Genomic DNA, 287,665 nt, shown 5'->3' with positions numbered 1-287,665 from the left:
TGCTCCTGCTCTCCTCCTGAGCGCTTCGCATACAGTGCAACATCTCACTGCCAGTCATGGCAATTTTAACCTTCTGGCTGAAGTTCTCTTGCATGACCCCAGGGTCACCTAAAATCCTGCGTCAGACTTATTTTGGTCAGTAAGGAACAAAGGAAGGGATTCATAGGCCACACTGACACTTGACAAAGGGTAAATTTCACCCTGGAGTGAGAGGAGGGGGTACGGAAAATTCCTGAATTTGTTACCAGTAAATCAAGCAGTGGAACTGGGCTGCTGAAAGAGCAATGTCCACAATGTGGCCACGCACTTTGCAGAGGTTTATGTAACCCAGTTTCAGTAGGAATGTTTCCATAAGACTTGCATTCCAAATCCCCATTTGGGGGATTTAAAACATTCCCCTGCCACGTTTATAATCCAAACAGAGCAGCGCACTACTTAGGTACAAGAAAAAACAGGAAAAAGCTGACCATAGGCAGGCCTGTGCAATGTTCTCATCCAATCTGAGGAGAAAACCCAGCAGAAAGGTAAACAAAGACAACAAGAAAAATGATTCATCCAAGCTGACTTTGCAAGTCAGCATCTGCTGGAGCCTGTATTTCCTGCCTCGTAGCCACATGCAGTCATGCATATTATTTTGCATTGGCCCAACAAAAATACCTTCCCTACAAGGGCACAACGAAGGCCTAAAACCATGCACTAGCTCCTGGTTTACATTTATAAGAAAGGCTTCTACCAGCGCAGCCACAGCCAGCTGAGCTGTTCCTCTTACAAACACCTCCCATTTAGAAGGATTTTCTACCATCCAACAGTAAGAGCATGCCGAAAAGTCACCGAGGGTCAAAAGGCAGCAAGACATTTCCTGGGAGAAGTTCACTGAGGGCTATTAAACAACGATAACACCTCTGGCGTTGCTGGTTGCAAATTACTGGAGACTGGGTACATCAAGAGCTTGCTCTGTTCTTGTTTCCCTCAGTAGCCACCAGTAACTCCCTGCCAGGGACAAAATTCCAGAATTCCAGTTGGACAGGGGTTGGTATGGTCTAGTTCCTCCTGCCTCACTGGTCACGTCTTATAACAGATATTAATTCATTTAGACTATTAGAACTAAGTAACTTCTATGCTGCTAGACTTTTTCTTCCCAAAACGTGCTTTTTTCTTGCAGGTACCAGCTTGATAGCTCCCTTGGTTCTTACCCATTCTAGAATGGTGAACTCCTATGGGGAACTTATCATCCTAAATGTCTATGATAAACAGAACTAAGTAATTTCTAACAACTCATTCAACAAACACCACCTGCTCTTGTTCGCTGGATACCTATGTAAACAGGCTCTCAGGGTGGTCATTCTTTTTTTAAAAACAGCAATGCCCAAATTGGAAATATTTTCTGCTGGTAGTTATTGGGCTGTGACTCTTTGCATGCGTTTCAGACACAACAGCAACTGTTCAAGTTACTTTTCAAAATCATTTTGGAAAATCTTGGTCAGTTCCATCAGCAGATGAGATGGACAAGAGAAACAGAAACTCTACTGTTTTGTCAGCCTACAAAAAGTTGCAATTTCAATAACTAATCAGATGGTTCCTTTGCCTTAGTACTTGCTCTCCACACATTAGTTTTTGATGGAAAACGTGGCCCATCTTTTATTTGTGTAGTTTAAATAAAAAAAAAAAAAAAAAAAAAGCAAATTTGCAGAGCAAACACAATTTAAGCATGTCACTTCATTTATTGGTTGTTAGAGGAAGTTAATTTGATGTTCATCAAATGCTCCTGCCCATTAACTTATTTCTCAGAATGTTTGAAGAAATCTGTTACAGAAGGAATATGGCCAGAATGAAACCAGAAGAATATGAAATAATACAAAACTTACTTGCAAATATTTTTCTGCACCCACCATCTCGATTTCAAATTAATCAAATTTAGAATAGAACACCGATAATCACATACAACGTAACACATACACAAAATCAGAAGTTGGCACAAACCAAGCATACAATTTGTACTTTCTTACATTAGAACTGCCCGTTGCCACCTTTCCACGACAGTAACCGATCCGCAGACAGATCATGTGCAGGTCTAAGGAGACAGAGGGACACAAAGCGTTCCTTTAAATGGATATATTTGGTACTATTTTGGTTGATGTTTTACAGATATGTTTTCATTGCTGGTACTCAGTGACACTTCAAGATCTAAATAAGCACATACTGTCTTTTAACAGGTCAGACTCCACACTTTAGGGCCAGTAAGTGACGCTGTCAGGGCACACAGCCTCCTCTCCATGACCTGTTGTGGGGCTGTGCTGTGTGGGAAGGGGCAGCCTGCAGCCCATCTGTATAGACTTGCTTGCAGCATTGCTCTTTCTTCTCCAGGAATGCCTCACTTTTGCTCAGGTGATCTAAAGATCAGATCATGCATGATCTAATCCACCTCCTTCGCTCCTCTTCAGGGAGATCACTACCTTCGATACCTTCTCTGCTCAAAGCTCATGGCACGCGGGAAGCTGCGTAGTCCTTCAAAACAAAATAAAAATAAAAATAAAAATAAAATAATAATAATAAATTAACACCAAAACTAGTCTGGACAAGTGTTCTCCAAATGTAAACTTTTAGCATTATGTCATGAGGGAATGTACACGGGGTTTTGTACCTGTGCCTGATCAGGCCCAGGCTCTACTACTACACACAACTCATCTTCTGAGGTAGAACCTGTTTTAGGTTGTATTCGGAGGGCCAAACCTTTTAAAAATGTAATGGGTCTGCACAGCTTGTGCATGACATTAGGTTCTTAAAGAGGAATAAGATCCTACTGCTACCATTGGAAAGGGAAAGCTTTCAACAACACAACCCTATGCTTAAGAAAGTCTGCTGTGGAGAGATATGTTGTAAAAGGTTTGTTAGCTTTCCTTCTCCTGAAGTAACTTGTTAAACTGTAGCTTGATCACCCCAAGTTAGCTAAAGTTAATAGATAGCTGCCTCTTACAATGGATATTTGCATTATCATTTGTACAGAAACACATAGATCAGCAGCAAGGCACACGGGACCTTACCCACATGTTAAAAGGGGAGGGATTCAAGCTCTGCTGGCCTCACTCTGCCCCCTTGTAGAGGCAGCGAGCAGACTACATGCTGCCAGCAGATAAGGAGAAGGCAACGCCTGGGTGTTTATTCCTTCATCTACTGCCTGCACAAGTGTCCTCCTGCAGGATACACCCCAAAGAAATGTGCATAAGTGTGCTTCTAGGGGCTGAACAGAAGGCTTTGGGGTTTTGAAGAACCAGTGTGGATTCACAGAAGCGGATTGCCATGGAGCAAACCTGATGGATTATTTACGTAATGTCATTTTGTTCTGGGGCGTGAACATGTTTCATTCCTCCAGCAGTTACTTCCAAAATAACTTGCTTTGGTTCCCTAAGAATGCCTGAAAGGAAAACCAGCACAGCTAAAAACGATCTGCCCCCTCCCACCCACTATAACACGTACATGTGCTTTACAACACATGCCAAGTGATAAGAGGCTTTTGCACACTAGGATATCTGGGGCACTTGAGGCAAATTCATTTATCCTTAAGCACGATAGCAGAAGAAAAGTTTGGGAATCAAAGACTATGGCTGAACTACTCCTACCCCAGTTTTGGCTCTGGTCCCTCTCCCTGGAGATTATAAACCAAGAGTGTCTTCCAGATATGACTTTTATGACTTGGCTGAAAATTTGCAGACATCTTCATGAACATGTTTTATAAGCCAGATAGCAGCTACTACTTAACTCGCAAATACCCTGATGTCTTTTCAAAGGAGCCACGAACAGGGCTGCTAAGCAGCAGAACTATTCAGATATGTCTGAAGAGCAAGGCATTCTCTGAGGCTTCTGCTACAAGTGCTCAGTTCAGTTTATTTTCCCCCCTGCTTGAAAACAAAGTTATAAGGAGATAATTCTAATTAGCTTCTGCAGCTTTAGGTTTGTCCAAACTGTGGACCCCAAGTTAATTCAATTTGTCCTCAGGCAGCCGAAGCAATTTGGCTATCTTTTTCTTGCAGTCATGTTATTTTACTTTGACACAACTTTTTCCCTTGGGGATTACAGATGGAGGTCTTTTTTGTCCCCTCTTGCCAGCTTCAGCTTTCTTAACTTCTTTAAGTCCCAAGAGTTGATTACTTACTAGGGTGTTATTAAGCCCTAACACAGCACTAGGGAATATTTCTTTACAAGTCCTTCAAGCTTTGGACAGAACAAAGGTGCTCCAACCCAAGGGGACAGCAAACAGGACAACTGAGTTTAGGATGCTTTTATCACATAAAAGGTGATGTCTCTTCCGACCTTAATGATTCTATGACTAGATTTGATTGGATTTGGTTGTACTTTCATGCTGTGTCTGGAGTTTGCTAATAAAATAGTAACTGAGAGTCCAAATTGTCCCCAGGTTGGAGTTCATAGTTGTAGTTACCTAATACTCGAATGGTAAAAGCATCCTAAAAAATAACAAAGTGCTATCACAGGGTTAATTTTCAGAAACTTACCAAAAAATTATGCAATGGATTTATCACAATTGAGTGCAACCGGTTTTGTATTTCAACAATAGGTTTATTTTAAGAAACATAACATGACATTAAGTAAAAATGCAAAATTGTGCAATTATGGCAAAATGTTTAAAAATCCACACATTTGCCCTCATAGGACTACAGTACTTCTTACTAACATACCTGAGCACTGAATGTTGGATGCCATTTCTAAACAGCCTTACGAACAGGGAGCTCTTCAGTTTCTTGTAGAACATACAAACACTGCATGTTTGGTGCACCAAAATTGCTTTTAGTTAGCCTAAGTTTTACTGATAGAATCAAGTGGAAATTACAAAATGCTTCCTTCTAAAGTAATTAATAATTCTGAAAGAGATTCACGCTTATGTAAATCCTTACAATGCTAGAAATTAATTTAATAAAAGGGCAGTAAATGAACGCAGAAAAATACTAAGGGGGGAAAACGTACAGGTTACTGTTTAAATATTATCAGTACCTTTGGTGCAATTATTTCTTTTTCTGTGCTGTGCAAGTTTACTTAAGCTTGACTCTAAAGCGAAAACTTTACCAGGAATCTGACTTTCAGCAAAATGTAGAAGCATTTTAAGAATTGGCAAAATCTCACAGCTACGTTACTGTCTCAACAAACTCCTCATGCAAAAGATTCAGTATATTCTACTCCCACAGCAAGTTCCAGGATTTAGCTTTTTTTAAAAAAAACGAAAACAAAACACATTACAGACTTGGATCACACCCTCAGTTTGAATGGTTAAACAGAATGGAGATCTTCGTACTTTAGTGCAGATAAACAAAATTAACAAACCTACTGCAGAATTAACCACAGCATATTGTACTTCTACACATCACATGACCAGTCAATTGCTAACTCAATTCTATTTCATAGTTTCAAGTAATATATTGAAATTTGTTCTACTAAATAAATATAGAAGATTGTCAAAAAGCAGCAAGAAGTCTTGTAAATATTCAACCAAGCTTAAACAAAAAAAAAAAGAAAGAAAAAGTTACATAACACTTTGCAAAAGAATGGTTTTACACACAAATGCAACACTGTTAGGGAGGGTGCTTCAGAAAGCTTGCAGCTAGAGGCCTACAACAGCGCAAAGAGCTAGCCAAGGACTAAGGATAACTTGAAAAATGAAATTAGTTGAACTTAAAAAAAAAAAAAAAAAAAAAAAAAAAAAGCTCTTATTCTTGGCTATGAATATATATAAAACAGTATCCAGAAGAAAACTAAACAAAGAAACACACCTCAACACTGGTGTACAATGCAGCCTTAGCAAGTATTGTCGACTTCAACTTTACTTCAGAAAAAAAATAAATCAGGCGCTCGCATTTGAAAGAAGCAGTTTGGTAAATCTCTGGAAGATGAGGTATGTAATGCAAAGAGGCTTTTTTTTTTTCCTTTTCATTTCACAGTTTTGTTGTTGTTTTGTTTTTGCCTTTCTAACATTTTGTGCAAGAATTAAGAAACAGAACCAGGCAAGTATTTCTGTAAATCAAAGGTTCCATTTGGGAACAGACAAACCACATGGCAAATGAACGTTGTCCAAATCCTCAGCCATGCCAGGGGGATAAACATTAATGAGCTAAATATTTGGCTTACTCAAATATCAGCTGCTAAGCCAGATAATGGTAAGAACTTACAGCCAGCAGTGGCCACTGCCATTTCAAGTTAACTGGTTTACCGCGGTCAATTTGAGAAAATAGGAAAGAGTAAGATAACGCACACCTCTAGCTCTGGAAAAATTAGACCTGTAGCAAATCAAACCTGGCAAACTATAGCCAATAAGTTTTAGGATTTCTCTTTTCCCTTTTACATCCAGTTTTCAACTACTGAAGTAGAGGCCGAACTCTGTAATTATTTACTTCTGCAAAAGTAAGGTAAATGTTTAATACATAGAGAAAAGTGTTGCAATATATTGAATCCCTATTCTAAATTAGCATCTAAGATTAAGCCATGGACACTTACTGTCAATTTCTCTTTAATACACTGGGTAACGAAGACAGCTCAGTAGTGCAAGTTTTCACATTATAGATCAGAATGAATTAGAAGGTATCTGAGGGCTTGATCACAGGAAGAAAAAGATGATGTGTAAAGTTAAGCCACACACTTTAAAGTTACTGGAGCACATGCTAACACTGCACATAGCACTGCACTTTAGTGGAGACAAAAGGAACACTCCACAAAAAAACTTCAATATTATTAAGGCCTTATCCTGTCACCATTCTGTGCAAGAATACCACTACAGTAAAAATGTTATGTTAAAAAAGACAATAAGATGACAGAACAGGGCCTGAAAACAGACACACACTCCATGAAAAATAACAGGCTGTCTTAAACAAGTAGCGTAAGGTTAGCCCATTTCAGACAAACAAGTATTAAAAATGTACTAGCACCATCAACTTTTGGGTTAAAGCCCTTTATGGGATGAAAATAGATTTTAAGCAGTGTTAAAAATGTTTTTGTTTTTGTTTTTCTTGCAGCACTACACCTAAGTGGCAGAAAAAGAGGTGTTGGGATTTGTTTTCAATATCTTTAAGATCAATTTTGACAAAAATCCACAGACGGAAGTGGTACAGCAAACTGAACAGGCCTCCTTCCAGGGCAAAGGTATTCCATGTTCCAACTCTGGCTTGAGTTTTTCTCCCAAACTGTAGTGCACAAACATTACAAACATCTTAGAAGACTTCAAAAGCAGTACAAAAAAAAAAAAGATCATTATGAATCAGGATCTACCATTCCTCTATGTAATTTCAATCTAAAATTAAAAAAAAAAAAAAACAAAAACACAACTTAGTGATATTGCCTCAAATTTTACCCGTATTTAAAAAAAGAGAAAAAAGAAAAGTCACTTCAAAACAGCTTGGACATCCTTAGCTACTAATGCTAGATTTTCTTCCACTGTAGTGCATAGTTATCCTGGCTCTTCCACTTAATTTGCTCTTACCACAAAAACACCCCTCAAGTATGACATGATTAAGTGTTTACCAGAAAAAAAATGCTGATAATTGCACTTTGTAACCTCCTTCTCATTTCCCAGGAAAATAATCAGTAAATATGAAACTGAACCAGTAATTCCCTCCCCAGACTGCAACCTTTAAAGAGCACCCATCCCCACATACAAAAAAAAAAAAAACAACCTATCTGTTTCAGCTTACAATAAATACTGAATTTCTTTGTTTTCTTTTAAGACATGTTTTCTCTAGCATCAGATTACCACTGAAAGCACTAAGGCCTGTTACTGAAAAAAAAAAATTTAAATAACTTTCTGAAGACACTGCGGATACAATTTAGCAACAACACATTCAAAATGCCGGCCTAAATCCCAGAGCCTATCTGGAGTCTCGTATACTTTTTGCCATTGGTCGGTAACCTCATCGTACTGATAGAGCGAATTCTTCCTGCTGGTTCTGAAAACGTGTTCTTCAACAGTGACTTGAGTAGCTCTGACAAACAGGTGGAGTTTGTTTTTGAGGAGTACGAGTTTTATGTATGGATTAATGGATTGATCACACGGGAAGTCTTTTTTTCGAGTCCACTTATTCTGTTCAATGTCATAGGCCTCTACGGTAAACATACGTTGATGGTTTCCACAGGTTCCAGCTATGTAGTAGATGGAGTCATTGTACACAGTTGCCAAGCCTTGGATTCTAGGCACAGTCATTGGGGTCAAAAACCCCCAGTAATCCTTCTGAGGATCATAGCAGAGAAAAAATTCTCCTGCAAAGAGAGAGGAAAAATAAAACATAAAACTGATGCTTCATTTCCGTAACAGCAATTCCACCGCTACTAAGCTTTCAGTTATGGTCTTCCACACACAGAAACAGCCTACCAATTTTTAAAAGCCCTGATCTCATGACAAAAATCTATCACCATCTGCTTTCTTCAAAGTGCAAAAAATAAGTAAAAGCTACTTAGAGTTTCTAACCCAGCTGAGAGGAGTTTGAAGCACACCACGAATACTGTTTTACATGTTTCCCAGCTCTCCTTTACTACCTCTACACCACGCTTAAAAGTTTGACTCAAAACCTTTCAAGATTCCAGTCTTCAAACATCCGATGTATTTGTTTTGTTCTTTAGTATCTTCACAAAATAAGCAGCATCTACAGACTGTAGAAAATCTTGGAATTCTGTGCTTGAAAGTTGTCAAATCTGAGCAAATAGTATGTCTTCTACTACTCAGACTCTGAAGCCATTTGTATCACATCCCTGGTTACACACTTGAGGTTGATTTGTTTAAAGGGATTTTAAACAAAAGGTTGATTTGAAATTAAAAGGTTGATTTGTTTACAAGGATGCCAGGTGAAGACTCGCTTGAAGCTACTGATTCATCACTACTTTCGTGATCAGATAAGGCACCTCTTCAGTTGGGTGCACAGAGTAGTGCATGCAGACTGTAGACATCAAAGTGCAGATGCAAACTTGATAAAAAGAACATTGATAGAGCCCACCTTGTCTTTTATGAATCCCAGGCTTTTATGAATCCCAGGGGGAAGAAAGAGTTAACGTTTGCCAAATATTACCCTAATTCAACTTTTATATAAATTTCACATTGATATTTTTAAGAATTTAAACTATGCTGCAGTATAAGCAAGCACCTCAATTTTGACAAAAAATACAAAAATTATAAGAGAGTTAAAGGGTGGAATATAACTTAAGAAATTAAGTCTTAATGCATTTTTTGATTATTCATTTTGGTTCCCAGTATAATCTCCTATGACTGATGCTTGCACTCGTTTGTATTTTACAACTCCCATCAATTCTTGTGAGCTTTCTCTGTGAGAATTACTGAAAATTAACTTTTTTATACACTACTCGAGTGCAACCCAATCAAGGTTTTTATCTTCCACACTCAAATGGAGAATTTGATTATTTTCTGTGGCAAATTATTTAATTCGCTGTTTAACTCAATGTTTACTTAAATAAGCTACTTCATTGGGCTGTCATTAAAACCACTGAAACACAGAATAGCGCAGCTATGAGCTGTGAAAAACAAAATGCATTCTTATTCTGTAAGTTGTAATACCTCTATAAATGTTATCCACTTTTTAGCAGTTCTAAAAAACACTTGAAGAATGAACAAATATTCTGTTAAAGACTCCTCAGTGCTCCTCTTTAAACTATCTAAAGCAGACAGTTAATCCAACAGGAAAGAAAGATTGAGAAAACTTATTTTAACGCAATTTAATTTAGAGCCACAACCAGAGTCAGATGTAATATGAAAGAACACCTGCAGGTCTTGTGGAAGCCCTCCGACCTTCCTGAATGGCAGGGACTCAACAAGAAGTCAGGTTGACTTCTGATAAATAACAAGGAGTTTACAGTATTCCTCCTCATGTTTCTTTCCTGTGGTCCAGCTTTGCATGGAGATGGACCCAATAGGAGGGGGGTTGGTAGAGATCCAAGACCCCAAATTCTGCAAGTGTTTGCACAGAAATGAGCCTAAAACAAAACTAAGATACTCCCTGTCCCAATCTTTCTTTCTGCTTCTTGGGACTCTTACCACAGCCAGTCTTGGCACTCTTAAGCAAGGACTCCTATGGAACTTGGGCACACAGAAACATGTTGTATACAATCTCCACAAATCATATCATTTGTTCTTCCCTTTTTTATTTTATCCATTCCCATAACAATCCTTTTTAGAGTCCTAGAATATATAATTCCCAGTCTAAAATAACCACAAGCATCTTTTTTATCACACCGCTTTCATGTGCATGTACATCTTGGTAATAAGTCATTGTCAACATACTTACTTTAATTTTTACAGGTTATTCTGATATAAATCTTAAATATGGAACTATCACTGCTGGTGCTAGAGCTGTGCTAAGTCATTAATTTAAGAATCAAGATGCAATAAACCAGTAAGTCTGATTATTTATTGGAAGATAGGATGGAAAGACAGTGTGAGCTAATTAGAAAAAGAGAAATCGTCTTCCTTAGTTGCCCAACTCTGCTTTTTGAAGTCAGCTAGGTAGAGAAGGAAGACCTACCGTGGCTAATCAATTTTTACAAGTCACCAAAAAAAGACAAGACACCAGGAGTTTTCACAGGTTCAGCTAAGTAAAATGCTAATTGCTTTTTCATGACAACAGCTGTTCTTCAACATTAGTGCATTTCACTCAGATAAAGAATACAGCATTTTCATTGTAAGATTTAGTGCTAAGTTGTTGACTTAGAACACCACCAAAACTGCCATTTGTGCAAGAACTCAGTACAACAACTTGATGACACATTCCCAAGACGTGAGAACTGAAGCAGCACCCTCACTGCCCTCCCTGGCTTTTCTCCCGCTCCGTTGTCCCAGGGCTCTCTTTAGATTTTCAGAAAGATTTGGGTTTTCTACGGTGCTTCTAAGAAGAGACAGCTGGCTTAAACCACCCCCACTTCCAATCAAACACCGCACAGTCAGTCAAGGCACCTTACCCTGTAAAACATAGATGTTATCCTTATATTCCACAGCACTATGAAACTCCATTGCTACCGGCATTGGACAGACAGCTGTCCAACAGTTCTCCCGGCTGTCATAACACTCCACAGACTTGAGAGAGTTTCGCCCGTCTCCTTCATAAACACGACCACCTATTGCATACAGTTTACCACAGCAATGAACCAATTTGCAGCCTATTCTGGCTCGCAACAAAGGAGCTTTCGGGATCCACCTATTGCCAGAGTGATCATACATCCAGAAATCACTCTCTGCTCTGTGGTCAATGGAGACCTCGCTGCTGCTTGGTCTGTAACCACCCGCAATATAAATATCGTTATCAGGAGATACAAGAATTCCAACCTCCCTCAAGTCATTTGGTGGCTTGCATAGTTTAAACACTCTCCCTGTGACCGAATCTAAACAAGGCACTGTTTGCTTCTTTCCTGAGTGTTTGTGGGCAGCATCAAAGCATATGATCATTTCAGAAGCAGTCATTCCAAGCCGTTGTGTATAGCCATTGGCACTATGTTGTCCCTTTTGTACACAGCTTTTGGCCATAGCCTGTGCAAACATGGGAGGGATTTTCTCTAAAAATGTCTCTTCCAACAGAGGCATACGGATGCATTTGGCAAATATTTCTGGAAGGTGCACTTCTCTCTTATTTTGTTCATGCTCAAACCACCTTATAATGCTGTCATAAACATGTTCTTCTTTGTCTACATTTAAATCATCACTGTCGAGTATACTTATGAGTTGGTCTTTTCTCAACTGAAGAAACTCTTGCTCTTTGGTGACACTCAGAAACTTTTTACGAATGTAGTCTTGTGATCTGTCTTTGAGTTCCTGATGACCATAGTGATCAGCAAAGATAAACACCCCAATGGAGTTTTGTGGGTCCAAATGACTGATCATGTATTTAGCACACTGGTCTTGTATGGAAGGGATCTGGAAGATACTAGCTGCAGTGAACAAAGCTTGAACGTTGGCCTCTGTCAGCATTACTCTGGAGGTATATGCATAGTTCAATACTAAATGCATTGACTCTGCTTCAACACCAACTATACGAACTTCTTTCTGGGTACTCTCTGTAAGGCCGCTAGTGAACATAGATCTACAAAAGAAAAATATTTAGCAGTTTATTTGTAATTACCATCTAGCTACAGGTCTAAGAAATCATATTGCACAGCTAATCCCAACGCGCCTGCCCTTATATCCGCACAAACGCATTTATCACTGATGTTACACTGCTCTGCTCGGGAGCCTAAATTTTAAATCTGTTTTGGACTTACTGAAACAAATACAGCAAGCTGGTATTTCTTGCTTAATTATCTCACTAATCCCATTTAAAAATTCATTCATTTTACAGGCAAAGCTCTTGATATATCCAAGACTTTGCATTCAACTTTCAAAGTATTATTTCATATGCATATTCCAGCATGACGGAATATACAATTTTTAAAGGGAAACAAGTAGTTTAACTATACTGTTATTATATAAAGATACTTTTAATACTTGAGGGCTTTGTTTTTAAATTTGTATGAAATTTTGTCCAATAAAACTCTCCTTTGATAAATGGACACTGATAATTCCTTGACATTAAGAGAATAAAAACATTTGTTTACTCGATGTGCTATATCATCAATAGTTACATGGAATATTAACACAGTTGTGTTATTTTTTATTGTCAGTTAATGAAAATAACTTATGATTCCACTTTTGGTCACCCCGAGAATAATGGACTCTTGTACCTGAAATAAGGACTGATTGCAGCAAGAACATTCCTATGACAGGAGAATGTTTTCCCGTGATCCACTTCCACCACGATATCTGTCAGTTGTCCTTCATCATACATGGTTTTAAGCTGTTGAAGAATACTGCAGGCATGGAAGGGGTCCATTCCACCGCTGACTGTGTTTGAAGAAGGAATTCCATTCAGTGTTTGTGAAAACTTACTTGGTTCTACAAAACAAAATTGAAACCGATTAAAGAAAAAAAGAGAGAAAGCACGCCTGAACAAATGAGAGTTAGCACAAATTAATGTTCCGTACCTCCTCAGTACTGACATCCATCAACAGCGAATCTAACATTCCCATGAGCAAATAAAGATATAAGGGCATCTAAGGTTGTTCCCCTCCCAGTCTACCACGTAGGTTAACCTGTAAAATGTTATCCACTAGTTTTAAGAAAAATACAAAGTGTGTGTGAATGTTTTATTAGGTATCACTTGGGGAGAAGGTATCACGATGCTTGCTGAGTTGTGGAATGGGAAGAACAAAGAATGTAGAAGGGCAAACCAAGCCCACAAGCTAAGTCACCATTTCACAAGTCTGTACGCATGTGTTTAACTTTACACCGAAAAAGGAACTGGCTCCCTACTTCCACAAACGATGACTAATGGAGTAGACTCATGAAGAAACAGAAAATATGTCGAGCAACAAAGCTATTAGATAAATTCACATAAATAAATGTATGGCTACATGTCCTTCTTTACGACTAAAATGCAATTATCATTTAGAATTACTCAGGTGTGAAGGTACTTGCATATAATTGTGAAAACACACAAAGTGGAGCATAAGCTTCTATGGAACATGTGATACGCTGAATGAAGTAAATCCCAAAGTGAAAATTGAGCAATATCTCAAGCACAAAAATCTGTTTCGTAATAGCAACAAGATTTTTACGCAACAGCAACAAAGGAGAACTCAAAAGAAAAACATTAGGTGGTAAGAGCTGCAAGTCAGGTAATGTTGCTGACTGCAACGCTGAATGCCTTAATTTCGGGCGACAGAAAGCGCAAAAAACAAGCAATGAGCAACAGCGACTAGGAACGGGAGATTTAAGCTCTAACACACGGTGGCATAGAGCAGTTAGAGCTTCTCCTGCTCTGAACTCAGACGCAGCTTTCAGCACAGTCACAATTAGGTCAGTAGGGATCTGCTGTGGGGCACATTTTTCACGGCAGGCTTGGGGCCAAATATTGTCAGAGTCTCTTCAAATAACTGTTAGGAAAAGGCCTTCAAAAAAAAAAAAAAAAAAAAGGAAAACCAACCTTTCTTTCACATAAAATAGCAAGGCAGGGTAAAATTTACAACAGGGGGATGATCAAAGTAACTCAGCTCCAGCATTCAAAACTCACTGATTGTGAGGGAAGAGGAGAATTTGTACTCATACTTTTTTTCAGAAACACATGTTAGTTGCTAGTGAGGAAGTTCCAAGGAAATAAAATACTTTGATACTTGGATGCCAAGCTTTCCTACCTAGCCAAGCCTTGACATACACTGAAAGTGTGATGCAGCTACCATTGCAGAAGAGTTTTGTTTACTTCCTAACATTGAAAAGGTCCAAAATATGTCTCCTCCGGCCCTGCCTGCTGCACATGCAGCCAAGCCACCTTCCAGCACCAACAGCACCCCCAGGCCCCGACGCTCACCCCCAAACCCCAGCCCTTCCACTCACCAGGCTCCCCCCTGGGGAACCCAGCTGCTCCCTCTCCCCACCTCCCTTCCCAATATCTTATCACCCCTCAGGACCTTACCTCAGCCCTCCCCACCCCCCCACAACTCCCCACGTCCATTTACTTCCATGACACCCTCAAAACCCAAACCCCCAAACCCAAACCCCCAAACCCCTCGGGGGGGGGGGTGTGTCTACAGAACCTCCCCCTTCCCCCCAACCTTCTACGCTCCCCCACCTCCCCCCCTGCCCTCCCTCAACCCCCCCATCCCCCCCCACACCCCCATTTCCCCCATTTTCCCCCCCTCACCCCATTTCCCCCCCTTTCCCTCCCCACCTCCCCCCTTACCCCCCCCCCATGCCCCTCCCCGCCCCTCATCCCGCCCCGTGCCCCCCCCCAGCCCCCTCCCCACGCAGCCCCCACCTCCTAGCGCTGCCATCCTCGGGGCCCCAGCTCCGGCAGCGGGAGGGGGGCGGCCCGCGAGGAAATGTCACCTGCGCCGCTTCCTCCGCGCCGCTTCCTCCCCGCCGCCCTGCCCGCCGCGGAAGCCAACCCCGCGCCGCCGCACCCCCCAACCTGGGCCGCGCCGATTGGCCGGCGCCCCCGCGGCACGCTGGGAAATGTAGTCCGTGGGGACCCGAAGGGAGGCTCTCCGCTCCTCGGGGCGCGTGGCGCGCTGGGAGATGTAGTTCCGCCCCTGCACGCATGCGCGGGAGGAGCAGTTTTCGGGATGGGGAGGGGAGGGGGGGTGTGGGCTCGGCTCGTCGCCTAGCAACGGGGAGGCGGGAAGCGCGGGGCGGGGCCGCCATTTTGGGGCCCTTAGGCGCTGTGCTGAGGGAGGGCGTCGGGGCTCTGTGAGGGGAGCCCCGCAGAAATGGCCCCTCCGTGTACATAAATCCCTCACAAACGCTGCTTTGTGCTGCTTCTGTCCTTCCTGCCGTTCTTGGAACAGCTCCCTGAGTCCCCAAGGGAGAGGAAAGCTGGCCCCCAGCAGGCCGGGGTCGTTGGCCGCCATGGGCACCGCTGGAAAAGCGGCAAGGAAAAGAGAAACCCGACCTAGCGCCTTACTGGTGCCACACGGCAGGGCAGTATCATGGCCCAGAGCTTTTTAGGGCTTTAATCAGGAACGTAATCAGCCTGCAAGCTCATCGTGACAGCAGCCTTTTTTATTATTGTCTATTTTCCCTGTATTTGTGCCCCCAGTGTGCTAAACCCAGGCAGATCAGCTGTGCTAATCCCGTGGAAAGAGCAGCTGGATGGCTCCAGCCGTCAAGCGACCATTTTGTTGGCAACAACCTTTAACGCCACAAAGCACGTTCCTCTCTCTGTCCCGGTGGCAAGGTGGTCACTAGTCACCAGCTGGTTTCAGCTTTCTATCATGACTAGCCACCAGTTTCAGTTCTGATAACTGAATCGTTATCAGAAGTTGGCTGTGGAAGAAATACTTGTTTTTTGTTTTTTTCCTTTATGAAATGCAGTTAACAAAAGAATTACCATGTGCTGGAAGAATTCAGAAGGAGAGCGTATTTTTTATGTTTTAAATCAAAATAGATTCAATACAACTTTGCTGTTCAGCTGCGAAGCTTGTTTACTGAAGAAAAAAAAAATGCAAACGCACCAAAAACAATTTAGATAAGAGTGTTTGAAATACATTTCCCTTTACCTCTCAGCACCAACATACAATGGGTATGTTACCAGTGCTCTGAAGCAGATGAATTTAAAGGCAAGAGTTGTACTTCTCAGTGTCATCTGACTGCTTCGTACCTGGATTTGCTTTCACTTGCAAGGAATAGCTTTTCCCTAGTTTAGCAATTATCAGTGGTGTCCAGGTGCTGTCGATAATAACGCTGCACAACACAGGAATGATAGAGGCTCTGATGAAGGAGGTGTAAAAGAAAATAGAGCCGCGCATCTGCGAATCGATTCTGCAGTTTTCCAATTTCCCCATTCAGCAATGGCATGGCCTGTGAAATTGTCCCGAGAAATATAAAACGAAGGGAAGGGCGAACACCACCACTCTTACCTTTTAGCAAATGATATTGCCTGATGCAGTTCATTTCCTTTGGTGTGGACACTTAGGCTGGCCTGGATTAGCGTTCAAAATGCAGAAGTGAAAGGGAGAATGTTTTTTAATATAGGTACTGCATCAAACGGGTACTTTGGCGTAAAAGTGTTCCTTGAAATGGCTTACCTTTGTAAGGTTTCTGCTGAAGGAAATAAATTGCCATATAAACATGCTTAAATATTCTTTAAGAGGCATTGATATCAGCGTTTTCTTAGTCTGAAGTCTTTCTCAAGTGTAACAATACACCATCGTCCACTTCCTGACACTCAGACTTAGCACAAGGTGGCACACCCATGGGAATGCAGGGGCCAAGCATTTTCACCCAGGTGTGAATCTTATTTGCCGTCTCTCTGAAGTGCAAAAAGCAGCCGATTGCCATGCAAATTGCTCAGAAATCTAGATTTTATAAACAGCGTTTACATTGCACGCAAATGTTAGAACCAGTTCTTTCAGAAGTTACAAGATGCTGAGTTCCAGCTCCCTTTATTTCTGCTGCAGCTATTTCTTTCTTCTGTGTTTTGCCCGGGAAGCAAGGCAGGCCTGGGATTCGACAGTAGAACTATAAGTCTGAAAATTGGAGATTTGCCTTAGTGCTGACACAAATTCACTGCACGCTGTTGATCAAATCATTTGATTGAATAGATTTTGGCTCCCCAGGAGACAACGGGGAGTTGTAAAGCCCTTTAAGACATATTGATATAAATTCCTTTATCGCTATTGTAATATTTTTTGCAGGGTGTTTTTGTTTCATTGGTTTCAGTTCTTCTGTCCAGCAATCAATTAAAACTGATGATAGCATTTAAGATTTTTCAAGAATACAAAGTGACATTGAGGGGCTAGACTTTTATTTCTACTTCAGTTTCACACCTCATTTATCATTCCTGCAGATACCTCTTGAAAACATACAGCTGAAAGCTCGTAGTGGAGAAAATGTTGCTTCCCAATTGATATTCCAAAGATTAAATTAAAAAACAAAATAATAAAAAATTAAATCATATTGACTAAGAAGGAACACAGAGTCCAAGTCTGGTTTTTATAAGTGATTAGAAACATTGCCCTCTTTATGAACCCAGAGCTGGCACTGCTTGTTCTGGGATTCTTGCCTTCAGAATAAAGAATGTCTTTGTCATGAGCCCAAGCAAGAAAAGAGGGGAAGAAAAAAGTTTCAGGAGAAAATGAACAAAACACACACACTTTTTCAGATATTTGAGAACTTAGAAGGTACCAAGAAAAAAAAAGAAAAAAAAAAAAAAAGCTTGACTGAACAAGGAAGTTATTGAAAACTTCTCCCTTCTTCATTACATCTACAGAACAAATTAATTAGAAAGTTTTGGTTCATCTACCATCAATACAAGTACCAAGAAAACAGCACATCTTCAGCAAATTGTTCAGTTGGGTCATCTGACGGGGACCTGCCCAAACCATCCCCGGTGTTCCTGCTGCACAAGAGGTGATGCAGAGAGCGCTTTGGGGGATCCAGTTACTGTTTTACAATATTGGGAAAGATTTTTCATTTTTTCTCCTGCTGGCAAAATGAAGACAATAGAAGTAGCTGGACCAAAATTTAAAGAAAAATATGGATTCAAGCAGCTTAAAAGAACACAACTTCTAATCCATATGAATTGATTTTCATTCCTACATTTATTTTATGTCACGGTTAGTTGAAAACTTTAGAAAGATGTCACTGCATCCTCAGCTTTTTTCTTGGCCTTCCCCATAGGGTGCTTTTCACTGAAAGGTGGAGGACATCACGAGGAAGGGCCAACCTCCCCGACACAAAAAACACAGTCCAAACAAAGAAAACCAGAATTTGCAAAAGCTGACAGGACTTTTTAGTTTTCACAGCATCATTTTGAACAGTCACTTTTTTCATAAATGTCTGCAATTAAAAAAAAAAAAAAAAAAAAAGCCAACTGTCATCATAATTGTTCAACTATAGAATTTAAATACAATCCTAGTAAAAATGAATAATATCACGTGCCGTCCTCAAAATATGTCAATTACTAATGTTGACAATTGCTCAGCTATTTGTAAGTGTTAATTTGTACCGTCAATCTGTGAGAAGTAATGCAGCCGATACCACCACACTGAAAAAAAACTCATATTTTAATTGGAAAAATCTTGATATTCACTGAGGAACAATCTAACCTTGGAAAACAATCTTTTACCAATTTGTCTTTAATGCATAAAACACCGCTCATTTTCTGCGGTTCTTTCACCGAGGGGCACATTAATTTAGTTGCACAATAATTTAATACATCGATACATTGATTGAAGCAGAGAGTTTTTTATTTAGCGGTTCCAAGAAATAACACATTTCTTGCAGAATCTTTAAAAAGACACTTCTTGCTGCAGTTTAAGTAGGGGGAATTGCAGATCATTAGAGGAAGTTGCCCTTCAAAGCCGATTGATCATACCACACTGAGCACAGTGGGCCTTACATCAGAACAGAGCGAAGACTGGCAGGGGGCAATTAATGGGGCAGATACTGGAGTGTCTTTTCTGATTACCCCATACTGTACAGTGGATTTGGCCTCGCTGAGACAGGCTGGTAGAAACAAGAACCCTGATGAGATATGGCTCTGCTAATGTCAAGAAGTGCCACTTCCTAGCAGCAGGAGCAACTTTATTGAAACCATCTGTTGTTTTGGAAGATCCATGCGCACACACATACGCTTCCTCCTCCCAAAAGCGTTTAACCTTTCTCTTCAGGATGAGTGAAATCGCACAGCTAATCCCTCCTTAATCTCAGAGTAACAGGCCCTACTGTTTTCAGCAGCTCCCAGAAAATGTGTGTGACTGGTGGTGATTAGGTGATATGACAGTGATTTAAGCAGGGGCAGTCATTTCAGAACAAAATAGCCACACATCCACTGCCATCACAAAGTTTCGCAAGGTTTGGGTGCCTGTGCAGAGGTGAGAAATCCATACCCCACTAGATCTGCTCTGCATGGGGGACAGAAAAAAAAAAAAGTAGGGCCAAGTGGGCTGTCTGATAACCCCTTTTGCCAGCGAACACGACCCTCATCCGCAGGGCTTTGTGGCCACTGCACAAACCAAATGGTGCGTAAGGGCAACGTGCCCCTTCTAGAGCAGGAACAGGCACTTCTCTGGGCTCATCTCTGGGACCACATTTCAGCAAGAGGTTTTGTCTCATCACCAAACCCTTCTGGCCATGTCGGGGTGAGCAGGGCCCCGCAGTGGTGGAAGAAGTGGCAGAGATGGGATGCCTTCTTGGGGCCCTTTCTCTCCTCCATCAAATTTCGCTCCTGTATGTGTGCCTGTTACAAAAACCCTCTAAGCTTGTATGGAAAAACCCATATGAGTATCGAAAAAAAAAAAAAAAATTGTCACTGAGGGCCTGGCCAGTTCCAACAGTTAAGAGATGGCTCTTTAGTGTGACAATATAAATATAAACAATTCAGCAGTAGGAAAGATGCAGGCACTCCCCTAAGACTGCAAGTGGCTAGGGAAAGCAGAGAGCAAAAATTAAACTGCCTCTTCTGCCTGGAACAAGCACAGAAGGTTGAACAAATTAGTTTTCCTTCCTACCTGGGGGAGGTGGCAGAGCTGCAACCACACTTGTTTGTTTTAAGGGAAAGTACAGTAAAATGGCATCACTCAAAGCCATCCTATATCCCTGGGCTCTTCAGCAATCATCACTCAAAGCTTCCTGTTTTTTCCGCCTTCCAGTTCTTTCCCCTCTCTCCGGTAATTTTTGTTTTTAAAAGAACTTGAATATGGAAAAAAAAAAAAACAAAAAAACCAACCCCCAGAGCCACAACTGGAAGGAATGCATCTCATCATACTTTCAACCTAAAGAATATTGGTAGCTTAATATACTGGAGTTACTCCCATAACTTCAAGGCCTGTTGCCAAAACAAAAAAAAAAAAAAACACACACACACACTACTACTGGGGTTGTTTGGTGTTAAAGACTCAGCCAGTCAATAGGGGAAGGTAACAACAGTGAACAACCCTAATATCCTTGAAAGGGTAATGGAGAGTATTTATTTTTAAATAAATCCCCCTGTATTTGATTTTTTTTTTTAATAGAGAAATAAGCTCATCGTATCAGTTTTCATAAAGAAATCAGTTTGTCTGGTATTAGGTTTTCTAAATGCTGTAATACAGATGTCTCATTATCTACTATCATCTTACTTGGCCCATCCAAATTCAACTGCATAACTTATACTGTGTGGATTCAATTTTAAATATATGACTGTGAAAGCTTCAGTTTACCTGTTCCTTGGCACTAGCAATTTTTCCATTTGTGGATTTAGATCCTTTTCTCATTGCAGTCAATAGTTTATTGACTAGAGGGACACTAGGATGAGGTTCAGGGAGCATGCCTGTTCTGGTATTGACTGCAAAGTGTATTTAACAGTTATGTATTAATAACAAAATGTTATTGCCTCTTAAATCTGCGCAACAGAATAAATCAGAGAGCAGGTCAGTTCCTAAGAATTATTCACAAATACTGCTAGAACATATGAAAGGAAGATGAATCATTCTGGTATCTAGAATAGTCAGGTGAACAATGGGGTTTCCCCCAGTGTTTCACCACTCCCTTCCCAAAATACAGTCATGTAGGTTTTGCTCACTGTAGCTCTTTTTTTTTTTTTTTTTTTTTGCTAGGTAAGACTGTCTACCTGCAGTCATAGTGCAACAGTGTGAACCTGAGGTGCTCAAATCTTCCAAAGTTTTCACCTGGCTCCAAAAACTTCAGTGGTTATGGGACCCTGGGCTAGGGAAACTTCAGCTGTATCTAGACTGTCCCCACACACCCTGCCACTGCATCTCTGAAGGAGCAAAGGAGGCCTTCTAAACAGAGGTTTTTTAGGGTCTTTATTTCACCTCTACAGTCTGTCTTGATGGTATATGGGAAATAATTATCAGTTTAAAATGCCTTTTTTATTTTTTTTTGAACTGCCTTTTTTGAAATCCTGACACACACCACAGCTTCAAAGCCTGGAACTGGGTTCTTTATACAAAAGGCCTTGAACTCTCTCCGGGCAGACCACTTTCATATCCTCTTGGATGGAACACTTTCATATCCTCTAAGCTCATATATTTCATGGTAATAAGCTGTGGGATTTAGCTGTGCTGTGACAACATGCCTACTCTTTTACCTAGCAGAATAAAGAAGAGCTTTCCTAGCAAAAATAGTTAAGATAAAATGGTTTACATGGTACTTGCAGCTAGCAGGGCATTCACTTTTGCACTACTGGGGGTGGGCTTCCAGAATTTCAAAGGTGACTATTTAAGAATGACATTGTCACCACATCTTGAGTATGGAACTTTCTTAGGCTTCTTTGATAAATAGATACATTGACATAGAAGTTGACGTCCGTATACAGATACCTGAATTATCCTGCCATAACATCTACTCACATTTAATCTTTTTTTTTTTTTCCTTTAATATTAATCTAAGAAGTTACCCAAGGCCACATTGGAGTTGAAAGCCAAGATTCTTATTAACCAGACTCAGATGGGGCCATGCTGGGCTGCAACATATGAATTACCAGCCCCCTGTTCCATTTGCAGCAATCATCCAGGCTTCAGCCCATCATTTTCACATTGCAGCCATGAGAGTTTTCTCACTCTGTCCTCCTTTGAGGAATGTAAGAAAAAAATGAGGTCAGCAATTTAGAATTGCTACTTGGAGATAGTGTGACCAATTTAACTTAGAGCACATTGTGAAAGACACTTGCAAAAATCCATCAGTTCAGTAAAGAAAGGAACCGGTAAGGTTCTCCAAGAGACTGCACAGCCCACAAGCCAAGATGTTGACCTGGTGTGCGAGGGAACGGGAAGCTCTTCTTTTGAGGCTTTATCTCAATGGTCAACCTACTTACCCCAAAGGATCCCTCAACTCAAAAAGGTGCAAAGGTATCATCTTGTAAAGTAATAATGTGCCTTCAAAACCAAGCCTACCAACAGGGGCAGGTGTGGCGGGGTCAGCCAGGGCTCTGCATGCCCATCAGCTCCTTGCAGAGTCTTCAGGCCCTCAGCAGCCTCACCAGTCCCTCCCAAGGTCTGGCTTTAATAGCATTCCTCCACCTGCTGCTGGAGCACCGCTCCTACTGCCCCCATGCACACCAGAAGGCAAAGCTTGTCAGCCATGCAAGCAGCGTGGAATTGAAGGGCAAGGAGCATCAGTTATGGTGCTCATTATTTCTTTCCGATCCATGGTGCTTGCTTGTCAGAGGCAGGGAGAACACTCAGAGCTCTGTTCTTTTACTGATATTAGCAGTATAATCACTAAAAAGAAAAGTAATTTTAATGCCACTTCCAGAGACCATTCTCATTTCTAGCATGTGCTGCTCAGGCAAGATCTCAGGACAATCTCTTATTCACCATTCTCTTTATACTTTAAGCTATGGGAAATTAGTTTTCCTCTATTTGCCAAAGAAAATAGCAAGTGTTCTTCAGGGATCTGATAAGACAATTAAGTACAATTTTTTAGCAGCTAGCATATCTGTTCACTGCAGATAAAAGATTCAGATCTTTATAAATAAGGATTGTATAAGTTCAGATCCAAATAAAGATTCATCTTTTTATCATGAAAAGTTTTAAATCCAATTCTACCATAGTCAATAAGAAACATCCCTTTGAGGCAAAGGGAGTGCTGGGAGAAATTTCACTAAAAGACAGTCACTTCGCTGAGCGGTGGAGAGCAAACTCTGGGGCACAGCTTAATTCTTTCACTGACAAAAATACCAACACTTGGGAAAGCAAAATCATGCATTTGCTGAGGTTTTCTTCTGTCTGCTAATGGTAATATTGTCTTCTGTAGTTTCTACAGTGTTGATATGCAGACTAATGATCCTGGCATTACAGGCTTCCTTCCAGTCAACAGTAATGAACTAAGACATGCGCACATACATAGACATAATGTAAATATATTTACTACACAATCTATTGTACATGCTTATAATTTGCCTCTAGTATACAGGCATTTGGCTAAACAGATAGACCTGGAAATAGATATAACATGCTTGTAAGCATAGTGCATCTGTTGCCTTTAATATAAAAAAGCCTTACCTTCCAGACAGAGGTCAGGCTCAGCTCCCTGTCTCATTGTTCTCCTCTATCTACAGCTGAAGTGTGGGATTAGTTCCACTCTCTGAATTCAATGCATAGCTAAGCTTACCTGATGTGACTTGAGGACAGCTACTCAGCAGGGAGGTTTGAAACCTAATAGTGGAACAGGAACAGGGAAACTCCCCAGCGACTACAGTGCACCAGTGTGTGAAAGCTGGAGCTGTCATTTCAACGGCACATCAATATGCGAGTTGTGGACTGGCTCTTGGCAAGTGTGTCCCACAGAATGAGCTGCAGTTCCAGGAGAAGAGGCTTGAATATCAGTAAGAGAATGAAAAAGAAAAAAAAAACACACACACACAAACACAGTGCCATCATTTTGGAAAATTAGCTTGATTGGAAAAGCTCACATTACAAAGTTTGGAATTTAAGTCTTTCAAAAGCTGTTTGTGTTCCCCCAAATGAACCTGTGTTTTATTTCTTAAATGTTAAGGAATACAGAGTGGGGAAAGAAGTAGCAATGACAAAAATGAGATAAGCCAATTCTGAGGGCAAAGGGAAGCTGTGAAGTCTACGCTGCAGTGCTCCACATGCAAACAGCTGTGGCCATATATCAACTTTGTCACACCCCTGTCCCCTGCCAGACCTCACCTGGTATGTCAGAGGAGGATTCAGAGCCTTTTCTTTCAGTCTGAAAGATAAAATAACAGAGTAGGAATGCCTTGCAGAGACAGAATTTGTTTCTTACAGCAGTGATCTCACTCCAGCCTCTCCTTCACCAAATAAGTCCATAGAGCTCCGTGCATACATCAACATTTCTGTTAAATCTGTCAGCACAACAACCCAAACATCCTCCCCTTCAGTGAAACTCTTGCCAACAGGACTTGGCTGCTGCTGCATGCCAGTGATTTTAGTTTGCTCAGACACAAGGGGCTAGTATGGATCCCTGGGCAGTCGAAGAGCCTTGTCACCAGTTCTGCATCCTCCTGGACAGGAGCTCCTAGGCAGGATCCCAGACTGGTGTCAGTGGGCTGCCTCCTGCTGTCATCCCAGCAGCTAGGTGACATGGAGGTAACACTGCTGAACATATCTATACATTACCGTGTCTCAGAAGAGAGCCAGAAGGATCTTTTCCCTTCACTGCGCTTACTTTTTGGTGACACTAGATGCATCTACTCAGCAGTTCCTGTATTAATGTCACACTGTGCTTTTAGGGATCGTGACTGTGCCTACATATACCCTTTGGAGGCTCTCACCAGTTTTGCCTACAGCATTTTCAGTGCTCAATAGCTGCTGTTGTTCACACTCAGTCTTACCTACACTTTTCTACCAGCCCACTTCACAGCAGGGTGAGCTGACAGGTAGTTGGTCATAACAACATGTGAACTTCAAGGTGAAGTTCTGGGTTGTGTTAGAATTCTAGTAGAAAACAGGAAGCTTCTTGTAGACTGCATTCAGAGAAATACCATGAATTGTATCTGATGTTATATGCTGTCTCTTTTCATACTTTTAATGAAGCTCACACACACATACACCAGTGAGTTCCAACCTGTAGCTTGCCCATCTTCACAACACTGCTGCAGGGATGGTTGTCCAATAAATTAGTCGCTCTAATAAAAGATTGTTTCCCTTTAGAAACTTTGCCTGGCTAATATGCTTAGTCTCTACTCACCACACCAGCACTAGTTTGATAACTTGAACAACTTTTATGTATTGTTTCGTATCTCTAATGCAACTCTTCTGTTTGTTGTTGTTTTTTTTTGTTTTGTTTTGTTTGTTTGTTTGTTTTGGGGGGGGGGGGGGGGAATGTTGCTGCTTTGCATTGCCCAGGGATGATAGCATAAAAAAAAAGCCCCAGCCCTGCATTTTCCAAGGTTAACACTCCCATCTCACTCTGCTCTGAGCCAGACCTTCAGCTTCTACCACTAGTCTGTTGACTTTGAGGCTAAGTATTTCTGATCTGCAGCTGTGCACTTCAGCATCATTTCAGAGCCATAACAGAGTTTTGCTGTTTTACACCAGTGAAACATCCTATCCTGAAGGCAAAGCTCAGGAGAACTCCGGCAGGTAATGAATGCAGTCCAATTTCTAACCCACAATATTCATTTCAAGGCCAGGATCTTTCAAACTCCCTGTGCTGCTGCACATTACCTGCCAAACCTTCCCACACTTGCAGACTGGAACCAGAAGAGTTGATTAGACATAGTCAGTAAATAACATGGGATGAAAACAAATTTGGTAGTAAAAAGACCCTTGAGAATTTAGAAAAAAGCTCTATAGCCTTTCAATTTATTCATGATTTACTAGGAAGCGGTATAATAAAGCCGGCCTAAGAACTAGCCTAAATGCTTCTTAGGCCAAAATATCCCAATTTAAGTAGTGAAGTTGTATACTGAAAGTCTGGGGAACTGTTTAAACTGAACTTAAAAAAAAAAAAAAGACACTCTCCCTTCCCCCAACACCAAGTCTTTGATAAAAATAAAGGCAACAAAAATGCTAATCTTTGCTGTTAAGGAGAAAGACTTAAAAAGTGGCTAACAAACACCATGAATTATTCAGGGACTGGGTTACTGCTATTCTACATACATTGCTTCAGAACGTGAGCTCAAAGCCACACAAGCAAAATCAATTCTGTGAACACTACAGTGATAAAATAAATTCAAATAATCTCCTTTAATTGCATTAACATAATGTATCCTTCCTGATCTGTAAGGAGATGTAACTTAACTCTCCAAAAATGAAGGGCTCAATCCCAATCTAAATTAAACAGGTTTTATATGCACTATGCTACTCCAGTAGGACAAGTATTACTTTATTTTGTATAGATATGGTCAGAAACGGCCCCGTTCTTCAGTCTAATAGCAACTAAACACCCAGGAGTATTGAAGATTAAAAGATCAGAAGAACCCATTTAACGTTTCCATTTAAAGTTTCCACAATCATAACCATCGCCACCTTCCCTAAATCCAGAAGAAACTTTGACTCCTTGTAGGCCGAAGTCCGCCCCAATTGCTTTCTGGGTTACTGCTGTAGACAGCCGGGTTGGAATAAACACACCCAACGTCTGGCCATGCTATAGAAGTGTTTAAATAATAGAGTATCAGCGGGACAGGCCAAACTTTGGCCCTGCTAAACCCAGGGATGTAAATATGCAACAGGTAGGGGAACTCCAGTGCAGGCAGAGTAGGCCAGGATGTAGCACCTCATCAACACCACCTCAACACAGTTTGCAGTGTGTTTGTTATGGGTACCCAAAGTCACCAGGGCCCTGGGAAAGCTTGAAAGAAAAATATAGTGTGTATGTGACACATCTCTTTAGCAAGAAAAGGGAATGGGGAACATGCAGGCCTGTGGCCACCCAGAGAGCCTATTCCAGAGCAACTGCCCAGAACTGAGACCCCAGAAGGGAACCTGTGGGTTAAAGTCGCTCTGTGTGGTTGGGAGGCCTCAGTAGCCTCCACACGTCTACCACTGAGCCATCTTCTAACGTGGGGGCTTGCTGAGAGGCATTGGGGTACCTTTGGTTCCCCTATAATTTTGCCACTTGCCTACAGGTCCTCTGCAGACATTTTGTAAAGCCTCTGGCCTGCTGGGCTGTTTGGTGCTCCACAGAATTCATTATGGAAACATACACAGACTTATTTGGGGAATCAGGATCAGAAATTCATTAGTAAACTTTTTTTTTTTTTTTTTTTTTTTAAATAAAGGTGGCTGCACCTGACTCAGCATCTTAGAAGCACAATTTGGAGAGGAGGGCAGTGAGTCCCTGAATGTATCTCCAGCCAAGCACCTGCAGAACCAGGGCCACACAGAGACATACAAGCCTAGTCTCATGCTGCTGTCAGCACCCCTAGAAACAGTCACAGAGATTTTGGTACACATTAGTACCTCTGCAAGGGACTAGCCTTTACCCCAACACGCAAAGAGTACTTCTACGACTTACCTTAACTTGTGACTCACTAAGTGCCACAACGCTAGCATCAGGAATTTCTGGGGGCAGGGAGCCCCCCCCAATAGCTTTAATAAATCTACACAGCTGTGAATATAATATCAGGGGAGACAACTCATTGATAGTCTCACAAGGAAAATCACCTGATGCTGGAACTCATCAGGTTAATGAAGGAGCCAGTGTGGTAGCAAATGGCAATACCATTAACTGCGCAGCTGTATGCAATGATTTGTTTTCTGTCAATGAATTTTGGGAGGGGCTGGAAAGTAGAAAAACACAGAGAAGCTCAGTTACAAAAATCCAAAGGTAAAGTTCCCAATTAAACACATAGCAGTCAAGTTAAAATTATAGGTGACAATTACTGTAACTTGATTAGGCACAATAGCAAATTCACTTCCCTAAATCACTTTCACAACTCTCCTAGGAGGTCTGAAAGATGTAGTATATGAGGTTCATTTAATTTCTAATGTAGTAATTATCACTACTGAATAAAAAAAAATAGCGGTGACAGACCCAGGAAATAAATTTAGCACTTGAGGTTTTAATAAAATTTTTATGTGCAACCCCGTTGGTTAGAAATTGTTTAATCAATCTTATCTGGTTCACAGCCTTTCTGCTGAGCTTTCGCTTCATGTTATTACAAGGCAATATGCTGCAGCACCTTCTTAGCATCCCAAGCTGCAAAGCCTGAGTGCTATTGCTATCCAAAGCTAGCACATGCTCCGTTTGGAGATGTGAACACCCACAATTTTGTTCACGTGCTGCCAGTTGTTTTCAGGTTATGCAGCTGGTCATAGGTGCTGGTAACTTGAGAGCAGGGCCTAGCCCACTCTGAGTGTCTGCACGATGGGGTCTCTGCTCTGGATGAGAAATTGTTTCTGTGTCAGGGGTATCTAAGGAGCTTCATCAGGTTTTCAAGATGTTAGTACGTAGGAGATGCTGCCAGTCCTTTCTGAAGGAGCTTCGTGCTCCCAGCTTTACCGTAACACTTCTAAAGGCATCCATTCTGGCTTCTCCAAATGGCAGGGCAGTGGTTTGCACAGGGGCAGCGGAGGGTTATAAAGAAACTAAGTCCATGATCCACAGCTACTGGAGTTTCTGAAATTTTCCTGACTCAAGGTTTTCCTTAGATTTTGAGCTTGCCTAAGCTGCTAGGCACAGGTAGAGAGAAAGAGCTGAACCCAGACCTCCTGTCCTGCTATTTGCCATGTCACTGCCCTGTGTAAATTAAGCTGAAATGGTTTATTTCTGATTGCAAGCCAGGGCAGCTCGAGTAGCAGAGAGGTTAAAATGCAGTTATTAGTATATAAGAGAGAAAAAGGTCATTAGCTGGAATCCTGGCCTGTTTTTAGTATTTCCTTTATTTAACCTAAATAGGCCATCTCCACGTCTGAACAAAATTACTCTCACTGCCAGGCTGCTTAAAATGCTCACTGTTTTATAGAGTGCCACAAATTACATAGTGCCATTTTAGTTGGGCGTTGGTACCATTCAGAAATGAGCATGGCTGGGCAGAAAGTAATACAGAAGGTACTGAAGGTAGTAATCACTTTGCTTTCTCCAGTTTTATCCATCAGAAAAGTGGACTCTCCCCTGTAATGGGATTTAGCTGGGCTCCGGCTCCTTGCTGGCACTCTCTGCCCAAACACACACATCAGTCACTCAAGTGTTTTGGATTTGGTTTTCTGTTTGCAGTTAGTACACTAATAATTTCTGGAGTGACCCAGTGGCAAACAGGTAAATTGGTAGTCCCCCAAATTGATATAAAAATCAATAAATTGTGAATGGCCACCAAACCCCACAGCCTGTGGCCTCCTGACCCAGCCTTTGGTCTCTGTCTGCCTGGGCCTTAATGCCAGCTCCACTGGGGACTTTGCAGGCAGGGATGGACAACAGGGGCAGTGATGGGACTCAGCAGTGATTCAGCCAGCACCATCCAACGTCTTCCAAAACCTCTTGAGACCGGGGGGTCAAAGATGTGGGATGCCACAAGTCCTGAGCGCCTCAGAAAGTGGGTGATTAGAGTTAGCAGTTGTTTTAACCAGGCACCCCAAAATCCCCATGACCTTCAAAAATCCCAGTCATTGCTCTCACCTGTCAGTGCAGCACCAAAGCCGTGACAAAAATGATTAATTAAAGCACAGCCCAAGATATGAACGCTCTCTCTTGCCTTTTAAAGTTGGAGTCTGGGTGTCGTTTTGACGCACCGAAGGACTCCAGCATACAGACCATTCTGACAGCCCATATGGGCAGGTTGCTGAGGGAGCACAGAGGGAAGCTGTCCTCGGGGTAGCCGGGATGCTGAGAAATCCTCGCCTGCATCTTCTCTGGGAGCTGCTAGGATCCGAAGGCCACTGCTGCCATCTGGTGTCACTGTCACCAGCCCGGCAGGACAGCAGGACGGTGCAGGCTGCAGGAGTGTGTGCAGCAGGCTGGGGGAACGAGAAGAGACTTGGGCCCAGATGCTGAGGAAGGACAAAATCTTCCCTGGCAAAGGATGGCCAGCATCCAGCATCCAGCTCCAAGACCTTTTCAGACCAAGAGACTTCTCAGGCCTGCTTCTGTCCCTTTGCCACTGCGCTGCTGCCTCCAGGCTGCCGGAGCAGTGTGTGTGTGACACGGGGCCGCAAAAGCCTGGATTGGGGGCAGCACCTGGGGGCTGAGCAGGGTGCTGGGCTCCCTGAGACCCCCCAGCTGTGAGATCCTGGCCCCAGAACCGGGTGCTGCCCCGATCCCTATAATATCCACACACACACACAGCTGCCCGCAGTGCTGGGTGTTTTGGACCCTGCCAGGGGACATCAGTGACATGAATTAGGTGACCATCTGCAGATGTCTCATGCGATTTCGCCTGTCGGTGATGCATCACTGGGCATATTTGCATCCACTTAACTCCCAGGAAAGCAAAATAGATGGCAGTGATCTGGCATTTGCCACCAGCATGAGAGCTTGCAGGGCTGTGGCCCAGAGCCGCGTGGGCATTTCTCCACAGAAGTTACCCCATCTGCACCAACACGGATCCTGGGGAAGGGTCAGGTCCTGGGAGCACCAGGGACCCACTCTGGGGCCCACAAACCTGCTGGCTGTGGGCATCAATAAGCCCTGAGTGCCCCAGAGAGCTCACCCAGTCCTGCCGCCTGTGGGCGAGCCAGGCCAGCAGGGCTGATGTGCTCCTGATTTATGAGTAGTGTTTCCTGCACATGAAGGAGTGATTTATTTCAAAGAGATCAGTGACAAAGGAGATGTCGTGCCTCTTGTCACCACAAAGGATGATCTCCCTTGGCATGGGCAAGTTACCGAGCAGACACTGCTCCTGGATGCTGAGAGACCCAGGCCACATCACAAGAGGGGAGGGTCCATGGCCTCCCATTCCCTCAGGAGACAATTATATCCAGCAGGTAATCAGGCCAACAAGCCCAGGTATAAATTTAATGTGATGCCAATAGAAGGACTCACTCATCACAGTCCCTTTTGCTGTCAGCAGTTTGGAAAGCCGCAGCTTCTAGCTGAACTGCCTAGCACTAAAAGCAGCTAAATCAATTCGCCAGCAATTACAGATCCAGGGCACAGATTTGCAGCAGGAGAGGTGCTCAAGGATCTCTCCTGAGGGACAGCGCTAAAGCTAAGTTTAAGGATATTCCTGAAGTGTTATTTCTTAAGTGCTCTTCTCCTGGATGCCCACTCCCAGGCCTCCCCGCCTGCCCAGCAGTGATGCACGCCTGTGTTACACCCTACAGATGTGGGCTTGGCTTTACACACTGTGAAGAGCCCCCCAAAATTGTGTGAGGGTGAAAAATGGGGATTAGGATGTTGGCCAGGGGTGTGGGATGAGCTGTGTTCAATTCCCTGCTTTGACAAGAGCCTCCTTTGCTATTTGGAGCAAGGGACACAGGGCCCTCAGCCCTGGGCCATGGCTGGGAAATGAAATCCCCCTGCAGAAGGCCCCTGATGCTCATCTTGTCATGGGACCCAGGTGCAATGCTAATGGGGCACTGGCACCCTAACTCAGGACACAGGCGGGTGGGGGGACGGGAGCAGCAAACAGCCCGGTGCAGACTGGTTAAACCAAGGAATTGCTTCTAGAAAAGAAGAAAATATTTCCTGGGAAAATCACGCAGATAGAAATAGGGCTTTGCTTCCATTCCCTAGCTATCTCCTGTGTCATCCCAAATCTCTGTGTGGCCAGTGCTCTGCAGCATCCCCACGCAGGGGGCTGAGTCCCCACTGGTGGGGCAGGATGGGGCAGCAGCACTCACCCCTCTGCTGAGCCCCCCATTCTCTTCTTGGTCCATCTGAGCCAAGGAGCCCCCAGAAATAACCACAAAGTTTTCCCAGAGCTTCCATTTGCTGCAATTCCTGTTCTTTAGGCACTGCCCCATAAAAAAAGATCCGCAAGTTAAGCATGAAATAAAGCCCGCAGGAAGGGAATAATCATTATTTGATCAGCTCCCAGGGTATCAAATAGCAGTAAATTGAGCTTCAGTTAATAACCAGACAATTTTCAGTGTCATACTGCTACATTTTCAAAGCTAATTTAACTATTCCATTAAAAAATGAAAACATATTCAAATTAAAACACCCATAAGATATGAAGGGGGGGGAGGAAGCCTCGTTGGAGAGAGGACCTGAAATGCATCAGTAATTTCCCATCAGGCTACAGCTCCCTTAACTGACCATGACAGTCGAAGATGAAATAGAAATTTCTATATCAAACAGGAACACAAAGGAGAGCTGACCTTTGATCAAATGTCTGCTTGTAGTTTTGACAAGGAAATTTGCATTAAAGGAATTTATGCTGGACACTTACATGAGAAGTTAGCTCCCAGCATGGAAAGGAAAGGAGAGGTCAAACCATCCTTAACCGGCCTGTCAGATGAAAGCCACGCTCTCCTCGCTGCATGGCTATGGGAAGTTTCGAGCCGTTCAGGCTCTCTGTTTAATGCCCAACGCCACAGGTTTTGCGAGGAGAGTTTTCAAAGCAGTATTTATTCAGGGCTGGGCAAGCCCGTTTCAGGCAAACAAAGGCGTTCGCGCACAAAGCAAACGCACTGTTAGCACAGCGGCAGAAGGCATATAAAAGAAATCAAAAAGCGCCAGCTACTTTGAATATTGGAGCTGCAGGCTTGGCTGATCCTCCTGATCCTCCTTGTCTTCCTGCAAAAAAAAAAAAAAAAAAATGGAAAGCAGGCTGAGAAGGGGAGGCTGGGTGTGCATGGCCCCGGAGCACTGGGTTGTAGGAGTCTGCCCTCAACAGCAGTGTGAGCTCACAGTAGAGGAGCCCTGCCTGCAAGGTGGCAGGTGCTGAGACGCTCAGCTGAGGAATATCAGTCAAACAAAGCGTTTTCCAGTCCTTTCTGAGACAGGTTTTTACAAAAGATCCTGCACCGTGTAGCTAAGAAAGTTACCACGTTCCTTAGGCAGAAGATGACCTGCCCAACACATGGGATAATCTCTTGGATTGTCTCATTGCTTCCTTAATCCTATTTCTTTAATATTTCTGAGGTTTCCCAGACGTTTACATTCTTGTTTCCTATTGCTGTGGTTTGGGTTTTAGTAATAGTTGTGTCTTGTTTGTTTGTTTGTTTGTTTGTTTGTTTCTGTTGCTTAATATGCATCCAGTCCCAAATCCTTCAAAATTATAGGAGTTTTTTTACTAAGTTTCAGTCTGAACCAAGCATCTAGGTCGGTCACCAGCACAGCACTGTCAGCACAGGGCCCTTCCTTCCAGTGTAGGACTGGGCCACAAATACCACATTGACCCTTTCAAAGAATTTAAGTAATAGATAGGGGATGCATGCTGGTAACAGGAACACATGCACGCTCGTCGCGGGGGGGCTGTCACAATATTAAATTACTGTTTAGGAAGCAGAGCGGAGTGCTTCTGCTGGGAACAGGTGCACAGCCCAAATGCTCTCATGGCATTTAGGTTAGGAAAGGAAATCTGGTTAAAAGCTTACAGAAAAATCATTTCCAGCACACAGAAAGAGCGAAGCTGGGACTCATGACTAAATTGGTGATTAATTAAATCTCAGAGGGAAGGATCCGAGCTGCGCTCCCCGAGAGCAGCAGGAGCAGGCTTGCCTTCACCGTCCTCTTTCTGCTGCTCCTTTAGAAAGCAAGACTTCAGCCGAGCAGCTTCAGCTCCTCTTGCTGCAGCTTGGGAACTAGGGGCAGCGTGTTTCGAGCAGATATCTGAGTTCCTCTGAGCTACAGCACTCCATGCCAGGGAGGAATCCTGTTCTCAAGCCCCAGCTGTCAGAGCCGCCACACAAGAAGGCAACCCATGCCCTGCTCCACCTGCTTCTTGACCCCGGGACAGGGCTTTCCATCCTGTGGCCTCTGTGCAGGAGCCCCAGGGAGGGTGTAAACAGTCCTGGAAACAGCCGGTCTGCAGCCTGGTGAGAGCTTTCCAGAAACCCCAGGGCTGTTCGTGATTGCTGGAAATCACCTTTATTACAGCAGAGGAGTCTCCACCTGCTCCTGCAGGCTTGGACATGCTCAAGGGCAAAGGAAGCCACATCCTGAGCGTCCTGACCTGCTGCAGTTGATTCCCTACCATAAGCAAGAGAGAAACTCAGGCGTGAGAAATTACCGCAGTGCTTGGAAGGCAAAGTCCAAGTTTAATGGTTAAAACTTGTCCATAATAAATGCATTTCCACCCTGGCTCCTGACTGTGAGCTAAAAGCAGCCAAAAACAGCTCATGAATTATTACTTGCTGGCCTCCCTGACCAAAGACCTCGCTGTTGCAGGAAAGCAAAACCATCTGGAGCAGAAGGCTGGGCAGGGTGAGGCTACCCAGGGCTAGCACAGCTTTCTGAAAGGAGCCATATAAAGCCACAGGACAAGAAAGGAAAAAAATATATATTCTGCTTTTAAAAAAAAAAAAAGCCATGTTTAGGACATGCAACAGGGTTTTTTACCCTCGGAGGCAGGTGGAACTGGAAGCAGGCTTTGCCTGCAGTGCTTTGGGGCCATGAGCAATGTCCCAAACGAGAGCGGGTGCTGGCTGTTGTGGCCAGCAGTCACCCTCACTGGAGGTTCCTGCCCAGGCTATGTTACATCGCTGTTAATTAGGGAGCAAGATGCCAAGTCGTAAAAATCCAGATGTTCAAATAATGCGCACTCACAGAGCCTCAGCCACTGACATTCTGCAAACCGAGGAGCGCAACACAAGCAAAGCTCTTCTGTCAAGAGCAGCTGAACCGAAATCAGGGCGCAAATGGCTCGGACAACTTGTGCTCGAGTTTGAAAGCAAAGTTGCTCAAACACCAGATTGTAGCTAAGGAGAAACGGCCACCACTGCTGTAAATGTGGAAGGGGCTCCCATCTTATTTCAAGTGCTGCCTTCTGCCCTGGTGAGGCACATCACGGATGCCTCCGGCACTGGGAAGAAGCAAGCTGAGTTCATGGGAGGTGGAGGGAAGCGGGTGGCCTTGTGGCCCAAATGTCCCCCCCTCCTCGGCCACCATGATGGGGACAGCACAGCCGAGCAGTGTCAGAGCCACTTTCATGTCCTGCCAGCACAGTCCCCCGTGGTCCAGGCTCCCTTCCCACTCTGGCACCACCCCTGGAGGAAGCACTGGGGCTCAGCACCCCTTGGCAGGGCTGTGAGCCCTCCTGTGACCACAGCGAGCATTTTACTTCATCCCCCGGACGGCCTCTGGCTGCGCGAGCTCTTTTCCTTGCACGATTAGGAAGGCGGCCAGAGACTATCATCACGCAGGAGATGTTCCAAGTAACCTCAAATATAAAAGATTGCCAGCACGCACGCCCATAAGCACCAGTCGGGACGAGCTTCATTATTCCAGAAAACATTTCAGGACACATTTAAGCCCCAGCAAAGCCTGTGCTCTCCTACAGAGAGGCTGTGGCCCCAGAGCAGATGGAAAGATGTACCTGGTCCATGGATGTCATGGACTTTTTTTTTTTGTTCCCTTTCACCTTTATCTCCTATTGAGCCAGAGCAGCCACAAACATCATGCAGGTCAGCTGGGAAGGAGAGGAAGCCTTGACGAACCCAAACTGACACATTTTGCAGGGAAAGCTGGCACGTTCCCTGTGCTTTGTTTTGCGAGGAGCGCGTTCACCTGCAGAAACACAGAAAGCTGAATCCTTGCCAGAAGAATAATCTGGTAAACTTCATAATGAATATTTCTGCAACACAAAGTCTCTTTGTGGATTTAAATTAATCTAAAACACATTCATTAATTCATAGCTGAGAATTGAATTATATTTTGCTGCTGACCTCCGTGTTGTTTGTCTGTAACTAGATTTCCCCTAAAAGGCAGCAGCGCTATTTAATCATAATGCCAACCTTTGGATCTACTTCAGCAGCAATTACCCTGAGCTTTGACTTTGATATAGTTTATAGTTCAGAACGCATCATAAATAACTCTTTCTTCTCCTTTCAGTGCAGCTGTGTGAATGTGTGCAAACTCATGGAAATATGAATCGCTGCCCATTTATCCCGTTCGGGCTGCGTGATGCTGCCCTGGCCACATGTCCCCGGCCACCCCGGTCTGCCCCGTGGGGATGCTTTGATGTCCTCGTGGTGTGAGATGCCATCCCCATCACGCACTTTGGACTGGCACAGCGGGTCCCCTGACCATGGATAAGGGCTGTGGTCATAAGGGACTCCGGGAATTGAGTGCATTTTGCCTTGAAGTGGACAATTTGTGTGGGCATCTGTGTGGTCCAGGACACGTGTGAGGCCACATCACGTGGAGAAATGGGCCATGAACCAGCAGTGGGGCTGTTACTCTCAGTACAAAGGGTACAACTCCCACCTGTTGAATCTTCTCTGCAGCTTCCCTGGGATGTCATTTTCCAGCTATTACAAATAGCACAGCCGCTGCTCCATGATGCTCCTTCTATCACTGCTGAGAGGGGCTTTCACAGGTCGGTGACACCAAGGCAAGTGGCTATTGAGGTGGGTGTTTCCCAGAAAACCAACTCCATCTCAGCCCCTGGAGCCCTCTGAAATTCAGGATGGAAGTTCCCAAATGCTTCAGGTCAGAAATCACCATGGTCCTCCCTACACAGCACGGTGTGTGCTCATCATCGAACTGCTCCAGCAATACCTCCAGGGAAAGAGGTGCCATAAGATGGACCACAACCTGCCTACAGACCACAGCTGAGAAAACGCAGTCCAGGACAAGTCGCTTACTTTTCTGGGTTACAATGCCCAAATATATTAAAAAGAGAAGAAATTTAAGGAATATTTATAATCTTGACTGCTCGTGAAACAGTCATCCTTAGACTTCGGGTTTCAAGCCAAGTTCCTGCTTCTCAGTTAAAAACGAGTTGTGAGTCTTCATAGAAACAGGGGCGTTGTTACTGTTATTTGGTTTGATATGGAAGATTTTAGCCAAAGAGGATGGCAGGTTGCAGAAATTATTATGCATTGAATTTTATTTTTTCTTATTTTATCCTATGTCAGAATGAGACTAAAAAAGCACTTCTGCAGGAGCCTGGCATAGGCTTGCAATGAAATTCAAGTTGCTTTCATGAAGAATGACAACCCAACAGTGGGAAAAATAGCAGCAAAAGCAATACTTGAGACCGTTAAAGGAATCAAATAATGCCCATTAATTTCTGCTCAGCTGCAAAACTTCAGGCCTCTTCCAAAACCTCCTCAAATGTTCAACGCACCGCAGATGTAGGGTAGCAGGAGCACACCTGGGTAAGGCACAAGCCAGGTTCAAGCAGTGCCTCTTGGGTGCTTCACTGCAGTTTTTCCATGCCCAGGAAGGCTCAGATAGTGCCTGAAAGTGCATAATTTAGGTATCTACACTCAGACTTAAAAACAGCTTTCCCTGCTGCCCATGTCCCCCATCCCTGGATGCTCCTGTGCACGAGATGTCCCTGAGGTGCTCTGCCTTGTGCTGGGTGGATGCAGACCACCACCCACAGAGCAGCGTGGCTCAGGGGCACCGCTGGCACGGTGCAGACCCCTGGAGCACATCAGTCCTGCCAGGAGTGCCTTGGCCGGCCACCACGGGCAAATCTGCATCACTCTGTGTGTAGGCTGGCACGGTCCTCAGGAGCTTTTCTCTCCATCTCTCAGTAGAAAGCCTTTGAGTTGGCATCCTGCATTTTTTTCCATTTGATTATTCTTCACTGGGACCCTTATCAGTGAAGTACCATCCAGAGACAGTGGCCATGGCCCATAAATTTAATTACTAACCTTTAATTCATAGGTGGCAGAAACAGTTCTTCAAGCATCTGAGTTAATCAGGCTTTGCTGACAGTGGCAATCAATTGTTCAGCCGTCTACTTTTTGCTTAATTACTGCTGCACTACATCGCATTTTCAAAATGTCAAGCATCCTCTTTTAGAAATGCAATAAATCATTTCTACACAGTGTGCAAGGCTAAGGTAGGAGACTATTATTCTCTCACACCTGACCTTGGCTACAAGGAGCAGAAATTGATCATTTACTGTAGCAGCGAAATATCATTTAAGGAGAAATGAGTCTTAACTAAGAACTTCAACTCAATAAAAAGGAGAGTTACATTCTGGCCATGTAGGGAAGATGCTGGCGTGGTGATATGGCTCTTTTTAAGCTCTCCTGTTAACGAGGCACCCTGTGCACTGGGGATGAAGTATCAAAGTGCCGATGGCAGCAGGAAACAACAAAGCATTGCCCCAGACTTTCGTCAGGTCCCAGGCAGAGATTTCCTGAGTCTTGCTCTTTGGATATCAGGCCAGGACATTTATGTGTCAACCAGAGTCGTCTTGGCTTCAGAAAGGATGTCTCAGTGGGGGCAATTTAGTCAGCTGGACTTAGAGAAGACAACACTCAGCTAGCTGGCCAGCGTGAGCTGTTTGCTGGAGCTGTGGCCTCCACTTTGGTCCATAGCATGGGTGGGAGGAGAAGAGGCAGCTTCTCCGTGGCACAGCCCTGCTGCTTGCGCCTCCCCTCAGGGAGCTGCACCAAGGGCTCGCTACCAGGCATAGGCCCGTTCCCATTTGTCTCCATCTGTAAGAAGTAATGGGCAATTTTTTAATTGCGTGTATTTACAGTGACTAACACAATAGAAACCTGCTCTCTGCTCAGTCCCCGGGGACTAATGGGACAGAAGTAATAAATGGCATCTTCCTTGCGGAGAAAAGGGAGGCATTGTCAGCAACAAGGCTGTGCCCAGGTATGTTGAGAGCAGCACGTGGATTGTGGCTACTGTCAGCCAAGATGATATGAAGATAAAAGACATCCTCTGAGGATGCTGCCAGAAATGAGAAGGAAGACGCTGTGCAGTGAATCATATGGATCAAATTTCCTCTCTCATTGTGTTTTAATAGAAAAGCTTTTTGGCTGCTCCCAAGGGTACCGGTGAAAATTTCTTTTAAACCAGAGGTGGGTTGCTTTTTTTTGGCTTTTTATTATTATTATTATTATTATTAAACATACATACATCCAGATGAAAGCATTTTTCCCTTTTGGAAAGTTGAGCTGATTCAAGTAGGGAGCCGACAGCCAACAAAGTGCGATCAAGAAATGAAAATGAAGCAATAAAATGTTTAGCACTTGTGAGACAATGAAGAGCATTTCTTAGAGGAAAGAAGAAAAGGAAGGCAGATACAAAAGAAGTCCCCAATCTAAATTAATGTTGCTGTTTTCTTAATTCAAAATTAATTCAGCTTTTCTCCTCATTTGTGCCAATTGCAATTGTTTCATCGGGAATTCGACTGCATGTGTCAGACATCACCTGTTGGTTGAAATGTGCCGTTTCAGTGGCAGCACAGTGTGGTGGGTTGTATGGGCATATCCTAACACCGAAATGCCCCAAGCTCGCAGGAATCCTGGCCACCATGGTGGGGACAAGAGGCGCCACCAGTAGAGGACATCCCTGCAGAGCCACCACCGATCATCTGCACACCCCAGTTCTTCCAGTGATGCTGGGGAGAATCCCAGTGTCAGATGTGTCTTTCTCCACGTCTCTCCTCTGCACCATGGCCCCACAAATTCTCCTTGGATGCGGTGGCCACCACTGATGCAGCTCTTCCAGGGAGAAGAACAACCACGGCCACCCCATACCCGGGTGCTGATGCAGCAGCTCAAATGCTGCTGCCCAAGCCAGCTCAGATGGGGGCTTTGCTGCCCTGTAGTGATAGCAGCAATATTTCTCTGTAATATTTCCAGCGATGTCCAAAGGCAGAAGCACTAGAGGGCAGTGCCTGCACGTTGTGAGAAAAGGGGGCCGCATCTCCGGCCGTCTGCCAGGCAGAGGACACCCAGTTGTGGCTGTTTGCTGCCACCCTGCCTTCTCACCTGGGTCCTTTCCGTAGGGAAAGAAATGCAGTCAGCTGGGGCTGTAAATTCAGTCAGTGTTGGCTGTAAATGAGGTGGGCAACACAGCCAGTGCCTGCCTGGGCCATGCCCTGGGGGTCTCGTTCCCCAAGGAGCAGCACTGGGGTTTCATGTTTGGTCCTTGTGGGGGCTATTTTTACTCCTCTGCCTTGCCCCCTTCCCATGCTGCAGCCCCAGGAGGGAGGGCTGGGTGGCAGGGCACCTGGGTCATACAGCTCTTATGCTCTCCTGCTCCCATGGCAGCGGGTGACTGAGTATCCCTGGTGTACAAGATTGCTCCTAAAATATTGGCTTGGTAAAACAGCAGCGAGGCAATTATCAGGTGTGTTTGCTACAGGCACAGAGCAATCAGGGACCTGGAGGAGCTGTGTCCCACCATGCCAGGGGGACCCTGCTGCTACATCCCTGCTGCTACATCCCTGCTGCTAAACCCGCCCTGTGCACAGGATTTCCCTCCCGGATCCAGCCATACTAGTGAAAATGTCTCCTTCATGCTCATTCATCCCATGGACTCCTGTTGGGTGAAAGAAATTGAATTAATTCAGGTTACTCCCTCCAGACCTCCACAGGGCTGGCCAGGGTTACAGGGAACTGGTACCAGCCCGGGTTGCAGCCCATGGGCAAGCTAAACCCTTCCTTGGCTAAAAGCATCCTAAAATGCTCGCACTGCCAGCACGTGGCACGAGCTGGAAGTCCTCAGCGGCACGGCCAGGGCTGCAGTCTCTCTTTCTCCAAGCCAAGCCCAGCTGGATCAGCATCACCTTGCACCGGGTGCCCAGAAATCCTCACGGGCGCTCCCTGGGTATCCTCCACCATCAAAAACCCATCAGGCCGGCCGGTCGGCCGTGGTAGATGAAGTCCAGACGGAGCCAAACTCCTCTGAGCTCTCCTGTGGGGCCCTGAGCAGCTGAATCGACGCTCCCGTGACTGATTTCTTCCAGCCTGGAGTATTTCCCTTGATGATCTGCCCTAATGGAAAAACAGCTTTTCCACCTTTCAAATGCAAGCAAGATAAAAAATGCCTTCCTGGTTCGAGAAGCACGTGGAGCCCCTGCCAAGGAATATGCATGTTAATGACAGAGCCTTTGTACAAGAGGACGGCTCCACAATTTCAAGTGATTTCCCCAGAATACAGGCAATACCCAGAGTACGGCAAGGAGATTGAAATAATCCTTGGGACGCTGTGCAATTTCCATGCCTTTTGTGAAATAAATAAATAAGTACAAATTAGTGCTGTGTTGCGATCTTCACAAAGCTCTTGTTTTCGCCCCCTAGGATTCCCGCTCTGCAGTTAATAAAAAGCAGTTGCACAGATAACAGTTCCCGGAGGCCGAGGTGCTATTTCTAAAATAAATTGCTTATTTGAAAACTTGCATTGTGTTTGGAAAGCACAAAACCTGTTGTAATTAATCTGGGGGCGCGAGGGGAGGGCATGGATCTGGCCTCGCAGCCCGCATTTAGGGGCTGACCTGGTTCAGCGGGGAAGGGCCTGGTGTCGGTGTCAGTGCTGCTCCACCAGCTGCCTAATGCATGTGTTGTTTTCCTGAAATCCAGCTCAGGGACACCATCTCAGGAAAAAAAATAAAAAATAAAAAAAAGAGAAAGAAAAAAAAATATTTAAAAAGTTGTTTTTCTTTGCAGAAACAGCCAAATCTCCCTTTTCTGGAGAGGGCTGTGCCGCAGGGAGATGCTGCTGCCTTGACACCCCATAGGCTTTTCCATGGGTGGGAGCTGCAGGGCAAGAACGGCTTCAGAAATCTGCAGATGCTTCATGCTGATCTTTTCTTTCTTTTGGTCAAAAAAAAAAAAAAAGGAAAAAGAAAAAAAAAAAAAAAAAAAAAAGCAACGCTGGCATTCCTGAGCCGGGGAGGCTGCGTCCTCGCTTGGCGAAGTCACCTGCTGTGCTTTGTGAGAGCCCTTTCAGCATCCAGGCAGCTCAGTGCCGGGTCTGCAGCTCGGCGCCCGGCTCAGCCCTATAGAAGCTCCCTGGAGCTGCGGCGCTATAGGGCACCGCACCACACAGCCAGATGAAAACCAGGACCCTGCCCTATAGGGATGCGAGTCCTGCAGCCCCTCCGAGACCAGGACGTTCCTTGAGGCTCTGAGCCACAATGCAAAGGCCCGGGATGTCCTTTTGGCTTTGATTCGTTAAAATGAGAACATTCTGAGTTCATTAAAAATAAAAGCAATAGTCTGGGGTGGAGCTGCCATGAGATATTCCATGCGATGCTCTCGCTGTGGGACGAAGCAGTGGGCATATTCGGGGACCAGAAATGTCACAGAGGAGGATAACGTCCTCTTTTGGCCTGGAAAAAGACGGATTCCCACAAGTGCCCATCTCCCTGGTGGCTCAGCGGAGGCTGCACAAGGGATTTGGGCCTGGGTTGAGATGGGCCCACTTGGCCAAGTGGCTGTCAAGGGGCAAACACAACCACGAAACACTGCCTGCTGCTCATGAGAGGAGGCCTGGAGCATTACAGGCCCACCATGAGAGGAGGCCTGGAGCATTACAAGCCCACCAGGAGACCATGGGCCTTCCCACACAGCTCCCACAGGCTCACAGCCCCCACGGCAGCACCACCAGTCCCTCCACCACCTCCTGCTACCCCAGAACATGGCCCTGTGGAAAAGGGGATGCAAGGGCGAAGGGAACACTCAAACTTTTCCATAAAGCAGAGCCATTTCAGGATTCTGAGTCCTGGAAATGACTGTGATCTCTACTGCTTTTATTAACGCAAAATAAAATTGGGTTTCCCATTTTTAAAACCAATCTAATGAAAAAATAAATAAATACAGGGCCTTGCTTCACAAATGTATATTTATAGAGACCACCCTCTCGCCCTTCACCCTTGCCAGACTAAACAAGCTGGTCGAGCTTCTTCTCTGGCAGGCTCCCCGCTGCCTCGCCGTCACGCAGCCTTCCTATTCATCTGTTCCAGCTACAGGGCTTTGAACGTGGGTGACCAAAACCATACGCACTGCCTAGGTGGTGCCTTGTCCGTGGCTTCTACAGGCTCTGCACATCCTGCTCCTCCTGGAGAGAGCTGACCTGTGTTGTCTTCAGAGCAAATTTCATGCATCAGAGACTTTCTGTGAGGAGTTTTTCCTCTAAGGCCTTTCTGACACATTTTCAACTGAAAAGGACATTGAGAGCTTTGGCTTCCAGCTTGCCCATCCCTCAGTTCCCTTTTGGTTTCCTTTGAATGATGGTGACAGCCATGGACATGCAGAGGCAGTCCATGTCGGTCTGCCATGAATATATGTCATGGGAGATGTATAGATGGACAGATGATATCATCAGCCCTGTTTTTATTTTGTGAAAATCTCACTCTTGTGAATTCATGTCCTGTTCAAGATGCCATGCCTTGTCCCGTTCTTGGCTGGTCATCCCTTTTAGCCATTATGATCACACTGGGATTTCCCAAAATATTTTAAAATAAATGGACATGAGACACGGAGAGAGAAGGCAATGTATGTGCAGCAGTAAGAAATCCCATTGCCTCCGCTGTCAGATGGCCCTTGCAGTGGGCAGCACATTATATTCTTACTCATTACATCGAAGTGGCTGCTCCTTGCCCTTCAGTCCTCGGAGAGCAACTATTCTTGATAACAGTCAGTCCCCACAGACTCATTAAGCTTTCTTGAAGCTGTTTGCAGAGGCAGGGTGCTAATCTATGAAGATAAGAAGTCAAAGCTTTCACTGTGAGGACATTTTACTACTTGCCTCGTGCTCTCCCTTGTAATTTCATCAAAGGCCAAAACCAAAAACCTATCTAATCTGTCAGAAGGGCCAATCTAATCTATCATCATTAAACACTTTTATGGAGAAAAATGGATTGCAACATTAGAGATCTTGTGATTTAGCACATGAAAGAGTTGGAAAAATATCTCTGAAATGACAAACAATACAAAATCTGCTCTCCCAACTGAATAGATTAGATGGTGACACAAATAAATAAGTAAATATAGTTAAAACAGCTTAGATTTGTAGCAAAAGGTGTAGAAAAGGCCTGGGACTTGCCAGTGGTAGCCTTTTACGTCAGGAGGGGATTTTAGTGGACATGTATCCAAACAAACCTTCACCTACTCTCTGCAGGCTTTCAGAGCTGAGTGCTACGGGTGCAACCTTGTGAGGTTTGTCACAAGGCCTTGAAAGACATCGCATGGGGGTGGGTGCAGAGAGAACTGGTGTTTAATGTAGGACATGTGGCAGCAAGAAGATTGGGACTCTCTTAGTGGAGAAAAATGGCTGTTCTGGGAGATAAGCAAAGGTGGGGGCAAAATCTAGCAGGAATGTCCTTGTGGAGCTGCTCTCAACCCTTCTCTCTCCGAGCGAAGGCCTAGGGTGGTGGGTCTTCTTGCTAGAGATGCTGAGACCAACAAGAATATTTTCCTTCCTCTTTTCCACATAACCAGGGAAAACAAACGCTTGGCTGCATGAGTTTTGGATGTTCTGCAGGGCTGCAGGTGGGTTTCAAAGGCTGGGCGCTCCTTGCACCCAGGGACTGAGATGCTCTGAGGGATGTAGAGCTGCCCACAGCCATCAGAAAGGCTCTGGGACTCTGGGTGCTGTGCAGAGCCCAGGGCTTCCTACTAGAAAAGAGTCAGATTTCAGTGTGGTGAAACTTTGCCATCATCCAAGACATGTTAATTAGACTTGGCAGATTTCTCGGTAATTGGAAACAAGATCAGTTACCATGAAAATGTGGGGAAAAAAAAAAAAAAAAAAAAAAAAAAAAAAAAAAAAAAAAAAAAAAGAGGTATTGGGTGATTTGGGTAGGGGATATATTTATACTGCATGGCTGGCAGCCTTAGCACGCAGGGTGGGGAGATCTTACAGGGTCCAAGGCTTGGTCTTTGCGTGACCAGACTGAAGATGGCTCCAGTGGGTGCAGGGGCAGGGCTGGTGCTGGGAGCCAGCTGGGCAGAGGCCCACTGCATCTCTCCACCATGTGTCCATCAGGAGATGGACTCAAGCTCTGCCTTGTGCTCATGATCAGGCCACCAAAGTGCAGCAAGAGTCGTGCCATCATCTGTCTGCAAAGCAAATTTGGGAGACACAGAGCCTGGCTGTGCCTGGAAGGGGTCAGAAACACAGACACCCCACCTGCAAAGCGGGATGCTTGCCCCGACCCCTCTGCTGGCATCCAGGCTGGAAAGCTGCCCTTTAGCTGCGCTGAGCACTTCCAGATTTCCAGCATTTCAAGGGAGATTTGGCAGGCGACGCATGTGCTTGATTTTATTTCAGATGCCATAACATTTGGGCCTTTTTATGCAACTTTTGGCTGGTGTTGAAGCAATTTCTGTCTGTTTCTTCTTTCTCTTCCCCCTCCCCTCTGCCATCCATGGTGGGAGGCTGACAAAAGTCAGTGACTCAGCCCTGGAAGAGAATGGAAAACTCCAACAGGGCTTTGAATTGAAATGCAGGCAAGGAAGGAGAGACACAAGGGGAGGCTGAAGAAAGAAAAGGAAAGAGACTGTGATGAGAAAAAATGCAGAGCAATTCAGTGCTCTACATCAAATAAATGAGGGAGATTAAGTTCTTATGGATGAGTCAGTTTTACTCCACAGACTGGGCAAAGGTGGGTTTAGACACAAGCATATCCCAAACTGTTTGAATAAACAGGGAATACCAGGAGGTGCAGACCTAAAGCCTGATTAAGCACAAATGTGTGTCCTCTGTCCCCTAACCCTCACCAGTCTCAGCACCTCCTTTCTCTGTGGATCTTATGGTTGCTTACCAAGCAAGAAAGAGACTGTCTTGGGGATAAAATGGGACAAGAATGTAGGAAAAGGGGTGTCCCAAAACTTCATGGTGTGCTGGAGCCATCATATTAAAATCCATCTGTGGGCTTTAACACCAGCCCAAGCTGTGAGCAAGGTTCCCTGTGCACCCCAGTGCGTCCCCGCCTTTCCCAATCTGCCTTCTCTCTCCATTAGCAGCACGTACAAGCTGCAGACGCCATCTCATAGCCCAGCAAGTTGGGATGGCGTCCTCCAGCACCCACAGACACAGCTTCACCCTGCAGACATCCAAGCACCGCTATCCTAATGAGCAGGGTAGCAGTCTCCTTGCAGCCACATGGGTATACAGCGTCCCCTCCACAGCTGGATCCAACCCTATAGCAGTAACTATAATATACGGAGAGCTGTTCCAAATCCAAGGGGTTTCCTGGTGTCAGATCTGCATATAACACTTAAGGACTGTCCAAGTTTTCCAGTCTCTCTGTACAGCCAGCATCCAACCCCACGGGCTTGTAAGCTATCCATATGATGGACATGAGGACTCTCTTGTTCTCCCAGGCTATCCAAGCACCAAATTACTCAGCCGTTCACATTTCTGAGCTCTTGACACATCTGCGCAGCACACCGTGGAAGCATTTCAAAGGAACAATCTGCCATTTTGGGGCTGCGATCCCGCCTCAATGCCTCATTGTGCCGGGGAAAGGCGACAACCAACGCATTGTACGGGTGAGCATTTCTCATCGTGCCTGGACCCCGGGTAAGCTGGGTCCCCTCTAAGGAGCTGTTGTCTTTTGGCTGCCACCACACCAGCGTAACATATCTCACACGTCCATGGCAGCCTACTCGCTTCCCATTCACAAATTCCTCTGCTGAATAACACCAAAGAGTTAAGGCTCTGTCAAAAGGTTGCGTTATGGGAAGGGAAACTGGAGAAAAAATGGCTTTCAATGCAATGCGAACATAGACAATACTGTTTTGTAACTGCGCCGTTTGATGTGCAATGACAGGAATTAATCATTTTACTTAACAGAATTACTCTTTGTTATGTAAACTTTGTAAAGTCAGTCTCATGTGACCTCTTTCAATTAGGAACAAATTGTTTAAAACTGTCGTCTTTCTGAAGGCGCAGCGTTCGTAACAGCAACCTCAGGGATTGGTTGTCATTTCACCCTGGAGTACTCACAGCTGTGCAGTTTGACACCAAATGGAGACCAAAATGTGCAGAATTGCTCTTTTTTTTTTTTTTTTTTTTTTTTTTTTTTTCAACTGAGCGAGCAATTCCTCTGCGCTTATTCTGATCTGGGGAGAACATTTGTTTCCCATTTCATTTTCTTCAGTTTCGAGTGAGCTGGATTTGTTTTTATAGATTTCTCATCACCTTGGTTTCCGAGCACCTGAATGGTGAGAAACGACATGGTTCCCCTGAGCCCCTTGGAGAGACAAGGAAGCATTTTCTATCTACCAAGAGAGAACCAAGACGAAAAGATGTTCGGGGCCAGGACTTCAGTGGATCAAAATCATTGCTTCAGCAAAAATAGCAGCTAGCATCACACAGAAAGCCTGTAGCAGGGCCAAGAAGAGCCTCCAGAGGTGCAGGATTTCACCTCAATATCTCAGCCCTCTCTCCCAATCCTCACAGCCCTCAGAGCTGCTGGAGCTGCCTTGGCTGCCACACTGCTTCCCATGAACTATTTGGCCTGCGAAGGGCTGAAAACATCCTCTGTTATATACAGTGGTGCTCAGGCTTTGCCATATTGGCTGAATTAAGCCTCTGCAGCTCAGTAGCTGCCCCTGTTCTTGCTCCAGTCCTGTCCCTGGAAGAGGAAAGCCCATCACACCCCATCGCCCCTCTCCACCACATCAACAGGACCACTTTTTGTCCTCTGAGTGCTGCCTTAAGCTAATGGCCAGCCCTGATCACTCTGGCTGATAAAAGCATTTGCTGTCGGTCTTTGCCATGCATAATGCAACGTTTACACTCAGGTCCGTGCATTTTCAAAGGGTGGCTGTGCGCTTTTAGTTAAGAGCCCAATCAGAAGATAGTCGCTTGGCTTAAAGGCATCGGGCGCACTTTGATCTCGTTTCCCTCGCTGCCCTGCCCAGCAGCGTTGGCCACATTAAGAAAAACGAAGCTGCCTTGGCCAAAGGAGAAGGCTAATGACCTCACGTCCACCGGCTTTCAAGTCATGCTGAGCCATTAAGTCCATCTCCGCCAACATCAAACACGGTCAGAGCTTGCCAAGGACGTCGCCCGCGGCGCCTGCCAGCTGGGCTCGTCCCCAAACGGGCTGCTCACCCCTACGGCCGTCCCTGTGCAAGTCATGGACGTGACTCCAGGGTGGCCGTAGGGCTCTTTTATTACTCACCACAATGTAAAACGAGGAAGCTATCAGCCTGCAAAGGCTGAATTAACAGCTGGGGCCACAGCCCTGTTAAGCAGCATGGTTGCCAGAGGAGTTTAACCACAGCAGTAAGTTCTTCTCTATCCTCCAACCAGGCCAGCAGGCCATAATCCCCAGGACCTACAGCAGCACACTCAAATTCCTGCCTCCTGTGCAGAAAATGGGGCCAAAGGAGCTGATGTAGGGGCACGAAGTTGTTTGTGGAGCCCGTGGCTCAGCTCCCGTCACGGTGTCCCCTGGGACACTGGCCTGGGTGTTGCAGGATGGTGTCACGGGTTGGAAACCACACGGACCTCATGATCTGCACCAAGCCACTCTGCAAAACAGCCACCGTGAGCAGGGGTTTATTGAGCAAGGCAAGCTGCGAGGATCTGCAGGAGCTAATAATAGTGCCTTCCCCTAACGGGCTCGTGAGCTTCTGGGGCAGTGAAATCATCCCTGGCGTATTCCTCTTGATTGCTGTGGCTGTATCCAGTGTTTCTATCAAGGCATTTCTAATAGCTAATATTCATTGTGGTATTTCAAAATGGGATTTATTCCCACTCTGTGTGAAATAGCCCTAGTTCAGCCCCAGGAAATAAAACCAATGGCAGCTATCAGAGCTGTTAAATAGGAGAGAATTTTCCTCATCTGGCTGTGCCAATCTTTTCCATCATTTTGTCAGTTCTCTGTAAAAGACAGCCCTTCCCCGTTCCCAAGGACCGAGGCTGTGTGTGCCTGGGATGGCCTTGACATGGGTATATCCCTGCAAGCCCCCACCAGTGCTCTTGACCCCTCAAGCCAAGGGAATTCATCACAATGGGGAAACAAGAAGGGGTCTCATGGGAGCCTTAAACCCGGAGACCCGACTGCTTTGCTACTGAAAGCTCAAACAAAAGGGTTCACACTGAAAAAAAAGCATTCCTGGGCCTCCAGCATCTTTTTTTCGATCCTCTGTGGGTGCATTTGACATTGTATTTATACATCCAACTACACTTTTTGTGTCAAATACCAGCAAGAATTGGTGTTTTCCTGGAAAGTGAAGGCTCCTAGGGCAGTTTAGCTAACACTTCAGAGCCTCTTCTGCAACTTCTGCTTCGTATACCTCGAAAATCCAAATCCATCCATGTAACAACAGTTTTCATAAATACGTAAAACCCAATAAAAATATTTCTAGCAGTAGCTTCTGCCCAGCATCCATGTCCTACCACCATCAGCAGGTGACAGTGGCCACAATCCAGCACAGTTTTTACTAGAAGCAGGTAAAGAAGGTAATGGCACGCACACACAAGACCTTGTGTGTTTACAACAGGAGCTCCTTTTGCACTCAGAAATGTTTGGCTGGGAGGAAATTGGGAGACAAAACACCCGCTGGCCCAGCTCAGGGCACAGCCCCAGCCTGGGGACCCTGCCCGCTGCTCAGGATGTGACCAGCATCGCTCACAAGTTACCAGCACCAGGTACACTGCAGTGTGTGGCAGTGCTGTGATTTCCTTCCCCTGCAGCATGTTTTGACGGCATTAGCAGGAACTGTGGGCACTCCCCAGCCCCAAAAGGGTTCCTGTGGATGGGGCCGATGTTTATCACTGCAGCCTGCAGCCATCCCAGCCTCCCAGCCTGCTTTCGGTAACGAGCTCCATTCCTCCAGGGTTTTATTTTCACTAAGAATTCTTCATAACTTGTATTTATTTGCTCAGCGCCAGTTAGATGTCTGCCTTTCAGCCTGAACTATCTTTAGCTTCCAAAATATTTTGCATTTCAGGGAAGTATTTGAGCCACTTTGCCGAGAAGAAATAACGCAGAGCGCTGGGGCGCAGACGCGGCGCCGCAGCTGCATGCAGGCACCCTTGGCAGCTCAGGGTGCGTTCCCACTGGAAGCTGGCTGTTTTCTTTTCTTTCTTATCTTTGTAGGATGATCCACAACCTGTCCTGAAATGTCAGCTCGTGGAAATAGGAGGCTGCATGCTGCATTGCACAGTGCACAATGCAGCACCAGCACACAGCACAATGCAGAGCCCAGAACCAGCACAAGCACACAGCATGGCTCAGCTCAGAACCTGCTGCACTCAGGGCCAGGGAACAGCTTTTAATTAAAGAAGGATTTCCATTTCATGCCCAAGGAAGGAAAGTGAATAACACTGAACTTCAAGAAAACCTATAGAATTAGCTTCCCTTCTGTTGTCACCAGCAAAACCGTTTGCCTGTAATACCTGTTGCATGATTTGGGTTCTTTCCTTCCCAAGCATTTCCTGTAGGAATCAGCACCTGCACCATTAATACATAATCATTAGCGCATTAATCTTCATGTTGCACATGCAAATCAGAGCTCTTTGCCTTCTAACAGGAAAGGAAAATAGGAAAATGCTATGGGGTATTTTGGAAACTGTTCTGCACAGAGCTGTAGGCATACCAGCATTAATGATAGGAAGAGTCCTTTGAGGTAAGCGAGCTGGAGAGGGTTGGTTGTGTCAGGTGAGGATGAGGACAGTCCCCGGTCACCTTTCCCACACAGTCTGTCACATTGCAGGGCAGCTTTGGTGAATGGAGATGGGTCTATTCAGAGGAAAGCTGACCATAAGTGTGCCCCAGGATGGGGGTTAACAAGTGACTGGTGCTTCAGAGACCTCCACCACAGATGGGGACCTTGGGATCAGGCCAAATCGAGTCCTAAACCAACCATGATGCTGCACACAGGCAGACCTGGCAGCCTCAGCACTGATGGTCCAGCCTACCGAGCCTCTCATGATGTGCTGAATTACCTGTTCAGTGGCCCTAACACAGTCAGTGTGCTTGAGGACAGCCATAAATCACATTATTTTTGATGTGAGCCGTGCCTTCACACCAACCAGGGAGAGCAGCGTGGCATTACAGGTTGCACAAAAGGGGTGGGCGACCCTCCTTATCCCCTCACCATGCAGGGAGCTCAGTAATGACCTCCCAAATTATGGGATTGGATCTGGCAGGACCTTCTCCCATTGCTCCCCAGGGGTAAGTGCTGATGCCCAGCTCTCAGGGCTGTGGCCAGAGTGCATCTCCATGCAGTGCCAGCAGAGCTGGCAGGTTCATTATCTTTGCAATAAATCGTTAAAGAAAGCCCTGGCTCGTTGCGCATCCCCGGGACGGTGTGGATATGAAGTGTGTGGCAGAATGGGCTGGTGCAGCTTGTCATCACTAATGAGATTATGCTCCCCTAATCTCACAGCAAATCGGATTTTCACGCTGTGAGCATTTATCGCGGGCTGAGAGCGAGGAGGGCAGCGAGAGGCAGCGTGGACCTGGGCTCTGCCGGCTTGGATCGACAAACAGGGGTTGTGCAGCAGAGGGGACCCATTCTGTGTCCTTTAAGCACTGACTTGGAGGTTAATTCTGTGGCCAGAAATGAGAGGGCTGATTAGTTTGCCCGGGACCCCCAGGTCGGCAGCGAGTGCCACTGTGCGGGAGCAGGAAGGGAAGGCAGCTCTTGGCACGCCTGCTCACCGCAAGCAGCTGTGCTGCTTTTCACGGGGTTATGCAACTGTTTTGTTCCCAAATAATATGGCCAGTGTTATGTTTAACTTCATACCAAATCCTGTTTGTCTTGTTTCGGTTTCAGGGAGGAATTGTGTGCGTAGTTTCACAGGGGTCCAGCGATCACGCGGGTGCTCTGCGCATCCTTCACCGCGGGTCAGGGGCTGAAGCTGTGGGGTTTTCCCAGCCCTCCAGACCCACACCGTTTTGCTGTCCGTGTTTGTGTCTCTTCTAACATACAGCATAAAGGCTGCAGGCCCACAGCAGCTCCCTCATAACCCGGTGGCAAGCACCATCCCTGCATGTGCAAGGCGGTAACCGCATGGGCAAGTCGCATGGTTTTGCAACCGCGTTTTGAGAACCCGAGCCCAACTGTTCAGCTACATATTTAGGACAAAGTTGCAATAACCAGAGAGGCTTTTGAACTTAGGAACAATAGGAGCTATTTTCAATGGGTGAATAATGTTGAAAATCTGTCCCTTAACGTCAGCTCATAGAATCATCATTTTTCCCAGTAAATAATATAAAAAGTTTAATTTTTTCTCAATGGATTTCAATGCAACATTTACTCGGAGACTGTTTATTCCTCATCCAAGAATAGCAGGGAAACAGGCTGAAAAAGAACAAGATGATCTTTATCATTTCAAATAGAAGAATTCCAATATTTCTGTTAACTGTCTCACTCTAGCTGTATGTTTATATGCATGCCATACAAACAGCTTTAGGAGGTCACTTACTTTCATTTTTCACATCACATTCCTTGATGAGAAGAAAACTGAAACTTGTGAAGATATTGCTACTGTTGGTATTATATTTTTAAAAGAGAGAGAAAAAAAAAAAAAAGGTTTTCTGTACAAAATTAGGCATGCCCAAAATAGTGCAATTCAGGAGGGTGTATGGATGCTTAAAAGAAAAGCAACATTATTCACTTGGGTTCTTTTTCATGATAATAATTTCTAAATATTCACATATTGTTTAAATCTCACAGCAGATACATATTTTGACTTGCATGATGTTTTGACACTACCAAAAGCTTTCTGAATAGACACATTTTAGAAACCCAATTTGGAACGAAAACTAATTTTGAAATATTGGAATCTCTTGGATTTCAAAGTAGGTCTCTGTTATTCAGTGGAAGTAACTCTTCTTAATCAAAAGAATACATAGAAGCATTTTTCATAGCCTGGCAGCAGTGTGCTGGGCAAATAATTAATCCTGTATTGTCTTTCTGGCAGCAGAGCACTCTCCTGCAGCACTGCTGGTGCAGTAGTTTATCCCTGCATGAACCAGGAGCAGGGAAATGCTAAAATAAGGTTCTGATTCAGACCTATTACAAGGACTGTGATTTTATAGCCCTGGAAGCAGCTGTGCGCAACAATTAAAGAACAGCAGTTTATCTGGTCCTGTGTTTCATGAATGTGCGTTTTTTATTACTATAATTCAAAGATACCCCCCTTTTCATGTCAGATGTGCTTGCAGTATTTGCTTTTTTTGCTTTAGCTGTACACATTTAGACATCTGCTTTCTATTACTGACCCTCTGAAACACGGCTTGCCACTGTGGCACAGGCAAAAGCATTGAGGATGGCCATGAAATCCCTGCTTTTGTTTAGAGCAGAGTTGCCGGATAAGATTATTTAAACTGATTTAAAAAAAAAAAAAAAAAGAAAAAAAAAACACACACAACAATCTCAGGGTTACTAGTGTTGGCGTTCCGGCCCACTTCTCTTTATTAGATAGTTTTGGCCAGGGGGCTTTGACTGATCTGGTGGCTGTTGCTTGCAACCTCCTGCCCAGCGATGATTTCATCTGCTTATCTGCCATTCTTCTGCGGTTAGAAGAGATCCTCTGACAACATGTCTGAACCAGGGGGGTGGGAAAGGTTTACAAAGGCAATTAAATGAGTGGTTGGCACACGGTATGTGCTGCAACGTTTATTTCCACACCAGCATCCTCTGACACTGACTCTGTAGGTGCAGCAGGAGCATCTCCACGTCACGGCGTGCCACCGTGCACCACCTTCATCTTACTCATGAAAAAAAAGGTTAGTGTAAGAGGTAGTCAGAGGAATGGCAGTGAAGAAACCAGCAAAATCCTGCTGCTGCACGTTGAAGAGGCCAGAAATCTCAGTAAGTTAAAGCAAAGGGTGAGGATGGTGATGTCGGCTCCACTGCAGTGTTCATCCCTCCAGGCAATACACAGAGCGGAGCCAGAGCACAGAGCATTCTCCCCACCCTGATGACAGCGATCGCTTCCCAAAACTCAGCTCCCAGCCCGCTGCTGCCCTTGAACACCACCTGCTCGTTTGGAACAGGGCTCCTGGCCCAGCCGACTTACCGCTCCCCAAGCAGCTTCCTGCCAGATTTCCACTGCCATAAGAGAAGGTTACACATGACGCCCGAACAACCACACACCCTGCTCCTCTGCACTAATTAACACTGTAGCTCTATGTGGTCCTATTTGGGGCCTGAGGTTTCCCACATGCCGCAGCCTGAAGCATCCCCTGCCCATCCCCTGCATGCATTTCCCCTCTGCAGGACACACACAGGGAGCAGCACGCGGTTTCCACCTCCCCTCTTGACACGCTGACACGCTGGCAAGCAGAAAGAAGGTCCCTCGAGTTTAAAACTTGCACAAAAATGAGCGAATGTGGCTGACTTTCACCACGAGTTCAAGAACATGGAAATTTTTAATGCATGTTTTGATATGTCCCGGGATAATCTATGACCTTTCAAGTCCTTTCTTATCCAAAGCAAACTTCACAGCACAACCCTGGCAGATTTCTTGGAATTGTGACGCTGAGTGATTCTGCAGATATCCCAAGTGATGCTTGGAGAGGAATGAAAATATCTTCAGATTACCTCCCGTTTACCAAGGGATGACAACGAACAGTAAGTGCGGGCACTCGTTGCATGGGAAGCTGTCAGAGCAATCAGCCTGGACGTCTATACCGCCTGTCGTAGTCCCAGAGAAATTCCTTGCATATTTCTGTAATATTCAAATCATGTCCATTGCTCAGAAAACAAAATGTTTCACAGTCTTTCATAGGCTTTTTGCAGCGTTTCAGGGTAAGAAGTTCAGCTGTTTCTCAGGGCTGTGCAGCAGAGCCGAGCTTGGTCCTGCTTTACCAGCGGGCAGCGTGCTGGTGTGGGGCTGGCTCCTGCATCGCAGCTACCTGCCCCTGCCCAAATGTGCTCACATGGCCAGAGCCACAAGGCAAGCAGCATCCGTACCGTGTCCTTCCTCTAGAGAAAACCCATCAGCCTCGCAGGAACAGAGGTTCTTTCACCCCTAAATTGGTGAATTTAGATGCATTATGCCCTGGCTGCATCCAACCCTACCTATGGCCAAGATAAGATCATTCCAGCTTCCTCTAACACCAGGTACCCATCTGACCTGCCCCGTTGCAAATACATCCTCTTCAAAAGCTTTGCAGACTGGCAAACAGGTCACAGCTGAGCTCCATCTCCCAGAGGCCAAACAGAAAGGCACACGGGTGTGTAGGCACGGCTCAGCACCTTTCCCACTGGTTTCTGGAGCGTTTAAAGGATTAAGGTGAGCCTATCCTACATACTTCCCACCTAATATTTTGGGTCAGATGGGATTTTGCTTAGCTGCTCCCTTCATCCACTAAGGGAAGCTCACAGGTGCCTTGCCATGAAGAAGAGGAGCAGAGGACCACGGCTGAAAGAAGACATTAAGCTGTGCAAACCCTGGCATCTGCCAGAAGACGCTGTCTTGGGAAAGACAACATCTGTGAGTTTCCTTCAGAACCGCTTTGTTTGGCTGTCAAGAGGACCTTGGATGAGGAGCTTCCTTTCCAAACACCATGTGCCATCAGCCCCCACTCTTCCCTGCTCCAGGCGATCTTTTTGCATATAATTTCCAAACAGAATGAGGGGTTGGACCTATCTGTCCAACTCGTTCTCTTTCCCATAGTGAAAAGCACATTGTCTCGATTCTGGAGCAGACAGCAGCATGTGTGAAAGTCCGTCCTTTCCATCAAAGCACTTAAGCTCATGCTTAGAGCTGAGAAAACACTGCAGTGCTTGGCTAAAAAGGGAAGATCCCCCAAATTGGGACCAAAGAGATGCTACAGTTAATCGATTTCCTTTGAGAACATCCTGTACTTTCCCCAAAAGGCTAACACTGTAGTTCTTCTATTCAACTCAAAAGCTGTTGCAAAGCTGCAGCAAGTTTGATTGGGTTGGCATTTCTTAGAAGCTATTTATTCACCCATGACTGCAGTATTAAGACTGGCTCTCTGCAGTAAATATGCACAAGTGGACACACACTGGGAAATTCTTTGTCTTGTCCCTGGTTCTGCTGCTGAAGGAAGACACATGGTTTCAATGATGTCTTTGTTATCTGATCAAGCATCCAGCCCAATTTGCAATTTTAATGAAAATCAGACACCTGCACTGCAACTGATCTCTGCTCCCAGGATTAGCAACAACAAGGGAAAGAAGCATTCTCCTTATCGGAAGAACTGAAGCCACCAGTATCCAGTTACCAAAGCCCAGGCTGCGATTTCAGATGTTACCCAGAAGAAAGGAACCCTTTATCCCTCTCTGGACAGTGATCTCCTCAGATGGAGAACCACGCCGAAACAACGAGCTGGTGGTAACATTAGCTCAGATGCAGGAGCATGAGCTGGGGAGCTCTGGCTGTGCCAAATCTCTGCAGGCTCCAGAGAGAGGCCGTGCTGTCAGCAGAAGGACTGCACTGGCCACACAGCCCTGCCTTCCCTTTTCAGAAGCAGCATTTACCCAGAATATTACAAGGATGTGAAAGTTTTAGTGTTGATTCAAGATTTTTTCCCTTTTTTAAAAATCTGTACGGGGTCATTTTTACTCTGCTCATCCCCCAGCCAGCTTTGGATGGGAGTGAGAGGCATTCACACTGCTTTCATCTGCCTACAGGTTCGGCTCTGAACAAGCCCCAGGTAGAAGAAGAGAGGGCTACTTAAAGCTCTGCGCGTGTCTGAAACAAGCCTGAAGATGCCACACACTGCAGGACGGAGCAAAAGCTCAGGCTGAGATAGGATGAGGGTTTGGATAGGGGATGAGTGTGCTGGCTGCGGCGTCCCCCAGTACTCAAGGTGCCCCAGCAGGGGCTGAGGGATGCTTGGGAGGGAGCGTGGCATGGGGCCTTCAAAGAGCAGGGCAAAAGAGCTGCTCAACGCATACCTGGCACCCGTCTGCAAAGCAAAGCTCCAACTAAAATGAGGGAAATATAAGATACATGCACAAAATGGGAAATTGCTTACTGGAGTATATTGAGAGCATTTTCTACTTCAAGATGCAAAGAAACGTACTTCCTCAGTGTTTCAGCCAGTATTTATTGAAATACTTTCCAAAAATTTTCCTCTTTCCAAAAATTTCTCCTCTTGCCTAAAGCCGATACTTCTCTGTCCACTGGGCTGATGTTGGCGTTTTTCATGTACTGGGATAAAAATGGGGGGATGGATGAGAGAAAACAAGGAGGAAATAAATCTATTAGTGAGCATTTTCAATAAGTTGATAAACTTCAAAGATTTACCCCAAATCAAGAACTTATCATATAATCAGCAATTGAGCAAACAGCCTTCAACTGTTGAAATAAATTTGTTTCAGTGGGAGCCCCCTCAGCTGCGGAGATCCTCAGTCAGCCCTGACTGCACCTGGGAAGTTTCAGGTGCCGGCGATATTGGGATCCTCCTCGCTCCTCAGAAGAGCGTTATCTGTTGAATCCTTTGTTCTCTTGTTGTAGCATGAGCTCCCTCTTTTGCCCTGCCGAAGGTAAATCAGGCAGCTCCACAAAAGGGCCTGTCAAGTGGTTTCGAGCCGTGCCCCTGTCCTCAACAAAGCAAATAATTTGGGGACCCCAGGTCAGCGAAGCATCGCGCATGCTGCTGAACCGAGCCCTTTATATGTTCCAGAGAAAGGCAGTGATGCTTTTTATAGCTGGACTATTTTCTATTCAACCGAGTTGGGCTCTGCTTCCCTAAACAGGATTTTCCACCCCATTTTGCAAAGAAAAATGCGCGTTTCGAAACTCCATTTAGCCACCCCAGCCTCACAAAATGTTCCTGAGCACGCTGTGCGCTTGAACCTCCCACCCATGAAATAGCAGAGGGAGCTTTCTCCCCAGGCTGTTCCTCCCTCTGTGTGCTGTAGGGACGGCTTCTCCACCACAGGCCAGCGGGTCGCCTCCTGTTGTAGGACCCTTGAGGCTGGCAGGCTTCTGCTGCATGCTGAGGACATGCATGCTCGTTTCTAACGTGGTCAGGGTTTGCATAAATGGATGGAAAAATTCTGCTGTTGATTCCAGCGGGCTCGTGCTGGACACTCCCGTAACATCCCTGCAGGGCATTTGGATGAGCCCTGGCAGTGCATTTATCCTGCTGTCAGAAGCGGTGCAGCAGCTGAAAGGAGAAGTTGTTCCTGGAGGGCTGCTTGATACGGCCGCTGAATTACATCCTCAGCACTCATCTCTCTCATCATTTATCTTCCCGCCTCCTATAAACACCAAGTCTGACAAAGCCATAAAACCACTGAGACAAATATTTCAGCTCCATGCTCAGGTCCACGTTGAGTCTCAGGTCCCCTCTCCAAGCCCCACTGGCCCTGTGCGTTGTGGTCCAGGAGCTTTGGGAAATCACACACAGAAACACGTTTCTGCTAGCACGGAGGGGATGCCTCATGGCTGAGCACAGCGCCCATGGATATTTCTCTGCTCAGGGAAGGGTTGGAGCACCAGTGAGCCCATCCAAGCACCATACACACGTCCTGGGTGCCTGCAGCCATCCCCACTGCCTGCTTGCCCATCGCAGGGTGCACCCAGCATGTCCCATGGCACAGCAGGGCCACCTGGCATCTTATCCCCACCAGAGCCTCTAGGGACCACCAGGGCCCCAAACCCCACCAGCAACAACAGCCCCACCTCCATCCAAGCTTCTTCATACTTGCGGTATAACAGTTGCGGAGAAAAAATTTAAAGCTTTGTTTTCATCTTCCTTTTTTCTTTTTTCTTTTTTTTTTTTTTTTTTCATCCAAGCAGGCAAACATCTGCAGAGCACTTTTAAGATAACCATAGCAATGACATGAGGACAATTGGCAGGCACGCTCTGTGCTCATCAGCTGCTGTGATTCACGGGGCCAGCGCTCGGGGCCGCGTCCAAGCAGCCCACGAGGATGAGGAGGGACCCCTCGCACCGAGACCCGGCGCCGGGGCCGAAGCCAGAGCAGGCTGGAGCAGGGCGGGGGGAACGTGGGTGTCAGGGGAGCCTCGATGGAAATCGCAGGTGTTTCTTCCCTGCCTCCTCCCCGCGAGAGGCCCCTCCGTGTTCTGCTACGGTTTGTTTTTCTGGCAGCCGGCGCGCTCTATTTTTCTTGCCTGTGTTTTTTACGAGTTATGTTTGGTTTCTGCTAAAACAACAGAAAACAGCACAGGGCTGGATTTTTCTTGGGTGTTTTTTCTTTCTTTCTTTCTTTTTTTTTTTTTTTTTTTTTTTTTTTTAGAAACTATGCAAAGGGTCATTTGGAAGCCCTGATTCCAGTAAAACTTTTCAGAAGGATTGATGGAGGTCTCAGACCAGCTGGGGGGTCACAGGTCAGACAGTTTAGCCCCCCCCAGAGGGGCGAGGAGATGGGATTAGCAGCCACGCGGCCACGGCTAAGCCGCAGAAGAGGCCGCGGGGCTCCACAGGACACGGAGGGTGGCAGGAGGGAGATGTGCTTGTGGCATCGGGGTGAACCTGCAGAGCTGAGCTGTGTGCAGGGTCAGGCTGAGGAGGAGACGTGGCACTGCCCCTCAGCACTGCTCATTCCCAAGCAAGGCTCAAATGCATCTGAAGACAAAGTAAATGGGGCTCAGTGTTCACAGCACAGTGTGAGCCCTCTGGGAAAGGTCTGCGAGCCACCGACTGCAAACATCTCACCCAGGACCACTCTGCCACCTCACTTCAGCATCCAAATTGAACCACAGCTGGCCAGAGTTAAGAGAATGGAAAGAAACAGCCGTGTGCTCGGGCAGGAGCAGGAGAACAAACAACCCAGCTTTTAAGGGGAAGAGATTTTTTCATTTGGTGGTGGGCTAAGGTATTTTAAAACATCAGATATTGCGTTTAAAAGCAGAATTGATTGCTCTTCAGAGCAGGCCCTAGTCGAAGATCAAGCGGGAAGTAACAGCAGGTGTTTAATAAATCTTTAGAGCAGTCGCTTTAAAAGATATCTATTTTTTACTCTAAACATGAGGTATTGGTATTGCTAATGCGCATTATCCACACGCCTCCATCCAACCAGTGAAAGATTTTGGCCGTGTTTCAGCAGAAAAAATCGGTGGCATATGGTCTGCATAAAGCATAAGCATGACTTGTTCTTTAGGCTGGTCTTGGCACACGGGAGGTCATGAAATCATCTTTCAGAAACCTCAGCTGGACCAAGGCACAGCCTCCTCCCGTTTGCACACTTCTCCCTACCAAGGACCTTATCCATAACCAGTACTGCCACCGTCACACCGTGCATCTTCCCAGGATTTCCCAGCGATTTGCTGTCCTGGATATAGAAGCACCTTACTTTTTCCCACCAAAGATGGAGATGAAGATTTAAAAGCAAGCACGAACAAGAAGAACCACCAGGCGTTATTCCCTGAGAAATGCATGTAAGACCCCTGTGTCCTCTAACGTTTCAGAGTGCTCCCCACCTCCAGCACCACCAGGAGATGGCTCTGGGCTCCCCAGGGGGCCCAAGGCCCAACTCACTTTGCAGACAGTGCACGTGCACAGGAGCAACTGCTGCCGACAGCTCAGCACCATCCCGTGCACCCTGCGAGGACAGAGAGTAAGGGGCACCCCCGACTTTAACGGGTAACCCTACCTGTGAGACGGCTTCCAGGGGAGGAGGGCAGTGGAAAGTCTGGAAACAGAATATGGAAAGGGAAAGTTCAAGGCCTCCATGTTACGTGAGATCATTAAGGCACGCTGCATACCTCTGCAAGCCAAACCAGCGGTGCCTATTTGCATGAACAAGCAACCTTTCTCTGCCTTTACAAAGGGTTTGCAAAGGATTACTAGGCTGGCTACTTCAAATCATGCAGAATGGGCAAACCCTATTCCTGCAGTCCCCAAGACTGAAGAAAATATGCTAGAAACCTACCCAAATGAGAAATGTGTTTGCATGATGACCACAGCATTTACATAGCTGGGAGGTGTTGCACAGAGTTCCTCAAAGGAATAAAAACAGTCCAGGCTGCCTTTTTTGTCTCTGTACAAAAAAATGATTTATATAAAGCCAGAAGGTGTGAAGGATTATCTTCTGAACCTGCCAAACTGGCTGCAAACATCCTGAAAAGCAGATTTTATTAGTGTAATTTTTAAAAGAATGAAAGGACCTTTGGAAGCAAAAGAATGAAAACAAGATTTCCCCTGACATATTTATTTCTCAGATTAAGTCTGTGTAACTATATGCTATATATGCACAATGTAGATAATAGAAGTGTTAGCTACAGGACATTGCAACATCCAGGATGTAATTTATATCTTTCCCCATGTCTTCGCTCCCAAAAACAGCAGCTCATCATATTCCTTGCCACTGCTGGACTTTGGCAGAGCTCCAGCACTTCAGAGGTCACTGGGTTCTTGAGTGGCCAATTTGTCAATAGCTGCTTTTGCAGTGTTTACCCAGGTATTATTCAGCTTTGTACCACTAAGACAAGCTGGTACACGCTGGTTCTGCTCTGCGTATTGTTTATTCTCTGCTATTTTGACCTTAGAGTTCATCTGGGAAATGTATTCAGCCAGCGCTTCTAGAAGCTGCTGTGGTGCTGTAGGGATGAGGTAGAGAGATAGGGTAAGATAGGATGGGATAGGATGGGATGGGATATTCAAAACAGGAGGTTCTGAATACCAGTTAGGGCAAAGCAAATTTGACTTTTAGACTTCAATTGATGTTCTCAAATTTAGTACACAGCAGAGGGATTGCTCCTCTCACTAAAACTTTCAACGTGGAGGTCAGTCATGGCTTTGGAATACCTCAGTTTTGACCCCTACTGAGCATGGCATCGGATCACTTCAACAAAGTGCTTCTTTTTGCCTTGCTTGACATTTAAAGATCACATATTTTATCCCAAGGAGAAAAACTGACCTTTGCTTGTGCCAGCCAAGTCCAAATCCTAGGAGAACAACAGCAGCCCAATACAGCAGGTAACAGTTGCAGCCCAATCCTGATGCCCACATGGCAGCATGACTTGATCAAAATCCATCCGAAGATGTCAGTGATGCTTCACTGAGTCCAACCTGCAAGTGAGAAAATGCCCACTTCATGGAGACCTCCGAAAACTGAGTCCTATCACTTGCCAACAGCCATTTTACAAGCCCAATTTTCAAAGTACAGCTATTCAAAGCTTCCTGAAAATCAAGACCTTTAGAAGTTTCTTTAGCTGGACACCCAATAGCTAAGGCATCCCAAATCCCTCGTTATTTCTGAACGTCTTGGCACAGCATGCTGAGCATAGGAAATGGGTGAGATTAACGACTTCAGCTCACACATCGAGCAGGATATGAAGGGCTACATGTGGTATGTACATAATATGCCCCTTTTGCCAGTGTCAATCAAATCGTAAAGCACAAAAAGACATTGTACCTACTGGGAGAGCAAACATTTTGCTTCTCTGGATTGAAACTTAAAGGAAATATCCTCTTTCTTCCTGTCCTCCTACCTTCACATGAGCTGGAGAGTACAATTACTTAATATGACAAATCTAACAGCAAATTTACAATCTGAAAATAAATGGGAACTGCTTCCTCTACTTGCTTTTCGTATGTTTTTTGTGTTTTTTTTTTTTTTTTTTTTTTTCTTTCTTTCTTTTTCTCTCTCTTCCCCAAGAGACGATGAAGGTTCAAGGATCTCACAGCAATGCGCTCTTGCTGCACTGGACATTTCTTATCAGCCTCGGACCGCGGGAGCCACGATAGGAAGTGTGCCATTCATTCATGGGGCTGCTGCTGGGGATCTTAGGCATATCTTGAGCATGTTATCACACACTTTGTATTGTCTACTCTGTCTTGAGAAAGAAACCCTCTAATCAGGGCTGACATTTTCTCCTTCTGGAAATCACCAGTTTGTTTCTCTGCCTTTTGCCTCGCATTGATTAAACACCTTCCTGTTGAAACAGTTAGCTAGACAACCACAACAGAACAAAAACTTGGTATCAGCTTCCCAGATTCCTGCTCCCTTTCATGTGAGAACAGAGTTGGCATGGGCAGGGAACACATGAGCCCAGACTGGGAGACGAAATTTTGCCCCTTGATTTATTAATGACCATTTTTTAGCATTCCCCTGCGTGTCAGTACGAGTGGCCTCGAGCCCTTTGCGTCTGGACAATCCTCCCAGGCACAGCCTTAGGGAGAGGGTCTCCTACACTGAAGATCTGCTGCCACTGAGCTCAGGAAGCCTTATTCTGTGAGCAAAGCCATTCATGTTGGAAGGAATATGGTCAAAAAAAAATATATCTGATTTTAATAAGATTTAATTACAATTTTTTAATCTGATACCACTCATGAATTGTAGGGAATTTACAAACCACTCATTGAAATCAAGACGTGCATCTGATTTTTTTTTTCCAATTGAACCCTTTTTCCATTTTTCTACAGGAGTTTTTCCCTCTCACCAGCCACACTCACCAGTTAGATTTGCTTATTATGATAAACTCCAACTTTCCAAGTATTTCTAACTCTGTTTCCCCAGAATGGGATATTTTTTTACTGCATGATAGCTAAAATGCAAAAGGATATTTTCTAAAGGGGACGGAGAAAATCGTTAAAGAATGTACACATGCAACCTACTAAGGCGGCATACTTGTAAAAGTAGCATTTATCTAATCACACTGGTATCAGCTTTAGTGTGACATTGCCTCCCAGAAAAGGAGAAAAATTACACTAATGTTAATATTGCAATAAGATAAGGAGGTTTTGTAAATGCAATTGTATCCATTCAATTAACTTCTAACACTTGTACTTCTAGGCTGCCCTACTTTATAATTGTCCTCTCCTTGAAGGCATTTTTTTCAACTTTTTCCTTGTATAATCCCGTGGAAGAAAATCAAAGTTGTTTTTCTCTTTATCTGGAGAAAAAAAAAAAAAAAAAATGGATTTCAGGCTGCTTTTGTGAATATCCACAAAGAATGCTGTTCTTAGCATCCTATCTGTATGGAAAGTTAAAAGTTCTGTGGATACCTAAATATTCCCTGTATTATAATATTTATCAGTAGAAAGAAAAGAAATAATACAGTCTAGAAGCTATTACAATTTCATAAAACTCATAGAAATACTCTAACTGCACAAGGAGGATGCTTAAACCTCTTTTGTTCATGTATAAATTAATAACAGTTGAGCACTTCTCCATCCTGGGAAAATAGGTGTGTTAAGTTATACAAAAGTTTAAGGAAAAATTAAATGGAGCCCCTCTTTGATTAGCATTCCTGTTTCTTAAGCCCTTATTTTTGCTGGTTTAAGGTTTTCACTGTGGCCACAATAATACATACCCTGGTATTTTTTAAATGACAATTTACAATGAGGACATTTTTCTTGGGCATTGCCAAATATGAAGTATATTAAAATGTAGTCAAAATGACCCATTACTCTACTCACTGCTTCAGACAGCGCTGGAAAATAACTAATATCAAAGCAAAATTTCCTAATTAAAGACTTATTAGCAGAAGGTTTAAATCCTTGGAAAATTCACCTCAAAAAATACCTTGCCTGAAACCAGTTATCAAATTCCACTCAGATTTGGTGGAAATAGTTTACTAAGCCTTGCCTAGCAGGGCGAACAGCTGGATGTCAAGCAGGAAGACACGGCTGGTTGATGCATGCATACACACATATGGACATCCAGGGAAGATTTAAGACCCATCCTGTGCTGCAGCTGTTTTCATAACTTAGACCCAAGGTTCTTACCCGTTGCACGTAGCCATATCAGCCAGACGGACTTCAAGGCATGAGGAGGACCCAAAGATTGGTTCAAACCTAAGCCCTCTTCATCCATCTTATTCGTTTTACAGGCTTATAGCAAGAGGTTGTCCTTAGAACCATACATATGAGCATTTCCTCGGTCTAACCAGAACTTTAACTTATGCCACTTGAACGAGACAATGATGTGATGACAGCAAGCCTCTACCATCAGTCTTTCTGAAAGCACCATGAAGATAACTTCTGTGATGTTTGGTGAAATTCAAAACTTTTAAAGAGCACATTTGAGTAGCACTAAAAAAGGGGATGAAAGTTTAGGTTGGTAAGAGTGACACAATTCACCAAACCTGTGACCTTATTAGCACCTACCATAATCTCCCTGTCTCCAGGCCTCCAGTAGTAAGATGTTGCATAGGGTATTTTGCCTGCAGAGTGACAGAGAACCTGCTGTCAAAGAAAAAAACAAGTAATGGCATACTCTGCCTTTGCCTTATGTAGAAATGCTACGTACGTGTGTGTAGAAATGGAAATATTGGCAGTATTTTTAAAATTCCCACCAAAGCCTATGGGATATTCAAGACAGTTCTGTTCAGAGAAAAATAAATAAATAAATAAAGGGTAAAAATAGTTATGTCCTATGACAATATCTAAGCAGCTTTTTGCATGAATCCTTACATTCTTAACCAAAACAGACACAGGGTTTGTATTGAAGCACTTACCAAATTATCAGGTGTTTCTGAATTTTGCCCCCTTCACAGGTGATGGGTTCTTTTTCAGAGCAGGAGCTGCAGGGTGGGGGAGTAATTGCTATGGAGACACCCAAGCACACCAGGATTAAATCTTATGGTAAAATTATCCCTTTCATCCAATGTTCAAGATCAATCCCTAATATCACTGATAAGCTTAAATGTAATTTTGAGAAGTACAAGTCAAAAAATACCACAACAAGAGATGGCGAAGAAGAAAGCCTTAAGAATAAAAGTTCAAGTATGAAGCAGGAGAAGCTGGTGTACTAGGCCGGACCCCATTTCTTAGCTCCCATATAGCGGAAGGTTGCATTATTGCTCTGTATGCCGATTACTCCTGCTGTTGTTGGAGGCACTATTGGGCCATAAGTCAATGCACCCAAGATATCCACAGGATGTATCGATTCACTGCAGCATCTCCTTCCTTTTGCAGAAGGAAATATTGCTTAAATGCCAAAGTTACACGGCTGGGTTTCCAAAACCACTTCACCATTTGGGTAACTTTGCTCCTGCTGATGTGCTGCTGATCTCTTGGAACACCAGTCTGCAGATCTAGCAGACTGGAGAGGGGTGATTTCTGAAGAAAGACCATGTTTTTATTGTCCTAAAGCTCCCAGATCATGGAAAATGCAGGAGAAGGCCCGTGCTTGGACTCTGAAGGCAGCTCCTGCCATCCCCTCTGCTGATCCAGCCCTTCTCCCTTTTTCATTGACTGCAAAGGGAGTGGAGGAGATGAAATCCCTAATTTAACATGCTAGCCCTAGCTGACCGTGTCTTCAGAGGGAGTGTGGCATGTCATGGTCTTGCAAGATGTGTACACCATGCTGCCAAGAAAAATGCTCATCAAGGACAGTATCACATCCTGCTGTTTTTACAGCTGTCAATTTTTTTCTTCCTAAAATGGAAGCAAACCTTTGCAAATTCATCCCTGGTGTAACTACACTGAAGCCAAGTTCAGTATCAATAAATCAGTGCCTTCATCAGGAAGGCAATCGCATGGTTGTTTTTATCTGCTATTATCTGTAAGTTTAATTGGAGTACAAAAAGTAAGTAAATTTTTAATGACAGCTGCATTCCCCATCCCAGCCTGTTGTGTGACCTTCAGATATTGAAAACAAATGAATAATTGAAAACAAAGCTTCGATCATGCAACTTTTAGGTGTTTTTGAAGCTCGCCTAAGAGACCTCAAAAGGCTCTTCACTCCTACCAGAAAAAAAAAAAAAAAAAAAAAAAACAACTTTGATCAATTCTTTTAACCATTTTTCCTTTAAAAATAATTAAAATATATTACTGTACTTCTTTGGTATGACAAAAACAAAAACAAAGCAAAACAAAACAAAACAAAAACTATATAGGAGTTAAATGTTGCTGATTTTCATGTGGGTTGCTCAAACTAATTACTGAAGATTTACACTGCCCTGCCTTTTTATATGGGAACTTCAACCTTGATATTCCTAAAATCAATCCCTACTTCATATAGAAGTACTGGATTATGTCCCAGAAAAAGGAGGAGTTGTATTTTTTTTCCACAAAGGACTTACAAGGGCAGTGTCAGACATTCTGACCCACCCTGGGCTGCCTTAGCTGCTGTCCTCTGCCTTTCCCCAGTGCCATTCACGCTGCGCCTGCAGCACCAGGATGGGACCCGCTGTCCTGCAGGGCCACCCGGAGAGAAATCTGCAGGTGTGGTGACAGCCAACAAACTCCTAACTGCACATGAAAACCTTGTCTTGGTGCAAGGCCGATGGCATGGCCAGGTTGCTGCCCAAAGCCCTTTTCCCTTGGCTCTGCAGCCCAGCCTGGGGCAGAGGGCGGCAGGCACTGACCCAGCGCGGCACCCAGCTGCTCCCCAGCTGCTGCCAGCACGGCACGGCACATCTGGCAGTGTGAAGCGCTACAGAAGAAGCCCCTGAGATTTCCTGAGTTGGAAGGAAAAACATTCTCCGAATTCCCTTTTGCTTCATCCTCAAGGAAAATAGCAGGGGGGAGGGAGGGAGACTGTCCATGCTGCTGCGCCCCAGAGGACGTTTTCCTGGCCCTGCAAATAGCTGCCCATGCACAGAGCAAGGAGCAGCCTTCAGCAAAACCCATAACTGCTTGTGGTGAGAGATGACAAGCTGCAGAGTGGCCATGGGCAGGCAGCACGTACGGGTGCTTGGCTACAAGCATGTTGGTTGTGGCAGGTAACACAGAGCTGTTGGCAGAGGTCTGTGTGCTGAGCAGTGCCTGCAGGTCTCCCTGCGGCTCCTCTGGGCATCGCCATCCATCTAAGAAGGTGTTAGTGCCTTGGGACTGCTCTGGAGTTTAAAACTTCCCAGAATGACTCTAAAACATTGTGCCCTGTGGGTAAAGGCTTTCGCTGCTGCACAACTGGAAGGTGGGCAAAGGGCGACTGCAGAGGCACTTCTGGAAACATCGTGTTTTCACTTTCTTTTAATTGTAGGCGTATACAAATAGTGCAAAATGTTTAATTTATGTGTATTCCATTTTATGTTTGCAGTCAGAAAGGAAATTATTCTTCTGCATAAAACAATCAATAAGTATTAATTTCCCAGCGTGGCACAAGACAGCTTTATCCAATACTTGCAGCAGATCGGTGCACTTTCCCTTGTGATAATCTTCTGTATTTGTTTGCCCTTGCTCTATGTGAGCAAAAGCAAATTCACTGTTGAGTTCGTCATTGTCCTTGGCAAAGCAGTATGGGAAAAATATGAAACTGATAGTTTTTTTTCTTCAAAGTTTAGCTTTTTAAAATGGATATTAACTGGAGTAAACTACTGACATTCCAGTTATTAAGATGCAATAAATTCTCCTCTTTATCTCTCTGCAGCTCTTTATGAAACAAAATGATCTTTGCACAGTTAGCAACCTCAAGCAGCATTTATCCCCAAAGGAAAATGCCACGTGTGGTATGTGAGTGATCAACAGCCCCTAAAATGAATGGAACTGCGTACTACATCCCTAAAACATCTTCGAAAAACCTCAGACTAAAACCATACTCGGATGCCTCGACCCCAGCCTGAGCGAAGCATCCAGCATAGATTTCTCCCCTTAACCTGGTTTTCATTTTAAATGTGCAGTTTAGCTTCAAGGAATTAATCTTTTATATAGGAATTGGTTTCCTTAGATGCCTGGCTATCATAAAAGGCTCCAGACACTGCCAGGAATGAGATTACAATTAATATTGATATTTGTCATGATCTGTCTGCCTCTTGCTGCTTTATTTTTTGTTTTAAACTTGAATAATCTGGGCCATGCATAATAAGCACCTGCGGCTCACACACACACACAGGCACACCAGCAGAAAAAAGGGCAGTTAGTTCAGAAGTGCCCCAATACACACATCCCACAGCTATGGGAGCAGTCCTTTCCATCTGCTCAGCGGGAAATGACTCGCTCTTTTGTCAGATTTCGAGGAAATTTGGAATTCCTGATTTTGAGCACAGCCAAAGCACATCCTTCCCATTTCCAGATTACGGCCTGGCTTGGATAAAACACTGCAAAAGCACAGGCTGCAAGTACAGCACGGGCAATGGGCAGCACTGCAGAAAATGGGGGGCTCCCCCTGCACCCCAATGGGGCACAGCTCACACAACCCTTCCTGCTCACCTGCTGTGCCCGCTGCTTTCAATAAAATAGCAGAACAGGGCAAGTCACAGCAAGCAGGCTTTGGCTTGCAGTAAGAGTTGATAACAAAAAATAACATTTGTTTTTTTTTGGAAGGCAGGTGTGTAAAACCTTACCAAATGTGTCTGCTCCCAGCGTGCCCGCTGGACCTCATGTGAGTTTGGGAGGTCTTGTTTGTACACATTGGTCTGCTATGCATTCGCTGGGGTTTCTCTTGATTGAATAAAGCATTAATGAGATAATCAAAACAAATGTCACTCCTTCGTTGTCCCCTAAGTATGTCTGGAGCAATGTTAAACTGTTTGATACAACTGCTGGAAAATAGGGATGGTGTAAAACTGCAAACAGGGTGCCATATGGCTTACATGCAGTTTCACGATCAATCAGCATCAAATTAAAAGCAGGAATTACTATTCAAGTTGAAACGAAGTACAGATAACAAATGTGAGTACTTACAACTTCTAGGTCACGCTTGAGCAAGGAAATGATGCTCAGAGCTATAATTGGTTCTCTTTCAAAGGATTCTTTTATAAGAGCTCAAAATATTTTTGGAAGGAAATAATCCTAGAGTTTACCCCCAAAGAGTATCAGAAGGCACAAAGCTCGGAGTGTGGACACTGAGGTCTGTCCTTCCTCAACAAGACTTTTTTTTTTTTTTTTCTGGTGCTGCCTCAGTTCCTAAAACCTGTGAAATGAGCTAGCACTCCCAGCAGCACTGATCAAAGCAAGGACTCAGCAGAAAGTAAAACATGACCATCTTTTGAGGACCAAAGCAATCCTACAGCACCCTAAGCCTAGCCCTGGCCCCACACCTTCTTCTTTTGGACCAGCCGGGCCTGGTGGGGCTGAGGCAGGACAGCACAGCTGCCTCCACCCCAATTATCTCTGGGAAGGGTGGTGTTGTTCCCGGCCACCCCCGCCTTGCATTGTATTGGCACCTGATTGCATTAGAGATTTTCTGGGAAAGCTCCTTTCCAGCTGATTAGCAGGTCCCTGTCCCACCTTACCCCACTGAGGAGGAGTTTTGGGGTGGGAGGGCCGCAGGATCAGGGCTGGTGCTAATTTCATCTTCTTTTCTCATTCACTGACTCCCACTCTCACTTATTTGATTAAAGTTTGACCTTTTTTTTTTTTTTTTTTTTCTTCTCAAATCAAAATATCTACCAATGTCTTGGGGCAACGACCTTGGTAAACCAGGCCTCTTCTGAAATGGAAGTGATACAGAGATGTAGGGCTCAGTGGGGATGGTTTGAAAAGACTGAGGGCTTGGTTTTTATTTTCAGGTATTTAAATTGGGCTAAATGAATCAGGACAAAATGAGGATCGATAATGAGTGGGGGGAAAAAAAAAAAAAAAAAAAGCATTTTTCATACAACAGTTTTAAAGGGAGAGTTTTGCCCACAGTTTCCTCAAGTGCTTTGGTCTCCACAAACCACAGGGGAAAAAGAACAAACGAGGCTGCAGAACTAATGATGGCTGGGAAAACCTGGACTTGCTGCTGCTCTCACCAGGCTATTTGATTATGAAAATAGTATCGTTAATAAATGAACTGCTACCTTACATGTCCTTGTATCCCCATCCTTGTGTCACATGGCCACATTCTCAAACCCATCACAGGCTTCCCTGCAGTCCCCCAACCCTCTTCTCATCCCCAGCAGAGTTGCTTCTCTCAGGATTACAAACCTTCTCATTTTCTGCCTGTTTGCGTTCATTTGTTCTGCTGCCAAACTCATACAGGATTTTTTTTTACACTGTTATTTTCTAAAGAAACACAAAGTTAACTCCATGTGCCACATCCCTTTGCTTGAGCCGTGCTTTGACAGGAATGCAGCAGACCCCTCACATTTCAAGAAAATGCTTGTCTGACTTTTAAAGACCTTTTTCAACAAGACCATCAATTGCTCTATCAAACTGGGAAAAAAAAAAAATAATATGTAAAGCAAACAACATGCACTTTTGCCCCATCTTTAGAAGAAAAACACACCCCGTGTGCTCGGCACTGCTCCTGGCAAAAGGCCACCTTGGGGACATGGGTGAATTAGCACCTTCTGAGCAGAGCTGACAAAACCATCCCTCCTGGCTTCGTGCAGGATGCTGGCCTCGGGCAGGCTCCCCTGGGATTTCAGGTGCGAATGTGGTTTGAGCTTGAAACCAGGAAAAACACTCCTGCGTGCACAGGTTCCCAGGCTGATGAAACCTGTTGTTTCCTTTCGTTTGCACAAGGATGGCAAATAGCTCCGGGGCGAGAGCTGTGTCCCTGTGTGGGGATGTAGTGCCCCATCGGCATTCAGAGGTGGCTTGGGGACAGGAGGGAGGATGGTTTATAAGTAATAGATGAATAAATAAGGAGTAAAACTAACATTGCCAAGGGCCATAAGGTAAAGAAAAAAAAAAATAGCAATGCCAGAGCGTTATGAAATCCAGGCAGAATATGGGAGCGCTTCCTTCGCTGTGTTTGCATTACAAACAGCACCCAAAAAAAAAAGTTCACACCTGTGCTGGGAACCCTGCCTAAAAAAAGCTCAGCCAAGTATTTGAAACAAACACAGTTTCAGACTTTTCTAACCCCCAGGCATTTTCACAGGGACTGCCAAGGCTCCGAGTCGAAGCAGGGAGAGGAGAACAAACAAGGCAGCCCTCGGCCAAGCCTCCTGCCTGCTGCACCCAGCCGGCGGGCAGCCCGCAGCCCAGCACGATGTCCCCAAAGGCCAGGAGGAGCCCGGCCAGCTCAGCACCCCGATGAGGAAGGGGAGAGCACACCGAATTCAACCCTCTCCGTCACAAAATAGGACTAGATACCGCTGCTGCACGGTGGTGTCACAAAATGTAAAAACGTGCTCCAAGCAGAGAGCCACGAGTTAAGGGAGCAAGCTGCTCCCGGGGAGAGGATCTGCTCCCTTTCTCGGCGGGCTTTGACAGCAGCTTAGTAACTCGGTGTCACCAAAATATTGATAGGGTTTCCAGCCTCGCCGAGCCCGCGCACTGCGTGGAGACCGTTTGTATCAACAAACAAAGCAACCCCTCCGTGCTGCTCGCTGTTTAGTTAAGCACATCTTCCTGAAAGGCACCGAAAGGTAATTCCTCGGCTATTTATAGAGTGACTTAAGGCACGAGACGCTGCACACAGCCTGCCCAGCCCGTGGCCTGCGGGTGCCCGGGCTGCATTTTGGCAGCCCACCTTGCACAGGGCTCAGCGTGTGCGGGTGGCTGCTGCCAAGCGGGAGCCAGCCGCCCCAGCAGACACAGACAATTAGCAGCCTCCCCGGTCGGCCGGCTGGACTTTCTGTGTGGTCCCGCTCTTCTAAGCATGCAGGCTCAACCCCAGGCCCACGCAGAGCGTAGGAAGGCCTCCAAGGTGGCTTGCTGAGGAGACAAACCTCCACAGAGCTGGGCCATGCCGAAAGCCGCCCCGTGAGCTTTCTGCCTCGCTTGGGGACGGGATGGGGAAGGTGAGCTGGCCTCCCCGCCTGCCACATGTGGGGTCTGGCCTCCGAATCGAGCCCTTCCCACTACAAAGGTTCCCAGGGAGGACCAGGGAGAGCCCTGCTCTGGTCAAGCTTGAGGGTCCAGCAGATAAATCCGAGGTTCAGAGCCGTCCCCGATGCAGAGTTACAAGGGATGGCCGGGCCATGAGGGATGGGTGGCAGCCCCACAGCCGGCTTTAGGTTGGGATTTGTCCTGCTGAGAGGTGGAGAGGCATCAAGAGCAGCGTGGTCCCCCCAGTCCTCACCAAGAGGCCTCACCATGTCAACTGCTGCCAACCAGTGCTCACAGTGGGGATAAACTGGGGACATCAGCCCCATTCCCCCTGTGGGCAATGCTAAGGTGGGAAGGCACTACTGTCATCCCCTAAACCAGGCTGCTTATTAGCACAACACCAGGCTCCCTGGATTAAATTCAAGCTTAAATTGCAACCTTTGGATTTAAGGACATAAAACTGGAAAAGACCTCTGAATCCAGTCTCCAACCACCACAAAAGAGCTAATAAAATCTCTTTCAAAATCTCCTTTTCAAAACAGGTTTTTAGCTGTTGGTTTTCATCGCAGGCTTGTAGGAGAGGAAGGTTTCTGAAGACAGGGCTCAGTTCACATAATCCCTCTTCCCTTTTCCTTCATAGCTCTGCTGAAGGCAGGGAAAGATGGATGCAGACAGGGTCCTCTCAAACCCTATTGCTGGGAACACTCTTTGGGGAAATCTGGGAGCTTCACTGCAAAGTTTTAGAGATAACTACACGTAAGAAAAAAAAAATATATATATATTTTAATAAAAATAACAAATTAAAAAGTAGATATTCCAAAAACTCCAAAAGCAGGTGGGAAAGGCAGATCCTGAGCAGAGCTAAGGTGACCAACAGCTCTTACTCCGAGGACAGATTGTGTCAGGCAAAAAGCTGTGTCAGGAGTCAAGGGTGAATAGTGTGAAGTAAACACCCTCCTCCCCCTGGTATATCAGGGAAGAAGCACTGATAAACCTCTTCATCTCCTGTTTCTAGTTACTCTGGCAGAGGATTCAAAGCCTTGCTTAAATTGGCCAAATTTGTCAGTATCCAGATCCCATCTTCTCCTTTGAACATCTGAAACCTGCATGCCTGAAAGGAAAGGCACTCGGCACAGGGATTAAGGCTCTGTGGCTGTTTTGTTTCCTGGTGGCACTTTCCACCTTGGCTCCCTTGCAGGGCAGGCTTGCTCACACATCAGACTTGCTATTTTCCAGGGAAGATGACTGCAGTCTGTTGCTGAGCTTCATCCCTCTGGCCTGGCCTTTCCAGGTTGATATCGTGGGTTGATGTCCTTGTCCTCTGCTGGTGGTATCTAAAGTAACCTGAGTTGTGGGCTACATGGTGCCAACATGGGTCCTTCTCACATTTCTACTGAGAACGCCATCCCCAGCCCAAGGCAGCTCTCCTGCACCCAGCATCTGCTCTTTCTCTCTGTCTGCAAATGAAATGTGATTGCATGACTGCGACTGCTGCACCCTTGCTGGAATCTCAACAACTCTGCTAGTGTCTGGGCTCCCAAGGGAATAAACAGAGAGAGGAGAAAGAGCCAAAACACCGGGGGAAATAAGAGAGGAGACAGCGAGCTGCCAAGAAAGCCTCCCTCCTGCTTGTTCAGACAAAGGTTGTCTCCCAGCCAGAAGTGGCAGAAAAATGCTGCCCTATAAAAGCAGGCAGGGAGCAAGCAAAGCAAGAGATGCCACTCGCTGCGGGCTGGACACTGGGTTTGCGTGCCAGAGGAGCGGGCTGGCTCTGCCAGACTAGGCTCCCTGCAGCCGGCATGCCGGGCACCAGGTATTTCTGAGTGTGCACCACTGGGAGGATGCCTCGTGGTGCTGGAAGGAAGGAGCAGTGAGATACCCAACCCTGCCTTCTGAAAACACTTCTGTTGGCATTACAGCTGAGAGGAAGCTTTAATAAACAGTTTGTTTTTAAGTGTCCCTGTCCATCTTTGCTGTATTTCTCCAATCCAAATGTTGAGTCGAATCAGGTACAACGTGTCCGCAGAAGCCCCAAGCGGAGTTGGGATGCTGCCTGGGTTTGAAAACTCTCCGTTTGAAAACCCCATAAGGCTTGAAGCTCCTAAAGCAAAACCCACCAGAGCTGCTGATGGACATCCCTCTCCTTCCTGTGGGCTTTTTGGCTCGCAGCTGAGCTGGGATGCAGCTGAGCGTCTGCCGATAACCCAGGGTCTGGGAGAAGATGGGGTGGCCAAGCCCAGGAGATGCAGCTGCAAGTCAGGAGACCCAGACGGAGCTACCAGCTCCACGGCTCTGGATGTGTTGTGTCCTTTCTCCATTTATTGCTGACAGCACGACAAAGTCTTGTGCAACATCAATCATCTTAAAACAATAAAACCCATAAAACAGACCAAACATCTTGCTTCCAAACACATCAACATGAGTGGCTTAGATCTGTATCAGCTATAAGTGCAGCTTTGCTCTGATAAAGTAGGCTCTGTCGGTCCGATACTCTTAGGAACAGCGACTTTAATGGGCTGGAGTTTATTTTCCTGGACTGCCACACACAGCCACTGCTGAAGAAAATGGAGAGGACCTGATGGGACACAGAGAGCACACAGATAATCCTCTGCAACTTTAAAACTGATTTATTGCTAGCACATATGTAAGGCTCTTGGATGGTTTTAATTCAGAGAAGTTGCCCAGACGGTTGTGCTTAGGATGTCCAGAAGAAAGTTTTATGTGGGCAATTAAAACACGGAGACAACCCACCCCAACTGGCACAGCATCTCTGTTGTGGAAAGACTCAGTTAAATATTACTTTGTCTTGGTGGCTATTGGCACCCCAACACCTGAACCCATAACAAGCTCAGCTCTAAGAGCCCATTTTTCCTGCCAGATGTTATTTGACAAAGCCCTGAATATTTCCCATACCTTTTTTCTCTCTCACTTTTTTTTTCCTGCTTATTATTATTATTATTATTATTATTATTATTATTATTATTATTATTATTATTATTATTATTATATTTATTTATATAATTTTGCTTGGGAACATAAAGTTCAGCTTCTGCAAATACTCCTGCCAATGACATTGTGGCCTCAAAGCTTGCATGTTCCTGCCAGTGAAGCCTGATGTACTGAGTATTGGTGAAAAGTGGATACAAAGGGTGTGATCGTAGCCCAGACAAACTCATGAAGAAATCTCAATCAGTACCTATGACACTTTTATGGCATTCGGCCATCACCAGCTTCTTGGACCTCTCCCACTGAAGTCACAGCCAGTTGTGGGGAGGGGGAAGATCTTCAATCTTCACACAGAAGTTATCAACACTTCATTGCTAAATTAGGATAACACGACTTTGCTCCAAGTGCCTTGCAGCTCTCAGCATAGCCTATAAACAGCCTAAAACCGACCCTAAGCCCAAGATGCATCCTACAGTTGTTCTTGATGTGCTTTACCCCTGAAATATCAAAATATGGAGCAAACACCAAACCTTCCCAATCATCAAATCCACAGACTCTTCTCTTACAGACCAAACAGCACGTGGGGCATGTGATGCTCCATCCAGAGGTGACAGAGGACTTTTTGGAAAGACTTTGCATTAATGCTTAAGAAATTTAAGAAATGCGGAAACCTTTTCACAGCTTAGGCACTGAGCCACTACCTGCCTCTCTCAGAGACTCTACCTTTCCAAAATCAGCTCAGGTTTGGGGAGTGCCTGGCACGAGGCAGAGAGCCCGAGCTCAGCCAGCTCCTCTGGGTGCTGCTAAAATACACTCCACTACTGACATTTGCTATCATCAGCAACAGTTTTAACCATATCTTTGGATATTTGTACTTCATTGACGGGAGCTTTGTTGACTCTGAAAGAGAAAACGTGTTGTGGGTGAGGAACAGCCACGTTTTCCTCCGCCAGCTTCAATCACCTGAAACACCAACTCCAAAGAAACTTCTCCATCAGGACAGATGGCACTGCTTTCTGTGGTGAATGGGATGATAAAGCCAGTCTAAGCCCACTGTAAAAATTAAATGATCCATCGGGTACATCATGGCTAGCACACTGCCAGGGCACTTGGTTTGTTGAATCCTCAAAGCTTTAGCAGGAAAGGCTCTTAAAATCCAGTCATCTTGTGATACTGCAAGACGTGAGGTTAAATCCCTAAAATGTGCTTCTCTGCCCTAGAATTTTAAACAGCCCCAACAGGGTGCACAGTAGTGCCCAGTGAAGGATGCTGGTAGGAACATGGTCCTCAGCTCAAGCACCTGAAGGAGCTGGGAGGCATCACCACTTTTGGAGGTTATAATCTGAGCTTTTTCCATGTCATCCATTGCTGACATTTCTCTTAATCCCCCCCCACCTCACCAAGTGCTCTTGCTGACCTTCGATTCAGTCCCAAACCCACCAGAGCCTTTTTGCAGTCTCCTCTGCGGGACGTGATAAACTTGTGCTAGCAGAACCAAACACAAATGGCTTCAGTCTGACCTGATGTAGCTCTTCTGGGATCAGTCTGACTTGGCCAAAGAAAAGACAAATATTCGCTCCGCACACAAAACAAGACAAAGCTGCAAAAAGTTGTTCGACAGCTTTTTGTCATACAGAGGCACTTTCAGAGTTGTCAGGACATGAAAGAAAGCACTATTAAATAATATTTGACTTGAGTATTATGTCACATGAAGTAAACATCATCTGTTGCCCTGATGGCTTGCTTCGGGTTGGAAAACAACCGTCTCTGCCAAGGCACCCAGGCAACTTTCTAAAACAGGCTCTTGCCCGAGCGGAGTTTTTCCAGCTCCACGCTGCAGCCGAGCCGGTCGCAGAGCTCAGCACCAGCCCCACGCCTGGGGGTAAATGTGTCTGAGCAGCCCCGTGTCCCTCCAGCCAGATGAGTTGAGCTGCATCCTGCTCTCGCCCCGTTTCCTGGCTTGCACCCTCCCTAGAAAGAGCTGCAGCCGTCCTTCCTCCACCTTCCCTGCCCAGCCTAAGCCAGGCAAAACCTCCCAGTGTCTGCACCAAGGGCTCATTGCCAGCACGGGCAAGGGGACTTATAGATTTCTTCATGGGTGAGGGGATGTGAGCCTGGTTTCCAGCAATGGGACAAGCCCAACCCGTCACTCAGATGGAGACTGCAGGCCTACAGCTTTGGGAAACCCAGTGCCAAGAGTGCAGAGGCACAAGGAGAGGTAAAGGGAGATGTGCGGAGATTTTGGCTGGGGCACAGGGCTGGGTTTATTCAGTGTTAGTGGATCCAAAAATCCATTCTGGAAACAACATTGCTTAACGAATAAAAAAAAGATGTAGGGGGAAGGGTCAAATCCAGCAGGTGGCATTTTGCTTGGGGGAGAAATGCAAACTGATGCATCAGGGAGGAATCGATGCCAGCCTGGAAAATAACCCCCAGGACAAAGAGCTGCTGTAACGAGCAGGCTGGGGCATGCAAGCACCAGAAGAGGTTTTTATCTCCTCTGAGGACAACTCCATCCCGGAGGCACCGGGAGGTGCAGAGGGTGGCCACCAGCCCCTCAGGACGTCTCTTTCCCCTATGCAGCACTGAGAGATGTGCCAGGACGCAGCTACACGGGCAAGCCCTGGAACAGATCAGCTCCCAGCCGGCACGGTGAGCACCACAGGCACCCCAGGGAAAGACAAAGCTTCACAAATAATGACATCTCCTTCAGTTCAGGACATACAAAAAAACAACTGGAAAAATCAGTTTTCTTGGGAAAATTCCAGCCAAGTGCTGCTGAAGTGACTCCACCACGCAGAGGTTTTGCACAAAGACTCAGCCCTGCATGGAGAAGGGACGGTCTTGGGACAAGCACAGCTCCCCCCCGGGATGATCCCTGCACCCCAGGAAATTCCCTCTGGCCAGGGAAGCTGTCAAAGAGTCTGAGCCGAGCCCAAGACAATGGGGTTGGCTGGGGAATTGCTGTGATTTTTACAGTGCTAAATTTGATAGATTACCAAGATTTATTCTGTTTGTTTTTTTAAGAAAAACACTTTATGAAACCCAAAAATATTTTGCTGACAAATATAAAAAAGCCACCTACAGAAGGCTTTGTTAGTCACCACCCAGACAAATGTTACAAAGCACAGTGTTTAAACGGGGATTGGAGCCGCGGACACTGAACACCAAGAGGCAGCACAACCTCCAGCATGGGAAGTCCCAGAGCCACCGATTGCCAGCACTCAAAATGCTGCCGAGGGTGGTATCAGGGCACTCTCGCCTTCTCCTTGGACATTTTCTCTTGGTGCCTGTTCCATGGTCCCAAACATGAGGCAAGGCTCAACTTTGCTCTGACCCAGGGGAACGGCCCTAATGTACGTGTAAGCACCTGCAAGGTGCAAACATCTCCCGTAGATATGGGGGCTTTTGCCTTTGGATGAAGTACAAGGGCCAGGTGGTGGTTTACAAATAAATGCCTAGAAGATAATTGCATGAGGTTTTTGTAGGAAAAGATGTTCTTGCAGGAAGTGAAGGGAAAGCAAATGTGAGCTAATCGGGACACAGGCAGAATAAACCGGAGTTCACAGCCAAAAACCCCTAAATTCATTGCCATAAAAGATAAAAACTGGATGAGTAATGAGAGCAGAGCTCTGCCACAGCAGGAAGAAAGCTGGATGAGGTCTTTTCACCCAGCAAATCTCTTCTACAGGGGGAAAAAGGAGAAAACATAAGAAATACAATTACCCTTCAACTGCTTAGCCAATTTTCTCTTGGTGTCCCGAGTAATAAACGCAATTTAACACTTTGGGAATACAAAGGGAGAATTGTGTAGGGGACCTGACAAACACGTGACGGACACCAGTAATGGAAATCCAAGGCTTCCCAGCGAGGCAGACGTGCTGAGGGAAGGGGCCGTGCTGCTAGGGATGGGGGGAGAGGGAAAACAGAAGGACAAGCAGAATAAGTCGTCAGTAAAGCGAGGGAACAAGAGCAAGAAAAAAGCATCCCTTAAATGGGGCCTTGCTTGGGGCATTTCCTTGGGGCTTCTCGCTGTCCTGCTGCAGGGGCATTGGGGCCGCACCCGGGGGTTTTAGGAAATGCCAGTTCTAGGGGAGGTGAGGAGAAGTGAGGGGCTTCGCCCCATTCATCTGTTTGCACAGCCCCCTCTGCAAGCTGAACGATTTCCCCGGGTTTATTTTTACATAGCGCTTTTCAGTGGTCGCAGTTGTCAGCCACTTTCCATCACAGGACACTGGGTTTTCAGCTGCTGTTGCCAAAATTCAGCCAGCGGGGCTGAAATTTTCCAAGCGAGCATCTGCCTCTGTCTACATTTTGGGGGGGAAATCATTTGAAATACATCGGGTGTTTCGCAGGGTGAGCTCATGGAAAACAGGGTTGTTTTGTCTACGCTAAAGAGAAAAAAAGAAATGAATCCTTGCTGTTCTGCAGAGAAACACCAGCATTTCCATACAATAGGCTGCAAGCCTAAGCGTTGCCAAAGGAGAGGGGTGTCTGCAAGTTCAGAGCCACGAGAAGAAAGGCAATGCTGCTGGGGAGGCTGAGCAGCAGCCAGGAGGCTTCGCACACAGCTGCAAAAAGTGCTCTGCCACCAGCCAGACCCTCTCCAGGACAAACCCAGGGCCCACCCGCCGTCACCAAAATCTTGCCGGGTCGAGCTATCGCACGTGGCCGCCAGTGCGCCCGCCACATGCATGGCTCCAGGGCTGTCCCTTCGATGCCTGGCCTGAGCACAGGGTGTTTTTTTTCAGGGCAAGCACAACATGGTCGTGGCTGGAGAGCACCGTGGAGATACTCTGCGGCCGGCCCGCTCGAGGCGCAGCTGTGATTACCTCACTCATTAATTGGTGGCACAGATGAGGATCCCATAACTCAAGACCGAGAGAGATTTCTAGTGCTCTGATACTAAAGATTAAACAGAAGTAAACACACGAGTATCGGTAAAAGGGACTGCGAAGTACCAGAAGGGGTAAGTGGTTAGGAGCAGATAAAAATCAGTTATGTTAGCTTATAACAAGGATTTAACGGGAAGGAGGAGGAAGGGACATAGAGAACACGACACATTGACAACTTCTGTGCTGTTTATGAATAAAGGATGTATCTGAACAAATAGAGAACGCCTTTAGAAAGGGGAGGTGAGGGCAGGAGCCTTCCCATGTGTAGTTCATTAGGCTGAGCGTGCCGCGTTTGAGACCTGCCTGTCCTGAGAAATGATTCAGAGGTGCCTCACAGCAGCACACGGCATTAAGCCTGGTTAGTTAATACCTCATGGCCCAAAGCACTCTGCAAGAGACGACAATGTCTCCACTAGATGCAGTAGCTGCCTCTGAGGCACACATGTATCAGTAATGAAATCCTACTGCTTTCAAAATGTTTAAAAGTTAAAAGTACACAGAAAAGGCCCATAAACAAGGACAGTAGCATTAGATACATTCTTTTGAATCTTTATAGCCTGTCTGGGAACAGTTTTATACAGCCTGCCATGTGCTCCGAAAGGGATGAAATCCTACAAAGAGCAATGCCAAAACCCACATTCGTTCCTTGGGACCCCGACAGCCAAGTCAAATCTCAGTCCCTGGGACCTGCAAGTGTCCCTGGTACCACCCTGGTGCCTGTGGCCAGCAGGGTTTGCTAACCCCAGGTACCTCACTTGCTTTGCCTTTTCGTGATCAGGACTTTCAGATGTAAACTGAGGATGCCACACCATTGTTTCAGCAATGAAGCCAAGAAAATCTTCGTTTTTAAGTCAATGAGTAACTGAATAAAATAACTTAAACATACCTATTCACCTTGAAGCAAAAAGAATGTTTCAGAAAAACACCCGCCTCTCCTCCCTCCCCTTTAAAAACTTCAAGTCTTCAACACATAATGTGATTTTTCTTGATTTGAAACAAAGTAACCAACTTCACATTTGGGTTACTGAGACTTCTATTTAAAAAACTTTCATCTTTTGCTGATTTCCTTTTATTGCTGCCCCAAAAGACTGATTCCAAATCGCTCAGATCTGAAAGATGACAAAATGAAGCATGGTGATTTTTAGAAATCTTTTGTAGAAAAATTAAAGATTTAACAATTTCAGTCTCATTTGACAGGCGCTCCAGACCTTATTTTGAAAATAAATGTGTCCTTTTCTCCAACAATCCACCTACGCCTTTCCAGTGCATTATATATAATGTGAGGATAATTGAACTCAGAAAAGGTGCTGAGGCATCAGTGTGGGCAGGGTCCAGGTCTATCTCGTGTCTGCAGGACAGCATCTCCCTGCTGAAGGACCCTGCTGGCATGGGAGCAACCACAGTAGTGTCCTGTGTGACCACCAGCCTTGGCATCCTGCAGCCACTCACCCTAGTCAAGAGAGAGGTTACCTATAAGGAGCACATGCTTATAAAACTCTCCAAGGTTATACAAAAAATGTAAACATTCATAGGCTTGAGGAATTTTGCTGTACAATTTGGGAATATTCACATAGCTGAACTTCTGAAAATGAAAAAAAAATGCCAAGAAGTATCTGTTTGATAGGAAAGATCTCCATTGCTTGCATTATCACTGGCTTCACATCCTAAAGAACTCACAGAGGGGCTGGAGAGGACGGATGAATCCCCAAGCTATTTTTAAAGGCTATTTTAAAAATAAGTCCAGCCCATAGAAAAAAATGGGAACAGCTTTCATAAAAAAGGTTTTGTTCTATCTGTTCAAGTGAAGATATTTATGGTGTCTGCTGTGTCATTCCAGATTTGTCACGGGCCATTGAATATCCACCTGGATATTGCATCATTTAACTACTGGAATGCGTAAGCATTTCTGCTGCTTGTGAAAGAGCAACTATTAGCTGTATGGGGCGTAAGTGCTCTGCTATACTTCAACAAATAAATCAGAAAGTGGAGCAGATAATACAACTGTGTTCAGTTGTGGTAGACTGACAGTTCTGTGTATTTATTTTTTTTAACCGATCATGACAAGAATGTGAGCAAGGGCTGTATATATTATTTCTGGCCTTCCTGTGAGTTTGTTAATCTTTGCCGGGTGTCAGCAGCATTTTGGAGAGCCATCTGAGGGGTCCCTTCTCGAGCCAGATGTTGTGCAAATACCGTCAGAAGGCAGTCTCTGCCCTGGCAGCCTCACACATGGGCAGATACTAAAAAATATATATAATTTGCTTTGAAAATGTGCTCCAAGCTCTATGTGTCTGGATGTAGAAAGTCATTGCTTTGCCAAGGCAGCTCCGACCTGTTGAGAACTGGAAGAGGATTCTGAAACTAGGTCTCAAGTTCTGCTTTTGTGCATGAAGCATCCACACAAAACCCAACCTTTCTGACAGCCACAGTGCCTCCGAGATGCAGAGCACCCTTGGTGGTGCTCCTCAGACTCACCTCTTGCCCTGGCAGAGGAAAATCGAACTTTTGGTGACACAAGGCACTGAAACACATATATCACCAAGAGAAAGCACCCGAAGCATCTCATGACTTTGGCCCCCATCGATGGCCCTGGCTTATCCAAGATAAAAAAAACATATTTAATTTCCTCATAGTAAACCAATGGGTGAGAGGTGATGCTGCAGCTGTAATGCAGTTGGGTGTTGGCACGTGGTTTACAAATTAAATAGGCAGGGACAGCTCTGCAGGGGAGCTTTTGCTGAATTGAGGGGGATTAAAATAATTATATTTCATTCCAGTCCTCAGTGAGGATGCTGGGAAGAAGCCTAAACCCTCTCCAAAATCAAATTGTAGTTTTAGAATATCATCAGGAAAATGAAGTGGTTCTGGGAGCTGGGGGATCAGCCAGGCTGGGGGGAGCCAGGCACGGGGCCCCAGCAGCACCACGGCCTTTGGCCATGAGCACGTCATCCCACAGCATCCCCGGGGGCTGCAGATTTTGGGAGCGTGTCAGAAAGGTCAGGAAATCTGGCAGGTCTCTGCACAAATGACATCAGCTTTGGAAGGGCTTCGTAGCGATCGCGATCCTGCTGGGGGGGGAAGCAAACGTCTGCAGATCAGCAGTGGTGGGGGAAGGAGAAACTCTTTCTGCAGGAGGGCTTCTGGCTGCTCGGCAAGTCACCCAGCTCTGCTGGCCACCCACGTAATCCCCCTGGTTGGGATGCAAGTTGCCAAGGTGCGAGGTGGTCCCAGGTAGGAGGTTTGTCCTTCCCGAGGCCTTTCTGTAAACCACACAAGTGTGAAAAATCTCTTACGGTACTGAAGCACATGAATAGAAAGCCTCCATCCAGGACAGATGTATTTCAAATAAGCCCATCCGCAAGACATGCTCCAGCTTTAGAAGAAAGCAGGACCTGTGAGATCAGCTCTGCTGTTCTCGTCTTTGGAGAGGGGGAAATTCTTTTCCTTGGCATTTTCCACCCCTTTTTGCCTCAGCTACAGACACAAGGGAAGCAAAACTCACAGGGCAGCGGTGGGGAGAGGAGAGGAGAGAAGAGAGGGGAGGACAGGGGACCAAGGTCCTCCAACAGATATTGCAGCTCACAGGCAGGGAAAGCCTCAGTAAAATGAGTGATCAGTCCGACAATGCAAGGCAGAGAGCAGTCCAACAGATAATGTCACGAAAAAGAGAAAAGTGATGTTTCCAAAAATCCCATCTAAACAACACTTCATTTTGCTACTGCTTTGCTCTCAGACAGTATCACCTCACCTTGTCCAGCTACCATTAAAGCCCAGAGGGCACTTAAAATTGGTTATTCTTTTAGTCTGAATACAACAAGACTCCGCAGAGCTATTCATTACAGAGAAGGAGGGAGGTGGAAGTGGGGACGTTGGCAATGGGACCCTTTGTCAAGCAACCTGTCTCCATAGCTAAACTTCAGCTCACAGCAACAGGTAAAAGCCAGGCTGATATTTGCTTTGCTTCTTTCCCAGAGCAAGATCTGACTAGTAACAGCTGCCTACTTTATGGCTGTCTCTTTTTATTACTTTATCCCCCACCCACTCACCCCCCAAAATAGGGGGGGGAAAAAAAAAAGAATGGCTAAAATTTACGGCTAGAAGAAACCGATTACTGTTGGCAAGTCAACTGAAGGGATCAATTGTTCCATACGGCAAAAGCCAAAGAACTCAGGGCTCTATTCACAAGAAAAGACTGATGTGCTAAAGGGCATGGAAATGCCACTTTTATTGTGTGGTGGAGAATTTTCACATTTGAATCCAAATTCCATCAGAAAGCGTGGTATGCAAGAGACCCAGCTCCAAGGGCTGGCCAGACGGCATGTGCAAGCAGAGTGCGCGGGGAAAGCATAATACCCTAAGCACAAAGGTTCTGTGTTCGTGTCCTCCCGGCACAATGTTGGGCTTTCACAGGCAGGGAATTATGTGCGAAATGTCTGGAAGTCAGCACCAAACGTGCTCTGAAACAGGCAAAGCCAGAACAATGTTCTCCCCTTCCCTGCCTGAGCACGGGGCGCTGGTCCCATCGCCAGTGGTGGTGAGGGAAGGCTTGGTGAAACCATGAGGATCCTTGCTTTAAGGGTGGGAAAATGAAAACCTTGCATTTCTGGTGAACAATGAGGGGCAGGCAGAGCGTGCAGATGAGATACAGGACATGGGGCAGAGCGGGTGCAGTTGGCAAGTCAGGAGAAGTCACCAGAGGTAGGACTCAAGGAAACATAAGACCCTTGGCTCGAGGACAGACGTGCAAAATGTTTGTGTGTTTGTACAGTGGGGCATGTTGATAGAGCAGTTAAGCACAGTGGATCCAAAGAAGCCAATTCAAGCCTTATTTTTGGACACGCATCAAAGGCGTCTCCCGATAGGGAAGCAGAGGGCTGGGGGCACAGCGCTGCCCATGCAGCAGCACCAGCACACTTCTGCCATCCCGACCCTAAAAATAGGGGTTGGAATAGGGGTGCTGCTCTGAAATCTGGGAAAGATGACTCCTGCCCAACAGCGGGGACAGCTGCTGATCACTGGAAGGTTCGGTGCTTTCAGATGGACAGCTGGGCTGCAGCACAGAGCCAGACAGGAATTTTGCTTCGCAGTTTTTCAAGCAGATTGTGGGAATTGGGCCCAAATTTAATAAACTTCCAGTGATAGCTAGGTACCTCGCTCCCCAAAAGGCCTTGGAAATCACAGCCCTTGCTCAGTTAAGCTTAAAAAAAAGAAAAAATAAATAAAATCAGAACAGCCAAGTACAAATTCTTCTAAAGTTGACTCCAGCATTGAGGTTCCCTGGGTTTTGTTTTGGGATCCTCTATCTGTGGGTATCTGAAGCTCAGGACACGTGAATATTTATGCACTTAAAGGCTGGTGGCTAAATCCAAGCAAAGATTTACAAACCGAAGTGGTGCAAAAAATGGATTTGGGAACGATTTGGACCTGCACTAGCACCGAACCGAGGGCAGAGCAGCTCCCATCTGGGCCTCGCGCTGCGGCAGGCGCGGGATCGACGCCGCTGGCCGGCTGACAGCACAGATGTCCCGCAGCTTAGCGTGTGACTAATTTTAACAAGCTGCTCGCACGGTTACAAAAGGCAGATCTGTTGGCATTTTTACTTTCAACCACCTGGCCTCGGCAAACATTCCCTGCAAATAGCACATATGTCATCAGGCTGGGCCGGGGAGGCGTGCGAGGCGGGGAGGAGCTGAGGGCCCGAGGATGGAGGCAGGGGCTGGAGGAGGTCATGGCCAGCCTGTCCCCCACCAAAGAGCACAGCATGGCCATGGGAAGAGGTGAAACTTTTATAAGATCACTGATGCAGCCTTACAAGGGCTCCTCTCGCCGTTGGGTCCCCTCTAGTTCATCCCTACTAAATGCCAAAACGAGAGACAGAGCCCAGGAGAGAGAAACCCAAAAAGGAGAGACGGGTTTGACCCTTTGAAAGAGAATATGTTGAACAGTTTTCATAGAAGGTTTTCATTTAAAATAGCTGCTTCTGTGTTAAAGCAAGCAGTGGAGGACAGAGCTAGCAAGGAGTGGGGTAATCTTAGACCCATTCTGACACAGGCTAGATGCCTACAAAGTGCTATTTGGCTCCCTAATTTCTCTTTTTCTGTGAGATCTAGAGCTCAAGTGCTCTGAGGGACCTAAACCTGCAGCGATGACCTCCACAGCCCCCCTTTCCTCACCCCACAGTAACATCCACCCCCAGAATTTAGGGTGGACGGACCTGCAAATTAGCATTAGAAATGAAGATAAGCCAATTCAAGCATCGTGATTAACTGCGAAGATAACAAAGGAGCTGCTAACAGTCTCTGTCCCTTGACATCTTCACTTGCAGGCCATTTTGGAGCAAGAGTTACCGGGCTCATTGCCAGGCAGGCTGGGTAAATCCCATGAATCACGAAATGCAAAGTTCCAGTTGTTGATCTTGTGATACCCTCTGCCCTTTAGAGTAATCCAGTCATTCACACGAGTTTCTTCTGATTTCCTGGAGCCTGGCACAACGAAGGGAGCTCAAGTGCAAGAGAATACAAGAGAATAATGTCAGACCAGTGGGGCCATGCCAGGACTTGACTAATTCACAGCTCCATTTTTGCAAACAGGGATGGTGAGGGACTGCTGAAAAGCTGGTCTTTGATCATGAACGGAAGGACACCAAGTGGTGCAGAAACTATCACAATGAAATCACGTTTTCTGCCCTTTAGGGATGAAAATGGTTCTTCTCTCTGCATCTAGAACTAACTTACTTCATGTTGGGCAAGGAGGGGTGGAGAAGTAGGACAGCCCTGGACGTCTGTAAACCCTTTTTCCTGCTAAAAACCTACCCTGGCTCGCAAAGTGGCATGTTTTCAGGAAATGCTAGAACAATTTTCAAACTTCATAATGAACCAAAAAGTAAAACAAATAAATAACAATCCAAGAGCTTATGTGTCAGATCAGCTGAAATGCTGGATCTCTCCTCCCCAGAAGTGTTTCATATTTTTACTGCAATGTTACCAGAACGGGCCCCCACTGACCTGTTACATAAAGCTCATAGTCAAAACCAGACCGCTGCAAAATCCTGCACGCAGCCTCAGTCCCCAAAAGGGTCAACCAGGACTTCCAATAGTTTGCAAAATGCACACTCTCAGCTGCCTACACAACACACAAGCTCCTCACAGCTTGCTTTAAATTAGTCGTGGGACAGCAGAGAGGAATGAGAAGGATTTTAAAAGAGAGAGATTTAGGAACAAATGATAATTTATGTCTTCCAGAAAATGCAAGTCAAACCTTGCCTATTCTGGCCCTTCAGCACTGCTGATGGGAACAGGATATGTGTTTAGCATATCTCCAAGGTATTCTCATATGAGCATGACAACCGGGTGCCTACTGCGAGGACAGCTATAACAAATCACCCGCATTCTTTTCAAGCCAACGCTGCAATTGTTCTTCTTGCTGGATCATCTGGCTTCAGTGTGGGCTCCCTTCAATTTCTAACACGGAAAGTATTTCCAATAGTTGACAGATGTCTTTCCTCGCTTTACACTCCTTTCTTACCCACTTCAGTGTTAGCCTTACAGGAAATACCGAGTTAATTGGAAAGATTAGGGAAGGTCTCCTACAGCTATTGGGAGAGAAAGTGGGAGCAGACAGAAGGCGGTAAAGGGAGAATAATTCCTTTAACATTTTATTTTACTATTAAACTTGAAATATGAATAGCCAGAGGAAGGAAGGACTCTAAAATTATCTTGGATGTTTGTAATCACTCAGCACAAGGTAAAGTGATCCTTCTCGTACAGGGAAATTAATTTTAAACCAATGGTTTAATTCCTTGCCCAATTATAGAAGACATTTTCCAAGAAGCAAACATTTGTAAACAGTTACTAGAAGTATGATTTGATCATGCTGTGCATTACTACAATGTACAGTCCAGCTCAGTGGCCCCACACAGCCCCCAGGTTTTTTGTCTTTTAATTTATCTTTTATGGAAGATGCAATACTCATTCCTAAGAGGAAAAAAGTCACAAAAAGCAATACACAGAAATTTTTGGATTTTGCAGATAAAGAAAACCTCTGTAGAAATTGTCTCTAATATGCTTACTGGATGTGGAAGGAGACAAAGTTGATATTAGGTTTTCTAAAGGATAAGGGAGCCAGGAGTGGGATCCAGGTTTTCACCTCCATCTCCACACCCCTCTCGCCATTTCACAGGCAAAGTGAATATCTTCACACTGGTTGTGTATGATCTGGAGTCTGATCTGCTGCATTCAAGTGTGAATTGCCAGTGGTTCCAAAGAGTTTTCTTCCCAAAAGAACACAAAAAACACCCTGTCCTAATTGTTTTCCTAAATGTACTGGGTTCCATCCAAGCTCTTCAAACAGCAGGAGAGTACAACCATAATGGAGATAAGCATCACTAAATTAAATATATTGCCACTTTTGTAGTGCTGCTCTTGCAGTAACACAGGCACTGCTCTCCTCAAAAGGAGATTTGTAATTGGGGGAAGAGAGGGAAAAATGGACACCTCTATGCTGCAGAGGCCAGCTGCAAAATCCCTGCATGAAGAAATAATTCTAAAGAGAAAAGCTTTCTGTAAGAGATGCAGAACTCAGCTCCTTAGGTCCAGTGCAAGAGGATCAGTCATGCTGGAGCACTGATGTATAAACAGATAATAAATTAAAAGCATTTTTCTTCTGTTTAAACCTAAATGGGGAAGCAGAGACAGTTAGCAAAGACACAGTAATTCGAGGAACAAGCTGGTGACAGTAACTGCAGGGCTCTACAGTGTCCTGGCAGGAAATTGCTTCATTAAGGTGCAGGTCTCTGAGCTGTTACCACCATTACGGCTGGTGGGGATAATTTGGCATAATTTTCTAGATCTGTATTATTTGTGTCATGCCAGTCAGCATTTATCCTGCAGGTCAAAACTCAGCACTCATTTAAAAGACATTTCAAAGCATTACCTGCTCAGGCATCTGGAAGTGCTTAGGGACGTGAATGTGTTTGCTATTTATGCTGCTTAACTGTTCCCATGTTGGAGTGTGGTGGAAAGTTGGGTGATAGCAAAGAAAAGAGGAAAGTGCAAGATCCAGCACCTTTTCCAAGGCAATGGTATATTAAAAATCCCCTGGCAGCTGTTTGCTCTTTGGTTTCTCCTTAAGTCATGTCTTGAGCATCCTGAGGAGCAAGAGAAGGAAAGTGAAGAGTAGCCATGATTTCAGACAAGGAGGTGACATCAGGATGAAGACTGGAGACCAGGAGCATCCAGAAGAGAATCTGCAAGGAACAAAGCCTTAAAAAGGGTGCTTAAGACAAGGACACTGAGTGCATGAGATTCAGAGAGGAAAGTTCTTCACAAAGGAGCTACAAAGTCTGAAGGAAGCCCAAGAAAGTTGCCATGGAGGGCTGCAAGAACACCTCTGTCATGGTAATGAACTCTTTCAAGGAGAGCAGTACAGGGATGAGCAAGGCTGTGCCACCCTGCTGGGGGATGCTTCATCCCTGGAGGACGCAGGGCCAGGAGGAGTTCAGAGCCACTGCGCAAACAATGAGGAAAGGAAAGTGTTTCCTTCTGAAGGGCTGGCACAGATTACCTTAAAATAAAACAAAAAGGAAGAGACAAATGAATCCATTTGCTGCTATCTAAGAATAAAGCTGATGAGAATTTTCTCTTTTTCTTCTCCCGTGACTGCAGAATGACCAGAGCAAGGCCATTTCAGCAGACAGCAAAAGGCACAGCCTCACACAACCTTGTCTTTGAGATGTGGAGGCTGGAAAATGAAGCCCCCCTGCTAGCCTCAGGAGGCAACTGCCCATGAGGTGCACGTGAATACCCAAAGCTAACTACAGAGCCTAGAGATGCTGTGCAGGGCTCTTCCTAATGCAAAGGCTTAGTGCCTTTATCCAAAGCAGCTCACTTTGGGGGAAAGTACAATGTTCTGGAGAAAAAACATCAGATTTCCCTCCTAGCCCACAACCACCCCAGCAGCAGGCCAGGCAGCACTGGGCTTTACCCCTGCCCCGGTGACATGCAGCAGCCCCAGGACTGGCACCTGCCTGCTCCCACAGCCAGCAAATTCCTGATCCAGCAGCAGGAAAACAAACAAATACAACAACGACTTGCCTTGACAGCAACTTGGGGCAGGAGTCCCGGCTTGTCTGAAGTATCAATAAATTGTTCTTTGGAAGAGCGTGAGGTTTATCTGCTCCGAGAAACGCCCACACAAAGATTCAGGGAGCATGTTTCTCCTTGGCTTTGGAGCTTTTTAAGACTTTCTCTCATCATCATCCCTTGGCACACAGCCTGTGGCAGCGGTCCCTGCCAGCCCCCACTGGCCTGCAGGCCACAGCACCCCCAGGTGCCCACCATCCCACCCCCAAGGCCATTCTCCAGCCTGTGAATGGGTGCAAGGTGCAGCCATAGCTGAGGAAATCCTGCAGCAGCCTGAGCTCCACATTGTGACTCCAGGACCCATAAATCTGCAGGGCACAGCCCCATCCCAGACCCTTCTCATCAGCGTCACAATACCAGGACTCTGTTCCAAGAGAAGCAGAGCCACTGCAGATCCCACCAAGATGTTTTTTTCTTGTTTTAATGAGTCTAAAAAAATAATAATCCTACAATTTCATCCATAACCACACATTAACATAATTCAGATGTCTAGTATGAAGGCCTCTTTTCCTGTTTTACTCCCCTTGAGCACCTCACAGAATAGTCACTCACCTCCCCGGACCTCCCTTCTCTCATGGTTTCAAACATCAGATACGTAAGAGCCACAAATGTTTCAGCGGCAAATTTTATTACACCCACTCTGCTACACCAGTTGGGCATGGCACAGCCCCCAGCACCCTGCAGGATGGGCATCACCTGTCCCCACACCATCATCACACACTGCTGTGCCACCACCTGGACCAGATCTCCATGATAAGCACCCTCCATCTCCTCTTTGCCCTGTCTTCCCACCCCTTCACACACAAACATCAAAATTTCAGGCTTTGTTTTGTCATTTTTCACTATTTTTCTTCTCCAGCTAAGTTCTTTTGCTGTTGGTCTGCCAAGGCAACACTGAAACCTCACTTTTCCTCTGAATCCCACCTCATAATTACCAGTTATCTAAGTCTTCTGCAAGAGAAAGGAGTGCCCTTTGGTCTTTAAATCAGCTCAGGTTTGTGACCTGGCTTTAAATACGTTCAGCTGAAAGCCATTAGCAGTTATTCAATTGCCTTTGCTGTAAAATGGCTTAAATTACTCAACTTCAGCCCATTATTTGAAGAAAAATAGCAATTAAACCTTTGGTTTGAGAGAACTCCCATTTGGGGGGCACTTAGCTATATTTTGGTTCTTTGTGCTTGCCACCGGCACCAAGCAGAGGCCTTCTTCCAGTCACAGCTTTCCTGGGACAGCCATGTCCCATAATCAGCATTGCGTGTAACCCCACACAAACCCTTCAGCTGAGGGCCTTGTCTCAGGGCAGGCTTTCTCCTCTCCTTGTACAGTAGTCGGGTGCCTGAAGGAACAAGGTCAGGCACCCAAAAGGGCCAGGCTGTGTGATGTGCCAGCCTTTCCCCACCGCAGGGATGGAAACAAGCCGTCAATCCTCATCCTTCAGCCCTTATCGCCTCAGTCACATATTTCTGCATGCTTCCATGCTTGCTGCTGCCCTTCAGCAGGCTTTTTTTCTCTCCCTTGTGCTCTGAATTTGTCTCTTCTTTGGGACCTGGGTTGTCAAAATGCTCAGATCCTGGCTGTTAAATCACCTGGGCATATAGCACAGACCCCAGCACCAGTTGGGTGGCTGCAATCTTCATGCAGTTTGACTTCAGAACCTGAGAATCCCTGTGCTGTGTTCCGCCTCTATATTCCATAGGCACAGATATCCAAATTTGCCAAAAGAGGGAGCATTCCCTAAGCGCGTGGAGGCAGCCAGGCTGTCCTGATGGAGCACTGCTCCTGTCAGCTCCAGCCTGAAGCCCGTTCATTTTTGCTGCGGGGAGAGCTGACAAAAGCCCACAGCCAGACCCATGCTGGTGGTGTTGCAGGCTGTTAATGCTGCAAGGCAGCCCTGCTCACGAACAAACAAACAAGAAGCTGTCTCCTAGCCCAGGGCATCGCAGGGCCCACAGCACCATGCTGGAGATGCCTGGGTCTGAGCTCACCTGCAGGGCCAGGGAACCATGGCTTGGGGCAGCCAGGAGGCAGCAGTAGCTGGGGATGCGGCAGGAGACAGCTTCTTACTTGATTTTTTTGGCCACAAGCACCTTGTTTTGAAAAGCTGCTCTGAAACTGCGCTGCTTTGAGAGTAACTTCCCCCTGGATCCTTGCTCAGTGCAGTCTGAAGGCAGCGATGGTCGCACCCCGACACAGCTCCCCTGAAGCAGCACCAGCGCGATGCCAGCTGCCGATGCCACGGGTGATGCCACCGCAGAGGAACGCTTGGCTCACAGCTCCGAGCCAGCTTCAGATGTGGCTTCCAGGCGGCTCCGATGGAAAGACGTGAGACGTTCGGAAAGGGGGAATGGAAGCCTACAAGGCGCGAGCCTCCCCCTCCGCCTGCCAACTCCTTCCACACTATTTTCTTAACAGTGCTTTCTGGGCCTGAACGTCCCCGCTGCAGAGGAGGCCAGCATGAGATCCCGGCACCACAGTGGTGGTTTGGCAGCTTTATGACGTTTTACATCACTTTTGCAAAGAACACCATAGCTATAAAATTTGTAGTTTTCCTAAACCCCCAGAATCCATTTAATCAAAACAGGCAGGCGGCCGCACCAGGGCATTATGCAAGTGCATGGCTGCTTCTCCTTCGGCTGCTGGAGGAGGAATTTGCTGACAAGTCAAGATTAAATTTTCAGTTCCTTCTGCTCTCCCCAGTCATTATGTGCTGTTAAGAAGAAATTTCAAGTTAATTAATTCAATCTCAGGAGATGAAAATGCAGGCAGGACTTCTCTAACAGGGTACAGCTACGGAGGGAGATGCTGAATGTTTACTGCTAGGCAGAAAACAGTTCATGCTCTTCGAAACTCCCTTTCTCATTTTCCACTGTAAGACACAGGGTGTTATATGGGATAGACTCAAAAATCATTGTAGTTTAATTTTTCAGCCCCGAAAAGGAATTGCACCACCAAAACTCCTGATTTGTGTATTACTTTTTGCACTGTGTTTTGTTTTCTTCCTAGGAACTGCTAATGCACACAGCCCATAGCTTGGCACCAGCACCAGGAGCTGTGCCTTGCCTCCTTCCGAGACAGAGACTGGTAGGTAGGTGATGCAGCCCTATAAAACACAATTAACCTTTTCCTTAAACAACATCCCCCAAAGCAAAAACCAGGCTGCGCTTAAAGGAATGGGACTGCTTTATGTTAACCGCCCGTTTCAAACCTTAAAATAAAATATTTGCGCTTGCATAAATAGTTGGAAAGGTAAAAGTGTCATAACACTGAGTGTTTGTTATTAGAGCCGGAGCTTGCCTCCTGCCTGCAGCAGAATGTCATAACAAAGCCCGCGCTGGGCTCGCTGCGTTTACTCCTCGCTGCAGTGTTTAAAAGTCACAGACGAGCCTGGGCCACAAACAGATTGCACGACAGCTTGCAAAGGCTCCTGTCAAAGGAGAGCTTATTTTAGCACATCGCGGACCCGGCATCATCTCAGGTGCTGCGAAGCTTGCGATTTTCCCCAAATCCTGCCCCAAAAGCACCACCCTGGACAGAAAGCTGCCCTTGAGTCCTCGGCAGAGCAGCACGCTCCCAAATCCGCTTTTTGCAGAGAGCATCTTGTACAGCGCGAGCTGAGCCGGGCTTTCTAACCCGCCTGAGCCCAGGGGAGGCTGGAGGGAGGCTTTTATCACACTTGGCGGAGGAGAGCAGCTTCCCAGCTGCTCGCGGCGCTGGAGGAGCCAGGGCTGAGAGCGGGGCCCACCTGCTGCAGCGGGGCGGCTTGGCGGCGGTTCAGCGCTGAGCCGATCGATCCCGCTGCTGGGAGAGCTCTCAGCACTAACACAGCTCAGGTGCACGGCAGGGAGGGGCAGGGGGGTCTGCAGGGCCTTTGCAGAAGGTCAGATCATCCCTCGAGGACCTTGGAGCAAGGTGCGGGAAGTCAGGAGGGTCCCTGGAGGACCTCGGAGCAAGGACCATCCATCTCCAGCAGCTCTTTGACTCACTGCTAGCACACAGCCCCTGGGCTTGTGGGCACTGTGCTGTGTGCTCGGTGGTGGTTGCTACACCTGGACCCACTCCAGTCATTCAAAGCAAGGAGAGATGTAGCCCTGTCTCACCGAGACAGGAAAACGTGGCATGAGTTGTGGCACGGTGTGAGGGCAAGTAAAGGAAAAGACATCTGTACTCAAAGAGCGTGTTGGCATCCTTTTCCTTCAAAAATGCCTTAAGCAAACTACATCTGAAGACCCGCTTTGTTAGCACAGCGAGGTACTGGTCTCTGCATCCTGTAAGCTGAGAGCAAGCAGCCCTGGAAAGCCGCTGCCCTTTTCAGTGAACCCCAAAGGCAAGGAAAGCCCGTGTGGCCGTGCCTCGTCGTGCTGCAGAATCTGCTTTTGGGGCTGCGCCTGACCGATCCGCTTCTGCAGCTGTGAGCAGCCGAGGATTAACATTCAGCATAAAGCAGCATGATTCCCCCAGAACAGCTGTAGAAATACTTAGCCCAAATTAAATAAGCATTACCATAGCAGCTAGGTGCTTATTTACAAATGGAGACCTGGAGGCTGCAGCCGGAGCTGCTCGCCCCAGTCCCCACAGACCCCCCAAAGCCAGGTCCAGAGAGCGTGCAGGTTTTGCATGGGGACAGGGCTGGATGACGGATTGGAGGATCAGGGTCAGAGGCTGTGTGCCCTCTCTGTAGCTCTCTGGGGTCCTTGCAGGGATGGGTGATGATCTCCAGGTCGCCAAAGGTCAGGGATTCTGCCCTAAAGAGCTGAGCCCATGGCAGATGCCGCCCTGATGTCTGATGGCCTGGCGCTGTGAACGGGGCTTATGTCCCGCTGCGAGTGGCCCCATGGAGAGGCTGATCCTTCCTCAGCTGAAGCAACTCTCAGACCCATTAGAGACTCTCTCTCCTGGGCAAGGAGGTCCCCTTTTCCCTGCAACTCTGACTGTTCCTTCTCCAGCTCCCCCTGACCTGAGGACCTCCACATCTGCTCAGCCAAGGTCACCAAGGCCCAGAGGGAGGCCCAGAGGCAGGGCAGTGCTGTTGGGTGCAGGATGCTCCCCTTCCCCACACAGTGCCTGCAGGTTTGGCTGGTGCCAGGCTTCTGGCACAGCCCCGGGTGGTTGTTGGGGTCTTTGGGGTGCACACAGGTGGGATCGAGGGTGCCAGCAGTGGCGGCTCCGGAGCACGCCCGGCAGGCAGGGAGCCATCACTGCTATCACACTGGCATCAAGTTCTGCAAAACACCATGGCTCCAGATAGAAAAATGCACTTGGCTGCCCTCCAGACATCGTTGCTCCAGAGAGACACCAATTACCATGCCCCTGGCAGACCCCTTGGGATTGTCCTTGTTGCTCCCGGCCGGGGAAGGACGCCCCGGATCCTGTCCCCTCCCGGCCCGGCCTGCCAGAGCCTCCCATTTCTCCAGAGAAATTCCTACGCAGTCGGAGGATTTTACCACTTTGTTCTCAGAATATCATAATATTTTCTTTTTTAATTAAATCGCATTCCCCATCTGCCTTGCATGCATGTTTCGGGTAGTTTACTTTTGCCAAACATAAGGTCAGCAGCCACGCTACTAACTTTCTATAAAAGCGCACCAGTGCTAGAACGCTGCTTTATCTAAAACCGATGTCTGCTCACAATTCTGACCACACCCAGACGAAGGCTGTGTGACTTCACTGTCCCAGACGCCCATCGGGAGCCTTTTAACATGAAGATGCTCATTAGCAGCATACATTGTCCTGCTTTCTTCGTTAGCGGGCCGGGACCTCACAGGGATGATTTATAATATTCCCGTAACAATGATGAACTTGCAGAAAGGGGTTGCTGAGCTCGATGTGGGCTGCAGGCACACGGGCAGGGTTTAAGTTCCAGAGCTGACTGAAATCAGGGGAATTCAAAGGCAAAAAGCTGAAGGGTGGGCACCAACAAGGCAAGCTGAATGGAGACAGCTGGGAAAAGTAAATCCCAACCTGCAGCATGGAGACCGAAAAAAAAAAGTCTGTACAATTGGTCTGAAAGACGAACCACATGAATATAGATATAGCAGGCCTTCTGTGATAGATGCACCAAAATGAAAAAGCCTTATAGTACTTCTATAGGCTTCTTGTTCGGAGTTCCCAGCCTTTTCCAAGAGAGGCCCATCCTCCTACTCTCATTTTATAGAACTGAAGCACGAAGATGAATAATTCATAGCAACTTCCATCTATATCCCTCAGTATGGAAAGGACCTGAATGCATGCACTGGCCAGTGCATTACACAAGTCCAGAAGCTCTATTTGGTCCTCAGGGGAAGGATTTTGGACAAGAGCTCACCCTTTTTCATGCCGTTGGGAGGCAGAGAGCTTCCCCTCCCCATCCTGAAGCTGAAGAAAAGACTGCGCTCAGCAATAAATCTGGACTTAGATCTGCAAGGCCAAATCAAGATAAGCTCAAAGCAGAATGTCTGCAAGTATAAACTCATCTTCTTCAAAGCCTTTCAGGCCCCAGCTGCAAATTGGTTTATTCCGAGAACAAATTGTTGCTCAACTACTTGGAAGCAATCTTCGCAAAACTTCGGGCTAAGCATCTTTGATTGAGAAGAACAGAATATCAGCAATAAATAATATCATGTGAGAACACAGGAGGAGGTCTCAGCCTCCTCCAAAAGTGAGATAATTAGCTGTGAGGCATGTTCTATTGCTCATTGCTCCACACCAGCCACTAAGTTGCCCGAATTTTCCCCATGGTATCGTGCAGAGTGTCCTTCCACCGTGCAACCCTGAACAACCTTCCTCCACCGAGATAAACCCAGGCTACAGAAGGACAAGTAATCGCTGTTAGCAGTGGCTTGGCTGTCTCAGGAATTTGGGGTGAGTTTCAAGGATGCCCAGAAATATATTTTTGGTATTTTTCTCATTAATAGAAAAGAAAAAGTGTTAAATACATGAAAGCCTCACAGAGATACCTCAGGGAAAATACATCCTGTCAGTAACAACTCTTATTGGGTTTTTGGTGCCCTGGCACAAAACTGTGTTTGTTAAGGCATGTAGGATCTGATGGACAGAACAGGTAGAGCTTCTCCATGGGAGGCAGCATGAAAAGACATGAATTGCTTCACACAGAGCTCTGTAAAAAGCCACAAGCTCTTGCTCCAACACCCAGATGGAGAGCTGCTGATTTGCTTTAGGTGAATGCTGTGGCAGGCACGTCCAACAGCACAGCCTTTTGCCTACCTCACACAGGTATCCAAGTGGGGCAGAGCTGGGAATGTTCCAAAATGCGCTCACTGAGACACCCAATAAACACATGAGGCCATATCCTTAGGTCCCAGGCCGTGGTAACTCCGTAGGGCAGCGCAGTACCATCTCCCTGGAAATATTTGGGTGCTTAGCAGGGAACAGGGAGGCGAGGGGCTGCGTGTGCCTGGCCCCGCTCCCCTCAGTGTCCGTGGTGAGGCTGGGGGCCACATCTGGGGACGAGCCCCTGCCTGCACCCGATTACTCCTTTGTGCATTGACCTCCTTTTGGCTCTCCTGCTCTGCTTTTGAAGTTCCTTCACAGAGTCAGATTTAGCAAGGTCCATACCTGGGCTGAGAAATATACGTCCCGGGGGCACTTCCTCGGCAGTCCTGGCTTTCATTAACCAGCCTTCTCCACTGTCCTTTTTTCACACCCATTAAACAGCACCAAAGGGAGCTGGCAATACATTTTCCTTTGCCCTTCTCTTTTGTGCTCCCCCTTGATGAATGGCTAAAGCAGATGCAGAGTTGTCTTTGAAGGCTCTGGCGGATGAGCATGTTGAATCAATGATGGATTGGACCGAATGAATCACAGTGTGGGAGAAAGCACAAGGCAACGATTCCTAAGTGGCCTTCACATCTTTACACTTCAGAACTCTCTTTAAAAGCCTGTTTTCTTCTTTTTATCTGTTTCCAGTTTCTGCAGTGCCTTTGCATATGTTGAGGGAGGTAGGGGGGAAGGAGGGGAACCTTTACATATAAACAGAAGATTCCACTTCTCCATCAGACAATAATGAAGCATTGTCATTTAGGGAGTTCAAATAGCTGGGAAACCACTTCAAGGCCATGCAAAACAACTGGGTAGCATCAGAAAGAACAGCAGTTGGCAACCCAAGCGGCGGAGTCCCACACTCCAGTGTAGCAAACTAACAAAAAACCGCAGCTGGTTCAGCGGCCTACCTCCCCGCACGGCGACACGAGGGCTGTGTCAGAAAGCGGCTTTGGTGAAACAACATTTTAGGATGGGGTGAATTGCCACAGATTACCGGGTGCACAGCTGCTGCTGCTCCAACCCGGGTGAAACCCGGCGTGCAGCCAAGCACCACGTGCCTGTCCTCAGTAGTGGGATGTCTCCGGTGCCATCCCAGGCATCGGCTGCTTCCAGCTCTGCTGCTCCAGGGTCCTCTTTGTGACTGATGGCATGATTGTTCTCATCAAAGGGATGAGTTTTGCCCACAGGTACACCAGGGTGAGTAGAGTAAACCGAAGCCACCAGCTTTTGCTCCAGAGGTGTCAGGTTTGGACGCAGAACGTCCTCCTTCTGGCTGCCCGTGCAGCCCCTGCCCAGAGCCCTGCTCCCTGCAAACACCAACCATCGGCCCCGCGGGCAGGTACACGTCTGGCTGCAGCTTTCTGCTAAATGTCCCAAATCTTTGTGGCCTGGCAAACACAGCCACAAAAGCATCTATTGCTCTCTTCCCATGCAGTGATATTTATGAACTGCTGTGAGGTTGAGACGTATTGCTTTACTCATGGACAACAAAAGTAGGGATGAGCTAAAACATGATGTCCTCAGACTGTTTTTTTTTTTTTTTTTTTTTTTCCAGCATTACATCAGGTTTGCAATGAAAACAGGTTAAAAGGTGGCATGAGCCTGGCTGTGGCCAGAAGCTGGTACTGCAGACCACACTGCTGAGAGAAATGTGGGAAATGAAGGTGCTTGGGACAAAGAGAAGTCTGTTGCAGTAAGAAAAGACTGAATAAACATTTTTTTTTCCACTTTCAACTTCATCCAGCCAGAGCTTAAAGATAAAGAACAAGGCACTGCTGATTTCCCAGTGGTCGAAAGACAGCTGGTGGCTTCGGGGAAGCGCTCATTCAGCACTGCACTGATCCTGCACCAACTCAGTCCCCATGAAGCTCATGCAGCAAGTGCTCAAGGGGATGAATTCTTCAATGCTTTGTGGACCCCTCCAACAGGGGAAGAGAAAGGAAAGTAAGAGAAGAGAAAGGAGATCTTCCCCAGCTGGCTGCTGGAGCCACATGCGAGGATGCTTCCCCTGGTAGCCCTGCAGACACGGAGCCCATGCAGTGTGCGTGGAGATGCTGCAGGGAGCAGCCCCATAAAACCCAATATCCCCCTCTGAGGGAGCATTCACAGCTCTCCCACCACATTTCTCACCGGGTGCCAGCACCCCGACGCACACGCTGTAACCCAGCCTCGGCTTTGAAGTCCCATCCCTCCAACAAGAGCTCCCATCAGTATGGGAGCTCCCACCCATGCCAGGAGGTGACGGCGATTAATTACCCCCCCACACCCTCAGAGGGGGGGCTCCGCAGCGGGGTCTGGCTGACAGTGATGGCTCAGGACCATATGGCCCTTCACACTCATTAGCGCCGTGCCTGCTGCACCCCGGCCGCCCCGCGCCCAGTTTCGTCTTTCACTGGGTTGGGGAAGGCGAAATACCAAAGCTCTGGGAAAGCCTCAAGGTCAGGAAGCTCGGGGAAATATGTTTATTGAAAACCAGGCTTCTTTTCCACCACGCATGGCAGCAGCATCACACAGCAGTGGTATCGGGATCCACGCCGCTGGCTGTGCACGCAGACAGCTCCCGTCTCCAAAAGGACCTTGCAGAAACGCGATGCCAAGATGCCCTAATAGAGCCCCAGCTCTCCCCAGATTTAGGAATACCACGCCACTTCACCCACCTCTTTTTAGGGTCCAAACATTACGGGGCACCCCGCTGTCCTTCAAACAGGGAGGCCACAAACCAGGAGGTTCAGAGTTAAGAGCACAACTGGTGCCGAGGCTTTCAGGCTCTTTTTTTAGCATCTGTTAGCAGGCAGTGGGGCAGCACCTGTGGCTTGCAGGGATGGGCCCGCAGGATATTTTTGCTCCTCCTGGGACTGGCGGCGATTGGAAGCAACATGCCCCAACCCCACAGGCCCCGCAAGCCTCACGAGCAGGTGCAGGATGGAGAGGCACTGCCAAGGTGCCCGGTGCTGCAGGCTGCATTCGCAGCTCAATCTGGATTGAAACAGCCTCAGGTTTTTCAGGTTGTTGCCTTGTTTGTTGTTGTTTGGTGTTTTTTTTTTTTTTTTTTTTTTTTTCATCCATGCAATTCATCATTTCAGGTCTCCAAGCCCAGCTGAGGATGGTGCTGCGCTCAGACCCGCTCGGAGCGGTGCATCTGTCTGCTGCAGGGGATGTTAACGAGAGCAAATTCCCAGTGAAAGCAATTCCCCCTCCCGCTGCTCCTTGCCTGCCAGCAGTGCCGAGCACGCCGCGGGGGCTGCTCCTGGCTGCTCTGCAGCAGAGCAGGGCACCTGTGGCACCTGCAGGGCACGAGGAGGGATGCTTGGTGGCCGGGGATGGTGCACGACAAAAGCCCAGCTCCCTGGGGAACTGGGCTGTGCTCCAGCGAGCACTGCAGCCCGGAGTGAGAAAACGCACATGGGCTTGCTGCTCCGTGCTGCACGGCCCCCTTGGCAGGCAGCGTGGAAAATGCCAGCACTCGCAGATATGGTCTCCAAGGAGGACAGTTTCCAAAACTGAGCGGAGCAGGGGGGGCTGCCCCCAGGCCAGGGCCAGCATCCAGCACCCACAGGGCACCAGGCGCCCCTTAGCTGGTGGCAGGGGGCTGTGGTTCCGGGGTCCACACCCAGCAGGTGCTCACCCCACCAGTGTTTCACTCTCTTATCCCATTACTGGTTGCTGGTTTTTGGGAGAAAGGGTCCAGCTAGCTCAAAAATAAATAAGTGCAAAGCCAAGCAGAGGGCAGCTTCCAAATGACATGGTTTCCCTTGGTTATGCAGTTCTCATCAGGGAAAGTAGTGTTATTTTTTTATTATTATTATTATTTTTTTTCCAGAGAGGGAGCAGTTGGTGACTTCTGACCCATCCCCAATGCCCCTGCCCTGGAGCTGGGCACCACAGTGGCCAGGAATGGCCACCAGCAGCCACCAGCTCTGGGATCCCTGTGCCCCCAGCGCAGCATGAGGGCATTGGGGACCAGGGTCTGCCACACCAGCACCACCCCAGGGCCCAGGACTTGTTCCTCGGGCTCACCAGGAGAGCCCGTGGCTCCTTTATGTGGTGGTTGAGGAGATGGGGCCCCACTGCCCAGCACCCAGCTGTGAGCAGAGGCCCCTTTGCCGTGATGCTCCCAGTCTCTCCATTGGGGAACCCTCCCCCAGGGGCATTCAGAGCCACAACAGGGGGTCAGGAGGGAAGGAAGGTGCTGGCAGAGCAGATCCCCAGCGAGGTGCAGCCCACCCCCAGCACCCACACGGCACGCACCTTCCCCAGCCCCACACATGCCAGCAGCCCCCGCCGCTGCCTATCTAATGTATTCCATATGGAGCGCACACCTCCGAAACATTACTTAAAATGGGAATAAATCCTTCACGGGACCTCCACATGACAGATACCACTTGATTGAATTGCCAAGCGAGGAACTTTTATTTTAAGGAAAAATCTACAATTAACCTATTGTCACCCCGCGGCGGGGGGAAGCAATAAACTGTGTATGTCTGCTCCCCAGCCAAGTCCGCAAGGCTTAGCCATGAGCCCTTCTTAGCAAGTCTCCTCCGCGAGTTCTTTTGATACCTTACGGATTTGTTAAACATTTATAACATGAAAGGGAATATTATATACACTGCCCCAGCATAAATCACGGGGCTGATCCTCTGTGTACACTGGTGATGGAAAGGGGAGCGGGGAGGAGAAGAGGGGTTCTAGGCTGCAAGGTGAGCAGCAGCAGAGGTTTCCCCATCCCTCCGTCCAGTGCTATGTGCACACAAAGGGATTGTGAGAAGCTGGTCCTCCCCCCCCAGCCCCTCCAGTTTTTCAAGTTTTACACCTGGGGAAAGAAGAATGAACAATCACTGTTCGACATCAGCGAGGTGAGCGCACAGGACATTTAAGAAGTGGAAAAACATCTGTTTAGCCCAGATAGAAACCAGATGGAGGCGGAGGGGGGTGGAGGATGGAGAAACAAGCAAGAGGAAAAACAGAAACGCGGTCAGGAAGATGGCTGCAGGAGAGGAGGGCTGCTTCCAGGAGGCAAACCATCACCACAGGGACCTGCGCGTCCTTCCCAGGGCAAACAACAGGACAGGGCTCATCCCAATGGGACGAGGGGCTGGAGGTCACTCAGAGAGGATGTCTTTGGGAATTTGGGGGCTGCCTGGCCACCTGGGACACCACTTGGCCACCAACAGCAAGGGTCTGGCTGGTGGGGATGACAACAGACATGGGGCTCATTCCCAGCCCCAGTGGTGCCAAGATCAAAGACACTTCTGGCAGCAGACACCCAAGATGCTTTCTGCAGCAAGTGTAGGGCTTTAAACAGTAGATTTGGCACTCGTCCCTCATCCTCTTTATCCTCACGTCCACAACAGCAATCAAGTGCTCCTCTTCTGCTATAATGCAAGTTATTGTAGGGCTTTCAGAGACACCAACATGGAGCTTTTATGGGTGTAGTAGGGGCACTAAATGAAAACGATGCCTATCAGAAAGGGTGCAGCAAGCAAAACCTAAAAGGGTATGGCACAAGGCCATGGCAAGGGCATATAGTCATCCTGGGAGATGGTGGTAGTGCCTTCGGGCACAGAACAGCAAGCAACATCAACAAGAGGGCTGGAAATGCCCCAGAGCTGAACCTTCAGGATGCTGGGGAGAAACAGCATTGCAACATCGGGGGGTGCTGGGGAGAAACATTATGCAACACCAGGAACAGGCTCTTTGGGGATGTATTTGCAAAGCAGGCAGCCAGGTTTGAAAGATCACTAAAGCAGGATCACTAAAACACCCCCAGTCCAATAAACTCTGATTCCTGCTGGTTTTGTGTCTGACTTCACTATCAGAGTCCATTTCAGAAGGCAGAGTGAATGCAAATAATAATAATAAAAAAAAGCAATATATTTTTTTAAGCTCAGGAAGACATCTCCAATAGTATCAAATACTAGAACTGATGAGCAATTTCCTCACTATACAATATTTCCTAGAGAAAAAAAAAAAAAAAAAAAGCCAAAACAAACTTTTTGCAGGAAACTTTTAGTTTTCAGGCTATTTTGATCCATTTTTTAAATCCAGGTGAGGTGTCCCATTACTGGCAAATGCCAAAATTGAAGATCCTTTCTTCTGTTGCCATTCAAAATGCGTTTGCTTCCAAAGCTGCAAGTAGAAAAAGGAACAAAATAACCCCCGTCATGCCCAAACAAAATTGAGTGTTTGAACTTGGGTTTTCTGTTCCCTCCCATGGCATGGGGTTGGAGCCAGATGATCTTTAAGGTCCCTTCCAACCTGAACCGTTCTGTGATTCTAACCTGGCCACTGTGCTATCTAAGAATTACACTGTTCAAAGGTCTCTAAAATATGGTTTGAGAAAACTATTTCCCACTCTGTTTTAAAGAAATGCATTACAAATGGCCCCGAGCTACCTCTTGGCTTGATGACCTGCTTTGCAGAAGCTGAGCAGCCCGTGCTCACAGAAAGCCTAACTCCAGCCCTCTGCTGTTGAGATCTCTTCACGGTCTCTTCTCTGTCCTGTTAGTTGCATGAAGCCTGTGGAAATCTATCTGCCATGGAGACATCTAGGCCAATGTTGAATTTGGTTCAGTTTGGCCTCCCTGCAAAAGCTGTATTTCTACTGAACGCGCATTAAGCTGAGCAAGGAGAGAATTTCTGTCAGAATCAGAACATGGGGTGACCAGGAGCAATGCCTTCACGGGGCCCACCTGGCACTTCTGCCCAAAAAAGACACCACAAAGAAGGGAGCGAGAAGCCCAAAGGCCGCAGTAGCCACGAGGCAAGCGAGCACTTCTCATGTTCGTGCAGGTCCCGGGGGAGCCTGGTGCACGCTCGGAGCTGCTCTCCCGCCAGCTTCCTCTCCGGCCGGCTCCCAATTTGTCTGCAAACCACAAGTTTAATTGGAGCTGGCAAGCACTTCGACTTCCAAACGTATGTAACACCTGGAAGACAAGGCTCAGCTTTAAGGGGGGAGGAAACGGGATGATATCCAAGGCTATTGTCACGCTCCCTGCTGCCTGTGCGGAGCTGCCCGAGGAAGGAGGAATCAGTAGCCGGAGGGTCCAGCGCGGGCGGGCGATACACAGGCATGCACATGGCTCTCCTTCTCACTGAAACAGGCTTCTGAGATCACTTTAAAAGGAGTTAAAAAGCCCTTTTGCAAAAAAAAAAAAAAAAAAAAAAAAAAAAGTTAGACGCATGCTTTAAAGTTGGTAGTGAATTAATTCCAAGAACTAGGAAGAGATGGTGATGAGCCACCCCCGGTCAAAACCAGAGCCCAGGAAGCAGCCATGGCCCAGCAGCTAAGGGAGAGAAGAAGCAGAGCCAGCACCCCTCAGGCTGTGTACCTGTGAGTGTGGAGAGCTGGGCTCTCAGAGGTACCCGTTCCTCTCCCACAGCTCTGGGGGTAACAAATATAAAGCCCTAGGGGATATCCTAAAACAGGATAACACTGCTCTGGTGCAGGAACATTCTGCAGCGACACCATGTTTTACCACATTGCACACCCTGAGAAGAACACAACCGCCACTTCTAAGCTTCCCACACCAAGGTTCACCTTTTATTTTCAGATATTATGTTGTTGAAAGCCCCACTCATTTCTTCAGTTTATCTTTATTTAATGAACACCTAGATGCAGAGCGCAGAAAATTTGGAAGTCTGATAGCACAGAGGTGAGTTGGCCATTTCTGCAAGTCTTTCATTCAAAACGTTTAGCAAGCCTTTAATAATAGGTAATAACATATGAGAAATGTTAACAGAGAATGAATGTTAAAAAAAAAAAGGCCTACAAGGTGTCCAACAACAGCCCCGTGATCAATGTGATGCCTATAACAGATTCCCATCCCTTTGAGGGAACCAGGACTTTCTGCCTGCTTGCTGCAAAAAGACACAGAGGGCTATCGATGCTTTTCTGGTACAAAAGCAACACGCTGCAACTAGAAATAAAGTAGCTGTTTTATTTTTACCCCACTCCTACTTACATTGCATCCTTTTTTTTTTCACCCCCCTGCTGTGTACATACATGTTTTTAGCCGTTTAGTGTTACACTGAGTGACTTTTTTAAACCTGGGCAAATTCTTCTGAGCCAGGTTTTGGAAAACATCCCATCTGGAAAGTTTGAGTGATACGTAAGATTGTGACACTGGCAGGATTGCCACGTGAAGGGGTAGACAGTTTAGTTCATTAAAAAAAAAAAAAAAAAAAAAAAACCACTCAAGAACTTATGCAAGCAAGAGCAAGTATAACAAAAGCATGCACTGAGCTGTCTCCTATTAACAGTTCAGATCAAATGAGCCAATGCAACTGCTTCTGCTTTGCCTAAATAAATGCCTGGATCAGTCATCAAAGTAGGATTGTTTTCCACAATACACTTCCTTGAGCAACCCAGATAGCCTTTGTGTTGGCCCCAGTAATGATGTAATGGGAAAAAGTTACAGGCATTCTGTCAAAGCCATGCAGATTGCTCAAAATACTATTTCCCAAGGCTCCAGCTTCGCAGGTGCGGACTCAGCAGCCATCAAGACTCGCTATGATTAATGACTTTTTCCAACGTGTTGCCTTACATTAATATAGCGAGCTAACTTTTATTAAATTATGGATGATATATTAGTGGATTCTGGTCACCTGCAGGCTCACATATGTGAGGAAGCTGTCGAAACTGATGCAATCTGGGTATCTCAGAGACAAAGCAGCCTAAGCTTTGTATTACTTTTACGCACAGCAGTACATACAGACCTCCTCTTTATACTGCCTTCTGCCCAGCTGCCGAAGGAAGATGTTTAGGAGAAACCCAACTCCAGTCTTAAAGCCATCAGCCAGACACATAACCTGTTTGGAATGGCTCGGCCAGGAAGCCACAGCAAACCAGCACCCCATAACCCCCATAAATGCTGGGGAGAGAAATTTTCCCCCTACTGTATGCAGGCAGCCCTGGTTCAAAGGGACGGGCTGCAGAGTGAAGGTGCTGTGTATCATCAGATGGTGCTGATGGAGAGCAGAGGGTACTGCCCCAGGAGGAGGCGGTGTTGCAGGTTGCCCCAGGTGGGTGAGGAGGCAGAGGTGGCTGGCTCTCTCCCATGTGCCTGGTTAGGGAGCTTCCAAGATGCAGCAGATGAGGCTGTTGCCCAAAGAAACCAGAACAAAGAGAGCTCGGCCACAGGGGACAGAAGGGGAGTGACAGAGACGTCTCAGAACAGCATGGAAGCTAAAGAGCAAAAAAGAAATCACGTCTGAGTTTAGGTCTTCCCTGGAGCAGCACAGCTGTGAGACTAAACTCCGTGTTTTTTTTTAAAGCCAAGAGACAAATGATATCATGCTGAGTTGCTGGGTTTTGCTTTAAGTTTGGCAAGGTGGGGGAAAGGAGCTGGAAGCACAAGGTGTCTTGCGCCTCCTCAAAGAGCGCTGCCTCTGGAGCACCAGTCGGTAACTGAGTTAACCTCGTTACTTCTGCGTGAGCTCTTGCATTACAGCGTGCCTGGCTGCTAGACTGCTGGAAACCTCCTTTCGCGGGCAGAAGAAATACAATCCTCCCGGGATATAACAGACACAGGCGTCGTGCATCCCTGCAACTTCCCATGGCTGCTCACATCTTGAGGGAGACGAGGGCATGTGCGAAGCGGGTGTCACCGAGACACAATGTGCTTGCACCAGTCTCAAACACCCACCCCTGTGTCCAGGGACAAAGCTGTCCCACTACAGCAGAGCTGGCATAAGGGTGCTAGACTCACTCAAGAGCCATGGCAAACTCTGAAGGAGGTTTGAGACAGTTCCCATCTACTTGTTCCCCCTGTTTCTAATTAGTTATGGCATTGGCATAAAGCGGGATGTGTGTCTATTAAGTCTTCATCTGCTCCTCCTTATTCCCACATGAAGTCATAATCCTTCATGTCATCCCAACTGCGCACTATGGAAGTGATTTAGGATGTCTCCAAACAGAGCAGAATGACCTCAGGTACTGAATAAATCGAAGGGCTGAGGAGGAAAACAGCCCTGGTGTCACACGCTGCTGGTAACGAGCACATGCGTTAGCAGAGGGAGACGGGGAGAGAAGCTGAGGCAAAGCTGATGTAGCCATAGAAGAATCCGAAGAACAATCATGAGATTTTACACATGGCAGATGTCTAAGATATTTTGAGAGATTCTTCTTGGAGGCTCTAAGCCACAGCAGGGCCCTGCCACATTTTGTTCTTCATATAATGATGCTGTGCCGTTGGTATTGCAGTATTGATGCGCTCCTGGGTGGTACCAGCAGGACAAGAAGTGTGGTTAGTAGTTGGCTTCAAGGGCCAAGCAGAAATATCAGCCTGCAGTTCAGTGCCTAGCCAAGAATGAGGCACTCAAGAGCAAGGAAACAGACGTCTTTTCTAAACAAGGGATCAAAGTGTGATGAAGCAGCGGACAAATACTAATGTCTTCCAGCCAGATGAAGCAACAACAGGCCGTTTGGTAGCAATATCCCATGGTAATCACAGAGGCAGTAACCGAGTACCAATAAAAGTTGTCACAAGGTACCTTGCCACATTTCCAGTATGGATAAAGATCAAGTACAACAGTTGTGGAGAAAAAAATAAATAAATCTAGCTCTGACCTGCAAGACAGCGCTTGTCTGCCAGCTCCTTCCAAAGCCTGGCTGCTGTGGTCATTCTGCAATCATCTTCCTTTAATTGTTGTATGGGAGCTGGACCTTCGAGACCAGGCGTAACTTGTGCAACTTCCAGCTAAACTTGCCTTGAAAATGCTGCAAGGCATGGACCACCCTTGCTGATGGTGCTCTTCATCTGGAGCATCGAGTTTTGACAGGGAGCTACTAAATAAATGCTCAGCCTGACGGCTTCTGAGGGGGCAGCCTGCTCTAATTCTATCTGCCTGTTTTGTTTTTTCTTAATAAACTTTAACCTTCTGAGCCTGCAGAAATATGTCAGTGTTTTGTTTTGTTTTGTTTTGTTTTGTTTTGTTTTGTTTTGGGGGGAAGTGTTGAGGTAGCTTTGCTTCCTGTGAAAGTCACTGGAAGTCCACAGCCATCAGTAAGGAAACATAAGCTTACTCTGGAAGTGCTTAGGAGACTATTACTTTTATTACTTTTATTAAGCAAGCATGTGGCTAATTTTCCCACTTAAGTTGAGGCAAGTGTTTGCAGTAAAAGGAAGCTATTTATTATTTTTCAGATGTACCTGGATTCTCTTGCACTTTTCTAGGGGAGGCTTGTCCAGAGTGAAGAAATAGTCTCAATTTGAGGCTATCCCTATCTGAAAGAGAAATTAAACTCATCCGCTCTGATACTCCCCAATCTTTTTCTGTTATTCTCTGAGCAGGGGCAGGTGCCTCCTGCTGTAGCTGGATCCCGTCTTCTTTGCTCCACTTTGATGATTTCATCTAACACATTCCTCTGGGGCTGCAAGAACTTCACATTTCAATCTCAGCCTAGAGGTGAAAGCAATGAGAAGTTACACCATATAATTATAGTTATTATGCCAGTTAATAGAGCTCTTCATAGCACAAACACTATTAGCACTAGTCACTGTCGGGAATAGCTGCGTCTCCAGCCCTGCTCTTGCCGTCAGAGGCTCGGCACGGATCTGAGTCCAAGCCCAGATGTGAAGAGCAAGCCCTGATACCTCGTGCACAGGGCCGGATCTTTCTGGGCTTGGGGAAACTTCTGGATGTGGATCCTGAGCGTGATTTGGGGATAGTAACGTCATGCTGAAACGTGAGATCCACGCAGCCAGCCAGCATTCAGGCTTCAGTCCTACCAGCTCTCTTCCTGCTCTTGGCGTTGGTCCATGGCCTTGTCTACAAAAACATGCTTTTAAGTAATCGAGTGTAAGCTCCAGCTTTGAGTACCATGGATTTACCTCCAGAGTCTCTGTCTCATGAAATTTGCCCATCCAAAAGGCAGGCACTATTCTAGAGCTAACAGTCTGCTTTCCCTCTCCGTCTCAAGAGTAAATTGCTGCTCTGGTTTTTGAGTCTATAATTAAACAGACGAGGCACTTCCATTTATGCAAAAGTTTTAAAACAAGGCCTTCAGGAGAGGGAAAAAAGGATCAGAAGTGGCAATGTTGTGACAGAACGTGGATTCAGTTAATTGGATCTAGCTATTTGCACCATCTTTTGCTAACAGCCCGTGCCAGTCCCAGGCTGGGAAAGCAATTTAACTCATTGCCTGTGAAAAATGAAACGACAGCAGCTACTTGAGTGAACTTTCACATTAACGAAGCGTGATCTGGTCTTGATCAAAGACTTCATGTTCCTGGAGGACCAGAGTTCAAGCCCAAGTCTCCACTTTGAAGGGAGGAAAAGGTTCACGTGTCACCGCAAGGCAAGCTCTTAGGAGCTTGAGCCCAAGGTAAACATTCATGTCAGCACTGCCACTGCCCCATACTGAAGCTTGATTTGATCATCTCATCCTTTAATTCTTGCTGTCGTATACTGCCTCCTCCTGCTAAGCCAAGCTGGCTTCACCCATTACCGCAGCGAGAAGTGATGTTATCGGTAGTCCTTGCTGGTAGGCACTTCTGGATCACGTCATGCACCTCGCACGCTGCTCCGACCGAACAAGCTCTGAGGAGCAGGGTTGGGATCCAAGGCAGACCGAGACCAGCTCTGGGTGGCAAGCAGCCACAGCATTGTCCTCGCAGATCTGGTGTAACCAGACCAACTAACACACCTCTGGAATGCTGCTGCCTTGGCTGAGCTGGTCATACCAGGGAAGGCATCTCTCACAGCCTGCCTGCCAGCAGGCAAACCGAGCAGCTTGCCATGAGCAGCTGATAGCGAAGTCCACTGTCAGCTGTGTGTAAATGGCACTGTTGCTGTGCTGAATGATTGCCATGATCCTGTATGCTCTCCCCACAACGCACCTCCCGTGACCTTTTCAAGCACTTGTCACCATGATAACATCGCTGGACACATCAATGTACTGCGGGAACAACACAAGGGATCGCAGCCAGGGTGCTCAGATACTTCACAAATCTCAGCACCATCGGTGTTGGGCAGAGAGCTGTCACAAGCATTGTTAGAAGAAGATGCACTTTTTTTTGCATAAAGATTTGGGGCCACGCAGCTAAAAGCACTAAGCAAGAGATAACGAAAACTGTCAAATGCAAGGATGGTCAACATGAGCTTAGGTTTGCTCTTTGCTATCTTCACTGCCTCTGACCTTCAGTCTGGCTCCAGGAGAAGCCGAGCTCATTGCTCGGGAAGCCTGACAGCAGTGTGACAGTTGTCCCTCCACAGTGCCACATCCACGGGGGTGCTCTGCAGAGGCCCTGGGCAGGGAGCTCCAGCTCAGAGCTTGCTCTGAAAGCCAAGACATTCATAAAACGCGACTGCAGGGACTAGACTGGTAGAAATTATTTAAAGGTATGGTTTTCAAATCCACCTAGACAGATGCACGTTTGCCAGGAAGCAGAAGAGAGAAAATAAGTTCACACTGGAGACGGAGGGTGCCCTGTGAAGGGCTTGCGTGAGCTCCTGGCTGCACCCCAGCAGCACAGGGTCGCCCGAGGTGAGTCCTCTGCAGCTCTGTTCCCCCATCTGTAAAGCAGGGATGATGCTTCTGTTCTCACCTCAGTTTGTCTTCTCTGTTTAGATTTCAAGCTCCTCAGGGCTGTGTCTTGCTACGTGTATGTACAGTTCCTAGCTTAATAGAGTCATGATCCAAACTGAAGCCTCCAGGCACTCCTGTATATTATATCATTACTAATTTCATAAGAGGTTGCAATCATATTCCTTTATCGGGCAAAAAATATCCCAGAAAAGAATAAAGAAAGCTATTAAAAACTGAGGAACATTTTTGCTGAAGTGGAAATAATGGTACTTTGTCCCAAAATGTATAAAATATGTATTGCAATTAAATTCTCTATTGGCAAATTGCTCTACAATTAAAAAACACAGCAGCTTGAGTGAGGCAATTAGAATAATAGTAGAGTGTTAATTATAGCTTGATGGATTCTGCATGCTGTCAGCAATTACCTTCCAAGTGTGCACTTTCTGAACCGAGTCCAAATCCGCAAAAAGACACCGACAGAATTAGAAATATCTTCCTTGTTGGCATGCCTTTGCCATTTTAAAATTTGTTTTCATAAATACTTTTGTAAGCTATTTAATTAGATTTAATGAGGCTCGAGAAAGAAGCATCCTCCATGCTGTACACAACTCCTCTCTAGCACAGGCAGCAATGGGGAGGTGAGGGAGCTGGTGCTGGGGACTGGTTTCCAGTGCACGGCGATGCTGTGCGAAGGCGAGGGGATGTGGCATGGGTTTGGGGAGAGCTGCGGTGGCACGGTGCGATGCCAGAGCTCTGGATTGAGCGTGTGAGATGAAATCAGCAGGGGCTCTGCTCAGGGTTGCAAAAATAATTAAAAAATCCCGGGTGTAAGGTTCGAAACCACTGTGAAAGACGGAAGCGTTTCTCATTTTCATGAGGCCTTTCCCACTGGGCAAGAGCAAGCTGCTCCATAAAAGTGCCTTAAACCTTGGGTTCCCACACTGCAGAGCTAAAGGTTTATTTTCTAATTGCATGTATATTTTTATAAGACTGCACTACTTTCTGTGATACATCTCCCCCTCCTGCTCCAGGTTCCCTCTCCGGGGACAGGAGCTGCTTGCTCGTAGTTTGCAAACAGCTTTCAAATAAATTAAAGGACTAAACCTAAGCCATTCTCCTATTTTCTCTAGTTCTCGAAGGCTGAAATAAGACTCCGAGTCAGTGTGAATCTTTTCTCTCTTTCTTTTTTTTCCTCGCTCAGCATAACAAAAGCCTAACCCCCAGGTTCTACCTAGTGAAAGCCTCTGTCTATAAATAATGCCTGCTGATTCTGCCAGGGATGATTTAGGGCTGGCCCACACAATACAGGCAGTGCCTGCTGAAAGGTGAGCTTGCCACAGGGGCCCTCCTGGCCCTGCTGTCAGCCGTGAGGGCACCGACACCGCTGAGCATCACCCAGGGAAGGTGAGGCTCTGTGGGACCGAAGGGCCTGCTCACCCCAGCGCTGGTGGGGTGAAGCCTTTGCAGAAGTTCAGCTTTCGGTTTGTTGGTGATCTTTGCCATCTGGCAGGTGCAACGCTGTCCCAAAGGTCAAACGGTTGTTGTGCAAGCAGACTGTTAAGAGTAAAAAGGGAAGAAAAGGGAAATGTTAGGCCGTAATCGCTAATGTTCCTTCTTGTTGTTTATGGTCGAGGTGGGGGCTGGCTGCCTGACCTGGCTGCACGCCGTGCCAGCGTGCACGTGTTCCTTAGCTAATGACAATGAACCAAACCACCTGAATGTAACGCCTGGTGATGGTGAACTTGCTGTTTGTGTGAATTTGATACGTGTCAGTGTATCGAGGTTTGCCCATCAGGGATGTCTCTGACATGAGTTAGAATGAAGAGCACCACTTTTAGTGCAGTAAAAGCTTCGTGTGATGCCTGGCTGCACACCCACACCCATCACTGCTATAACTACCAACGTGTCCCCAGCAAGCGAGAAGATCCCCGGTGCACTGTGTCTAATGAAATTAATTACTGCATTGATAAACCTGTAAGAAATCTAGGAGAAGAGAATAGGCAGGAGATGAGAAGGTTCTCCTTCAGGGTCACAGCTTCCAGAAACAAGCTGAGCTCCTCTCATGCTTTCCCTCCCATCATCAAAGCAGGATCTGATCGCTGTGATCACTGACTCGCAAGCTCTTTGCCAAGTTTTGGGACTGCAGGCGGGAATATTGAAGCCCAGCCTTGGGAAGTCCCAACTCTTTGCCTCTCTGAACAGCTGCCCTGTGATCCCCCCTCCTCTTCGGTCAGTAGATGACAATGCTTCCCATCTTGCATTCCTTGCCTGCAAGTCATTTGCAGAATTAATTAAGCGGGAATTCCAAAAAAAAAAAAAAAAAAAAAGGAATTAAGTAGGAACCAAGCTATTTTAGGGGCAACGATGACAACAAACTGGCAGGAAAGGACTGAGACATTCAACCCAGTGGGATCACACATGACCGGGAGCTTCAAAAGCCCCTCTGCAAAGCCTGGAGCATGATGGAGCTAGGTCGGAGTGAAGTGCAGAGTGGCACAACATGGCACGGCACACACGGCATGGCATGGCACACACGGCACGGCACAGTGGGAGCCATGGGGGGGTTTTCCTTTCGAGCCCCTGCGCTCGGCTCCCTTTGGGCACGTCTCTTCCCCATGCACTCGGCTCGGGCAGGCTTCCAGGCACGGGTACGGAGCAGACATGACTTCATGCTCCACGCTAGGCTCGGGGCGCTGCCAAAACCCCGTCCCGCGCCGAGCACAGCCACTTCCAGGCCTCGGCGTGGGGGCTCCACACTGCGAGCGGCAGCGGCCTGTGGGGAACCCGCCAGCCAAACCCCCTCGGCCCTGACGCCTTCAGCCGGGCTGGCTGGCGAATTCGGCATCGTGCCACTGTCCTGGTGTAGCCGTCCCATTTATTTCGCCTTGAAGCCTTTGGCCTGCTGCCTCCCATGGGGCACAGCCCGGCGACCGCAGGCACACATGGGTGAAGGCACTGTGGGGCATGGGGCACACCAGGGGCTTCCAACCCTAAATGCTACATGGGCCGCATCCATGCTTGGCCAAGGGCACTTGGGTGCTCTCCATTGGGCTCAGGAGATGCCTTTATGTGCGTGTCAATGCCCTAGTGTGGGTTTTACCCAATATGATCTTGCTGTGGTTACCTAACGAGCCATAATATGGCTGATTTGGGGCTGGGTGCTCTCATGTGAACCCACAGCCCCCTTGCACCCCTCTGTGCCCCCTCCCCACCCCAAAAATTGCCTTCCCACAGGGCCAGGGTGGTTTCACTGATGTGGGCAGCACAATGGGGTGGCAAAACATGGGGTCCTTCCAAAATAGGGGGGAATCCGGGGAGCCACTTAGGTTTGGGGTGAAACATTGGCAAATAGGACAACTGGTGCAGGACACGTGTATGGTGAGCACAGCCGTTTCAGTGACTCGGGAAAAGTGACAGCAGGGCCTGGGAGAGCCTTTGGGTGAAAAAGCCCACGGCGGGACACCCAAAATCGCTGATTTTTTTGGGGGGGGGGGCGTGCGCCGGGCGCGGCCCCTTTAAGAGCGGCGCGGCGGGGAGGGGAGGGGGCTCACACCTGGAGTGGCAAAGGGGGGCGGGCCTCGGAGGCTTTGATTGACAGGGGCGGGGGGCGAGCCGCTACCAATGGCGGGGCGCGCGGGCCCGGGCGGCAGCCAATGGGCGGGCGGGCGGGGGGCGGCGCGCCTACATGTTGCGGGGCGGCCAACGTGGGGCCGCGGCGAGCGCAGGAGGGAGCGGCGGGGCCGGGAGGGCGCGGGTTCGAGTCCCGGCGGCGCCGCTTCGCAGTCCCGGCGGAATCCGAGCCCCGGCGGCGGCAGCAGCAGCGGAGGAAAGCCGAGGAGAAGAGAAAGGGGCTGCGGATGCCGGTGCCGTGAGGGTTTGGCGATGCTGCAGGCGGCGAGGCGGCGCTGAGCGGCTCCGCTCTGCTCCCCTCCAGGGCTGCCCCCGCTGCTCCGCTGCGGCTCCGGGCGCTCGGCGGGTGCCGGATACAAAATGGCGGGGCCGGTACCGGGCGGCGGAGGGTCGGCGGCGCTGCTGCTGCTGCCGGTGTCGGTGCTGCTGCTGCTGGGCTCGGTGCTGGGCTCGGCGGACCCCGCCGCCCCCTGCCCCGGGGGCTGCTCCTGCGACGCGGAGCTGCTGGGCTGCGGCGGGCTGGCGCTGCCCGCGGTGCCCCGGGACCTGCCCCGCTGGCCGCGACACGTGTGAGTACCGGGAGGGGGTGTCCGTGCTGGGAAAAAAAATTAATTAGTTAATTAAGAGGTTAGGTTTGGGGAGCCGAGCCTTTCCTCAGCGCCTGGGGCCGCTCCGCTGCCGCCCCCCGCTGGGTCCCGGGCCGGGTCCGGGCCGAGCGGCGGCTCCGAGGCCTTATTTGGGCATCGCCGCCCCGGCTCCGCAGCTGCTTTTGGCCTTTTTTGCCCCAAAACCGGCCCCTGCGGGGAGCGCGGAGCTGGCCCCGGGGCGCACGGGGCGTCCCGAGCTGCGCGGGGCTGGCTGCTGCCCTCCCCAAAGCCCCCCCGGTTCCCATTCATTTATCGGGGTCTTGGGGGGCTGCGGAGCGTGGGGCTGGGTTTCTGGTGGCTGGGTGTGTGCCACGGCTCCTTTTTTCCCCTAAAACTGCGATTTGGAGAGTGTAGCCCCACGCACGGCACAGCAGGACTCCTGTCCCCAAAAGCCTGGGCTGCTGCCGCGCTGTGCAAAGGGCGACAAATTTGGCTCATCCAGCTCGGTCCCTCTGACAGCTGCCCTGTATCTGAGCACAGAGCCTGTGCACGCACCTAGATCCGGAAAAATAAGTGCCCCAGACCATTAGCCAGCCTCTGGAAACGGGGATCCAAAGAGGAGGAGGAAAAAGCGCCTGGGCTCTTCGCTTTGCTGCGCCGTTCGGCCGTTTGAGCAGATTTATAGATTATTGAATCCATAAAGCTGGTGGCTGTAACAGATACCCCGCAGCTCCGCCAGGAGAAGGCGGTCACCGAAGTATGGCTGGAGATCATCCAACTTCTTATTAAGAAGAGTTATTAGGGGGCTGTCAGGTTCTCCTGGCGTTACTCGCTGCTGGCCGCAAAACGCTGTGTTTTACACGAAATCGCCCGCTGTCGCACCGAGAGCAGCCTGTGGCCCGTCCTAGTAAAAGCCAGACTCGCCACGTTCACCTGTTGCTGCCTGCTCCTGCACAGGACGGCTCCTTTGCTCAGCCTCCCCATGAATTTTTAATCTTTTCAGCATCATTCCAGAATCCCCGCGCTCCTTTTTAAAACAGGACAGTGAGTCTTTGTTCCTGTGGAGAAACGCATTCATAGCCCGCTCTGAACAAATTTATTGTCGTGTTTTTTTTCAGGAGTGCTAATGCCCAGGAGTGTCTTATTCGTGTGCAACGGGTTTTTGAATGTCCCGAGCTCAGTTTAAATTTTATGGGTGAAATAATTGCATGAATAAATCTACAGCCTGTGGGCTGTTGGTCTTTTAGCCACTTAGACAAAATACGGTTTGTCACTTAGCAAATTCTAAGCTAACCAACGAATTAGCTAAAGAGGAAATTTGTGATGGCTTTCCTATCTGACAATTCAGAACTTAGGGCATTTTTCCTTTTCCCAAGCTGATATAAAACGCAGCCATTTAAGCTCTTACATGTACTTCTGTTTTTTAGAGTAATATTGCTTCTATTGCTTTTTGTGATCACTAGGCTCATAACTGCGAGCTTCTAATGCAGGGGGTCACTGATGCGTTTAGCAGAGCAGTGCCAGGGGCTGATTATTAGGGTCTGGGGTCCCCCAGCCCAGATACTCCATCCCCAGATGGGATCACTCGTAGGAGGATAAGAAATCCCGTGTGCAGTGGCTTGTGCTGGCTGTGCTTTGGCTTCATTAGAGTGCTTTTGAAAATCCCTCCTTAGCAGTTATCTTATTTTTTCCTCCTAATTGGTGCTGCAGTGCTCGGGTCGGATCTCAGTGTGTTTGAGGTAAAGCTTTTGTTTGGGCTGCTGGAAATGTGGCTCCGCGCGCTGGGGAGCGTTCTGAACCGACTTAATCGCTGTGTATTTTGTCAACAGGACTATCAGTGCTGAGGAAAAGCAGTGGGATCTTTTGAAACTATTGTTATTTCTTTGTTGGCAGCAGGGCTGGGAGTTGTAATTTTTCTCCTTGGCTTTCAGAGGGCAGAAGTGATGCGCAGCGAGGGGAGCGCGCTGCGGTCGCTCACGGTTAGCGCAGTGTGGCACAGATGGGGGTTCTTAAAAGGAAAAGGAGCAGGCAGTGGGTGACACACCGTGCACTTCTGGGCACAGCCAGCTCGAGCAGTGTGCAGGATGTGTCACCATCCAGGACCTATGCAGCCCTCGTAAGAGCTGCAGCACTGAGCAAAAAGCCCCTGGCTGTGGAGGAAGCTGCCAGTGGGTCTGCACCCGGCAGCTGCTGCATTTTCCTCTTGGAGTCTCGCTGTGGAGATGCTTTGTGTCAAACTCTGCCTGAAGGCTTGATGTACAGCAGAGCGTTATCTGTGCTGTAACTTCTTAGGGCCGAGCTTAAGTACAAAACGCTTCATGCTCTGAAAAGCCTGGTGTGGGGCTCCAGCGCTGTCAGTGCCGTGGCACATCAGCAGCATCTGCTGTTCCTGTCTTTCTGTGCTATCTTAATTCCTCAGGAGTGGTGAGAGGAGGGACTTTTCTACTTCTTACTGATAGAGCACTTGCTTTTTGGGCACAGCTTCTAACAGTGAGAAAACTCATGGCTGTGGAAGTGCAGCGCGATAGCTGACTTGTTGCTGGTGTGGTCTGAAGGAATGAAAGCTTGTTTATCTCCTAAGCAAGTCTGCGGTGGTGTGACCCAGACAACTAGATGAAGTGCTCAGGATACTGGGCACATGTGTCCGGAGGATGTATGGGTTTCCCCGTTGTGCTGGATGCTGCGCCAGACCCAGTGCTTCGCAGACACCTCCAGTTCTGCTTTTGGTCCCCTCTGGAGCAGCCCTCACGCATGTGAGCGCAGCTACTCTTGATTTAAAGTTGCACAAGGGAAGAATTCATCCATGCTTTGAGCTAGAGCACAGCAGCCCAGGACCATGAATGTTATGTTTGCAAAACAATAGAAAGGATCAAGTCCTCTCACATCTCCCAGTTGGTGGTGGAGATGCGGGGGGAGCTCTGCGTGGAGCTTCCTGCCCTTGGGTGGTTGCAGGTGCGGGGCATTGAGCACAGCAGGGCCTCTGCAGCTTCCCTGGGGGATTTGGGTGATTGTGCTGCTCTGTTTTCCCAGGGAGATGGGTTTGGGTATATGGATATGTTGTCCTAAGGCATTTCCTGCAGGGGTGTTTTCTGTCTGCCTGGTGCTGCTGCTCTCTGGGGAGCTGGGTGCTCCTGGAAGTCCTGCGGATGCCTGGCCACAGGCCCTGAAAGCACATTTGATCTGGGATCCTGGGACGGAGCCCTGCTGTACTTGAGTACATGCACATGGGGAGATTTTTAGAGGCAATGAGACCAGGATGTTTGTGCTCAAAATCACCTATGAACTTACACTCCTTGCTGAACCAGGGCTTTCGCGTGCCAGATGTTGCTGCTGGGCTCTCCTACATTTTAGGTGGCTTCTTTGGATGCGGTGGCAATCTGTAGGGAGCTTTTTCTGCTGCTGCCTGTGTGCATGGTGCTCTCTGGGGATTGCCACGGGTTGCTTGTAGCCCCCTGAGTTACCCCTGCCCCTCTGCAGACACAAGGAGAGCCAGCAGAGGAGGCTCTGGGGGGATAGATCCCGCGGGTGGCTTGGTGTCGGTCGTTTCCCTGCATGTCCCACTTCCAACCCTGCAGAAATAATGGAGCAAAGATTACTTAATTCTTGTTAAGTAATTTTTTTTGCCGTGCCTGGCCCCGTGCAGTTGGGGGCTGCTCTGGGGAGGTGGCTGGGGCCGAACCCCCCAGGCTGGGGTGGTGGAGGAGCCTCTCCTCTCGGAGCAATGCCTCCGCAGGCACGAATAAATGCTCACGCTTGCAAATCAATCCGCCCTGCCTGTGAACATGTGTCTGTGGATTCACTGACCACCCTCGGCATGCCGTGATATTTATTGGCTCTTTCTGGAGAACAGCAGTCAGCAGCAGGCCCTTCGCGACCGCTGTCTGATCTTCTCATCTTAATCCCTGGCTGAGCCACGGCTGGGGCGGGAGTGATCCTGACCAGACTAGGATTAGATGTGCATGTGAGATTCATAAGATGCATAATGCAGCCTCAACGGGGCAAAATATCCCCGCTGAGAAGCATTTCTGGCTGTTACAGGACTCCCTGGCCTCACGTGAAGGGCTCTAGGACCCCTGCAGCCTCCCCTGCCTCCTCCTGGCTTCTTTTGAGAAACTTGGTGGCATTTAATCACTTTGAGGCTTTTCCTCTCCACAGCCACTGCAATTTGAAACGCAAGGGTCCCATACAAAAGGAGCAAGTGCTCAATGGGCTGTGTTAATATTCAGTGCTGCTTACAATGGGTGCAGCCTGAAAAGGGGAGAATGGATGGGCTGGGAGCTGGGGGCGGAGGGAAAATTCCCAGGGCAGGGAAAGGAGCATCTCAGTAGGCATCCGAAAAAAACGAACACACCAGCAATTGTTCTCTAGGAAAAACAACCATTATGATGTTATAGTGGCAGCTCAATATTTTGTCTTCACTCGTGCAAACTGCCCTGTAGATGAGGAGCCTGGGGGTGGCTGGGCCTCAGAGGAGTGCCTGCCCGGAGGGTGAGGGATGGAGCAGGGAGCTGTGGGGCTGGCTGCTTCCCCCAGATGCTTTCTGGCTTTTCCTTCGTGTTTTGGGCCTGCTGGCATGGCCTTACCGTGGGTGCTCTGAGCCTCCTGGTGGTCCTGCTGTGCCCCCAGGCTGTGCCCACACGTGGCTCCTGGCTGCCCCAACCCCTTGAGGAGGGCTCTGGGTTTTGTGTTGAAGGCCGAGCTGCCTGGTGGCTCTCATTTCTGTCACCAGCCGTGTTAAATCCCGGTGTTTGTCCCTGGCTCTGTGTCAACCGCACCCAGAAACCCTCAGTTGGGCCCGCGGGGCTCTGCACTGATCTTGCTGGCTGCGGTGTGAGACACCTCAGGTTGAGTTAGTTCATCTCATCAGTCCTTAACGCAATCACCTCATGCTGCTAACCTAATCACCGCGCTCCCTTCATCCCCCTGATATCGGGGCAGAGAGAACCTTGCCTGGTGCTGCCAGGAAGGCACAGCCCGGTGAGATCCTGGCTGTGGGCCCAGCAGCCAGGCACGCACCTAGCACCTCGCTCAGACTTTGTATAAGGCTTCATCTAAAGGTGGCTTGGAGCGCTGCTGTGAGCCCCATGTGGCACGTGAAGGAAGCCAAGGGAAGATGGGAAGGGCTGAGAAGCCCTTCTTGGCGCTTCCTGGTGTGCCCAGCTATTAAATGATGTGCTACCAAGTGGTTTTTTTTCTTCCTTACTGTGCACAGGGGCCCGAGTCAAGGGCCAGGGTGCTGTTGCGCTAGCACGGAAGGTGAAATGTGTTTTATTGTTGGAGCTGAGTCATCCATTAATGGTTAACCAAACGCTGCGCTGCAGTTCAAGTCCTTCAACCCCAGCCTCCTCCAGCTCCAGCACAGGACCACAACGTGTGTAACGTGTTGTGTGCCCCTCATCTCTTCAGCACACTGTTTATACAGCTGCAACCCCCTCATTTTGGGGGAGTCTAGAAGCAGGCCCCAATTTTTAGGGGGTCACCTCTCAAGAGCTGACACTGCGTTGTGCCAAAGTCCGGGAGTCTGCTGCGGTTCTCTCGGTTGCATTTTCAGTTTGTGTAGGACCTGGAGGACAGGAGGCCACCTGCCTGGCTTTGTTCAGGGTACCTGCCTTGGACACGCAGGCAGGGTGTGTGTTGCTTGCACCCGTGCCGTGCCAGCTTTGTACCTTGTCGTAGTGCTGCGTGAACTTCAGAAGTATTTCAGAAGTCCTTTATGTACTGAACAGCCTTACACAGAGCTGTGGACTTAAAATATATCCAGACACATTCCAGTGTCTTGCAGAAGTTGCATCTAAAAATGCATTAGCTGGCTAAAGCTCAGCTCTGGAGCTGAAGTGTCCTGTGTGAGAGAATTTGTCATAGTAGCTGTGATAGTGCTGTTTGTAATGAGATGATCATTTGTTTGCAGACTTCATCATGGTCTTTTTTTGGGGGCTGTATTGTTTAATTGCATTAAATTTGGAAATCTGCAGAGGTGCACATTTTTCTTAAGCCCTACCCCCTTGGGCAGGCAGTGTGCAGAGTGCTTCACTTTCAGTGAAGGTGCCTATTTTTAGATGAATCCTTTCAGATTAGGGAACACATACCTCAACTTCGGTGGAAATTTGGCTGTGAAACCTTGAAATCTGACACGGCTCCCTAGACCACCACCTCCAGCTGGCAGCTCCTTGCTCGCTGCAGAGAGGCAGAGCAAGCCCTCAGGTGTGTGAAGGAAATAAGACCTAAAACATAAAGCTGGGGCTGTGCTGCTTCTCCTGGCTGTGCTTGCTGCCCTGGAGCTGGCCATCAGTGCCATCTGCTAACCAGCATCTCGCAAAATGCCACCCTGGGAGCTGGGGACATGCTTTGTGCAGGCTGGGAATTGTCACAGGTTTTCCACATTATATCTAGTGCAGAATACAGTCCTGAAAAGTGATGGCTGGCACCTGTGGGGTGGGTGGGAGCTCTCAGCTAATGCCTGGGGTTTGGAGGAAGGTGTTCAGATGGAGACAGCATTTAAAGCTGCTTCCTGCAGGTGCTGTGGGTGCCCCATAAGCAGAGCTGGCTGCAGCAGCGATGGGTGATGTCCCCCATGGTGTTGGGGCAGGCCGGTGTGGCAGCCTGCCCTGTGGATGTGAGAGCTGCTGGTCTGTGAAGTGTGTTGCGGGTAATAAAATGGCTATCGGAGGAAACTGCCTGGCTGGAGGCCCTGTGAAAAATCACCCCCTAAATATGTTCCAGTTGTCCAAACATCGCTGCCTCTCCTTCCTCCTCTTTGTGTGTGTGAGCTGGGGGAAGATGGGGAGAGCTGGCTGTGCCTCTGCCAGTGCCTCAAGCAGCCCTGAGCTGCTCTGCTTTGTTTTCCACAGCTTATTTCAAGTGATGCTTGGCCAGGCTGTGGGTTCAAGAGCTGTGAAAGAGCACCAGCCACCTTCCTTCACCAAAGCTCTTTAAAATAAAATAAAAAATCCTCTGCAGTGGTGACCCTGACTTCTGCCTTACTCAGCACGAGGTGGTTGCTTTGGGTTTGGTGTGGGTGCTGGTGGGGACACGTGCCCATGGCAGCACCCGGTGGCTCCCTGCTTACCTCCAAGCTCCTGCTTGGTGATGGTGTGGGCAGGGGCAGCGTGGGGCCGTGGTGCTGCTGGCCTCTGCTCGCCTCCCTCTCACCTCTGGTGTGGCCTTGCTGGGGAGCCAGGGCAGCATCGTTGCGCTCCGTTCATCTGTGCAACTCACAATAAACCTTTGTCTCCTCTCGAGCCAGGGGGCAGAGGCAGAGCAACACTTGTGCTTCATTTGTTTTGGCAAAACGGGGAGACTTGTCCCTTTTTAGGAGATTTAAACAAACCATATGATGTTTCACTTTGAACTGTCACAGTACTTTCCAGTCTTCCTTTGCTAAGCATGTTTTTGTGCTGTTCCTATCTATGTTGGTCTATAAACAACTCTGTTCCTCTTTTTCCTTCTTAAACCAAACAAGTCTAAGTAAGAATTCTTGGCTTTCGGATGTCTTTGGATGATTTCTGGAGTATGGCACACAAGTGCTGCGTTAAACCACTAAGTAATGTGCATGTTTAGACCTCTGTGATTTGCTTTGTGAGTTCTGTGCTTTTTGTTTTTGTTTCGCGTGGTTGTAAACCCTTTCTGTGTCCCATTTCCCACTTTCCAACCTTTGTGATCGAGCAGATTGCCACCCAAAAGCTGCTCAGTGAGCTTGGTGTTTGAATGACTGTTCACAAGAGCAGGTGAATGACCTCCATGTATTGCTTGTTACAGACAGCTAGGAAATAGCCTAATGAAGGTAACGGCACCGTGCCCAGGCAAATTCAACTCTGCATGAATGGGAGAGGTGCTGGTCCTGCTTTGGGAGAAGAAGCTGAGGCTTCACCCTGGTTTTAGTGCTCTCATCTCAAGTGGTGTCGCTTGGTTTGTCTCTCAAGCCAGAAGCTGCCTGGCTTTATCTCTGCTCTGCAGGGCCCTGTGCTTGCCCTGCTTCAGCACCGGGGCTCTCGGTGAATGTGTCCATCTGAATTTATCTCCACGGGGCTCAGCCCAGCTCCCCAGGGAAGTGGCTTGGCTTTTGATTTCTTGGTGAATTGATCCCCTTCCAGGAGCTCTGATTTCATTTTTTTTTTTTTTTTTCCAAACTCACTGGTGGAGACGTGTGCTGGTCGTTGAGTTAATCTCCTTGGACAGAAAGCTGTGTGCATTTGACAGAACACATTTGGCTTGTACTGTGTGCTTCAAACAGCAGCTGGCTTTGCTTCTCCATTTTTTTCTGCTGGCTTTGAGGCAGGTACCAGTGGTGGCATCTCCTGCATGCTGGCCTCACTGGGGACCAGCGTGGTCTCTTCTCCACGCACAGCAGCACTGGTGGCCGCGGTAGGAAGCATTTCGGCCAAAGCAGCAAGCCCTTCTGACGGCCGCAGCTGGGAATGGTTTTTGGCGACTTGCTGCTCCCATCTCGGAGCAGAGCTTCCAGGAAGGAGAAGCTTTCGTGCCTCCCGGCCCGATGGGTGTTGAGCAATCGGCTGCAGATGGATGGGACGGCCCCGGGCGCCTGCGTGTCCCCCTGGCCTGGTAGCATCCCTGCAGGCAGGGCTGGGTGCTGGGGGCTCTGTGCTGCTCTGGGGGCTCCCCAGAATTTGTATGCAGGGCCAGGCGGCTGTGCAGCATCCCCAGGCGATGCCGGATAGCAGCCGGAGCTGTTTACTATCGTGTTGCTTGCTCCCAGTCTCCAGCACTTGTGTCTCAAGTGCTAGCACTTTGTGGTCTGCTCCACAAGAGCCTGCCGAGCTGTCCTTTCAGCTGGCAGGGACGGCAGGATCCTGCCTTCATCTGCGTGTCCCCAGGGCTTGCTCTGGCTGCCAGGTTATCTTCTCCTTTGGACTGTGCAGGCTTTTTCCCCAGTGCCTCCCCTGCGTGTGCTGCTGCTGTCGCCATGTCCCAGTCCCCTCCTGCAGCCCCAGTGCTCCCAGTTAGCTGCTGCTCTGCTCCCAGCCTGGCTCTTTTGCTGCTGTCTGCTGCCCCTGCCTCATCATCCTCCAGCTGTGAGCTCTCCCAGGCGAGGGTTTGGAGCTCCCCATGTGCAAGTTTTAGGAATGCCAGCGTGAGGCTTGTTCAGGAACAGGCTGTGCATGACAAAGCTTTCCAGGCTTCTTATGACTTTTTGTTTTGACTTTCAAAAAAAAAAAAAAAATCACCTTTTTGGGCAGGGAGGAAACAGCAGTCGAACACTTCTGGGGCTGCGTGCTAATTAAACCACAAAGCTCCAGCTTTGTTTGGGAGAGGCACGGCTAAAAGAAGAGGAATTCATCACAGGCTGCAGGCCTGCACATTTGGAGACAAAATGTGGAAGTTTCCCTGTCCAACAATTTCCAATTACTTCCTCTCTGGTTTCCTGAGTAATCCTGACCCCTGGCTATAAAACCGTCTGCCTCGCAGGGGCAGGACGCGTCCCTGCTCACATCTCCCTTCTGAAACCAGGACACCGTCGTGTCCCCAGCCTGCCCAGCACTCGGGCTCGCTGCCGCGGGGTGACCTTGCTGCTCGTGGCCAGCAGAAGAGCTTCTTAACCCCAGGAAGCTGCGTTCCTGATGCTGGACAATAAACAGCCTTTGTGGGACTGGGAATGGGTTGAAAATGTGCCTTTTTGTGAAGGTTTTAGTCTGTCAGGCTCGGCTGAAATTCCTTCTGACAGCTTTCCTGCTCAGGGCACCTTTTGGCTCTGAAATGCAGGATTCCTTCCCTCCTGCCTGAAGGGCTGGGGAGGTGTGAAGCCGGTCCTGCTTGGGTGGGAGGGGAGATCTGCAGGATTCCTCTGCAGGTCTGGGAGCATGGACACAGCCTGAAAATGGCCCAAAACTTTAAAATAAAATAGAAAGATCCATCTCATGTAGTATAAGCCCACAAATATTGTCCTTCAGGTGGAAGGCAGAGGTCCACAAAAAGGAAGAAATCTGGAACGCAGTGCGTGTTTCTAGTGGACATCTCAGCAAGGCAGGCAACCAAATCACCTACTTGCAGTCGGTGTGACTTTGGGATGAGAATGGGAGCAATCAGACCGCTGTTAGCCTCAGTCTATGTGCAAGTCCCCTCCTCGGTTATCGACCAGGGAGCATTGTCTGTGTGAGCAGAAGACCAAGCGCACGCCTGCCCTTTGGTGTCCGTAGACGGCGAGGCGTTGGGAAGTGGGTGGATCCTGTCTGGGGGGAAGAAGCTCTGCCAAGAGCTTTTCACAGCGCAATCATCTGCTTTGTGAAGGCCAAGAAAACTTGATCTGGAAGTCTGCTTTATTTATTCATTTCTAACTCTGGCCCTGCTTTGAGGGGAGCGCATGGAGGCCACCAGCCTTGCTAGGCACACAAGCTGTCCTGGCACGGCCACGCTCCCTTGTTGGAAGATCATGATCTGGGCAAGATTTGAAATGCAGCTGCCTCTGAGCAGAAAACCCACATTTCCTTCAAAGTTTTTGACTCTTGCATTTTTCATCTTGGGCAGACTTTAAAGTTTTCTGCAGTGTTGAAGGGAACGGTTTGGTTTCCCTTTGCCCACATGTCAGCATTCCTGAACAAAACAGCCTCAAGATTTGTGGAGCGCGGATTCTTGAAATTCTGAGGATGTTTTGAGCCAGAAGATGCTTCCAGAAACTGCCTGACCTAACAAAAAGACTTGGTAGGACTTGGACGCGGCTTGGGGAAAATGAATAAGGCATTTTTATCCCTCCTCTGAAACGAGCATCATTCCAATCAAAACCACCATCCTCGGGAGCTGTTCCGCTCTGCCACCTTGTTGCTGTTAAACCACACTGTGCTCGTTTGAACCGAGCAGATAAAGAAGATATGCATTTTAACAGTGAGGTTTGCCCTGCCTTTGCACTGATTTCCCGTGTGGTCTTGCCGATGTCGTTTGAGGTGAGCTCTGAAAAGGGGTTTAGATCTCTGAAGATGGACTGAGGTGAAAGGGAATTAGCTATGTACCTGCACACTGCGAGCCCTGCTTGGGGTCCAAGCACATTGAGAAGAGATTTGGTCTTGTGGTCACAAACACCACGTACCCCAAGCCCTGCAACACCAGTGCTGCTGTCCTGTGTGGTCCAGGCCATCGTGCATGCTCCAAACATGCCTTCGTGGTGAGCTTCTGCAGAAGAGCTCAGTAGGAAAAAGCTTTATTTTTGCCCAGAAATGCAAATGATGGAGCGGGGGGGGGGGTTGCTCTCTTTCGCTTTAAAAAAAAAAAAAAAAAAAGGAGTGATTGAACACCTCTTGGTTCCTGACAACTCTTGCATTTCTGTGAAGATGGGTTTGGCACTGCGGGCAGTGCAGGTGTTGTGAGGCAGGAGGCTGTGGTGTCCGGCACTGCTGCCCCACCTATTTCACAGCCTCATTTCTGAAGGTTAAAGCAGCAACCCTGGTGCAGACCTACTGCTATTCTGCCTGAATGTGTGGCTTTTGTTGTGTTTTGCTAGCTGGTGTGCTCAGGGATTGTGGAATTAAGGCTTTCTCTTCAGCAAGGAGGCTTGACTAGAACCGAAATTGCTGATTGATTCCCTTTTTGCCCTCCCCCACGGTCCTGTTGAAGCTGAGAACCACTTCAAAGGCTCAGATGTGTTGGTGCCAGACGCCACACAGTTATTGTTAGAAGAACCTGAAATATAATTGAAAACAAACCTTTGTTCGGCCAGGCGTATCTGGCCGTAGCCTTCATCTCAAGAGGGAGATGGGTGCTGAGGCTCTTCTGGGTTTGGTGTCTGCACACTTGGCATGGTGTGAGTGGTCCGTGAATTCTCTTGCATCTGGTAAATGTTTGCAAAATCTGGAAAATGTATACTTTCAGGCTTTTTTCTTCCTACCTAGGAGCACACACTGCTGCTTAAAAGTTACCAGAGTATTGGTGGAATTCCTTGCAGCAATAAATGATCAAATTGGCTTTGGCAGGCTGATTTCAGCAGAGATGCTCCAGGTTCAGGTTCCCATGCTTGGCAAGCAAAGAGTTGTCCTCTTGCTTTAAAGACTGTCTTTTCTGTGGGATATGGGTTATTGTTTGATGTTATCTATACTATCCATGATTTTACAAATACTTTAGGTGTTTGCATCCATTTCAGGTTTATTTGGTGTGCAGGCAGAGGCTGGGGCAGGGAGCTTGCTTAGCTTGGCAAAGCCCATGAGGCTGGGGGCTGCCAGGGGGCCCAGCAGGCTCAGGTGCTGTGCTCACAGCAGCTTCCACTTGCATGCTGCTTTCTTCTCTCTTGTGCTCCAGCTGCTCGCTAACACAGTCCCGTGGGCTTTGTGGCTGCCAGACACTACGTGTTTTGGGTTCCTGTTGCTTATAGTCCTCTTACTTATAATTGAGGAGAGCACACTAGGTTTGGCTTGGACTAGAACTTGAACTTTTGTGCAGGTTAGCCCAATAGCTTTGGGGGCCACCATATGCTTTGTGTGACCTTCTGGACTTGTCGTGTCCCTCTGTGCTGCAGATAGCTGGTTGTGACCCCATAGCACAGAGGGGACAATCTGCTGAAGCCTGAAAGATGCTAAAACTGAGACCAGGGAAGCAAGGCAGGGTTCAGCATGCTTCCTTGTGTTCCTGTAGCTTAACTTGGAGGAACAGAACCACAAACTTCTGCCAGTTCGTCTGAAATCCAACGTTCAGCTGCGTGATGCTTGCTGAATTTCTTACTTTTCTTTGCCTCCCCTACCACAAGCACCAGCCTCCTTGCATATGGCTGCCCGTCTGGTGTTTATTATCTGAGTTACGCTGTGGTTAGTGCTCACACATGATATTTCTTTGGTTTCCGTACAGACCGAGCGGGTTGTCCGCCACTGGATCCAAAAATGTAAACTATTTATAAATGAAAAATACTCTCGGGTTTTAAAGAGACGTGTTGTCCTTTCTCTCCATAGCGTGTGCACATTTGGCTGATCTCGTGTAATCCCACTGATGTAAATCCAGATCCTTTACAATTTAAGGAACCAGGGGATGTGGGGAAGGAATTTTTGATATGACCTCGTGCTGGTGGGGGGAGAGCATGAGGTGATAGTGATAAACAGGGATGGAAAAATGTTGTTTGGCTGTGCCGCAGTCAGCGCAGATGCAGGCCCAGGCTCAGATAAAACTTGCTTCGGAGTTCAAGGATTCTTGATTTTTGGTTTTCTAGTTGGGCTCATCTCCATCATAAGCAAATCTTTAAAAACAAATAAATAAAAAGACAAACTTATTTATCTGGCATGAAAGGGCCTGAAACAACTAGAGTGTTTTTGATATTCTTTAAAATTAGTGTTTGTACTCTGTATTTCAAGCGTGTAGTTACAATTTTTATTGAAGTAATACCCTGTGTTCATTCTCCCAGGGAATGCACAAGACAAGATTTGATGGCCAACTTTTTTAGGTGGCTGTAGCAACCCCAGCCAGCAGCTGTTTGACCAAAAATGATGGTGGCTTTCTCATCCTTGTGCACTTAGACAGCCTTTGCTGCGTAGCTGTGGCTTGTGAGGCCGTAGGTTGTGCAAAAATCATGGATTCACAGCATGGCTGAGGTGGGAAGGGGCCTCTGGAGGCCATCTGGCCAGCCCCAGCTCCAGCAGGGTGCCAGGCCCACGTCAAAATGCCTGTTGAAGGTCTCCAGGGAGGGGACTCCACAGCCTCTGGGCAACCCGTGCCAGCTCCGTCACTCGCCCAGCACACAACTGCTTCCTGGTATTCAGACGGAGCCTCCCGTGTTCGGTTTGTGCCCTCTGCCTCTTATCCTGGCACTGGGCACCGCTGACAAGAGCCTGGCTCCGTCCTCTCTGTACCTTCCCCTCAGGTGTTTACAGAGCGAGCTCCTCCGGCCTGAGCAGTCCCAGCTCCCTCAGCCTCTCCTCACAGGAAAGATTAAAAATATTGAGTGTATCTGCATTGATAGTGACACTCCCGTACTCCGTAAAACCCACTGGTAGAAGTATAGGACTTGCTTTTTCAAATTTTAAGTATCCTGTGGGAGCACCTAAGCACCTTTGCCTGTCCCCCCCCTCGGGACAGCGCTTGGTGGAGGACGACTTGCAGCCAGCGAGGCCTGCGGAACGGGGCCTTTCACATCCTGATGGCGTATTAATGAACAGCCAGGCAGGCGGGCCGGTGCCAAAAAGCAGCAAGTGAGAAAGCCAACAATATCAGCGCGAACTTTGCACTCCGGAAAGTGTGAAGTGATGTTGGTGAAAGGAGTTTATTGCACAAGTGAAACGCTGCGGCCCTCTTTGATGCCTCAATTTCTGCACTAGCGAACCAATGACGAATGCAAACCAAGGATGAGTAACCGGACATCAGTGCCCGTCTGTTCCCCGTAATGTGTTCTACACCCTTGGAAATGCTTCCCAGCCTCACGTGGCTTTTTAGGGTGCCTGCTCCCAACGTGTGGCGTGGTGGGACCTCTTGGAGTACATGCAGTTGCTTCCCACATCGCCTTCAGTGGGTTTTGTCACAGGCTGTAATGCTCCATCGGGACCCTGCTCTTCACCCAGCTTTTTCCAGAAGCATTGGGCAAGTGAGATTCCAGCCTGAAATAATACCCAGAATGAGCCAGTGTGTGAATCAATTAATGAAACAGCTACTGACAGTGGTGTCCCCTTCCCAGTATTGGCTAAAATTGGGTTTCTTGACTCCTTGCCCCATAGTTTGCCAAGCTCTTTCATCCCAAGTGTATTACTGAGTCCCCCAGCCAAGATTTTCCAGGATCCCTGTGTTTTTGGAAAGGACAGCTGGTCCCTGTGGAGCTTTCCCGGGATGTGCAGGCTGCATTTAGGACACGTCCTGTGTGATGGGTGGCCAGGGCTGGCTGTGGGGCTCGGGGCTGGTGCCTGTCAATGGGCTCGATTATAGCTCCGCTCCGTAGCTCGCCCCAGGAATGCGCAGCATTTGGCGTGGGGGTTTGTATCTGCTCTGCACCGAGGGATTTCTTTTTTTCAATCCAGAACATTTAAAGTATTTCAGATGATCTCGCAAATATATTTTTTTTTTTTATAGTTGGACCCAGGCCAGTTTTTGCTTGTGTCTGATGTATAAAGTGGGTTTGAAAAAATGTTGTTGTTTCTCCCTCTCCTCCCATTTAAACATTTCAGGAATGTCAAGTCTTGTCAGCCTTGGCTTTGCTGAAAAATCTCTTGAGGAGGTTGGGATGTGTTTTCTTAATGTGATCTCAAAACCCTGAGGGAAGGTGCAGAGGGAGGGAGAGAGCAGGTAGTTAACAAAAGCTTCCTTTATCCCAAACTGTAACTAGGCATTGCCACTAAATAGCAGCAGCCACAAAAAAATCAACCAACCTGGCTCTTGGGTCTCCAGCGTTTGTCCCCTTGCTTCATCTTGTGCTCTGCTTCCCCTCGCAGTGTTTTCCAAGGCAGATAAACCCCAAATTTGTAACGTAAACCTGTTGCAAATCAGAGCAGATTAAGGCAAAGGCTTTTATTCACGAGACTTTGCTGCCGCAGCTGCGTGTAACAGCAAGTAACGTGCGTGGAAGGAGCGGGTGAAGTCTGCTTTCCTGAGGATTTCTGTCTTTAGGGCTGACCGCCTTTTTAATTGACTTCTGCAAAGTTTGCCTGTTATCTCTGCATCGTGTTTAGTATCGCCCTCCTTCCCCCCCGGCTGTCCTTGGTGTATTTTGGGAGGGCTCTGGGCTGCCTGTTTGCTGGAGGAATCGACCCGGGCGATCACGAGCTGCTGTGCAAATGGTGCCCAGCCCCATCGCTCTCCTCTTTTTTTGGGGGAGGATTTTTGGGGCTGGGGAGCCCCAGCTGCTGCTCACTCCTCAGCCCCGGGCAGGGCTGGACTTTGGAGCCCAGCCCTGGAAAGGGAGCGGGAAGGGGGGGGAAACCACCCGAAGAAGGAAAAGGAGGAAATGTTTGTTTAATTCCTTACGTAGCGTAAGGTTCAGAGCGAGCAGATTGTGAAATAGCACGGAGCGGGGAATTGCTTCGCCCGCGGTTTGCAGATAACATGTGCGGAGCAGGCAGCGGCGGCCAGGGGGAGGGAAGCGGGGCTTATTTGTTTGTCTAGTTTGTTTTTAATTGCAATAGCCTCTATAATCCTCCTCCTTCCCAACTGTAAGCGATTCCATCTTTATGACGTCCTCTCCGTGTTATTTGGTGTGAAATACGGGCGCTGCTTGCACTCTTACAATGGGGATTGATTTTTTTTAATGGGTAAGGGCTAGAGGGGAACCCTATGTGTTCTTCCTTTGCCCTTGTGGGGTTTTGGCATCACTCTGATGCTGGTGTGCATCACTCTGCCCCCTGAAATTCCCTATTGCCTGCCCCAGTTGCCTGGGGGGGATCTCTCTGGGATGAGGGGGATGCGCATTGCTGTGCCTGGAGTGGCTTTGTACAGCACCGGGTGGGGCAAAAGGGATGGGATCAGGGAAAGGGCAGTGTGTTACCTGTGCCCGAGAGGATGGGAGTCAGGAGGTGCTGGGGGATGCTGTGTGCACAGCTGGGAAACACGCCGGGGCTGACAGCACTTGGGCATCCCAGCTGTTTGGGGCTTTGCACTTCCTTTATGAAAGGGGAATAAAAAAAAAAGGCGATAAAGGAGCCGTTCGCAGACTTCTCATAAATATCACAGGGATTTCACAGCAAAGTGTGGAGACTGTCGAAGCTGGTCGGGCATACCAGGAGCTTTATGAAATAGTTGGATTTGATCAACACTTAATCACTCTCAGGCTGCCTGGCTCAGCCTCTCTCGCCCTCTCCCCCTTCTCTCTGCTGCTCCGCTGCTGCGCCTCGGGGCATCTCTAAATGCCCAAGGTAAAATTCAGCAGGTGTTTAATGATCTGTAGCCATCCCAATTAAGCAATGTGGCAGCACCAGGCTGCTGATGACCCTTTAGGCACAGGACAGTGAATAAAATCCTCTCTACTTTCTTCCAGAGATGCTCAGAGCATCCCTGTGCCTTGCAGCGAGGTTGTACTCGTGCAGCTGCTGGGGCTGTCCCTGCCCTGCTGTGGCACCCATGGGCTGCAGCCACCAAAATCAATCCGCCAGAGCCCCGTGGGTATGTGGAAGCCAGAGTTGTGGGTTCACTGGGAACGATACCTTCATTTTAATTGCCAGTAAGTGTTTTGGATGTGGCTTCCTCAACCCTTCTTATGCTTCCATCCTCACGCAGACAGCTCCTCTGTTCCTGGGTATCCAGGCTGCTGCTGTTCGCTGGAGGCTTTTCTCCTTGGGTTTGGAGGGGCTCTGCCTCTGCAGGCTCACGCACACGTTTTGCTTTAGCCAAGTCCTTCCCAGCCTGGAATTGCTCTGCTCTTGCATTACCTTGTGGGCACGCGTCCAAGTTTGAGCGAGGGAGAAACACACTTCTCTTTTTCTTTGTGCTGAGGCACAGCCTGCTTTTCCACGAGCAGCAAGCTTCAGATATAGGTAGGAGTTTCTAATGAATTTCATAAAGTTATTAGGAAATAGGAATGGAACATTTCTCAGCAGCAACTCTTTCCCTAAGTTTACTCATAAGGAGTTTATTGATCTTGCAAATATATGGATAACAGAAGCCCGGAGGTGTATGACAGTTAATGTGTAACCATTAAATAGACTTATTTGGACACTTTTTATGTGCTCCCATAGCAATTAAAGCTTATAAGCATGTGGAGAGCGGTTTTACGCAGGGCAAAATGAGAACCTTTATCCCAGAGAAGGTGTTCATGGAAAAGGTACAGTTTATGTAATCGGCTGCACGTGACTCCACGCAAGCGTGGGGCTGCAGAAAAACACCAGCGAGCCCCGGGCTGAGGCCGGCTGCGTTCTTGCTGAGCGTTGGCTTCCCTCCCAGCGGGCAATTTGGAGTATTAAAATCAGTGCCGAGTGTTTTAGTGCGAGCCTCCTGAACCGAGGGTTACGTTGCTGCTCTGGATTATTTTTTGGCTTGTGCCCCTGTGTGTTTTTTTCATTTTAGAGCAACTTTGGTGGCTGTGTCGAGCCTGCTGAAGAAAACAAAGTGTTTTCCCACTGGCTAACCTGGGCAGGCAGGCAGCGTGTCCCATGGCTCCCGGGGAGCCCCGTCCTGGTTAAGCACTTACATTAGCAGTTGCACAGAAACCCAAGCTTGGTGGGAATGTGGAAACGCTTTGGTGTCTTTCCCTTGCCTTTTTCTTCCCCAGACAGCATATTTCATGCGGAGTGATGGCTGAGGTGCTGGGGATTCAGCAGGCAAAGTGCACGCGTCATGCTGTAGCTCCTCTTTTCTACTAAAAAGAAAGCTGAGAAGTAGGCTCGTTCCAGGTCTGTGCAGCAATGCCCTCCCCAAACTGGGAGAGTGTGGGCAGTGGGGGAGAAAGGATGGAGGGAGGGCAGCCTGGCTCAGCTGATGTAATCAGGATTGCAGAGCTCCAGGCAAATATTGACACCAGATTGCTTGGCAGACGCTCTGCTCCTGAGGTGCCCGGTGAGTGAAAGATCTCCGCAGCACTTACCGCAGCGTGGAGCGGTCCCTCCTGGGATTGTGGAGGTGGGATGGAGAAATATGGTGCATCTCAGCCAGAGGTGCTGTAGTGTCACCTGCTGAGATCCCTAACAAACGGCTGGGCTGGTCCTGCCATGCTGGAGGGATGGGGAAACTCGGTGTCTGCACTGCTGGTGGGCTGAATGCCCTGGGTGCATTCATCTGCTCTGCTCCTCGCAGACAGCCGTTACCTCTTGACGTCTTTACAAAAATAAAGTAAATGCCAACTGCAGCCACAGAAGGGGAAAATCGTAAAATCCAGTCTCCCATCACCAATTGGCTGCCTGGGCGTTGTGCTGGCGGGGGTGTTTTGCTGAGCACGTGTGAGATAACCTGCTTTCCCTGCTGCAGTCCCGCAGAATACACCAGAGGATTGTTAACATCAGCCAGATACCTCCGTGCTACGGCTTTGTAGCGTAGTCTGGACAAAAGGTTAAATCAGGCAGTCGTTGCTGCGGTGTTATTTCCTATACGACACTCTGGAGAAAGTTCAGCATCACTTAGTTAACTTCTGCAGAGCCATTTCCTGGAGGTTTTGTTAGAGAAAAGCTAGATTATGTGTTTCCAGTTGCAGCAGAGCTATTTGCCCCTATAAAATGCACCACAGTTTATTTTTACGCAATTTTCATTGGTTTGCAAAAGGCTTGGGGGGGGGGGGGGGGGCGGGAGCCCGTGTGTTTGGGAGATTCGGAGAGGTTTTTATTTCATACCTCGCTTGCTGTGACAAATTGAGGAAAATGCGTTTGTTAATGTGGCGTTGCTGTAGCAGAGCCAGGCTTGGGACTCCGATTACATGTTGGAGCGGGCTCCCATGCTGGTTGGGGGCTGGCGAGCCCAGGATCCTGCCGTGGGCAGTGTCTGGTTTGGGAAGGACCCCAGCAGATGGTTGGGATGAGCTGCCCCGAGGAGCAGCATCTCCCCTCGACTGCTTTGCTGGGGCCGTTTGTTGCCCTCTTCCTTCTGTGAATCCAGTCCTGGGCGCTGGGAGGAGCTGACAGTGATAGAAAACTGTCCTTTTTGTGGTGCTGGTAAGCCTGTGGCTTTGCAGCTGTGGTAGTGAGTTGTGTGGGTGTTTCTCATGTGGTTTTCAGGCACATGATGTGCTCTTGCCCTTGGGTCTCCTTGGACTTATCATCTTCATCGCCTCCTGAGACCCACGGGCGAGATGCTGTGGGTCCTCCATCGTGGGACATCTCGGGATTTCATCTCCTTTGTGTGCAAAACCCACCCCTTTTCCACCCTGTGTGCTCAGAGCAAGGCTTTCCACAAACCCTAGCAACTCCTGATCCTTAGGAAATGGTGTCATTCCTTCTCCTTGCCCTTCAGAGGTTAACCTGCCTGCTCTCACAAGGGCAAGGCTTCAGTTCCCTAAGCTCTGGGCACACCTGTGGCCCTCCCCAAGTGATAACAAACCTCGAGAGCACTGTCTGCCTTCATTTTTTTTTTAAAGTAATTGTGTTTTGGAGTGCGAGGTGCCGATGTGGAGCCAGCCCAGGCTGCCTCGTGCCCCAGGAGAGGTGCAGGGGGAGCAGTCAATGGCAAGCGCCCTGGCACGGCGCCCGGCTCCCAAGGACCACTCGGAAAAGCAGAAAGGGCATTTCTGTGCTTGGCCGGACTGGAGTGTTAGCTCTGTTTGCAACGCAGCCAGGTGGCCACCCACGTGGAGTTTTGTTCTTACCGGGCTTATTTCTTATTCTGGGAGCTGTCAGGAAGCTTCGAGCTGGCATCGACTTTGGGTTCTGCCTGAGTGGGACAGCCTCAAAGCAGGAGGGAAGGACCTGGCGCTCTTTTCCCACCGTCCTGCAGAAGTTAGATGAAGCCTTCCTTCAGATATTCCTTCAGGTGAAGGGGTTCCCTGTGCTGGAGGCCAACTGGAGCCTCCACACCTCCTGGTGGGCAGAAATACAGCAAGACATCTGGTCTTAAACGCCAAGTGGAGCAGCGTGGTTCCAGGAATAATAGTTAAAAGGAGGTGCATTAAGCTTATCCAAATACCTCCGGAATCCAGCGGTTTCCCAAGAGATTGGGTCCTTAACTGCTTCCTGCAGCAGAAGGCTAAGGAAATGTTCCCCTTCTCATCCTAGCCCTCTGTAACACAAAGGATAAAAAGCTCTAAAAGAGAAAGCTTGGTCCTTGGTTCAACCTCAGTAACATCTGCCCACCCTGAATTAGCTGGGATGCTCTCAGCTGTGAAACTGCCCAAACCTGAGGGTGCTCACTGAATAATAAACAGGGGTACCTCCAGGGAGGTGACAGCCTTGTCCTCTGGGGGATCAGAAAATACCTTCCCCATCTGAAGGCAAAGGTGCTTGGTTTTGGTGCCTGGCTGATGGTAACGTGGGGTTTGAACCCAGCTGGGGAGTCACAAGCTGCAGCCAGTGGAAATGGAGGTGGCTGTTAATCCTGGGGCGTCCTGAGGTACCAGGCTTTAGTGGGAAGGGCAAGCTTGTGGGAAGGACTTTCTGAAGTTTTACTGGCTATAATTTTTGCTTTTTCTCAGTCCTATTGTGTGAATTGCATTAATGAAGAAGTCTGGCTTTGTAAATGGAGGGAACTGAAAAACAGCACTGAAAATCTCTTGAATGCTTAAAAATGCATCTGTAAGAGATGTGGCATTATATATATGCTGGGGCTGAGTGTAATGAAGACCTATTAGAGCTCTTTACAACTGTCAGAAGCTGTAGAGCTGTCCCAATCTCTGGTGATAAAGCTTTTGGCTGTGTACCTAACAGTGGATGCATTATCTCTGCATTCCTGCAGATGCATACATGTCTGTGTGGTGGTACATGCACCTGTACATTCACATCCAGAAAGTCACGTACATGTGCAAGTTGTTTGAGAAAACAACTTTTTGTGCTGCTCTGCTCTAAAATCCTCACAGGTATCCTGCTGCTGTCCCAGCAGTAAGCACTACTGAAGGAGTTACACGAAAGACTGAATGCTGGTGCTGATAGATGGCCCCGCTCTTAGCATTGGGGCTGTCTCTTCTTCCCCCAGCAGGGGATGTGCTGCGAACCCCGATTTGCAAACTTCCCCATCACGCCATCACCTCTGTGATGTGCAGCTTCAGCCCTTTGCTGCTGCAGCAAGTACTGCGCTCTGTGGTTTGGGGGGCAAAGGAAGCTGTCTGTGCTGTGCAGGGAGAGCAAGTTTATCTAGAAAATAGCTCTGCTTAGGGCGTAAAATACGGAGTAAATTAACTTGAAAGTCTCTTCTGGCTCTTCGTTGTCAAGCGAAAGGTGGTTGGGTAAATTTATTTGCCTTGTTTTGCAGCAAACGCGTTATATATAGCTTGGCTTTTATTTCTCTTGATCTGGGTGGAAATGGTTTCTTTGAAATGCAGCCTTTCCATCTTGAAGGTCAATTAAAACAGGTTGGAGGTCAGATAAAATAAAGGGGCAGAACATTTGCTGCTTCGTGCATCTATTTCTGTAATGTTATCAGTGCATGTGGTTTTATTTCTAGCGTTTTGTTCCAGGGCTTCCTCTAAGGCTGAACAAATTGAGTCAGTTGGATGCAGTACAGCCTCCAATTTGGGGTTAGAAATCCATTAAATTGCTCGGTGCTTTATTGGCAATATAAAAGTGCTTGGAACGAGAGTGCATTACCATTGGACATCGATTACTCGGGAGGGGAGGGTGGATGCCTGTGTTAACCACACATCTCCAGCCTGGATGGCCAACTGAGGCGTTTTTTTTTAGCTTAAAATGTGCATATTTTGCCCTTTAAAATGCCGCTCGCTATTACAAAGCAGCTATTTTTAAACTGAAAATGGGGAGCTGACTTCCATATGTTCTTCATGCCTCGGGGGGGTTAGAGCTGGCCGTGCAACCCGCTGTGCTGCCAGCGTGGGTAACCGGTCCTGGACGTGGGGCTTTGGGGTTACGTGTGTAATTCCTCTGTGGGCAGGGTCTCTGCAGTCGGTCAACCTCTTGTCTTGCAGCCCACGCATTGAAAATTTAAGGGAATGTCCTCACCGGGCTTGGGTTCAAACCGAGAAACTGCGTGGTGGGGGCAGCGCCGTGATCCCCATCACAGGGGGAGCGTGGCTGTGCTCAGAGGGGATTTACCCCACGGTGGGAAGCTGCAGGGTTGGCTGAATGTCTTGGGACCTGGGTCACTGCCACCAGCTGGCAACTGGGGACGGACTGGTGGCTTCGGTACTGGGAGGTGGTTTGCTGGGCTGGCTGCTTTGGCTGTGATCAGCTGGTGCATTTTGCAGCAAATGTCAGGAGACGGCTGGAAATCCAAGTCGCAGCACATGCATTTCTGAGCTGGCCGTGCAGCAGATGCACGTGAAGGAGCATCAAGGTGAGACCATGGCATAGCCACGTGTGAGAGCCACCCCTTGTCTCTGGGAGATGGATGCCTCGCTGCTCTTGCACCCTTCTGGATGAGGGAGGTGATGAAAAGCAGCGTTGGAGAGGTTTGGGCTGCGGTAGAAACCCTCCTGCTGTTTTTCTAAGGCTTTTTCCCCCCTTACTCTTTGCCTGACTAGTTTTAACCAGCACACAAATATTCCTTTGTGCCGCTTCCAAGCGAATGTGTTTTTTGGGGGGAGATTGGCCCTTCCTGATTAATAAGAAGAATGGCGAGGGAACGAAGCGCCGGGCACACGCTGTGGGGAGGTCACAGCCCTCCCACACCACTCACCATTGACCATGCTGGGGCACAGGCTCCGTGCCAGCCGTGGTGGCTTTTTGGTGGCACTGGTGGCTGCGGTACCAGGATGAGGGGCTCTGTGGAAGGGCAGCACTGGCTGCACACCAAAATTCAGCATGGGTTTGATGCTCGCCCTCCCCAGCAGCCGGGGTGCTGTTTGCAGCACGAGAGCTGTGCCCGGGGATGTGTTTGAATAACGCTTCTGATGGACAAACCGTGGTGGTGGAGCGCTGGAAAAACTTTTTCTGAGCTTACCAGAAACATTTACGGACGTGGCTGTGCTCTTGAGGGATTCACGTGGTTTCAGAGCACGATACGATCCTGTGTTTTGGTAGGAAACGTGTCTTAAAAATACAGGTTATTGGATATCATTGAATGATTGGCGGCCTCGGATGTTTTCTTGAACTGTGGAGACTTCTGAGCAGTGCTCGGGGAGTTTCTGGGTTATCTCTTTGCCATCTGCACTCGACCTGCAGCCCACAGCTGGATTTTGCATGGTCATGCAGTGGGAGGCTCGAGGTTGATCTGCTGCAAGCACTGGTGAAAAACTGCACAACTTTTGGGTGAAAATATTTGCTTTGCAGGAGCAGCAGTACCCGAAGCAGTAAATAGCACTTAGCGCTGATTTATCAATGCAGCTCTTGTGTGTTCGTGTCAGTTAATGGAGGCTTAGCAGTTGCTGTAAGGTAGGCATACAGTAAATTACAGAGCTGTTAATCCTCGATAAATTGGGTTAGTATGTTGAATACACAGTGGGGATCCTTAATTGAAAATGCTCGTGCAGGAGCCGTGGCCTTTATCGATTTTTCCCTAGGAGATGTGGTGGTGGAAGTGGGAGCTGCTGGGTTCACGTGTCCAAGCAGGGCCTCCAGCCCCCCAGTAGAGAGGAGCAAGGGGCTTACCCCCAGTTTGGGTTTTAGACACGTCTTTCTCTCGAGACTAAGCAGCAGATTAATTAAACAAAACCAACAAACCCCATGGGGATCTGGGCAGATGAAGGGTGGGGTTTACTTGTGGGTTAAGAACTTCCACATCCTGATTTTCCTTCCAACTGCTTTACCTGCCACAGGTGGCAAACCGGGGTTGTTTTATGTGAAATTAAATCCGTTTGTTTTTATTTAGATGCTCCTGGCCCCTTTGATTGTTCTTTTTTTTTTTTTTTAATTTTGCCTTGGGGCAATTCTTGCAGCTGATAGCTCAACGTGTTTTGGAGAGAACCTGTCTCCTTCGGCCCGTGCAGCTTCCCAGCAGCAAGTAAGGTGAAAAATTGCTGCAATTAAACACTGCCCGAAGCCTTGCAGCATCCCCGCTTCCCTGCGCACAATGCTGCCTTTCACTGGGCTGTCTGGTTGAGGGCTGAGGAACATGCAGCCATAACGGGAGCTTTTGTAGCCTTAGTCACTGCAGGCAGCGTGGCTGCTGCTTTTATTTTTCAGAAGCAGAGAGAGCTGAGAATGCTGTCACACCTCCTGCGTGCTGTGCCCTCTCTTCTGCTGGTTTGGGACCCCGCTGGCTGCAGGGAGAGGAAGGTGCTGGCCCTGTCCCTGTCCCGGCAGCTGCTCCCTGTCCTCGCTCTGCCATTGATGTGCCTTTATACAGGGCAAGTTGAAGCTGATCTTCTTTCTTTGGGGAAAAAATTAAAACATCTGGGGTGTTTTGAGGAGACGGTCTTCCGAGCAAAGCCAAACTTCTTTTGTTTTGCTAAGGTTATTAACATAGGAAGAAATAGGATCCTAGGTTTTGTCAAAACGTATCTGTATAAACTGAACAGGGCCTGAAATAACCTGACACTGCCCTTCTAAGAGATGGATAAGAATGGGAATTTTCCTGGTAGGAGCCTTACAAAGCCCAGCTGCAGCTTGGTGCTACCCAGCACTTCGTGCAGGAGGAAAGGCAGGGGCTGAAGATGTTATTTGAAGTTATTCAAAGGTGGCTGGAGGAATTAGGGAACTATCTCAACCACAAGTTAAACTAAACTGCAGACTGATACAATGGGTCTCAGTGATGTGGTTTTAATTAGTATTCTTTGCATTAATGTCTGCGTGCATCTGCTGGGATCGGCGTGGTATTGATTCTTTGGTAATCATGCTGCAGGAATTTCCTTCAGACGGCATTGTTAGTCATGGCTGGGAGGGAGTGATTCATGCTGCAGCTTTCTGGGTGTCTGGATGACCTCTCAAAGTTTGTCTTCACTGTCAAATTAGCTCATATTATGGCTTGAGGGTTGCCCTTAAGTTGACTCCCTTCTGCACATAAAGCCCCTTATATGAGTGTGCTATCAACCCAAGCTAATCTGCTGCTGATTTGAGCTCGGGCACAAGCAATGCTTGAGCTGCTGGCAGGATCTGTCTGTGATGGGGGGATTTTTGCCCACATGAGGGCTGCTCACCCTTCCCTGCTCCTCCAGGGTCCCTCTCTCCTCTCCAAAGCCCCTGCAGCAGCCGGCTGGGATGTTCCCAGGGCTCCTGCTGCAAAAGCAATCTGGAGGGGCTCAGCTCACTGCAGCCCCAGGCCTGCTGAGCTGAGTTTGGGAGCAGGGGGACAGGGGTGAGGGTGATGAGCCAGCCGGGGGTGCAGAAGCTGTGGTTTCCCACCAGCTCAGCAGGTGGATTCAAAGGGCAGGCAGGACTGGCGGTGGGAGCTGGCAATGGCTGCGGTAGCTGTTCAGCTGCTCTTGCCCCAAATGAGTGGGTTTGGGGCTTGTCATGTGCATGGAAGGGGGGAAGAAAAACCCTAAAGCTGCTCCTTTCTGTCCTTACAGGCCATACAACTGGCTGAACCCTTGCAGTCTCTTTGATCGCTTTGTGCCTCAGCATTAAGCCTTGCGTGTCCCTGCTTATGAGGACTCCGCCATCTCTCTGGGAGTCAAAACCTTGTTTAAAAGGGAAATTCAAGCGTGCTTTCTCCTGTGCACAGCTGTATACTTGCTGCATGGGCGATGTGCTCCCCCAGCCCCAGGCTTACTCAGCTGCTGCCATGCTTTTCATACCCAATCAAGTGTGCACGGGGCCTCCACGCCGGGGCTGTAAAGCCCTCCACAAACATGTGGGAAGAGGCTGGTGCCTATTCAGCGAGCTGCGGCCTAGGCAGCTATCTTTCGACAGATTAGCCAGAGGAATTTCTATTGCAGGGCTCGATTGTTCAGGGCCCTCGGCTCCCTTTTGTGCAGGAGCAGTGAAAAGTTGTGTTATGACAATGGTTGACAAAGTGTTTAATGAAAGCCGCGGTTGGCAGGGGCAGAACTTGGAGCCATCCTCCTCTTTCTCCCCCTGCCTGTCATCAGAAGGTGCAGAAACGCTTTTGACACAATCTTCCCCGCTGACAGATGGAGGGGTTTGATGTGCGGCTCGGAAGCCTCCACCTCCCCGAGCAGAACTCAGCCATCATCGGGGTGAGCCGCGACCAGGAGCCACCAGTCTGAGTCCTTTGTCTGCCGAGCCAGCCACACACCTCTGATCTCCAAGGCTGGCCAAGTTCCCAGCACAGAGCCAAAACTTGTCCATGAACTCCCCGTGTACCCTGAACACTGCTTGGAGGGCCAGGATTGGCATCTCATGGGGCAGAGAGCTGGCTGATCCCCTCCTTGGCAAGCACGGCTTGCTCTGTGGCAGTGCTATGACTTTTGGGAAGTGGTGTAAAGGCAGGCCCTGTACCTGGTTACTTAACAAGGCTTTCCTTTGAGTCTCTGCCATGCTCAGTGATCCACAGTGCCATTTTCATAATGCCAAATAAAGACAAACCCTGCTTTCTTATTTAATTAGAGATTGGAATGGGTAAAACAGGTGGCAGAGGGCCCTTCCCATATTGATTTAACATGCTCTTGGTTCCTCATCAGGGGCATCTTAGGGAAGTGACAAGAGGGGGGGAAAACCCTACAGTCTGGGATTAGCCAATACAAGGAAGACTTGGTGCATGTAATGGGTAAATAAGTGCAAACACTTCTCATGCCATTAAATCAAAATATGCCTTAATTAAAAACCACAACATTACACCAGCTTCTATTCAAACTGGGGGGAGGGAAACAAGCTGACCACTAGGAACCATTTGAGCTGGTAGCTTCAAAGCGATGCCCATCTGGTTCAGGAGAGCCCTGCTCTGGGATAGAAGTGGGCTCTGGGTTTTCGGGGCTCTTTGGAGAAGACACTAAAACACTGATGGCAGAGATTTGCTCAATGAGAGCTGTTGCACTACTGCACGTAGTGGGAGTAGTAGCAGTAGTGGAGTATTTGTCAGACTGGGGGCTACATAAGAAGGAACACACTCAGTGCTATAGCAGAGCAGAAGTGTGACCATTTCCAATGATGGCACAGCCATGCCCCAAGCTCAGCATCGCCATCCAGCCTGTGCTGTTGGGCTGCTTGGTGTGCAGAAGCTGATCTGGTGGGCACGTTACAGCCCCTGCGGTGCTCCGTGCGCTGCCACGCATTTGGGACCCGTGCTTTGCGCTGGGGGAGCGCCGCGTGCACCCATGACCTCAAGTTTTGAGTTCCCTTCTGTATTTGCATTACTGGAACCCAACCAAGACTGAGCCCTCATTTCATCAGCATCGGGCAAACCGAGACAATACCTACCTCAATTTTATTTACAGTCTAAATAGACAAGACAGACAAAGGGTGGCTGTGGAAACAAAAGCTCTGGAGAGGTGATGTGACATGACCCGGTCACGCAGCAGGAGATTAAGAGAGCCAGGAGCAGACTGAGGTTTCCTGACTCCTGGTCCCAATGATCTATCTATCAGAGCACGTTAATTCTTTCTCCAATTTGCATGCTGTGGCTGGCATGCCAAATACTGTCTAGTGAGGGGATCTGGGTTCTGGGAAACGCGTCCCTTGCTTCCTAATGCTGCAGGCGACAAATTGCTGGGCATTTTAATGTGAGTTAAAATACAGCAAGTCTCAGAAATGGAGTAAACTGTTTATCTTGGTGTTTGTATTTTCAATTCCCCTGTTTATTTTGCACTGACACTATTTCTGTGTTTCATTTTCCCCACTGACTTTTTGAATGGCATATTCTATGTTTGGTGAGGACAGATAGAAATTGGAGTGCGTAGCAGGGGGCAAACTGAAGATTTGGGCATACAAGGTGGACTTCACCTGTATTTCTGTAGCAAGCACTGGAGAGTCTGTTGGAGCAGGCAAAATACTGCTGTGCTCTCTGAAAAGCTGCTTGTGCAATGGCTTTGATGTTCAAACTTCTCAAATAGCAACAACAATAATCAGAAAGTTGCTTTGGAAGATGTTAGACCATGGCCATGAAATCCTTTAATCTGCTAAGACTTTTGTTTTTTTCACTTTTGAGCTTTTGAAGGTCATGTCAGCATCACTCAGTGTTTGAGCATGGGCTAAGCCCGGGATCTGTTCCCTTTGACAAGTGTGCAGCTGATCAGTTTGGTGCCTGTGATCCTCAGTGCTTGGGTTGTGAAATAGCCTCTGAGCTTATTGTGGGGGAGTGTTTTGAGGATAAATATTTTCCCTTAAAAAATGCAAAGATTTGCAGCAATAGAAGGCATAGAAATACATTAAAACAGATGGATTCAGGCTAGCACCATGGCTGCATTTTCTCCCTTGCTATATGTCGCTAATATTTCTGTGTCTGCTTAATTCCTACTGTGTTGAGCCTATAGGACATTACCTGTTATATTTTCTTTTTTCGCCTGTATATCAGACAGGACAAGCTCCAACCTGATTTTGCTGTGTGGTTTAAAAAAAATAGTAGTAATGTAATCTGTGGGCAAATTGCACTTTAATTCGTAATTGTGCTATGAATACGGACTTGGCTTTCAAACGCGCTCCGAGTTTAAACTGCAGTTTGACTTTTATTTAGACAAATGCCTTTGAGTTCATAGTGAAATGGATATCTGCTGTAGGCTGGTATTGATTTAAAGGTCTCTTGAGTGTTTTAAAAGACGGTAGGGGCTCATAGGACAGCATATTTTAAAACTAGATGCTTGGTTAGGTTTTACACTCCTATGTTGCTTTAGGCCTAGTTTCTGCTAAAGGAATCCTGCGCTGGTGATTTCTAGAGCTTTCTTTCACAGCAAATACTGGCCAAAAAAATGGTACATTTTGGGTAAGATGCAAGGTATTTCTGAAGTGATGGGGAACAGCTCATGCAGAGAACTACCGTGTGAAGGGGAATGCTTCGAGGACTTCCCATAAAACGAGTTGTAGAAGGGCAGGTGATCAATAACTGCTTTTTAGCTCGAAAGAGGCATTTATCACTTCCTGCTAAGCACACAAAGTTGGTGATCTTTCAAGTCTTGGCGCTTGCAAGTGTCGCTGTGGGCCTGAATTCCTCTTTGCATTGCTGTAGGCCTGAATTTTCCTCCTTGGGGTGCAATGGAGCACATCGGGCAGGAGGCCCCTGCGCCATGGCAGCTGCCCTCTTTCCTCACCTCAGGCCCACCACGGCGGCCCTGTGGACTTGGGGCCTGTTCAAGCTCCAGGCCCGCTTTGGGTACCGCAGGCACAGCTTTATAACAGAGAAAATACACAAACCAGGGAAGGTTGGCCAGTTTTCCAGTCAGACTGGCTCGGTGGTTTGAATAAGCAGCTGAATGTTTGAGGGCTTATCTAAAATCAGGCCATGAATCTTTTGGGTCGTGTTCAGAGGTGCAATAAGAGGGTGTAACCTCCCTGCAGAGGAGACAGGAGGGTTGAGTTTTACCCAGGATAATATCCTAGAGCAGGGTGTGGAGCAGGATGAAATTAAAGAAGGTCCCCCTCACAATTTCCTCGCAACTCCTTGCGGTTGCTTTCCTTGCTACCGCCCATCAATTTGCCTCCTCCCTCTTTAGATTACACACTCACGGTAACATGCCAACACTGCATACATCACATTAATTAGGACACTTGTTAATTTCCGCATCATTAGTCACTTGGTCTTAATTGATCTGTGCTCTCCGGTAAGTCCCCAAGTGCAGGTTTGACCTGTGTGTGGTGTGCTGACAGGGTGCCTCTTGCAGGGCATTTGGCTGTTGCCGCAGAGCACAGCAAAGGTCTTGCTTTTGGTGTTGCTTTCTTGCCACTTTTACCATTATTTTGTCGGTTCGGCTCTCCCCAGCCATCCTTGCAGTGCGTTTTTTTCCAGAAGCCTGTTATATAGTTGATCTCCCATCAGGTTGTTTCTAGATAATACGACCTGTGCCTCAGCAAGGTGCTATAACCTGATTTAGACGTGGGCTGTCTGTAGTTCGTGGGTTGGAGGTGTTGAGGTACAAAACCTGTAGTACAGTGACCAGCTGAAAGCTGTTATCACTGATGCTGATGACATTGAGTGGCATACTAATGACAGCTTGTTAGAAAATGTAAAATATATTTATGTTGACACATAGGAAGCGTACCTATCTATATGTGTGTTTTGTTTGTATGTGATAACACAGTGGTACATAAAAACACCCTCTGTAATGATAGCTACAAAATACTTCGGATAAGCTTTTTTTGATTGTTTCAGTTCAGACTTCAATCTGTCAGGAAATATCCTATTCATCTGTAATTAGTTGTGTGGTTGTGAATAACCAATAGAAGGATGATAAAGTAATTGCTTAATATAAAGACAAATTAACACCACACTAATGCAAAAGAGCATAAAGCTTAGGGCAAGCTAAATAACATTCTGATCACAGAACTAAAGTAACTCATATTCAGTAGAAAAGTGCTGCCCTACTGTGTTTAAGTACTCTTAAAATAAAAAACCCCACAACCTACCAATTCCCAGTGCAATCGAGAATAATTGTGATGAGTGTGTTTTGCTGAGTACAGTGGCTGCGTGATGCTCATCCTGTTCTCTCTTACTTTAACAGAAACCTGAGCTACAACAAGTTGACGGAGATTGATCCTTCTGCCTTTGCAGAGCTCTTGAACCTGCAGGAAGTGTAAGTATTTAAGTGTAAGGCTTTAGTTTTATTTTGCAAGGGCAGCTTGTGGGACTGCAGGAAACTGTATATAGTTTCCCAAGATGATATCTGCCTTTAGCCAGTTTGACTGAGCACATCTGGCTTGGTGTGGAGTTTTTTCATATTGTACCTGTGCTGCTTTTTTAAAACTAATCAATTAACAAACACAACAACCAATTAAAGCAGCGTAGCTGTTATTGGAAATCATTGGTGTTTGCTTCCCTCTGTCTTGTGCAATGCTCTGAGGGAGCAGTTCAGCTAACACACCTGTACATACACACAAAGCTCCTTGCTGAAAGGATAACCCTGAAGCAAGGCAGAACAGCCTGGATTGTGATATCTGATGCCAACCTAACCCAAATCTCCCAGGAAACAAAGGTGTAGTGTAGTGGATAACAAAGCACTTAACTGTGTCTCCTCCTTTCTTAGACGTTTGTATTCCTTTTGGAACCAGGACAAATTCTGTCTGAAGTCTGCTAGGACAGCCTAAAAACAGCAGAGCTGTCTTCTGCTGTGGTGGGGGAAGAGGAGCCAGTGAAGGCTGGCTGGAACAGGTCCCCTGGCTGGTGGAAGGAAATCTTGCTTTGGGGAATGAATGGCAGGGTGTCCTGCCTCCTGACCTGCGTAAATGCTCAGCAGTTGTGCTCACAGGGCTGCTGTGCTTGTCAGCTATTTGCAGCAATTTCTGGAGCTCTGATTTTGGGTTCTGAAAAACGAAAGTGACTAAAATTGTAAGCGGTGGGTTGAGGTAATGAGCTCTCATTTGAATGTTGAATTGCTGGCATACTTGAGGTTTGGGCTGTGTTTGAAGAGCTACTGATGCCTCATGGGAAACTGAAAAAACATTTCCTTTCAGAAACAATGCTGTGCTCTGTGTATATCGTTCATTTTCTCTTGTCCTTTGTCTGTTTTCATTAAGTGTTGGCTCTGGGGCTTGCGGAGGGGCCAGATCCTGTGATCCTTAAATAGGCAAAGCAGTCTGCAGCAGTGGGAGCTCTGCCTGCCTAATGCCTGCCGGATTGGACTGTGGGGATTAATGCAATGGATCTCCACCTACCTGATTGCGCATGGCTCCCCTGCTTAAACAAACAGCAGGGACTTGCTGGGGATCGTGACAAAACGAGGAATATGCATGGGGAGTGAGCGCAGTGCTCGGGTTCAGCTTGTTGTGATTGCCGCAGAGAGCAGGAGGGGAGGGAAAAGAAAGTGATGGAGGTGAGCAAACTGTTGCCTATGGGACCTGTCTTCTTTAAACTGTGGAAAGCCTTAAATTGCTCTGTGCTTAGAGAATAGAATCACAGCCCTGATCCCATGAGACTTTCGAGTTATCCTAACATGATTGTGGCTTAGCAATAGCTTTTATTTGTGGAAGTGCCTGCAGGTGTGTGACTGGGAGCACGAAGCTGGGAGATTTGTATGGCTTCTGGTAGGGAGCCCCCGTGCACAAAGTGCTGCACGCACTGAGGGCAGGGTGGGCTCTGCACTGAACATGCAAAACGTCAGGGTTTGGGGGAGGTAGGCAATGCAGCCTGAGGAGTGGTGGTGTGGATAACAGCAGCTTGCTGTTAGAGAGGCAGGGTAAGGGAAAAGGGAGGCAGTGGGTAAGTGGATAGGAGGGAGAGGGAGCAGTCAGATGGGAGACAGAAAGGGAGGCAGAGGTCTGGAGCAAAGCCTGGAAGGCAAGCTCTGGAAAGTGTGAGGGAGAAGCTCTATTAAAAGCCCTATCTACCAATCTTGGTTGCTTTTGAATAACAGCTAAACCACAGACCACTGAAATAAACTGCGTTTCACAAAGAGAACCACATCTGTACTTCCAGAGCATCTCTTTCTGAGTTTTTAAGCACTTTACAAACATTCATGAAATAAGCATCATGCTGTGGCATGTCTTGAGAGCAAGTCAGTGTTTTGCTGTGCGCGCTGTGCTGGGCAAACCAAGTCACCCTCAGGGAATGAGATTGCCCCAAATAATAGATGCATTGATAAGACCTGAAACCTCCCATGATGCTTCAAACATGGAGCCTCTGATTCCTAAGCGTTACAGATGGGGCTCAAAGCTCTGCGTGCGTGTGAATAATTAGTGCCATATATTTTGGAAACTTTCTTGTTTGCAGACATTTTCACAAAATTCAGGGGAAAATGGAGATCTAAAGCTCATAGCTTATCTTGCATGCACTGTTTTGCTTTGCTAAGATTGTAATAAAGCAAATAGTACATAGGCAACTGGCTTTTTTGATCGTTTTTAGAAGCTTTTTTTTTTTTCCTTGAACTCTCACTTTGTGCAGGAGGCAATTCAGTAGCTCAAAGTGATACAAACCCCAGGATCCCATATACTCAGGAATACGTAGCTGTGTGCTGGTGAAAGCTCGGGTAGAAGAGGCTTCAGCAGGATGTTACCTCCCTCATTCAGGACACCCGTAGTTTCTCCCGTGTCCCTTCCATGGTTCCCTTTTAAAGACGCCCCAATCTTGTGCCTTGGCTGCAATTATAGGAGGGGGATGTTACTGTGGGGCAGCCCTTTTGTCCTTTGTGGGGTTTTCTCAGGTCATATGGGATCCATGAGAGTGATGGTGACAGGGCTCTCAGGTTTTCCAAGCTCATTTTGTGACAAAGAGGTAGTAACTGTGCTAAAATTCCTCTACAAACAACTCACCTTTTATTTTCTAAAGTGCCTTTCACTGAAAGCTCTGGAGAGCTGTGCTATTTTTGAGCAGGCTCCATTTCAGCCCGACAGCAGCCTGGCAACCGGGCTAAATATTTTATACAGGTGGTCCCCTCCTGCCTTCCCTTGCCATTCAGGGGCAGCAGGTTTGTGTCCTCAAAGGAGAAAGGAGAACGTTTAATTTTGTTGAGCTTGGTTGTTCTGTTCTTTGTTTTTACTATTTTGTTGCTCTTCCATGGGGGAAGGGGAAAGAGGAAAGGGAAATCCCAGAGAAATTCAGAGCTTGGCTGTCTCCTCTGCATCAGCAACTGGTGACTGTAAGCCAAGAGAAAATGAGGTGGGAGAGCTGCTTTCTGACTGCACTGTTTAACCGAGAAAGACCTGATAGGACACTGATAGTTGAAAGATCACACTTACGTCAGAGGAGGGTTTGGACACTTGTTAGATACTGGTTGGTGTTAGAGCTGCACAACCAGAGCTGGCCCAGGCTGTGGAGCCTTGGGCTGTGGGCCCAGTTCTCCTTCCCCTTGTGTGGCTTTCAGAAAGATGCTGGGCTGGATGTTAATGTAAAATATGCATCTCAATGCTTTTTCCAGCCTGCTTTGCACTGTCGAAAGCACTAGACCTTTCTGTGGTATCAGTAACAATGAGCTTTTAGTTGCGAAGTAGAGCTCCTTGCTGTATTGCAGTGCCTGCAGCTCTTTTCCCTTATGTTTTAAGGTAGGGTTATAATGTCAGAGGCAGAGCTGAGGCTGAGAAAAGCTTTTATCCCAGCACTACCTGGAACTCCTCATGAAATCAAATACAGCTCCTGCTCGCGGAGGAGTCAGGAGGAAGTTCTGCCATAGATGCATCACTGCCCTCTCCCACCCACCAAAGATATTTTTCAAGTGCCAAAAAAATATCCCCAAACAAGACCAGAATTTAGGATTGCCCCAACTCATGCCCGGGGTTTAGCACCCCTCAGCTGCACCACATTCCTCCGCTCTTGCTTTGTGTTTGGATGCATCTGGATGTGATTTTTCAGGATTTCCTGGGAAGGGGTGGCTGGGGAGCATGGCCTGCGAGTGTCGGGGTGCTTTTGAGCCTCGCCTGTGGAGGGGAAGGGAATAGTTTTAAGAGAAGCAGAGGGCAGAGACATGGCAAGGCCCTGCTGATCAGCACAGCTGGGGGCCCGGAGAGCTGCCACCCTGCCCGGCTCGGCCTCGCAGGGGCTTGGGTTTAATGGATTCAGCATGTGGAGGTGGGGGGGCAGCAGGATGGCTAAGAAATTAGGTAATTTTCAAGCAGCCAGACAAGCAACTGTTACAGTAATTAATTGACTAATTCACCGTACAAACAAGGGCTCTTTAAACCAAGGAAGAGCCGGTCACATGGCGAGGATCTGTTTTCAGTCAGAAAAACACTTCAAACATTAGGCCATTGAGGGGGGACATTTTCGTAACCACGTTTCCAGGAGTGGGGCCAGTCTGCAATTGCTATTAGTCCTGTGGGGCAGCTGGGGGCTGGCTGGAGCAGGTCACCTGGATTTGGTGGCCTTTTGGTGCCCAGTGCCAGTTTTTGCATGTTTGTGGCCAGCTCTGTGGGGCTGCCTCTGTGGGATTTCCAGAGCCAGGCCTGGCACAGGGAAGAGGCGGTGCGGCCTGAGGGCCGCCATGTCACCCCTGAGGGCCGCCGTGTCGCCCTCGCGGCCTGGCCGGGCATGGAGTTGGTGGTGGGAGGGGATGCAAAGTCTGGCTTGGTTAAAGAAGGTGTTGTGGGAATGGTTGTGGAAGCTCTCATTCAGTTATTAAAGAGTTGGAATGAAGATGTGAAACTCAGATGCAGATAAACCCCTTGAGATGGAGACCTCTGCCAAAAAGCTGGTGTTCCCGGTGGGTCAGTGAAGAAAGATGCCCAGCTTATGCACGCCTCCTGGTAGACTTCTCGCTAAAACGATTAATTTCTTCTTGTTGCAGGAGACTGAACAACAACGAGTTGACGACCATTCCCTCCCTGGGACCTGCATCTTCCAGTGTCCGTGCCCTCCACCTGTGAGTTGCTGTGGCCTCATTACTTTTGTCTTTCTGCTGCTGTTTGTGGGGTGGATGTAACTGCTACTCAGAGTTTCGTGTCACACCCGCTTCTGCTAGCTCTTCAGATTTCGCTATCAGGCTTGATACCTTAATTAAGAAACATCTGGAGTTGAGATTTGTGAGATTGTGTGTGATAAACGTGCTGTTCTAATACAGCGTGTACACGCAGGGCACAAGATAATGCTTGCAGGCTGATTAGAAATCTGCAAACTCTAGTGCAGATCATTTCTCTGATACTTAATTTTATGGAGTGATTCAAAGTAGGCAACCATAATGTCCGTCTGTCAGCACAGCCAAGTCTGTGTAAATGTCTCTAGAGTTTTAAAAGTCACTTCGGTGCCAGTCTGGGTTTCTGCATCTGGCTGGAGTGGAGCTGTCCGGGATTTAGCAAATTTTAATTGATTTGAAATATCACCTTTTGGCCTGCATGTCAGCAGAACCCCAATGAAAAATGATTATAGCTGTGATTAATATGAAGGGTCCATTGGATGGTGTCCTGTCACAGATAAATACGGTGGGCAGTGCTTCCATACAGCCTGTGGAAATGTCAGGATGGGCAGCCATGGAAATAGTTACAGAATAAGATGCTCCTAGCAGAAATGCATGTTGAAGTTGCACATTGTCATTGTTGCATTCCTGCTGATGGAGGAAGGCAGAAACTCTTTAATGGTTTTGTTATTTATGTGATTGTACTTGTTTGTCTCACTAACACTTCATCCCTTGCCTAACCATTGAAAACTTATAGTCAGTGGTAACTTTTTTCACTGAATTCCACAGGTTAGTCACGTACTGAGTAAAAATATTTTGTTATTCTTCGTTGTCTGACTTTGGATTTCAACCATTGTCTCATACTTGTACTGTTAAAGGAGTATATAATTTTACCTTTTCTTTATTGATTTTTCTTTTTTTCTTCTGGCGCTGTTCTGGTTATTTCTTTTCTCTTAAAGCCAGAGAGTATTCATGTCTTAATCTTTCAGGGAACTTATTCCAGACCCATTTTTATGGTCTCTTTCAACTTTTTTTCTTTGAGAGAGAGAGTGATTGGTGATTGCAAGGCTAGGTCTGCAGAAACTTTGAAGTTGCTAACTTCAGTAGTGTAGGTGCCTGCAGAAGTGTTAGACACCTGAGAACCCTTGTACATCTGCCACCAAGGATCTCAGGTTGGGGACACTGCCGAAGGGAATAAAGACATAATATCAGACTTCTTAGTACCTTAAGAGTGTGGATTTCTAAAATTATTTTTGCATGTGTCTGCTTGTAATGCACACCAAGAAGGAATTTTGCTGAGGTATGCGTGATACCTCCCAAGATCCTGGGAAGGGGAAGTGCTTATAGCTAATATGGCATCCTGCAAAGAGCCTGAGCAGTTCGAGCAATGTCTTCCATTGTGCATGGCCTTGAAGCATCCAGCTGCAGGCAAGTGTCCTGCCCCTTTGTAGCTGCAGTGGTTGGGCACCTCCTCATAGTGGAAAGTGCCAGTGTGCCCTCATGACTTGAAAGGCTCTGAATTACTCCAAGATAACCTTGATCAGTTGGCTAGAAGTACATTCCTATTACTTAAATCAAGGACAGAATTGACTGAAATGAATTGGCACCATTCCTGCTTTTCCATTAGGCAGTGTTAAAATATGCAAAGCAGAAGAACTCCTTCATTCCCTTAATTCAGTTTAAGGATCTGAGCTTAAAGTTGGCATCCATCTCTCTCTCCTGGCATGAAGAAAGTTTTGCTTTCATTTGAGATATGATCCCTTTGATCTGGTTCTTGGGCATGGTGTGTTCCTACAGAGCTTACAAAGAGCCAAAGTATTCCTGTGCTATCAGCAGCACTGAATCTAGCGAGTGTCTTTCAGTTTAATTGGTACGTAACCACTCCACCTCCTGGGTGGAGGGGTGGCTTGTGTCTCAGCAGTTATCAGACCTGTCGAATGTGTCGCATGCAGTTGGTGTGAAACCAACTTGTTTGATTCCTGCCTCCTGCCGCAGCCTCTCCGTGCTCGTGTGACCGCATGTGAAGCCTGCGTTCGTGATCTGGGGGCTGCTGGCTGCGGCGCCGTGCAGTAACTCCCTCCAAGCAGGGTCCCTTGTTGAGGCACCGTCCCCTGACATGAGGCCATCTGCTTGCCACTTGAGCTGAGCTCACCGAATTGCTGCATAACCCAGTGTGCAATGGCTCAGCTCATGCGCTGGGATTCCAAAACTTCAGAGACCTGACTTATGGATGGAAAGCTCGCATACAATTTGCCATCCAGGATATAGTTTTTAGGCCCTTCAAAACGCCTTTTCTTTCTCACGAAGTCTATAAATGATCTAATTTTCACAAGCCCCTGTTGTTATTTTTGCTATTAATTTAGCCTTTGGCAAAGGACCAAATTGTTAGAGCTTTGCCTTTTTATTCCTGAAATGAAATAAGCGGTTGGAAAGGAGTAACACTGACTGGTGGAAGGCAGCAGATTTACGTCTCCTGAAATTTCAGAGTGGTACAGAAGGAAGGGGAAGGTACAAAGCCAAATGATAAAAGGACGGTACTCTAAACAGACCTGCTCAGTATCACTTTCCAGAAATCTGTATTGCTTTCCTCAGCTGCTACCCATAAATAACTCTGATAGTGGGATTTGTAATGCTGCTGTCATACCTTAGCAAGAAGGATCTCTTGTTTAGCTTATTTCAGAGAATGCCATGCTTTTTTTTACCCCTGCGTTTCCTTTTATTTTTTATCAGAGGTAAGAATCTGAAAGGTGTTTTAAAATACCTGCTTTAATTGATGTTGCTGACTAACTTGCATCGGAATGATTTGCTGAGGAAGTGAGGCTTTCTCCATCTCTGAGAGTCTTTAAATCAATTGGATGGCTTCCTAAAAGATGGCCCTTTGGTTCAACTCCAGGTTAATGGGCTCGGTACGCAAAGCGTTGGGGAAAGTTCTCTGGCCTGGTGTGATGTAAGGAATCGGATTATATGATCATACTGGTTCTTTCTGGCCTTCACATCCATGAAGTAATAATTGGGGAGGTTGCCAAACCAAACCCAGGGTGAAGACTCATAATGAGGACTGTGTACTGAGCAATTGGTTTATGTTTGAGTATATAGTGTTACAGTGTATTCTTACTGCTAAAGAAAAATAAATACGTTTCCTTTTTTTTTTTTCAGTGTTTATAAATGTGTGAAGTGTGTTTACCTCACAAACCTCTGAAGTAGGTTTTGTATATTGCATGTGGTTAAGTATTTCCAAAGGGCTGTGAATGTATTATAAAAGCAGTGGTTGTGTATTTGTCACTCAAAACGGTCCTTGTGAATGAGTTGCTTCTTTTCCAGCTCTTCCTAAGCTGGGGAAGAGACTTTCAGTCCTCTTGATGCTGGGAGAAAGAAATCTGCATGCTGCCAAACTCAAATTTAAGTTTTTTTTCAACGAGCTTGGTCTCTTTGCATTACCTGTTTTAGGGATCCCTGTACCTCCAGATTTGCTTGACCTCGTGTTGTGGACCGTGGGCTGGTTATGCATGTGCAAGCATGTGGGAATCTGTAGGGGAGAGCATTCTCAAGCCTCACTGCAAACCTTTGGATGTTTCGGGCTGCAGATGGATGCAAGGATAACATATGCATCAAACATGCTATGCCTTAACGTACTGCCATGAAGTTTAATTCGGCTTAATTATTCCTTGAAGAGTCAGTTTGCCTCGCATGTTGAAAATACTGCCAAAGTCGTTCATCTCAACGAGAGCAAACATAAGGGACTTGATAAGGCTTTTAATAGAACAGGAGGGAAAAATAATCTATGTACTGGTTACCAAATAAAGACAGACATTAAATGCAAACATCTGTTAGAGCAAACAAAAGCCAGGAAATTCAGCTGGGAGGGGGAGAGACTGTGAATCTGGATTCATTCCGAAATTACATCGGAGTAGCTGAGAGGAGAATCTTGCCTGAAATTCCCACAGCATTTGTAATTTAGCTACAGTTCCTAGACTTGGACGTTTGGGAGTTGATGGCAGGATGTTTTCACTGACATGCACTTGGCTGAGGATTTCCCTTCCAAATGTTCTGCTGCAGCTCAAGTGTGTTAACTCTGTAGGCTCTTGAGAGGACTTTTCTCAAGCTGTGACCTGATTTGGGGGGGGGAGAAGAGGATGGATGAAATCATTTCTTTAAAGCAGATCTGAATCTAATTATTGTCTTCAACTTCCCGGCCAGCTTGAGTGGAGAGCCTCTAACCTTGATCGTGTGGAGGACGAGAGGAGGAGCTGAGCCGTGATCAGGGCTGGAGGGCTTTTGGGGTGGCTTCAGGGGGCGATGGGGGCAGATCCGAGCAAGCGTGGTAAACAGCGAGGAATTGGCTGGCGAGGAATTAAGGAAGTTAACAGATTAAACACTTAAAAATAACTTTCGTTTCTTTCACTGCAAGTCTTTTAAGCCCCCAACCATTTAGGAACAAAAGGGATGGTGACCCACGGCAGTCGCTGCGTGTAAGCAACAGCCAAAGCTGTCTGAGGTGCGCCGGCCCCATGATCTCGCTGTGAATAAACACAGATAACAGGGAACTTGGAGCAAGGATTTTTTTTTGGAGCAAAAGAGTGTGAAATAGGATTAGCTGATTCACAGAAGATGCAGCAACGCTCTGTGCCTATTTACTGGGGAAAGCGAAATCAATAGGACCACTCTGCTGCCAAACTGAGCATAAAAGTCTCTTGAAGAAAATCAATCTTCCTTACAGGCTCATTAATGTAAAGATCAATTCACATTAAACTGTAATTAAACAGAGAGGGCTAATAGGAGAAGGGTAAATGATCTACTGTGCCACAGGCAAAATAGATCACATAAAACTGAGAACTAAATACGTGGAGAGTTGGGATCTGGGAGCGGCAGGGAACGTGCGAGGTGTGTTGGAAGGGACTGGGGGGTGTTGGGGGGCGCCGCGTTGTGTTCCTTCTGGATGCCTGGGGTGATACTGGCCAAAGAGCAGTAATTCCTGGATCAGGAGCAGTGTTTCTGCTTGTACCGCACAGTTTGTAAGAGCTTTTTGTCTGAAGTGTTGGGATTTCACTGTACTTCTTGGTTGAATTAGTTAAACTTCTAACATGAGCCTTTTTTTTTGCTTGACTTTAGCTTTAATTTTCATTGCATCTCGTTCGCACTTCGTACCGGATGAGTTGACGAGCCGTGGGGATCCCTAACGTGGCAAAATTGGGACCATACACTTAGCTGATCTTCCTCCTGGAGCTGTTGACTTTTGTTTTCTTAGAGAATGCCTGGGGAAGCAACTGTTAGGTTCATGCTGTTATGCTGCTTCTCTGGTGTTGTCTGGGGTTTGCAGAGCCTTTCTGAAGACCCCTGTGGTCCATTAGACTCCCTGAGCTGCTGTTTTGCTTTCATCCAAGACAAGAGTGTCCTGCTCCATTAGCTGAAATGGTGCTCGGTCACTGCACTCCCCCCATCAGAGCCAAGTGTGATTTTGGTTTTCAAGTTAGATAGTGAAGACTTGGCTGAGTACCAGGAGATCTGCTGCTTCGATTCCTGACTGCTCAAGGTAGCCCTTATAGAAAAGGGCTTGAAACTGCAGCATCAATTCTGTTTATAGAGTACAGCTCAGGTCTGAGCTGGTCCATACACGAGATGTGAGGTCTCTCGCATGTAAGCGTCAGTGTAGGTGGTGTTGAAAATTGGAAGGTTTGGGCTGAAGTGAGGAATTGAGGCCGGAGCAAACGCAGCCGTATAGATGCAGCCTGAGCCCGGTTGTGGCCTGGGATCCTGCTGTGCTAATTGCTGTACAAACACAACAACTGCCGTGACCCCCAGGAGACTTAGTCTGCAAGTCATCTTTGCTGGAGTAAGAAAAGGATGATCTAAGAATTCGAAATAAGGAGAATACTCTGTTAATTCCATCTGGGTCGCAGCAAGTGGTTTTGTACTCATAAGCACAAACTGCAGATGAGTCAGACGCAGCCGTGTGCGGGGTCCAGTTGATGTCAGCAGGCTCTGCCTGTGTGCAGGACAGGGCTCGGGCAGCCCAGAAAACCGTGCTGCCTGCCCTGATGCACAGTGTCTCGCACACAGAAAGCTTTCCCTGGTAAGTAAGGCAAGGTGGTGTATGCAGATCGAGATCCAGCAGTGGGAGCAGACATAGCTCACGCTCCTGGAGCCCCCCAGCCTCTGCTTGCTTCAGTTTTCAGTCAGTGTAATGTCTGCAGGGACCAGTTCTCCAGTGTTTATTCAGGCAGCTCTCAGAGGCTGGAGGGAGACTTCATCCCGAGGTTTTGGGCTGTGCTGCCCAGCTGCTGTTTTCAAGTATGACCATATCGATGTGGAGAGGTGAACAGAAAGAATGCGACAGGCAGGATGTTCAGGGTGCAAGCAACACGCAGGCATAAGATACTCGTAAACCTACCTCGCGTGTTTGCTTTGCTCAGAGTTCATGGCAAGGCTCTGGTGTGTAAAGTCCGCTGGATTTTGAGGCCAAAGACTGCAAGAGCCTTTCCCAGTGGAGGAAATTCTCATTAATCACGTGCTCCCATGCACCAGGAGAGACACTGTTTTGACTTCTTGTTTGGGCTGTTGGAACTGTTCTAATCATTTGCATCTCCTCTGCAAGCTTTCACATACAATGTGAGCACATGGAAACAGCGAAGGATCTGAGGCTATTCCAGGGAAATGAGTAATCACTTCTGCTAGAAAAGCAGCAGAAATGAAACACGCGGTCCTCAGACTCGATAAAAGATCATCAGAACGCAGTCTGTGCAGATACAGAGCAGTGGGAACATTAGCCAGAGGAAAAAGATAGTGAAAGTTGGTGGCAGCTCTTGGAATAGCAGTTACCCCTTGAGGCTACTTTATTTTGTCTTCGCTAGTGAGCTTAACTCTCATGTGCAGCCGTGGCAGCTTCTCCTGCAGATGGAGAATTGTCTGTGTGCTGCTTAGCTGGCTGTGCTGGGTGAGGATTTGTTCTGCAGGAAGGGGATGGATGACCCAAATGGTCCTTTGGGACAGAGCACAAGGTGTTAGGAGTTGGAATATGGGAATGGGATCTTATGTGCATGTTCCACATATTCATTATATCCTAAAAAATAGCCAAAAGATGGGGCATTGCCCCAGGGCAGATGTAACTGGTGAACATAAAGCATCCTCTGGTGCATGGTCCCAGGGCAGGTGTATCACCCACAGCGCACAGGATGGCTCCCAACTCTGCAGCTCAAGCCTAGATTAGTTGTTGGGGTCATTTGTGACCATGATCTTTTGTTAAGGTCATTATGAAAAACAGCCTCATGTTTGAACCTTAGAATAGCCCAAAGTTACTACTATTAATATCTGTGGTAGATCGACGGTCTCATGGCACATGGCAAATAAAGCACATGTCTGCAGAGGCAGTTCCTTTGTTAGGCTTCTCAGGCTGAGCAGATTTCAAACGTAAATAACTTGCTGAGTTAAAAGTTTTTTTTAGCATATTGGACTTTCCTGCCTAAAAATGCTAGTAACTGCAATGTAGTTTGCTCAGGGGCGAGTAAAAGCGAAGTTGCAACTGCAATAAAAGCAAATTAAAGTATTTATGAATGTATAATCCTCTCTTCATTTCTCTTCTCTCCAAAAGCTTGAAACTTTGATACAGTTTGGTGACAAAATTGCAGAAAATGAAGAGATATCAGCGTGTCACTGTTTCCAGACTTTCCACTTTGCCCAGTTAGTCCTCGTTATCAGTCCGTAAGTGTCAGGTGCTTTGTACTGGTTCTTAGCTCGGTGCTGCTTCCTCAGAGCACAGTCTGCCCCGCTCGCCTTTGCCTTCGCAGCAGCAGCCACAAACATATGCACGGAGAGCAGTAGGAGCAGGAACAGGGGCAGAACGGGCTTTTTAAAGTACGGTGCCGTAAGTGCTTTCAAAATCCATTTTGTTTACCTTCAAGCGTCCTGGAAGGCTTGAGAACAGGCAGCGTCTTTTAGGTCCTCTGCGTATAACAAGGCGAAAACTGTTTCAGCAGAGGTGTTAAAAAGTGAACGTGGTTCAAAGCCCGGGGACTAAAACATCAGTTTTGCCATTTACCTTCTGCTCTGCGCGGTGCTTGGCACTTCCATCATTGCTTCCACTGGCAGCGCGAGGAGCGGTGCGTAATTCAGAGTAAAGAACCACCAGTGTAAACAGTGTTCACTAAAAGTAGTGGGATCCTGCCATGTCGGGGTTGGAAAAGATTAGCAAAGAATCTCTAGAAGGCGCATTTTTAACTGAATAAAAGCTGGCTATACGCTGGATTTTCTGATATTTTAAACCCATGTTAAATTCCCCAGGTAATTGCAGAGATGAACAATAGGGATCACGTTAAGAGTTCTGATCTTACTGTTGTAAAAACCGCCTTGCTGGTGGTAGGCGGGGTGGAAAATCTGAATGCTGCTTATTAAGGTAGACAGGAAAATGATCAGTCATGCCTTTGGATGAAACAATCACTTAAGAGGCCCTCCTCCCTTCCAAGTGTGTGCATAACTCTTGCTTGTTAACAGGAATTCCACGTGAATATTGATTGGGAGTAAGTGGTTGGGTGAGTACATGTTCTGCCTGTCAAACCATTTAATGTTCAATTGCACATCGGGGAAAATGGCAAAGGCAGCTGGAAAATGAAAGAGGAGAGCAGGAGCACGCAAGGGAAGAGAAGTGTTTTAGTGGTCAAGGATCTGAAGAGAAAAAGTTGGGGAGAAGGGAAGAAGAGTAAATGACAAAAGAAAGAGTCTGAACGGCTCATTGTTTTTAGGCTTAAAATACCCTCCCCAATCCAGTGCATACTGCAGGTCACACTGCATGGAAGCAATTGCTGCTTGAGGGTGAAGTGGGGTGTGATTAGTATAAACAACCAGGGAAAGGGGCCGGACTTGCTGTAGTTTTTCAGTGCCCTGGAGAAAGAGCTCCTTTCCTTATTGAGGCTTTTTGCCCCCCCCCCCCCCGATTATGTTCCTGGGACAGACTTCTTTCTTTTCAATGTAAGAGGAACTGAAGAAGTAACTGGTCCTATTAAAGTGACTCGAAGAACTTACTGGCTAAGTGGTGGTGAATGCTTTTGATTTTGACCATTGGTTTTCCAAGATCTGCTCTAGGGAAGCTTGGACAGCTATTATTTTACACCAGCCTGGGTTAGCACAGTATCAGTTCTGCTTCAGAGCTCAATTTTTCTTCCCTGGATCTTCCGAGACCTTGTTCAGCAGTTTCCCGAAGCCATCCTTCCCACTTGCCATGCTGTATTAACAACAAGTTGTCTAATTTTTTTTTAAGAAGAGCCGTTTTCTTTCCTAGCTTGGCTGTTGCTTTTCCACACAGGAGCTATTCCTTCTTGCAGGCTGAACAGTCTCAGTGAGTGGAGCTCCCAGCGAAGCCTGCCCAGAGGCTATCCCTGCTCTGGCGACCTTGCTGACAAGACAGATAAGCCCTTTCAACAGAGCACAAGTGTGTGTCATGTTGGAGCAGCCTAACCAGCCAGCCTATCTACATCTATAAAGTGTTAACAGGAGTTTGCTTGGCCAGTTAAAAGCGCGTGTTCCTCCAACCGCTGCCTTCTGTAAGGGTTTGCTGCAAGTGCCGTTAGACTCTGAGAGGTTCGTGGTCTTGCAGAGCAGACAGATCAAAAATACTGTCCTTGATTTACCTGCCTCAGCGTCAGGGTCACAAAAATCTTGTGTGGTTAAATTCACCTGCTTGTTGTGCTCCTGTCAGAAATGGGCAGAGCCTGTGTCACGTCCTGGTGGCATTCAGGCACCAACAGTGCATGCTATCGAGCCGTCTGCATGCAATTACAGTTTGGATTTATGTCCCAGCATCACGGGCAGAGTCATTACATTTGGTTTGCACTTAAATTGCTTTTCCACTTGTGTATTTTCCCCTCCTCGCTCCTGTGGAGAGACAAAAGCAAAACAAAGCCACCCACAAAACATATGCACTCGCTAGGCTGTGGTGGATCTTCCTTGCTTTGATCATTTATTACACAAAGAGGAACTAAAATCAGCATCAGGATTTAAGGATAAAAGTGCCTACACGCCGTGTGATCCTGGGCCCTATTGGCTTTCAAATGAAAACGCTACCCGTGTTGATTAGATGGAGGCTTGCAAAAACTTGCTTGCAGTGACAACAAAAAGGAGATGCTGTCTGTGCCGGGGATGGGGCAGGGTGGCTGTCCGAGCCCCTGCTCCGAGTTCAATTCACATCTGGCTCATTCTGATTCTCGCTGTCTCTTCCTCCTTGCCACAGGTAGGACTCCTCTTTGAGGCCAGTGATGTGATATATGAGGTGTATAGCATGAAAACACCGACCTGTCATCTGCCAGCAGCTGAACGAGCCCTTTCAAATACTGATTGAGCCCCTTCAGACAGCCTGTGCAGTGCCCCACAGCCTCATTCACATAGGTGGTGCAGAGCCATGTGGTTTTCTGCATTCTTGTATGAAATCTACCTGGTAGGATTCTTCCTTCCATTCCTGTAGGACATTTCGGATCCTTCTCAGCAGGGTTCAGCACTCAGCAGAGCCTCTGCTCTCCTTCCTTAGTGCTTGGTCCAGACAGAGGCTGGGGACTATGAGGAGATGGAGGGTGCTGAGAGCAGCGGATGGGTCTGAGAGCTGGAGAAGAAGGGGGTTAAACGCTGGCCCAGCTGTGCTTGCTCACAAGCTGGTTGTTTCAAAACCACCATCGATTATGCCCAGTGGCTCAGAGGTGCTTGCCCTCCTCGTGCCAGGGCTCTGGCCAAGAGGTTTCGAGGTGGAGCTGCACGCGGGGAGGCAAGGTTGTGCTCTGTGGTGTTGAGCTCAGAAAAGATAAGGCAAGCTCCTCACGGTGAGGTTGTGACAAACAATGAGAGATGCTTGATGCAGCGTTTTTGTGGGTCTGTTCCCTTTGTGAACACATCATTTAAAAAGCCCGTTTGGAGTGCTATCTTCGTGAAGCATCATGCAGAAAGACTGGTGCATGTGGAACCACCCTGTTGCTGGTGGGGGGACGGCTGTGCCCGTAACAGGGGCGGGCTGGTCTTCAGGAATCTTCATTTGCTTTGATGTCACAGCAGGTTGTGTAATGTGCTGAGTCGATAAGGCAGCCTCTGGTTTTAAAGATGACTAACCTCCAATCCTGCCTGCCCCACACATTTTACTCTGCTAATAGATCAAACGCTGAAGGTTTAGGACATTGCAAAAAAATACCCCAAATCATATTGTGGCAAGTCAAAGAAGTCTCGTGAGAGTAAAAGAAGTCTAGTGAGAGAGGGAGAAAGCTTGTATAAAATTATATCACTCACCTCAGTGGATCTCATGCACAGCATAAGGTTATCTGACAAACAGAAAGTTTAAATAAATGTTCTCAATGAAGAAATATCCAGAGAGGATATGTATGGTTTTGAGCCCCACGTCTGTCCCAGCCTTTGTGCTCCTCCATCCTAAAGCAGCAACACAGGCCAGGAACGTAACCAGGTGAAGGAACACCCTGTAAGTACATCAGCAGATGGAGAAATGCCTTCAGACTTCCTGCCATTGTTTGGTACGGCTGGAATAGCTCTGTCAGCCTGTTCTGCACAATTACATATGATGGTTTTAAGTGAAAACAGCCTGAAACGGTCACAGATTGTGTTTGCTGCGCCTTAGAAAGGCCTTGTTCTGCAGGAGAAGTAGCGAGAGGGAAGATCCTGACGCAGTCTCAGACAGACCATGTAAGTCTTTAAGGGAAGGTTGGGATGCCTGTAAACCCCGTGCAGTTTTCTTTTCCCCCTCTCTTTTTGTGTCTGACCCCAAAACGTGGTGGCTGCTTGGCCTGCGGCTGCTCTGCTCTCGCTGCGCATGCGGCCGGCACCTGAACAAACAGAGCTGGAGCTGCGGCGGCCCTGGGGCTCCGCCAGGACTCCTTGGGGAAGGAGTGATTCAGAGCATCTGAGAGAAGTGGGGGCTGCTTCCATGCGTCCTTGCTTCCTGCCCAGAGAATAACGCGCGCGGCGTTACTTCGGAGAGAAAAAAAAGCGGGGCTGTTCGCTTAAGCAAGCTCAGCACATGTTGGGATGGCTAAAAATGTACCTTCTTGTCGGGGTACCAGACCTTGAGTCTGATGCATGATGCTGGTGAGGCTGAGGTGGCAGTGCAAAGTGGCAGCAGCTTTCTCAGGGCATCTGGGAAGCTCGAGGGCTTAGGGCTGAGCTTTGGGCAGCTCAGGCTTTCAGGGAAACGTCTCATGCACAGAAGTAGAGGACAGCATGCTGCGGGTTTCCAGCTTGTCACCTGCACATTCGCCCCGTTCTCCGTTGCCTTTCCCTTGCAAGGTAGAACTTTTACAAGTCCTGATAAAACAGAGGAATTTTTTTTTGATTAAAAGTCTCTGGCACAGCATTTTTAGGAGTAAAATGTTAAGATCATGCAAGTTTTATGCTGATAAACTATACAAATTGAATCACAACAATGTTCTCTATCCGTATTTCCATAAGAGGAATCACTTGGGACTGATTTTAAATTACAGAGCGTAATGATGTGACAAGAACAGAAATGTCTCTCTCTCTGCCACTGTAAGCACTACCACATTTTCCAGATTACGGGCTGCTCTTCATCCTTTCAGGGCAATTGCTCAGGCAGCTTCCACCGGGAAGCTGTTTCTGTGTAGTGAACAGCGGGGTGAAATCAGATGGCAGGTCTAAGGTGGGAGTTTAGGAACCCGTATCTTAAATCTTCTTTAGCGTTTCTAGGAAGATTGATATTAAATCTCTGTCTTCTCTGAATTGAGAAGGTGGAGGAGGAGGAGGGCAGGTAATTCCAGGCATCACTTAGTCACGGTGTGTGTGAGCCGGTTTGTGTTACCGCGTCTTTGATCTCGCTTCTGGCCGTGCCCTCTCTGCGTGGCCTGTCTGTGACACCGAGCCTCGCATGTCCTTCGGTAGCAAACCCCATAACTCTTTCTGGCTCCAGCACTGTGTTTTTTTTTTCTTTCACTGCTTTCCCAGTATGGAAATATTAACTGAACTCTGGACTTCTCCATCTCTGGCTGTAGCCTTGTGATCTCGCTTATATGCTCCGTTTGAGAGTGTGCTCACGTTATTAATAGAGCCTTACCGAGGTGTGGAGCCTCTTTTGAAGCTTGATTTTATTTTTGATGCCTATAACAGGTGTGGGTTTAATAGGTTTGCTGTATTAAGGCTTTCTTTTTTTTTCGGCGAGCCCAGCCAGCCCTGTAAGCTGACACGACATGAAGGCCAGGCATGTGACTGCGCCCTGCCTCTAGCCTCACTTCACACCACGCAGTTGTGCTGCAGGCTCCCAGCAGCCAAGGCAGACTTAATTCAAGCTTTGTCTAAACCAGGAGGGTTTTGTGCCGATTGTATTTAAATCAGGCTGAGCAAAGCCCCTCGTGCATTCCCATCTGAGGGGCTGCTTGCTTTGATTTTCCGCTGTCAGCTTTCTAATGGGCAGCTGCTGAGGGGAAGTAAATGTGGCTCGAACAACAAAGGGAGTGTGTTTGCACTGCTCTCTGCATCGATTTCACAGAAGAGGTTTGAAGCCATGGTCTAAATTAAACTGATTAGTGTACTCCGAAGGACAGGCTTGCTGCGAAGAGGAAGGTGAATTCTTCTCCTATTAGGTCTACTGGAAAATGTTTCACAGCCTGTTTATCAAACAAATATTCACAAAGACGCTTCGAACTAGGAAACCCACCGGGATTAAAGTGTAACTTTACCTCTAAAATACAAGCTGAGATTCCTGGAAATGCTGCAAGCTTTTGACTTTGCGCCACCTGTTGTTTTCCTGCCACCCCCTTCGGCTCCCTCCCGACTTAGAGCAAACCCAAACACGCTTTGCTTCGCTGGAACATTTTGCTTGTTTTTCCTGTCTCTGAGCAGCCTGGAGAAGCGCAGAGCACGCGTTTGCTTCCCGACGTTGTCCGCATCGGCTCGGTTCAGCAAAAGGCTGGCTGAGGCTAACCCAAATCCCCTGTAGCCCCTAGGGGTCTGCTGGGGAGCAGGGCAAAGCACAGGGGCTGAGGGGCTGCGGCACCTCGGGGTGTGGATGAGGGTCAAGAGGTGGTGGCTGAAGGCTCGGTTCTGCTGACCCAAGGAGCTGCCACATGCGTGCAGCTCGTGGTGTTAAACCCACCCCGCGCTGGCTTCGAGTCACCTTGGTGTACGGCACTAGGTTGTTACGGCCCATCTGCTTTAGCAAATGGGTGTCTCCAGGAATGAGGTTACCGAGCTGGGAAAAGAAACCCTTTCAGCTACATCCTCCCTCGTTCACGAGCAAACCCTCGTGGACTCGGGCTCCTCAGTCCCTGGGATTTCTTTTTCACCGGAGCAGCTTTCACTCCAAGCCCTTGGTCCTCGGCGAGGCAGTCGTGCAGCAGCTGAGGCCGGCAGTGCATTCCCACGCAGATGGATAACCCAGAGGTAGAGAGGGGTTAAGAAACTTGCCCAAGGCGGATGAGTCAGTGCCAGAGCTGGGAATAGAAAGTAAAGAGACTTGGCTCACGCTCCTGGCTCTAATTGCTCAATCTCGCGTTGAGGCCTTGTCATCTTATACTCTTGAGGTAACGCTGGCCCAGGCGAGGCGGGGAAATCTGTTTCCAGGCTGTGATACCTAAGGAGAGGGGAGAGGAAAAGACACCTGGAGGCAAATTGGTTGTGGAAGGACCAGTAATTTGTGCTTTAAAGCCCGGTCCAGCAATTGGTACTAAAACCTGATCTGTCACCTTTGAAGCCGAGGAATTGTAAACCAAGGAGCGAGCCGGTAAAAATCCCGGCCTTGTGCAGTCAAAGGAGAGAGGTAAAGTTATAACTTCATCACTCGTCTTCCGTCTGTAAAACACCTTTGTGATAAGAGTTGGGAACAAAGGGAAACAAGCTGCAAGGATCCGAGTACTAACAGGAAGGGTTAAATCACATTTCAGCTCTTACTGTAAGAATGAAAAATGAAATGTAATCAAGCTAGCAGAAGGTTTGGACTACGTTGCGCTCATATCACATGCTGTGTATAGGAAAAGTCAGCAGGGCTGCTTTTGTTTGAAGTGCAGTGCTTTGAGAGGGTGCAGTACTTTGCAGCAAACTGTCTGACATTCCCCAGCTGGGACTGGCCCGGGATGGTGTTTGGAGCCGAGAGCTACATTTGGAGTCAGCCCATGTTTGAAGGAGACAGGGAGAGGGAGAGAAAGCAGCCTGTTGTTTTCCTGTGTGAAATAACGCATCCATCTCATCTGCCAGCTGCAGCGCAAGCAAAGCGAGAGGCAAATGGACAGGAGTCACCTGGAAACCGCGAGCGTGGCTCAGACAATATAGCTCTTTCCTGCCCCTTCCTTCCCTTCTTTAACTCAGTCCTCTGGGAAGGGCTGGGAGATCTGGCAGGCAGGCAGGCTGGATATAAGTTGAGCAACTAAAGCACAGAAATATTAATACTCCAAAAAAATAACATTGGCTTCTGAGGAACAACTCGTGTCCAAACTCACTCCGTGCTCTTACAGCCTCAGCTGCCCCGCGCAGGATTTGTCAGGTAGTTTATGGATTCTTCGTGTTCATTTGTACAAGCCTTCATTTCCTGTGCATTTACAGCCAGGTTCAGCTCAGCCATCGCAGCCCAGATGAGATCAGAGTTGAACTCGCAGCCCCTTCTTCAGCAGAGCTCCGAAAGCGTGTTGGGCTTTGCTTTCGCTGATGTCTGCGGCGAGGTACTTCCCTGACTCAGGTCGCACACGCTCATTTAACAGCCTCTGTTATTTTGAGAAGGAAAAAAAGCTGGAAATTTTTGAACTGGCGAGTTTTACCTATCGAGGCCTTGCAAAAGAAAAACCAGTCCTTACGGAAATTAAATTCTTCTCACCCGTGCGCTCAGTTAATGGAGGACACAAAAACCTGGGCACAGCGAGTTTCCCTGTTTCAGTCACCCTGTTAACAAACCCACTGGAGCTCTGTTCCTCTGCGTGGCGTGGACATGAAAATTCAGCCTTAATTTCTAGCTGTGAATGAATACTGGTCATATCACTGCTTTTTGTACTGTTCGTGCCTGCAGAGCCTGTGTGCCCATAACCCACGGAGTAAGCGCTTTGGGGACTTAAGCTATGACTTCCCTTTGATTTTCCTGAGGCCTTTTTGCACCATATTAGCAGAGCATTTCTGTAGTGGTGTAAAATTTGTCCTTAACGACTTGTGAGCCTGCACTGAATTAACTAAGTAGCATTTAAAGTCCTAGCAGCATTTCTGGGGCTATTTCCCTGGTGTGAGCGAGCATCAGGCGCTGCTCGGAGGGTGAGTCTCCAGAGAGCAAATTGTCAGGGGGATGTGGTTCATGGCCTCTTTCTGTTTCCAGCACCAGCACAATTGGTAGCGAAACAGTCTGGTTTTAGTAGTGGGGAAGGAGAGATCAATGTGGGGAGCAGGACCCTTGCTACGTGCTATAGGAATTTTTGGGAGCTTGTCTGAACACCTGGGTGAGGCCGGAGGAGACCGGCTCCCAGACACCCGGCAGCTCCAGTGCCTTGAAGGCTGCGGTGGGCTCAGGGAGCAGGTTTTTGTTTCGGAGAGCTGATGCTGTGTCGGGAGAGCCAGGGTGTCCCAATTTGCATTCGAGAGCGCTTTCAGTGGCGGCTGTCTCTTCTTCTGGTTACGCAGCGGGTAGGCAGCCGGATTAAGCCCCGGTACTTGTCTGAACCCTCTCTGCTATCTCTTATTATTCAGCAAGTTCTCAAGTGTCTGCTGAGCGTCTCTATTTGGAGTGCCTCACTCGCAGCCTTGCCAGGAATATCAATGACTGGTCTAAATTCACATCAGGCATGTGCTCTACTTCTGGTGACTAATGCACAATGAATTTTTTTTTAATTGGTTACTGTTCTCTCCGCTGATTCAGGCCAGAAAGGAGTCAGAGGAAAGGACTCGGGGGGTTTTTAGTTAGACCTTGTTGAGTACAGATGAGGTCCAAAAGGTAATTAACTGTTTGACAGCTGTGGAGATCTTGAGGAGAGCTTGCAGTGCCTCCTCTAAAGAAAAACATCAGATTGAGTCCTTCAGGCTGGTGCTGATAAGGCAGCAAGTGCAGAGGATTGTTACAGGGTCTGATCCTGTAGGCAGTGCTTGGGCAGAGCTCGCGGTACTGCGGAGTCATCCTAATCACACAGTGGGACAGAGGTGGCAGAAGATGAGGCAATGTTTGCAGGAACAACCCGTCTTACAGTATTTCTGTGTGTTACAAATCATGGTAAATAGTCCAAAGCTGAGTGTTTTCAGAAGAATCCCTAGGAATTAGGGAAGCGGTGTTTTGTAACCTTTCCTGAGACTGTATGTGCTTACCTGTTTCTTGCAGACAGCTCTGAAAATCCCATCCTCCTTGTAAAAACATGGGCAGTTTGCTTAAACTGTTGCTCAGCGCTGTTTGCCTGCAGGATTAAAATCCAGCCCTCCAGAGTTTGCATGTAATGAATCCGATTTGGAAGTGCAGGCTTGTAGGAGAGCAAGCCCAAACGACTGGAAGGAGAACAGATGACTTGAGTCAGTACTTGTGGAGAAGGGAAAGCCTTGTACTGTAAGAGAAAAATTGTCCAGAAGCCTGCAAATGTCAGACCCAATCTCTGTAGTCACAGGAACAACATGGGGGTTAGGGAAGGTGTCCCTGGCGTGGTTTTCTCCTAGGAGAGCTGCTAAAGACGTGCTGTAAATCACCACGTGTGAACTCAGCGGCCAGCCCGAGCGCCTGCCGCAGCCTTGCTAGTCGCTTTGTTTTTCCAAGAGAACTAAACTGTCTCCATTTCTCCTCCTGACCATTTCAGGCATCACAACAGGATCCGTAGCATTGAAGCAAGTCAACTGAAGCCCTACGTTACCCTGGAAACGTTGGACCTGAGTTTCAATGACATCACGGAAATCCGAAACGGCTGCTTTCCACAGGGACTTCACATAAAGGAGCTGTGAGTTTTTCTTGTTGGGAACTGCTTTTGTTGAGTTACCACAGCAGAGAAAAGGGCCTCAAACCTTCTTTAAAAGAAGGAAAGGGAACGACACAAAAAGTATGGGGTTATTCATCAGGATTTTAAGTGCAGAGGAGAATCAGATGGCAGCACATTGTCCTCACTGTCAGGTTATTTATTGAGCTTTTTCATTTGGGTTTCTGGCGTACCCGTAAAGAATGCAGATTATTGTTTGTGTTGCACGGGAATGTTGCAGCAGTGAAAAGCTGGAATTCATCCTCCAGGTGTTGATGTTTTCACTGGAAGCCTAGAAGCCAGAGCTGTCTCCAGCAGGACAGTATCTTCTTCCCCAGTGGGATCTGTAGGTGCTGCTTCCTAGATCAGCCCCTTTGCATCTGGAAGGGGGGAGGGTGAATGATTATTTCATCATTACAGTTGAAGCGGTTATTGAATGAAATCTCAGTGGCTAAGAACAGGAATCTCTCACTGGTAATTGGAAGAAAAAGGGGGGGTAAGCAGAGTAATGCCCTCCCCACAGAGCTTTTGGCCTATTCAGAGAAACATAAAGTGAGAGTGAGCTGTGTTTTAGGTAAATTTGAAAAGGTGCACACAGATGATTTGCTTCCATTAAAGTTTGCACAAAACTTACTGCCTCTGGTTGTAAGAGGATATAAGAGTGTGTGTTGTACCTGATGTTTGTTTGTTAATTTATAAGAACAGCCTCTGTGCTAAGACCAGAGTGCGAGGAAGAAAGAGCCCTGGGATAGATGCTAAGGGAAAAATCTTAAGAAATGGGGAATGGCTGGAGTCAAACTGCACTAGAATATTCTCTGGTTTCTGGCTTCCACTCCAAACTTTCTGAAGCAGGAGGTTATAGGGGAGCTCTTGGGAATTGCGCTGCACTTCTCCACATTCGTCACAGGGCTCTGGGAAAGGCACTGTGCTTTTTGTGCAGCCAGAAATCCAAGGGAACTGAAGCCACCTCTGTAATTTCACCAGCCTGTCTGGAGACCAACTAAATGCTGATAAAAGGAGATTTCTGACAGAACAGTTCATTTTTCTGCTGTGATTTATTGCAGCTACCTGGGGAGCAACAGAATCAGCACCCTGGAGCCTGGTGCTTTTGATGGTCTGTCACGGTCCCTGCTAACACTTCGTCTGAGTAAAAACAGGATCACTCAGCTTCCTGTCAAGGCGTTCAGGCTACCCAGGCTAATACAACTGTGAGTAGAAATGGGTGTTTTAATTAAACTTAGCCATGCTTTATGGAGACAAAATGCCCCTGAGAATACATGCACCAAATGTCACCCTTCCTTACCTGCTATTTAAAATCTAGAATAAGCTATGCACTGGTGCCCTGCCAGCACTGAGTAAAACATACTGGGAGAGTCCTTTTTGTCTTGTAGCTGTTGACCTTTCAGGCCATTCTTTTGGTCAGGTGGGGAGGGATGGGAGCAGCAGCAGGCATCAGCATCTTGTGCATTGACAGGGTAAGACAAATCCATTCCCCTGAACACTGCTGGCGTCTGTGGTGCAAGAGAGGTTTGGAAGGATGCGTCTGTTGGGAGTGACAGAGCTCAGCCACCATGTTAGGTTTTCAAGACCACACAGGTATCTTTATGTGGCAATAAAATAGCAACGGCGGAAGGTTGTTAAACTGCAGTGATATTTGGGCAGAGAAAATAACACTCTAGATGAGTTAACACACACATCATTATTGTCCTGCCTGCAGTCTGTAGGGCAGGAGCTGCATGGAGACACACAGACATCTGCAACTATAAAAATGCTTTATGTGTAAATAGTAGCTCTAATTGCTTAACTTTTCCCTTCTGCTTTTTCTGCTGGAGAAATGGTCCCAGCCTGTGACCTGTTGTGGTCTTTCTGTCAAATTTGATAGGCAAAAGATCAACTGCTGTCTATCAACAAAAACTACACAAAGGCTGTTGGAACTCGCGCCTCTAAACGGCAGCCTTCTGATTGAGAAGCAGATCCTTAAACCAAGACGTGTCTAAGGAATGGGTGTGCATCTGTGCTGGCATACTTGTAGGATTCATAGCCAATTTGGGATTGAACAGTGTAGGACAAGAGCATGTGTGTCTTAGGAGTCTGTTGCCTCTCAGCTGGAAATTGCTGTCCATTAGCTGAGAGCTTGTAATACGCTGTGTTCATCTGCGTCCTGTGCAAACATATAATAAACCAAGGGTCAACTCAATCTATTTGGGAGCAGTTTTCCCTAGAAGTTAGAGTGATTGGTATTCTTAGACTCTGGGACAGTCTCACAGCTGGTTGTTTAACGCTGTGGATAAACAGGAACGAATAGCAAGCTATACAGACTTGATGTGTTGTAGAATTTGTTGTGTAGAGTTCTTTTTCTGGCAAGGCATAGCTCAGTCTAGGAAGCGCGTTATGGCAACAGTCTTTATGCCTAAAAACTTTCTAATTGCTTACTTGACTTTAATTACACTCAACTTCAGTGCAACCTCAATGTTGTTTTTTTAAGCTTACTTTTTTAAAAAAAGTAAGCTTGGAGTTCGTACGGCTTCGTCATCTTTTCCAAAACAATTTCTGATGTGGTAATCTTCATCATTTTGTTCAACACAAACACCAAGTAGGGAACTACCCTTAGGTTAGTCTTGCATTTGCAGAAAGGACATCCATTTGCAAAGCTCTATCTTCAACTTCAATGCGTTGTGTCGGTGAACTTCTCTACGGCCATTATGGAACTGGGATTTCACCTGGCATGTCTGGATCTAGCAATCCATGATACTGTTTGATATGGGTTGGTGAAGCGTGCTGTGATGATGTACACATTGCTATTCTGGGAAAAAAAAAAAAAAAAAAAGGTATTCCCAAGCTTCCAAGCTTTAGGGGTTCCCACTAACACAGTGGGAAAAAAATGAAATTTAATGAACCAAGTTGGAGATCTTTGTATACACAGAATACTGACTGCCTCGTTATTGGAACAACTTGTTTCAGTCTTTAGTAGTTTCTTATAATAGGGAAAAATGTGAAATTTGTAAAGGGAACTGAAAGCTTTCCTTTCAAACTAAGCCATAAAGCTTCCTCTTGGGCTCCCAGTTCATACAGCACCCATTTGTTTCAGAGCACAGTTTTTACAAGTCCTGTAAAAACGGTGGGTTGTAAGGAAAACGATGCCGACATTTAGCTGTGTCTGTTCACATGGTGTCTCTGCTTGAGAGAAGGTGAAGTGTGAAAATTGATGAAAAGGATAAATGGCCTAAAAGATATTCAGAGAGAAGAGGTTGAAGAGGAATTGCTGCACTGTCTGTAATTCCTCTGTAGTGAGAGTCTGTCCCAGGGTGAGTTTATTTAAGAGATCACACCCAGCTGACTTCCCTGGCTGGCTCGGGGATTGAAAGTTTCCGGTGTGCTTCTGCTCTCTCTGGGAACGGTCGGTGGAGGAGTTGTTGGCATTGCTGTCCCCATTGTGTGCTGCGCAGACGATTTCGTGAGAAAGGGCTGGGATTTAATATACTTGTATGGCCTTGGTGATTTTAGGGAGCTGAACCGGAATCGCATCCGCCTGATTGAAGGCCTGACGTTCCAGGGACTGGACAGCTTGGAAGTCCTGAAACTGCAGCGCAACAACATAAGCAAATTGACTGATGGGGCTTTCTGGGGGCTAGCCAAGATGCAAGTTCTGTAAGTTGCATTCTTTTCTCTTAAACAGCCTAGACTTCACCTGTTATCGTCCTTTTCTTCTTTTAGCAAGGACTCCCCTCAGAGTGCCAGTCCTCATGTTTCTTTCTATGTCCTGCATGCACAGAACTGCAGTGCTACAGCAGCCTTTGTCCCATTGCCCCACTGTCAGCTCAGTGCTCTGCCAGGTGTTCAATAAAAAAAATCCAGTTTTTCAAGCTGTGGCAGTGTTGCTTTGTAAGTTTGATGATTTGAACACTCCGTAAGTTCCCAACTGGGCTTTAAATGAAAGCCTTTCTGGCTCTGCAAATTTCTTTCAACTGATACATGGAAACTATGTGCTGCAGACCTGATTAATCTGCAACTTGGGAAACCTAGAAACCAAGCCGGCCTATCTCAGTGATGCGTTCTTTCCGTACAAGAGAGCACGCTGAACAGTCATGGCAGAGAAATGCTTGAAACTTGCAATGTGATTGGCTTTCAAGTGCGTTTGCGGGGTCACAAGTGATCAAGGCAGTGTGTTTCTGGAAGCTGCTGTCACACAGCTGAGACTCTGCAAATACAAACTCCGTTGGGATGCTCTAAGCCCAGTTTACATGCAGTGGAGTGTACCTCAGTCACACCTCGATCTGGGCCTTAAGCCCTCAGAATATACCAGCTTGGTACCTCGTGACTGTGATGGTGGCAGAGGGTTGTGCCTTTGTACTGGGAGGTTGTGTGGGAGTGCATGGTAGAAAGCCTTTTACTGAGTGAATACCTTAGACCTTTTGCTTGTGTTGCTCTTGAATTTCTATCCTTTCTTGCACATGAAATGCCTACGCATGGGTGTGTCCACATAGGTATGTCGGAAATATGTGTAGGAATGGCAAAAACCCCAGTCCTTTGTGGAGATTCTTCGTTGTTGGGAATTCTTCAGCATTTGACCAGCATTGCTTATCTGTCCATTCCTTCTGATTTTTCTCTACAGCCACCTGGAGTATAACAGCCTGACAGAAGTAAACAGTGGCTCTCTCTACGGCCTTTCGTCTCTCCACCAGCTTCACCTCAGCAACAACTCCATATCCCGCATCAACCCCGACGGCTGGAGCTTCTGCCAGAAGCTGCATGAGCTGTAAGTTGGTTTCCCTCGTGGTTCATTGGGCAGGGTTTGATGCTAATGTAACGCTGGCAGGCAAGGTAAGGACTCTTCCCCCATCACATGGCCTGCGGCTTCCACTGTAGTAACATGTAGAAATGCAGGAACTGCAGCCTCCAAGTGGTGCCCTTGTTATTCATCATGTTATGACCTTCAGAGCACCTGTTTAAAATACTTCTGCACCATATACGTTATTGTATACTGGAAGTGTACAGTGCCAAAAGACGTGGAGAGCTTGTGATCTGGGGCTTGCCAACTCCTTCTAGCTAGCTAGTTACAAGACATCTGCTGCTTGCCATATAATGACTGTACAGCCTGAAGGAAGTTTTGCTTTGTCCTGTGTATTTACAAAGAATATTCTTGGTTTTAACCAGCGGAGGTTTGGCCCTTTAAAGGCAGTTGTCCTTTCTCCTATTTACACTTTACCCTTCCTGTAGGGTTCAGTTGTTGAAAAGTAAATACACTGACTTTGCTCTCCTGAGATTTCCTGCTGTGAGTATGGTCTCTTTGATAAATGAAAGAAAGCCGTGCTGTTGTGGATAGCCCCACAAGGGCGCCTTTTGGGCCTGTGGCACTGCTTAATGCCTTTTTGAAGAGACACACATGGATGCTTGCAGTATTTACAGAAGTAGCTGTCATCCCCTCGGTGGGACTGTGGAAAGATTCACTTTTTTTCTTTGGAGAACTTGACACATGTGGTTAGTGGAACTGCAATTCATTCTGCTTGATGCTCGGAAATCTCTTGTTGAACATTGTTACGGGTTCTCCTGTCCACCAACAAGCAGTACAGTAAAGCAACATCCTGTTTTCAGAGGCCTCCCTCTGGACTCAGACTAAGGGTCTGTAACTGCATACCCAGCTGTGAGTCCCTCACCTTTTGGCGTGTAGATTCAAAGGCAGTTGGACATGACACGCCATCCCACTGAGGTTAGAAGCTGTAGAATGAACCTGTAGTGCAGTGGCCAACTGGGATCTTTTGTTGAGCCCAAAATACTCATTCAAATGGGGATTTTTCTTTTGGCACAAGGAAATCTTTTGTTTTTAGTTTAATACAAATGTGATTGTTTAATTACCTAATTTTTCAAACTGTTGTGAAACTGCCCATGCCTAAAGGGCTCCTTTGCATAGTGCTGTAGACAGCCATAGTTCCTTCACGTGCAGATCTGCAACAGATATTTTACTGCATTAAGGCAGTGTCAATGTAGATGTCTTCAAGAGAACAGATTAGAAACAACCACAGCCTGCTTAAGTCTGAAGCATCAAAAAGAGGGGAATCTACCTTGTTAAGGCACTCACAGCTAGGTCCCTGGAATAGCCAAATTCAGATCACTACCAGATCACTACACTGATTTAGTAGTACAGCTCTGGGAGCTTTCTGCTTTGGGATCCAGCGTCTGGTGTCTGCATTGAAGGGATGGGTGCATCCCATCTGTGCCTTGCATTGCTCACGTTAAAATTCTCTTAGGGAGATCTGTGCTTGTCTCTTCTACCTGACACCGTCTTTGCAAACCCTTAAGATGTAGATGAAAGGTTGCACCTAGTGCCGAGTCCTTTCAATGTCACGTGTGGATTGGGATCTCCTACCACAAGCAGTGCCCATGGGCAGCTGTTCTGGCCTAGAGGAGCTTGTTTGGAGTCACTGCAGCAACCCGCTACAGGACTTTTTTGCCCTGGTGCAGAATGGAGCAGACTTGGAAAAGGGCTGGTGGTCGGAGCCACTGCGGCATGCTTGGCCTGACAAACAGGATTGTGCTAGAGTGTGGGGCCAGGGACGACAGAGCTGAGATCCGAAAGGTAATTATGCGGGTGTTAGCACACATCTCTGCAAAATATTACAAGCTGTTGCAGATGTTGCCTTTAGGGTAAGGCTGCTACAGAGAGCTATCAGATACCCGTAACTGAAACTCCCACAGCCAGAGAGTGCTCGTAGGAGAAGTCTGCTCTGAAATTGAAGGGTGAGGAAAGGAAGCGCTAGATACATCTAGACTGCCTCTGTGCGCTCCTTTGAATGTGTCTGTTACGTTCTTATTAAAAGATCTTTGCTCACCTCCCCTATTACTAAATCTGCTGGGTTTCAGTTATCAGACAGTATTGCCTCTGGTTGTACGGGGAATGAATTTCAAAGTCCTTGATTGACAAAAAGAGAGACCCAGACCTCCGCTGATCTGTGACGAGGGAGGAGGCGAGCATCTGAAGAGTTGCCTCTCCTTCAGTTGTCAGGAGAAAACATGACTCCGAGTCTCGGTCTGATGCAAAATGCAACAAGAAAAGAGATCTCTTGCCTTCTCATGGGCACGAGAAAGGGCTGATTGTATTCGCCGGTCAGGTGCTAAGGCATCAGTATCATGGAAAAATCCACAGTGGGAGCATACAATTTCATCAGATGTAAATGATGAATCGGCTTCTGGGTCTTTTTCTTTTTTTTTTTTTCTTCAGAAAGGTGAAGAAGCCTCGCTTCTTACCTATGGTTCGGTCAGTGGGAAGGAAAGGAGGTAGATGTACCTGGTCCAGAACTGTCTGGCAGCAGGAGCTGCAGCTGCACAACAGATTTCCAGCTAACTGCTTCATGCATCGCTTCTGGCGGGCTGCTTTTTGGGTCACTCTTCCACTTCCTTCCCAGGCTGGAAGGACCGTGTGTAGGCAAGGTATTTCCATGTGTTTTTCCCAGTGATTTCTTTGGTAAAGAGACAAGAAGGGGCAGTGGCAGAGACCTGCTGGCTTCTCTCAACCCAGATAATCCAAACTGCCGAGGAGAGGAACGCAGTCTTTTGCAAACTGGCCTTTCCCACTGGCAGGAAGCAGAGACCGAATGTGTTGAAGGAAGCTGCTGCCAGGTGCTTCAGCCCCTGAAACCTCCCAGCTGGTTACAGCCACTGAGACAGACGCTGAAGACTGCTGCTGTCCATCCGTCCTGGTGACGTCAGGAGGAACGGATGGGAACATGCTTTCACCAGTTGTAGCAGGAACCCTTCTGTGTAGAATCAAAAGGAGCTATTTTTTTTTCCTCAGCCAGGTTTAGAATTACTTTTGAACGCTTCTTTTTTTTAAGCCAAATTCTTTAATCGCAGGTGAGGACATAATTTTGACCAGATGCCAGTTCTTCATAACTAACACTACAACTTCTTTAGGAATGAAAATATGTTGTCCCATACCTTCCTCAAACTCATTAATCTTTGCTGATTTTTTCCAAAGCTTGCCCTCTGCCCACTCACACAGCTAAAAGATAGACAGCTCCTTTGCCAAGTAAATGACAGTCGCAGTGCTTAGGAGTATGTGTCTGTTTTGACTTAGGTTTTGGCTTTGCAGTGACTTTCATGCAAGCCCTAGACACATTTTTAAGCAGAGTTACTAACAGAAAGGACTAGAAAAGGAATTTGGAGGTTTGGAACTCAATTTTTTCTTGTTGCTTGTATAATAAAGGATTTCAGTGCTTATACAAAGCAGCACAACCCCACTTTTTGAAGTTAGCTGTCTGGTGCTTCACAGCTTCTGAAAGGACTTGTGCTCCCAGGTCACCAAGGTATTTTCTAAAATATGTAACTGCCCTATGTAGAGAGAGACATTTGAGAAAAAACACGAGAGGCAGGATGTATCTGAATGATAGCTTTATAACCCCTGCCCTGTAGGCAACTTAGAGCTGGTGACACTCGTGCAGGGCACCAGGAGCTGTGGGTGAGTGCTCCAGGCTGAGGATCACTGACCGGTGACTTTGCCCGTGGCTTTCCCCCTCATTTATTGTGTGAGGGGTGTGCAGTAGCAGGGAGCTTCCCATGCCCTACTCTCAGCATCCAGTCTCAGAAGCCTCATCTGTGCCTTGGCTGGGAGAGAAAATCAGCTTTCTCCTACCAGCTTCCAAACTGCAACAAGAGGAGCACTGAAAACAAAAACCAACAGAATAAAACCAATGGGAAGAGATGGCTGAAAGAAGCAACCCTCCAAGATTAGGCACTCGTAAGTGGCGATGATTTCAGGCAGACTGTACGCTCCCTGACAGAGGGGAGCGGGAGGGAAGGCGGCTGCTGTACGGTGGATAGATACCTCCTTCCTGTGGATGAAAGCAAGCATTCAATTGCCTTGTGGTGAAATGCTTTTGGCTCTAGACTCTGGTGGAGACACCCACGCCCAGGTGCCTGGGGCTGGCGATGCACAAGTGCGGACCGATAAGGCACCTCCTGAGTACTCAGGTCTGAACCCTGCCCAGGGTGCATGCGAACTTCAAAATCTTTCGGTCTGGCAGCACTCCCCACCTCGCAGGGCAGAGGGAAGACGGGGATGACTGCTTTTTCCTGTAAGCCTCAGAGGGTGTCCAAGCAGGAGTGAGGAGTGAACATGACCAGGACTAATATCCCTTGCTGATATCTCAGTGCTATGGGGCTAATTAAACCTGTCCTATATATCAGGGGGCTGAGGAGGGGTGCTGCTGCCGGGCCCTAACGTCACCATGCAGTCCATGGAGAAAGAGTAGCTTCTCCCCAGCATAACAGCATCTGTGTTAGGCTGTTGCTCTGATTCACTTCTGGAGGAGCTTCCCTCCTTCCCTCCCTCCAACTCATGCTCGTAAGACTTCCCTATAAGCGGGTGCCAAATGCCTCCTGCCCCATGGTATCGTTGGGGAATATTTGCAGGCTGCAGTGTTATTTCCTAATCAGGTTGTTATGTACCCTCCCCGTATACATCGCCTCTCGTAAGAGTGTTGTGGGAGGCAGGCACTGGCTGGTGCAGAGGAGTTTGGAAACAGCTGGTTGGGCTGACGGGACTGTTGTTTTTCTCCTCAGAATACTCTCTTACAACAACCTAACCAGGCTGGACGAGGGAAGCTTGGCAGACCTCGGGGGACTGCACGTACTACGATTGAGCCACAACTCCATCAATCATATTGCAGAAGGTGCCTTCAAGGGACTGAAAAACCTGCGCGTCCTGTAAGTTGCTCTCAGCTTGTCAGATAACGCAATACCCACCTTCCCTCTACAGTTTATGTTCTGCCAAACTCTTCTCCTTTGCTTTGGGTGCCTGTTTCTCAGCTGCAAACTCCCCTACACGCAGCTCCGTTGTCTTGAGCAGCTGTTGTGTTTACCCATTATTCAAATTCAATGAACTTCTATTTTTTAATTAAGAGTAGTAAATTGCAACTGGACTACTCACTGTTGTAGGGTGCTTTCGAATTAGGGAGCCCCAAAAGCTGCCGTAGGAGCTCCTGGCTGCTCCCCTCCCCTCTCCAGAGGCTGCCCGCTCGGCGCCTTCACCTGAAACCCCACCAAGTTCCCAGCACCCAAGTTACAGCACTGGCCAAGCTTCCAGACTGGTTGAGTTCAGCAGGCTGATTTAATTCTTCCTTCAAAAAGAAGAAAACACACTTTGATACCTTTATTCCTCTTCAGAAGCCCATTATGGTCTGGGTAATGAAAAGGAAATGGGAACAGAGAGATCTCCCCTCTTTACAGTACTTCTCGCATCCCACTCTTCCCTTTATTGAAGTTCACAGTGGAGGAAGTGACTGGAAAGTGAGTTTGGATTTTGTTTGTGTCCCCCCCCCGCCTTTTTTTTTTTTTTTAAACTTAAGCCAAAGCCTTTCAGCCACTGGGCATTCAGAAAGGGCCTTCTCGGAGGCAGCTGTCAAGACCGGAACTAAAGGTTTCCAAAGAAAAATGGAGGGGAAGGGGAGCTGGCCGGTCCCTTTGCTCGGCAGTGAATGTGGAGCCTCTTTTATGTTCAGGGCTGAGGGGGGAGGAGGAGAAGGGAGTGTGTGAGCGAGCTCTAATTTAATAAAGAGAAAGGCCCATTGGGTCCTGCACCTGGTGAAAAAGACCCGAGCATGCTTTAATTATGGCCCATTGTTGGGGAGCCTTTGGTGGGTGTGAAACTGCTGAAATGTGGAGCTATTCAAATAGAGGTCAGGCCTAGAGACCTCAGAGCACAATGATTAACAAGGCTGCGAGCATTCAAGCTCAGCCAGCCAGAAAGAATAGGAAATTGGCAACAGGGGCTGGGAGAGGAGTTTGAATACAAAGAGAGCCAGGCCAAAGTACCCCACTCTTTTTTTTTTTTTTTCTCTTTATTTTCACCCATTTGTTGGGAAGGTTTTTTTCCTCCTTTCTAACACTAAACCTTTGAGCTGCCTCTGGATGAACAAGCAATACCGTTTTCTTTCCCTTTTTCAAGAAAACACAATGTGTGGCAGTCAATTAATAAAAGTGCGTGTCACAGGGTTCCTGCGGGCTGTTCCCACTTGTCTGCCTTTGCCATGGGAAAGGCTTCGCTGGTCCAAAGACCAGTAGCCAGTGGTGGAACTGAGCAGGACAAATGTCTGAGAAGGGATTTTTTCCTTAAAAACCAGACAAACAGAACAACTGGTATGGGCTTGGCAACTGTAGGGGAAGGGTAGAAACTCAGCTCCGAGAGGATATATTTGCTCTCATCCCTCTTAGATAGCACGGTAACTGTCAGCACATCAAACCAGCTCTCCTGGCATTGTCTCTTCTGCCACCACAGCATTCTTTGTGCCCAGACCCCACTGGGGCGTTGGGTTTTTCTCCATCCTCTTGGCATAGACGTGCCCACAGATCACCCTGACATCCGTAATAATGCTGGCTAAGGCGAGTGTTCCCCAGGGCCACGGCAGTCAGGTCGCATGCTGAAGGCAGCTGAGAAAGAGGATTTGTGGCTTTTGGCCATCGCCTTTCACATCTTCAGTTCACACACCAAGGCTGAGAAAGACCGCAGCCAGCTTAGGTACTGAGGGCAAAAAGCTGAGCCCCATCCCCACTGAGGAAAGGCATGTGCATACTGAAACTGCAGGGGTAGTTCAGGATTATTATTGTTCTCTTCATGTGTCTTATTGTGTGCATCATAGCCCAGAAGTTGTACTGTGATCCCTGTGCCTGGCATTTTAAGAAATACAGGGGGCTTTGTTTTAGATTTTTTTTTGTTTTGGTATGTTTAAACTGGGATTGTTCTGATAATAATCTTCAAAAGGTGCGAAAAGAGTACCTGAGGGTTCAGGGGGTTATCTGGATGATTTTGCTTTGTTGTTGGTTTTTGCTAGGTTTTAAATCTGAATGATGTAACAAAACCAACAAAGCCTATTTATTTTTTCCTTTCTTTTTACTTACCATTAGAAATGATAAATTTCTGTCTGTGTTGCTGGGTACTCACTTCTAGCTGGAACCAAAGCGCAGGGGGGAAGGATTTTTAAACAGACTGTTTAAACAGCTTTTGTGGATCTTTTTGTTTGTTCTGTGTGCTTGTTTTTCTTCAGACCCCTTTGACTTTCATAATTGATGGTGGATTTGAAAGCCAAAAGAAGCGAACTCTGAAAAAGGAATTCTTGCTCTTTTTTTTTTTTTTAACAGTTATACAGAGTTAGGCTTGTGCAATAGTGGTAGGGTTTTCCTTTGTTGAGCTTTCAAGTTCATTGCCAGAAAAAAAATGCAGTTTCATAGAAAATAAACCAAGTCATCTTCCTAAGATATGGCTGTAGACAAATAACTGTAGACAGGAATAGCCAAATTTATCAATTTATGATGGTAGCATTTAGGGACAGCTGTTAAACCTTTGTTGTTCAGGTTTAATGTGGCCTCTATCCTGGTGGAATTTGAATTGAGTGAGAAAATGAAGAAATCATTTGCCTTCAGTGGGCACCATCTGTGTGCAGTGAAACTTCACCATCAGGGACTTAGATGCTGATGTAGGTCCCTCCTCGCCTCATCTTACCTACCAGTTCCCTTCAGTTCTTTCAGTTTACTTTGGGGACTTCGAGCTCTTTTTCCTCCTGTTTAGAAATACAGGTCTAAAACCTACATGTTTTAAACAGTAGCTATCAGCTACTGTTGCCTCAGAAACAGAGGGTTTCAGCTAGAAAAAAAGTTTTAGAATACATCAACTCAACATGGGGCAGTGCAGGAAAAGCAGTTCGGATGTTTTTGCTGTGGGACTCAGCTTTTTCTGCTAAGTGTCACGAGGAAATGGGACGCTCGCTCTTTGCCATTCTCAAAGTTTCTGTTTGTTTTGAATGATGACCCTAGGATTTAGACACTGATTATGAGCTTTCTCTTGTCCTCTCCCCAGGGAACTGGACCACAACGACATCTCAGGCACGATAGAAGACACCAACGGAGCCTTCACAGGCCTAGAAAACCTGAGCAAGCTGTGAGTATCCCTGGTTCTGAAGTCGTGCAAAACAGTTGTGTGCCTGTGTGGGTCGGGTCTCTCCCCTCTGCAGTCTTCCTTCCCTTGGAACAAGTTAGAAATCAACAGAAAATCTGAGATGTGGTGGTTTTGCAGGCTCCCTGCAGGAGCACAGATGGGGTTATCAAGCACTCGTGTTTCTAAGCAGGCAGGAGGCGATCCTAGGCAGTGACCATCGCTTACGGTGTTGGATGCTGCAGTGAGGAAACACCAGGGAGAGTAACTTCAGTTCTTTTCAGATACGAGATTGAGCACAACTGGTCTTTGCTTCCAGAAGCACAGAGCAACAAAAGACCCCTTGCAATCCTCAGCGAAGCAGTGATTGATGCAGCGAGTAACAATAAACAGAAGAGAAAAATCCTACCATTTCCTGTTACAACAGAGGGTTGAAGCAGGATTCGTTTCTGTGGGATACTCTGTCTGAGAATGATCTTTTGGGCTTGCTTCCATGTGCAGTGACAATAAAAGGCACCATGGGGCATAGACTCTTAAAGAGATAAAAAGAAACCTAAGGCAAGCATGCGCCTTGCAAATGTTTATTGCTTGCTTGGCCCTCGCAAGTATTTTCACATTGCTCTGTACTTGTTCGTGTTCCATTTGAAATCGGTTATATAAATCAGCGCTGTCAGGGAAGTCTCTGATGGCTTGTGACAAATCAAGAGCCCTTCTAATCATTACCTCTTGCCTTTGTTTAAGTTCTCAGCACCCCCCCATCACGCTGTCTCTGATGCTGCGATGGCACAGCTAGAGGTGCAGTAAAAGTACCTCGATGGAGAGCAGATGGCTAGAATGAATCCTGGCGGGCGGTATATTGTCCTGTTCTCATTACAGCCTCCTGGGGGAGTGGGAAGAGCCTTGGCAGGGCTGGTGGGGATGTGACGCTGAGATGGAGGAGGAAAAATGGAAGGCACAGACGTAGATGGCATTGGATCGTTGCTGAGGGGAGTCACTGGATCCAAGGAGAGGGGAACCAAGCTGTAGCTACAAGTAAAGCGAGGCAAAAGGTGGGGAAGGAGCTGAGGACAGGGGGAGGCAGGCAGAGAGGTGAGAGATGTGTGGGAGGGAGAGCGGGCAGCAGGAATCGCTGCGTGTGGAGTCAGGAGATATTCCCACGAGCTGCCAGAAAAAAGGCAGAGGCGGCAGATGTGGTGGGGGGGGGAGGTGGCTTGGCTGACGCTGCCGAAGTTTTGGTGCTTCTGATGAAACCAGTAAGAATGGCCGGAGGGGCAGTGGGAGCACAGGCCTTGTCCAGAGGGAATTGCAGGCTGAAGGACTGAATCTGAAAGTTGTGCTGCTTCGACAAGGGAGAGCAAGCAGGAGGAATGAGTGGGGGGTCAGGCAGAGGCCAGGAGGTGCGGGAGGAGGGAAGGAGCCCGCAGGGCTGTGCGGGGTGGGTGCGTGGGGCTCGGGGCAGGGCAGCTCTCGATCCCTGTGAGCTGTGGCCTGTCTGACAGCAGCCAGCACAGCAGCAGCTTCGGAAGGTGGCCGGTTTTCTTGCCATACATTGGAGAGAGGAGCAGAGAAGTCGCTGGAGTCATTCATGGTCACTGTAGGGCTGGAAACCCCTCAGAATATGAGATTAGTGCATTCCGGAGCATTCTGGAGACTTGGGGGTGTTGACTCTTAGAGGGATCTGCACAGCTCTGCTCCAGCTCATCAGCACTTAAATCCCCAAACATGTAATTTCTTCTAAGACTGAAATGAGTGTTATTCTTGCAGGGATTTTTTTTTTTTCTTAAATAAAGTAAAATATCAGCCTCTACAGAGGTTTCACTGCCTGATTTAAAGCCTGTGTTTAAACTGTCAATAGGCTTTAAATGCATTAGCATACAAAAAATAAATGGGCACTTCAGAGGAGACCTTCCAATGAATTAATAATCACCTCAGCTCTGTGGAGATTGCCTTAAAAGCTGCTCCCCTTTGATCTGGCACAGATTAGCCTCTGAAAGGATTTAGCCAGGAGAGGGCTGTTCGCTGAAATGAAGGTGTTAAACTGAGAGGTGGGGAGGGCAGCCACTTTAGCCTTCTCTGAATTATATATGAAGCTCTCCAGGCTGGAGAGCACAGGCCTAAATTAAAACGTTTCTGCAAGAAAGGGAGAGTCAAAGAAGCACCGAAGCGTAAAAAGCATCGGTGGGCTCGCCGGGGAGCGCCGCGCTCCCTAATTATTCAAGCTGCCCAACGCACCCGCTTTCTTGACGGCTCACTCAGTGACCGAGGTCTTCCTGCAGGTGCAGAACTGGCTGGGGGAAGAAAATGCTGCTTCCTAATGAACTGCGTGCCTGGCGTGTGGTTACACTCGTGCAGTCACCGGGAGAGCTCGCTTGTGCCCAGCGCTGCGGAGCGCGGTTGGGCTGCAGAGGCGCTGGGTGCGGAGCTGCGTGGCTCCGTGTGCGCCTCCCTCTGAAGGGGGCTGCTGGGTTCAGAGCATGCCCCCGAGTCAGAGAAGGGGCTGTCTGAGGACTGAAAGGCATCGTGGCTTTCATGAGTTGGCTGGAGCACGGCTTCATTCCCAGTGTGTTGAGTATTTCCTATGGATGTAACCATAAAACCGCATGCACCATCACAAGCAGCGCGGAGGTGGGTGTATTCATCCCCCAGGGTCCCTGCTTGCCTCTGCCCGGATGGGTAAATTGACAGAATCAGTATCTCAGATTTTCAGAGTTCAAGATCTGCTGTAAACCACACGCAGAAATCTCCAGTTATCAAATCCAAACCCAGAACAGCGCTCGTTCAGGGTTATGGTTCATAAATGAGTTTGTCTGGCTGCTGCCATGTGGCCCATGTGCATACAGTGAGTGAGTTACCGTATTAACCGTTCTAATGGGCTTCTCAGAGCCTGCATTAAGACAAGGTACCTTTTACCAGCTGATGGTACACGTGCCTGCAGACAGCCCTTGCTGCTTGGGGTGTTGTATAAAGCTTGTGTATGTAGCTTGTATACAGCTGTTGCTTTATACACTGATGTAGTGTAAAATGCAGTAAGGAGAAGCTCTGATACACTGGTTTTGGAGCTGTAAGAGGATGCTCAGGACAGCTCTCCAGGTATTTAGAACAAGACTGCTCCTAGAGCAGGTTACAGCTCTCGGGAGCCTTGCTGAGCCCCATTTTTCCTTCTGCTCGGTGTGGCACAGAAGCTGTTCGTTCTGGGTGGCAGTGGCAAGCCACCAGCTTGTCCTGCCACTCGGATGGTGCTTTGTGGAGAGCCCTAAGAAGCTCCTGCAAATGGATGAGCTCAGATAATGGCCACACGTTTCATCTCATACCCCAGCCTCCTTTCCACAGCTGGTAGCGAGCAGTGCAGTGAGCACAGTTCTGGAGCCTCATTAGCACGTAGGTGGCAGCCTGTGTCTGAGGGAAGAATCTTGCAGGAAAACCCAACCCAGCAGAGCACCTGACGTGGCAGTCCTTTAACCAGAGCTGTCAGCAGTGACTTGTGCTGGAGCAAGGGGGGGGGATAAAAGATGTAAAAGATGCACCTGGAAGACAAACCTCACACAGAGAGAGCTGGGGGAAGGAAAGAATTTCCTAATTAACGACATCGGTGGATGTATTTTTTTTAAACAGTTGAGGGGCTCATCCATTTTGCATGAACCCTGCCCCTGAGCAGTCAGCACCGGTCAATATTTACAGAGCCCTGTACCTCTGCCAGCAGCAGCTGGGCTGGGCTGGGCTGGGCTGCCTGCAGCTGCCTCTGCCGGTGGGGAGGAAGGCTCCGTGGCCACAGATGGAGGCAGGCGTGCTCCTCAGCTCAGGGTTCTCTGTGCATTATTGCCTTTTCTCTTCTTCCCTTTGGCCCTCGAACTCATCACGCTGCTCTTATTTATTGTGTAAAATGTTGTGTTTGTAAGAGGCCAAGGAAGGAAGTCGGCGCTCCCGTGGGCGAGGTGCTGTGAGCACGCAGCCCAGAGGCAGCCCCTGGATGCGGATACCCGATCAGGCCGAGCTGCAGTGAACAGATCGCTGCTCTTTACTGCCTGGGAAGAAGTCAGAAATGAAAAGTGGTGCAGGGAGAGTCCCAAATCCTGTTACACTGGCATTGCATTAATCCTGTCTGCAGCCAGCCTTCAAAGACTGGAGGGACCTTGTGTTACTCTGCGAGCTGGTTTCCAAGCACGGGAGCAAAGCTGCCTCTTTCCGTGATACGGCACATTCCCTTTTGTGCTGTCATCACTATTAAATTCGAATACAGATAAAAGGATTTAATTTCAGGAGCGGGAAAGCGAGTGCACTGCAGCCCTCGTAATCTGCACGCAGTTCAGATTTCCTGGGACTTGCACCGAGCGCGTCCATCAGATAAAGCCACACTAATTGTGTTCCTTCTTTTTCTGCCTCCCTCTCCCCGTTTGCTTTCTGTTTATCTGGCACTGGATGTTTGGAAACTGCAGAACTCTGTTTGGAAACAAGATCAAGTCGGTGGCCAAGAAAGCGTTCTCAGGGTTGGAGGCCCTGGAGCACCTGTGAGTAACCCACCATGCCTTGGATTTGGGGAAGGGGGGGCTGCCAAAAGTAGCTGCTTGAGAGATCTGCTAGCAATTTAATAGCGTCTTTGTAAACTGAGAAGCCAGTCCATTTGTGGGGGCCACCTGCTTCCTTCTCATTATAAGTCCGCCTCAACTTTGGCCTTTTTTTGTGCCAGGAACAAAGTTATAGAACATATGGCAAATCTGCATGCTCTTAATTTTTTGATTTGTTCTTGGATAAATATCGCCTTGCACATTGCTTCTTTGCAGGCGGTTAGCGATGAAAATTGGCGCTTTCAGATGTAGGGCTCCCTCCTCTTCCCCTGCCCAGACTTCCTGCTAAATCTGGAGGCTGGCAAAGGAGCGCCTGTGATACAGGCACCAAACATCCCCGTCCAGCTCCGCTGCCTAAGAGCGGTTTGCAAGAAGTGCATTTTGGCTGCTGCTGTGTAATATTTTTTCTGTCCCAAGGCTGATGACTCCAGCAGCGATTCATGAATAGCTTCCTTTCTGAACTAAGGCAAGTCAGAGTACGTGAGATTCTGCTCTGGATGTCTCATTGGCCACTGATCCTACAAAATGGTGTGGCCACTGAGAGCGTACTGAGGGGTGAGGACTGTGACTGGGGGGCACCACCCCCAATAAAGGGTCCCTTACTAACACCGTGCTGAGATTTCTTCTGCAAGCAGTGCTGGCATTTGTCTGTCCCGCACTTCACCCTAAATCTGACACTATCCTCCTTCAGAGGACAAGGGATTTTTTTTTAATTAGCGACAGTTGCGAGGGAAGCTTTTAAGAATACCTTCCTGTGGAAACATTGCAGTGTTTTTCAAGCACTCTAATATCCTCTCAAAGTCACTTTCAAATAACTTCTCAGATGCCGTTTAGTGCAAGTATTGGCTTTCTTTACGTTTGCTGAAGGTCTGGCCTGGGATTCAACATTCCTGACTATCTTTGGTTATTGAGAGGGCTGAGGAATTTCTGAGCCCCGGGTGATGGAGGTAGCTGAGACTGAGAAAGGGTAGTGAGCAGGTGGGCTATGGACTGACATAGCGATTTATTCCTGAGGTTTTTGCTTCCTTCCTATTGCTCAGCAATACTTGTTCAATATTAAAACGCTTTGTGGAAAGCTGTTTCTGTGAGCTGCGAGTGCGTGCTGTCCTAACGAGGAGCCGCCACCTCACCTCCTGCTGCCAGTCCTTGCTTAAATACGGAGAGATTTTGTCACATCCCTTTTGCTCAAACCACCTCTGTTTGTGTTCTGCAGGAACCTTGGAGATAACGCCATCCGCTCCATTCAAGCAGACGCTTTTGCTAAGATGAAGAGCCTGCGGCAGCTGTAAGTAATTGTGCTGTGCACACCATTAAGGAGGCATGGATTTTTCTTGCCCTGGACGTGAGAAGTAGCACGTTGTTTGCAAGGGGGTGTTATTCACATTACCACTCATTTATATCCTCCTCCCGCTGTCCTCCTCGGCGGGGTATTTTTACACACGAGTAGCTGTCATGGGAACATCTTGCATTCAATAGTGAGTGAAATTAGATCATCGAGACAGGTTCCTCCAGCAGGTTCGCATCTGTGCAATTATTCATCTCCGCTCAGGAAGTCCAGCCCTGGTCCTGTTGCCATCCCTCCTCCTCACGCCGTCACAGCTTTAATCCCAGTGGCCCATCTGCTCCTCTGCCGTGCCTATGTTTAGGGTCCGCGTACAGCACTGACATTTCAGCGATAAGCACCATTTGAGCTGAATCCGCTTGTCATCCAGCCTTCTGGTGTAAAAATACGGATGTGTTATCAGAGCTGCTGCTTGTGCTCCAGCCTGGGCTCCGTGCTGTTATCAGACACTGTTTCCAGTCTTGCCTGGTTTCCTTTCCTCCTCTTCTCTATAAATATTTAATCCACATCAGTGCATTTGCTGCACTCTGGAGTAGTGCAAAGTCTGTGGAACAAGGAGTCACTTCTTTGGTACTCGGGCAGGTTCAGGATCTTCTTCCTGACTTTGAAAATGGGAATCAGGTGATGCTAGCAAGGACAGTGAGTACCTGTGACTGTGGAGTAAGACAAACGTTGCACGCTCACTGCCTCTTTGACTACTTTATCTGCTGCATCTATTGCATTGTTGAAACAAAACTGAGGAGAAAATCTGATCTGATTAGAGAAGAGCTTGTGGGATGCCAGATATTGTGAAGGAGCCTTTATGTCTTAGCAAAGATGGCTTTCAGAGATGACATACAAGTGCAGAATACGTTTTATTAAAATCTTAAATACTAAGGGTCTCTCTGACCTCTCCCAGCTAGCCAGCAGTGTTTATGCCATCACCTATTTTAGGGGAAGCACATCTGTCTAGGCCAGCAAAGCAGACAAGTTTGGAAGAGCAAATCCCTGTGCTCCCTCATTCCATCCCTCTCCAGTCCATTGCTTCCTTTTCACTTTTCAGGGCTAGTTTCTTCAGGATTTCCCAAGGTTTTCAGGTATAAAAACGGGAGGAGATTTACACCTTCCTACCACACAGTGCTGCAGTTGGGATTTCGCTGTGCTGTTGCTTCTCTGCTATTGCACAACCTGCAGCACTGCGGGGCAATTTCTCTGCAAGTCTCTGGGGCACCCTGTGCATTTGGTGTGAGGGATCAGCCTGGCTTTTCCTAGGATCTTAGACCAAACCAGACCACTCTGAATTCCCTGTTGATGTAAACATGCAGCTCTCCACTACCCTCAGAGCTATGCTGAGCTACAATTTGGCCCAGATTTAAAAAAAAAAAAAAAAGCTCCGAAAATGAAGCTCCCCTTCATTTGCATCTTTTTCCCATTTATTTTTTTTTTAACAGAAGCTGCTGAGTTACTGTTGGGGTGCTGAGAAATGGTTTTGTACTGTTTGTTTCCCAACTGGCCACTGCCCGCTGCTGGGGACCACTCTGAAAGTGGATAATAATTATAAGGCACCAGGGGGCACAGGACTGGGTTGCTGTATGCAGAGATGAAACGCTGCTTAAATGTGTGCTGTATTTTGCTTCGTTAGTGCCTTGAGGACAGCCCTGCGCTCCTTTTTTTCCTTCCACCCCTGCTGAGGGGAGGGGAGGAATGTGACCAACATGAAAGGGCCGGGAGCTTTGCAGCCTTCTCTCCACGCAGGAGTCACAGCAGGCTCGTGTTGGTTTTGTTCCCCTGCAGCCACATAAACAGCGACAGCTTCCTCTGCGACTGCCAGCTGAAGTGGTTGCCCCCGTGGTTAGTGGAGAAGGAGCTGCAATCCTTCGTGGTGGCCACCTGCGCCCATCCTGAGTCACTGAAGAGCAAGAGCATTTTTGCCGTCCTGCCAGAAAGTTTTGTGTGTGGTAAGTCTTGCCTGTGTGTTTTGAGGTTGTATGAAGGGCAGAACTCACTTGGGAAACATTTTCTTTGACTACTAGCATGTTATTACGAGAGGGTTTCTGTTTTGTTTTGTTATTCAATGGGATCAAAGGAAGCCCAAGCCTGCATTTTAAAAATTTGTCATTGGCTACAATTTATTTCCCACCAAAACCACACAGCGCATTGCTTGCATGTAGTGTATTCCGTACGGAGCTCCCTGAGTATTAAATCAAAAGGGACTAATGCTTGTTCCAGTTCTGAATGGGGCAGCACAGCTGCACAGTCCTCTTGGGTTGATATTACCAAGACTGCAGCTATCATTTTATTCCTGCGGCAGCGCTTTGAGCTTGTTGTGTAGCCCTGTGTTCCTCGCTCATCTTTCCTCCCTCTTGGAAACATGAACGAAGGCTTAAAAAGAGCAGAATCCATCCATTACAGCTCCTTTTCTTGGTCCAGGAAGGTGTCACGCATAACCCACCGACCGCTAACAGTTGCGTTATAATCTTCTTTTTGCTTCTGCTGCTGTTTTTTCATCTAAACGGTGTTCGCCTACACCTGGTTTTGGGAGCCAGTCCCAGCTCAGTGGTGCCAAGCATCGTGGCTCCTAGGTGGGGCTGCACATGGCTGCTGGATGGAGAACTGAGCTTCTGCACACACCACTGAGCTCAGCTCAGCACGTGACTTGCATTAAAAACTGAGCGAAAGCTTTGTTCCAGCTGCTGTCCCACGTCCCTCAGGTCTGAGTGCTAGGGCTGATGTATGGCCTCTGTCAGAGCGAGACCGGGAGGCTTGCTGCATTCGCGGGGAAGACACGATCACGAAGGCTCCATCTCCACAGCAACATCACAAAGTGAAGACAGTTTTGCTTCTCCAAGGCCTCCAGGCACACTAGTATTCCTGGTTCCAGAGGCCTGGCTGCTTAATTAAACCTTAGTCAAATATTAAATTACACCATTTGTAGAAATCTAATAAATGAATCTGCTTGGAACCCTGCTAAAACCAACAGTCTTCAGGGCAGAGCAAGAGTGTACAAAGCTTTCCACCCTGGACGGGTGACAGGCGAATACAGCTGCTTCTGTTTTGAGTGCAGGCTGCAGTTATCCTAAACCAGGCTCCCGAGCCTGATCCACAGAGGTGGCATTTGCAGCCCTGTGCTTTAGCTGCCCCCCTGCTCTCTCCTTCTGCTTTGTGCTAGTGCAGACCTTTTTGAGGTTCAGCCTCAGTGGTGAGGAGAGCTGGGCACCTTCGGGGTGCTTCAGGCCTCTGAGCGACTGCCTGACTCCGCTGATCTCAGAAGAAACCAGAGGAGCCGAGTCCTGGAGCTGTGCACGGCACCTCTGCGCTGTCCCGAAGGTGGAGCTGTGCAAGAGCAAGCAGTTTTTCTGGTGTAGACAACAGTGGATGTACAGACAGATGTGCAGTAATGTCTTTCACTTCCACACTCGTTTTCTGTTGCATCTCTCTCTGTCCCAGTCTGCCCTCGCAGCCCAGCACTAACTGTGCTTGCTCTTGTCCCTCAGATGATTTCCCCAAGCCTCAGATCATCATCCAGCCCGAGACAACGGTGGCAGTCCTCGGCAAGGACATCCGCTTCACTTGCTCGGCTGCCAGCAGCAGCAGCTCCCCCATGATGTTTGCATGGAAGAAGGACAACGAGATGCTGCACAACGCCGAGATTGAGAACTTTGCCCACGTGCGGGCGAAGGACGGGGAGGTGATGGAGTACACCACCATCCTGCACCTCCGCCACGTCACCTTCGCCCACGAAGGCCGCTACCAGTGCATCATCACCAACCACTTCGGCTCCACCTACTCCAGCAAGGCCCGGCTCACTGTTAATGGTGAGTAGAAAGCTGCTTTCTGGTTCCTGCCCTCGCCCTGAGGTGGTTCAGTTCTCCGGGGCCCGCTTTTGGCTGGCTGTAACCCTCAGTTACTCCTGAGGGCCCATTCCTGCTGGTGAGAAGCTCCCAGCTGGTTCACACCAGCTGCTTGCATCGCTGGGTGCTGAGAAATGCTGTGTGAGGTGCACGTGCCGGGCTTGTGACGGCTGCCATGCAGCCAGGCACTTCTGCACACTCTCAGTGGCGTTACTCACCTGTCTGTGGCTGTTCCAGAAGAGTCTTTGCCCATGGGAATGAAAAAGGATAGAAATAAGAGCGATGATAGTGATTGAAAGCTCTCTGTAGGAGGGATAGTGGGGTTTGGTTCAGGTTAATTACAGAAGAAAAGCAGTTCTGATCCCAGCTCTAACGATGCTGTGTGGGGGCACCTCGGCCAGGTACGTGCTGTAGAAATGTGGGGTTAGCCCTCAGCAGCTGAGGTGTCTACAAGCCACCCGCATCCATGTCCTGCCTGGGAAGCAAAGCAGTTTGAACTGCCTGGAAGACGGCGCATTCCCCAGGGAGCTGCTCACCTCTCTTCTTGTTTTTCTCCCCCCAGTGCTGCCCTCCTTTATCAAAACTCCCCACGACATCACCAGCCGGACAGGGACGACGGCGCGGCTGGAGTGTGCGGCTGAAGGAGACCCCACCCCGCAGATTGCCTGGCAGAAAGATGGGGGCACCGACTTCCCCGCCGCCCGGGAGCGCCGCATGCACGTCATGCCCGACGATGACGTCTTCTTTATCACCGATGTGAAGATCGAAGACATGGGCGTCTACAGCTGCACAGCTCAGAACCCCGCGGGGTCTGTGCTGGCCAACGCCACCCTGACTGTCCTGGGTAAGATGCCTTAGTGCCCCTGAGGGACCAAGTGGGAACGGGAAGGGATTGCAGTCCAGGCTCTCTGGCAGTTGCAGGCACAGAAATGGGACAGAGGCGGTACTTACTCTGTGTTAATCTTATTTCATCCTTTTACACTGTAGTTAACTAATGAAAAATACCCACTAATTAAAAAAGGAGCTTTGAGTCACATTTCCTCTTGTGCCAGGGAAGCCCCTCTAACCACGCTATTTCCTGGCTGGGAAAATTACTTCAAGAGGAAATTGCACTCCTCCTCTCAGGCCCTACCAGATTATTCATGTGTCAGCCATTGCCCCTGATCCTGGGGCGTTTCTTTGCTGGGAAGACCAACGCCAGCTGGTTAAGAGAAGGCTTTGGTTGTGATTTGGTTGTGACCTGTCGTGGTGTGCTCCTGGGCCATGGCCACACAGCGCATTGCTGTGTATTTGTCTGCAGAAACACCAGTTGTGTTCAGTACTGTTAAAAGAAATTGTCCCACCACAATAATTAATTTTGGCATTTATTCCCTGCAGAGACACCGTCTTTGATCCACCCGCTGGAGGACCACGTGGTGTCTGTAGGTGAGACCGTGGCTCTCCAGTGCAAAGCCACGGGGAGCCCACCCCCGCGCATCACCTGGCTGAAAGGCGACCAGCCCCTGGTGGTGACGGAAAGGCATCACTTCACCTCGGGCAACCAGCTGCTCATCGTCAGGAACGTTATCCTGGAAGACGCAGGGAAATACACCTGTGAAATGTCCAACACCCTGGGGACGGAGCGCGCGCACAGCCACGTCAGCATCTTACAGTCCCTGGGCTGCCGGAAGGACCGCACCACGGTGGGCATCATCACCATCGCTGTGGTGTGCAGCATCGTGCTCACCTCCCTGGTCTGGGTCTGCATCATCTACCAAACCAGGAAGAAGAGCGAAGAGTACAGCGTCACCAACACAGGTACCTCGCCTCTCCTGCTGAGGCTTTCCTTAATCTTTTGTCTTGTCATGCTTCCCACTGAGGCCAGACTGGCATGTCGGGTAGCCACAATCACATTGGAAAAGCAATTGGCTTATCTCTGTGGTTCTCGTGGCTACCAAAGCTGGAACCAGCATTCGCTTGCTGCTGAACCATGCTTAGAGCTGTGTTTCTCGCCTTGGCTGGCTCTCCAGATTGGTCTTTTCTACTTGGAAGTGTATTTTTTTTTTCCCTTGCTTTGCTACTTTTGATGTTCCATGACCATAAATGCTAACTCTCGAGACAGTCTGGATTGCGCCCATGATGCTGGGAACCTGTCTTCTTGGGAATCTGTATTTTCAAAGGCTTTGTATTCAAATCATTGCAGAAATAGACTTGGAAGCTGGAAAACCCTTTTCCATGTTGCCTGTAAGAGCTGTTGTAACCCTACTGATGAGGGGCATCCCTCACTTTTTGGGCAAAGAAGCGGTGTTTACTGCTTCCTGCTGAGCCTGAAAGGGGATCATTTGGTGCAGTAAAAGTAAACGGTGCAGTGAAGAAAACCTCTCCTGCCCTCAACTTTATACAGCTTCTGTACAGAAGTATGGCAGAACCAGCTTAGAGTTCCCGTTCCCTTCTTGGCTTTGCAGCTTTGCTGTGTTACTGCTAGCTTTAGATGTAGCATGACACGGTGTTCTGGAGACATGAGCTAGGTAGGAGGTATTGGGTACCATGTGGCTGGTGCAATGTGTTAGTGGGATTTTCTCTTCCCTTTTATTCAGTCCTGGTGTATTTGAGTTTCATTTGGTGTTTGTATGACAGAGGTGTATGGCATTTTGGTGTTTGTATGACTGAAATCGCCTGATAAGAAGTGGGGAAAGCCCAGGGTAGCTAAGGGGGGGCTCAGACGGCCTGCTTAAGTGAATCAAAATGCCCGCTCCCCAGAAGTCTGTTGCTTATGACTTTGCCTCATTTGATTCAAGTCCTCAGTCTCCCATTCTGAATTTCTGGGGATAAGGATTTGCATGTTCTGAAGAGGCAGCTCCCCTGCAACCTACCTCGTACTGACTATGCCAAATGCAAACGTCCAGAATGGCTTAGCAGCGCTAAACCTCCCAGCTTTGGGCTTTGAAAAGGCAGGAGCAGGGACTCTGAGGGGCATGGGGTATTTTGGCAGCTCAACTCTAATTCATTGCACTTAGGGAAAACAGCATGGTCCTAAATAATAATAATTTGGTCCCAAATTCCTCTTGCATATGTGCTTTTAGATGCAGTGAAAGCAGAAGCCTTTACATCCTACTAGGAATTCATATTTCTCTACTCCCATTGCTCTAGATGAGACTATTGTGCCTCCAGACGTGCCGAGCTACTTGTCTTCACAAGGGACTCTTTCTGACAGGCAGGAAGCGGTCGTCAGAGTAGATAACCAACAGCCTAACGGGCATGTAGACAGCAATGGTGAGAACCAGTTTAATTATTTCTTCTGTAATGCTGTATCTGAATTTGATATGAGGAGGGAAAAATCACAGTACAAAGTACTTAGTGCTTGTTACGAGTTATCTGAAAGATCTTCACCGTGTAATTCTCCAGCTACTGCACTTATGCAAAACAAGGATCTGTCTTTGGCTTTACAAAGCCACCCTCTCCCAGTAATAGCTGCATTTATGCATGGAGACTGCTTCAGAAACTGCTCAGTCAGGCCCTAAGGAGTACCTTTTTGCTAATTTTGGATTAGTTCTTTGGCACCAGAGCTACCCCTGGTTAAGCTCTAGTAGAGAACCCATTAGCATTGCCTGTCCCTGCCTTCGGGCTTAGAAATTAATGCTGGGATGTTACAGTATTTAAACACAGTACATTAGGGAGGAAAAGGTAAGTGTTCTGAACTAAGATTCTCCTATGATTATGCAGCATTTATTCTGTTAAACGTTAACTTAAACTTATCTATTACCTCCATTGCTATTTTTCTCCCTTTTGGAGTTTTTATGTTAGAAATGAGGCTAACAGCCATTCGGCTGAGTGCAGATGGTTGTAATCCTAAGCCAGATGGTTCATTTGTTGCAGGTATGTGTCAGACTGATGCTGGAAGGTGTCCAGATGTTGAAGCTCCCACTGTAGGCTGCAGACAGCCAAAGCTATGTATCGGCTATAATAAAGACACTTGGAAAACTGAAGACATGGCTGATGGAATGCTTGTTCCAGATAAGACAGGTACAAAACCCATTAATCTGGAAAGGTATTTCATGTTTGTACAGATCAGAAAGCCCTCCAAGTCAGACAGCATTAAGACAAGAAATTGTTACCTTCAGAAGAAAAAAAAAAAAAGCCCAGAATGATTCTCAGGTGCGAGTACACTAAATTTACTTTCTCCTGCTTGCTTTGATCCTCTATCAAACTTGGATAGTTTGAATTTGAGGAACCATCAGAAAGAGGCAGACTAAAGCTCATGATAGCCATGGCTTGCAGCTGGCTGATGGGTATTTTGATTTGAGCTAGTCCTGAAAGCACTTTCAAACTGAAGGTGTTAAAATTTTTCATGACCTTTAAAGGGGCTGCCAACTTCAAAGCTCAGCGTTTTTTAAAAAAAAATTTCAAAATTTAAATGTTGGTTTGGGCACTCCACCTGATTATCTTCTCTTTGCCAATTTCTTGGTTCTATTTTTAGGATGAGTTTTGTGTTCTTGTGCTGTATTGTAGTATCCACAGAAAAACAGCCAGTGAAACACATTTTCTCTCCAGGAGAAACTGTGAAGTTGAATAATGGAAAGCTGTCAAGTGCACTAAGAAAGTTAACTTTCAAACCTTAGAAGCTCCTTTCATCTTGCTGCTTTGAATTCTGCTCATCTGTTATTCCCACTAGCAGTAATAAAGCATCTTGAGATAACAATACGTTTTGACAGTGATCCCTGTAAAGCAGCAGCACAGAAATAAGAAAGGTAACTTGGTATTATAAAACACTTATAGAAAAGTTTCACTTTCTAATTCTGCCTTGACTAGAAAGTTTACAAAAGAGATAAGCACGTAATTATTTAAAAAAGTCATCACCTCTTAGGAATTAAACCAACCAAACAAAAGCTGCCAAATAAACACATTAATTGGAACTACTTTTTGTGATAGGACAGCTACCGAGTTCCGAAAACCACAAGTATTTACTAGCCCTGTATAAAACCCGAGATGTGTCCATATTATTTAGTGAGAGATTCCCACACTGCTGAGGGACAGATGAGCTAAACAGAGTTGCCTTTTCCTTCCGCAATTTGTGTGCTCCGGTGCTGACACATTCCAGCTGGCTGACCCCCGTTTGTTGCTGTTCTCCCTTCCTCCCGCACAGGCTACGGCCTGCCAGTCGTGTGCGCGGACTGCAGCGGCAGCACGGACAGCATGAACGTCCACATTTACCCCAGGGAGCCGGAGTACTACTCCGAAGGCCTTAAGACTCTGGATAACACCTACCACAACGCACTGAGCAGCAAGGAGCGGAGCAGGAAGAGGGCTGCAGGCACCGGCCTTCTCCACCCGCAGCAGTGCAATGGGATCGCCAGCGGCAGGAGGACGGAAACGGACGGGACCCTCTACCCCAGCAACCACGACAGGATAGGGCCCGGGAGCACAACCAGCCCGCTGCTAGCAGACAAACACGGTACGTCGCTCCCCTGGGATGTCTTCCTCTCCCCAGCTGTTCCACAGCATCACTGGGGTTACATCAGAGCAGTGTTTTTTAACTTCTATCAGCTTCTTAAACTTGGCTCGAGAGTACGAATGACAGTGGCAGGGTTGGTTTTATGAGGCGCACTGTCAGGCCGAGCCAGCTGGCTCCAACCACCAGCTAACCACACTGGTTCTTTCCTTTTCCGCAGGCTCTTCACAATCAGTAGCAAAGCCTTCAGAGCTTAACAACCTGAATTTGGTGAGAGCTTCACCATCAGGAGGGTCACTAAAGCAACTGAACGTGCTTCCTGAAGCTTCCCCAACACTACTGGATTTGCAGAGCGAAGCAGAAGTGAAACAGGCTCTCCTGTCCAACGGCTACGCACCCACGGCGTGCGACTCCATTCCTGAGTTCAAGCCACCAAACAGATCGATAGACTGAGAGGACAGACTGCCATGTGCAAATTAACAAACACGCTATTATTATTATTATTATTTTTTGCACAGAGTATATAGGCTACTTACTTCTACCTCAAATCCTGAACTGATGACCTGTCAAAGGCAACACAGCTGAGGTATGAGAAACAAGCTTGTATGGGGAACAAACTCCTGTTCGAGCGTCATCTGTCTGTACATAGTTTAAAACTTCCCTGAGAAGTATGAAGCGTTCAAAAGTTGACTTGCATATGAAGCACATAAATGCAAGGGATTATTGTGTAAAGAGAAAAGTATTTGATACAATTGTACATAAGAGTTTTCATATATAAATATATATATATAAATATATATATATATATCTTTTACAGAGGCTATTTTAATCTTTAGTGCATGGAAAACTGAGTGAAATTTTACAATTTTGGCAATATTGTTTTCAGTATCAGGTTGCTGTTAAACTTTGTGAGAGAAATAATTCTGGTGCCTTAAACGCATAAGCAGAACTTTAAAAAGCCAGACTGTTCCAAAGGGATTGTCCTCTTTTCAATGGAAGTTCCTTTAAATCAAGGATCAATTGGGTTACTTAGCACAAATTTCCTTCCCCTTTGAAATTTATTGCACTTAACACATTTAAACAGAGATCTGCAACTGTTTCAAATGAAGTTTATATGAAAAAAAAAAACAAGCAGTGAGAAATTACATAGCAACCTGATTTTCTCCTGTTTGTGGAAGAACTTAAATTCCCTTAGTTTTCAAAATTGCAGAAAAATTAGTATTTGAACTGTGACTGCGCTACATTAGAGTGGACCACACAAGCAGCACTAAATAATTCAGCAACAGGGCAGAGCCCCAGAACTACCCAGCTATCATGGCTGGTGAACAGCCATTACCAAAATAAATAATTCATGCAGTAAACTGTAGGGTGGTCCCAGACACTGCACCCTGCAAAAGCCTCCTAGCAGAGGGCATTATCTGCCCACACGTGCTCTTATTGCTCACCTACAGAGCCCAGTGCAGACATTTCCCCCCGGACGGATGCAGCTTCACCTGTACAAGGTGCGTTTGGGAGCCGGCCTGGCCCTGTGAAGCAGAAGGAACAACCTTGGCCAGTACGATGCATTTGCTACCCAAGAAAAACACATCTATTCTGGAGGGAGTTTGAACCCGTGCAGCTGTTTTGACAACAAAACCTAGGCCAACAGCTGTACCAAGAATTCATACAATGCTTTTACCTTTTTTTTCTACAACCCAGCATTAGGCTTTCTTGTTTGACACCATTACCCTGCGCTGCAGCCAGACTCTTGATGTGAACGTACCCGCCTCAAATGAATTACGGTGCTCCGTGCAGCAATGCTAAGCAATGCAGAAATACCCTCACTTAGAAGGGAAACTGTATTTAGGGTTGAAAGTACTTGTTTAAATGGAAATGTCTCAAATGTTTTGGGGGTCTTTTAAGTTCATCCATGAACGGGGGAAAAAGAAAAACCTACGTTGGTGAAACAGATCTTTGTCACGTCTAACTTCACTACAAAGCTTTTTATTCCTGGAAAGGCTGCTTTCTGTTGGTACCTGTGGATGGAGGACTCCCTTCCAGCTATTTGTAATTTGAGTTCTGCTAATACGCGGTTGCTAACCCTGGTGATGACTACTTTGGGGAAAGGTTTTTTGGGGAGTTGTTACTTTTTTCCTTAGGAGCAACACAAATGCCAGTCCCACTGAAGCAGAGTCTAGTGGAAATCCACCTTTGTTAGGGCTGTGGCTCAAAACAAGCGCTAGAAATAGGGGCAGAAATGCTGCATTTGGGGTTCAGATTCATTACTTCTGGATCTGCCTGAGCCCTACCACACCAAGAAGCTGCACGCTGCCCTGCACCAGCACAGCACCCATTCGTTTTAAGCTGTTCGTGCCCAACCTTAGCTCAAGAAGCCACCACCTCCCTTCAGGGAAGGACCTCTCTGCCTTTTGCCTAGCAGCTGGGGGCAGTCTGGCCCCAAGCTATCCCCCCGAGCCCCCCATTAGTGAAGCAAGGCGTAATTGAGCCACGTACCTGTCTGTACCAGTCCTGACCATTGACGCATTTGCACTTTGAGACAGGTGGCTAGCGATGTTGAGTGCCAAGCCTACTCCAAGCAAAGGAAGAGGACGTTAGACAATTATAAACCGAGCGCATTTTTCCCTTTAGTCAAGGGCTAAAAGAATCAACTGACAGGGAAAACAGTGGGACCGGGAAGAGGGGAAAAGACCGACCCAACTGCCTCCTTGGGCTGGCGACGCGTCATCACCACTGCAGACACTAAGCATATTTGCCACGTTAACATTTGCAAATGATGTTTCTAAATAAAGTTAACTGCCTAACGTTATGACTTCCACTAAATATGTGAATTTGCTGCTTCTAAGAGGCAATGTGAAAGAGGAAGTATTACTTTTGTGTACAAAGTTATTTATTTATTAGAAAATTTGGTACAATGTTGTACATTGACAAACATGTAAGATATTGAAGTGTCTAACAAATGGCATTGAAGTGTCTTTAATAAAGGTTCATTTATAATATTACAGCTTTTTTGTTGAGTGAGCTTTTGGGAGTTTCAGTTGAAAATTAAATAAAATTCTAATCCATTGCTACACTCTTTTCTGTCTTTCTCTAATGAAAATGCAGAGTAACTGCCAGAATATCCGCTTGTGAAATTAGATCCCCAAATTTAACATCAGATACTGCGGATCAGCGTGAGATTCTGGCAGTCGGGCTTGTGGATGGGGTGGAATTTGGGGGCTGCATTGAAAGATACAATAAAGAACTCATACGAAATGCACTTCTAAGATATCAACTGCGTAAGTATCTGGCAAGTACCCTTCTCCTGGCACCGAGAGCAGAACAGATGGGGGTGGGTTAGTGTGTAAAAAAAACAGGGCCAGGACAACCCCAGAGTCAGCTGCAGTTTTGAACACCTCTGGCTTGCTCAAATCCAAACCCCACCCTCTACAGAAATTCCAGAGGCAGCTTTGGAGATAAGCATGAATTTTTGCTCTAGCAAAAATCTCAACTCAATTTCTGTATATTATTTACAAAATAACGTATTTCCTTCTCCAAATTCTAACCCTGAATATAACGCAGCTTTTCTGAGACTATGCTAAATCCCTTAACACATTAAAGTACTTTAAAATGGAAAAGCAAGAGCCTTTAAGAAGCTAGTGCCTTGAGCTTCAAGTTTTCTTATCCACATTGTCTCAGTAACAAAATAAAATGAATTTTTCAAGTTTCAGTAAACTTGAAATAACTGCCAAAACGTGGCTAAACCTCAAGGCAAACAGACAGGATGGGAAAAGAAAACAAACACCGAGGAGCATTTGCCAAGTTTCCCCCTAGTCCCATCACCAAAGGTGCCATTTGCAGCAGGCTCAGCCAGCTGCGTGCACACCAGCCCCTCGCCACCACTCGCCTGGTGTTGTGCCGGGGAGCAGAGCCAGTCCGTCAGCGCGAGGGACGAGGGAGCAGCGTGGGGGCTGCTGGAAATGCTGCACAGGTCAGCAAGGCCAGCCTGGGTATGGCACCTGGTTTTGGCAGCACAGCTGGAAGGCGTTGGGGCTCGCTCAGGTGGCAGCACCACTTTGTGTGGCAAGAGGCGCGTGTCCAGGTGGGATCCGAGCCTTGCCTCACCTGCTGAGCGTTCAACCTTGGCAAACTAAAGCAGGAGCACACGCTGATTCGCAGGAGCACACGCTGATTTGCACGGCCATTATTAAATTACAACAGACAAACCACCTTAATACAACAGCATTGCAACAGTCTCCCCCCACCCCATGCACTGTTGTTTGCCAAAACTTTGGCTTTTTTTTTTTTTTTTTTTAAGTGGTGATGACAAAACTGGTTATGTAAATATTAAGTAACAACAACAACAACCCAGTATTTGGACCCGAGGACTACGAGGCGTGATTACTTTCAGCTCAAGTAATTAAACAGCCCAACTGCAGCTCTAGCCCCCTCAGCTGCTTGAAGAGCTTTAACAGAAAATATGAGTTCGCTTTTAAGACTAGGTAATAAATCTCTCCCCCACCCCCTATGCCCCTAAAATCGGGCCTGCTCTACATAAAGCTTCATAAAAGACACAGCCGTGGACGTGCTGTGCTGTGCCAGGGCAACTGGGAGACGCAACCAGCCAAGATCGGACTGGGTTGAAATTCCCCATTTTAATTGAAGCTAATTTGTAAGAATTACGGCCTTTGTTCCGCACATTTGACTCATCTGCCAATTATTTTGTAAGTTTTGGACTCCTCAAAGCCTGATTGCTGTGTCAGGGGATGACAGGGCAATAAAACACTGCCCAATGCTCTGGGCTGAGGCTCTGCCCATGCCCCTGCCCCCATTTTCCACTGGCCCCAGACTCCCTACACCTGGGCGGCTTCCCAGTGAGGAGCACACCCTAAGGTGAAGTTACAGCACCCCAGGTTGCTCATTTTTTCCCCATGTTCTGGTGATCATTTTAACCCGGTAATTTCACCACCCGTTCACCAAGCTTGTCCCAGCACCAGCCTGGCCCCACAGCTCCTCCTTCCCAACAGGAGAGCAGCACCAGAGGTTCCCTCTGCTTGCCAGCAGCCCCCTGAGCCCTTTGGGTCTGTCCGTATTTCGGCAGGAGAACTTGTGTGCTCTCCCTGCCCCTGCCCTGCCTTCCCGGCCTCCCTCCTGGGTTTTACCATTTCCAAACTCCTGCTCCTTCAGCTGCTGAGGGAGGAAGACCTAAAAAAGGCCCAACCGCACGTCTTTGCAGAGGCACAGCTGTAAAATAATCCAACCCCAGGCTTTTACTGGAGAAATGTGAGTCTAATTAATAAAGCTGCACTGGTGACCAGGCAGGAATGCTTGCTGTGCACCTGTAGGTATAAACAGGAATATAAACTTTCACAAATATGGCTCAAATCAGAAACAAATGGATTATTGTCTTTTACAAAGAGCCCTCCCAACCCGGAATACTTTCAGTGCTGTAGGAGGGCAGCAGGCCGTAACTCTATCGGCCCCTTCCACCAGCAGTAAAACCCTCCCCGCGTTACGAGGCAGGTGCCACCAAATTATGAAAACTTGCTTTATTTCAGCCTCCCCGTGATCCGGAGGTTTGCAGAACACTTCCCCTGCAGGAGTTCTCCCAACGCCTTTCTCAGGCACCGTAATTAGCTGTTTACCCCCCAAACATCACTTTTTTTTGGCACGACTCTCCCGATGACTTCACTCACTTTCCGTGCAGGAAAATTTCACGTTTGGGAAATGGGATTATTTGAGGATTTACTTTTCTCTAACAGCGAGAGCGGCGCTCGGGCTGCTCGGCAGCTGCTGCGGGCACGGCAAGGAGGTGGCAGGAGAGGAAGGGCTGCGCTCACGGCCGGGCTCCTCTGGCTCTTCGTAGGACAGAGGCAGGAGCTGGGTCAGAGCAGCAGCTCGCGCGTCTTCTCGTAGGTCCCCAGGAAGATGAACCCTCCCAGGCTGATGGCTGCCATCCGCGGGACAACACCTGCAAACAAGCTGAAGGCAAAGGAAAGGCGGCTTCAGGGTGAGTGGCTGCTGTGTGGCTGCCTGCAGGGGCTTCAGAAAACAAAGCCAAGAGAAACTGTCTCAGATAAGAAGTGCCCCGTGCCCACATCCAGCCTCGGCAGAGGTGCGCAGAGGGCAGGACCTGCTCTCTCTGCCAGGAGATACCCCACCACAGACCCAGCACCACAGCCAATCCCCAAAAACACACAGCATGATCAGCCACAATGGGTTTTAGGTGCCTGATCCTAACAGCTCTTGGAAGTTAACAGGAAACTGATGCAAAGCCCATTACCCTACACATCTAAGCTCGCAGTTGGTCTAATAACTCCAGGACAGCCCGGCGTATCCTCCCCGAGGATTACAGGCTTCATTACAGGCTTCCTTCGTTGCGAGCAAGGATTAAACACCAGGCTCGGACCTATTTGGCTTCCTCTGCCGACCGAGCGCCCGCACCGCGGGAGGCCTCATGCAGCGAGCTCCGGCTGAGCTGCACGGGGATGCTGCTGCCCTGGGCTCTGCCACCGAGCCCCCACTGCTCCTGCCCACCTCAGGGCCTCGTGCTGTGCCCTCGTGCCATGCCCTGGGAGAAAAAGCGTGCCCCGAGCAGCCGGGGTGCTCAGCAGCTCTCGCTGCGCTGCTCAGGGCGAGCCGTGCCTGCAGGAACTCCGCTTTCCGCTGTAATGAGCTTCGCTCAGGAGCCTGGAGCACCCGGGCAGATGGAAACATTTTATGGCTTTACTAGACAGCAATTGGGTCTATTACCATAATGACAGCTTTAAACCAGAGTAATTTGTACAAGGCATGTACGGACAGAGCGCTGGTGGGGTAAATCCTCTGGTGCAGCACCCCTGCGTCAGGCAGCCCCAGCGCAGGAGCAGCATCGCCAGAGCTGCACGTTCAAGACCAAACAGGGGCAGATAACTGAGTTACCCGGGAGCTGCAGCCCTGGCAGCACCCACTGCTGGCCATCACCCCCGGGATCCCTGGCCCTGCTCCATTTCCTTACCTGCCCCCACGAATCTGTCCCCCGCAGCCCCTCTGCTGCAAGCCTGACCCAAACCAGACCCCTCCGGGCCACACCAGCCCCATCACCTGATGAATTTTTTTCTATTTTTTTTCCCGCTGGCCCCTTGCACGAAAAGCAGTCGGAAAAGCTGCAACCTGCAGTGGTGGGAGGGCTCCATCACCCTGCTGGTGAGAGCGAAGAGCCACACGGATCCGTCCACCTCATCCCTGCTCCGTGTCCTGCAGGCTGTCCCGGCACAGAGCGGGCCTCGCGGCGTGAAGCAGGGGGATTTACTAGGTGCAAAACAGGAAGCCGAGCCCCGCGCTCTGGTTTTAATAAGGTGGCAATAAGCAATGCATCTTTCTGCCCCTAGAATTCCTCCTCTTCAAATACTAGATTTATTAGAGACGCCGTAAATCAAATCGTGTTGCAACTAGCCAAAAAAGCCTGACATTTTTATTGTTTTTGATTAATAGATTTATAATTGGCAGCAGGCATGGCAGTCTCAGCGTTTATTTTTCCCAAGACTTTCTTCCTTTTCCTTGTAGCTGACGCAGCTTGGCCTACTTTACGTTTTCCTTCTCCAGATCACTTATTGTTTTGATTTCGATTGCGTTGCCTTCCCTTTGGTCCCAGGCCCCGGGTACTATCTTTAGGCAGAGTTTAATTTGGGGCCGTTTAGAAAAGGGCACTGCTGAAACACCCTGAAAGGAACCCAAACATGCATTTTCTGCCCTCTACTTCCCCAGCCGACCCCCTGCCTGTTTATGCCCTTTGGTGCTCGACTTCCAGCGGTAGCACAAGCGGCCTCGCTTCTCTCAGCCCCCCTGAAACCAAGTCCTGGAGCCCACCAGGAGGACCTGAAGCTCGTCCAGAGACGGGGCACCTCGAGGAGCAAACCCGAGAGCCCAGCTCTCCATGCGGGCTGCTGGGGGCACGCAGCTGGACGGCTTCCTGCACTGAGTGTCCAGAACTTCCTGCAATTTGTTTTGAATTACTTCCCACATGTGGAGAAAGAGGGCTGAACTTTTATTAGCCGTGGGAGCAGAGATCAGATGTGAGGAGAAAGCCCTCTCCCACCACGCCAGACTGTACGCGCTGCTTCCAGCAGCAGTTCACAAACATCACAGCAGCACCCCGAGAGCATCGGCCACACCAAGAGGATGAAAAGCCTTTAAAAATGACAGGGAAAAGCACCAAGGAAGGGTTCCAAAACCCTTCATTTCTCTTCCAGCCCCAGGGCAGGTGGGACACGGGCCCCACCAAAGGAAGCACAACCACACCTCGTGGACTGGAGGAGCCTGAGCTGGCTGCAGTGAAGGTGTCACGCTGTGTGTGCTCCCTGCGAGAGGCCAACAGGCACCCTGACTTGCACTCTAAGAGGGCAGGGGAACAGAAACGAAGCAGGTGCCTGTAAAACCTAATAATAATTTATAAGCCCCTGACACCTTCTTCAAAAGCTCTCAAAATGTTCTACAAACACTTGAAAAGGATTTATTTTTTTTTCACGACACTGCTCCAAGGTCAGGAGAGTGATTCTCATTCTCAGAATTGAGTAAAGCAGGGCAGGTGAGAGATTGGATCAGCATCACCCCAACTTCTCATACTAGTCAGCAGAAACCCAGACCAACATTTCTACACGCCAGTGACCGCAGGAAAGCAGCTGGAAAGCTGCTCTGGGGCTGCTCAGATTGATTCTTTGAGCTCGAGCTGAAAGAGATGTGTCCAGCCTCCCTGCAGCTCCTGTCCCTGCAGGAGGCACTTCTGGTGCTGAGCTACTGCCCGGCCAGGCTGGGAGTGCTCCTGGCGTACAGCCCCACATTGCTGTGCACAACACACGTGTTGATGGAGGTAAGTCCATCACGGGTTATTGAACACAAAGCCACCTTCGCCTCAGAAGTCTGGAGCTAGCCTTAGAGGCTCTACCAGGGAAATATAAAAAAATAACACCATTTCTGTGCTCCTCCATGGACACTGCTCCCAGCTGCTGCTAAAGAGAGGATACCGGACCGGAGAGACCTCAGCCTGACCCAGCACAGTTTGTGCCTACCTGAGGGGTGCTCCCTGGCCCTGAGTTAAAAATCTTTCCTGTGTGACATCGTTTAAATACAAGCAGACTGCCCCATCCTCTCCCTCCCCTCCCCACAGGCAGAGAGACAAGCCCTGAGCTGTGCTGCTTCAGCGTGGCCTTACCCCGACAGTCCCTGTGTCCTCCAGATGCCTCCGAGGGCAGCCAGCACGTTCCCGCTAGCCGTGGCGGAACCAGCCTGCACCAAAAAACAGCAGAGTCTGAAAATTGTTGCCAGAGAGGTTTGGTTATTTACCGAGCTGTGTGTCCCTGCTTAGTGCCACCTTGCAGCAGCTACAGGGGTCCTAACGGTCTGGGTCTCCTGGCACAGGCTAAAGCTCACTGTCTCCAGCAATGAGGCAGAGGGCAGAAAGGGAAAAGTAGGCACAGAAGAACAAAATAACCACTCCAAGGTCACAGAGCGGGTTAATTACAGGACTGGGGCTCCAGTCTCCTCTGCACTACACTCTGCTCTACGTCCAGCAGCTGACTCTGGACTAAGACGTTAATAAAAACACACTCGAAAAGCACCAACAATTGACTTCACTACTCACTGACTTCAAACCCAAATGTTAGCAGCCTGGGATTAACTTAAAAAATACAAATTACAAGTAATGGTTAAAAAAACACGAGTGGTGTTTTGCATGGGGAAATTACCTTGGGTAAAAAACAGGACAAACACCAGGGCAATTACATTACATGTGTGATCTGGTTAGCGTGCAGTGACGAATAATAGATGCTGCTGGAATGGTCTCAGAACATCCCAAGGCACCATCACCCCCCTGCCAGTGCTGACCTGGTTGCTGAGGACAGCAGCAGACACAAACGAAACCCAGTTCTTAGAATTTTATCACTGATGCTGCCCAGAGGCAAAGAAGCTGCACCAGGTACAACGCCGGAGTCACAACACACCGAGGTGTGCACAGCTGTGTGTGACTCAGCTGACAGGGTACGTGTCATGGAGAATAAACAGCCCTTCACTGAAAGATGTGAGCCACAGGGTAAAAACCATCCTCACACACCCCAGGATGCCTGACCCCTGCCAACACAACGTCTCTTTTCAGGGCAGGGAAGGACGTTAGGAACATCCACCCACTGAGGGCTTTTAGCTGCGTGGCTGCTTAGCTCTGCTCTGGGTCAGTAAGAACGATGGGGATAGTAGATTTACTGGCAACTTAACTGCTTACTAAAGGTATTAGTCTTACAAGCAATTGTCCTTCTGCTTTGGCTGGCAGAACTAAGCCACCATGATCTCTGTGGTTTGAAATTTTCAGACAGAAAATCCAGTGCCGAGCTGTCCTCAAAAACCACACACACACAACCATTAACAAAACAACACAGGAACAAATTCCTGGTGGGATGTTTAACTTTGGGTGTCGTTGCGTAAAACCCTGGAAGCCTCGAGTCCAGCACAAGTGCAGGCCCTTCTCAGAGAGCTCCTTTGGGAAGGGAGCAGAAGAGGAATTCAAGGAAATTAACACAATTTCATTAATTCTGCGTGTGGTACCTGCTTGCATCTGTCTTAAAGGACAAGAGCTGAAGTCATTATTACTAGGTGCTGGATTTCTTTCTGCTACGACCATTCCCCTGGCATGTCTGCTGCTCTCCTCCACTCTTACCTTTGCCAACATAATTCTCGTCTTCGCTACGTCGAGAGGCGTGGTGACGGCAGCTGCAAATCCACCTGAGCAAACCAAAACACGAAACACAAGTGAGACATTGTTGGCTGAGTAGGAACGACACCCTCCCTGTAATTCCCATGGCTGTGGCCAACACTGCTGCGTTATTAATGCCTCCGGCACGTTTCCTAGGGGCAGAGTCCAGGTACATTTGGTGAAGGTGAGTGCAGCCCAGCCTGCTGTGCTCTGCCTGGAGAACTAAAGCCTGACCATTCAAATTTTAGAAAGAGTGAGCAAGGAAGATGCTCTGTGTCTGCAGCACTCATGCTGCAGGGCATTGCAGGCTGCAGGCAGAAGAGAGATCAGGTGTGAATGGCAGCTGTTAGACCTGGGATTCTGCCTCAAGGAAAATGAGACAAGGCACAGCTCTGGACAGAGCTCATCCCCAACGAAGATCAGCTGCATTTTGGAGAACAACAAGGTGAGTCTGCCCGCAGATCTCGGGAACTGTCAGGAGGCTGCTGCCACAAGTGCCATCTTCTCCTCAAAGGCATTTTTATTCTCTCTAATCACTCCCAAACGTCACCCTTGGAGCTCATTACTTTCACTCAGAGCAGCCAGCTCAGCTGTGGCTTTCTTCCCAAAAGCCAGAAATCTTAAGCTTATCCATGTGCATGTCTCACCCGCAAATGTGTGTGTCTATTTCTCCGTATTTTAACCCTGTGGGTACAGCTTGGCCTCTCATGCTACCTAGGGACCAGCTTTGCTGGTTTTTCTCCCAGGCTCTTATTCCCTTTGCCTTATTTCACCATCCTAAAATTAACTCTGAGCTGTCCCTCCTCTCTTCACAATATCCCAAGCAAGTAATTCATGTTGTGGCACAGACAAAGAGAAAGGAACTTAAAATGCTGGAGCAGCACAGTGGTAAGCAAAGAGAGAAAAGGGACAAAAGGAGGGAAGAAAAAGAGAGACTCGTTCTGAAATTTGTCTCGCTTGTTCCCTCCTATTTTTTTCCCCTGGAGCTTGGATAAACCCTGTATCTGCTGCAGCAGGGAACAAAGCGATTCCAAGGGCTGAAGCCTATAGCGTGCCCAGGGAATAAGCTAAAAATAATCTGTTTTTTTTGCTCCAAAAAAATTGTTCTACGGAATGTAGAAAAATTGATCCTTCTTTTCTTGGGACGGGAAGGGGGAAAGCATTTCTTCTAACATCTGTCAAGTAATGAAAAAAACCTCTCTTCCCCACCGGCTGGTGATTCTACCTGCATCTCTTTCTGTTACCTTGGCTGTAACACCTGAAAACCCTGCTTTATGTCAGATGGGGAGAGGCCAGCTGGCACCCCGGGGTGACTTCTGACAGCTCATTGAGGAACGTCCCAGGACAGCTCAGGGCACAGTGAGGCAGATGTGCAATCCCTTGGATCTCAAACAAGAGGAGCAGGGAAGCTCCTGAACCACCCAAGCCCAGCTTGGAGCAGCAGCTTCGGCTCCTGTAAGGTCAGCCCATCAGCTTCACCCTGCCGGAAGCTTTCTAGCAGTGATACCTCATGAAAAGGCAGAAAAAATGGGTTGTGTTTAAGAAACCAAAGCAGAAACTATGAGCAAGTTAAAGTAAATTCCAGCCCGTTCTTGGACCTCCTTTAAGGTCACGAATCTTTTCATTGTGAGCCAGTTTTTGACTAAATGACCCAAAGGCTTGGAGAGAACGATCGGGTTAGGAACTTGGTACTCATGTCAGCAAAGTATTTTTAGAGCAGTAAAAATAACCTCCATGGAAAAGAGTGGGGATTTACAAGTTTGGATGCAGACGTCCTTCCTTCGCCCGCAGCGAACCACGAGGCTGTTGGGCCTGTATCGGGCAGAGATCTCAAAGCATCGCTCGGCTGCGGAGGTGACAGCTAATTTCCCTTATCAGACCCTGTTAATTTTTTAGGCACTCACTCCTGAAGGTCTCTCATTAGCAGAAGCTTTGATCTTCATTGATGGAGTGATCAGAACAACCAATTCCTGCGGATACGACGTTCCCCAGCACTCGCAGCCCAACGCCTTCAGCAAGCCTGGTTGGTTTTCATTTTTCCCCAGCTAACATCTGGATGTCTCAGACTCTTTTGTTATTAACATCTCTATGTTTCTTTTTCCATCACTGGGAAGTATTTGGTACAGATTTACCAATCAATTTAGAAAGACAACAGCAACAATAAAATGCTTCATAAGCACAACAAGCAGCAGGATAGCAGCTAAATTAAATGCAAGTTTGCATATGCCTGACAAAAACACCAGATTAAAGCTGGCGTTTGTTGGGAACGACATTTCAGTGCAGGCAACAAGTCTGAAAAATTAATTTCCTCCAGTCTTAACCCTAAATGTCCAAAGTAATTTTAGAATGAGCTCTTCAATGCTACTGCATGGAGATCCCGGGACAGGCTGCAGTGCTAGCGCGTACTGTGCCGTCCCACCTGCCCTAGGTGGGAAATTCAGCATACAATCTGACGGCTTCCAAGCATCAAACTAATAAAACAAATCCAAACGAGTACAGCCAGAGTCTACTCAATCAAAACAGCAGCGCTGTGCACTGGCCTGTCCAATACTCAGTAGGGCCAAAAGATCTTTACCTGCCCTGTTACTGATTTAGCCTAGTCCTGCTGTCACCAAATTCTTCAAGAGTTGCCACACAAGGCTGGAGTCCGCTCAGCAAGCGGAAAAAAACAGGTGTCAAAGTATCAGGGGGACAGACACGGTCCAAACACATCCACCCTGATGCTCCCAATCATTCTCCCTCTGCAGAGCTGACAGAAAGGCACCTCCAGAGGCAGCCCGTGCCCAGGCGGGCGGACTGACTCACCTGCTCGCTCCTGGAGAAGGCTCCTTTTATGCCCTGCCCTAGGAGGATCTGTCGGTGGTTTGGGTTCAGCAAGTAGGCATAAAGATGGATTTGCACATGGGAAAAGGCTCTTGGCTTGTTAATACTCCTAGCAGAGTGACAAACTCCTCTGTTGGGAAAATAAAACTCCATGCTACTGGAAAATTCATTGCCTGTCTCCCAAGAAGTTACAAGGGATGCTGTATATTCACACATCTCAGCTGAACGGCCCCAAATTTACCAAGTGCAGGGTGTTAAACAGAAAATCCCCCTGCTAGTCACACTTTCCCACTGACCAGCTCTTGATGGAAGTGCTAGAGACAGACAGTCCCTGTGCTGAGGCCAAGCAAAGAGAGCAATTTCCCTAGATTTGGCAATAGGAACAAGGAGCCTTGGAGACTAAGATATTCCCCTAGGTTCCTGTTGGCATTTCCTTTTTAGCTGTCACATGCAAATCAAAATCGAGAAGCATCAGAACAGAATGAAATACTTCACTCGAGAACAATAAATAACCCGAGGTCCTAGCGGTAAGGTGGCTCCTGCTGAATTTCCTGCTACCACAGGGAAATGCCCCCCTGGCTCCTTGGGACACTCCGCAAGTAAAATCCTAAGAAGGGAGGAAGACAAGTTATTCTTCAGCTCCTGTATCTTTTTTTTTTTTGGTATCATTGCAATTTTTCCTCACCCTTTCTGAAGGGACCAAGGAACCCTTCTGGCCAGGCCTCACAGGTTTCTGTCACCTTGCTGGACCCCGGCACCCTCATCTGAACACCAGTCCTGTCCCGGAGGCCAGGCTTGTCTCAAGAGGTAGGAACTTGAGTCTGAGAATTAAAATGTATTTGTTTGAATCAGCCCACCTTGGGAGAATGAAAAAAAAATGCTGATTGAGTTGTATTATTGCCTGTCTTCATTGCTGATTTAGGATTAAATCCCAAATTCTCACATAACAGTGGTCTAACACGAACTACTCACTACCCCTCACAACACCTGACACTGACTGACTGCCTAATTAACTTTTTCAGAACTTTTTTCAAGACTTTACCTTTTTTTTTTTTTTTCCTAGAACTCTTCAATCAACTGTTTTTTATTTGAAGTTGCATTATATCGACATTAGGTCGATTTTAAGAAGCTGTTCCAGGTCCTTTATTCCTGCAGCACTGCCACCTGCCAAGGGCAGAGCAAAGTGACCCAAGAAAAACCAGCAGAGGTACCAAGAGGCAAGGCACTGCTCCTCCGGGGATTTAACCAGCTCCGGCTGAGAAGCCCCATCCAAGAAGGCACTGAAGGGGGATCTTGAGAACTGCTCAAAAATTTATCCAGAGCTATAAACAGGCTTTTAGACACGGCGTGTAATCTTGTCACAGCCAATTAGGTGAGAACAAAAGTGATGGGACGCCCTCCCTGTTAATGTGCAAAAAGCTCCCGTTCGTGCTTTATTATGCACTAGGCTTGCACCTCCAGTCCCTGGGACTTTTTCACCACAGGGCATAAATTATTAACAGCAAGCCACACTTTTTTTTTTAACACTAGGGAGAAAAAGGAGGTGTCTTTAGCAGGGACAGTTTTCAACCACATTAAATGGTGCTTTGATGAGCAGGAGCTGCTGGAAAGCCACCCGGAGGCCCCTTTGGGACAGCGTGCCCTGGCACAGAGCAGGGTTGGGTCGCAGTGGTCTAGCCAGGCAACCTGAGCCCCAGGATGGCTCGAGCATCAAGAGCAATGAGAGTGGGGACATGTTTCTCTCACCTGCCTCCTGCCTGCCAAATCCTGGGCTGGTACCCAAACAGCTCAGACACCAGGCAAGCTCTGGTTCCAAACCTCAGGCCTAAAATATACCACGGATCTACCCTTGGGTTCCTCCCCACTGCTCGCATACCTCCTTCTCTCACTCCCTGACTGCTCCAAACATCTCCTCCGGTTAAGACACCAAAGACGATGATAAAGCTGGACAAGGCCTCCAGGGATTAAATTATTAACAGATGAGACAGGGAGGGTTCCAGATCTCTGATATTTATGCTCGCGCCTATTAGGTTTCTATAAAAAGCCCACGGATCACATACATACATCTGACACATGTGTGCTCAACGAGGAGGAGTCGGGCCTCTGGCAGCACTTTGGCTGAAATCGCTGTTATTTCACAGGCGCTGGGGATGGAATTCAATATATTGTTACTCTTTGTTCTGTCCTCGCCAAATAATCAATTATGATTTAGCTAGGAACTAACCGACACACAGACACATGTATGTATGTGTGCGAGAGCCCTAAAGGGAAGCCAAACAGGACTTCTCTTTCAGTTTGTTTCAGCTTATTACCCTGCCCCTCAGGACCTCTAACATATTTTTAGAAAGTATTGAATTCAAGCAAAGAGCACAGGAGAAAAGCATGTCTGTGTGGTTTCTCCATCCCACTGCTACCATGGTGGCATTTGATAGCATCTCTGTTTAAAAGTTGTTTTTTTGGATAATCTTCTCCTTTTGAGGTTTATAACGTGATGATTTTAAATCATTCAGATGCACACACAGCCTGTTTTCTTCACTGAGTACTGCTGGCATTCTGATTTTTGTTTTGGGGTGGAAAAAAAAAGGATAAAGAGCTTGGTCTGGTTTCGCTTCCCTCATCCGAAGCTCCAGGTAGGTAGTTAATTGTTTTTAACTGTGGAAACCATTCCTCAGAAAGCAGGAAATTATTTTTCCACCTCCAACGCTCAGCAATGGAGCTGAATATTTTCGGTAAAACAGAATGGACACAGCGCTGGGTTAGATCAATACAGGTCCTGCCTGTTGTGTGTCTGCTGAGGGAGGGAACGGAGACCAAAAGGTAAGGTTCTGGTCCAGAAAACGTTTAATCTCATGAGCTTTGAAGCAGGCCCTCAAAGGACACACCAGAGAGGGAGTTTAAAATGCTCCTGGTGAAAAGGCAAGAATGGGGAAGGAGAGAACAAAGAAGGAAAACCAGGCTGGAGAAAGTGAAGCTGGAAGGATAGCCTACAGAATGTATCATCACCAGCTACATCACGAGCTACAAATCAGGACTGCAGGTCTGCACAGATTCCTGCTTTGGGAATTGAGCCTACAAAGTCAGGGCTGAGCATGAACCACCTGAGCACGAACCTGGAAGCCTCTGGGCTACTTCGGGACCTGGGGTCTCCTCGAGCACCCAGTGTCAGGGCTCCCCAAAGGCAGCGAAGTGCTTGTGCACGACTGCGCCCCTGGAAGCTCCCTCTGCAATATTCCTGCTGGAAAGCGAGCAGACGCTACCAACCATCCATCAAACAGCAGCAAGTTCAAGCACAACTGGTCAGAATCAAGACATACACAGGAGGAAACAGAGGCACCGGGCTAGGTTTCCAACTGAGGCACCAAATTGGACTTCAGGAAATTACTCCACAGGGCCTTGGGTAAATCAGATAACCTCTCCAGCTCTCTGAACGTGCCTGAACACAGTTTTTGTATCAATCTGACTGTAAAGAAATCAGCAGAACTAAATTAATGATCTCCTATCACACCTGCAGACATACAGATTGCATTTTAAAGCATTTTTAGCCTGATGGCTTGTTTTGTTTCCAAACAGAAATGAACGATCTGCTTCAACTCAAGTGCTCTGATTTTGCTTGCACTGATTTGACTAAGTCAGTGTAAAATCCAAAAGGAGACCAAAATTTAAGCAGAACAAAAACTCCCTTCATATCACATAAACATAGAAAACACAGCTGGACACACCACAGATCATCTAAAATATCCTCTCTGCCCCAAAGCAGAATCAACCCTACCTAAACCATTCCCAGGCTGCTTGCATGACTGATCTACTGAACGGAGTGCAGTTAGAGCCACAAATCCTCTCTCTGCTGTGTCGTTACACTGCCTATCAAAATGAAGCCTCAGCCTCTGCTGGAATCCTGTTGCTATTAATACTTCAATTCCCCTAACAGAGCTTATTTTTAAAAATTACATACGATGTAATGGCTCTGATTTTACAAGTCATCAAAGAACAAGCTTTGCTTTTGATAATCTCTATTTCAAGAAATGTTATAATTTCTGTTTAAGCAGGATTTATTTTTTCCACATATTCTGTTACTGGTTTGGAATCTCAAAATGTATTTTAGCTCCTTGGGGAGACGCTCTGGCTATCCATCTCTTAACTACTAATCTGTTTTCTCTGTTAAGACAGTTGAGTCTCTCCTCCCTTTAACTTGTCAGCTATACTGATGAGTCATTAATTGCCCCCCCAACTTTTTTTTTTTTTTTTTTGGAAAAAACTACAGTAGGCTCAAATCAAGCAAGAAGCCTACCGAAGAATTCAATTAACTTTTGGCTTGTTTGGTAATAAATAGTGCAGTATTGTGTTCTGCCACTCTTTATTCTTGCTGTAGTGTCTGGAGATTGCCCAGATGTTTCGTCCTCTGTTTTTTTGCTGTGGAAGGCTTTTGCCTCCAGGCTGTGCAGTGCTAGCCTCTGCTCTCCTGACTCTAGTTAATCTACATGGCTGTCAGAGCTGTCACATGAATGGTGAATCACGGCCTCTCGCTGCAATCACTTCAAGCCCTGGGGAGCTGCTCAGAGCAGACAGCTGCACAAACCCGCACCCAAGCAAAGTTTTCTCCTGGATGAGGATTTTACAAATCAACTTTGAAATAATCGCAAAGCCTGACTGACAGGCCCCTGGTTTTTAAATAACAGAAATTTGTCAAAAACAAATTGGTTGTCTTTCAAACAGACACCCTGTTTGAGCCTTTTTTTTTTCTTCCCTTTCCTTTGCTGACTTCCCTACTTCCAAACAACAACTGGATCCGTTTTCTTCTAAACAAACTTGAATTACAAAGGAATGTTGTTCTGCTATACTTAATAGATTTGCACATTTTTCCCTTTCTTCTTTAGTCTTTCCCAGTGTAACATATAATCCTTTGCACCTGCAAAAGCTCCACAGACTGCTGACTGCCAAGAATCCACCACGTGACCCTGCTTCCATGACCAGAGATCCTGTGTTTAAAGAGAAAGGAAAATAAAAAGTTATTAAATGTTTGAATCTATCTGATCCCCATGTGAGTTAGCTCCGAGGATGGGAACTTAAGTGAAAAGCTATTTTTGTGGCATTTTTCAGTGATGTAATAAGTGATTTTTCCCAAGGAACTTGTGTACTTGAACAAGCAGATGGAGTGAGAAAGATGTCTGGAACTGAGGAGAGCTTGAAGCAAATTGCTTTCAGGGGTTTCATATGTATGCATTTAAGCCTGTGGCCATGCAACTTTGCAAATATTTTGTGAAATTATTTTCTTTTTGGCAGATAAAACGGTGCAAAGCAAAACACTTAGCCAGGGGGGCAGCATGCAAGAACCAGCATCAGGTCAGCCCAGTACCAAACACCCCCGTGTGGGGTGAGCAGCCCCCAGCCCTGTTGGACACAAATCCCATTTGCTCCCCTGCCTTTCGTAACCCAGCCCCTCCCCGAAGAAGCCATCATTAAGAAATTACTCTTATCGCTCCCGCTGCATTCGGAAGCAGGTGTGTCTGTTTTTCGCTTGGCGTCTTTGGAGACCACACACCCTCCTCCTTGCCACCGCTCCCACACACCGTGCTCCGATCCGTTGAACTCACAGCATCACTTAAACACACCACCAAGAACGGTGTCTTCCAAAACACAAGCAGTAAGGATCATGTCAAACATGCAGTTTGAGGACTCTGATTGAGATCAGCAGCAAGGGCCAAAGCTTGCTGGGAAGATCTGTGATGATGCCAGCTACAGTCACATTGTTCTCTCCTCCTCCCTTCACCTCATCACCCTCTTCCATCTCCTGAAATGCTCTGGAGGAGAGATTTCTGTCTTATGAAGTCAGGAACAGTGCTTAGCAAAAAGGGATGGGTTCCATGGCCCTTTGAGGCCTACCACAGAGAAATCAATAATTTTATTTTATAGCTGCGGCGCTATCTCATTCTTTTTAAATCCGTATTACTCCTATACTATAAAACTTTCCTGAAAGCAACCTGATAGCTTTGGAGGCTGAGATGCTGCTCTCGGGCTCCTGGTCTGCAATACAGCCACGCTCCACTGGGGCACGAGTGCTCATTTCCTTCATTTGCTGACTCTTCATTTAACACACTGTCCTTGTGACTCGCTTCTTCCAACTTGGCTGGTGGTTATATTTCAGTTGAATGTTTTAAAAATCAAACTGTTCAAGCAACAATGGCCAGCCACAATGTTGTTTGGTATCCTGCCACAGCTAAATAGCTGCAGCTCTGCTTTACGAAAGCACTAAAGGGATTTCAGTCTCTTTAATGCTAGCCATTCTTCTTCCTGGTGTTTTCAGTATGAGTTCCTATTCTGCTGTCACCCACAGCAGAAACTGATTTTCATCTCATAAATAAGTAAATAGGGATTCATAATTCTTCAAACCCATGAGATGTTTTTCTGGAATAACTTCCACCCTTTGGACACGCAGATTTCTTGCAAGTCAGTCCTGACAGAAGAAGGACACATGCCCCCTGAGACAAAGGGTGCTCTGCTCCAAAGCGTCTAGGTACTGTCAAAGCATAAATCCCATCTTCAAAACCCATTCTCCCAACACTAAAAGCACTTAAGAAACCTCAAGTTGAAAGCCAGGGTTTAGAAACGTAACTGCTGCAGCCACTTGACAAAAACAGAATCGCTGTATTTTTTCATTAAACGTTCTCCAAACACACACATCCATAACTCAACCTGAGAACTCCCAACAGTTTCTTCTCTTAGGCAAAAACCACTACGCAAGATCTGCTGAAGGACGAACAGAAAACAAGCGCATCAATATAGACATTCTGAAGCCTGTTCTCAGTCCTGATGGGGTTTTGTGTCAATGGTATTGTCCAAAGAGTTGTAAATCGTCTTTCTTATTTGTTGGCATGTGCTTCTGAAACCTAGTTTTTGATAAAGCCTGGCTTCCCAGTATGGTTCTGTACAAAGAGCCTCTGCCAAGCAAGGCAAACTGTGCTGAATTCCCATCCGTTATGCCTGCAAATTGACAATAGGTATTTGCAAGAGTCATGCAACATGGAAAATTATTTAGAAGGGTGGAGCCAGGAACAGTTCAATTAAATTAGGGAAAAGGAGATCTGAGGCTAGAGAACAGGAAGAAAATTCCCCAACAGTGAGGTCTATTGAACAGCAGAGCCAGCCTCCCCAGGGAGGAGAGGAAAGCCCTCTCCTCTGAGTCATTTAAAAATAGACTGGAGAAGGCACTCGAGACTGTACTGTGGGGAATAATCCTGCATTGGCAGGGGCAGGACGAGATGACTTCATGCATTTCTTTCCATCTCTGATTTCGGTGATTCACCCAGAGCTCCAAACCTGAATATGCAGAAGAGCGAGAGAGAAGCAGGGAGAGAGAGGGAAGCCGTGAGGAACAAGTGTCACGAGGCCAAGAGGCCTGGCAGGTCTCTGCTCCAAATTCCTGCTAACCACGCTCGCACCGCGGGCCAAGCTGACGTGCTGAAGGTCACGCATGTTTTCTCTCTCAGTCCACAGAGCATTAATTGACAGGGCTTTACGGTAAGTTGGGCTGGTAACGTCTTCAAAAACATTTGCCTTGGAGCTGCACCGAGCACCGTACTGATACCACTACCACAGGGCAACACAGAGCTATTGCAGGCTGTGGATACAGGTAATAACAGCACTGCCGAAACCAGGCCTTGTTGGCCTCGTTCCTGAGGAGAAATACATGGCTAACACACCTATCCCCAAACCGCTGGCTGCTGACGGATTGCTGGTTATTTGCAGCACTGCCTGGCTCGCTCCCCACCATCCTGGCTGGTGCACTGGCGCAGAGCAGCTTCCCCTCGGTCACCTCCCCACCAGCGTGATGAAGCCACGGCCCCGCGTCACAGCGCCAGCCGTGCTCCCCGCTCGGGGCCTCTGAGGAGGCCAAAGCGCCTGCCCAAGTCCCACAATAGCCTCGATATTACGCTGCTTTTTTGACACGTGCCCTCTGAACACGAAACACAAACTGGGAGCCGCTTGCAGCACACCGCAATGCCTTGGTCGGCCTGCTTTCGTCACCACCAGCCAGCTCCGACCTGACGACACCACACTACTCCTGCAGGCGGCAGGAGATAACGGGGCTTTTCCAGGGCCATTCCCCTTCCCACCAGCTTTCGCAGCCTAGGAAAGCCAAATGACAAGGAGCACATTACATGAAAGCAGGCCGCCATGCCAAGCCTGTGTCATGTGTATTCTATTAAGCTGAAGGCTGAATAGAAGACTTTGTTTTCCACTTCAAAGGACCCCATCCCAATCTCTCGCTCTTCCCTTATGAATAACAAATTGGAAATAAATCTTCTGGCTGAAGCGCATGGAAACTCATACAGTTGGGGCCCTCTGCAGCTTCCCAGCTCAATCACATGCTAATTTTTTTGTAAACACGTTTCTGTGATATATATGTAAATCTCGCTGTGCGTTGCCACGCCATGTAAAGCAATACAGCGGCTGTGTCCTCGAGGGATCGGCCTCGGCGGGAAGCCTGAATGCAGAGCTCCAGTTCTGCACAGGGATAACGTTTGCAGAGAAGGGTCCAGTTTTATACGTGAGCCATGCCTCACTTTTCTTCCTAATGATCCCGTTACACACTGTCTCAGAAGCCGGCACCCTCCGCCTCTCACCACAAACATTATTTAGCTCTTTTGATATAGAGAATACAACAGACACCCCGTTTTGCTGGGCATAAATCACATTGGAAAAAGTCCCTCTTAGGATATATCAAAGACCTTTCAATCCAAATAAAAATAAAAATAAAAATGAATAAAAAAAAGCAAGTTTACCATCTCCTTTAAACACAGGGGGAATTATATGGTGCCCCCGAACATGTGGCACCGACAAGGCTGCTCATCTGTTGAGGACACCTGGCCACAAGATGGCCAATAACTTTTTACTCTCTCCAGAACTCCTTACCTGGGCACATCTGTCATCTCTGCCTTATGTTTGTGGTAAAAGTTTGGGGCAAAGATCAGCCTTCAAAGGCTTCGTGCTCACAACACCGTTGGGTCTCAGTCTATATTCAGGACACCTTAGCTATGGTGATACTAGGACAGGACACCACTTGCATCTCTCTCTGAAACCTGGTGACCAGAACAATATCCCAAATGCTGCAAGAGGCATTGCAGACATCGAGACATCTCTGCCTTGACTTTACTATTCCTCAGACGCTAAGAGGCAAGCAGGCCTCATGGCGTGCTCTAAACTCGAGGCCTGCAGCTGAGTAAATATTACAACTTGCTCCGATGATACGCATCTGTAGTATTTCTCTGCACCCCTCTGTTCAACGAGTGTTCAACTTTATGATAACAGGAGGGGGAGTTATCTCTCGGAATTAATCACGTTGATTTGTGCCTATGTGCAGTCCTGCAGACTGAGGAAGGAAAGCATTTTCACGCTTGCCTTTGCTGCTAGGTATTTTATTTGCAATGTGGCATTCTGCATGGCTGGTCCTTACAGATGCGTGGCACATTAGCTGTAGGAGAAGCAGAAATTCGTAAGCAGATTGCAATTTCTAGACGTAAAATCAAAAAGCACAGAGACAAATGCCATCTCCAGTGAATTTTTATGCGCATATGTGCAGCACATGTGCAGTACATGTGTATATTAATCACGCAGGAAACATGCAAGCCCAAACATGGGAAAAATTCAATGATCTAAGTTAACTGTTGATATAAATGTTGAGACTCCTTTCACACTAATGGAGCTGTACTCACTTACGCCAGTACTGAATTTGGCCCTAGAATTAAACCCACCCAAATCCTAGATAAATTGAGAGAAAGAGAACAAAAGTTGGCCTACACGCAACAGCATATTTTTCATGTTAAAAGCGTTTCATTCCCTTTCTCTCCCCATATAATACTGCATTGATGTCTGCGACCCATTTGGATGTAAATCAAAATGGATGTGCTAAAAGCCTGGTTAAATAAAATGTCTTCGAAACACTGTTCCCATGGCAAGGCAGAACATAATATACCAGCCACACTCAGTTTCCATGGCACAAAGGGCCATCTATGTGGCTGGGAAGGAAAATGCAACTCTAAGAAATCACTTCAAAGCTAGGCCAGCTTTCCTTGAGCATATGCACCGCTACTACCTGCTAGTAAATGTGGATTTCATGCAGGCCTGGGTGAATAAATTACATGGAAGAATTATAAGGGGTTTTTAAGCTTCTGCAGCAAGAACAAAGCGTCTGAGTCAAATGGTGAGCTCTTCGCATCGATTGTTTCTATATTCTACTAAATGTCCCCAAACATCATTGGCAAGCTCCAACTTGTAGAGAGCTGCTTGTGGTCTAGGCATGACCAAGAGCATCACAATCTGGCTCTGTATCTACACACTGCACAAGCCTGTTTTATTTCTATGTTTTAAATGCTGCATTGATGATCCGAGGCCATCTGACTTTCCCAAACGTGTCTGCAGCGCTCTGAGTGAGGATTGCATTTGTTTCTTTCTCTTCGGTGCAGATGGTGCATAGCATTCCTTCGGCTGCGCTTAAAGACTGTGTGAATGACACTTATTGTGCCACTAATAAAGCGGGGGCTGTTTGCTGAACAGCTGTTGGGTACATTGTTCTTTTGTGAGAAAAATGCAGCCGTTATGCTAATGGCATGCACACGCCGCATTGGCTGCAAGTTACATCACGCCTTGAAACGCTGCCGTGGAAATCTGTTTTCCTGATACAGCACCTAAGCAAATGGCAGACACATTAGCGTTATTTAACGATTAGGACTTAATCCCTAAATCCGCCCGATCGTTACTCAAAGACGGAGCGAGGCATGGTAGAACACTTACTACGCTGCCTGCAAGGAAATGGGTTTAAAGCCGGGCCTGGGTTTCATTTACTCTTGACCTACATGCAGCTGAACGCCGCAGAAAAGAAACACTCAGCTGCTCCTCCAGGAAAAAAAAAGGAAAGTTGTCACCTTCCCATAGAGCCGGGAAAGCCATTTTAGGCCCACTTTGGCTACATTCCTCTGTTTTCTACTGATTCTGTTAAATGGCACCAGATTTGATTGTAAATTTTAGGAGGGAAATAGCATGTGGTTTATTCTTTCAGTGGTGGAGTTATAAACACGTATTACAGCCAAGGACCCCAGCTGCCCGGGGAGAAGCATTCTGTAAACTTTTCATTCTTAGTAACTTTACAAATCAGGTGCAATGAGCTCAGCCACGATCAGAGTCCTTGCCCTCACAGAAAACCCACTGAGCAGTCCTCGCACGGCTTCCTCCAAGGTCTGTCTGCACGGACAGTGATGAGCAGGGCTGAGCCCACCTTGCCACCAGAGTTGTTCACATCCTATACTGAACACCAGATTTCCTAATCTTTGCTGACTCCCAGCACAGGTGCCTTGGGTGGCAGCTGAACCCGGACAGAAAACAAGGGACCTCAGGAGATGCAAGCCCAATCCCAAGACTTCTCTCCACCCAGAAAGCAGTTTGGGAACAACACAAGGGCTCTGACCCAACCACCCTCCTGCTACCGCTCAGATTCAGAGCGGCTGGACTCTCCCCGTTCCCTTTATTGCCATGTCCTGCTTATTTCACAGGGTGGAAATGTGCCCGTCTGTACTCTGCAAACAGTTCTCTGCCTGAAGCCATCAAAGCATTCCTCTGCTTGTTCAGGGTCTTACACAGCTATCACATGCCAGTGCAGTCATTAAAAAATCCCACAAGAGAGAGCTGCCCATGCATCTCGGCTCCCTCTCTCCAGCTCTTGCCTCTCAAGGTGCAACCAAATACATGGCTTTGTAAAACACCTGTCAATTTGGGAGATTTAGAGATTTGAGAAAATTACCTTATGGCTAAAGCCAGTGACAAAAACCATGCGAGTTCACTAGAGCTGCAGAAAGTCTGAGAGCTTTGGGTTTTGCCCAGCACTGAGACTAAAAGGGAAATCCTGGCTCCGTCCAGTGCCAGAAAAGCCATACCACCACCTTCAGCACAGTCAGTGCGAGATTTTTATCTTGCCTCGCAGGGCCGCTGAGCAGCACCGCCTTTGACAGCCCTCCCAGAGGGGCTGCCTGTGCAGGAGCAGCATTCGGCAGGGTGAAGTCAGCCTGACCCTGATGTTATGAAGTTTTAGCAACCTGCAAGTGTCTCATCTCAGAACTGGATGTCTGATGAAAAAGTCAAAAGCTTCCCAGGATACTGGGTTTGTTCTCCCTCCTTAAAACAAAACCCAACCAAACGAACTAGTAAAGAACTAGTCAAACCTTACTTTCCAAGTCTCATTTGAGACCTGTGTCCTCCCGTCCCGCCTGTTCCTTCCCTCCTCACCAACTGCCAGAGCCTTTGCTTCAGACGTACGATACATTTGGTCTATAAAGGGAGCATTCTTCATTTACAGCTGCACTGGCGCAGTTCTTTGTGGCTCTGAAGTGCAGCCAGCAGGCAGAAATATAAAACCCAAGAGGACTGAGTCTCATTCCACCTGAGAAGGGTTTGTCTTACACGCAGCATTGTTCTCCTAGGGAGCTGATCATTTCCACTCAGCCATAAATAGGAGGCATTTGGGGCAAGATGTTGCTCGACTCAAAACTAACCAGCAGTGCTCTATTTTGCAAGTTTGTTTTAAACCCTATTTTGTTGGGAAAATAAATAAATAAACAGGTGCCCTGTATTTCTGCAAGATGCCCCCTAAAATAACTTATATTTGACCAAACTGCTACAGTGGTAACTGGCCATGGTGTTCCTCCAAGGGCTGGTTTAACATAGTGTGAATGATTCTTAAAACCCCTCTTCTTTTCCTGAACTTTAAGACTTAAAAATTATTTTAGCTGTACAGCTTGGGATTACGAGACAGATCAGCACTACACAACTCACTCTAACAGAGAATGACAATGTCTGTTTCTACATCTGACATGTCATAGTACAGTTTCCTTCTCCCCTTTGTTTTTTTATCAGTAGTCTTTACCTAAGTAGAAATATGAAAAAATGAAGAAATGGGATGGGAAAGGATGTTAAGCATGTTTTACAGCAGTGGATGCTACCTCTCTCTCTCTATATATATATACCCCTTTGTCAGCACCAACAGCATAACCAGCCTGATGGTTCGGTGACCCCACAGCCCTCTCTCCCTCTCCTACCTTACTTCCCACCAGTGCAGGGCATGCAAGTTTACTCTCACATGGGGCAGCTGGCCCACATTCATAGGCACAAGAAAACTGTGCATGTAAACTACGTGGCTAAAGCCAGCTGGAAGCAAAAAGAGTAACCACAGCAGCCTAGAGCAATGCAGATAGAGAAGATGAGATACAGGAACACCTGATTTGCTGCCTACAAAGCCTTTATTAAGCTTCTTTAAGCTTAACACCCTGCTGCTGGCCTTAGCCAGCACATATGTGAAGGAAAAGAAAACTGTTCTTCCACGTGCTCCACTAACTTTACAATGGAAAGATAATTTTCATCATTTTTATGGTTACTAGCTTGCTTGGGGAGTTCTAAGACTGAGCCTGTCATCCACCAGTTTGTGTAATTTTGTATTAATGGCTTTAAAGTCACCCAGCCACAGCACTTGTTCTGTTCTCCTCTGCGGGATGACCCGCACACATCATGCACACACAGCTACTCCTGCATTTACTTTCTCAAGTAACCCCATTGCTATAGTGCAGAGAAGTCCCTCAGACATTAAGTAACCAACAACTTTACCTAACTCTGGTATATTTAGGCTTTGCACCTTTTGCCTCGTCCTCTGCACTATTATTGCTTCTCAATTCCTGTCTCTTCATGCTCCCTTCAAAGCACCCAGGAGAAGCCCTGTGCTGAATCACACTGCTCTTGATGCTACCAGCCACATCTTGCCAGCTGCTGGGGCCATCATGATTTTCCTCCTTTGTTTTACTGCCACAGTAAATTTTTTTTTAAGAGCTGCCACCACTGCCTAGCTTTGATGTGACAAACCTTGAGCTCTCTCCATGTGCTAAGCCAAAGTGACTGAAGCATGCAAGATTGATTTCTGCAGATTTCTGCTCTTGGTTCCACAGGCAGAAGAATATATTGCAACCGGTCCAAAGAGCAAACTAAACCAGTTTTGTTTCTTTTCAAACCTGCACCGACCTCTTTAGATTAAACCTGATGCCTCTCATCCTAAGGGACTCCCTCCTGGAGCCAGCTATATTCAGACTGTCTTCTTTAACCTGAAATTTAAACAATACATTTTAGAGCTGCAGCTACACGGACATTAGTTAAAACAACTTTGTGTTCTGAAAACAACTCCACTATGGTGCTGTTTTATGTGGTTTTGGAGAGAACGCTGCACTTTTTCTCTTTAAGTACTGCCATCTCTAGCTCCCAGCGGAGGCTGCTGCACTGACAATTGGGGGTCATGCCAGCATCGCTCCGAAGAGTTTACACAAAGCTGTTCCTAGACACTGGCAGGAAAACAGATTCCTAATAAGGCAGCCAAAGCTACCCTGCACAAGGGGATGATACCCAGACACTGCAGCAGGCTGAGCTCATGGAGCACCTGCAGAGCCCACAGCAACTTACAGCTCCGTTATATGAAAGCTCTCGATGGATATCAGGCTTCTCCTACCTGTGGACTCCCCTTTAATTTGCCTTCCTGAAACCTCTAGATGCTCACGGTCCCAGTGTGGGCTCAGAACCACCCCAGCCACTGACACAAATGAGGGGGCAAGCTGGGGTCCCAGACAGGCATACAAAGACTGAGGAGAACATCGGCATTGCTTCCTAAATGAAAGCAGCAAGGAGCAAGGAAGAGCACCGCCAGCTCCCATCCTTCCCAGTACTCCTTCCCAGTTTGGGTCTCAGTGCCGGGCTTTCTCGGGAGTCCAGCACCTTTATCAGGAAGAACACGACTCTCTTTCCAGCTTCCCTCTTAAAAATTCTGTATTTTGCTACAATGCTTTTAGTGATCTGCTGTAATTTTCTGTGTTTCCAACCCAGGATCTCAAAGCAGCTAAAAGGCCCCGACTTTCCCTCATCATTCTGCAGTGAGGACCACACCAGTATCACCATTTAAAAGGAAAACCAGAAGAATAAAGAAATTACACAACTTCAAATTCAACTCCATGCTCAGAAAAATACACAGTGACTGTACATGATAAACAAAGCAAGCAGCTGGTGGGAGAACAGTGCATCGTTCTGAAAGGCTGTGCTATTAAAATATCATCCAATTGACACCTTCTTTAAATGACCTTTGAAATAATGTATATACAGTCAATCAAAATAGTGTGTCAGTGATGTACTGAGAGTTTCTCCCTCTCCACAGAAACAGGTTCCATCAGTCTGCTCTGTATCGTTTGCAATTTCCTGTTACCTTGAAGAGTGAAACACTAGAACAGTTAAAATAAAACCAGAATAAAATAAAATAAATCACACAACACCGATAGTTCCCACTCTACTGCAATCAACAAAAATAGCTTGGGCAGCAAATACGACTTCTGGCACGCCAGGGAGTAAAACGTAGACTGCATGGCATGTATCGATGGTTAGGTGTTCCCTGTTATTTTTCAAATATCCAAGCAAACGATCACATGAACAGGTAGGGTGGCACATGCTTATTGATTCTTGGATGTGCCCATAATTGCGATAATCAAGTTAAATAAGCTACCGTGGACAGTCTTTGTGAGTTGCGTAACTTATATTTGTATCATTGAAGAGGACTTACCTTTAAGGCCTCCCAGAGGGGAAATTGTACCAGAGAGAAAGGAATCTGCAGAGGTGGGAAAAAACAACAACAACACAACGTTACGAAAGCAAATGAGGTTGGCGTGTTCCTTGCCTGGCTAAATTAGGAACAGTTATTGTTCACTCAGGGAACTGCAGCTTATTACATTTGCAAATCTTTAAGGACACTTTATGTCGGCTGCCATTAAACGACTGGTTTCACTAAAGCAGTTTTACTTTGTTTATCACATTCCCTGCTGAGAGGTTAATGTATTGTTACCAGGGTGGCCTAGAAGAGCAATAAGCAGTATGATCTAGTGCAGGGACATTCTCGGTTTGATGCTCAGCCAAGAAAGCCATAAGGATGGTTCAAGTAACACGCTCCCAAGGCCAGGAACACAGCCTGTCAAAAACCCATCTTCAGTAACACTCTCACAAACGCTGAGCTGAAAAGAGCTGTGCTCTAACCAGGGCTTTGCAGGTCGGGTATCAGCTGCAGAGGGAAACTTTTCTGAACATCTCCCCGTGATCTCATATTAAGACGCTCCCTTGAGAATTAAAAGCAGGTAGAGAAGAGGTGGCAATCCCAACCAAAGCCCAAAGGGAGAAGCTTGATGTTTCCCTTCTTATCAGTGCACAGACGAGGCTCTTCTGTCCAACACCCTTTACCTCTACCTAAGCTCATTCCTTCTGCCGTGTGTCCCCAGCAGTGCCCGTGCATTTCCAGCTCTGTTATAGATTTTGCCCTGATAAACGTCTTGTGAACCAACTCAAGCAAACATCCTTCTCCCTCAGTTCTGTAGGCTGTGGAGGGCCAACACATGCAATGAGTTGCGTTTTCTACATGGTCAGAGTGAATCCTTGCAGCAGGAGAAATCACTTTTCGGTGTTTTGCATTTCCATATAGCTTCCTTCTCCTCTATTCTCCCACCTGGGCTCTTCTGGCTCTTCCTCCTGCTCACCACCCTGATATCCATCCAAAATCCATCTCTGGCACTGACTCTGCCTTTACTACCTCCAGCCCGGGATGCCCATCTCAAGACTTTTCAGAGGAAGAAGTCCCTGTGACAATACCAGCTCACGCCAGAACTGCCCTACAGCTTTAACTGCAAGTCTGGTTTGCCCCCTGCTCAATGCTCATGCAGTACCTGCTCTGCTTCAACAGGCAGTCAGCCCCACTTTCAAACCTTCTTCCAAACATCTAGTTTCTTCTCCTGTGTGCATCTTCCTTCCCCAAATGTGATGCACGCTGAGTTAGTTTCCTCCCTTCTTTCGGTTTGTCATTCATGCATCATTTTATTAGCCTCAGAAAGCACTCACACACCTTTTGCCATAAAAAGTAGAAGGCAGTCAAAGTGGGTCATAGTTAACACACACATCTTTGCTCTTTGTAAGATGAGTAATGTCAGGTTAAAGCCACTCATTACAGAGAAACGAACAGCTTATTAAATCTAAACTCAAGCTTCACAAAGGAATCTGAAGTGGTACAGCTATTTAACAACACAGGAGTTAAGGAGTATTGTCTCCTTCACTGTGTTGCAACTAATGATTAATAAATGAGTCTATTAAGTTAATCTGCCAGGCAAAACTAAGCTTGACAGACACCTGCCACAGAAAATTTGTTATCTATTCAGGCAGGAAATGGCAGTGAGAAGAAATCAATGTCATTGCTGTACATTGAGCTGACAAACTGAAATCTCAGAGGAAGTTTGTCATCTTGAACAATGAGCAATATCCCTGGTGGCAGCTCAAAACCCCCACAATAAAGGTCAGACATGGCTCTTATTTATCAGGGCCTTGAAACTCTAGTGTAGCAATTAAATTTCGTTTTTAATACTGGGTGAAAAAGTCCAGCTATTTGACAGTAATGTGTGGTAATATATTTATGAGAAGATGTATGTATATCCGCATGCTGCTGCATCACTGCTGATTTGGAGTTAAATGGCATGATTTCCTTGCCATGCAAAATGAAAAGCAACAGAATATTCTATTATCTAGGCCAAAAAACAGAAAAAAGAGAAACAATACCCACTACATTTGCTTCAAATTTGTTAAAAGGGAGAAAAGGAAATGCTCTATATCCAGCTGTACACCCAACAAAACAAGCTTTCAAATGCAGTCTCAAAGTTTTGCTTTTTCATACTTGAAAACGAGTGATAAAATTATGCAGCTGTTAATAAGACAAGAGAGGCTTTTTGACAGAACCTCCTTTTTATCTGCAGAGCTAGCTAGAAGCATTTCAGTCAGAGAGAAGAGTTGTTCAGGACCGCTGTTTGATTTCTGCCATCAGCGGCGTTTGTTTGCTGTGTCCTGCTCTGGGGATCAGAACCGGACGGGGATTATCGGTTTCACCTCCCTGTGTGCCCCACAAGCTGCAGGCTTCCAAAATGCCTGGGAAGGTTTCGGATGGAGGTCAGTGGGATCTGCACAGCTACGGGGCTGCCTCCTGAACTGCTGGCAGGATCAGCAGCTAACCATTCATAAATCACATTTCAGTAGAATTTGAAAACCCGAAAGAAATGAGCAAAGAAGCACCACGAGCAAAGACAAAGAGGCACCTTGGCCAAGAAGACCCCAGCAGGAGATGTTCTCCATCCCTTCTCTTCTCCCCTTGCACGCCTATTTTCAAGAAGCTTAAAGGAAGCTAAATTGATGTGCCGCTCTCTCTGCCCCATTTCTGTGGCTGACACATCCAAGGGCACGCAGGAAGGCATGAGCCGCGCGCTGCTGGTGTCGGTGCGTGCATCCACCCTGCTTGCATAAGCCTTGTTTCCCTAAGAAACCAGACTAAACAGCCCACACCCAAAAGCAGGATTAATATATGCAAAAAGAAATATCTCTGCGAGGGGAACGAATCCAACAACCGAAAATCCCTCGGATGCCTTTCATCCCTTATTCCTCTATGATGGACGTGACAAAATGGCTCGTTTCGAGGCTCTTCTCAGTCCGAACATTTACAGCGTTTGCCATTTGATTCCTTTTTGCTTTTAAAAAGAAAAGCTCTTCAGCAATGAAGAGAATCACACCCTGCCAGGCAGCGATATTTATGCCTGAAATAGGCTAAGGCAACAATAAAAATGTGGTCCACACATGTGGCTAACTTGCTGCCAGCAAATATGAAACCCTGGCGAGCTTCACCAACCTCTCATTCGGCGTTAATATAAAATAGACAGAGAGTACCAGTTCTCATGTCTGGCCTAACGTTATATAACTGTGCTGTTTGTTCAGCAGAGGCAAATCTTACACCAAAAGGAAAAAAAAAAGTTTAAAGCTCCCAAACAGCTGTAAATCATTATTCTAAAATGTTTTATAGGTTAGTGAAATTGTCAGTTACTCTGGTCCCTGTGTTCCTTAGCACTTGATAGCTAACAATGTAATAAATGTTGCAGATCCGTATTTTTAGTTTCACTTAATTCCTCTGATACAGTTTTTTTAAGATTTTTTTTTAATAAATTACTTGCAGAAAGAGTAAGGCTTCACAGCTAGAGCAACAGAGATCTCCAGATCTCCACTTCCAAAAAACCACCAGGCTGCAAGTACTGAAGATCTATCACAGAGCAAAAGAAGCCCTACCAAATACTGCTTAAGTAAATCAGAGAAATTTGAGGAGGAGTTTAAAACTAGCATCCACAGAGATGTGTAAATACAGAAAACTGGTAGTGGTGATAATTTTTGTAACCAAAACGCACCATTTGTATGTAATTCAAAATTCCCTCTTTCAGTATCTGACACTAAACTGCAAGCTGATACTGTCCAGAAGGAAAGAGAGCAGCCAGAGAGCAAGGAGAGCATGCTGAAGGACGGCAATGAGAAGAGAGTGGGAGGGGGGAGCTGGGGGAGGGGGAGAAAAGAAAAAAAAATAAAATAAATAAAAACCTCATCAGCCCCTTCAAAACTGGGATTCCCTACAAAATATGAGAATTCTTTCACATAAAGAGGAAACAGATGTCCATGGCTGGAATTTGCATGTGGCTTTATTCTCTTCTCGGATACAATAAAACTACTCTTCTTCTCATCCTCCGAGCTAGAAATTAAACAGTGGCATGTCATGCAGAGTCCAGCTGTGCTTTCTACCTCCAACCTTTATTAGCAATATATTTAAAAAGCAGAAGAAAACAGAGGCAGAAAGAAAGGGAGAAACTCGAAAAGCACAAGAAATGAAAAACTATGTGGTATGTGTTCTCAAAACAATATAAAACCTACAGATGTTCTTACTAATCTGTGGCACATGTTTGTTTATTCAGGTTTTCGCTGTCTCCAGTTCAGCGGGGCCTTGCTCTCCAGAAGAACTGTTTTTACAAACGCTGGAGTAAATACTGGAGGAGAGACTGGCACAAACAGCCAGCAAAGGAAACAGGCTCACCTTGTAAGGGCTTGCTGAAGGCCCCTGAAAGTTATCATTGGAGAAACCTGGATTCATTGGGAGCACTCCACCACAGCATCTGAGCTGCAGGTGCCAAACTCTGGCTTCCCCACTGCAATGACAAGGAAAAGTCCAACAACCTAACAACCCGCGTCTAAGAATGAAAAATAAAAACATTTTCCAAGGGTACATAAACTACACATTTCGCAAGATCGATCTTTCATTTACTTAAGTCCCTTCTACATTCCTTCTTTATTTTTATATCAGCTTCTTTTTAAAAAACTGGTTCTTTCCAAATAGGTTCAGGTTACAGGAGAGCAGAACAACCCTGCTTGCTCACTGAAGCTAACACCAAAACATTTCAGTTAACAATTGCAGCAAATCTGCTTCCATGTCTCGTCCCCTTCACATTCCTAACACGCTCGCCCGGTACATCTGGGTTGTGACAAACTGGTGTTCCAACTCTAACTACGCTTTCCTCATAATGGGATTTGAACGGGGAGCATGAAATGAGGTAAGCCTCTCCCTCGGTCATGTCAGAGGTCATAGCAATAGACATGGTTATATAAAGTGTGTATAAAGGCCTGCAGCTTTCCACGGCACTGCCGAAAGGTGGAGGTGTGGAGGAGCTCAGCATAGCCATCCCCTGTGCTATCCTGAGGTTGACAAAGTCAACTGGTTTTCTTGCAAAGCTTCAGTGGATGCTGCTCCTAAATCCCACTTGATAAATTGCAGACTCCACAAGGAGCCTAATGAAAGTAATTTGTAATCCTAACATGAATGAAAGGCTGTCAGAGCCATCAGCCATTCCTGTAACTCTCGGAGATGAAAGGAGCGAGCACGGTGAAAGAACGGACAAGTTTATATGTTAAAAAACTGACGTAGGGCTCTGTTAATAAACACTGATGCAATTAGAATCAAAAGTCTTCAAGCAAATCACGACACCGGTACAACAATCAGTAGAGATCTTCTTGTGGTTGCATTTCTCAAAGAGAAGCGGTGAAATCCAATTTCCCATACAATGCCTTCCTATAAAACTGCAATACCTAAAGAGTGCTGGGACCCTAGGGGAAATCGGGGCCATTGGAGGTAAAACTCTCGAGCTGCATTTGCAACACCAACTCATCACACTGGACATGTGGCCCTGCAGCCCTGGTGGGAGCAAAGGGACAGCGTTTAGAAACACCAGTCCCTACAGTGGCAGGATTGACATTAAAACAGAGGTTTTAGCTTTTGCATCAGCAGTAACCTGAGCTAATCCGCAATTCCCTCATTTTCAAGCAAATGACATTAACCCTGCCTGAGCTGTGAGCTCTAAATGGGGAGAAATCCCAAATCCCTGAATTATAATCATTATTCTGATTTAAACATCTACCAAGCCTCAAATATCTGTACCTTGCTTCCTCTGGTCCTCCAGCTCTAAAATCAAAATAATTCCACTTGTACCTGGGCTACGTGAATGCCTGGAAGTAAATTCTTTCTGAGACAAAACACTGTACACCCCACAGAGCTGCTTTATTTGGTCGCAAGCCATTATCAGTGATGTCTTTTGGATCTGTGTGACTGCACTTCCCATACAACAGCATTTTCTTTTAAGCAGCACTGCACACTTGTTGTAACAGCAGCACAAAAAGGGCTTTATGTAGAAACAGAAGAGTAGGTATGTTTCTGTAAAAGGAAAATGCTATCCTGTGTTCCCTCCACTACAAAAGGGGTAGATACAAAAAAAAAAAAAGCTTTTCTGGAGAGGCAATGGGAAGGAGGGAAGGAGGAGGACACAGCCAGAGATCTGGCATAACTGCACGTTCCCAGCACATGGGGAAAAGGGAAGCAGTGAGGCAGATGCACAAACTCAATGCAAGATGGATTGATTTAAGGGAGCCTGATGATCACAGAGCACTGACTTTTCACACGCGTGAGGCCATCAGCTAGCTATTGAAGGCTCCTTCCTCAAAGAAACACGAACAGCCTTCAAAACCCGTTTTGCACCAGCCCCTTGCTTTGCTGGGAAGATGGCATAACTGTGAGAAATTGCAAGATGCTGGCACTAAGTTGATCCTATTGGACTTCTGCAAGAGCTGGACTGACCAGGCTCTGAACAGCCAAACAATATCCACGTTCTCCCATCCTCCAACAAACGAGCACTAAAGGAAGCTGTTCCTTCTTGAAAACACACAGCACAACCCTCCACGAGCAACCGAGTGTGCTAGCACCAATTTGTACAGGCTGTTTTCAAGGCACAGATAAAAATCTTGTAGGATAAAAGATGAGTTTAGCAGCTCTAGAAGAATGAAGGTATTGTTTAACAGGAAGCAGATGTATGTCAGATGGCAAACTCATTAAAGTGTCCCATCGTTAAAGGAAACAGGATAACAATGAGCCATCTGAAAAAACCTGAACTGATCAGGAAATATACAAGCCGCAGCTAATCTCCTATTTATTGGTAGGTAATGCCTTTAAGTCATGCACATGCATTGCGTTTAGGACCATGAAGGGCTGATCTTTGTTCTCATGAAAAAAAAAATCCTACGAGCAGAGCTCTGGAGCATGGGGCACAGCGTTTCTGCAAAAGCCTTCTGAGGAAAAAGCCCGGCATTTGGAGAAGCTATTACATAAACCGTGGGCGCACACACACGCATGCTTGTGTGCTGCTGTCAGTGGAACACGCCGGTGCTGTAACTCTGAAGGTATGTTAATGTATATTTTACGTACACGCAACATTTTGAATGTAAATATAATTTCAAAAGTGTCTTGCAAAGGGCAGCTATCAAGCGGGACCCTCCGAGAACAAACACACAAAACCTAATTCCAGACAAACTGATCACAGAGCGCCCTGACTGACAGACCTGCAGTATCACAGAGCTGCACAGCTCCTCAAGTGAGAATTTTGAGTGAGATATGAGGAGCTGGGCAGGGAATTAAACCAGCAGCATGCCTGATTCCTAAGGCAGGTGGATCTGGGGAGAGGGGTGAGAGAATTGCTTCATCCAGCAAATATTCCATCAAGCAACTTGACAACAGCGCAGCTGTAATTGCACTGACATCAGCAGGGGAACTCTTGTCCTCGGAGTAACAGCTACAAAGAACTAACAGGCTGGAAAGAAACAAGTGTTTCCCTCTCCCTGGACCTGTCTCAGTCTCTAGCAGGTTTGTTAGAAATGTCTTGTTACTCACTGTGATTACAAATATAACATAGCAGCTCTTTGCTAATATATTAAACACACAGCTCTCACCAGGAGACCTCGGTATGGCACTGAGAGCAGTCCCATGGGAAAACCCACATCTTCCTCTGCGCACAGGCCTGATCCGAAGGTCATCAAAACTGCTGGGAAACTCGTACACGTGGCTTCAATAGGTTTGGGATCAGGGTTCACGCTCCAGATGGAGAGCAGAGGAGAGCCAACGCAAGGGTTCTGGCACATGGCACAAGGACCAACACCTTCAGGTGCCACCGCGTCCTTCTCAGGATGCACAGAGTCACGCTCGTGGTGTCACCAGGAGCTGGGGACGTGCCCTTGCTAAGCTGTTAAACAGAAACTGCTGAAAATTCCCTGCTTGTACAGAAAGAGGGACAACAGCCCCGCTAGCAGCTATATCTGAGCCCTGACTGTGAATGTCTACATACAATTCAAGGTCCCAATGATATCGATGTGAGCTAAGCATATTCTTCTGACTGCTTGACCAAATACAAACTTTGGTGTTCAATCTGGTAACAGCACTCCTGCGCATTTTTATAGGGAAAAAAAAAAAAGGAAAGAAAAAAAGAAGGAAAAAAAAAAAAGAGCAGAACCAAACAAGTAACAACATGTTGTTATAAACACAACACCCAGAGATAAGTATGAGAAAATTATTCCATCAAGGCTAGTGCTAAACCAGCACTAAAGAATAACTACTGGAGAACAACCACTCTCCTTGAGCAGCTTTTCCTTGCGGGGTATGACCCGTACAGCGCTGCGTATGGATCTCACACCATTATCTCCATCATGTGGCTGAGAGAAAAAATGCAGATTGATATTATGTTTAGGAAATGCTACTCATGTAAAGATATTTTAGTTACCTTACACATTTGTGTACACATTTGTGTGTAGGCACGTTCCAAATGTTGTGGCTCTCACCAAACGGGGCATTGCTAAGCTTTATTCTGTGCCTGTTGAAGATCCTGCACCACACACCACAGCTGGAGGAGGAGGCAGCCTTGTCCTGCAAAGTGCTGACAGTCGCTGGGGCAGCACCAGAGGGGGCCAAGGTAACGAAGTGAAGAGGAAACGGGAAGCTGCGGCAGGCCAGAGTGAGTGGGCAGTTGCAGGGCAGCCTGCACAGGCAGTCGGCACCCATAGGGCTGCAGATCTGCCCTTTACAAACTCCTGGAAGGAGTTCCCACCTGTGCTCTCTGCTGGCGTTCGCCCACTAGCAGTTGATTCTGCAAAGAACTGAAGCACATCTCTAATACCCAACAGTATAATACCCTGACGACAGTGGTTTCTTCCAGCATTTATGTCCTAAGGCATGCGCTGTCCTGAGCTGCAGTTCCACAAACTTCGAGCTGATTCCACCTTACAACAGAACCATTAATTAAGGTGATGAAAAACCACAAGACATCAACCCCAAGTGAGCAGTTCGACAATGCACATACAAACACAGGAAGGATGCTCCCATTTTGTTTTGATTTTACCCTCTATAATTTCTTTTTTCTTTAGCAGTTTAACCAACTCTGCTGGCCCCGTGGCTCTTTAAATAAGCCCCCCACTCACAGGAGAGCTGCTCGGCTCCTGCCGCAGCACCGCTTCCCCCAGGAGCTGGGAGTGACACCGTGGGGCTGCCTGGAGCTCGCTGCCTGCCCAGGTGTGGACACGCAGAGCAGTCCATGGTTATGGGGCCCCTGGGCAAGCCGTCAGGCTGCTGCAGCCCCCGCCTTCCTGCTGCCAGCGGCTGGGGAAAAGCTTTAGGCTGTGTACAAAGTGCAGTGTGCGAGGAGGGGCTGCTACACAATCCCTCGCAGGCTTCCTCGGAGCAGCCTAACACTGTAGGACCCGTGGAAATAAAACGCCACTCTCAAGCATCACTCTCAATGATTTAATTTGTTTATGGAGAAGAGGCTTTCGCTGTAAGCAGTCAAATTCGTTTGCTTGTCTTTAGGCGGCCACCTTATTTCCGTTTGCCTTGAGGGTCACTTGAACCACGAGGCTGAGTCGTAAAACATCCCAAACACCCCTCACACAGCGGCTGGACACGAGCTGTCCTCCTGTGCCCACCCTGCAGGGCGTTCACACACCCTGCTGCAGATCTGGGCCATCTCCTGAGCCCGACACCAGAGCACAGAGCACAACAGCAGCGAAGCCCTGCTCTATGAAATCCCCGTTATTGCTGCGATCAGCAAAGCAGACACTATTAAGCTTCCACTTCACCAGTATAAATCATCCCCTCCGAGCTTGGCAAAGCACTTAAGCACATGCTTAATTTTAACTACTGCTGAACAGCGAACAACATTTTGCTTTAGAAACACTGAAGGCCAGACCCAAACAAGTTTCTGCACTCCTCACTCTTCCTTACGCTCCCAACCTCTCATTAATCTCAAAGCTCCTCCAGAGCTGGAGCTGGGCCAAAGTGTTTTGTTGAACTGACGCCTAAACAAAGTTTTCTGCTAATTTGGTGTTGTAACCAACGTGGTGAATGAAGAGAAAAGCCAAAGAAAATAGTCTAAACTTTTCTGTGGCTCACTCTAGATGTACAATAAAGAACTCCAAGTGACCTCCAACACCAAACCCGGGATAAGCAAAGGTAACGACACCGCTGCCGCTTCCTCCACGAGGTCTGAGCATCACGGTGAGGAGCAGACAAACGCGAGCAGTCAGCGTGACAGCCAGGGCCCCGGGACAGGATCAGATCCCACCAGTTCCAGCACGTTCCTCTCTCACGCGGCAGGTCTGAGCCTGGTATCTGTTGCACTCATGAGCCCTTTAAGAACCCAACTTCTGCAGAAAGCATTGACACCGAAAGGAGAAAGCCAAACTGCACGCCCACTGCAGCACGGCCTCCACAGGGAAAGGGATGGGAAACGCTGTTCTCACAGCTTTAATTCATTTAGAGGCCACTTCGCGTCCAGAAGGTTCCCCCTAAGCTGATTTCTTTCCCTCACTGGTTTTGCAGCCATGCCAAACGCCCATCAGAGCCACAGGGCAGATGTGCCAGCTCCCTGGTGTTACAGGTAGATCCACGGCACTCCCAGTGCTACGGCTGAGGTCGTGTCGCCTGGTAGGGGCTTAGGTCTGTGATACACAGCAACGGAGGGGATTTACCTACGTGTGATTTGAATCACAGCCTCCACGATTGTTTTCCAGATGGAGAACAGAACAGCAGCAATGAAATGATTTTCATGATAACTGTTGTTACTTGAGAGGAAAGAATCGAACACAAAAATGCTGGTTGGGGAAACAGCCAGTCCTTTCCCTAAGCACAAGGAATCTCCAGAAATTGCACCTTTCTCGTGGACAGCATTTGAGTAGCTGCCTGAGAAACCTGCCCCTAGGTGGATCTCCAGATCTGCTGCTGTTCCTGCAGCATCCCGCTGCCTTACACTAGGAGCCACCCCTAGGCCCCGTGATACCTGCACGATGCTCCTTTCACCCTGAGACTGACCGGGATGGATCTGTCCAAATTAGCTCAGCAAAATTGTCAGACAGCTTCTGAAGACAAAGAACACAGCACCTCCTCACAGATGGGGTATCCCTGAAACAGCACCGCACATACCTGGATAGAAAGAGCTGGGCAATGCACAGTGTGTTAAAGAGAAATTAACACGCTATTTAAGGACCAAAGGGAAGAGGAAAGAAAGGAATATTATTGCTTAATACAAAGAATAAGCTGGTCTCAAGACAAATGCCTTTCCCAGCGTAACATGATTCATACACACAGTTTTAAATGCTACCACGATGCCAGTAAAGGACCTGACTTTGTGGTGGTTTGGCTCCATTTGTGACTGCCCCATTCCCGTTTTGTGCCAAGAAGCCAGGTTAAAGGTGGGGAACTGAACGCTGAAAGGATCCTATCCACGTTTCCAGACACTTTATAAGACACGCTGGTTAAAAAAAATAAGTAAAAAGCAAAGAACTTGTGCCTTTGTATGCAACACATAGCAACTCAGTAAGATAAATGACAAAAGCCTTTACTGTGGCAGAATAGTTAAATACAATCACAATAAAATTCCACCTGTCAGCTCCAAAAGCACCCCACATGTAGAATTTACACAAGCTGAACTGGAGCTGGCTCAGGGCATGTCATAACAGTTAGTCATTTCTGCACTGCGCACTGTTAAAATTGGCCTCAAGATGAATTGAGTGCCTGTAAAGGGCACCCATATTTCAAGCAAACCAGGACATGCTCAGGGTAGTTGGACTGCCCCTTCAGCTGCATTCCTGAGTGTTTAATTTTTGCCACTCGGTTTCATGAAAAATATTTCCAGCACACTTCCAAAAAATTCAGCAGTCCAGTAAAAATACTTTGCGGTAAAACTGCAGAGGAGGAGGGAGAAGAAAGGTATTAGTTTGTATTGAAAGGACTCTGCATAGCATTATTCAGACCTACACTCCTAAGAGAAAAGAAAGAATCAAAACTATGTTTTGCTCACATAAATTGTCTGCAATCTGTCAGTACCCAGAAACCAAAATGCGGCATGCCGGTATAATCGCATCAAATGAGGTTTTGTTTTGAATCACTGCCTGTTTTGTCTGTGTTGGTGATGCATTCCAGCAAAAGCCCTCTCTGGCCCTACGAGACAACATTAGGAAAATTTAAATAGGAAGGGCACTGTACATGATTTCACACTTACACAGGTTTCTCTCAAGGGGCTTAAACTCAAGAGATATTCCCACTTTGTGCAAGACTTTTGAATCCAGTCCATGGCACTGAGTACCCTCATGCATTTTTCAAGTCAACTTAACTTTGGGCAAACAGGTATGGAGGAGATAATCAGGCACAGCCCTTCCTAGAGGGCTAACGTGTACATTAGAGAAGTCAGTTTGACATGAATAAACAGAAATCCTCTTGGGCTTTCTCTGAAATTAAGGCACCAATAATGCAAAATTAATATGTAATAATGAGCCTATTTTTTCCATGTCACACAAACTACATGCATTAGATCAGCCCACCACACGCACTTTGAAGCCAGCAAATTACACTGTCAGCAGCAAATACGTTTCAGATGTAGCAACTAAAGCACTCGTTAGTGGTAATTCCACAGCAAAGGCTACGCTGAAGCAGCCTTTACCTCCACAACTGAATCCAACCTTCAGACGCTCAGGTGCACGGGCACTTGAGTGACCTTTTTACCAGGGTATTTACCTTCAAAATCAAGCAACTATTTTTGCAAGTGATTCACTTTTAAAATGTGCCTGTTCTCACAATTTTCTGGATTCTGCCCGCTCCTGTTTCCATTTCCTGGTGCTCCTACCAATACCCACTTCACAAAGCCCACTGTTCGGAGAGAGAAGGAGAAAGCCAGATGTCCACCTGCACAAGGCTGGTGGTGCCCTCTGAGGAGGCCAAAGGCTTTTCTGGGAATAAGGAATTGCACAGGGAGTGATGGGGCAGCAGGAAGAACTTATCACCACATTGGAGAATGTGGAAAAAGCAGCTAAAATTTTGTTGCAGGTCTCTTTTGTTCCAAACACTTCACAAACAACAGAAGATTTGCCCCAGGATTTGCAAAAATATAGCAGGGAAGGCAAGTATCATCGCTCAATTCACTTAAAAGAAACGCAGCAAGCCTAAGTGCCACTTTGGTGACAGTTTATTCTCAACAGATAAATCATTTATACACCTGACACAGCTCGTTTCTTCCTCTCGTGATAATTATAGTTTTAGGAGCCCCATTTAAGGGGTGCAAATTAATTTCCAAATTCCACCTACTGTCAAAGAGTGTATTTTATTAGGTGATTAATTACCTTCAGGAGCACTCCAGGAGACACCTTGAAGGCAAACAAGGATTGCTGTGACAGCTCCTTTAAGATATGACTCCGCTCCTAAAGCCTGATGAGCCCAGAGATAAAATAACTGCATACAGGTGTTATCATCTGCAGTACCTTGGGATGTTTGTGCTTCAGAGAAGTGCACTTCCCCTCTAGAACAGGCAAATATTCAACTTGATGCTGTAGCCTCTGCTTTGTAAGATGTCCGATCAACTACCCGGGGCTGGGTCCACGGGTAGAAAGCAAGGGCAGCCACGGGGAAAGTGCTCATTCCTCAACCTCAGCACGCTCCTGCGGTCGTCTGCGCTCACAAAGCACAGGTTATATGACTGTAAAACCACCACAATGACATACAAATGTTTTAAAACTTCTGGGCCAAAAGCGCCTTAAGTTTTTTAACATGTCAGTCATAGATTTTAGTCTCCCTTCTGTACTCATTTTGAAGTTACTTCACTAGGCACAGAACAGGAATGACAGACTACTCGTTTTTCCTCCTGTTATGCCAGATTTGCCTTGGTGCACGCACCTTGCAGAGAGCAGAAAACAACTTTCAGGTTCTACTCTTTGTTGAGAAGGAATTTTGAGGCTCTTGCCCATGGAGCTGGTAGGTCTGTATGCACAGAGGCAACGAGCACAGCAGCAGAAGCAGAACTAACCTGCCCTTACAGCCCTGAGCAGTGTAAGCGGGTCTGTACGTTAGCTCGTACTCAGAGGGCAGGGCACCTGGCCCCCTCTGCAGCAGAGGTGGCAGGATTTATAGCAAATTTGACCACTACCTGCCATTTCAGATGTCTGCTCTGAGAGGAGTTGCCAGCAGAGCTAAGCTCCTCACAGCACAGCGGAAAGACCTACCTGTGCGCAGTGGGGCTCCCCCTTGCAAGCAGCTCGATGCCCAAAGATCACAGTGAGAACAAACCAAGAGTCCAGCACGGCTCCTACACACAGCTCCACACCAGCAGCCACCTTGACACACCACCTAGATACTGAACACACCTCCACAGAGAAACGACTCTCCCAGTCACAGGTGCAGCCACTCAGTTTAACACATTTAACAGACTGTCTCCACCTGGTTAACCAAAGTCCCTTGTACACAACCACCCAACGAACTGGTGTGTGGCACTGCTGTCACAAGAAAAGGTAGCTCTGCCTCCTTGCACTTCGTACAACTACACCTGCTTTTCCCTGAAATTACATTATTATGGGGAAAACAGGATTCAGAGGCCCTTCGTTCCCCTGATCAAGGGCAAAGCCTGTTCCCAGCATGTTTGTCTAACCTCATTTTATGGCTGCTTGTGATAGATGGGCTGCAGAGATGATCAACTCAGGTGCTGCGTGGCTGGATAGTTCCCCAGAGAAACTTCAGTCATTGCTTCTTCACCTCCTCATCACAGGCATAGGAACAGACTTTTCTTTTCTCCTTCACAGAAAAAAATCCAAGCATATTTGCCTTTATTTATCATTTTTCTTCCCTGTGCCTTTTCCAGTATTTTTCCTCCCTTTCACACACGAGGACATCAGTCTCAGTCTCACCGTGTATTTCATCAACAAGCTTAAGGCAGATTGTTAGCAAAAGCTGATTAAGTCTACAGCAACTTTAAACCTACATCTGTCAGCACGAAATTTCTTGTTCTGATTTTGGACTGGTGGGATGTCACAATCTCACTTTGGTTATGTATTGAGGATGAAACATTTCTGAGGTGGGAGAAAAGAGAAAAATTTTGAAAATCTGGGGACATACTGATCTCTAACAAAATAAGAATGAAAGGCACAAGTCTTTTCAGAAGCATTCTGAGTAACTGAGGATACATGGTGAAGGGAAGGGTTGCTCTGCACTCTGAAAAACCCATGTGAAGCCAGAATGTGCCTACAATGATCGTTTTTAAGATGTGGATGTCTAACATGACCTATCAAATGAGTATAAGCCCTTGACAGAACTCGCAGCTAGAGCAAGATCAGAAAGCTACTTGCTGCACTTTCTTGCTCTCTCTCCCTCTCAAAAATCCAACAACAAAACAAAACAAAAAAAAAAAAAACAACAACAACACGCAGACTTTCCAGAAAAACAATCTGCTCAGAGATCAAACTGGAGCTTATTGCTCCAAACCTGTCCCTGATTAAGTGTGGAGCTTTCCACTACTGTCGTTGTTACCAGGTTAGAGATAGAAGCCTCATTTGAAACACCACACAACCCCAAAGTAGCTAACCAAGTCCAAAAAACACCCCACTACAAACCTCCTTCGATTTTAACCCCTCTTGTATGCTGGAAGCTTCCAGTCGAACATTCTGTATTTTCTCGCTTGCCCACATACACTCGTTATTAAAACCACATGCGGGCACTGAATCGTTTCATGGTTCGTTTAGAGACAAACATGCAGAAAATTGTGGGAAACAAGTATAACCCTAAGAGCCAGTGCAAGCCTGCGTAGTCTCAGGCATGCCGTTGTGCAGAAGCTGGAGGAGCAGGCCTGTGTTATTCTGGGGCTCCAAAGCGAGCAGGAGAGAAGTCACCATATATGTACACTGAATCTCTGAGCAGATCATCAGCAAAATCAGCCAGCGTGACATCTGCAACCCTCAGTGCCTTGCAAAACGCTATGGGTGTGCTCAGCTGGCAGTCCCCAACCAAAACCCTAGAGGGAGGCAGCAGGACAGCCTCTGGCTTACGAAGGTGCTGTGGCCCTCAGGAGAACTCACCGAGCACACAGGAAGTGAGCGGCATAACCTCGGGACAGCACTCCATCTTTACAGACCTGACATCTGGAGAAAAATGGTTTCCCTTTGTCTTGGCCATTGAACTAGAAGATGTGCAGCTCAGGGCCAGCCCTTTGCTGTGAGGACAGCCAGAAAAACAGGCAGAGAGCACTTCTATAGGGATTATTTGTGTTACAGCAGTGACTGAAAGAACCAAACACAACGTGCCAGCTCGGATGTGCAACAAAAACACATGTGAAGTGTGCCTGAAGACACAACCCCTTTCCATTTGTAATTACTGTTGCATTAAGAAGCAAAAATTCCCCAAGGAGAAAACAGCTCGGGGACAGACTGGGCATCGGTCAGCGGGTGGCGAGCAACTGCATTGTGCATCACTTGCTTTGGACGTTCTATTATTATTATTATCATCGTTATTTCTCTTTCTTTTCCATTTTATTAACCTATCTTTATCTCAACCCACGAGCTTTTACTTTTTTTCCCTCCTGATTCTCCCCCCCGTCCTACTGGGAGGGGGTAGCAAACAGCCGTGTGGCGCTGAGCCGCCTGCCGGGTTAAACCCCGACACGAGGGAAATTCAGCTTCTGCTGCACATCTCCACTTGTGCTTCAAAGCCCCAAGCAGCATGTACATGCCCCAGGTTTCTCGTTGAGCCCTCTATCAGGACTGTAAAAGGTTAGATCCTGACGTTGTAACACAAACACTGCTAGTAGCTGCAAGATCTCAACTTCCCTCTCACCGGGCTGTGTGTACACACACGCACCAGAGATTTTCCACGGAAACCAAGTGCCTCAAGACTAAATTAAACCATTAAATAATGAGATCTTCCAGGAAGTTCTAGGGAACACCTCCTAAAGTCAACTCTGATCAACCGGCTGTCTGCTAGAAAGCCTCACAAAGAGGTCGTTTGTGAAGACAGACGAGGAGGATGAGAAATGCTAAACCCTCTGGCCAGATGAGCAGCAGGCATTGCTCACCACAACACGGGACACGGCTGAGAAGGTGGAGGGGAATGGGGTAGCTGGAAGGTCCCCAGATGAACAGGCACATAAGGAAGAGAACAATATCCATCAAGAGGATGATTAGTGCAGTCATTTCAGAACTGGGGAAAGAGATGTCTTCAGTGCCAAAAATTCTAAGTATGCACTAAACTTGTTTCTGACCAAGCTTTTGGGATATTAGGAAACTCTATTCACTGCTCTTCACTGCTCCAGGAAGAAGTGTTCCTTCCCTTTCCACTTGCACCAATGGTTAGCCATGGGCATAACACAATCCTTTTCTCCTGTGTGTTTCAGGACAGAAACAAAGCTTTTTCCATGAGAAAAACCCATATCTTAGAAGGCAAGAACTTTATAGCGCAATCTAAATATCCATCAAAGCTCTGCTTGTAACAGCAGGAACTCAGCACGAGGAGGCAGGTGGTGTCGATAAGAATTTATGGGATGTCTGTAGCCATATTAAATGTCCCAAGTTCTTCAAAGCACAGGTAATGCTGAAATGGGGTTTACAGACACAGCTGATTTAAAATATGCACAGTCTCAATCCCTACTCAATACCTGCTCATATTAAAACGCATTCAGAGGACACCATCTGCTCTTTATAGGCACTGGTAATCAAAACGTGTCTGTGTAAGCATAGCCATGAAAGGATACACTGGGGTAAGGTTCATGCTAAAAAGCTAAATTCTGCTCTCTTCCATCCAAAGGTACTCCTGTACGCCCGATCAGAAAGTTTATTCAAGCTGTGCCATCTGGACCGTGCCCATATTTACGACACTTCAGTTTTCAAAACCTGCCAAATATTTTTGGTCAGCAGGATTCCCTAATGCCAATTCATTACTGTTAAAGGACAGCTTGTTAGGCAACGAACTTGTTACATCTCCTGATTATTCTCATGGAAAAATACAGGGAGAGACAGGGCACTGCTAATTTCCTGTTCCCTCAACATGCTTCATCAAGTAAAGAAGGCCAGGATATCTCCCATCTACATGCCTGCAAGCGGTCTGATCCTGCAAACATCCCACTCAAGCACTTCACACTTAGGTTAACACAAGCTTGGAGAGCAGAATAGCTGTGAGCACACAGCAAAGAGCATTTTTATTGTGATTTTTCTTTACTGTAATGCAATATTTCAAAGCATGCTTGCACACAAGTCTTTCAGTAACACAGAATATTAAGATGTGACTGAACAGAAAAGCTTTATGGTCACAAAACACTAACCAATTTTACCATCTCTGATCCAAACTGTAGCCCAAGCATCCATTTTCCAACAGAACTAAAACCCACTGGGAGCTTTACACCCTCTGAACTGCTGATAAGCTGCAGTATAAAATTAATTACAGAAACACCTCTGACAGAATTAAAGAGCAGTGTTTCCAGTCAGAAATAACATCACCAATGGCAGAAATAACACTGATAGACTGACATCAAACTTGACCACCAGTGCTAAAGCCTGAAACCAAAGAAGCAAAGATCAGACACAAGCAAAAGACATCTAAGGCCACTCAAGAGATTGTAAAACTTAACTGGTCTGGATGCAATTCATTGAAAATAACCCAACAATGGCAAAACTTCACCTCTGCAAATATACTGGATGTGCAAGTCTGATTCACCATGGGCGATTACAACCCAATGCACACACAACAGCATGCAATTCTATTATCTTTGCTTTAAGCTGCCTTTTATATGCTTTTTTCTTGCTATTTCAGGAATTTCGCTACAATAAACTATGGAATTCTGCTCGTTGAGAGAAAATTCCATAGCTAAACCTCCAATTAAGTGCTCTTATATCTACCAGGAAAAGGAGAGCGGTATCTCAGTCCTGCATCATGATTTTGTTGTTGGCAGACTACCCATAACAATTACTGAAAGGACATCTGTGCTGATGAAGCTTAAGGACATTTTGTACTGATAAGTATTCCTCCTTTTTAATCCCCGAGTGGTTGCAGGAGTTCTCATAACGTACCTTCCATTTGTGAATCTGTACAGGTATTTGGACTGTAGCCCAGGGATTTTCAATGGGTACCTGAGATGCAATAAATGACCACATTTGCTTATTACAGTAAAACTCGGTGTTTTTGTCAAGTATTAATACCGTAACATGGCCCTGATTCAAATTTCAGCATGATTTCAGCATAGGTTTTGCCTTCCACTGGCTCCAACTACACAACGTCTGGGTGGTAAGATTTGAGCTGATTGCTTGGATAATAGCACTTAATTGGTACTACGGTTTCCATCTCCACCATATCCCTACAATCTGGCTGCAACAAATTTGATTTATTTAATACAGAAAGTTATTTTACTGATGTACCTGTAAGCAATGAAACAAGATATTAATAAATGTCACACTGAACAGCCCGTGTAGCTGACTCTACAGAGGTTCGTTTTCAGACTGGTTTATGATAGAAGCAGTGTGTGAAATTGCCCTCTTCTTCTTTCTCCTGAGCTTTTGAACTCAGTGTTTAGTTTTAGGCACACAGGACAGAGGTAAGGAGCTAAAGAGCTCCTAAAACTTCTGTGAACGTCCAACAGGCATCTCAAACACATCTGAAGGTATTTTGGTTGAGCAGAGAGACCCAAACCGGCCACCCTACTCTGCAGGAAAGGCTGCAGAAGGAGCTCAACAATTACCTGTTTGGTTGTCAGCCAGGGAATCGGTGGGTATGCACAGGCAGCAAGCAGCACACAGCCACCTGGGGATGCACCCCAGCGGGTGTTATCATCTGCACAGCCAACAGCTCAGGGCTGTGGGACAGAGCCCAGATGTTGGAAGGAACGGGGGGAGCTTGGGGGCCATGAATGCAGGGCTGGAGTCAGCACAACGGGGACAGCAGGGATGCTGCGGATTACAGGTCCATAGAGAGCATGTTTCTGCTGTTTATAGTACCTCAGTAAAAAAAAAAAGGTGTTGTGGCCGTGAGAATAGGATGCTGGACATGCTAACACCGTGTTCAGAGGACATACGAGTGTACAGGGGAGCCATTAAGCATGCAGCTGAACAGCCTTTCAGAATTTCCTACGGAGAACAGAACCAGACAAAACAACAAGGGGAAAAAAAAAAAAAAAAGAAAAGAAACAACAAAGAAGTAACTGCAGACCTGTGTAAATAAATGATAAAGCTGCTTAAACTCCAAGGATTTCTGGTTTGTGGTGCTGGATTACAGGGTAAAGCAAGAACCTAAAAGATTGTGCCTGTTTTCTGCCCTCAAAGGAAACCTGCTGCATAAAAGAAAGACTGACAGCACAATAAAGATCCAGTGGCTGAGGACCAGAGTGCAACTATTAAAGCTGAAGTGCTCTTTAACAGGGCTCTAACACACATGCTCTCTGTTGGGAAGCTCTGTAGACATAGCATTCACTTAGCCCTTTTCCAAGGTCACGGCACCACCTACTCTTTCCTGGCCACAAAGGGGTACTGCTGGCCATTTAGGACACGTGCAGAGCCCTCGGTCCTCCCAGGGAGATAGGGAAATCCGTGAGACTGACAGATCAGCAGACATCTGAGGAACAGCTGCTGAGAACTTCAGAAGTTCCAGGAACCTTAAAGTTGATTAAAAATAGAAATAATTTAATCAAGGTCACATTTGCCCTCAGAGAGGAGGAAGGAATTCTCTTTATATACACAGAACAGTAAAAGCACTCCCTGTGTTGGTAACTCATGGGCCTTGGGAAAATGAGTATTTTAAGTTGTCCTAGGCCCTACCACTTCAACATCAGCATTTCCCAGCGGACCGAGAGATCAAACATTAACCTCAACAAGTGGCCCCATGTTTCAGCGTGTCTCCGTGATATCACCGCACTTAAACACGACAAGAGGAGCCGAGGCTCCATACCTCATTTTATGCTAGGAATGTGCACAGAAACAACCCCTAGGAGCAAAGGAGTGGGGGGGAGGCTCTAAACATACCCTCGTGCCGCACACGGCGCTGCGTGATGTATGTGGCTGATTAAACATTCAGAAGGGTCCCATAGATACAGGCGCAGCTCCAGCCTTGGCCCCAGGCTTCCAGGTGGTGATGGGATTTACCCAGAGGCCCTTCTCCAACAGGCCTCTAAGAAAAAAAAAAATAATGATTTTTCATATTCCTAGTTTTCTTCACATATTGCCAAATCACACGAGAGGAGGAGCAAAAGAAAATCCTACCTTTCCATTCAGGTAAACAAAGCAAACTGCAGCTTAGGAGGTGACGGCAACTGGCAAATCAAGGAACACTCATCTACAAGGGCTGCAACTTACAGTTTGGAAGGATAAACTTCAGAATACAGTTTACTGTCACAAGCTCTCCAACAGTCAGGAAAGCCCCTGGCACAAGAAATTCAAAATAACTTCTGACCATCATAAGCAATTTTTCTTCCCATCCGCCCTGCCAAGCAAGGGCAGGGGGGAGAGTCAGCGCTGGGAGGAATGTCCACATCTTAATCCATGAGCTTCAACACCTGTAAGTATGCCACGTAATCCAGGCAGGATTTGCACTAAGCGGGTAGCAGAATATTCATACTAGATACTTGAGTTGGCTTCTTCCTACCGACATCACCCAGCTCCGCTCCTGACTTCTCCATCTCAGTTATAAATGGGGGAAGTTGCAAAGAAAGGAAATCTGGCCACAGGAACACTTTCTTTAATGCATAAAGGAGACATTTCTAACTCATATATGAAAAAGTTGAAGAGCTAAATCTAAATTCAAACACTTCAGCAGCCTTATTTGTTTCTGGAAGTACTGAGCTCCCTCCCCACTGTCAGTGGGGGCTCTGCATGTCTGGTAGTTTTAGGGAGGCACAACCATAAAACGAAATCAGCGGTGAGAGTACACGCTCTTTTTGGGTCCCTTGGTAACACACAGGATTCCTGTGGCCTGAATTAGTTAATTCCTAAACTGCTGGTGCAGATGCTTGGGGCTGTAAAGAAAGCCGTGCTTTACATTCCCTTCTTGATGCTCCCTCTGTTGACGTGCATTCAGAAAAGGGGCTAGGTTGTCAAACCACGGATATTCATGCGCTGAGCCGAGAGCCTTCACACTTGGTGGTCTGGAAATCTTTTAAAGGACACAGAACTGAAGACAAGTTGGACAAAACTGGAAAAGGAAAGGTACTTCTAGTCGCTCTGAGCAGAAGACACAAATAGGCAGATTGAGTTTTCCTAGCACTGGCCGCAATAAATACATCCCAGGGCATGAGGGGTGAGGGAACAATGGGATGAGGATGGATTCTTGACTAAATCTGAGTGTTTTGTTTGTGCCCAATGGCTTAAGAAATTTGTTCATCCTTCCTTGAAGACTACATTTGTAATGCTGTACCACTGCTGGGGTCAGTCAGAGGTTAAGTTAGTGGCCGGATAAATTCTCACTGCACAATTTCTGTTCACCTGATGTGTGGATCTGTGCAGCACATTGACTCAGGTGTCAGAGGAAAACACAGGACTATGGATCTGTTGCATCTTGTTTTTCACCATTTTGAACAAGACGTGGCCCTGCAGTATCTCAGGAAGAATTCTCTCCCCTTGGTTTGCCCATCCCAAACATTTATTTTTAAGGATTTCTTCCTTACCCAAACTGTTATTGTTTTCTCTCCTTTGTTTTGTCTCACAGGCATCCCGAGCATCTAGACAGGGTGAGTTTGCTCTCAGGCACCAGGCACAGAAGCCACTGTAGTTCCCCAGCCTCCTAAACTGCACAAATTACACTGCCTTATTCAAGCGCCCTCCTAAAATCCTGGATCGAGTGACAACCATTGTGAAACAGGCTCTGAAAAGTACAGGAATGAAAACAAATATAGCAGGGCTCTTCTGTCGGCTGGTGTTTGAAACTTCACTATAGGATTCTGCTCACTTCTCAGGCATTTTTTTCCTTGGTCATTACATTTAGACACTTTTTTTTTTTTTTAAAGCAGGTCATATTTTACATATTCACATCAATCTGAGAGATGTGGATCATAAAAAGCACAGTGAGAAGACAAAATAACATCCGAGTTTATCCAGAGAGCGTTTATCCAGCAGGCATATTGATATTGTCTCTCTGCAGCATGTGACATGTATCATAACATCAGGGAACAGACTGCTGCAGTGCTTTGCAGAGGCACCGAGAGCTTTATTCTTCTTCCAGTCAACGACAGCTGAGGCCAGAAGTGCCTGACCTGCCACAGAAATTCCGGAGTTCAGTTTCTGATTTCATTCTTGCAGAAACTACGTGTTCTGTAAATAACTGCTAGTGCCTCTAAATATTCAGAATAGGCATCTCTTAACTACATAAAACTCAAGGGGACAGAATAAACATATACCTAGATGTAAAACAAACAAGAAAAAACCAACGCAATACAGATTATTAGTGACAGAGCTGTGAATCCAGAACTGAATTCCCACTGATTACATTACTGCAAGCACTCATAGAAAACATGCGTTTATTTCAGAGCACCAAAAAAGCTAAAAAGGAAAACAAAAGAATAACTAAAAATGCATAAAACATAACCTCGTGGGATACAATTTTGATGCAAATACTGGAGACAACTGAAAGAGGAGTGACATTCATTAGAATCTAATTCTACCAATTCTCAGAAGCTTCAAATATTAATTTACTAAACAAATACTGCTGAGATTTAATCTCAAAGCCCTCACCACCCTTTTGCTCTCCGTCACACCCAATCCCATGTCCAGTGAGTCCCACTGGCACCAACCAGCCAAGCTCACACAGCTGGGCAAAATAAAAAAGGAGGAATTATTTTCCTAAATAACAAATTGAAGTTGCCCCTCCAAATCAATTATTGGTGTAAGCCATCTCCGAGCCAGCTGCATCCATTTCAAACGACTAACGTAGAAGTTTAGGATTTGTACTACCTAATTCTTCAGTCTTTTTTTGCTGGGGTGCTGGTAGTAACAAGGACTGACTTGAGACTTGAAGGGAAGGTGAATGCTTGCCTTCCAACAGCTGCCAGATGTCAGCCCCAAACCCAGCGTAGGATCTTTCCTACCTCCTGCCCTCCCTGAGGATTTCCCATCTGGCCCCAACGAGAGACAAGACATGGGACTGGCCAGAACAAGGAGCTGATCCCATCAGCCAAAGCCAACTTTCCTACTTGGGTTTTACCATCTGCCACCCACGGAAATAAATGCTCCACCAAGTGACAGCTATCTGGCATCTTATCAAGGGACTATAAAGTGAGGAGGGACGGGGTTCCTTAGAAGAGAAGCTTGGCTTTCTGCTCCATTTCAACCTTATGGGCTGGAGGGGGGAGGCGGAGGGCTACAGTGAATTTTCACTGGGTACAAAGCTGTAGATTAAGGTTTGTATAGGACAAGAACTTGATCTATGTAGACCCCAAAGCAGTATGAAAACAACTCAATCATTTGTGGGGAATTTGGGTAATTACACAGCTAACTATGCGGCAGAAAAAAATAATACATCACATTACAGCTAAACGCTGAATTTTTCTAAGCAAAACAGTGGGAGTTGAATCACAAACAATGGAATTACCCAGCTGGAAAGCGGATGGTAAAAACACTGAGTGTCAGTAATTCCCTCATTCCTTTGCTACCAAGAAATCACACAGCCCCCAGAGGTAGCACATTTAACTACCTATTGTTAGTTAATGTTGCTTATTGAACTAGGTCAGCACCTGCGTATACCTTAAGGAGTAACAAAGAGGGTCTGCCTGGGTATCTCCAGCTCCTGGCTGCTGCAGGGAACATCGTGGATAAAATAGCCCACAGTTAAAGACTGAGAAAAAGGCTGCCTTGTGCAAACGACAGCAGGGAATGGATTTAGTGAAGTAGGTAACCAAATGGTAGAGTGAAAACAAACCTTTGGTTCACTTCTTTATTTTATACTGTTGAGAAAGCGGAAGGCTAACAATCGCCATCAGTATCACAGCCCCTCTGCAGCCAGGAGAGGGTTGCTTTTCATTTCCCAGTGCAGCTGCTGAGCTGGTCTGGGGTACAGATCAAGACAGAAGTGTTTGCTGCTCCTCTTAAAACATGAAGAATGAAAAGAGCTATCTTTGGTAGCTTTCTCCATGAAATCTCAAAACATGAATAGCCGCATTAATCTGATTCAGAACTATAACTAGAAGTGAGGTCTATATCTAAAAGCAAAAGTCATGAATGCGTTTGATGTATTTTAAGTAAGGCACTGAACTGCAGTTGTTATTTACAGATCAAAGAAGCTCCAGCAGTGTCCTGAAACAATCTAAGTGAGAAATGCCAAAATCTGATTTCATCCATGTCCATATGTTGCTTTGAACTCGTAATTCACAGAATTGGTCACTATATTGAACTAATTATCAAGCTTAACGCTTGCCAGTTTTGATGGCTGTGCTCCCTTAACAGAAGAGTCGGCTCTGAAGGGAAGGAGGATGATATATTGGAAGAGGTATAGCCTTTATTGAAATCTGGGGAGGAAAAGCAATGAATCCACCAAAAATGCCCCTCCCTCCCATAAAACAAAGTTCATTTAATTTTCTAAATGATTGCTGAGACACAGATTAGCAAAATAAATACTGTTTGCATTAACCAATACTTATATAAAATAGAGTGGTTAAGTCCTCCTCCCTCACAGAAAGTTTCTTTTTTAAAGTTAAAGGGAAAATATCTATGCTAAAATCTGATGAGGGCACATATTGTACACAGAAGTAAAATTAAAACAACAGATTCACAGCACAGCATAACATGTTTAAATTAAAATACTAATAAAAACGAACACTGAGAACGTATTTCTTCTGCAGACAGGAATATATCAGCAAGTCGTATTCTGATACCACTAACAACTTTTAGAAGCGAGTTTTTCACCACTTAGTTACAGTGGTTTGAAATGTCCACAAACATTGGTTTGCTTAAGAAGCGATTTCAGGAATCACACAGCTTAGGGTATAATTAAAAAGCAATCTATGGGAAATAGGTTATTACCAGTATTTAGCAGCTAATTTGTTAGTTAATGCCTTAACAAAGCTCTCCTTTGATTGCAGTAGGGGGAAAAAAACACAACTTCAGGAGGATTATTTGCTATTAAGACTTGTACTCAATTATGGAGCACGCTGACGTGCTCCTTTCAGGAGGCTGCAATTCCCACCCCATAGCAGGCTCCAGGCAAGCAGGGATGGATTGAGCAGCGCTGCAGCCAGCTGTTCCCACATGCAGGACAGTTCAGCCCCTCGTTTTTAAGAGAATTTGCAAAGTACCCTCACTAATACGGGTGTTTGCTAATAAAGAGTTGCAACCTGCATGTTCCTTGGTGCCCGTAACGCTTTTATTTTATCACTCACAGCAATGCTCCCCCTCGGCTCCCCCTGTACCCTTTAATCTCATTTCTGAAGAAGCGGCCACACAGCTGCTGGAGTCTCTGGACAGCATTTTTCATCAAGATAACATGCCGCTTCATTTGCTTTTCCTTCTGACAAAAGGGACAACACAAGATAATTTTTATCGAGTTCCATGAACACCGTATTTAAGTCATGTTACTGGAAATGAGCATCACTGAATATGTTTGTAGGTTACAGCTTCCTGACAAGTTATAATCACCTTGAAGCTGCCATTTACTATCACAGTTACTATCACGCTGATCAGGGCAAGGCTTTAAATACCACACTAACCCCAAACTTAACCTCAGCCACGGAAAATGTAACCAACAAACTTTCAGATAACGCGACAGAGGTGGAAAAAACAATCCTCACCCACTCTTATGAATTGTTTTTCCTGCCACTACCACCTCTTCAGACCCCATTACCATATTTCAACCACAAAGACTTTCCTATAGCAAAAGCTGCAAATAAAAATATTTTTAACAGCATCATTGACTCTGAGGCATATTTTTTTATGTAAAAGTTAGTTTGGGGAGCTGTAGCCCAGCAGAGACAGAACCTCAGGAAGCCTTCAGCTGCAGAGCAAAGCAAAGAGGCCCATTAATCATATTTATCAAGATTGTCTACCCTGGCTTTCATGCAGCGAGGGGAAATGTGCTATACTACTTCAGCAACAAGGAGCAAGGCTAAAACAAACTGACCTAACTGCATGGGTCACTTCCAGAAATAGAAAGTATACCAGCAGCACAGCTGTACAGGCCAGAAGGCAAAATGCTGGGAGAGTTGGAGAAAAAGGAAAAAAAAAAAAACACCCCAAACTTGTGAGGTATGTAGCCAGTGGCAAGATTACACTGGGCCAAATTTTGCTTTAATTGGCATTTGGTGTGTTAAAATCTACAAGACAAGATTCAGTTAAGTGCTTCGGAGTCTTATATTTCATGAGGCTCCTAAAACACTTTCTTGTGCTTCAGGATTTCATATCAGCAAAAGCAGGAATGAAGCAGATAACCTCCCACTGAGGTATGAGCACATTACTTATTTAGATGTGTAGGGATACTTCTTTATGGCTCTTCTCTTTTCAAGTTAGACAGTGCGATGTCAAATGCAAATTCAGAATACAATGTACTAGCTGCTCTCCCGTGGAACGCAGGGGTAGTATCCTGGTTTATGTTTTTACTCTTTTTGGGGGGTTGTTTTGTCTGAAAGAGCATCCAGGGGCCTCAGTTTACTCATGACAAACTCATCCGTGTCACTTACCGTGCATCACTGGCAGTATTTAACTGGGAAAGATTCAAGCCTGGAACAGCCAGATCTGGTAGAGTGACCTGAGGGTTGCTCTATCTGCCATTCAAAGCCAAAATATTCAGGCCAAGCTCTGCTTTATTGTAGCCAGGCCTGCTGGCTTTGAAAAGCAAGAATACAATTTTCACTTATTCAACCCGCATAAAAAGAAAATTTGCAGAGCTTACACTTTATTGGCTTCTATAAAATTAACAGAAAAGTAAAAGTGAGATAAGAGGCCGGTTTAATAACACCATTTCCATCTGCAGCATATGCACCAGGCCTGCTTTGCCTACATTTCTATAAAAATAATGAAAGTCATGCTACCATCCATCCTGTCCCTTCCCCCACGTGCATTTCCAGTTACACACACAGCGACTGCAAACCCTCCCATTACACCTCCAGTTCTTCACTCTGTGCGAAGACCAAGCCAATCTGCCTCCTCATTCTTAGGAAATTCTTAGGAAAGACCCGAGAGTCCTTCCTCCTTGGAGGGAAACCACAGCCAGGCTGCTCTTCCGAACTGCAGATACCTGACCATACATCCATGCATCCCATGCACAGTGCAGACCCAGGTTATGAGGGCATTCTGCTCCTGCATCTTGCAAGTGCTACCACCACAGGCAGCTCTCCTCCTGCCTCACAGGAGATGCCACGTGCCTCTCAAGGTGTGACTGCAGCTGATCACTGTGGTCCTGGACACAGCAGCCAGCGGGCAGCTCACCTGGGCAGGCAGGGCAAGAGAAGCCCTCTGCTTCCTGCTAAACAAGCACGAATGGAACCAGCCACCTGGTATCAAACAAACAAAAAAAGCAAAGCACAACCAATCAAACCGAAAGTATCAGCCTTGAATTTGCACAACCATTGAATTTTTTTTTTTTTTAGTCCCAGGAAATTCAATGGGACTGCTCCCCAGAGTCAACAAAACAAACAGTATTTCAAGTTTTATGTTTCCTTTGCAACTGGGTTGAGAGGCAGGATTAAAGCAAAGTCAATTCCAAGCTCCACAGGGCACCCTAAGATTGGATCCCTTGCAAGAGGCATTTCCTTGGGCTGGCACTGCGGCAATCACAGGCATTGTGTGCCCTCTAGTGTGTGACTGCTCGTAGCGCTCAGTCAGTCTGCACAGAGCAAGGGAGAGACCCAGGAAAGGTCACTGTGCTCCAACTTTTTTATTTTTTTTTTTTTTTTTGAAACAGAAGCAAAAGTTCCCATGCCCAAAATTAACTTCTTTTCCCTTAACCAGACAAGATGTTTACTATAAGGATTGATTGCTAGTGAATTCCCAGAATATCCCTTAAAATAAATAAATAAGCAAGTTGTTTCATCTATTTGGTTAGCTAAATCCAGCTGAATCTGGCCCTTAAAATGTTCTGAGGCTAGGTATGACTTTGGCTTTAAGCATTTTGTTTGTTTGGTTGGTTGTTTTTCTTTGTTGTGTTTTGTTTTTTGGGATGGGGGGAGTGTCACATCTCCTCTGCTCACAACAGTGGAATCAAAACTTATTTCCTGCAAGATAAAAATAAGCTGGGTTTTCAAAAGAAATTTGTGGTGTCACCTGTGTTAACCACTTGGAAGAGCCACTCTTGTAGCCAGCTGTCACAAGGGCCGTACTTCCAAAACATGGAGTGGGGGAACACGGAATTTACCACAATCGTGCTAAATTAAATAAGCTCTGCGGCAGGTCTGCTCTGTTTTTCCACACCTTCATCCACAATCTTGGGTTTTCAGTTTCAACTCTTCATATCTCTCAGTTGGTGCCTAACACTTAGTTTGATGTATACATACGTAATCTAACAAGCAACAGAGCAAGCATTCTATCCATACATACGTGCATGTGTACAGATAAACGTAGAAAAGAATTTAAAATCTAGCAACGCATCAGGGTTGGGTGGAATTATTTATGGCTAAATGAAGCCCGGTTTCAGCAGCAGCAATCTAAATTAAAATCAGTTTCTTCTCTTCTGCATGTTTTAGCTCCATCCCTCCAGTTCTGTTGGTGTACCTACAGATGAAAATCACGATTGCTGTTGCCTTCAAAAATCTGCACAAACAGTAAGTCAAGCGCCGAGGCTGCCACCAAAACCAGTACTGCTGACGGGCACGGTATTATGGACACGTGCAGATCTGAGCTTTCATATCAAGGGTATGGACAATGGATTCCTAGAACCAACGCTGGGATGATTTAAGAGATTTTTCCATCTGTCTGCCCCATCCTACTGCCAGAGGTTCCTCACCCTGGGTCAGACCCAGCAGAAGCTGGCACGCATCAGGCCCTCTGAACCATAGTTCAGAGCCCACCACTCTGCAATGCTTTAAGTCACTGGGATGCTAAACTCCTAGCAGAAAGGGGGGGGTCCACTTCCAAACAAGTCACTAGAGCTCACCAGGCAATGCCCGCAGACCTTTCTCTTGCTGAACTATTTCCACATGCTACAGCAATCATCATCTTTCTGATAGAAGAGAATGCAAGAAGGCTGTCACCATTCAACGTGAGGCTGGAAGCTCCCAAGTGCTAAGCGCCAAGCCCAAGGCTGAGCAGAAAGCTCCCCAGGACTCTGCACCCTCAAGTCCCGAAGCACATCTCTTGGCCAGAGCAGACACTCAGCTTTTTGTGTTAAAGCAGAACTGCTGCTTGAGAGAATATCATGCAAGGAATTTGGGGAAAATGCTTTTGATCTTGGACTGCTGAGTTTTCTGTTCTTCAGCAGATGTAGAGAAAACCAGGCAATAGCTGCCCCAAGTAGGAAAACCAGATAATTGCTGTTAATAGTGACAGTAGTATCGTTCTGTACATGGAAATCTTTCACTGTAAAAGTCTTTTTTTGGTCTATTTCAGGCAAGAATTTCATCCTTGAAAGCATGTCCCGTATTGCCAAACTGCTTGCTGTTCCAGACCCATCATACACACTGAGAGGACGATTTGCCTTAGAGAGTGCAAGACCCTTGATAAGGAATTATTAAAAACAACGCCGTTTTTTACATGTATATGCATGCGTGTCTCTGTTCAGATTTTATACAAGCAGCTATGCCACACACGCGCCCCTATCTTTTTACAGTTAGATAAGAACCTGCTTCAGCACAGCCACAAACGAAACGCAGCCTGCACCGGATCCAGCCCGGGAACTCATCAGCCATCTGCACAGTTACTGCACAGCGTAGAAAAGCAGGAACCCTCGTCTCCTGCTGAGAGCCACAGAAAGAATCCAGGCAGACAAAATACAGTTGCCCGTAGAGGAATGTAGCTGTGGAATTAAAACTGGGATCGGCCACTCAGCCAAAAATTCCCCACGTTTTTATACGATTCTTTTTTGCTGTTGAACAGTCACAAGTGTTACGGGCAGCCAAATTGCAGAAGTAGGCAGAACTCTCCAATCCGACTAGACATGACAGGACTTCAGTGCCATGCCACCAGGCTGCAATCATACAGAGATATCCCATACAGAGAAATCCCAGATATCTGAAGATAGAACTATCCCATTAACTATAACACACTTAGCTTGCTTTGGAAAACTTAAATGTTATTCACCCAATAATACTACCAGATAAAAGATAAAATTGAAAAAAAAAAAAAAAAAAAAAAAAAGTATCTTCTATAATTGCTTCTATTTGCTACCTATTGCTTTTACTACTTTAAGCCTTTTCTCCTCCTTTTAACCATGAGGAGTCATCTGTTGCCTGTCCTCCCTCCTATTACGGTGGGGAAACAAGGTTCACATGGACATTCTCCACTAGAAACAGCACATGGAATATGCTCTCCAAACCACTGCCAAACAAAACTCATGGGAAACCAATGCAAAGAACAGTTCTTAGGTTGTTTAAAAAAAACAGCCAACAACCAACCAAAGGTTTTACAGCATGAAGAAAAAACAGAGTCAAGCATCTTCCTCTTCCCGACTTGTTTTTGCCCACAATGTCACTACCGACCCACAAAATGTGTTCCTTACATCAAGAACAATGCAGAAAACATCACTTGCAAGTATGCTTTAGTGAGGTGCTTAGAAAAAGTACGGGAACAGTACCTCTATTTCAAGCACGCGGTGAAATATGCTTCCTGCAAGATGCTGCTTGCATACACTTCCATTTGGAAAGCATCTGCATTACCAAACCACATAAGCCATTTTTACTGCACAGTTTTTGGAAGTGTTTTGTCTGTTTGGAGAGCCTAGATGCAAGGCTATAGTCTTCCAAATATAGAAACATTGTGCATATATGAAATTCTTTTCAGATGAAGATATCCACTGATGTCAGAGACCCTATTAATTGTATGCTCTGGTAAAAATTGATTTACCAGGGGCAGAAAGGATGGCTGCATTTTGCTTCTAACCGATGAACGTGGATGCTGCACCCAGCCTGAGAAAGAGCACATTCAGCTGGCAAATCTGGGATCACTGCACATGCTTAACCAAAAAAAAAAAAAAAAAAAAAAATCCCCCCCATTAACTTTACAGGGAATTTGCTTTCCGTCTCTGCCCATCCTGGCCAGTTTATTTACCATTCAAGCAGGTCACAAAACCTACACAAAGCCTTTTTAGATCTCCGCTTTAATTTCCGAATACTACTCCAGTTACTGCAGAAAGTAAGGAGTGTGATGAATAACCCACAAAAACGAAGGACAGTTATTTCCTTTGTACATTTGTTGTTGTTCCAGGTCCTGAGCACCTGGATGTGCCTGAGCCTTTACACCGGAGCACGGAGCTGTCTCCTGCTCTTACACCACAAGAATCACTTTTAACCCTTACATACCTTCCTAAATCAAAATCCATTGAGCACAGATACCTAGGAAGATACAGGTGCCCTACCAGATACCTGGTACAACTCCAGTAACACACATTCCAAAACACAGCGGCGTTATGGGCAGGAGGGAGCAGAGAGATTCTTTTTTCCGCTCCCAACTTTCCTCCTATTAATCACGTTGCATAACTTCTGCATAATTTCTCACATGGCAGGGACTAAATTAATCCATTTTCTAGTTCCCAACCCTTCTGTGAGACTTATTCTATATGGAAACACCCAAGCCTAAGAAACGTTGGTTGCTCAGTACAAGGCAAAACCCCCAGTCTTACGGATCTTGCCTGGCAAATTCCTGGTTAAAACTAACCTCTCTAGAATCCCAAAATAAAGTAAAGCCAACTCAGTTTTCCAGAAAGTAACAAAAGACAGATACTGCACATATTTCATTAGAGAGGATGTTTATTTTTCCAAATATTGTATTAAGATAGTGTCCTGTTTGCCCATTTCAATCGACATCTGCTCTGTAATACAGAGAATGATAGAAGATCAAAGATTTAATTGTGCAAGAAAAAGAATGTCTTAATAACATTCTTTCTGTCCTACAGCAACAGAGATAAACTTAAAAAAAAAAATCTAACAGCTAGGAGAACAGGATATTTATATAAAGATGTCCTAACAAAAGAAAAGCATGCAAAACTACCTCTGGTGGATAAACAAACTAGGCTCCCTGTTTGCAGACTGTTCTCTATCGAGCTCAGCCCTCAGAGATCCCCTCCCTTGCTCGGTCAACAATGTTTTAACATATCTCAGCTGGCTTCCACATTTTTATACATAACCTTTTCAGCATCCTTTGTTCCTTGACCCTTTAAATTTAGGAAAAGGCAGCAGGTGTGTCTTTAAGACTCATTTTGCTTCCAGCTGCTTCAGAGTGCCTCTCACCTTCTCACTGGTAGTCAGTCAGTTAAGAGCGGGGTTTTGGTCAGTCACCTGTACGGGCTGCACTGCATGTCCTCCCCATCCCTGTTGATGGGGGCACTGTGACAGGCCACCAGTTGTACTGCCCACAGTACCTCTGCCTCAGGAGATGTTACCTCTGGGGTTTTGGAGACTGGAGAAAGCTTGAGCTCGTTACCTGTTTGTCAGAGCACTGCCGCCACTCATTAATGCAGCGGTTTACTTTTAACTAATTCTCCTCCTCTTGCCCCAAATTAATATGGCATAGAGTGCTGTCTCCCCCCAGAGCAGCAGGATCTGCCTGTGCTCACTCAGGGCTCCGACCTGCACACACCGAAGGAAAACAAAGAAACGTGTGTCCTCCAGCCAACCCTACAGCTGTACTAATTCTCAAAGTTCGTACTCCCAGAAATCACAGCTAGGTTACCTCCCTGGCAGTAAGACCAACAGCATGCTACACAAGAGTGGGTTCAGATTTTTCAGATTTATCAAATTATCCATCGAACTCTGAGCCCTGAGATGAGCTCTCAAACACCACTGCTCAGGGACTCATCATTACTGCCCCCCTGAATGGAGGCCATTAAAAGCCAAGAGCCCGAATTTTCTCAGAGAAGTCTCTGAGGCAATACAAACAACAAGCAGAGCTACCTGCACGGCAAGGACTGTCATTTGAAAGCAATTCTCTGCCTCCTTTCAAGTCATACGTGAATTATAAACATCGATTCCTTAAAGACAAAGGGATGGAGGACGAGTTCAATATCCATTTTAGCTCCTTTCGCCCCTAATCCTGAGTTAGGGCCCAATCCCTCTGCAATATTTCTAGCAGTGACAACCTAGATTAAAACCAAAGCACCCACTCAGTTCTCCCAAACCACTTTTACAGCAATTTGCAACAGAAGGGACACCACATTTAAGTGTGGCACTTCTCAGCTGTGCAAAGCTGAACCCTTCATACAAACACGCAGAGAGTAACGTGACTCACTGTCCAGCAAGCTGCTGCACACGGTGGAACTGGACAATGCACTTCATTCTCTTGCGTTGTCTTCCCGTTCATAATAGTGTCCTTTAAGACATCTGCTAGGCTCCTGTAACATTAATGGAAATGGATAAACTCCAAAGGGAACTTCTGTCTTTTTCCCATGAACTGAACATTATGGAATTTTAACAGATGTTCTACTCAGTCATAGTTAATAAAATGAATTATGCAGGAATTAAAAATCTGGCTCCATTTGCTTATATAAGATCTCAGCAGCAGAACTACATTCCCATTAAGAAATTCTAGAGGATTTACAGTGCATTTACAGCCTACTCCTGCCTTGTTATAAGATGGCAGGAGATTTTACAAATGAACTCTCTTCTGGAAAACATGACGACGTTTACCTGCTCGCTGACTGCTCTTAGCAGCACGATCCAGTCTGCGCACCAGTGCACGCTGCCATACTGTGACCACAAGAAAGGCCAATTCTCGCTTTGATTTGCTTTGGAAGTGACATCATGGGAATTCCACATCTTTTCACAGCCTCAGATTTCTGCCATTATTTCAAAGTCTCATTCAACAGCTTAATAACCATACTCTCACTTTGTGCTTTGTCACAAAAGCTTTCCTCTCGGAGCACTGGTGTCTCTTGCAAGCTACTACTGCCAAAAGAATGATGCACCATACCTTGTTTTCCTTCAGATTTTAGGATTAGTTCAGAGCAGGTGAAAACAGCACAGTCAAAACTTCACAGTTTATCCTCCACTGAGACTCACTCAAACAAAGGTATTTCCAAAAGCATTATACATTTAACCATCTTCCTTCTTTTCTGATATTTGTCTGTACAGAAGGTATTCCGTTGAAAAGATAAAGGGGGATAAGAGAAGGAATGAAAATCAAAAGTGAAGGGTGAAACAACCATCTCGCACCAGAACAGAAGCAGCACAGCAGCTAATGCAAATTACACAGAAAAGAATAAGGCTGCCTTGAAAAGATCTACAATGCTATGGGAAAACGAAGAGATTTCAAGATTGCATTCCTTTTATAAACATTCAAACTCATTTTCATTTAAGTCCAAGCAACTGGCAAGCAGATCTCTGTCCAGGCACTGATACCTGCTTTATGTAATATGCAAAATCTAAAACCAACATCTCAAAATCTGGCTCAAGAATTTTGTCTGTGCAAGAACATCGCCATCTTCGAAGCATCAATATCCACAGCCTCTTCCATTACTGTTTTTTTTTAAATGAAAAATTGTTCATTGAAACCATTTTACCCAAAATCCCGCTCTGCTGTAACTAAACAAAGGGTTTTGTCTAAATAAAAAAACAAAACATACAAATGAACTCTATAAGCGTAAAATTCAGCTGGAGTCTACAGATGTCATGCAGCTACCTGGATGTGTCCAACAACAAATTAATATAGATTTTTATCTGAAAATAAAGACTTTCCCTAAAGGAAGTGTATTTCAATAGAGGAGAAAATATCAAGATTAAACATCAGGCTTAGAGTGGTTCCAGCTGGAGGTTCAGCATGCAGCTCCTACTTGTATGGATATTGCTTTATGTATTTAGTGGTCTGAAAATGCAATGGCCTTAACTGGCTGTTAAATTCAAAGATTTTTTTTATTTTATTTTTAAAGACATCACTTATGATTTGTTTCATTTTGAAAAGAAAGCACATTTCATTTGGTGATCATTTATTTCTCATTCTATCGGACAGACTCCCCTGAAAAGCAATACTTCAACAGAAATCAGTTCTGAAGGATCTTTTATGAATATACATAATGGAGAGGACCCCCATTAAATTTCCAACAAAGTGCTGCCATTTTGAGTAAACAAAGTTATCTCAGCAGGGTCACACACTGTGCCATGAATATGGTCTGCAAATTAATTACCACCCTGACATATGTCAAAACAAATTTTAAGGAGAACAGCACCCAGTTGTAACCGTGTGTTTTATCTACCTGTTAGTATGCAAAATCTGTATTCAATGGCACCTAAATTTATTCATTTATTCAGAACCCCTCAGAGAAATCAAAATGACTCGTTGGCCTTTTTTTGCCCGTCGCCAAATGAAATCTGAGTGAATAACACGTGTTTAGTGAGCCAGAAAATAAGTACAGGATGAAGCTATGGTGCGGGATACATTTCAGAAAAGCAGGTGTCATCTCTGCAAAAGCAACTAATTTTTGAAATACTCAGAACTGCTCAAATAAACCGAAGTGCACTGTCATTTCTCAGCACTTTGGAGAACACTAAATTTGGGATTTCTTATTTTTAGGTAATATCCATCTTTATCCTACGTTGTAACAAGAACTGGCTAACCTAAGTGCCCTAAAAATAGTTTGCAGCAAGAAGAAAGGCTTTTTAAAGAAGAGCTACTGAATGAAGGCTTAAAAAGCCTCTGCAACTAGCTTTGTTATCAATGGCAACACATCCAACCAATCTGGAGGGAAAAAAAAAAAAAGAAAAGCAGAGATCTAAACCTAGTTTATTCAGTTGAGCTATATAAGGAGAGAACAAACCCCCACGTGCCACACTGAACACTGTAAGTAAATAACCCTTTCTGAAAAATAGCTGCTACGTTTTCATATGAATCAAGCCTTGCCTCTTTATTTGAGGTACTCATGGAGAAAACTCTGCTTTGTCAAAAGATGATCTACCACCTGTGATGTGATTTTTAAAGCTGTTTTGGATTGGGAGTTTATCAGCGTATGTTAAAGGCCAAAAGAAATCTATCTACTGGCTAATCTGAAACAGCTTAGAGAAGACTACATACATTTTATAAAAGCATTAATGTTAGGAAATTCTTTAAATTAAAAAAAAAAAAAAAAGTTAAAGGTTCAGGGAAATCATAGGGGCAATCAATGTCCTAAATGAGAGCTGTTAAGAAGTCACACAGATGTCATTTAAAGATCTAAAAGTCAGAGCTATGAAGGCCGTCAGCCCACATGGGGACTGCTGTGGGCAGATCTCAGGTGCCACAGTTCCAGCTGCACAAGAAGAGCGCCAGCACTGAGCACAAACTAAATCCATAACTGAAGCCATGAGAACACGCTGCACAACAAGATCAGAGCCTCTGCCCGCCCACCACTTTCAGTGGGTCCAAACCAGGGTCACAAAAGCCAACAGAAGAACTTTTCTATTTCTTTTGTAATGCCTTCAGTCCACACAGCGTATCAAACACTTCCATGACACTAATCCTAAAATTGGTAGTCTGTTTATGAAGAGATTTTAAGTTTAGGAACTATTTACTGCCAAGCAGGCCAAAATATTTTTAGCTCCGTTTTTCCCACCAGTGAAGTACTTCTGATTTGCAGTTAAGTAATGCCATATCAGATCCACAGGCTGGATGACTAAATGCATTTCTTTCACACATTCAGGAGAAAAAAAAAAAGTGCACACAATCCTCCCTATATACAGATGACAGATAATCTCTTGGCATCTGCTGACAAACACATTTAAAGAAAGCCTAAATCTGTGCCAAACTTGGCCTGATGCCACCAGTTCACCATTGTTGAATTATATACTTCACATGATGCAACCACGAGACTTGAAGTTTCCAGTGCTTTAATTTTATGGTTTTCATCGTGTTAATACGTATATTTCCATTCTTTTACAATTTAGCAGCAACAAAAGTAAGAGACAGGAAGGTAGCTGACTTTTTGCATGTATCATAGATTTCTCTAAGGCATGTCATCAGTAATTATTTAAATTACAGGCTGGTAACTTACCTGGAATGAAATATGCTAATATTTACAGAATATGGTTAGGGCAACTGATCTCAATTCTACTAGTACTACCACCACCTCTTGTTAGTGAACAGAAAAAAAAGTGAGGGAAAGGAATCAATGTTTAAAAAAAAAAAAAAAAAAAAGAAGGAAAGACAAGTGTTTTACCTCTCTTAATACCGTGCTTTTATAACCCCGATAAAGTCCTTGAATACCCTGTAAACCAACAAAAGAAAGCATCAGCTATAGGGAATTAGTTTGTCAAAGACCACAATTTATTGGTGATTACAAGGCAAGCAGTGCAGCCTTACTTAGTGTCAGACCTGACTTCTTACAAATTGACTATATTGATTATAGCATTGTATGCTGTATTCTGTGATTTACAGTGCTGGGCAGTTTTATGTTCATTTCAAAAAGCATTTACACACTGTTCACAATAATCAGTTACAGAGAAGAAAATATACCTTACAGTTAAAATTAAAAGATAGCACAGAAACACATTACTCCAAGTTCTGCTTGACTAATCCTGGGCAAGCATCCATTATCCTCCATATATTTTGAAACTACTCCTCTTCTGCTTAAGCAGCCTACCTAAAGTGAACACACAGGATGACAACTTACATCCAACTCCTTACCTTTGATTCACAGCTTTTATGAATATATTTTGTATTTTTAACCAGCTAATAATATGCAAAACAATTAAGAATTCTTTTTAAATGTACATATAAAATTAGGTTTAATATCTTACAGGACAGTTTCTTGGATGTTTATCAAATCCTACAGTTCTTTGGTCAGCTACAAAGGAGAAAAGAGTACAATCTGGAGAGCACCAGCTTTTAGAGCAGAACGACCAAATCACAGAGTGAAGTTCCAGGGACCCTCTCATACAGGGTTATCAAAATAGTATTCATTTGCAAGCAACTAAAAAAAACAACTGAATCATTAAAGGGTCATATATATGTCTTCCTTTTCCTGGCATTTATACATGGAAACTTGTATAACATTTTTCCCCACAGTATCTTCAGGAATCACTTTCTCTTATGGGATAGAATTTGAAAAATGCCCTTTTGAGACGCAGTAAAAGCAGCGGCAGGCAGGTTTTCCAGAAAGAAACAGTACTGAAGAGATGACAATAATTCTGATTTTTCAAAAGTTACCGATACTGGAAGTGCATTCATTTCTCTCCTGAAGCCTCTCTGAAATGGTGCCTTTAAGATATCTCCCCCGAAACCTGCTTCAAAAACTGAAAACCAGCCAGCAAACCTTAGATACAGGGTCTTGATGTCCTGCTGTCACAGACAAGGGCTGTTTAGATATATCCAAGTAGATCTTTTCACAGCTATTTTTTTTTTTTTTGTAGGTGCCCAATATAAAAAGAGGAGGAAAAAGTTGTTTAAAGTTTGCATGTGTGTGCATTTAAGTGCACACACATGGGGGAGGTGTGGGGTTTGGTTCCCTTAAACATTAACATGCCTACTGCTTCCAGGAACAGAAGAATTTTTGGAAAAGTGCTGAGAAAGAATAAAATTGTAGTAATGCTTCTGCACATGTACAGCATCAGTGGGAAGAATGAAGCAACTTCTTTGAAATTTTGCTCTGAACTCACCTCATGGTACAAGGTGTGGGAAAGAATCCGAAAGGTACTTGCAGAAGGTGAAACTTGGGCCCTTTGCTTGACAACTTCAGATGGAACCCTTATGAGGCATGCAACCTGCAAAAGAGCGATACAATCAGGGAGCAATTCCTTTTGCTGCCTTCATACAGCTGACGCGTTTGGAGTTTGTTCCCAGTACAGAAACCTGAGAAACCAGGAAATAATTTTTGTAATTATATGAGTTGAACTTAAAAGCTGTTTATAAGGTGCTTATGTGTTTGCTCTCAGAGCTACGTGCTTCCAGAAGGTGAAACTGTACTAACAGAAAATTAAGCACCCTTGAAAATAACACTTCAGTTTTTAACCTCCAAAACAGAAGTAGGTTTGGATGAGACAAATCATTAATGAAACCAGAATTTTGAAGCCATCCTGGTTTTTGGCAGCTACAAGAAAATCTCCCCTACTTTCACAGCTCTAATCTGCAGATCTGGGACTGGAAGAACAAATTTCGTAGATAGTTCCATTGTGCCCTCTAGTGACTGACAGCAAAAGATGCTCCAGTTAGTGTTAGATGCAAACAACACACTCAAGGTTTACCTTCAAACACACCGGACTTCATTCAAGGTGAAGCATCAGACTGATTCTTTTCTACGTAATGAACTTAACTAGGCAAGAAAGGCCCTTGTAGCTGGACGAAATAATGTGGCTACTGCCATAAATCTCTAGCTTTTATGAAATAGCTAAACCTGGCTTTAAAATGCTCACCTGCCACCACAATTTCAGGTAAGAGTTAAGACTGCATGCACATAATTCTGAGAAACGAGGACACTGAGGTGTCAGAGTTATGAGCCTCATCTCTACAAAATGCCTGTTCACCAGCACGTAAACTTTTAGGAGAAGTTGTTGTCTTCAGCTGATCCCGGGGATACTTAAAACAGTGCTGGGACTGGTGGCACGACACCGGAGATGCCAGGGCCCTTTGCTAGGCTTTCGACTTTCTTCGGTCCTTTCCTGTGCTGGGGTGAGCAACCCACTACAGTGAATTTGGTTCCTAGCAGGAAAGGTGATCACATATGCCACCAAGAGTTGAAATTCAGGAATTCAGTGCCAGACACAGACACACAAGTGCGATGTAACTTGAATGATCACTCGTGGGTAACACTGTGTAAAGTTTAAGTTCCATTTTCGCAGAGACTAAGAAAAAGTCTGTTATCCTGTTATATTCCTACAAGTTTACCAGACAACAATATCCAGAAGTCATTACAAACAGATATAACTCCATGTGCTCTTCAATCCTCAGGGTCAAAAACAACAAGTGACCCCAATATGTCAAGAAAATAAGAACTGTCAAGTTTTTTGATAGTTCAGCATAAATATTTATAGAACTTCATGCTTCATAACACCCCCTGTCCTTATATTAGCTTTTTATTCCTTACGAATATGGAGGCAGGAGAAAAACTTTAAAAAGGCTGGGATGAAAACAATCTAGTTGGCCACGAGCAGACAAAGAAGGCGGTGTGGCTTTCTGACACCTGGGTGCTGCTGTTTCGGCAAGAGAAGGGTGGCTACAAAGCGATGGCTCCATTTCCCCGGACTACTTGGGGTGCCTTGCATTTCAAACTAACTTTGATGTTTCTCCCATTTGAATTTGAGCTTAGAAGGGAATCTCTGGCTGCACAAGAACAAAAGCAGTGATTACATTGTGCTGTTATGAAAGGAATATACAGGCTCGTGTCAGCCAGGCTCCGCCGTCAGGTTGCCTCCATGGGGCACTTCGGGGACTGTGAAAAGGGAAAGCTGCGAGCCTCAACTGCCCACGTCAGGCTGCACGGTGACATTTCCAGCGTGCACCCAAACTTACAGCGTGCTACCTTAATTGCTTCTACACGGGCACCTTACCAGCAATAAGGATTCAAACAGCCTTTTGATGTCAGTCAACACCGCTCTTTAGAAGGGAAGTAGGAAGGCCAATGTCACACCTCTCACCAGCCCACACGGTGAAATAAAGTTGCAGGCTGGGACAGATGGGTGCAAAGAATCGTAACCAGTCTAACCCAACAGGTTACTTTTTACTCACTGCTGTTCACATAGGTGTAGCCTGTAGCTTGCCACAGAAGAGTGCGATACAACCTGCCAAACTCAGCCATTCCTGGTGAATCCTGCTGGTTTGAGGGATGGCCCAGTGACGAGCTAGCTTTCTGTCAAACAACCACGTAGCCAGCAATGGAGAGGGTTCAGAAGCGGGCTCTCAGCTGCCTCAGCCTGCATTAAGGCATCCGACAACAGCACCCAATTGACAGGGCCATGCTCTTTCCTCCGAGCAAGCTGTGGAGCCGAGCACAATTCCTGCCTGTCGACGGGACCAGGAATCCAGAATGCAGATCCTACAGACCAAGTTCAGGGCATCAATGAGTACCGCCCTATGAAGTCCTTCCTTACTCTCCCTGTCTGCTAACGCAATTCTCCAGTTTTCAGTCCATCTCACAGGTATACATACACGTACTACATGGGCAGGAAAGAAACGATGAAAAAGAAGCTCAAGGAGTTTTAGCTCTAAGCTTGAGTAAAACCCTAATTTGCAGCTGAAAGCATCACTATTATTTGTTTACACAGCAGGTAAACCAAAGTGACTATTACCATCTATTATCTGTCCAGTCTTTTAACACTACAAACACTTCTGAACAAAAACACAAACAAGAAGAAGAGGAGTACTGAATTTCAAAGTCATTGTCTTCAATCATTACCAGGCCAAACTCGTGACTCAAGTGTTCAGATGCAAACCTAGGTACATTTTTAATTCACTGACTTGCATTAGCCAGTTAGAGACAAAAGCTAAAATGGGATTATTTTGTTAACATTATACTGTCTTAGCAATACCTAGATAATCTTCCCATTAAATGAAGGTAATTTCTTTTCCTCTGTCGGTTCGGGAAAAAGCATTTTTATTTTCAGATACTCCTTGTGTGCATCAAGGCTGCCATCTCCTGGTCAGATTTATGTTGGAACCAGACTTCCCTGATTGCTCTGACCAGTGTGTCAACTGACCCTGAAGTATGACCAGTGCATTTTAAAGTCTCAAAAATCCACTAAAATCAACACAAAGCTTCTTTATACATACTGATTTAAACAGCTTGTTTCAGTAGATGAGAAGTTAGATACAGAAATCTATTTCTATGTGGCTATAGGTAAAAGAAAATCAGGCATGCTACAAAAAGAGCACAACTCCTCCTGGTCTTCAGAACTGTATCTTTTTTATTACCCAAATATTAATAAATCTCAGGTAAATTATCAGCCTTTTGGTTCCACCCTTTGTGCCCCTGGCTAATCATTTTCTACATGGCTGATTTTTCCGTAGGACTGAGTAGAGAATCCAAGACAACGATGTCACATTTGTGCATTTGTTTTCAGGCAGCTACACTAACCTTGCATGCTTGATCTGTGCAGGAGCTCTATCCAGAAACATTAGTGAGAATGAAGAGCAGGTGTTACGGTTGCTGGTAAGGGTTTATGCCTTTGGGTGTCTGCAGGGCAGGTTTTTCTCAGATCCGGGGACACAGCTGGTGCACCACAACTCGCAGCTTTGTACCTTTAAGTGGAGCAGCTTGAGAAAACATCTCCTTCTGCAGCCTGGCATGGACCTTGCACAGCAGATGATCTGGCTCACAAACTTTAAAGCTCCTATTAAAGTCTGAGCACTTTAATAAGAGAGAGATAATGCCCATACTCTTAAGACCAAAGCACAAAGACCAAGAGCCCAATCTGCAAAGCCGCTGGCACTTGCTGAGCTCTTGGCTAACAAGCTGATCTGTTCTCTGCACTGTTAGGGACCGGGGTGAGGATCAAGACCAATTTTTTTCCATGCTGTAATTAGCCAGCTATTCAGCTGCAAATGGGGAGAAGAGAAGAGTAGTCTGAGGACAGAGAAGTTTTCTGGAACATGTTAGTGGCTGGTGGTTTAGGGACATGCACTCAGCGACTCCAACAAGTCTCTGACCTCCATGCCTAAGCCTGCTTTGAAAACTGGGTACAGAAACAGGTGATAAGCTCCAGAAAACTTGTCTGTGTTGTGGCTGTAAACCCTTTAGAACACACTTCCCAAAGGATTTTTAATTTTTCTGAGCAGGAGGTTACTTTTAATAACTTTATCTGTCCGAGTAGGCTGGGAAGCTTTAATTGATGTTCCCCACATAAATATAATTTAATAACTTCAGACGGAACTAAAGGAACATACCTGAGGAGAGTTATTCTTAGGTATCATTTGCATGAATTTGTTCTTAATCAAATTGGAACCTAACACATGACACTACACAACTTCATATCCAGAAAGCAGACTTCAACCCAACCCTCAGAATCCCAGGACAATCACTAAGCCACTCAGGAGAAAAAGCCGCTGCAGGGAAATGACGACAAAGAGTTTGAGTTATCAAAGGACATATGTTTAGGCTGTAGTCAATCTGGAAACAAAACCCTAATCTTCCACCCCGTTCTTGAAGGTCAGAGAGATTGCCTGCAGCAACACAATGCAGAAAAGCCAAGAAAAATTGAACTCTAAAAACCCATTCAAAGGGAAGAAGCAAAAACAGAATACATTTGTTTGCTTGGATTTGTTGGTTTTGTTAGCTTACTTTTGTTTTAAATTCATTTTGCGTTAGCCTTGGTGGCACTCCTGCAAACAAAAGCTACCTTACAGTTCAGGTTGGTTTGTTTACAAAAAAATGCAGCTTCCCAAAACAGGTTAATAAACATGACACAATACAAGCACCTCAATTTCTGTGTCAGATGCCCCATCTTGGTTTAAGGCTTGTCTCTCGACAAGACTCATATTCAACTTCCCATGCCTCTCCAAATACTGAGAAGTAATAGCTGGTTCTTCAGAGATTCATTGAAAAGAAAAAACGAGTGTTTTCAATGCAGTGTTATGAGATTACCAAAGTACTTTATCCTCCAGATAATTGTTTCTAAACTCTGGCCACAAGTCTGGGATTGGAAACGTTCAGTACTGGCGGAGGCGGGAGCAAGGGATGTACCTGCAGGCAGAAGGTGAGCTGCCGTAACCTTTCCACCACCACGAAAATTAACAGGAGAACAGGGATAAATGAAATACACATTTGTCATTTGGTCTCATATTTTCTTTGAACAGAGAAGCCTGAACTGCTGCAATCACAGACCCTTAACGGTTCAAACATCAGTAAGTGTTCATCTAAATAATTGCTGCCCTTTTGACCAAAGCAGAAAAAAAGCGTCAGCATGGTCTGTAATTTGCTGTGGATCACAAACTCAGGCAAGCCCTTCCACACGTGCTTGTCAGCAGGCTCTGCTACCTGCTAAAGCACAATGGAAGAGGAGAACTGAAGCGTTAACACCTATTTTAATGAGGAAATTGTCCCCGGGGACAACGGGGTCTGCCCATTACATGTGTTGTGCGCTCTCAGTTTCTGCTTTAAGTGCCAGCCCCAGAGAAAAAGTGTTCATCTTCAAAATGAAACCTCAGAATATTTAAATCCTCCTTTCCCCTCCCACGCTCACGCACAGCATGGCTGTGCCCTTCCAGCAGAGTTAAATTCAGTCCTGTGCAAAGCTGCTGGGGTCATGAACAAGTGCCTCCACTCCTAATTTAAAGCCCACAGAGAGAATAAGTTTTGACTAATGGGCTCTGGATAGGAAAGTTCAGACAAGACCAACCTCTTCGTCCAGTCTTTTCCTCTGACTAACACAATAGGGCCTTCATTAATTTAACTGCAGCTCCCCTGCATGCTGGCAGGAAGCATTTCTTCAAAGAGCAATCTCACCCAGCAAGATCCCTCAGATCTCTGCACTTCCCAGGGCTTAAAAACATACTATTTCAGAGATGAGACCATGCGCATGGACCGAACGGCGCAGGCATTTGGAAAACTGGAGCTTCTGCACAAATGTTTTTGGCTTCCTCCAACTTTCCACCTTCGAGGGCTCTGCTTGGAATTTGCCCAACTGTTGAGCAGGGTGCTGTTTCATCCTTTGTCACTGTCAAAGCTAACTCAGCTCCTTATTAATGCTTTCCAGAGCCCCCTTTTTCCTGCTTCAGAGCATCACCCGCACCTCCAAACGCTTCTTCCTTCACACAGGCCATCTTGACTGAGCCCTTTCACCCCTACTGCCTGAAATCCTCAGCTGGATGCTTCAGCAGCCCTCTCAGCATGGGCTCTCAGATTTCTTTCCCCAAACATGGCTCTTCAATTGCCCAGCCAGATGCCCTACCTCTCTTGCTGTGGTCTCCCTGCCTACCTCTCCATCAGCTTTGTCAGCTACACCTCGGTAACTGACCGGTACCTTCTGTCCTCAGACAGCAGAAATTGGTGCTCAGCTCTCTCCACTGCAGTACAGACCAAGTGTCCCACGGAGTTTGAAGTTCCTGAGTCACAGTTGGATTCAGCCCTTGAGTGGCAGAAATCAGACACCTGAATAGCTTTAGAAATACCAGTCTATCTTCATTAATCAGGCTGACGCTTGAATCATCAGTTGCTACCCCTCTTAAACACAGAAAGCCTTAAAGCCAAAGAATGGAAGGCCCTGAATTCACCATACAGAACTGTCTGCATGACCCAACCTATCCTAGCAACACTTTCACCACCGTGAGCCTGCTAAATCTATTTTAAAAGACTTAAACTAATTACATCCACCAGCCAAACGGTTCTTTCAGCAAAAGTTCCCTTCCACAGCAGTGTGGTGCATCCCATCCAGCACAAAACTGTTTCCAGAGAGCCAAGAGGGGTCAGGCTGTGTTACAGGAGGACAAACGTTAATGAGATTCCAGGCAAGAGAACACAGGCAATATTTTCTGAAAACACATTAAGTCTCCTGTTGAAAGATGACTAGTATTTTACAGCTTGCTCAGGCTCTTGGGGATACGCTGGCCCAGAACATGGAAATTTCAACTACATTGTATTTTATCAAGTATTTTCCTCTAATTGATCCCTTAGTCTTTCCTACAGCCTTCTCCCCTGAAGAATTACGGGCTGGTTCACATATGGAGCTGTTCAGAAATAGCTGACAAACCCTGTACAGAACCTTACACTGGAATAAACGTCCCTTATTTTAAGCTCCCTCAGTCCTTTCCAAAGCTGAGTCTGGCAGAATAAGTTGCAAGCCAGGAAATCGTTTTAAATTATTTATTTCTCATGCATACTCTTTAAGCCAAGTTAATTTTCCTTTACAGTCATGTACTTCGAGCTACAAATATTTTTAAATCAGCTGAGTATGAGCCCTGGGATGGTGAGGCCCAGCAAAGAGATGACAACCTTCCAGTTTCTACTCTGTAAGGAGAAACAGCATGTCCTTTAAGTCCTGACCTGAACTGGTAACATGAAGTGATCTAGGAAGGCCAGCTGACGAAGAAGAGGTAATACATGGAGTTAATACGGAGCATACAAAAAAAAAAAGATCAGCGTGGGTGGCTGGCTAGGTGCTCGACAGTTCTTATTTTGCTGTTTCAGTCTGTAATTGTATGATGAATTTGTTGGCAGCAGTTATGAATCATGCCTCTATTTGTCTCTATTTACAACCAATTTCCAGCTGCAGCTTTGGGTTTCCGTCCACTAACTGCACTCCTTCTCCCCTAGCTCTTAATGGCACCAGTCTCACATTCACAACCAGCTTCCAGCCACTGCTCAGCTACGCTTCTGCATACGGGCTTGGCAAAGGTTCTGCAGCAGCTGTACAGCAGACCTGGCCTCACCTAGGTTAATTTACAAGTATCTTAAAACCCATCGTGATTAATTCAGGAGACCACATACCTTGCTGCACTCCCCGCCGCTGCTCGTCTTGCCAGGGTCGGCACATTCCCCTGCTCACTGCCTGTGTGCATCCAGATACAGACAGCACAGAGACACAGACCCAAAATGACAGGCCCTGATCACTGAAAATAAAACCACAAAACACACACGAACTGTGGAAGGAGTCCTGTCAGACACTGATTACAGTCAAACTTAGGATAATACTTTGAATATTATGGTCTGCCAGCCTGTACTACGCTGGCTGGGAGACTGAAGGCAAAGCAGAAAATGGAGCTTTTCATTTTTAAACAATTTTGTTCGTGTCTTAGTTCGGTTCTTAGAAAAAGGATAGTTAAAAATTCAAAGCCATTACCCCAAAGTCTAGACGCATTAAGTGCTAAATAGCCTCTTTGCTCCAGCAGATAATTGTTGATTAGGTGCAACTCTCCCGAGAGTGTCCAACTTGCCTGTTGAACTGAAAAGCAACATCTTCCAACATGTTAGTTTTTGGAGTCTCAAACAGCTAAAACCTTAACTCCACGTCTGACGTGAGTGGTTGTTTCATCTCTGTTAAATTTGACTCCTGCAAGCCGGTCTTCTAGGGCTTACAGTGCTGCAAAGCCCAAACCAATTATCCTGCTGGGGATGCTTTCATGACATTACTCTTTGTGGATCTGCCTGGCTCAAGCCTCAGTCTTCTCCTCAGAACAGGCATTAATAGCAACTCTCCTCTCTGATCTAGCCAGCTACTCTAATGGAATCCATACTAATACACTTCTAGAAATTGCTGCTGTTCTATTATATTCAAACTAGTTAACAGTTTTGAAAGACACTGCCACAGCAGAGGGAAGAAGGGGCCGATACGTGGACAGAGAGAGACAAACAACAACACGTTTAAATGCATCCTTTTTTTTTTTTTTTTCAGAAGGAAGCCTAAAATACAAAACACTCACTTCCCTTCTTTTTTAATTGAATGAAAAGTACACTCAAAATGTCACTCTACAAAATTGCGATTTGTGAACTGTAAACTTGCTTGCATTTGGACTTGCTTCTCCCAAGAAACAAGTTCGGACGAGTAGCAAAAGCTAGCTGAATTCCCCAGAAAGCTCACTCCTGCATTACGAAGCCTTTCTATTTGACACATCCCAACAGCAGATAAAAAAAAATTCCAAGTTATTAATATTGAGGGTCCGATGCCAATCACAGATGAACCACACACTTTGCTCTTATCACACAGGTATCTTAAGTGGCAACAAGCTGCAAAACACAAGTGAGGGTGGAATTTCACCTTGAAATACCTGTTCTCGCCTTGCCGATTGGAGCAACATGAAGTGACAATGCCATACCACCTGCCTACTTATTTAAGCCAAGATGAGGTGGTAAACTGAATGCCCAGCTGCATGTCTAGGTTTCAGTTCCTGCTCTCCTAAGTGCATTTCTCCCGTTACTTCGTTTAGTTAGGTGGAGTATGACAAGTCAGCCATTCTCGTCCCCGCACCCCAGTAAAGCCACAAACTTCTGGCCATTTTGTTTCAAATGTATTCCACATCCCTCATTTCTCAATTCTGGAAAAACAGTTAAGTGTGAGGCTGTGCCAAAATGCTTGTTGTTGAAGCCAGCCAAGCCTATCACTCTTGGAGGGAGCAGTCCCTACCTCAACGTCAGAGCTGTCTCAGAAGACCACAGCTCAGCTCTCCATCTTCTCCTGCGAGGTTCATGCTCCAGCAAAGCCTGGTGGATAGCCCAAGTTTCAGCATTTTTGGAGCCAGACCAGAAACGCCTTTCTACACCTGAAAGCTTGTCCAGAATTATATGACTCAAGGGAGCGCAGTGCACAGACACTGAAGAAGGATGAAAACAAGCCAGCTGAGGAGCTTAAAAAGTATCGTGCCTACATCTGCTTCAAAATTAACAAGCAAATTAACGCAGGCACAGCATCTCTGATACGACTGGGAAGCCTCCAGGATCTGAGCTGCTTTCTGTCGCGTGCTGCTGCGTCCTGTGAAGACATCACCCTCCTGCGAGCAGCCTGGGATCTCACAGCACCGCAGTGTCAGCACATCTCCAGCACTGTTCTCCTGAAGTACTCTGGAAACGTACACAAGGACAAAAGCAGCTCAGTAACTTCAGCAATCTACTTGCAGAGCAGCACCTTAATGCTCGCTGCCAAAAGAATGGGACATCGACCTCCCATCCTGGTCTTAAGTCCTTCCCCCACATTTGCTTGCACAATGAAGCTAGAAGTCAGGCCGTTTGCTTTCCTACAGAGCAGGAACAATGACAAAGCTATCAAAAAAGCCCCATCCAAAATAAAAGGTCAGAAAAATGGTAAGGGTAGACCTGGTATTTACAGGCAACAGCCCTAAACTTTCACTGAATATCTTGCAAAGCAAAGATTGTAACCATAACAATATCTAAATATTAGATGGAAAAGGCTGTTGTCAGCTAGCTTTGCTAGAACGTGATCCAAATGACTTTATTCTCACCTCCATGGAAAGCCAGCAGGATGTAAAATTAACTGTGCTGAATCCAAGCACTTTGGCACTCCTGAAGGAAACCTCATCAGCCGAACTGGGACAATCTTAAATTTGCCCTATAAAACCACACTTACAGGATGGTGGCAGCAGTGGGGGCAGAGCGCAACTTCTCATTACCAAGGTTTCTTGCAATTAATAGTGTATACTGCCACATTACACCACAGCTAAAAGCAGTTACAAACTCCATCAACTCTATCTACAACAAGCAGCCTGCTACTCTAAAAGCGGGCGCTGGGAGGTTAAAAACACTGCTTCACCTCAGGGTTCCTTACACCGCCTTAGAATATGAAAAGTAAAATTTGCGAACATCTGGTTTTCCTTTCCACCCCCTATGATATCATGTTTTCCAAGCGCATTTGGCAGCTCACCGTAAAGATACAGGCAGACTAAACATGCAGGGCAATGCCGAGTCAAGATGAAAAATTCCAAAGCCCTGGATGCAGTAAGTGTGTTTCCTACCCCCAAATTTCACAGTTAGGCAAGTGGTACGCTAAGAGGTTTTTTCTCCCTTCGGTAACTCATGTGTTCTTCAACCTTCACTCTTCCTTGATGAGATGAAATGATATGCTGCATAGCTGTCCTCTAAGGTTTGGGCTCTGTCTTGGTATTTTTTTCTTGTATTATGGGATATTTGGGGTCACTATACAGCAAGATTCAGTTATAGGAAAAATAATTACGTTTAACAGGGTCAGATGATACGTGTACTTTTTTTTTTTTTTGTAAAAAATCCTACCCCTGAAGATGAGGTTACGCTCCTAAATTATAAAGTATAAAAGGAACAAAACCAACCAAACAAACAAAAAACAAAACACTACAATCACTGCCCCTTCACTGCTTGGTTTTATTCCTCAGCCTGTAACTGAGTAACTGGACCAAGCCAGCTCCAGGGGACTGTTCCCCATGAATTTACACAGGCTGTAAGCAGTAGGGAAGAGTGGCTGTTACAAAAACCAAAGAGCTCCCATTTAACCAATTTCTCTCATATATTTTACCATATTTTGATGCAGCATTTTCATTTTTCTGCTTTTACCTATTTTATCATTTTTAGCTGGGCACATTCAAAGCAGATTAGTCAGCGTTAACATACCTTTAGGCTTAGCACATTTTATTAATGCACAAGAATGCAGCCAACTCATCTATGCTCACCAGTAAATGAGCAGCAAACCTGGAAATTCAACCCCAGTTTCTCGATCTAAATCCAAATTTCAGTTTTGCAAAAAGACAGCTTGGAAACGCAAACAGATGTCTTGGGAATCCTAACACGACCGAGCCTTTGGCTTATTATTTTACATTTAAAAGCAATGTATATCAAAGTAATTATTAAAGTATACAAAAGAGGGAAAGTATGTATTCAACAAAAACAACTGACAAAATAATAGTCCCAGTGGTTATACCTTGATTAAAACGTAATGACTAATCAATAAAACTATAATTATAACTTTCAGTCTGATGCAATTTGGAAGAGTTTATATATCTTGATTGATCTGTTAAGACTTTATTAAAAAAAACAAGTGTAAGAAGATCTTGCTTAGTGCTATTTTTATTACAGATTCGCTGTAGCAAATCTCTAAGTCCCTGCCTCAATATTTTACGGTTTATTTCTCTCAGCACACCAAGAGAAGAAGAAAAGCTAGCAAAAAGCAAAATCTTATTGGCTGAGAAATGGTTGTGACAACATCACAGTTTCCACACCATAAAGTCAGATTGCCATTTCAAGGCTATCACCACACATTTCTCTGGCCTTAGGGCAGCAAGAGCCAAGCACACGAGGCACTGATAAAGACAGCCCTGAACAACTCATTTAACTATGCAGCATCTCAGTTTGAAAAAAAAAAAACGAAAGCAGTGCCTGCCTGAGTTGTAAGGATCACACAAACACAGACCACCTTGGAACAGTCAGGCAGCAGGTTCTGTAATCACGCACAGGAGTCAGCTGTAGCCGACCTTTCTCTGGCTGCTGCTGATTCAATTACCCAGTTGTGGTTTTCTTGCAGAATACTCACAAGCAGAGGAGGTATACTATAAATAACCCACTCGCAAAAGAAGAGAGAATTTTTCAGGGGATTTTATAACAGAACACCGGTACCTCTTCATAAGCCCAATCATCATTTTGCTTGATTCTGAAACAGCAGTAGGGAAGCTTAAGGCACCTGTTCCGTGATGTTCCAAGCAAACAAGGAATTTCAGAGCTATGCACTGCCGTGGTGAAGAACCTCTAACAGCCTTTGTATGATTTCCATAGAAATAAAGTCTGTGCACTGCCTGAAGTTAAACATCATAAGCTAACAGTGCAGACTCTAATCAAGATCAAGAAGAATCCGCCTGAGGAGGCAACACAAACGTATCCCACCCAGCCCTAAATCTACCATCTTCTATCTACTCCTGCCTATGATTATACTACAGGAGGGGTATGCTGCATTCACCTATCTCCATGTGCTTGGTATGGTAAATTAAGTTCACTGTCTCAGTCCCATTCAGTCTGATAAGTATCATTTCCACAGAAGAATAAAAATTACTTGGGAATCAAAGCTGAAACCACGGAGAGCAAGAATAGCTGAACTGCTTCCCAGGGGAGGCAGCTATGCCAGTCTGATATAACAGCAAGGCATCGCAGAGCTAAGGCAAAATGGCACAGCTCCATCTGCACTCCTTGCAGCCTGGGACCAAGCCACTCAGAGGAGCATAAATACACAGCTACGCGCAAAGGAGGGAAAGCAGCGAGCTTCCTGAGAGATTACAAACCTCAGTTAAAAGCAAAATATGGAACCAAAGACACAAACCGTTTTTCTGCCCCGTATCACAGGCTGAGTTTAAGTTGCAAAAGAGCCAGAAATATTAATTTTGTATAGCCCGCTGCCCTCCCCTTGACCTGTGGGGAGGCAGCCCACACCCCACCTCATCACTGCAGCCAGGAAACACCCAGTGTGACAAAAGCAGGAACAAGGAGGGGACAGCGCTGGCAGCCACAGCAGCGGACTGTTTACAGCTGAACACCCAGACCTGACCACTGCCAAGGCACAGTTCCAACCCCGCAGTTAAAAACAAGAGGGACATCTAGAGAAAGATGGACTTTGCTGAACGTGGAAAATGTTGGATTCAGCTAACCCAAAGCAGCTCTGCTCTTTTTGTTTGCAAGCAACCTCAGAATTAGGTTTTTTAAATGTAATATTCAAGCTGGTCTGTGAATTTTACTGCAAAGGAAAGGCAGCTTCTAGGCCTGGATCGTGAAACAGTGTGGATAAAGCATCTCTGATATCTGCCAATAGACAAGTTTGTGTCCGGATCAGGTAGGATGAAAGCTCTGGTCAGTGACTGATCACATCAAAAAGCGTTCTTTTTCAACACTTGCTGCCGACTATTTAGGCAGGAAGTTATTTCCACTTTCTGTCCCATACTACCCCTTCCCAGAGCTGAACTTTCAGCTCTGTGGCTCTTCATGCTGTCTAGTCATCCTGACATGGCATGTTGGTGATGAAAATACTTTTAGGATATTAATCTGGAATATAAAGTCACTTTTAAATGTACCCTTGACATTACTTTAGTATTGAAAACTTTTCCCTCCTCTCTACAAAAAAATACATAAAATAATGAAAATAAATAAAAAAATCATAAAAGCAATTAAAAAAATAAGAAAATATATATCAAAAGAGTGGTCAGTATAAGATAAGAAATAGCCTAAATATACCATATTGGAAAGTCAAGAGGGCAGAAGTATTTTATTATTTCAGTCCAATAGTTTAACATTGCTCGCTCGGGTAATGGTTGGACTTGATGATCTTAGAATTCTTTTCCAACCTAAATGATTCTTCTTTATTTGTTTGGATACTGTAAGTTGCAAACAAACAAAAAACTACTTCCACCCACTACTAAATTCTACAAAGCCCACGCTGTTAAGAAGGGAAGGGCAACCTAGGTATCAAAAAAAAAAAAAAAAAAAAAAAAAAAAGAAAAGCTTTTCTGGTGACCTGTCTTATTGATCATCTAAGGTGTTCAATAGAACTTGGTCTCAATTATTCTCAGTACTGTTTGAACCTTGGCAAAACAAGTTGTTACTTGCAGCTCCAGATCCTGCTATAAACAAAGTAATTAGAATTTAAAGGATAAAAAGCACAGCAACTTTTCCAAGGAGTGGGTGGAAAAACATTTAAAAAAAACTTGTATACAGACATGATTTTCATTATTCACTTTTTATCCTGCAATAACCCAACCAATACACGAACCTAAGGGCTACTGCTAGCAGAGAAACTATGAAAAACTGTCACTAAAAGGTGCCCATTCCAAGGAAAAAAATCATTACCTACCCATGACACAGGCTTTGTCAGAAAAGTGCCCAGGGAAGTAGTTCAGTCACCATCCCTGGAGATCTTTAAGACGTTTAGACGTAGAGCTCAGTGATATGGTTTAGTGGAGGACTGCTTAGTGTTAGGTCAGAGGTTGGACTCTGATCTTGCAGGACTATTCCAAACTAGATTATTCTGTGATTCTGTGTTATACATTAGTCTGTAAGTGAAGTTATACAGCTGCCAGTTGCCCTATCCCAGATTCTGTTTATAAACACTAGAAAGTCTTTTCATCAGCATGACGCTCTCTTACAGGAAATGGTGTTGGTTATGAATGCATTCAGGGAAGAGGAGAAAAATTAATATTAATTAGTGAATACAGGCTTTTACCACCTAAGCTGCATGGGTTTCAGATGGTGGCACCCACCTGATTTACTACCTTAAGACAGTTGTGTTGTATATAAAAACCTTTTAAAAATAAAAATAATTTCTGTGACTACACCACCTGATGCTGAAAGGCTGTAAATGCAAGAAAAGCCTTCTTGAAAGTTAATGTAGACACACAACCACTACAGTGTGAAGGTGGATTCATATGTCAGAGCAATGCACAGTTCCTACTGACTTAGCAAGCTCAGCCTAAGAACTCATTTATACACTTGGAAAGAATCCTGACAAATATCAGCACATCATTAAAAAAATAAGTATTATTATAAGAACTGTCAAGTGCATATATGGGCAGCAGTCAGAAAAGACATGACACCAAATATGAGTTCTGTAATGGAATGGTTTCTTCTCCTTCCTCAGAGGCACAACATATAAAGCTCTTTCTTACCACTTCCCCGAAGGAGGCAGCCACCATGTGTGTTACTGGAGTCAAGTATGATGCAGAGCCGTGGGGCAGCACAGATTTCACATTCTCATAGGTAATAAAAAACGCAGCAGCTGAAATTCAAGCATACATTCAGTCATTTAACCGTCCCTCCATTCTTTCATCATAGAACTAGCCCTAGAACATAGAACTAGAACATTTAGAGGTGGATTCTGTCACCTATTATTCTAAAAACACATTTGAAAAAAGAAAAATTATTGCCCCAAAACTCTAACACTGTAGGAAAACAATCTGTAGGTAAATCTCTTCAGCAGTTTATGATCCTAGTGGGCACACCTCCCACTGACACCAAAGGTGCCAAGGCTTCAGGCAGCACTAGTTTAGAGATAAGGAAGGAGATGTTAATGAGTCCTGACTGTCCAACAGGTTTTGAAAAAACCCTAATCTTTCATACATGTGGAGGGGAACGTAGAAATGACGCTGTTCTGTCCCAGTTGAATTGGACAGGTGACCTTAAATAAAGAAGCAAAAATAATCAAAATAATTGATACAAACCTGCTACACGGCAATCTGCAAAACCATTTCAGTGGCAGTTATCAGTAACTTCTTCCTAGTTCAACATTTTACACTTTAGCTCCAAAAAGAAATTCTTCTGAAGTTCCAGTGGACAAGAAACACAGAAAATGAAACTGAACATAACAAGAAAAAGTGCACTTATTCACTGCAAGTCAACTGCAAAGGTACTTGCACCTTAAGGGTTACTTCTTCTCCTAACAATAATTTCAGTTTTAAGTCATATGCTGGAAAGATAAAAACACAGTTCAGATTTTGAAGATGTAAATCTTGAAAAAAACTGACATGTCTTGCGGGGGAACGGATTTTAATTGTAAAGAAGGACTACGTGAATTGCCTTCTGCTAATCAAAAGATGCTTATCACCTCAAAAGGAGATAACCAAGCAGACAAGATAAAGAACTGAATTTTTTGTATCATCTTATGAAGGACATCAAACATCTGAAGGTGTAAGGGGATTTGTCAGCAAAGTTCTCCTAACATTTATTACTGACAGCAGAGGCTTGGTGTTTTTTTTTTTCCTTCCCTACAAAGACAAAATGGACAAAGGCATTAGGATTTTTAGATGCCTATTCTCTGCAGGGAGAAGTATTAATTTTTTTTTTTTAATGTTGCAGTTTCAAAAGTATTCCTGATGCCTTTTCTTGTTAAGTGATTTGTAGCTGTTTCTCAGGGAGGAAAAGATGTGCAGAACATCCCCAGGACATTCAGTTCAAAGACCTCCAGTGCTCAAGCACTTTCTGATTCATTTCCATCACCATGGAAGGCCGGATCATAACAAAAGCATCCAGGGCAAGCAGGACTTGAGTCCTCTTTGGCACCTGGAAATGCCTTGGGTGCCCCAATTCAGTAAGAAGTGGCTCATACGGCATATCCAGGAACACTTCCAAAGAGTAAGGGCCATGCACGGAACATTTAACATCAGCAGCTACTTGCCCACTTGTTAACCTTTGCAGGTCGTTTATTTAAGATAGGTTTGCACTGCTGGGCTACGCCAATCACTTATGCACTGCTCCCACCACAGAATGATGCTTACAATAGCAGGATTCATGCAGATGTTTAAGAGAGTAAAAACACACTGGAAAAGGGCACCAAACCGCACCCACATTAGAGACGTACGCTGCCTGCAACACCAGGACAGGCTTCTTTAAGCACAAACACAGCCTCCAGGTCCCGCTGACAGGGGACTGTTCTTTGCCAAAGCTTTCAGAGAAGTTCCCTACAGCTTGGAGATGAACTGGAGGAATTAACCCACAATGAAAACCTCAGATACGAGCTGCATGTTTGCAAACGTTCCTGTTCAGGCAAGTTCCCAGCTGAAATACGGCACTAAGGACAAAACACAAGAACAGAGTAAGTGCACAGCAGCCTTTACTCCAAGCGTGCTCAGAGATTTTGTTCAGTGTCATACAACCCTAGACACTGTTTTCACAGCTGGACATTGTCCCACAGAATCCAAACTGTCACCTGCAGGAGAGGAAGCCACTGACATGAATGTCCTGTGCTACCTAATACCCACTTAAGGGAAGATAAAGCACAATCCGACCAAGATTTACCATTTGGAAAGGATCCTATAGCAGTGGAGGGAACACCAGCATAGATGCCACGAAAGCCACCAGCCTTCCAAAATCCTTGGGGACTTTGCAGTCTGGTTTTGACAGTGTCCAGAGGAAAAAGGATCAAGTCGACACAGACACCAGCAACTCCGCCAGCCTTCAAGATAAAATCACAAAGTGCATTAACATTCACGGGCGTGAAGCTGTGGTGCTTATGTGAGCATCCGAGACATGCCTAAGCCAAAGCTCTACCAAAAGTATCCTTTCTGAGATCAAATTATAAATTGATAGTCCCACACAGATCTCCTTAACTTCTATAGCTATAATGAGAGATTACAACCTTTAAACCATTTAAAGGTGTTTTCAAAATAATCTCATTATGTTGCAGAGTACAAGCAAAGCAAAGCAGCGCTTATCTACCACACCTAAAAGCAAGACAGCCAATGTCACTTATCAAAATGCCACAGCACAGAACCACCAATACCCCTAGGAAGCTGTGTGATAAGATCAGGGAGGACAGAAGCAATTCTGCTTCCCCGTAAGTATCTCTAGAAAGCACACTCACATTTCCTAGCAAACTTCGTACTTATAGTGTTCCTGCCCACCCTTTTCCTTTGTTGAACAAAGCCTAAAGCAAAACCTTTTTGTTGTTGTTGATGTGAGCACATAGAAAAAAATAATATATATGAAGGCAATTTTTCCAAAGCCATAAGGAAAAGTGGAAGGTTTTCTTTTTTTTTTTTTTTTTCTCTAAAGCAATTCCTAATACTACTCCCCCCAAAATAGTTTCAACTAAAGTTCAAGTTTTCTCAGCGTCTGTGTTTCTAGGTGACTTTGGTTTTAGGTTTCCCCAGAATGTGGCTGATTTGTAGAAAATAATTACTTGCCAACAGCAAGAAGGGATTGAAATAAACCGAAAAAAAGGAAAAAAAAATAAAAAGGAAAAAATATTTAGTGATAATCCATTATACGATATTATTTATTCATTGTTGTTCAGAACAAGACACACTTTGCAGAAATCTACTGCATATAGACAGCAGGCAAGAAACTATCACAAGTTTTTAACTCAGTCTGAAAGCAAATCACTTTCTCCTGTGTTACTCTGATTTTTTTTTCCAGTGCCAACAGAGGATTCAGAGAGGTGTTGAGTCGCTACTACTGGAGTTTTAATCAATAAGTTAATTACTCTTTTAATCTGTTTGGCTATTTTGCATGCATTGATTTTTCTTCACTCTTTTTCATCAAAATCCTTATCTGCTCAAAATAGCATTGATCAGATTTAATCAGATTTAACCGAGCCATCTGCTAAAGCATGAATCAAAAGTTACTAATTGCTTCTTTACTTTGCAAACTCCTGCATCTTAACGCCATTTAAATGCACGAAGCAGCGAAGGGCGCACCTGCCAGCGGGTGCCAATATCGGCGTGCTTATAACTGCAGCAGAACAGAAATGATTTTAGGCAAAAAGACAACCAAAATAACTTCATCCCCTGGCTGTCAGTCACATTGGCCTTACAAGGAGCTGGGGACACCCCACAGCAGGCACCCCACTGCCCTTACATGGAACCAGACCCCAATTAACAGCACCCAGCGTGACCAAGCGCTGCCCGGCCCGGGGACACAGGGAGCACCCTGCACCCCCCCGCACCCCCAGGCCAGGCCCCCCGCGCCCTGTGTCCCCCTCGGGTCCCTCCCAAGGCCCAGCTCGGGCCTAGGCCGCGGCCCCCGCGTCGCCATGGCAACGGGCAGGCCTCGGCCCCCGCACTCACCGCCAGGGCCGCCCACGACTCCCGCGGCTCCATGTGCGGGGGGCGGCGGCACAACCCGGCACGGGGCAGCACCGCCCGGCCCGACCCTGCCCTGCCCGGCCTTAGGGGAAAGGGAACCGGGCCCAGGTCCCCGCAAGGGCCTAGCCCCGCATGGGCGCGGCCATCTTGGGGTCCCCGCGCCGCGGTCAGGAGGGCGCCGGGCCCGCTGCGCATGCGCCCCCGCCGCGCATGGCGGGGAGCGGCTTCAGCGCCTCGGTAACGGCCACCGAGCATTAATGAACTATTAATGAGCCATTAATTAGCGATGGGTCGCGTGCGAGCAGCGGTGCTGCTTGGGAATCTGAGGTGTTTGCCGCTCTTCTGGCCACGAGTACTCCTGAGTAGCTGGGGGGTGTTTCTGTGCCCCCCCTCACCCCCCACCACTGACTGAGGAAACGAAACCAAAATCCAATAAAAGTGAATAAAAATAAAGATACAAAGAGGGTTTTGACACAGAGCTCTCGCATAATCCTCACCCAGCAGAAAACCACACTTGAAATTATAGGAAATATGATTCCAGAGGAGGGAAAGGGGGTAGATGTTAGAAAGCACTATAGACAGTGCATGCAGAGCAGGCAAATCGGCAGGCTTTAATTCAAGGTTTCCTTGGCTGAGAGCGCTTTGTTTGGGAAGACTTTGGAGGCAGAAGCTGAGGAAGCAATGATGCCTCACATTTGCAGCATCAGTGACCATCTTCAGACAGCTCAGCACCTCTTTGGCAGAGCACTGAGGATGTTAGCATGTGGGAAGCACTCGACCTGTAACATCTGCCCTCAGCAGTGCGGTGGCTGACATCAAAATGGAGTTGCCAACTCTAGCAAACTTACTACAGCTCTCCTGCAACTCAGTGGTTTTTCCTGAACACCTGCATTTCTCAGGGACATGTGATGTTGGTTAGAATAGTCTTCATATTGTCTTCATTTTCATTCGAGCGAAAAGCTCAAAGCTCTGCAGTCAAATATAGAAAGAACCTGAATGTGTTATGTTTCTCACTCTCCTTTAAGGTAGACCTTGGTTTTCTGGTCCTAATTTACAATTTTTTTCTGCTGTGGTGTATTATCAGTACTTCATTTTAATTTAGTCTTTGTTATGTTCATTGAGGATCACCTCCTGTTTTCCTATCAGCACATGATCAAACAAGTGGACTTCTTTGACTTTACTAGCACTCATCCCCATTATGGCTGGCTTTCCTTCCTTTATTCCAACACCTGTGATTCCTTGGAAGGGCTTTGGGGCCAACCAGAGCCAGTTTGCTATCCAAGGAATTACTTCCTGAAAACTTTGGGTTGGATTCCTGGAAGAAACAGGAGCCAGTTACATGTGTCAGCTATAATAAAGGGAACATGGGACTGAACAGTTATTAAAGTAATACCCAGCAGAGCGCCTGACTTTCTGAAAGAACCCTGCTATTTAGGTAGAAGTAAAAATGATCCAAAATCTACCATTTCCAGCTGGTGTTCTGCTAAGTGACTAAATAAACACAAAAGCCTGAAAGTTCCTGTGTTTCCAAGTCCACATCTGTCATTAGATTAGGTACTTCAGAGCAATATTAAAGGGGGAAAAAAAAAATCAGATGTCTGCAGTAAATGAAGCATAATTTTAAAGCTATCCCCACATAATCCACTGATGGCAGCACTTGAAAGAAGACCTTATTTTCCATGTGTGCCCAGGTCTCTTGATGTAAAGGTGCTTAGGGTCATAACAAGAATTTATCACATTGTTCAATGCAAAGCGTTCAAATACACTCAGTGGCAGTCTCTTTTATTTAGCACCTTCTGTCAGAAGAACTGCAGCTGGCTCAGAGAGGCCACAACCTCCTACTCATCCAAGCCACCATCCTGTCTTAAATGAGGAAGCTCCGCCTAATGCTGCACGCCAAGCACTAATCTTTGTGCAGAGTCCTTCAGTGGACTCCCCCCAAGCTTGCAGAGTAAGTTGAGTAAAGAAAGAAGTCCATTTTCTCACGTCCTTTCTGAAGCTCAAGGGCTGAAGGATGAGCTAGGGAGGCTGAGGCATAGCCCCGTGATGCTTCTTCCCCACAGTTCAGATGGTTGTCAGGTGATTTTGCCAAAGTCAATCTACCAGATGACTAGGCCAGCCAGGGCTTTCAAACCTGCCAGTCTCCTAAAATATAAGCTGATGATAGCTTTTCTCTCACTACTTTTCTGCTCAGTAGGGTCCTGGTTTCTGTTATAACACGTAAGTTCAAAGTTTTTCAGTCAATTGATCCACATGACTTTCAAGCACTGAATAATTTCACACGCTTTCTTCCTGCCTGTAGGATTTCTTGATTTCCTCTCCCCCGGTAGCACTCTGTCTTTAGTTAAAAACTACAGCCCAGGAACATCCACCTGCTCAGCTCCTTTTCATCTCTGCCCTTCCCTGCCCGTGGCTGCAGGCTGGCGGGACTGCTTGCAAAAATGACCGCCAGGCCTACAGCACCCTCACCTGCTTCCCCCAACCTTTGCAGCACATAAAAGCCTTGGCAAGAGATGAAAATCCCTTTAATCACAGTATGGTAAAGAACACGTTGCGTCTATGGATGCCCCATGTGGAATTTTGAGTTGCCGACATCAGAACAATCCTCTGTGCTGTGCAAAACATAGGGAACAAATATGGGCCGCCGATAGGGCCTCTCTTTATGGGCTGCTTAAGCACCATTTTGAATCCGTTTCACATTATTAATCCTCCCACTGGTGGGTATTTATGTATAAAAAGGC

At 46.6% G+C, this 287,665-nt stretch overlaps 3 protein-coding genes across 3 annotated transcripts; 1 reads left to right on the top strand and 2 right to left on the bottom strand.

The window, feature by feature from the left end:
- Positions 1 to 7,672: 7,672 nt before the first annotated feature.
- On the bottom strand, positions 7,673 to 14,923 carry KBTBD8 (kelch repeat and BTB domain containing 8). Its single transcript, XM_032194319.1, has 4 exons — positions 14,835 to 14,923; positions 12,706 to 12,916; positions 10,954 to 12,068; positions 7,673 to 8,250 (listed from the first exon to the last, which is right to left on the bottom strand). The coding sequence occupies exons 1-4, from the start codon at positions 14,848 to 14,850 to the stop codon at positions 7,787 to 7,789; spliced, it is 1,806 nt and encodes a 601-aa protein (XP_032050210.1). The 5' UTR covers positions 14,851 to 14,923; the 3' UTR covers positions 7,673 to 7,786.
- Positions 14,924 to 114,633: 99,710 nt separating this feature from the next.
- Positions 114,634 to 199,955, top strand: LRIG1 (leucine rich repeats and immunoglobulin like domains 1). Its single transcript, XM_032194273.1, has 19 exons — positions 114,634 to 114,848; positions 115,102 to 115,179; positions 146,108 to 146,179; positions 150,818 to 150,892; positions 168,652 to 168,789; positions 169,869 to 170,012; positions 172,309 to 172,452; positions 173,417 to 173,560; positions 178,360 to 178,503; positions 181,649 to 181,729; positions 186,157 to 186,228; positions 187,499 to 187,570; positions 189,401 to 189,564; positions 191,101 to 191,421; positions 192,020 to 192,301; positions 192,835 to 193,254; positions 195,313 to 195,459; positions 196,580 to 196,888; positions 197,106 to 199,955. The coding sequence occupies exons 1-19, from the start codon at positions 114,634 to 114,636 to the stop codon at positions 197,336 to 197,338; spliced, it is 3,255 nt and encodes a 1,084-aa protein (XP_032050164.1). The 3' UTR covers positions 197,339 to 199,955.
- Positions 199,932 to 285,041, bottom strand: SLC25A26 (solute carrier family 25 member 26). Its single transcript, XM_032193851.1, has 10 exons — positions 284,907 to 285,041; positions 283,138 to 283,294; positions 281,013 to 281,122; positions 265,628 to 265,732; positions 264,190 to 264,237; positions 226,030 to 226,074; positions 215,311 to 215,380; positions 207,546 to 207,610; positions 206,052 to 206,125; positions 199,932 to 202,843 (listed from the first exon to the last, which is right to left on the bottom strand). The coding sequence occupies exons 1-10, from the start codon at positions 284,937 to 284,939 to the stop codon at positions 202,747 to 202,749; spliced, it is 804 nt and encodes a 267-aa protein (XP_032049742.1). The 5' UTR covers positions 284,940 to 285,041; the 3' UTR covers positions 199,932 to 202,746.
- Positions 285,042 to 287,665: the final 2,624 nt, after the last annotated feature.

This window comes from Aythya fuligula, chromosome 10 (genome assembly GCF_009819795.1).
Source record: "Aythya fuligula isolate bAytFul2 chromosome 10, bAytFul2.pri, whole genome shotgun sequence".
NCBI lineage: Eukaryota > Metazoa > Chordata > Aves > Anseriformes > Anatidae > Aythya > Aythya fuligula.
This window is presented reverse-complemented; position numbering and strand designations above follow the sequence as displayed.

What these genes read in the sequence shown, in the direction of transcription:
- LRIG1 (XM_032194273.1), top strand. Translation starts at nt 114,634, where the DNA reads ATGGGCGGGCGGGCGGGGGGCGGCGCGCCTACATGTTGCGGGGCGGCC. An exon ending in TTGGAGGCCCTGGAGCACCT is followed by an intron (nt 186,229 to 187,498) that starts GTGAGTAACCCA and finishes TGTGTTCTGCAG; the next exon opens with GAACCTTGGAGATAACGCCA. An exon ending in GCCAGAAAGTTTTGTGTGTG is followed by an intron (nt 189,565 to 191,100) that starts GTAAGTCTTGCC and finishes CTTGTCCCTCAG; the next exon opens with ATGATTTCCCCAAGCCTCAG.
- KBTBD8 (XM_032194319.1), bottom strand. An exon ending in GCAATCAGTCCTTATTTCAG is followed by an intron (nt 12,069 to 12,705) that starts GTACAAGAGTCC and finishes TTTCTTTTGTAG; the next exon opens with ATCTATGTTCACTAGCGGCC. An exon ending in TAACATCTATGTTTTACAGG is followed by an intron (nt 8,251 to 10,953) that starts GTAAGGTGCCTT and finishes CTCTCTTTGCAG; the next exon opens with GAGAATTTTTTCTCTGCTAT.
- SLC25A26 (XM_032193851.1), bottom strand. Translation starts at nt 284,939, where the DNA reads ATGGAGCCGCGGGAGTCGTGGGCGGCCCTGGCG. An exon ending in TATAGGATCCTTTCCAAATG is followed by an intron (nt 281,123 to 283,137) that starts GTAAATCTTGGT and finishes CTTGAATTTCAG; the next exon opens with CTGCTGCGTTTTTTATTACC. An exon ending in CCCACACCTTGTACCATGAG is followed by an intron (nt 264,238 to 265,627) that starts GTGAGTTCAGAG and finishes GTTGGTTTACAG; the next exon opens with GGTATTCAAGGACTTTATCG.